The sequence below is a fragment of the Plectropomus leopardus genome, chromosome 3, assembly GCF_026936395.1.
Source record: "Plectropomus leopardus strain MGB_pleo_1.0 chromosome 3, ASM2693639v1, whole genome shotgun sequence".
Taxonomy (NCBI): Eukaryota; Metazoa; Chordata; class Actinopteri; order Perciformes; family Serranidae; genus Plectropomus; species Plectropomus leopardus.
This window is the reverse complement of record NC_142178.1, coordinates 18,560,006-18,823,771: the sequence shown is the minus strand read 5'-3', so window position 1 is coordinate 18,823,771 and position 263,766 is coordinate 18,560,006. Positions and strand designations below refer to the sequence as shown.

The window sequence follows — 263,766 nt, the reverse complement described above, 5'->3', positions numbered from 1 at the left end:
ACAACTTAAATTTTACCATTTATAATATAGTGAAAATACCACATAAAATATGCAAGTATGAAACAACAACAACAACAACACTAATAATAATAAAGTATAAACTAAAGCTAAAAAAAACCCTCCAAAACAGTCAGAGAAAGGAGGAATTCAAAACAAACAAAAAAAGGGTGTGTTTTGCATTGTGCTGTCTTTGTGTTGAATACAATTTAAAATAAATAATTTAAAAAAAACTTAATTTGACATTTTGATATCAACCATTTGAAACTTGAGCAAATAAGCTTGATTTTTTTTTTTAAAAAAATTAAAAGTTAAAAATTAAATCAAATTAAAAATATGTTCATTTCTGTAACATTTTTTAAAGATATAATTTGCACTTGACTTTTCCCTAGGGTTTTTGCTTGTTGATTTGGTTGTTTTTTTTGAGAATCTTTTAATTTTCTTTTTCTTATTTCTTACAGAACATTTCTTGTCAACTTGCTCATTGACTTTTCCCCCCATGTTTTCTAAAAAATCCAACCAGTTTGTTCAGGCTTCAAAGGTTTAAATCTTTGCAAAATGCATCTGAACGCAGCACAAGAAAACTGATGTCGATCTTGGTTTCAAAGGGTTAATGAATCACTCCCACTGATTTAGCTTTCATGTAGCGCCATCAGGAGGTCAGAATCATCTCTTATCCAGTCAAATATCATTATTTATACAATATAAATTGGCATAAAATTTGGTACAGACGTTCATATTCCAGACAAGATGAATCTTAACTCTGGTGAAAGCCACTGGTGGAAAAATCTTGAAAATCTTTTTAACACTTACCACTGATTTGAAGCGATTCCCTAGGTCCTTTTGCAAGTTTTTTTTTTTTTTACAATCTAAATTAGCAAAATAAATCGTCTGTTGCATGATCAAGAAATCAAACATGAATGCTTTATTTTGTGAAAAAATAAAAAATTTTGCAAAGAAACATCAGTTGAATATATAACTGTGGATAAAATGTCTAATTTTGATTCAGACTGAAAAACTTATCTCCTAATCGAGACCCCAAATAAACAATCTATCATAAATCGATATTATATGTATATATATATATATATATATATATATATATATATATATATATATATATACATTTTATATTATTGTATATCCTTTTTTAAAATTGTATTTTATTTTTTACTGATATTACATTTAAGTGGTGTCAAAGCTTATATGAAAAATGTGCAATAGTCTAATAATAAAATGTTTGTATTGTAAGTATTAATTAAGTATTTGGAATATGGCAATGTCTTGCTCAAGTCCAGTATGTCCTCAACTTTATGCACCACTGTCACTCCATATAAGATGACGTCAGCCTACCTGTTGAGACCACATCCGTCCTTCCCATGAAGTTGTGCAGCACAATGGCGACACCATGCATCCACTTAGTATGCGTCCTGTCTGTTATTAACTTAACAGGCTCAATAGTCTAACGTTTAACGCTTTGATTGCATAAACAATGTGACGGAGTATATTCATCTGCATAGGTTCATTACTGTTATTATGCATGTAGCTGTCCCCAAAACATATAAACAAGAAAGTCTGTTTTTTTTTTTCTAACTTTGTCGATGTCATTCTGTAGTATATTTTTAATTGCCTTCTACTTTCTTCTTCCACTCTACTACATTTCAGGGGGAAATATTGTACTTTTGACTGACTTCACTAGATTTATTTGACAGCTGTAGTCACTAGTTGCATTACAATTCACACATTGGCATGCAAAACAAATGAAGAGTTTATAAAATGTGTTTTTTTATGAACTACCCAAGAAAAATACAGATGAAAAGATTAGTTTATTAAAATTATTATTAAAATACATTTTCTTTAAAGACTACTTTTATTTATAATACTTAAAGTACATTTTCCTGCTTATCGTTACATACATAATATTTCACATGCAGGGCTTTTATCTGTAATGGAACATTTTTTACAGTGTGGTACAGCTAACTACAGCTGATCAGTTTAATTTGTGCATGCACATGCAGAGGCTGGTCTGATCTTCATGGCAACAGTTTTGAGGGGCGAGCTCCTGTACGTGTTCCAAATTATCTGGGTGCTGTCATATGGGATGACATGAGGTGCGAACATGCCGTTGGGGTTAGCATTGTGGCAGTTGTTGTACCAGAATGCACCGAGATAATGCCGAGCGCAGTTTTTATCCCACCCGTCCTGGTCTTTGTCAAACGTGGTGAACATCATTTTGTTGTGGTGTGCCAAAGCATCTCCTGAAATAAAGACAAACACAATGTTAGTTGATGTTTGAAAGTCTAACGCTTCTTCTACTGCTCTTGTGTTATAATTTTGGTAGTGGATGATCTCATTTACCCTGTGTGCACTTTACAGCAGTAAAATGTAACAAAGTTAATTTACCCAAGTATTGTATGCTACTACAATATGTCGCACTAGGACTTTATTTGAGTCTTCCACTATATGCAACATTACACTACATTGTAGCGTAACTCTCCATATTTTACATTAAAACATAAAAACATGCTTTACAAACATCTTCCCCCTGGCAGCACAGAAGATCTATTCAATCAGCCCAATTTCAAAGTGGGACACCAAAGATTAGACTCAAAAATTCAAAATCCGACCAAAAGTTTCCCCTTCTGTTCCTGAGATATGATGTTGAATAATAGTCAGAAAAGTGTTTTTGCAGAACATTATGATGCCACGGTGAAGTTGACCAACAGATCATAAATCAGTTTATTCTTGAGTCAAAGTGGACATTTGTTTCAAATTTGAGGAAACTCCCTTCAGTCTTTGACATAATGTATTCACGAGAATGAGACTGACACAAGGTCATAGTGATGTTGAGCTTTGACCATCAAAATTTAAATCAGCTCATTGTAGGGCTGGTCAAATAATATTTTTTAAAATTGTGATTAATCACAGAATTTCTGTAGTTAATCATGATTAATTGCATTTTTTAATCATGTTTTCAGTCTCATTATTTTGTGTTACAAAACAGTTCCATATTGACAAGGTGAAGCAATTCTTACAAGACTGTCTTTATAAGGAATCAAATGCCAGCAAAGAAATGCACTGGGACTGGTGTAAAGTGGGCATGTCCATACAGAACCCATTTTCATTTAACTATCTTGAGGTCAGAGGTCATGGGACCCTTGTTACATGGCCATGTCAAAAATTTTGCCTAACGTTGAAGCATTATTTCACCCGCTTACTTAGAAACTAACATATGATATGCTGAATACCACAGATTCCCAAAGTCCTCTCATTTCATGCGATACCTGTATCATCACTTTAACTTAAAAACTCAGCCTGGCACGGCCTCTTAAAGACGAAAACGTCAGCTGGCAGTTAATGTGATTTTAAAAAAATGAACGCGTTAATTACGGACCTTTATCGCATCGCTATCGCCGGCACGGAGGCCTAAAAAGGTGTGTCTAATTTTGATTTAAAATGATGAGTGTTCGCGTAGGACTTAAGTCCTTAAGAGAGTTTTTTTAAGTAACCACCTATCAGTTTCACAGTCTTCCATGGTTTTTGTGCTGTTTACTCTGTTTTTGGCCAGTCTGTGACATCAAACATAACACAGGAGAAAATAAATAGATAAAAACAGAAAGACATACGCATCTGCTGAATGGCTGTGAACACAGCTCTGTTCTACTGGCAATGGGAAAGGAGTCTATCACCTGTTTTTGTGTGTTTAAAAAACCCACACATGCTTATTTGGGTGGGGAAATGGTACAAGATTTAACTTCCCCACACTAATTTCTGCACAGACCTTTACCAGGAGACCACTCTTACTATCCTCTTGCTTAATAAATAAAGCTAAACAAGGTGTCTCCAAATGAATGAGCATGATAGGCATATTGTATGAAAAACATTTTTTTTTCTTCACTGAAAGAGCATTAATGTTTCATTTTTCATGAATCTGGCAGCAGTTATATTTGTCTCTGGAGAGACAATTTTCACTCTTACCTAAAAAAAAAAAAAATCAATGTGAGCTGTCATTATGGTTTTCTAGACTGCTAGTCCACAGGATTACATCCAGCAATTCAAAACTCTAGTTGGAAAATAAATGATTTAAAAGACCCATTTTCAGTCATGATTGTAAGAAAAAGGGATAAAGAACCAACACTCATTCATTCATCAAAACATTTCACTCATCCATATGCCTTAACATGCAAACCTTAACTTCACAAAGTAATTCTCACCTGCAGATCCACCATTGTATGCGCCCAGGTGAAGCTGATAACCAGTGCTATCAGGACCAACTGAGAAGGAGGCGTATTGGGCAAAGGCCTTATCTAGTTGCCAGTCCTCCATGTCAACCCGCAGCATATTCTTCTTCCTCACAGTCAGCAGGAAGATGTTCTCCAGGCCTGAGAAGGTGCACAAAAATCTGTTTCATTTCAGCCCCCGCATCAAGGCCCTACATCATTCTCTGCATTTCGTAAAGGGCCTTTGAAACCTGAAAAACATGCACGATTCCTCTCAAAACCATGAGCAACGGAGGAGGAAATGACCCCAAAACTAGGAAGAAAATAACCTGAAAATGGAAACAACCTAGAACAGCTGTTTACAATGTATAATAACTTTGTAACGTAGTTTTAAATATGTGATTTGTTAATTATAAATATAGCTTTTCCTTAGCTTTTTCTTTTTTCCCCTTGATATTTTCCCCTAGCTTTTTAAAAATAATTCTTTAAATTCACATTTTTCTTGCAATTTGTGGAACATTTCTAACCAAATTGCTTGTTACTTTTTTCCCGTATGTTATGCAATAAATTGCCTGAATTGGCTTTGGGTTCAAAGGTTAAAATACATGTGAAAGATGTCTGAAAGCAGCACAACAACAGAAAAACAGTAGTCTCTTTCCAAAAATCACGACCCGGGTACTCAAGATAATCCACAGACCTTGTTTTAAGCAGTTTAGAAACTATTTTCTTTCTACTGAACTGCACTAGCTCAATTTTATTGGAGGGAAGGCAAAAATCTCTATGCCACCTCCATGACGACAGCTCACACCAAAACAATCTAGATTAGTGCATTACAATACAGGTAAGACAAAAAAATATGCATTTTTGATTTTGGGGTGAACTGTTCCTTTAACCCCTTTCCCCTTCAGACTATCGCTTAACTTCTCATCTGGTTTAAAATTCAGATGGAAAGCAGCACAGGCCCCCCGTGTTTAATGTATTTTTTCCTCAAGAACTCACCAAGCCAATACTCTCCAGCTGTGTTCCCAAATCCAGTCTTATAGTGGCTCCAGGGCCTGAAGAAGTTTTCAGTCCCATCGATCCTCCTCTGAAACACCTGGAGAATGGGATGAAGAGAGAAAGGTTAAAGGTTTGCCAACATGCAATGCCATACATTCAATTAGCAAGACCCAAGAAAGCTTTATGAATCTGGACAACCTCCACTAGGTACAGCTTTGATGACTGTCTGGATAAATCTGCAGTAAATGTAATTAATGGACCAAACACGGAAATATAACAATGTAAAGCTGCATCACCTTTCAGCCACTTGGGGGCAGCAGCAAAAGCTCAAAACACAACATCCTAGATGTTATCACCTTAGAAAGTTAATAGTGAGCTGATTTTTACCTGTCCAGCAAACAAGAACGTGCCCCCTTGCCACACATTGATTTTGGGAGGAAAGAAGACGCAGGAGAAACATCCCTGTTAACATTTGGAACTGGTGCGTTTGTCCACTGCAATAAAACATGGAAGTGGACTTTTATTTTAACAAACTATTAGAACTCACAGACAAATAAATGTCCCCTAACGTGTTTCTAAAGCTCATTCTCATTCATTCTTTGAATACCGAGACTTTGTCAAGCCCCTCAGTGCATGATACCGCTGCCGAAGGTACCCACTGGCATCTCTCTGTGACATAACAGGCTTTGAACTAATTTCGATGTAAACCAATAATTGATGCCCAGAGCAACTGATGTGGTATAAAGAGCGAGAAAGTTGGTGTTTTGTGTGTGGGTCAAACACACACATACTTTCATCCAGGGGACCGCTGTCCATGTCCTGTATGAAACCAAAAGTCAGTGCTGTTAACATAATGTTGAGTAACTGCGGTCGAGTGCGGCTCTTTGCTGCACGTCATCCTCCCCTCCATCTTTCCTGTCAATCTACAGCTGTCCTGTCAATAAACACAAAAATGCAAAAAACAATATTTTAAATAAAAGCAACTTTTGTCCGTATGTCACATACAGACATCTCACATGTCTGTACATGACAGACGGACATGTCACGTACTTATTTTATCCAGGAGTTTATTTCCCTTTTATAAGTCATTACAGAAGTGAGCCCAATGTAAGTGAGTCATAAGAGACTATTCTGATTGCAGGTTTCACTTCCTCTGCAGATAACTCCTCAACGCTTAAGTTGACAGATTTTTTGGTCTTAATCAAATCTAAAAACCAAAATCTTTTCAGATGGAGGTTCCTGAAGTGAAATCTTATCAATCATTGGCTGTTTGACAACTTTCAGCTCGTGTTACATGTTCCAGCCAGGGGGAAGCTGTGTGTCACATTTAGACACCACAGGGTGCTTTTGGTGTAGGTATTATGTCGATTAGTTGAAAGCTTTAGTATTTGTCAACCAGTGCTGAGAATGCAGTGGTTTCTATGAGCAGGTTTTGCAGGTTCAAATGCGGCACACAGTCTCGTTTGTTTTTGTTGATGATACTAAAATCTGATAAAAATTGGAGGTGTACTGACCGTCCATCTGCCCCCGTCAGTGTCCATGTCACAATACACATGCAGGGGTGAGGTGGGACCTCCTGGGTAGATGGTGTACACCCCGCTGGAGCTGGTGTTGTCACGGCGATAGATGTCATCACAGTCGATGGGGAGGTAAAACTGGGAGTCAGAGAGATCTGAGGCCACAAGAGCCAGCAGGGCCACAAACACTGTCACCTGGATGCAAATGCAAAGAGATTAATAACTACACCTTTAACTGTGATTTCCTACACTCATCGCTATACCAAAACACATTAAATAGTGAATGTTAGGTGGAAGGAAAAAGGTTTTGTGACAATGGAAGATATTTTTAGTTGCTTTTAGGTTAGTTATTCATGTCACTGCCTCAGTGACAGCTCGTGTTACAATCATCCTCATCTGCAAAATACTCGTTGGCACACAAAAAGCAAAGTATTGAAATAATGTGTCAAGTCAATAAAATGTATGTTTCTTTCTTTGTGAAGCCAGACTGAGTTAAAGTGAAATTTCACCCAGAATACATTGTCAAAAAAAACATATATTGAGCCATTCAAATGTGTTTTTGCTGATATTTGGGATATCGGCTGCTGAATTTCACCTCCATCCCCGATACGAAACAGTTGGATGGAATTTAATTATTAATGCTTAATTTAATTTGTAAAAATTAAGGAGAATCCACTGACTTTGCTCTTCTGGGGTGCCAGCACAAGTACTGTCCTGAGGATATCCGAAACCTCTTTTTGACCTCTTTTGACTGTTTCTTCTCTCAGTGCACTGTGCTACAACATTTGGGTTTTTCCTGCTGAGTGAGTCTGAACATGTCCCACTGGATATTTGCATTCCAGCAAGGCTGTGTTTATCATTAGTCTCAGCATCTCCTGAGCAGAGGTTGTTGACTCAGGTTTGATTAATGAAATTAATTTTAACAGTTAAGAAATCATTGTAATCTAAAAACAACTGTCTACATTAGTTTCATGTGCTGTTTCATTTTTGTTTACTGAGTTCAGAGTCTGGAAACAGATAATGTGTGTTCACCCAGAGAGCTTGTTAATAATTAACAATAACTAACAACATTACACAGTCCTCAGTAACATTCATCAACACCAATAAATATGCATCATTATAACAGACAAATACACTATCAGTTGTGTATTTTGGCAGAAATGATGTTACGTTTTTTTTATTAATTAATTTAAACACACAATAGCTAAATTTAACAGCTAATAGTTTGTCCTTTGATTTTAATCTATGAATAAAACAAACTTTTGACTTATTTAAAAACGAATATATCAAAAACATACATTTGCTTCACCAAATGACATTAGTAGATTTGTCAATGAAGGTGAAAGGTCTTTTCTTTTATACATGGAGCTGTGAGATCTGCCCTTATTTGTGTTTCCAATTATACTTGCAGAAGTTTTGGTTTTCTAAATTTTGTCATACCGTGCTTCCTCTAGCACTACTGTAAATGTCACTAAGAGATAACTAACACCACTATTAATCATTAATATATATAATAATTAGTCTACTCTGGACTCTTAATAATGTGCAATAACTAATTTGATGTGCAATAATCCAGTGCAATAACTACATCCATTTGTAATATGCTATATTCAAATGTTGTTAATCTGTTTTTTTATTTATCACATGGTAGAAACAAGAACAAAATGTACATTATATTTATACTGTTCAGATATATTTATTTTATATTAGTACTTGTAAATGTTTAAATTTTATTGATATATTCTACACTTTCCTACTTCTCTTAAGACTTTTGAATGGGAGCATCTGTAACTAAAGGCAATTTCCCCTCGGGGATCAATAAAGTATTTCTGATTCTGATTCTAATTGTGATTTTTAATTATCTGCGCATGATATGAATCATGTCATTACATGATAAAACTATTTCATTTTTCATTCATTTCCACAATTACATTTTCAATAACACTTTATAAGTATAAAGAGCATTTTTCTGTCATTATGAAATACAATGTTACCTCTTACCTGCATCATCATCATCATTGTGAAGAGGAATACTTGTTGAGCTCTCTCGGGTGCCTCTGTTAAAATATCTCACTCTGGCAAACAAAGCATATTTAAACAGTCTGTGCAGGGAGTGTCTGTGGAAACATGTGACACTGACTTTTTTTTTTTTTTCAAACACAGTGTCAAAGTTTAGGGAAATTCCAATTTACATTTCATTCCACACAGCAGACCCATTCCTATGTGGAAAACCCCAAAATGACGTGAAAAAGGCAAGCAAATATGTAGCAACTCTGGAACGCTCTCTGTTTTACCCCTGAAATATATAGTTTCTAGAAAGCCACAGTGTAATCTGAACATTGATCCTTTCTATTCTTGAGTTGTGTTAAGACAGAGAGTGAAGACTGTTTGTTTATTTGACCCAAACAGCCACTTTACTACCTGCACACATTAGCTGTGAGATTGCCGGCAACACTCCCTGTTAACGGCTGTATGTGCTCTTTGCTGCTGTCTCTTTTCCCTCTGTAGGTCTGCTCAGGTGTGCTGCGTCACCTGACGAGGTGGCTGGGGCAGGAGGTTCTTTAAAAGCTTCTTTGACAGCAGCAGAGGAGGGAGTCTTCTGTTGTTGGGACCACAGACGTATATACAGTACGTAGACACCGCGTTGACTGTGTTGGCCTGTTGCCGTGATACGTCAGTGCGTCAGCCATATTGGATGTGGCAGGTCTGCCCTGTAAACAAATACAAGTGAACATAAAAACTGTGGGTTTTCTGAATAAAAAAGCACTTTTACATTTAACTGATTTTGATGAATCACTTTTATATTCAATGATTCATATCCATTTAAGTACTAATATTGACAATCACTGAGACAAAAGAATGAACAAAGTCCTCAAATCAAAATGAGACACTGCAGCTGGCAGTGAGTCTGAGGCATTAACACAGACTCACTCAGGTAGGCAGGATAACAGGGCTCCCACACGGATCATCCTCAGAATCAGATCAAAGCTAAAAACAAGGCCCCCCAGTGGCTCAGATGGTAGAGTGGGCACCCATGTACAGAGACTGTGTCCTCGCTGCAGCAGCCGTGAGTTCGAGTCTGGCCTTGGCCCTTTGCTGCATGTTATCCCCTCTCTCTCCTCCCTTCATGCTATATCTAAACTGTCCAATAAAGGCAAAAAAGCCCCTAAAAATATCTTTAAAAAAAGAAAAAAAGCTAAAAACAAAAGACAGGCAACTGAGTGTGCAGTGTTAAAGAGCGGACTGTCCTGTAAAGTCTAACTACATACCAGTGTCAAACAACCAGCTACAACATGGACAAAAAGACAGAAAAGACTGAACTCAGTCAGCAAGGGTCTAATATAATCTGGACCTGATTAGAGCAATAGTTTAGGGAGGAGTCAGGCCTGAGGCTGCATTCAACAACACTACATTATTACACTAAATAAACTTTTAGGAGGTTCCCAACAGATGCACAAACTGTGCCTGCAAGGCCTGTGAGCCTCCAGTGCAACGCAGCAGAAACTCTGATACTTTGTGTTATTTCAGTCTCTGCTTTTTATGCCTCCGTGCCAGCAATAGCCGAGGCCAGAGCGATTATGTTTTCAGTTTGTCCGTCGGGCTCATTCTTGTCAACACGATATCTCAAGAACACCATGAGGAAGTTTCTTCAAATTTGGCACAAAGGTTCACTTGGACTCACTGATGAACTGATTTAAAGGTCTTTGAAACTCTATAACTCTAAACTTTCACAAACATGGATGGAAACTGTAAGTGCAACTTGACTGCTGTATGGAGGCATACAACCATATGACTGTATTTCTAATTCACTATAATCTCTGTACGTTCATAAAGCAGATTCATATAACAGAATTCATACTGTACTTTACAATTAATTCTAAAGCATTTCCATCTGGACCTTTGCCCCGAGGGATTCAGTTTTTGGATAGCCAGAGTGTGCATGGTGCACCCAAAAGTCGAGCACTTGCTCAGTCGCTGTTGGGCTCAGCCAGCGTTGTACCTCCTTGTCACAAAATATATATATATATTTTTTTTTCAAAGCTTATTTTTTGGGGCTTTTATTGCCTTTAATGGACAGGACAGTGTAAGTATGAAAGACAGAGAGAGAGAGGGGGCGACATGCAGCAAAGGGTCAAGACTGGAATCAAATCCTGGCCGCTGTGGTGAGGATACAACCTCTGTACATGCGGCTCCACTTTATCCACTGAGCCACCAGACACCCCACAAAATATACTTATGACTTATGACTGTTTTGATAAAGAAGAGACTGAGAACGGATTTAGTTGTTCGATGTTTTTACCAGCACTCACTTACACTCACGAGCTTTAGTTAGCAAGAGAATGACATCACAGATACAGTGGATGAATTTAGTTTGGGTTAAAATGTCTTCAGTGGTAATGGAGGGGTGGTTATCAGATCTAGAGAGGAAGAATTCATCTCAACAACATTGCGTGTGTGTGTGTGTGTGTGTTTCTGTAAACGGAAATGTGACCCTGCTGTGAAGCCATCATAACCACATAAGTGGTTACCGTGAAAGCTGCATCGACTGAAGCATTGCACAGCATTGTCTTTTATTAGATATCCACTGACAGGAACTGGAAGGTAAATGCTGCAGGTATTTCATCCTCTCTTTTGCATTTTATCTGTTTTGATGTGGAAATTTGATTGCTATTATTTAATATCAATGAACCGAAATTATGACCATATTAATTACAACCATATATATAATATTTAATTCAAAACCATCCACTGATTCATACACACAATATATCTTGATCTTTCATTCACAGTTTTGTCTTTTTGGGTGACAGGTTGCTACAGTTGTGTTACTCAGACTGTTGTTCAGTGAAGCTGTTTTGTCCAATAGTGTGTTTGTGTGTATATGCTGTTCAGAAATGTGGATTTCACCTCTGTTAGATCAACCACAAAAAGTGATGGATCGAGCAGGAGAAGAGCCTACCGGACCTACAAACCAGACCAAATTCAATAGTTCAACTACCTGTGAATGGGATCGAACTTCAGCTAATCCCTTCTTTATGGTAGTGCTCAGTCTTGTGTTTCTGGTGAGTTTTAACACTATTACTTTGTTTCTTTAACAAAAGTCAGTCTGTTCAGAAGTTTCATGTCTTTTTTTTTTTAATAGAATTGGTTATTAATTTCCTGAGGAAATGACACAGTCATAGTCTTAGTGGTTAAACCACACTGGTTAGCATACCCTAACTGCTACATTAGCCAGACTTCTGCAGAAAATCTCAAAGACAATCCAGGATGGTACAACACAGATTCTCAGACAGCTATTTAACTGGTCATGAGTTAGCAAACAGAAAAAAATGTTTGTTTCTTTGGTTTGGCAAATACAACTTTTAAGTGTGGTGATAGCTAAATGTATATTAACCAGTAATGTGTCCTATAACCCTGAAATCTGTTAGCATTTCATCACCTCAAGTTTCCTCATCTCAAATGCAGTTGTTTTTTTTTGTTTTTTTAATTCATTTTTATTTCATTCTTTTATGGGTTTTTTGGTGAGAAGCCTGAAATAATGTTTGTGGTTAACACAAGCTTAAGAGACTTTCACTTTTTGTTCTACAACATAAACTATGTCAGTAAATGCCTCAAACTTTGAAGCTTTTATGATTCTTAAAAAAGGTAATTGTTAACAAGAGGCTAAATGAGGCTAAGTGAGTTTACAGAGCGTCATCACACAGAATCATGTCGAACACAACTTTCAGCCTTGTGGCGATGGTGACACGATCCTAGAGTGTTTTAGCCTAATATTACCTTTTTACTTCTGGTGATTACATTTAGGCTTCAAAAATCCTGAAAATAGTGCTCATTCGTGAAGGACATCTTGCTAAACAAAACATGTAAGATCATAAACATTTGTTAACACAGAGCTTATTTTCTTCAAATCCAAAATCCAATGGGAAAATCCCATAGGCTTTTTTATGAGGGAATCAGGGCATCGTTAGCCTCTGGGTTGTCCTGTAGAAAAACATCATTACAGGGGCACTCTATTCACAAAGCTTCCTTGTACAAAGAGTTGCTCCACAGAGACAAAATTCTTAGAATTTAAATTTGACTAGTTAAGACTAGGTCCTGGTAAAGATAAAAACTTATTCACAAAGGGTCTACAATCTCAAGAGAGCTACTACGGTGAAAAACTGTAGAGAGGACGACTTCTTTTTAAGCAAAGGAGAAAATGGTGCTAAGACAAAGAGGTCGAAGAAAAAATCTCCAAACACTGAATAACAGTGAGTTAATGAGATGGTAGAGATTAGATGGTGCAGAGATAATATTTGTGGTCGATCTCATTAGAGACTGGCTCTCATCTCCCACCCAACGCAATAACGATAAATGTGCCAGAAATGAAAGAGATCAGAGCAGTAGGATATTTGGCAATGGGAAAAATGCAGCAGTGCAAAAGTGTGATCACACAAACAGGGTTTTTTACAGCTTGATATTGGGATGAAGTTAATTTCATTTCAACTGGGTGTCCACTCCTGGCAGGCTCACTAAAGAGCATCTCTATGACAACCAATCACATCTTTCAAAAGAATGAGTAGCAGCAGGGTCAACCACATCTCCTCATTAAGAGAAAAGATTCTGTCTCTTCTTACTCAGAGCTGCTCTGAGACCTTTCCTGAAGCTCTCCTAAGCTAGGAGTTTGTGCTAGAAATTTTTAGGTTATATTATTAGCTCTTTGAGAGTATTCTTAGACTGATTTTAACTGGTAAAAACACAAAAGAAAGCAGTTTCACATTCTGTTACACAAATTCTGGGCTACTGAAGAAACACGGCAGTGCAATGTGGTAATATCATTGGAAAATGAACTGCTCCCTATGTCTCATGTGTCTCAAATGTTTCATTCTGAAGTAACAAAAATGCAAGAATTCTTATTTTCAGGTAAAGACAACATACTCATTATTTTACACTCCATTTCTGCCAATTTATCCCCCTAAATCTAAACACACTGAACTTTTAGATGACAATTCCTTTTTACAATTTGCTGTACTCATTGGCCAGTAAATTATTTTCTGTCATCTGGTCAAATCCAGCTCAAAATTATTTTGACTGACTGTGAAAGTTGTAAATTTTGAATTTCCATCCTTATCCTCTTATCTCTCCAGGTAGGTCTCCTCCTCAATGGCTTCATCATTAAGTTTTACTTATGCCGAGCTGAGCAGAAGGCGTCCAGCAGCATGATGGTCTACCTGAAAAACTTGGCAGCAGCTGACTTCCTGCTCTGCCTCTCTCTTCCCATCCGCATCATCCAGTATGCCAGCAACTCTGTCACCATCCGCCTGCTCAACTGCAACTTCGGCGTTGCCATCCTCTACCTTAACATGTATGCCAGCATCATGTTCATGGGCTACATCGCTGCTAACAGGTAGGCCAGACAGATTTGAATCTCATGTTTCATAAAACAGACTTCTTTTATAAAACAAATAGATAAAATATACAAATTTTATGTGTTTTCTGGCTGTGTCAAAATAGCAGAAACAGAAAACTACTAGATTCAAAGTACGGTTCCTTTAGGAGAAGAGGACGAGTGCTCTCATCAGTTGCACTTGAACCCTAAGCGTGTTGTGACCTAGTGCCCCGCATAAAACACACAGACTAACAACTTTGATTTGAGTGCCACAGAAGATAAATTTACTTTTATTTGTTGAATCTATTTGTTGACACCTGCCTCCCTTATCCAGGTATCTGAATGTGGTCCGTCATTCAGGAACTCACATCCTGCAGACTCTGCGGGCCGCTTACATTGTCTCCACAGTAACCTGGGTCTTCCTCCTGACTGTGATGAGCGCCTATGTCATCCTGTCGTTCACCCAGAAACCTTTGACCTCTGTCCCGGTGAGCTGTGATTACTTGCTCGGTGGACGCTTCACCGTGTTCTTCAAGATCATCCACGCCTGCTCCACCGCCCTGTTCCTGTTTGTCCTTGCCTCGCTGTTCTTCTTCTACTACAGCACCTCACGCAGGGTGTCGCAGGCCCAGCAGAGGCAGCCGGCGTCCTCCAGCTCCACGAAGCTTGCAAGGTCGCGCAGGAACATGTTAGTGCTGGTCAGCGTCTTCAGCTTTTGCTTCATCCCTTACCACCTGGTTCGCCTTCCTAAAGTTTTCCTGGGGAGACACTGTTCATGGGATAAGATTCTCTTCTACATGATGGAGCTGACTATCATAATGTCAGTTCTCAACGTCTGCCTGGACCCACTCATCTACTTCATCCTCTGCAAGAAGTTCAGGACCCAGTTTAGGCTGCGAGGGTTGTGTGGAAATTCATAATTACTGTTCATAACATTTTAACTGCTAATTGTAATAAGCAAAACATAATGAAAACTGATAATGTATTAACTACATCTATCACAACAGCAATTAGAACATAAAAATGATATTTAAAGCTATAAAACCTAGTATAAAAATGGCTTAATAAAAACTAGAAAAGAAAAAAAAAACAAAACAAAACAAAACAAAACAAAAAAAGCACCAATAAATAAGACTTGAAAGTACACCCTTTTTCTGCAACGTTCACTCAGCCCCTTCTTACCCTTCTCTCTCTATATATGTATCAGACCACAAATGAGACTGGAATTAGCCAGCTAGCAACCCCTGCAGTCCTTCTGCTTTGAGCCGCTTCTACAGCTGTTGCTGTTTAAATTTGGCTGGTGCAAACCCCCCAGACTCACAGGGGGCTGGTGGCCAGCAGCAGCACCAGGTCTAACCTGTGTAAAGGCAGCAACAGAAAGTTTGCTGATCTGGCAGGGAGTCAGGGCTGTTCGCTCAACATTTTCACTCTATCTCTGGAACACTTTGCCGATATTTTGTTTCATTTATTGTTAGACTCACTTTTAGACTCTCTTTTGATAAGTCCAACATCATTTTTTTGTGTTGCTTTGCAGTGTAAGCAGTTGTGCCAATGCTAGGATAGCAACTTTCTCTGCAGAATTCTCCACTATTGTATCAGGCTATCATCAGGAAGCATAATAGCTATAAATAATGTAAAAACTTATATAACTGCACCTAACATAACTGCAAATCGTGTGGTGAAATACTTAACAATAACTCAGGTAAAATGATATATTAAAAACTGATAATATGAAAACTGCAAATAACATAAAAAGTAATGTAAAAATGCAGCACATAACTTGTCGATTTTTTCCATTTTTTAAAATGTTAATAAAACTGAAAATGTAATATATGCTTATGATAAAAATGTTGAGCACATAATAAAGACAACATTCTGCATATAAAGTCATCACTTGTTACTTTTTTTCCAGTCAAGTCATGTCAGTTTCACGGGGGACTGCCGAGATGAGCAGCATCAAAATTAACAATAGGAAGACTGACAGTAATGGTGACTATGCTTTATCATTATCTTGCAGGTATTTGGTTGTAAACTGAAATATTGGACAAATTAAAACACTTTTACTTGATGATGTCAGATTAAGTTTTTGAATCATCACATTACAACAAATCCTTTGGGAAACATAAATGTTGTTTGAAACTTTATGAGAATCCTTTTTTTTTTTTTTTTTTTGGCGACATTTCAGTTAAATATTTTACCTTCCTTATCTGTAAATCAATGACTTACCCTGTGTTGAATTTGTAAAGATTTTTTTTCTACACAAGGGCATATAGATTTTGTTTCAACATTGGGGGCCACGCATTTAAAATAGGGGGTTTGGGCATCCTCCGCCAGGAAATTTAAGCATCTTGTAGTGAAACTTCATGTACCAATTTGTGCCTTTTTTCCATCAATTCATGGTGTGGTTCATGGTTTGTCAAAATAAAAGTCCTCTGCTACCTCCATGTTTCTGTTATAGTGCACAAATGCACCTGTATTAAATATTGAAGTGGATATTTTCCTTTCGCCGCCCAAAATATACACACCTGGACCATATTTTTCCATGTCTATGTGTTTAAGACACTGATGTGAGCCACCACCGAGCGATTATGATGATGTAAGCATTGGGAGCAATTAAATACTGGAACATTATCTCCAATAAAAGTTGTTATTTTTGCCCCAGGCTTAGATTGTTATTGTATGTCTGAATTATTTCTTTACCATTTGTTTGACCGGTCTGTTAGTTACTGTCCTGTCAAGCTGAAGTTTAATTCAGAAATCTCATCAAATGTCACAACCACAGAAAAACCATATCAAAATATCTATTTAAAAACTCTCACAAAACTTGTGCAGTATAATCCAAGTCTCATTTATCCAGTCGTATGCTCAGTACTTCCCAAACAGACAGCCCTTTCCAACAGGGACCTGACTCCATTGAGAGAAACAGTAATTTTACCTCGCTGAATATGGGAGCTGCTGGTCTGCTGCCGCCTACATCAGTTAATTTGTAATATAGTGGGATGTTGGTGTATTAAATGGTCAGTTTGGATTCAGCAAACTCACAAAATAACACAAACAAACTCATCCATCTATCCGATAGTTTTTGAGATATTTCAGTCTGGATCAAAAGAGGTTGAAAACCCGACCAACATGGCTACCCAATAACCACGATTGTCTTGAAAGGGGTTTAGTTTACTTTGAAGTCCTGTACTTCAAACACACACCCAGAGACCTTTTTGAATACATTGTTTGAGTAGAGAAGCCGTTATTATACAAGTACAGAGTTACCTGTACTCTCCTTTTTCCCTCTCCTCTCCTCTGATCTCCCTACCAGAGGACTTGACTTTAACAGCGCAGTTATTGATGGCTCATCTCAGACACAGAGAGAAATCAAACCCAGGGCCTTCTGAATGATGAACCAAGAAAAGGCCATCGACAGCCAATCTTTCTTCTGTTCCCACATATTTCTCTATCTTTACTCTCACTCTCTTTCTTTTTATCTCAATCTCTGTGTCAGGTTCAGAGGAAGTGAGGAGGAGAGGGAGAGAGGTGAAGCCGCTGATTTTCTGCCAGGTTTTGTTCCTGTCGACATATAATCCATGTTAATAAATGGCTTTTGAGGTCATCACGATGTAGCCGGAGGGAAAGTAGGAGAGATAAAGCAGCAGGCTTAACAGAAGTTTCTGTGTGTGTGTGTGTGTGTGTGTGTGTGTGATAGAGAGAGAGAGAGAGAGAGACAGAGAGAGAGAGCTTTGAACCAGGTGCATGCTAGTGTGCTATGTGGACAAAAGTATGTGGACACTTGAACATTTCACCAAGGTTGTAGGTTTTGTTGCAACATTTGGACGGGGACACATACTAAGCAGAGGATCTGGGGGTCCTCCCCCGAGACATTTTGAGTGTTGAGCCCCTAAGGCTGAACAGACAGGCAGTAAAGCAGGTGGAGGCCTTCAAATACCTAGGCAGTTAGATTGATAACCTTCTGTCTTTCTCCCAACACACTGACTCAGTGTACAAGAAGGCACAACAGCGCCTGTTCTTGCCAAGGATTTGATGCCAGAAAGGACATTTTAACAGCTGTGTACAAATCACTCATAAAATCTTTACTCACTTTTAACATCTCATCCTGGTTCAACTTCATCTCTGTTATGAATAAATCAAAGCTATTCCAGATCATTACACAAGCAAGTAAAGTAACTGGTAAAACTCAAACTCCACTGTCAGTACTTCATACCCAAGCAGCTGAAAGGAAAGACAATTACATTACAAAAGATCCCACTCACCCTCTGCACAAGTTTTCCAGCTACAACCATCAGATTGCAGCTATTAAGTCCCCTTGGCCAAGAAAAAGACGTCTAAAAATTCCCTAATTCCAACTGCCATAAACATCTGAAATAAAAGGTAAGGATCCACATGTCTACATAAACACTATGCCACTTTGCACAAAGGAGTTAATTGTTATTTTTATTATGTCAAAATTACTTTATTAGGTATTTATACTGGGGCTCTTTTTGTTTTGGGTTTTTTTTAGGAACACTTGTATGTTCATTGTCCAAATTTGTTTTACACTTTATGTTGGGACATGTCCAAAATGATTTTCTGTCACAACAGACAATAAAATTTTCTGAATCTTTCTGAATTATCCCGAAGTTTTCTCCATCAATTTATGGTGTGAATTGCAGGGTATTACTGATTCAGTTGTGCATAGTTACTTCTTGTTCTGTTAGTTTTAAGGTAGACTGCATCCATTTTTGCACAAAGCCATCACCTACTATACCTGAGGCATTGTTACGTCTATAAGTTGCGTTCGAGCAGCAACCTCCAGGGCTAAAAAGTGAAGACAATGCCAAAGTGCCAAAAACTGTAGTTCCTCTGCTGTCCACTTGAGGCTGGCTCCAAAACAATCATGCCCCATAGACCCTCTCTGTTAAAATGTCCAACTTTACAGCAGAAATAAACATGTTTACAGCCTGGTACAAAACAAAACATTTTTTTTTTGTATAGTTAATTTCAACATTCATGACAACAGTAAAGGGGGTGATTTTTAAGTAACTCACCTGTTCACGTTTTATGAAGGTTTAAAGTTGCAGATAATCACAGCTGGGACTGCTCTGAGTGACAGGTTGTCTGCAGTACATCACCTCAGTCTTTGAGTCTAATCCACCCCTTGCTCCTCCACAATTCCAACCTCTCATCCAAATATGTTTTTTGTTTTTGTTAAATATGGTTAAAAAATGGCGGAAATGCTAAACTTTTGGTTTAAAAGAAAATGGCGCCCACAAACCAGTGGATGACGTCATGGTAGCTACATCCATTAACTAAACATTGCATCTTAGAGGTTTGTTGAAATAAAAATCCTCTGCTACTTTTATGTTTTTACTGGGGGAGACAAATGCACATTTGTGGCATCATGGCGGTATGAAATGCACTGAGTGGCGTCAGTTTTTAACACCACCAGCAGCTACCGGGATAAAAAGAACAAGAAGTCCATAGGGCAGGTAGGAGGGGAGATGGATATGTCCAACAAACTCTGACTTTCAGCCTGCTGTATGCTTCCTGTGTGAATGCTGAAGTAGGCCATGCTTTTTCTAAGCCTTACCACATGCTTCTGTTGCAAAACGAAATAAACATAAAAACATGTAAGGTTATTTTGAAAAAGACTGTATGCATGTAAAGAGCACAAACTGTACATTTGCGGTAAAAACTGAAGTGTATTTTGAAAATAAACAGTGCATATAACAATTGTAATTTGATATACAGCCTCAGCACGTCCAAAAAGATGCAGGAGGGTACCTGTAGCACATCACAGTTAGACAGAAAAGTTAACCGACAAAGCAGCAGTATTCGATTGTTGGGATAAGAAAGTGTTGGGGAACCAAGGCGATGTCAACCTCCGTGTTTGCCTACAAACGTCAACCCTGCAGCACTCTATTTTCTGTGTTTTCATCACTCTGACCAACAACTTTCAGATAAACACAGTCATGTGATCTATTGTTAAAATAAAAAATATTGATTAAAGCTGCTTTAAGTTCCCACAGCTAAAGCCAAAACATAGAAAACAGGCCCTGAACAACCTAATGAAAATAAATCAAATTTGGCCATACTGAATTATGTTATATTATCAATTTATTTGTTTTTTAATCTTTATTTTTTCTCATAAAAATAGAAAACAAATAAAAAAGAATAATCTTGTAAACTAAGCAAGGCAGATAAGAAAATGACGACTTCAAGCAAAACACATCAGAGCAAACTCTGGAAAATTCCAACCAGACCGAGCTGAATAGTCCACCTTTGTTAAGATATGGGGGCGTCTTATAAAATTTCTAGCAGGGGAGAAAGCTATAGAAGTCTTCTTAGATGACGCATAATTATGTATATTTGTATTTACTGTTTCTCTTTTTTTTCTATCTTCTGGGCCATCAATTGTATAGGTAGCATTTTAATTCACTGATTATTTATTTTAGACCTTAATGTGATGGCCTGTCTTAGCAGTTTTATTAAGATGATAGCTTTCTATGAATTTTCTGTATTGTACCTTACTTGTTTTATGTTTTAAAAAAATCTAATGAAACTACTTGTTCAAAAAATAAAATAAAATAAAATAATAATAATTTGACAAGATTTATCATTGGACTTAAAAATCTGTGTTTTGTGCAGGTCTTGAGTCCCAATGTGCATCTAAATGTGTATTTGTATGTGCCACAGTCCCGAAATAGCAGACTCAAGGTCATAGTGTGTCACAGGGACCATATGTTCACTGTTTTTAGCTCTGCTTCCTCTGTGCCAAAGGCCGAGAGGCTGAGAGGAGTCTGCATGTTGTGCATTGGCTTCGTGTAGTTATGAATGAGGAACTACCTTTGTTAACACTCACACTGACACAGATGAGCACACACTAACAGATGTTTATCAATGAAACAGAGAAACCCTCAGCGCTGTAGCATCTCTCTGAACCACTGGATGGCACTGCTCCTCCTTTCTCCTCTCTTTCTCCATCACTCCCTCCCTACCTCCTCCTTCCTTTCTCTCTCACCCTTTCCCTGCGTCTCCTCATCTTGTGTAGGAGGAAGATTAGAATCGCCAGAGAGCACAACGAGGATTACCAGATCGATATCGGAGACAATCTCTTTCTCCCATCTCTTTTACATGGTCTATCCCTTCATTTCCCTCTCCTCTCTGCCTCTGCCACTCACTCGCTCTCTGTGGTTAATTTGTGTTTTCACCCTCTGCCCTTCAAGTCAGTCATTGCTCCTGGGTGTATAAGGGAAAATAAGAGAAAGAGAGAACGGGTGGAGAATGGGGGGTGGACAGATAAGCAGACAGACATGCTGAAATATTGGAAAGAAGAAGACAGATACAGCTGCAAGACAGAGATGAGAGATTCTGTTTCCTTTCACTCCACAGATACTATTGATTCATCCTGACCTGCTTGCACTCACAGTCATAATATGCAATGCTGTTAATTCATTACACAATGGCACGCTGAGCTGAGGCTCGGGGAGAGAGACAGGGTAACCCATTTCACAGACGGACACGGATTCATAGCTGAGTGCCGATGATGAAAACACCTAGAGGTATTTTCCTGTCCTCTCAGACAGACTGAGGCCTGAGAGGAGAGCAGAGCAGAGGAGAGGAGAGGAGAGGAGAGGAGAGGAGAGGAGAGGAGAGCAGAGGAGAGCAGAGGAGAGGAGAGCAGAGGAGAGGAGAGGAGAGGAGAGGAGAGGAGAGGAGAGGAGAGGAGAGGAGAGGAGAGGAGAGGAGAGCAGAGCAGAGGAGAGGAGAGGAAGAGAGAGGAGAGGAGAGGAGAGCAGAGGAGAGGAGAGGAGAGGAGAGCAGAGGAGAGGAGAGGAGAGGAGAGCAGAGGAGAGCAGAGGAGAGGAGAGGAGAGCAGAGGAGAGGAGAGGAGAGGAGAGGAGAGGAGAGGAAGAAAAGACAGAAATAAACACAGGTGCACAGATCCATGCAGGTTTAAAATAGCAAAGATCGAGGAGCCTTGTTTGTCCAGTTCCCGGGTATACAGAGAGGAGCTAAATGAAATCCTACAAAAAGAAGATTAGTCAATAAACTCAGGTAAACACTTATAGATATACTGGTGTGTGTGTGTGTGTGTGTGTGTGTGTGTGTGTGTGTGTGTGTGTGTGTGTTGTGTTTGTATGTGAGAGGAGGGGTAGAGAGGAGCTCATCTTTTATGTATGAATGTTTGTTTAGCTGCACTTGCAGCTGTGCCTGGGTTACTTCCCATCTCAGTCACACACAGCTGACTAATAAACCCTCTCACCACTTTTAAACACACCACTCGACTCTGACTCCAATTAAAACAGTCTGAATGTCACTATATTTACCATATTATGTCCAAACAATCCTTTCTGCAGCTTAAATTAAGTGTATTGGTGTGTAAATTTATATATTAAAAAAAAGAAATATTCTCATTTGGTCTGGTGTGGTGCTGAGTTATTCGCATGAGCGGACTTGTACTTGTGTGTGTGTGTGTGTGTGTGTGTGTGTGTGTGTGTGTGTGTGTGTGTGTGTGTGTGTGTGTGTGTGTGTGTGTGTGTACTGGCCACCTCCTGCTACAGAGTTCTGCTTAGGACAGTGTGCTTCACAATCATCTGTTCCCGACCAAACACGCATTTCCTGTGTCCAACTGAGATCCAAGCTGGCCACACACACACACACACACACACACACACACACACACACACACTTTTCTCTTGCATGATCGACCAAAGTAAAGTCTGCCAAAACTCATGGCCGTATATCAACAAATACCAAAAAAACTAATGTGAGTAACACATGTGCATGCCGACACACATGCACACGAATCAAACATGACTCTACAGATGTGCGTGTGTGTGAATCTCATTGATATGCATGAGCGAAGGCGTGTTATTGGTTCCTACGGGCTCGTTTGGGGCTAATTAGAGAGAGTAATGAGATAAGAGGAGTGGGAGTGGGAGGCGATGCTCTGATGGATGTGGGGAAGGGGACGGCATCTCAATGAAGAGAGACTCCGAGGGAGGGAGAGCGATCAAATTAGAGGATGAAAGGGAACAAGAGGGAAGGTAGCGAGGACGGAGTAATGCAGAGAATCAATAATGTGGTTTAAAAGGGAACCTCGGCGTCTACGGGTAAACGTTCCCAACAAAGTAGATCATCTCGACTCTGCTGCAGACGTGTTTCTGCTCAGTTAAACTTCAGTTGTGCGCATACTCACGATCAATTATTTATTTTCATGTCTGTCCCCAGTACTTAACACTGGGAACCATGCAGTGAGACTGTCAGCGTTAGGGTTTACTCCGTAAAATCTGTTTGGAGCAAACATAAAAGGAGCCATTTCAGGGGAGCACTGTGATGTTTTATGGCTTCTTAAAATCATTACACAGCTAAAAATGACAGGAATAGTGTGTTCGAGAAATGGTGTATTTGCTTTCTTGCAGAGGTTTTGAAGAGAAAATCTACACCTCTTATGTCTGTTTACTAAACATGAGGCTACAGCACATGGCCGGTTAGCTTAGCTTAACATTAAGAATGGAAACTGTACATGGCAGAGAATGTCTTACACATAACCCCAAAAATGTTTGTTCTTCACACTGTGTTCAGACAAAATGTAAAGCAAGTTTTGAGGTCAAAGTCAATGGGAATACAGGACTAGCACCGTGGGCAACGCCAGTTAACATGAACCCGCTCTTGCCTGCGTTAAAAACATGTTGACTTGAGAGAAAAAATTTATGTGAATCCCAGGGCTTAATTCATCTGCATAATAAACATGCAGAGAGAGAGAAGAAGAAAAAGAAGATTGACGGGATGAAAACAACACAGTGGAGCGTCTAGAAACAGAATGGGTTGGGTTTTTTCAGCTGAGTTCAGTCGGAGGCTAAGCTGAACAAAGACACATAGACACCATGTGTCCAATATTAGGTCGCTTACAGCCAACGTCTGTACAGTCATGTGTTTGGAGCAAATATATTACACAGACTGCACAAATGGTGCAAAGGACAAATTTGTGAAAATGATGGGTGCCATGCCAACATGTTACCACTCCAAAAGCGTCACATGGTGCCGCTCTGTCAGGACCCTCCGCATCCACCTATGACGTTTTAGGTATCCTTCTGCGTGATCTGCTTTCGCTCCGGGATGCCATTACAGTGGTGTCAACAAATGCACATGGTGGGATGACGCAGCCCGTTAACGTGATGTCACAGCCTGCAGAAAGCAGCATGCTCCCTATGTTTACACAACAGCACGGAACCGTCACGATTTTTAGGATTGGGCTACAAAGTCACAGATAGTTAGGTTTAGGCAAAAGAGGCACATGGTAAAGTGTTGAAAAAAATACACACACATCCAAGCAGGAGGTGAACTTCGGACTTCTACACAAAAGGCAGTCGTTTTTGGGATCCATCAACCTCCCCACTTGTCCATCCTATAAGCACACTCGCACTCCTTATCTTACGTGGTCACCAGCAGCATCTTTACCTGATGCTGTCTTTCAGCATTTCATGCGCATGCGTGCGGTTCTGTTCGGCTGTCTGGCAGTGTATCGCATGAACACGTTCTCATCCGACATATTGCAGCCGCATTTCAGTTAGTTGCTGAAAGTGACTTTTGGTTTCACACCTAAAGCACTGACTGAGCGGAGCTATTGGATGAGTACTGAGTGAGTACGGGCTGGTCCTGCCACTGTTTCGATGGCCAAACATCCGACATTGCCCACTGCTCCAAAGTCCAGTTTCTCCAAAAACACACTCCCTGCAATTATTTTAAGTTCCTCAAAAAGGTGTTTTAAGCCAAATCATGATAACCTAGCCAGGTGGGTTTTGTATCTCATCCTAATCACACCCTCACCACATCATTGTGGACAAATATACTGACTCTATGGTTTACAGAAATGTAATGAAAGCATTTTTTCCTGGCAATGGGAATGGGAATGGGAATGTCAGAGGAATGGGCTTCCGGTTTAATGGGACATTTTTCGGATGTCATAAGCAGTGTCGCCATCTCTTTTCTAATGAATTAACCAAATTAAAGTAGCTAGCACTAGCGCCGAAATTTGATATAAGTTGCCAAATGATGTCTTTGGCAAATTTGTATATTTGTGATGTCATTATGCAGTAAGTAAGTAAAACTTTGCTGACTTGGATTCAATAGAAAAATCTTCAACAAGTTATTTGAATGGCATGAAAGTCAGGGCACTTACAGTGCACCACTTTCACACCCTTCCAATCAAAGCAAATTTCCCAATATATCTAAATTATTCCTTGAAAAACAACATCACTGAGCCAAAGAAATTAAATTGCAAACATGAGCTCTGGTATTCTTTCTGTAGTTATTAATATTGGAAGATAAGAAGAAATTCACAGGTGAAAACAGATTTTGCGAGCTGTGCCATTTAACTAGAAATAGAGCCCCCTCTTTCTCTTCTGTGTTGAAAAAACTACTGAGTGTCAATATTTCATGAAATGACAAATCCCTGAAATAGTGTTAGAAGACCCAAAATTGGAATGATTTTAATTGTATCATAAGAAAATGTTTGCACTGCAGTCTTGAGCTACTTTATATTAATTTGTGGTATCTGCAGGCTGAGCGTTTTTGTATGCGAGACACAATAATAAAACCTTCATCATCATCAGTCATCTGAGCGGAGAATACTGCTGTCTACATTAAGTTTATGTTTCCCAAGTGATTCTGCGGTGCAGTCTGTGTGTAGTTTAGTTTATGTATGCAAACGTTTACGTCGTCATTTAGACTTTATTGCTTTGAAGATTCAAACTATGCTGACACAGCGGTTAACTTTCATCAAAGTTTAAACGCCCCAAATGCAGCTTCACATATTCAAGGTGACTTTTTTTTTTTTGTTTTGATTGATTGATTAGGTTGATTTCATTTTAGCGGAAAGGCACAACAAACTGATCTAAATCCTGAAAAATTCAGGAAGCTTTTACCTTCACATAAATATTAGAATGACTTTAAACCTGATGTCACAGGGGTGAATATATGCAGTAGAGGACGGAGGACTAAAAGCAGACAGAGTCAGATCAATGATCAGGTGTGTATACAGACTTACAGGCAGGCAGGCAGGAGCAGGAATCATGAGGCAGATAGGGGTCAAACTTATCCAAACGTGTTGAGCGTGGGTCTGGCAGAGGGTCAGGCAGGTGCAGGTTCCTGGTAAACGGTAAACGGATTGCATTCATAAAGCGCGTTTCAACCTTTGCCTCTCATTCACACACACATTCACACACTGATGATGGCGGAGCGAGCTGCTGGCCTGCCCATCAGCGGCAATTTGGGTTTAGGTGTGTTGCTCAAAATCCAATTCACCAGAAAAAATGTTGACTTGGTACCTCCCTACTAACCATTGATATGTTGTATTTGTATGCTATTATGTGATCTTTCTCACTGGTTTGAACAGACCACATCACATCACTCCTGTCCTGGCTCCCTGTCTGTTTCAGAATTGATTTTTAGGATTTTACTGATCTCTTTTAAAGCTCGTATGGGTCTGAAATGCTGACCCAGGTGGGGGCCTCCTGGTCGTTCCAAAGTCGAGGCTCTAATCTAAAGGAGACGTTCCTTTTGCCATCAGGGCCTCTCGACCTACATGAGGAGATAAAGCTCGCAGAATCAGTGACGAGTTTTAAATCACTTCTTAAAACTCAGACTTGCTTTTATGTTATGTCACATTTATTTATTTATTTAATTCATTTTTTTTTAAATCCCTCTTTGCTGCTCTTACTCTATTTATCTGTTCCTTATCCTTCAGATGTCCTGTTCTTAACATTGTTTCATGTTTTATTTATTTACTTCATCTAATTTGTTATTCATCTTTTTTTATCTTATTTTTGTTTTATTCCCACTGATGTGATGTTATCTTATATTCTTATATTATCATCCGTTATTGCATTAGCTTTCTAAAACTTACTTCATTTAGTACTTTACCTTTTGAGATGTGACTGTTTTATCTCCTTTATTGCTAATATTTGCTTCATCCTTGTTGACCTTTTCTATACACATTTTGTTTGGTTTTTTGTTTGAATTTTCTACACCGCTCTCTGTTTGGCATGTTTGTTGATGTTTATTTTATTATTCCCTTTTGTTTTCTTGGAGCAAACTTATAAAAACATTAAGAGTGGAAATCAATTTAACTATCTTTATTCCAATTTATTCTCAATTTTTGCACGGGTAATTTAGTGATGTCGTCACAGCTGAAGTCTTGAAACAAAACCGAGTTCTTTTGTGTCTTTTTTGCCAAGTACAAGACCAAATAAGAATATAGTCAAGTCTGAGACGACACTGTGCATCTTAGTAAACCAGGGATATGTTACATATATATGCTATTATGTAACAGATACATTTGAACTTCATGTTTTGACAATGATGTTCGCAGGTTTGGGTGCAAAAACAGCTTGAAAAAAAAATCATGTGTTGACTTAGAATACATGGTTTTGGGAGGCACAATCCCACTCGGAAAGTCAGCCATTTCTCTGTCAAACAAGTCAATAAAAAAGAACCAGCTTTGTTGTTTCTGTCAAAGAGAGGTCTGCTGTTCAGCAGGTGGTATCCAGCACTTCGATGACAAAAGAAGGCTCATATGCCACTTTAAAAATATTGATATGATACAAATAAAAACGTGCAAATGTAACATACTTATATTTTGCAGAATCAAAGCCAACATTTTCTTCCAGTGATTGGGATGTGCTGAAAACACTGACATGTGGAAAGAAGGAAATGGGGATCAAACTACAAACCTTGTGATGAATTAATCTTAATTAACATCTTCAGAGCCTCAAATGTAACAAGACAACAGGCTACAGGGATCAGAGTCTCAGGAGCAAGAAGTGGCACAAACTAGGGGAAAAGAGGCTGAGATATGTACTGCAGGGCTGATGAGTGAAAGTGGGAACAGGTGTGTGGGGGTGGGGGGTGACCAGGATGGGTAAGAAAATCTGAGGTCATAGGCATTAGCTGGAGACGGGTACAGAGAACCAGTCCGACAAATCAAGAAACCAACTATAAAGCAATGACACGTGTTGTTAGTATCCATAAGGGTTTTTTTTGTATCTTTGCAGCCCTTGTCTGCACTTTTATTGTTTTTAATATTTTTTATTTTGAAAAAATGTAAATCATTTCATAATTTGACCTTTTACATATTTTCTCTTTACTTTTTATTATAAATCTGTATAATTTAACCCCTAGAGACCTCAGCAAAATGTCTTAATTTGTCTCAAAAACACAAGAAGAAGGCAATGAGCATTTTAAGAAGAAATGAGGCAGAGATTTGCAAGAAATTAGAAAAAGGTACAAGAATGGCCTGAGAATTAGAAGATTATTGAGTGGGCAAAACCGCTGCTGGCAACATGCCCGCAAACTAAGCCTCCATTACTCCAGTTACATCTAAATAAAAGAAAAAAATCAATATTAACACTAACAGAAAAATTCAGCTTGTTTAAAACTTTCACTTATTAACGAATCGCCCCAAACGCCAAACAGCAAAATTTCAGTCTATTTAAATATTCAGCTGCTGAGTCGGAATAAGGGGAGATTTTCATCACTCTTCCTGTTCGTCACCAGATCTTAATTCATCTGAGCAGCTGTGTCAGATTTTGGAGCGACATGTAAGGCTGCGCTCTCCTCCACCCTCGCCAAAACATCTTTTTAGAAGAACGGTGTTAATCTCTCCAGGCGAGACCTCACAAAAAGGTGATTTGTGATGGATCAATGCCTCACTGAGACGCTCAATGTCAGTTTGGTTTCATCAGTCAAACCTTAGAAGCTCAGCAAATTTTTAATCAGGAGGAAAATCCTCATGCTTACTCTGCTTATTTATTTCTGCTTTATTTACTTTTTCCTTTTTTAGCTTCCAACTCAGACTTTCCTATTGTGCAAGCTTATGGGTAAATGCACCACATTTACACAAGCTTTGATTCAAAGCACTTCACATACACACTCGTGCAAACAGCCATGCAGGGCGCCGTCCGGACCGTTTGAGCAATTCAGCATTCAACATCGTGCTTGAAAACACTTCAACACGCAAATAGGAGGAGCCAAGGAACCAGCCCGCCTTGTGATTAGTGGACCGGCAATTTTTTAATTGATTTAATAACTCTCCTAAATGAAGTGTACACATTTGTTTGATGCAGTGTTTTAGTTAAGAACACCTAAACTGAGATCAAGTTATGACCAAGACTTTGAGGGGTCAAGACCAAGACATGCGAACCATCGTCACTTCTTAAATTGATCTGAAAGATCCACATTTACATTTTAAAAAATCCACAGAAAACAAATGAAGAATCTTGGGAATTTTGTGTTTGGGAAATTCCATTTGTTTTCTGTGAGCAAACAAATACAAACTAAAATTAATGCACACATCTTTATTCAGTGCTCCTTTTTCTGCACAGGTAATATAGTGATATTCCTGCAGTTGTGGTCTTGAGATAAAATCCTGAGTCCTCTCTGTCGGAGGCCGAGACAAGACCAAGTAAAAATCCGGTCAAATTTTTATAAAACTGGTATGAAGTGAGCGAGGAGTAACTGCTGTTTGTGTAATCTGAAACTTTGCAGCCGTTTCCTCGGCTGACAAGTAAAACTACATTGTCTCTGCACTGCAACAGCGGTTGTACAAGAAACATCTTGACCAGATTCAAACCATGTCTACCAATTTGATACTTAAATGTTGCAAATTGCAGCATCCAGTAGCTCCTCAAATCCTTGCTACTTTTTGCTATATTCTTCTAATTTTCCGACTCCATGGTCTGCTGAAGCTTTTCTACGATAGGGATCACTTATCAACATCAGCTGACAGGGCAAAAGACTTCGATTCAAATTCAGAAAATGCACTGCAGGACTTGTATGATGCCATCAGCAGAAACATGCCCAAGCAACCAGATGAAATTTTTCATCGTAGCTGGTGATTTTAATCAGCTCATCCTTCAACTCCAAAGATGCAGCAAGATCAAGGACAAATTGTAATGTCACTTTTTAAACTATTTTTACAAAAATGACTAATAAATCTACGTTGTACGTTGCTGATTTACATTACTACACAAAATCCCCAAGCGCATCGCAAACCCTCAGGCCTACACAAGACAATTTCAACTTTTGCAGCATCCCTCCTGCACAGAACATGGCCGACAGACCGACCAAACGTCAGCGAGAGTCGCCATTAGCGGTCTGGTTTGGATAACGACACCCTCAGCTTCCCACGGTGGTCCCTGAGGAGATGATCATCCAGGTGACAATAAGTGACAACAGCGAGTCTGACAGGTTTGTGAGTGCATGTGTGACTGAGTGAGGGTTTACCAATGCAGCGTGATTCTAACTGGCTGGTTTGCCCTCCCCGATGTGCACCGACTTCTATTAATAGAACAGCAGCCCGGGTGGAACCTGATGCCTCTCTTCTCTCTGCAGACCCCCACATCCTCTCACCCCTGTTTTTTTCTTACGATCAAGAAAGCAGAGCAGCCACCTCCATGACCTCCTCCTCCTTCTCCTCCTCCCACTCGTTCGTGTTTCCCTCCCAGGCTAGTCTTTCAGCCTGTGTCCTTGTTTAATAGGCTGATCCCTCCATCATTAATTAAACATGATTGCAGGCCATGTGTCTCTCCGTGCGCTCGGCTCTGCATCGACGTGCGTTTAGGCTACGCGTCCCTCTCCTCCTCTGCTCCCTCTCTCCCACATCAGGATTTTATTTCTCGACTCTCTTATCCCTTTTTACCTCTCCTCATTCTGTTTCCTCCTCTCCCTCCTCTGTCCCCCTCAGGTGGTCTCTTTTAACAGCAGTAAATTATTCATCAGGCTGATATCCGCCCAGGAGACCAAAGCCAATGGAAAGATAGACAGATAGAGATGAATAAATAAAAAGGTAAAAATGATATATCAGGCAGCTTTTTGTCAGAGGATGTGTGTGTCTGTACGCACACCATGGGTGTGTGTGTGTGTGACTGCGTAGCTCTGTGTGGAATTCCGGCGAGTCTTCCGGAGAAGCTCTTCCACGATGCAGAAAATCGGAGCCAATGATGGTGATAGATGGAGAGAGAAGGGAACCTTGCAGCAGGGACAGTGCCAAAGTGACTGGGGCCTCGCCAGAGACAGCAGGGAGGTGAACAAATAAAGAAGAGAGGGAGAAATAAAGGCGGAGAAGCACAAAGGGTTGGAGGGAAATCAAACCAAATTCTCAGGGAGTCTGAACAGTCTGTCGCTGCAAACTGAATCCAACAATATGCTCACTTGTGTCAGAAAGCAGAGTTAAAATGTGTGCAAACTTGTTATGTAACGCGTCTGCAAGGATAGCATCACAAACTGCAACACTAGACATGGACTTGTGGTTTGCTGCGTGCAATAGGCTGCAATGAGACAATGCTGACAGATTCATCCTTAAATATACTTCAGTTTTGTGAGGAGAAACAAAGCAGACGTGCGCTGCAGTTTAAGGCTAATTTGGCTGTTATTGGACTTTGAGATGAGATGAAATTATGGGCTGGTAATTTGCTAATAATTAAGGTTTCCTGGAAAAAGCGATGTGATTTGGTTGTAATTATACAGAAATTTGAGACAGTGTTCAATTAGTGCACTTAGTTACTAATCTGGAGAGTATTTTAGTCAGTGCACAGCAGGTCTGCTGAAAATGAAAATAGCATGCAATTAGGTGCACATGAAAAATAAAGTCTGTGAATAATGGAGAAATATTTACTTAAATTTAAATTGAGCAATTCCTTAAAGGAGATCCTTCTTGAAATCACCAACTAAAAATGTCTCTAGGCTTGTTTCTTCCAGGAAACATTCTTGAAAAATCACCAAAACCACAAAATTTAGGGTAATATTTTGATGCAGGTATTTACATGGCCTGTAGTGACTCAAATTTCCCAAATAACAGCAATAGTTTGATGACCAAGTTAGTGTTAAAAAGTGTTAGACTGGAAAAGGTAAGACAAAAGGTGAAAAACAAATCTGTTCACTATTTTTTGTCCTTGATTATTTAATGGGCTAACGCTAAAGAGAAAATTGTTTCGATGGTGCAACAAAAAGCTTCTTTATCTTATTTCCAATATACCTTCACCTAATAAAAATGATCATTATTTATTATCCACAATGAATCAAATGACCACTTTTATCTGACAACAGTGACTCTTCAATCATTATCATAATGATGACACATCATTGATCATAATGATGACACAAAAAATATTCTGCACTTTCTTGGGATAATTTTCTTGTTTTTCACTTTTCTTGTTTTGTGTGCTTATTTTCTGGTAATTTTCACATGACTTTTTAATAATTTCTTGCTATTTTGGGGCCATGTGTTGTTGAGTTGCTCATTGCCATCTCCCCATGTTTTTGAAGGAAATTAAGCCCATTTGCTCAGCTTCAAAGATTAAATTAGATTCAGATCAGATTTGTTTATTTATTTGTCATGTGCAAGTTAACACACAGTCAGCAATGCAATGAAACGTTATGGACGAGAAGAACCAGTCAACTCACTATTCAAAACAATAAAAATAGAAAAAATAGATTTAAAAAAATTAATCGAGTGAACAAAAAAACAAAACTCTAAATGAACGCTAATGTCGCTGTATGTGTAAATGTTTAAATAGCCAACTGTTTAGTAATACTTTTGTGGTATTAACTTAAAATGTGATCACGTGTCTGTCTGTTAACGACTTATTTCTGCTGCCCCCCCAAAAAATCCAGGTTCAGTGGTTAGTGATAATAATCTTATGTCTTGTGAATATTCACTCCGTCTCTCACTCACATGAATTCACATCATACGACTGACGAAATCAAGCATGCACGTCCTGTATCTGTGTGATCCAGCGAGTCAGAGTTCAGCTATGTTCAACTTTGACCTGTGAACAGAAACATCTATAAATACACAGCCTTACCATATAAACCAGACTACAAACTGCAAATATTGTTTGACTTATTTGAAAGACATAAAAAATGTCACATCTTATTTTTAGGTCTGAGTGAGTTAAACAAAAGGTTAATGAGCTTCATGCAGAAGTTCATAGCTCCGTCTATCTTTTACAGCACGACCTTGACACAAGAAAGAAAACCTCGTCAAGGCATTTATATATGTGCTGTAATTATATGAGCGTTGGCTTGTCGTGGTTATAATCAACTAATTAGTGTTGTCGGGAAGGAAATGAACAGGTGCGGCCGGTTCACACCTGTTCTCTCTGAGGAAGTCACGCACTGAAGAAGTCAGTGAAGCAGGTTGATGAAAGCTGGGAAAAAAATGTCTTAAAGTGTTAGTGAACTTCACACTTTATGGACTTGAGATTGTATTTTTTTCCCCCTCAGGAATACGGATCACTGAAGTGACTGAAAGGAGAAGTTTTGATTTTCTGGTAAATTGGTCTGTAATTTCATCAATCAATTAATTACACGTCTCAAATTAAAAAAATGTGTGTGGTAGAGAGAAAAATCCATGTTGAGTCATAGCTGGTTTTTCAAAGCGATGACCCAAACTTAAGGTAATACACAAACCATCATTACAGTCACCATGGCAACAGAATGGCCATTCGTGATATTTCCACAATTAGATCCACATATAGCCATGGTCCTTTATCATCCGCCATCGCTTTTTATCGATCCAACATTTCATCTCATCATCATTGGGACCGTCTGTTCCACACACCTCTTTTTCTTTGTATCAACATGTCTACAGTCTGTGTACAGTATTACATTTTTAATCAAATTATTATGTGTATCGCTGTGTTTCTTATATGTTCACATGTGACTGTGTGTGTTTCTGCGTGCTTGCAGGTCCCGGTATTGACTAATCTCTGGGGACGTTACCCTCTATTTTCAGCTCATAACAGCCACTTAGATAATAATGAGCAGGTTAACCTTTGCAGCTGCGCTTGAACCGAAATCAAAACGACGCTCTCCTCTGAACTCCGATCCTCCGAACACTGCTTGGATCTATTAGAACAAATGAAAAACATCATTACACACAGAGAACACATAATTAACACTGATCCTGTGAATGAGGCTTCAAAGAGAGCTCCGGCCAAAGACGTTTATCTAATGTGACTGAGTGTCTGCAATGCTACCTGTGTTAAAAACGATTTCTACTGAAGGGTTATCAATGCTTCTCTGCAGGAAACAGTTTTAACATTTGGCGTCTAAGTTGCTACTTTTCAGTGTTTGATTCACAAAGTTGTGTCTGGGGTGTTTGGGCAAGAGGCCCATACCTGCACGATACAGTTGTCTATTTTACAACTGTTAGTTCCGACCAAGTAATTTCATTAGACAAGAGGCGTTTCACGAGTGCTGATACAGAGTATAACATCACTGGGATTTATATCAACACTCTTATCACTCTGCTTTACAGGTTCCACTAAAATTTTAATTACATTAACGAGAGAAAGAAGTATTTCACTGCTGGGCAGATGACATCTTAATAAAACCAGGCTGTCTATGCAGTAGCAAGACACAAATACTTTTTGGTGTTCATGACCAGAGAAAACAGAGGAAAAGGACGCTGTTGCTCGAGAGGTCGAAAACCTACAACTACCAGAATGCACTGTGCCACACCAGACCGATAAACGCTCCCGCTGGTTGGTGACGTAATGCCAATGTCTCGTTTTATGTTTGATCAGATTTCAGTCTCTCTCTCTCTTTTGATCTGCTTCGATGCTCTTCTTGTCCGTGGTGGCGGCATGGGTGGCAGGAAATACAAAAATGTACAAAGTACAGCCCAGTATAGCCAAAGTACCCTTTAAGGTCATCACAACAACAAAGATAAATATATTTCCACAAATAACATTTGACTGAAATTATGAATGGTCATCAGAAGAGGACAAAGGAAAGGGAAAAACACCTGGATACTTCACTGCAAAGCTTAGGCTGTGCTCATATGACATCAGAGGCTGTCGCGATGACCCGTCTGATCGAGCTGTTAACATCTCTCGGGACGAGCGATGCGGCTGCTGCGCAGTGTTCTGTAAATTCTCTGATGCTATCTTTGTTCTTCATCACATTTGAAAACCAGTCAGAGATAAACCAAATGAGCAGTGTTTCTCAAAGGTGTTTCTCCGGGGTCAGCAAAGGACGATGTTTTGGCTGACGCGCCGTCATGCTGCTGTGTTTTGAGATGTTAAAACTGAGTAATGTGGACAGTGCAGACATCTCCCCTTGGTTTTCTTTGAGAGTTACCGGTGTAGTTGGTGATCACTGTGGCCTTCATCCTCTCCGGTGCCGGTGATGGACGTCAGCAATAGTCTTTATCATTTCCATCTACACTTTTTGAGTAAGACATTGAAAGATTTTTTCTTTTTGACAAAGTTTATGATGTATAAGATGCCCTTGGCCCATAGAACAACAGCAAAGGGACTTTTCTTCCCCGACTTTGTCCTTCGGATAGCTCTTCTGCTCACGCTTGGGGGCATTTTTACAGGGTAACTAAAGTTGCAAGGGAGAAGGAAGAGTTTTAAAGGCCAAAGTCAGAGAACACGACTCTCCTGTGCTTGCTAAAAGCCACAGATTACATAAAAGATGTAACATCATCGGCTGCAGCCTTGCTGATGAGCCGGCGAGATAAGAAGGTGTACTGTAAATCCCTCCAGCACAGAGGTAGATACCCGCTGCCACTACACCTCTGCTGGGATGTTATGCGTGTCTGTTAGCGTTTCCTCGCCCTCTGTTTTGCTGTCTTTCCTTTCACTTCTCTGAAACGTCATCGTCTCACCTCTCCAGACACTGACGGGCAAAAGAGAGCATCTGCGCTGATTGAGGCTGCATGTCTGTGAAGTAAAGATGGCAGAGGGCAGAGAGAGAGATCATCTTCCACTGGCACAAAGCCCCTTTGTTATTTTACTTCTGATTTGGGTTGAAGGTCAGCAGTAGCGCTGTTTCGTATCGGTTGGGTAAGCTTTCTGTTGTTTTGGTGGGCTTTCTGCATGGTTGGCCTTTGGTATTTGTTTCTCTTTGTCTGATCTGTCAGTTACTCTTCTATATAGGGTTGGGTATCTTTTTTTTTTCTCTCTACCGGTGCTAAAACAACATTTTTAAACCGGTACCAGTACCTAAACTGTGCCTGAACTGATACTGATGACAAAACAGTTAAAGACACTAAAGAACTGTTTTTTTTTTATTGCAAAAGCAAATTTAAACTTGAAATTGTTACAATATACGTAATACACAAATATGGATAAATCCAAATATTAATTGACAAATTCACCTTATAAATAAAAACAAACCCGACTAAAATAATTGATACTAAATAACAGTTCTAGGACTACTAACAACAAAATAAATTTTGTTTTGGGATCTGTAATGAGAATCAGCAGACACATATTTCTCTATAATCGGTTTCGGAGTAGCTGAGACTGTCACTAGATTGAGAAGAACTGGTCCACCTTAACAGTCCATCTTAAGAGAGCCTGGGAGGCTACCACAGGTTGCTAACTTTGGTGCTAACCTCCTTCACTTTTAACAGCAGGTGACAAAAGCTTGGCTCGGGAGTTGAGGAGTTGTTAAATTTATTCACGGACAAAAAGCCTAAACTGTTCACACATTGCATAACTACAGTTGACTTCATTCTCTGCTCCGGCCGCTGCAGCCTCACTGTCACCGGCACACGTACACAATCGCTTGCTTGATCTATCTTTCTCGCTCGCACTCGCTCTGTCTCGCTACGTACACAATCTGGCACCAAAATCAGGCACTGAAATCTTTGTTATGATTCAGTTCGGTAGGTACCAGTTGTATCAGGACCAGTGCCATGTTAGCGCAGGGTTTCAATACCCAATCCTACTTTTATAGCAATAAATATTGTTAATTTTCTGTAACATTTTGGTGGGGTTGTTACATGTTAGGATTACTGAGCCGATATCTAGATTCTGTGAAGTAGTTACGTTATTGTAAAGAAGGTAAAAATGGATTTCTCTCATTTCTACTCTATCTGCTCCCAAACAGACAAGACAGCAGTCTTGGCAAAGTTTGACAGTAATGTTTATTGAATGAACAACCATGCTGACTGAACACGTCCACGATCACATCACAAACCCAGAATATCTCCATCAGGTCCGTCGTCTGAGCTCGAGATTTGAAGAGAGTTGAAATTCATTTCACGAGCTGCGTTTTTTTTTTTTTTTTTTCAACCATCGACCACAACTTCCAAAATTACTTCTTGAGACACAAGTGGAATAAAACGCAACAGAATATGGATGAGCTCAAACTGTCTGACTTCTTTCTAACAGCGTCCCTGTAGCAGAAGCAGTTAATATTCTTCTTCTCCGTGATGAATACTCCTGTCTGTGACCTTAAGGCATGTGTTCGACAACCGTGTTTTGTGACTAGTTATTAGCTCAGGGAGCTCTCGCAGTCTAGAAGTCATTCAAATTTAAGCACAGACAGTACTTGCTTTCCTGTCGATGTGAATGGCCATTGTGTGTGCATGTGTGTGCGTGCGTGTGTGTGTGTGTGTGTGTGTGTGTGTGTTGTAAGTTGCAGTACCCATAAACAACCTAACACCTCCGTCTCTACAATATCTCTCTCTTTTTTTAGCATTTTCTACGTGTCGATTTATCCATCACTCCTGATGACGTGAAACAGTGTGACGTTGTAGAGCACCTGGTGTCCGTTGTTCCAGGTGTACAGCGCTCTCTCTCTGGGGTTGTAGTCCATCATGCTGATGTGGGAGTACTGGTTGTGGAAGGGGATGTCAGTGTACTCGTAAGTGGAGGAGTTGGTGTGGTAGGCAAAGTGTACCTTGGCCCCGGCCAGGTGGGAGTTGGTGACATACAGAGTGCCGCAGATCATGAAGGCCTCCCCTGCGCTGCGCTTAGGAAACCCCGTATCCCAGCTCCGGATGACCTCCAGTGAGCGGGAGTCCAGACGACTCACCTGCATACAGAGAGAAAGAATTAGTCACTGAGATCACAGAGCCAGAGTTCCCCTTTTGTTTTTCTTGCCCCACTTGTCCCTGTTTATCCAAACATTTCAGATCCAAGCTCAAACTTATTCAAACATACAGTATATTCAGCTAGCTGGCATAAAAAAAGAGAGAGACAAACTCAGTGAGAAAACAATGTACATGACGGGAAACAAAACGTCACACATCAACACATATTAAAACTACATTAAGTTGACGGCCACAGAAAATTAATTTGCCATCAGGCAAAGGTTATCCAAAGTTATCGCTGTAACAACTTCAGTATATACAACAAAGTCCCATGACTTTTTCGAAATGTTTTCATGTACATTTGTGTTCCACGGGGACAGACTTTTGTTTACCTCTAACGCCGCAGCACACGCAGACTGAGGTAGCACAGCACACACAACACTTGAAACAAAGACCAAGAGAGCAGGATCTCATTCAGCAGCTACCCACACGCAGCACACAGAGCACACCAACAACAGAAAGCAGTAACTGCCGGTGGGACGAGGAGTTGATTTAGGCTGAAAGACCAAAAGGTACGTTAGTGACGGCTATTTTGGTAGTGTTTACATGATTGTGGGATTTTGAAAAGATGGTTATTTGTTAGTGTAAAGACTGTGTGCGCTCTGATGTTAGTAGTAACAGAGTCTTAAGTGAGGGAGCGCTCTGGCTCCAGGGCATCACTCAGTGCGTTTAGTCGAGCTACAGTTATAGCTTGATCAGGCCATTTAACTGGATCACTGTCCCTGTCCCAGTATACATGCACCGGGGGAGAATCAATTTATTGATGGAAGTATGTCAAGCTACTCCAGAGCAGGTAGAGATATGCCTCCATTTATACAGTCTATGATATAGATCGCATTACAATTAATTTACAATAACTTTGGGGTAGAAAACTGCGGCGTCACGTACATACAATCAAACAGCACTTAGAAAATTCTGCTTTCATTGATTTGTTTCAAGACATCTGAAAAAGTCGGCTCAGTGGTGTGGTGGTTAGCACTGACACCTCACAGCAAGAGGGCCCCTGGTTCAAACCCAGGTTGGGGCAAAGTTTGGACCTTGGGGTTACTGCTTTCTGTTGTTGGTGTGTTTGCATGTTCTCCCTGTTTTCTGTCCCTCACGAGGACAAGCGGTTACAGAAAATCAATGAATGAATTAATTCTATGCTGTATTTAGAATATTTTCACTGCTTTTCCTTGCCTTTCAAGCTGTTATATCAAAAACACCAGACTCCATTGAGAAAAACAGTCATTTTACTCCACTGAACGGCAGAGTTGTTGCTATACCACTGCCTCCATCAGCTATTGTGTAAAGTAAAGAGGAGCTTATATTCGAATATAGTGTTAACCTCAACTGAAACTGATTTTTCGACGTGGTTAAAATATGTTTTGCTGAGACCTCGTCCACAGCAGTACATCCCTTAACTTCCATGCCGGTGCTGTGGGATTGTTCTTTATCTTTTAGAGGAGTTGGGTGGCTGGGATGTGACTTTTAATGTTAAAAACAATATATGTAAATAATATATGTATATGTAACGACTCTGGAGGGAAACTTATGATTGAACAGTCACTTCTTGGGGGAGGGGTTTAGTGAAATGGTCAATTATGTTACATAGTATTTGTTGTACTATAACTGGACGTTATTTGAGGAAGGCCTAAATTTTCTTGCGTCCTGCATTTTCTCCCTTGTTCACACAGGGACTCGGGGAAGTTATTAAGTTTTGTGAAATGGAAGAATTGTGTTTAGTTTATTATGTTGGTGAACCCGAAGATGTTTAATTTCCGACTGAATTGTTTGTATTTTATTGAAACCCGTTCAACCTTTAGATTTACGTCTCACACACGCACGCACACACAGAGACACACACATTCTTGTCCCCTAGGTGCAAGTGGGGGGTTGTAACAAGCTCTCCATAATATAGAAAATCTCTTGTAAACAGTGAATTAAACTCATGTTAGTAAAATCTGCAGTACACCTGCTGCTCCTTATGATAGATTACATTATTCAATGCAGTAATCTGTCTCAGATCAGTTTTAATGGATTTTTAAAAAGCGTGGGAGTTTATAACTTCTGAAAGGTGAAGCAAATCTGCTGACAGCAGTAACTTCTGAATGGAACAGATCCATCAGTGGGTTTGGATTTAGTTTCAGTCATTAAACATTAAATGTACCGTATTCAAATAACAGTTAAAACAAATTGTCTTTGCTTGTTATTTTGTTAAGTGCGGGAGCACACACACAGACTGTACCATGATGTTTCCAGCATTTGGGATGGAGGTGTATACAGCCCAGAGTCCCATCTCATCCGCCATGAGGTCGATGTCAGAGGATCCTCCCCAGCTGTAGGGAAAGGTGTTGTTGTAGCCGGCTCCACTCAGGCTGCGCTGGAGCAACACGCTGCGGGAGCGGAAATGGTACTGAACCTGGAAAGACAGATGCATGCATCTCTCACTCTGGTTCATCTGATTATCAAACTGTTTTTCTCCTGTGTTTCCGTTCCAGCAGGTCTCCTACCAGGATGTTGCTCTGGTGTTTGTTGTAGTAGAGTGACCCGTTGTACACCACGTGGCCGGTTCCTGCCCAGGGGTGCGGCAACAGATGCTGCACAAAGTTCTGCCCCTTTGTGAAATCCCCCATGGTTCTGTACTCCAAAACACGCCTGCCCTTATAGTAGCCATCCATTGACCACACCTGATGGAGAAACAAAGACAAACAGGTTTACCTCTGTACACAGGATGCTAAATTCAAACCCACCAAGCATTAGATTCTGTTAAATTTTCAGAGAGACCCATCGTGGTCACCTGCCACGCTCACCAGCAGCATGATTAGATAATAACAAGGTGTTTGGCTTTTGGCTGGTACTTAACTCTGTCTCTGTTGGACCCAGCACACCTTAACCTCATGAAATCAGTGGCGGCAAACAGACATTTAATTTAACTGACTGTGTGCTAAACTCTGAACCCCAGCAGCGACCGTTTAACCATAGCTCAGCAAATGCAACCCGGCACAGCAGCTTCATCAAGCTGTTGACTTCTCTAAATGCTGAAGAGGTGTGCATGGGGTAAAGTGCCTGTGATACTCGATATACAAATAGTTTAGGGGGTTGTGCTTTTAAAAGGAGCTTTTCTAAACCCAAAATACAAGCAAAAGTGTGTTTTTAAAGTACACTGCAAACATTGAAGTCACCTAACGTGGAGCATCTAACTAAAATGGAAGAAGTCTGTCTGTCCTTTGATTATCTCAACAATCATTCATCCGATGGACTTCACACTTGGCGGGTGCTGAGGACCTGAAGAAGTGCAGTGTCGAGTGTAAGCTCTTGAGATCTACGGGACACATGCATTAGTCGTGCCGCCAGAAGTATGCACTCTGTTGTGTACTGAGAAGGGACACCAATTAACTGTTACACCGCCGAGCAGTGTGCTGGGTACAGTTCGCTATCCGTCGCCTGCTACAATACATTCAAGAAAGATGAGGAAAAGAGGTCAGAACTGTTATTTTGTAGCAAACTCAAATATTCAAAGCATCAGGAATCTAACTTTCTGAACTATGCTTCTGTTGACACGCAGACTCTGGCATTACCATTGGATGCAACTATGCCATGGCAGTTTTTATTGAACAGTACCTGAGGAAGCGCAGTATCAAATGTCGAGGTGTTTTGACGAGCGGTTCTCAAGACAGCTGCAAGCAGCGATACCACAGGCCAAGCAGCCGGCTCGTTTCAAACAGGCATGTTTGCAAACACTGCACCAGTAACTCCAAAAACCAAGGAGGCCATCATTACCAGACTACATGTTTAATAATAATAATGAGAAGAATTAATTCATTTGATATAGCAACTTTCACAGAAATAAAACCCACAGTGCTTCACAGAATACAATAAATAAACGATAAAACAGGCAGTCAATAAAAACTAAAGGCCAGAAGACCATAAAGTTGGAGCAAAATGCAAGCTACTGAGGACCCAAAAAGAAACAAACCAAGAGAAAAGCAAAGAGCACTAGACACATTAGGGTGAGACACAGGCCATTTTGAAAAGATGGGTCTTCAGTTGTTTTTGAAGAGTTTCTACATAAGAAAAGAGAGATAAATAGTGTTGGAGCTACTATTTAAAGGCAAGATCACATTTTGTTTTAAGTCTAGAACGTGGGATAACCAGTACGTCGTGGTCAGAAGACTTCTGGTCTACTGGCAATACAGGGACGGGAGGGTTCACGGATGTATTCAGGCGCCTGACCATCTTTTTTAGATTATTTTAAGAGCTTTTATTGCCTTTATTTGACAGGACAGTTTTTAAAGCGTGAAAGGGGGAGATGGACATGCAGCAAAGGGCCGAGGACACAACCTCTGTATATTGGGCGCCGCTGTATCCACTGAGCCACCAGGCACCCCCATGAGAACAATAATCTTAAAATTAATCCTGAACCTGATGGGAGGCTAGTGTTCAGAAGCCAAAACAGGTGTAATGTGTGTTGTCCTCTTGTATCTGAGTTATTAGACGGTTTAGAGATGATTTGCCACACAAATGCACGGATGATCATCTCCAGCTCAGTTCGAGACACAGCAGACCTGAGCTTTGCGATGAGTCTTGGTTGTAGGAAACAAGCATGGGTCAGCGATTTAATATGGTGATCAAAATTCATGGCCTGATCAAAAATAACCAAGATTCCTAAAATATGACCTTGTAGCTGCGGAAAGGGACTCAATACTGGGGGCAACCTCTGGAGCTACATAATCTGAAGCATTAATCATAATCTCCGTCTTATCTTTAAATTAAATTACATTTTAAAGATTAAATACGAAAAAGACATGTTCAGAAATGACGCAGCCACTGGGTAGTACTTTCCCATCTGTGTGGTAACTGATCCGGTGTCAATCCTAAACTCTCAGGTAAAGACGTCCTTTGAGGCCCTGTCGGTACACCCTGTATGACTGTTACAGGTAGCTAATTGACTGTGTGATGTTCGTCAGACACATTGGTCAGCCTCAAAGATTTTCCGCTTGTAAAAGTGAAACATGCAGTTTGAAAATGTAACCATAAAGCATACATCCACACACCTGATGTTGCACGTTCCTTTATCATTACTGAACGATAATACGAGAGCTAACAAGCTTTAGCCTGGAATAAAACAACAGTGCTGTTTCTTCATTTTTATTTCCTCCATATGAATCATTAACCGGAGATGATGCCAACTATTTCCTGGGACATGCAGCTTTAGCTTCAGTCTCTTATCATGATATCATGCATGTAGCCATCAAGTCAATATTTGTTTTAAAACGAGTAAGCAAGAAACAGTTTTCACAAAGAGTTAAAATCCAATAAGCTAGCACTTGCTAGCCACAGCTATTAAAATCTGCTAGATAGTTTTCTCTTTCACCATCAGTGATATAGAGCCCCGGTAAAACAAACGGACAGAGAACGAGGGAAGGCGAAGGGGAGAAGAAGAAACGAGATGGGAGGAAAAGTGAGCGTCGACAGCATGGAGGATTAATTACCCAAAGAGGGACAAGAGGTGAAATAGATGAAAGAAAAGGGCAGAGAGCTTTGGCAAGACAGAGCATTGTTGGCAAAAAAGATGCTCGTTATTCCCTCTGCAAAAAAGGAGGGAGCAGATGAAAAGGATCTTTTTTTTCTCTCTCTTGGTCGAAGAAATCTCTTCTGCAGTGGCAGCATCGTTTTTAAAATTACAGTTAATTTGAGGTCGCAATATTTAAAATCCACATTGAATTAGACCTGTGGACAAAGGCAACTGATTGCCCTGATTCTGAGGGCCTTCAAAAGCAGAGTGTTTAACTGAGCCTTAGCTTGAGGTTTGCAAAGACAATGAAACAGACTGATTGCTCTCTCTACCACCAACACCCTCTTCTCTAAATACTTCTCGTTCCAACCTATTTTTCTCCCTGCTTCACCAGCTCATCTGATGAAGCTTTCTCTGTTTTAATTCCCTTTAAAACAGTGTTTCAAAGGAACTGGAGTCCCTTTGTTTTCTGGCAGCTGTAATCGTCTCGCATTTGAATGCACCATTTGCTTTATATAAACAAGCCCCAGACGCTGATTATACAGCGAACGGTGCGTGTTAGAAAGTGAGTGGGGAGTCTTTTTGCTGTTTCATGAACTCACACCTTGGTTTTTACAGATTGTCGCACCATCTTCTTTTTGTACCTTCCCAGTTGGCGTACTCTGATACTTCCCTAAAGGATAGGTTCGGATTTTTTTGAAGTCTATTCTAAAACAAAACTCATGCACTGAAGTGATCGCTTCGAAGTTTAACTACACTGTAAAAGACAGAGAACAAGCTCTTATTCTGTGCAAATATTTAGTCTTAAATGCATCTTGTTAAACAGAGCAAACGTGCATCATTACCTGCACTATGTTTTCCCTCACATTTGGTCAGTTTCACACCTGTGGTTCAGTTCAGTTAGAATATATATATATATATATATATATATATATATATATATATATATATATATATATATTGCTGTGTTTTAGTTCTGTTGTGGTTTGTGTTCAACTATCATTCTACATCTCATTGATTGAACACTGACAGCAGAACATGCAGCACTTCAGTGACTCTTGGGTCGACAGAGCAGCATCTTTTGGCATCTTTAAGGGTCATATCACTTACTTTTTAATGCAGAACTACCAAAATACACATAGTAAAACAAAAGCTCAACACAGAGTTTCCTTAACAGTTTCTCTCTGATATATCAGAGAAAATTGCACTTTGCCATGGTTTCCTGAAAACTGTTGCTTAACAGGGCTCTACACGAAATTCGGACCGTATGAGTTGTCTGGACACGGTTCTCAATATAGAGGTGGCTGCTAATGTTGCTAACTCCAAAACACCAGACCAAAGCGATATACCTAATTTCACCAGGTGATGCACTTGACTCAGCAGCCGCCCCCGAGTGGCACATCTAGACTGTTGGGTCACACGACGTACCATCTGTTACATCATGTATACAAACCAAATATAAGCTGAGCACTGAAAGATGAGTGAGTAGCCTACTTGATTTCTTACCACGTTTTTTATTTTCTAAACAGAAAACATGTTTTATAGTGTGATATCTACCAGAAATGATATATAACAGAGCCAACAGTAAGTAGCCTAGCTTGTTATTAGTGATGCTCTTTTACAAGAAACTTTCAGCTCCACGGAGATCTCCCTCCCCCCAACTGCCACCTTATTTAGGTTTTTGCAGTGAAATGAGGAGGTTTCTTCAACAGTGCAGCAACAAAATGCATTGTCATCTGATGCCGTCTTTGGCTTGTCAAATGCAAACATACAAATCCTGTTAGATTACATTTTAAAGCTGTAATTATGCTTCTGTAAAGGTCGCAGAGGAGCTGATGTACACAGCTTCCAAATCTCGAAATATCTGACATATGTAACTGTGTGTCAAACTTAAAAGGGGATAAGCATATTTAGAATGCACACAACTATAGTTTCTCATCTTGCAGTTTCATACTTGATTCGTTTAAATCTGACTGCAACAGCCTCATTATATTCAGCTGCCCTGTTGCAAGCATTTTTACACAACACAAGGATTGTGGATGTTTTTTCTTATTACAGACGAGTCACGCTAAGAGGAGGTCGCTTCACAGTTCGTATGAAGAAAAAGAATGATTACAGCAACCAATGACCCTTTAAATACTGACCTCTTTTTCCCCTCTTCCTCCCTGTTGTCTTTTCTTTTTCATGTCCTCCCATGCTCATTTTATACCATCCTGCTTGTCTTTCCCAACTGCTGCTCTTTTGATCAACCTTGTCCTCGATTCCCCCATACTTTCTTTGTTTCCTTCGCTTTCTGTCCACCCCCTCTTTCATTCCCCCACCTGCTACACTCCTCTTCACCAACAGGCCCCACTTCCTCTCTCTTCTTCTCTCTCTCTCTCTCACACACACACACACACACACACACTATCAGCAGAGACATCTTGACAGATCAGGGGATATCCACACCTTAGCAGCTGTTCTCAAATACAGCGACAGGTGTGTGCAGGCATGTGTGTGTGTGTGTGAGTGTGTGAGTGTGAGTGTGCAAAGTACAATGCATGCACACACATTCACACACTGATGAGCTAATGAAGAATTCATAAATGCCAAACTGGGACCCTGTGCAGACACTGTAGTCATGGATACCAAAGGATGTATGAGAATGACTTTACTTACAGCATATGTGTGTGTGTGTGTGTGTGTGTGTGTGTGTGTGCGTGTGGCACTAGTCCCACACTTCTTAAATGATAAGATACAGATTAAGATACTAGAAATTCACAAACATTTTTTTTAAAAATGTATATGACTGTTCTGTAAATAAAAATGTGAGACAAAAATTGATGTAATAATTTTTGCCAGTTGGTTTGGGATGTTTCTGATGCTCAATGCCCAACCTTACAATAATGACCTTGAGCCAAACACCTGACCAGACCAGGATACCAAACTTTAACAGGTGTTGCACTTGACTCAAGAGCCACCACTGAGCGAAAAAAATAATGACAGTTTCACGACAGCAAATGAGTGTCAAACTGTTGAGCTGCATTAGGTAACATCTGTTACATCATAGGAACAAATCATGTAAGTATCAGCTGTGGACCTAAAATACGTGTAAGTGGCCTTCATGCCATCTATGTTTGTATTTTTTCAAACAGAGAAAATATTTTATAGTGTGATATTTACCAGAAATGACATATAATGGAGCCAGTTATTAGCAATAGTATTATACCAGAGACTTTCAGCTCCATGGCAATCTCCCTCCAGCCACATTATTTGGGTTTTTAGAGAGACATAGGAAGGTAATATATAGATAATCCCTCAATCCAAACACACTCTCAAAGCGAATGACACATATAAATGGAAACTTGGCATCTGACAAAAGTTGTTGCCATACCTGCACAGTTGTAGTTTTACTGAGAGACAAACTGCCAAATTTCTTTTCAGCATCCCAAACACATTAAAGTAAACAAACACAAAATGCGGTGCTCTCCCCCCTCTGACCTCTACTGAAATTTGATCTCCCTCATGTTGCCTGTCAGCCTGTCACTCCCTTGTGGCTTTGTTAGTCCATTTCTAAACATTTGAACACAATATTATGTTAATCACGTAGTCATATCGCTTATCACTAATGCAATACACGTTGGATTTAGAGCCATGATGCCGTCAGCATGGGTTGCTGATGTAGGCTACTTTTTAATTTGCAGAGCGTGGCATAGGGACAAATGCCGGTTCAGCTGGTTTGCATTAAATCAAACTGGTAAAAGCTTGTGCACTGGAACAGCCCTACAAAACCCTGCCCTTGCCCCAGCTCTGACAGCTATCCAGTTCTCTGTAAAACATAAACAGTTTAAACAATGCAAGTGTGAAAATATTCGAGAAATTCTGCTCTACAAATGCTTTATGAGAAAGGAAATGCATCCAGCATCCAACACATTTGTTAGGCCTCGAGGAAACACACAGTGCATTTAAATAAGAAACACTAAATGTAAACACAACAAGTCTGTTTACAAGACAACTCCACAGGGTTTCTTTAAGCGTGATAAAAGCAAGATAAAAGTGATTTAAGTGAGATTACATCTTTTTATAGTTTCACTGGCTTATTTATAATGCAAACATTTACTGTATTTGTATAGAATGCAATACTTCAGCATTGCTGAATGTCACCCTCAGATTCAGGAACATCGAGTACACAGCAATAACAGACGGAGACAGAAAAAGCTTCCTATTCTTGGGACAAATATACAAACAGACACTGGAACCAGGAAATAGCCTCAACCTATAACTGTAACAGTCACACTAGTAACTGGGAAACACAGGGGGCAATAACTGGGATACTGCTGCTGTGTATAGCTCCTTCTCATCACCAGGGAAAGGCTCTAATAGGGAACAGGCAAGGGTCACCATGGCGATATAAATCACACCTGGCAACTGGGAGACAGTCGCCTTGACAACTAGCTTAATATGCACTCGTCGAACAGAAATTGTGTGTATGTGTGTGTGTATAGGAAATGGGTGAAGCTTGTAACAAGTGAGGACAAAGTGCACACAGGAGTCATGTTGGAAGTAAAGCAGGAAGACAGAAAAATACACTAAGAAAAATATAGAGCTCAGCTACCTTGTGACCACATTCACAACACCTGCTGCACACAGCATGAACACGAAAAGACAAACACTGTTCACCTACCCTGCTGTCGGAGCTGGGAATCATGGCGTCAGTCATCCAGGATCCAAAGCGGGACCCCGAAGCTCTCACGGTGATTGGGCTACTAACTGCAGTCAGACGACCACAACCTGTTAACAAAGGTAAGACATATTGTGTAAAATCTGAAACGAAGTTCCCAAAAAAGTAAGTTTTGCGATCGCAAAATATTAACGCAAATTCAGCCAAATCCTGTGAATTCTGCACAACCTTGCAATTTTGTCCAATCACTGCAACTTCACTGCAAATTTGACTGCTTACTACAGGTCAAATTTCACTTCACTGTATAGCTAAACGCAGCATATTGATTCGCTCAGGGCCTCCTGGGCCTGCTCTCACTGTTTCTCTGCTCATTATGAGACTACGGCTGCAGTAGCACAAGCTTCTGGCTTCGGGCAGAGTCACACACAGTGACAAGGCTAACTGTTAGCATCACACAGCTAAAGGCACAAACACACCAAACAGACATAACTAGTGGGATGAAAGCTGACTGTTGTGTTGCTCGTGTTGCCTGTGTCTCAGTCAAATACTTTCTCATGAACACAGTGCAAAGACGACAAGCAATGGCCAACCAGCAAGTACTGTATGTTCTGTATCTTTGTGAGAGGAAATAACTCTCCACACGGGGATCTGTAGTCTATAATCTGTATTAAAAACAGGAAAACAGGAAGACTGTTATACCGTTACTTACTTAGCCCATTAGGACATACCAACACATTCCAATGTTAAAAGAATAAAGCATATTTATCGTGCATAAATAATTGTGAATAATAACACAAATCATCAAGACACATTACTGCTTAAGAGCTCAATGGCTTAAGGAAAACAGTCTTATCTGATATAACAAGTTTGTTTCAATTTCACCTCCTCTGGACTTCAGCTCTTTGATTACTTTCCTCACTTTCGTTTCTCTTCTCATGTGCTGAGCTTAACTGCAAATCAGAGTGATTTTAGTCACGGATAGGCTCTGCTGTCTCCGAAGCCGATTCAACATGCTGAATCAGCTGAAAAAGAGCCAAATAGGGCTGACAAGGGCCAACAGTGCGGGACACACTGCAGAAACTTGGGCGACAGACACTGACTGACTGTCCAACACTGACCAAAGGCTGACTGATGGCTTGGTGTGTCAGGGCCTTAACGTTAGTCAACAGTTATAATGTGTTTAAAAACCGAGTTGAGCCTTTTCAGCGACTCTGAGAGAGATTCTTGGGACTGGGTAAATGTTGGATGTAAGCCACTGATGCATTAGCTCATGCTAACCAGGCAGAGAGAGCAGGAGGAGAGCTGCTGAGGGAAACAGTCCTTCAGCGCTGCGCAGAACCAACAGCCGACAGCCTACAATCAGCAGTGCTGCCCCCCCCCCACCCCCCACCATCACAAACAGATTGTGGGCAACACTGAATGCTCATAATAAAAGACTCAGAAATTGAGAAAGCATCACACCTGTATTGCAATTTTCGCTTGCCCCCGTCAATTTTATAGCAAAAACCAAACAAACAAAACCAACTAAAATCAAACATGCATTGCATTTTTCTAGAGGAGCTGCTGTGAAATCAGGCATTTCAGGCTGCAACTATACCAATAACAGCCTGTGAAAACCTGGAAGGACTAAAAAGTGAAGATTATTAGAGTGAAGCAACAATATCTGTTAATTTTTCCAGCCTGCAGGCAGTAATGTTGCCTGTTAAAGTCACCTGGCCAGCTTATTTATGAGCAGCAAAACACCTGCAGCCAGTCGCTATTAAATTTACCAACATTCCATGAAGTCTTTTAAAAATAAACTTATTCATACCCCAAGCATGAACCGTGAAACACACATCTTTCCTTACCACAAAATTCTAAAAAAGACATGACTGGAGTGAGATGGACATTAAAGAAAAAGGGTTACAAGTTTAAAAAGGAACAGTAAAAAATGGTTAAGCAGAGGCCGAAACATCCTGCCTGGCAAATATCCACACATTTCAAACTGAACCGCTCTGGTTCATAGCAAAACTTTTTCTGTTAACAATTTCAAGGCTCAAGTCCAATCTGAGTGACATCAACAGGATTATTTTTCTCAGATTTTAAAAAGCTCCCTCCAGAGCCACAAAATGGATTACACAACTATTTTCCCAGGCTGAGTATGACTCGAGACAGATCAACTCGTCTTCATGTGTATAATCTGTGGCGAGCCCCTTGAAACCGCTTGAATGCCAAACATGTCATGTACTTGACTTTCTTATGTAATCTCATGTGTTATTTTGACAGCAGCATAAGTAATACTTTTCTGTGTATTACTCAGTAATACCGTCCCTACATCACGTACCGAGTTTGTTCATGCAGCTGTGTAGCCTGGTCTCCAGCAGTAAAACCCTCTGCTGGAGCTCTTCATAGTCGTACGCTCCTATTTCTTCCTGAATGGATGTCAGGATGATTGACAGGTTGAGGAGCTCTAGTCGCAGGGTGGCCAGCGTCTGCAAGTCCAATCTGTACTGCTCCACCACTGACAGAAGGGGTCGGAGCTGAGACATCTGGCCCTTTAACTCCTGTGGGTGCATGAAAGACAGGAAGAAATAAAATAATTGAACAGAGAGGATCAGGTCCCCAGAAATGTGCTTAAATCTGATAAAGCATCTCTTTTTTTCTCCCTTTTTTGCCTAAGGTAGCTCAGAAAAAACCCAGTGCTCCTTCACAGCTATCTGAGGTAGTTTATGCTTTATGTCAGGACGCTCTCTGAGTGTGACTACTTCCCTGAGGATGAAGAGACCCCAGAATAAACTCGAGGCACTTTCCATTCAGCTAATTATGCTTCTTCCTGTCCGCTCTCCTCCATCATGAAGCCTGTGACCCGCAAAGTGATCGAGTGAGCAGAGAGGATGCTTCCAGAGGAACCACAGATGTATCGTATGGAGAAAGCAGCAGTACTTCAATGCGACTCTGTTTAGTTAACATTTTGTCTGTTGTGGAATCGGCATTACTTTAAAATTAATGCTACTGCAAAATTTAGAGTCCCACATGCAGGATTGAACAGACTGAGGAACTATTTTGTTCCTCAGTCTGTCAACTGATTACGAGTTTGGGTTCCAAGTAGCCTCAATGTGCCCAGATCGAACACCAAATGTTATAGGGAATAATTCATTTGTTGCACTGCATCCATTTTTCCTTATGTCTGATGTGATATGCAGCATTTGTAGTATGGATTTCGTTATTTGGTTAAATGTTTTATTTTGTATTTATGTGTATTTAAGTGAAACAGTGTACGTAGTGGTATGCAAGACAAATTTCAGAAATCAAGGGAAATCAAATCAAATTTAAATACTGCAGAATGGTCAAACTACCTGAGCAAACAGGAATAAAAGTGCCAACAGTGCTAATGTGATTTATTCATCATTAAATATATATGATTAGTAGTGTGTACACAGTTATCTGAATGATGAATGAATCATAAAACTTGCAATGTTGTCTCCTTTTTCCTCGTGTTATTTTCTTCTTCTTCTTAGTTTGTGTTTAAAATGCATTTTGGTTCAGTTGGGAAAAATATGCAGTCATGAAGTCCTATACAGCCACACTTTCATTATTATTGTGATCTCATAGCTACCTGAGTCTGTAAAGTATCATAGCGGCATCTGTGGTCTTTCACAGACAAATTACAGAGTTATTCTAAAAACTTACAAAAAAATAAGTCTATTGGTGTTTTTTTGTTTTTTTTTGATTATTTTTTGGGCTTTTATTGCCTTTAATAGACAGGACAGTTTAAGCGTGAAAGGGGGAGAGAGAGGGGGCAACATGCAGGAAAGGGTCCAGGCTGGAATCGAACCTCTGACCGCTGTGGCAAGGATACAACCTCTGTATATGGGGCGCCGCTCTATCCACTGACACAGTAGGTGCCCTATTGGTATTATTTCTATTTCTATTCAATCATGCACTGATAACACTACAGCTTTTTAATCTGTACTGAAGCAGCAGTCATACATTTTTATTTTATTTCAAATTTTCCTATTTTTTATTTTATTTATTCGTTTCTATAAAAGGTACAAAAAGAGGTTGCAAGCCCCAAATAAAGTTTTTTGAAGTTTTATTCAGTTTTCAATGTGAAAATGCAGCAGAGGGGAAAAATATGCAGAGACATTTCAGCTCTCTTCAGTGGGTGTCAGTGACGCAGGTCTAACGACAGGTAGCCACCTGGTGCACCTGTTGGAAATGTTGATTGACATTCACTGTTGGTTTCTACTGTTTCCATGGGTAAAATTTTTTCATTACTTTTCAAGGACTTATAGTGTATATATATTTTTTTTTTTCCCACTTCCCCAGATTCTCAGATTCAAACATGATCGCAGCTCACTAGCATACAGGAAGGGAGAGATGGAACGCGGGATGAAAATGAAGAAAGGCGTCTGATGGTGAACAAAGTGTCACACAGTAACAGCGTAACAGAGTAACATTAAGTTGACAGCAACAGAAAATAAATCAGCGATTTAATTACACTAAACAAAATTCCATTATTTCCAAAACATTCAATAATTTTGGACTAATTCCATGATGACATTTTATAACTTTTCCAGGTTTTTCATGACCTTGGGAACCCTGCATCACACAATAAGGAATGCACTGTTGGAGCAAATGTGCGTTTTCTTCCCCCTGTGTTTAAGTTTCACACGAAAAAACCTGAAAGGACCAATCTTTTAGGAATGCAACCCCTTTTTGTACTTTTTTCCCTCTACCTAATTATCTTAGCACATTCGAGAGTTGAGATGCTGTCCGTCATGAGTAATTGCTTTTTCCGTCCTCGCGTCTCCTCCTCGCATCTCTCTCGCTACGACGTGCAAAAGAGATGCGAGTGAGGGGAGTGAGGAGCCATGTTGGCCAAATGGAAAAGCGCCCCCAGAAAATGCTGGAGGGATGGCATATCCCATCTGGCCTGGGAACGCCTCGCAATCCCACAGGAGGAGATGGAAGATGTGGCTGAGGGAAAGTACGCCTGGACTACTCTGCACATTTGCTGGCACTTCGACCCAGATAAGCAGCATAAAATGGAGAGAGTTAAGTGGAGAGATGAGTCTTTTTTTTGCATTGCCATCAACAGTTAAAGACAGCTTTTTTTATTACTGAAAGTAGGTCTTTTCAAATTGTCTGGCTAAAAGTAGCCAGTGTGGATGGGGAGAAAATGACTTTTTCTGCAATCAGCTTGAATGAAGATCAATATTTAGTGTATGCACTTTATGTTTGACACATGACTCAGTGATTCAGCAGGAGGATAAAGGTTCCTCCTAATGCACCCGTTTATTTCTCTGTTTAGAGTTGACGCTTAAATGTCTTTTCGCCATCAAATGCTCCCCACAAAACTGTTTGCTGTGTATCGCGAGAAGTTGGATTTGATATGGCAAAAAAAAGAAAAGATTAAAAGAAGTGTCAAAGGGAAGACAAAAAGCTTATCATCTCGGCAGAACATCTCACACCCCCGCAAACAAACACAACAACACATCCAGGAAACAGACTTGGCAGTCAGTCAAACACTTTATGTGCCTAATCCGTCCCCTTTTATCTTCAAATCAGGACCTAAATACTTTTCCTTTTGCAAATCTTTTTTGGCACCATTATTTTTCATGTCATAAGAGAATAGTGTGGAAATTTTGTGATTGCTTGGGTTGACCTTAAATTGGGCTACTTCATCCTCACTGATTGGTATTGGCATCATAATTTGCATATAAATGTAAGTTCATTAATATGCATTAAAACCAATCTTGACAAAATGCTGAAAATGTCACGGCCTGTTAGATAGTAAACGCTTTACCTGGCTAATCCCTCCCCTGCCGTATGTCCTCCTTCGTCTTAATCGCTCTAATCTCTCCCCTCCTGTTTCACTCTTTTATCTCTGCCCCTCTTTCTGCCTAACCTTTACCTCTCCTCTCACTTCATTTTGCTCATTCTTCTCCCCCTCCCTCCCACAGGCGAAAATGGTAATACAGAAATAAGCCATCTTTTTCTCTCCATTTCTTCCTCTTTTTCCTCCAGCTCCTCTCAAGTCCTCCATCCATCTGTCCATCCTAATCTCTCTATTTGACCTCTCTTTCTCCATCTCCCTTGTTCCCTTTCCCCCAAGGGATAAAATACTGTTTAGTTATTGATAAACTTACTGTAGCTGCACATCGCATAAATATTCACCAGTTCTGCCTCTCAGTGCAAAGGCAAAAGCTTATGACTGTGAAAACCCCCAAGGAGCAACACACACACACACACACACACACACACACACACACACACACACACACACACACACACACACACACACACACACACACAAACTGCATAAAAACTTAAAAACAGACCCCAGAGCCCCGTGATGTTGTTAAGAAGATGCTCGGCAAAAGATGAAAGGCAGAATGGATTTATGGGGAGGCGGAAATGCTCTCTATTTGGGGAAGTCAGGGGTAATGTATGTGTGTGTGTATGTGTGTGTGTGTGTGTGTGTGTGTGTGTGAGCTTGTTTTTTCATTGCCCTCCTATAGAGCCTCTGTCCAGTTCATATAGCATCTCAAGATTTTTAAATATTGATGTTATTCTATAATGTTGCATCAATGAGCATCTTACATTCTTAAATTCATCTGTGTATGTTTGCTGTTTGGTATTTCTAAAGGAACCACATTTGACATTTTGGGAAGTAACAGGTCAGCAGCAGGTTAGCGTAACAGTTGCCAGGCAACTAGCAGAGTTTCAAGTAAGTTACTTCTCCTGGCCAAGAAACAGTCCGAACATAACCCTATGTAAAACATCATTTTGTTCTTTATACACCTCACTTTCATACAAATGAAACAAAGATATTTAAGGTGTTTTAATAGATGAACTTTAAAGGTGCTGGTGGGCAGATTTGATCACAATTGGATAAACGCAGGCTATTTGTTTCCCCCTGTTTCCAGTTGTTATGCTAAGCTAAGATAATGGGTGCTGGCTGTAGTCTTATAGTTACTGTACATACATGAGAGGAAAAACCAGCCTTTTAAGTGAACTCTCCAGCCCTCATAGACTCCTGGGGCTTCAAACACTGACGGTTTGACCTCGGAGGGTCAATCTAAATTGGACATTTAAACATGTTATCACAGTTTGTGTCCTGTGTTGTGAACCAAAAATCAATGTTGTTTTAATGTAATGTTACATTACTTATGTGAATTTCACACCTATGTCCAGTGTTGGCCACAGTTTTTCTTACTCCCTGGTGAAGGCCCTTGAGGCTAATTCATGGACTGACCACGAGACTATTGATTAATGAGATTGTTATTGAATGTGTATCAGTGCGGATGCTTCAGTGAACTTCTACAAACACCTACTGTGACATAATTCGAGGTGCATATGTGATGAAAATAGGGTAGCACAGATGCAGTGTACACAGCGTCTTTTGTGATGAACAGGGGTATGAACAGATAAGTGTGTACTTCTTCCTTCTCCTGAAGTTTAAGTAGCTTGAGTGTTTGTAATTGAGATAGATGTATAGGTTTTGGATAGGCCTTTTATTTGTCTTTTTGTTTTTTTTTTCATGGCACTTGCTGTATAGCTTGTTTGCTTTTAATTGTGTGTTTTGTTTTTACATGTTTAAAATAGAGGTTCATTCATTCAACCATTCATTCATGAATCTGATGCACATCACACACACACGCCTCTGTACGAGTGTGATGAACATGACGCACTGAATTTCAGACCCCAGGAAGATCGGCTGGTGCCACTGACATCAGCTCATAGGAATCCTTTTAAATAAATGAATAAATAAATAAATACATTACAGTGACTCTATCTAAAGTGAAAGAATCATGAATTAATTCTAGTGTGAAAGTAAATACATTAGCCTCCTTCCTCACTGAGGGTAATTGCTAGTGAACTTTGGTCTGACTGTATCATAAGGCTGTGCCCTGAAGAATAAGGTGCTCTTACTGGTCCAGCCAATAATTTTATTTTGTTGTGTGTAATGTTTGGCCAATAATGTTTTAGTGAGCCAGGATGCCCTGATTTAAATCACTTCAAAAGACATCTAGACTTCTAAGTTTAAATAATATAATGTATTTAACAAGTTTGGTTGAAAATGACATAAAATTTGAGGCATGTCCTAACTCAGGACTGAAATATAGTCACTGAAATGCTGTTGAAACAACTACTTCATGCGACCTAGATATCTAAAAAAAACTTTTGCTTCGGCCCAAATTTAGCTCCATTTTCACAATGAAGTCCAATAAGACACACATCTCCAAACCAATGCTTATTGGGAAAATTACATGCAGGAGTAGTGACAGTTGACAGGGTTTTACTACCTTTAGTTCAGTGTCATTAGGGGTCCTGAGCTGCCAATTGCAGACATTAAACCATCAGTGTCACAGCTAATTTAACTGTTCAGGATCATTCAACCCTCATTCCTCAGATCCACAGCCTTTCATTCTCTATAGCTCTTGAGATAATCTTCCACTTGCCTGCTGGTTTGTTGTTGGCACAGATGCCTGCCAGCGGCATCATGGCAGAAAATACACACTGATGAGATTAGTACTCCTAATTTAAGAGGTGCAATACATTTAAATTTCCCTCAATAAAAGGCAACACTTACCCAGCCAGGTAATCTTATCTTCTCTCCTGCAAATTTAAAATGCCGACACCAGACTGAATGTTTTACATGAACTCCCTCTGCTTATGTGTGTGTGTAAATATTATGTAAATTTCATCATTAATATTTAAATGTGAGACTCATTCTTGACAGACTTTTTTTTTTTTGGAAAGCTCAAAGTCTTAATGTGTGCAGTGAGGCTGCAGTTTTGCTGGCACCTTCTGTACAAAACTATGTGACACTTTTACACAGCGGACATGAAGCCAGCGAATTGACAGCTTCAAGACAAATTTTGTCCCCTTCATGAAAGATGCTCGCGTGTCTGAGTGCAGGCAGGAAACTTCAGCTTGGCATGCGTGAAATCAATGTTTTCACACCAAAGGTTATGTGTTCCCTACAGCGACCGTCTTACACTGTGTGTGTCTGGGTGTCTGACTGTCTTTGCGTGCATGTGTGTGTGTGTGTGTGTGTGTGTGTGTGTGTGTGTGTGTTTACCTGCAGGCCCTTAGCCGTCAGAGCGCGTGGGTTGGCGACGTAAGTGTGTAAACGTCCGTCCACTCCTCTCAGCAGTGGCTCAGAGTCCCGGACATACTGCAGGTCTCTGGATGTCCGTAGGTCTACCACCTCCATAGATTGACTCACATTCTGAACCTGGCACACACACGCGCGCACACACACACACACACACACGCGCACGCACACACACGGTTGATATGATGAGTAATTATTGTTTGTATCCTGCAATGCCAGAAATGCTTATGATTGGTTTTTGGCTGTGTTTAATTACTGCCACCTGCTATTTGTTTCCAAACACCTGTTGTTGTTAAATTTGGCCGTGTGTTGACGTGATGGAAGGTTTGAAGGGTTAGTTCAGCCAAACTGGAAACATAACACATTTTCTTACACATCTCTCGTGGTATTTACCTGTGCAGATAGTTCCACTCAGGAGTAGAGATGGGGATTGAAACCCCCGTACTTATTTCAAAACCCGCACGTGGATAATGTTTGAGCTTATCGATACTGCTGTCGAGTCCCTTGGGTCCTGTAACATTACATCTTGAGTCGAGCTCCGTAATTTAAATCCGATCACTGGTCTGCATACATCGACTGTCCTATGAAGTTTCTGATTACAACTGAATTGCAAGCCAAAAGGTATTAAACCAAGCGAAGAAGAAATCTGGTGGTCATGGGGGGAAGATCAACCTCCACGACCAAGCAAATCAACCATGGGTAAATTAAACCTAAATGCGACTGTCCTCGGGCTGAAAAAAACTCACAGTCTTCATCATCATCCAGTCACAGCAGCACTGGTAAGCACACCCAAAAGTGTCACCAGTTGAAAATAGTGATCCAATGTTGAAATCTGAGTTGAAATCAGCAGGATAATAAGAGCTAGTTAGAGAAACATCAAATAATCTGACTGATCTGCCCAAACAGTACCACCATATAAACACAATATGGTATACTCTTATCCAGGTATTTTTCAAGCTAATTTTCTTTTTTCCCCAAAACTTCTACAGGCCTAGAAATTGCTATTTTTAAAGTCCAGGTATTTCATGACTCAACCAACATTTCCTCCACTTGGGAGCACAAATATCTGTTCAAATTTTCACAGTAATCTGATTCTAGAAAGACACATTGCTTTTGAAGTTTTGATGAAATCTTGTACAGCTATGAGCACCACAAGCAAAAAATTCCCTCCATCACAGTTGTAAAGAGGTGGTGGCAGAAATCTCAGGAACGGATGACTCAAAAATGGACAAATAAAACCAAGAGAGGTGTCAGAAAATGTGTTTTTGGGTGCAGACTGTGTTTGAGGTGAAGCGACCCTGTAATATTGCTGCCACCTTGGCCCAAAAACACGATGCACAGTCACACGGATCACATTTCTCTTTGAAGAAGCTTCTCATTAGATCCATTTAAAACATGAGATTCCCACCTTGAGTCTGTTCTAAAGACACAAACACTCCCCCGCTTCTTCTCATTAACCATCCTGAAATGCTACCAGATACTTCACATCTCTTTTGATATTGAATGAAAAAACATGCGTGAAAAACAAGAAAATCCATTATAAAAAAATGACCCAGATATCCAGAAGTGATATGCAAACAAACAAACCAAACAAACAAACACTCAGGCAAAAACCCACCCACACATCTCCCCATGTAACACATTCTAGAGAGGCCGGAGACGAGCGGAAAAATATGAGCACAACACGAGTAAACACACATGCATACTCTCACACACACATTCACACTCACAGCAGGATCTAGGTGCCACTTCCAGAGACACGCTGAGCTAATTAAGATTCATAAATAGGGAAGCCTCCCAACAGGAACAGAACGAGGAACGAGGAGAAGAAGTTATTTCAGATAGTGTTCATCTTTTTTCAGATTCTTTTTGTGTGGGAAGAGTACAGGATGCAACACCAGCAGCGAATGAAAATAATCCCCGTGATGTTATCGTTAGTGTGCCGTGGTATACTTGTACTTTGTCGAGAATGCAGGATGCATATATCCTGATGTGTGAGCCTTGCAGTTGAGCATGCTTTGGGAAATGTTTGCAGGCCTGATGGTGTTCAATAATTCATCAACTTCTGTCACAAATCACTTTTATTTCTCTCAGGATGCACATATACATTGAGAGAAACGTGCTTACGCAGCCAGATGTACTCATAAACACACACACATATATATGAACACAGACACGTTCAAGCATACAAATACCCTTATAGAGCTGCACTCTGCAATATAGAACAAAGTGTTTCTTTCCCACCCATCTGTCAGCGTTTCCTTTGAGTTTAAACTCTTTTGGCATGTTGAATGACTGGGAGTCTTTAGAGGATACAGCTACTGATGTATCAGGGATACATCTGTCAGTGAAACCTGAGTGTGTGTGTGTCTGTTCATGTGTGTCTCTGCAAGTGTCAAAACAAAGAGACAGTCCAGTGAATATTTCATTCCAGTACGCTGCCTTTCCCCTGTGCTGCATTGCAATGCTGACCACTGAAACATGCAGGGACGCACTCAGAGTGAAGAGACAAACACAAACAAATACACACGCGCACACACCTGTTCAGTCAGCAGGCGTAGTTGTCGACTCCGAGGGTCTCGTTTGCAGAGGTTTCGTGCCGGCGCGACCACTGTGCACACGCACCTGCCGTCAGGATCTGAGGCGGTGCTGTACACCTGCCAGCCCTCCTCTGAGCCTGGGTACAAACCCTGCACACAAACAAGCTCTGCGTTAATGAAGTAACTGCAGGAAAACCGTGTCAGCTGTGCATTTAACGGAGAAGGTCAGCAAAGTGAAACTTAGTTTAAGTTATGGGATTTCATTTGAGGATTTCTCTTTTTTTTGTCAGTTGCTCACATATCAGTTTTACATTCTGTGTTATTTACTGGTAAACTTTAAGTTCTATGACAATTCAAATGTAAATTCATCTACAGTTCCTCCTTTTATGGCATCTTCTTGGGACATTTTATAGTTTTATAGTGCTAAGAGAACAAGTCAGTAAATAGACCTGTAAAAATCAGATCTGACAACAATCTTGATGAATGATTAGCATTAATTGGCATCAGTGAAAATAGCAAACAGTCACTGGTGGTTTTACCTTCATCTTCCTCTCCACCAGCAGCTGAACTGGTGTTGCGTGTGTTGCTTTGTGGGAAACACTTGGCTCTGAATACGTCTCCTAAGTGTGCTGAGAAGTGCACAAGTGTGGGCGAAATCTATGCTGTGCTGGCATGTTTGTCAGATAAAGGTTTTACTTTCTTACTACCTGGTGCTATTTAAACATGCACTTAAGTGCTCAAGACATTAAGTATAGCTACTGGCTGGGTGGTAAAGTGAGTAAGTTAGATTAAATAGTGCATACTTTCAATAACTGAGTCTATATTAAAGGGAAATATTGACAATGAAGGTATTACAGTCAAGTATGGTCTACTGCAGAGACAATCTTCACAGCGCAACTCAAGTCTAAAGTCTACTACACACAGTGCCATGAAAAACTAAAAATGAAAAATGAAAAAAGAAAATCACTGAAGGAAAGGCAGTGATTTGCTGCACTATTGACAATGTTGAATATAAGCAGGCTGGAGGAGCCTTTCAAGATCAGGGAGATGAGCTCAAAGAGGGAAACAAAAAGAGTTAGGGGGCCATCACAAAGCACGAGTCAGAAATCTCCCAACTCAAGAAAAGTCTCCATTTCCAGGAGGAGAAGATGGATGCTGCCCAGTGACTGACGAGCACAACTATGACGAGATGGAACCAAGATATAAGTCAGACAAATGAAAAGTCTCAGAGCAAGAAAACCAGGTGGTAATGGTGATGTCTGAGTGTCAAAAGCTGCAGCTTGAATACAGGAAGAATCAGGAACTGGAGGAGCACATCCACAAGAGGGACACTTGAATTCATGTGAACTCCTGTTTCTAATGACTGAAAAACATCAGCGCTCCAAAACGGAGGTAAAACAGACTGAGGGATAAAAGGGAACTTGAGGAGCTCGTTCTTAAAATAAAGAAGATGAGAGGAGGTTTCTAGTTTCACAAGACCAAGACTGACAGAGATGGAAAAAATGAAAAGCAAAATGTAGAGGAAGGCTGAGAAAGAAAAAGAAGAGAAGGAGAAGAAGGAGAAGAAGGAGGAGGGTATTTTGAAGAGGCCGCAGACTGTCAAGCTCAGGTTTGACCACAGTAGCTCCCTCTTTATCTCTCCACCCTTCTCTCCCTCGTCCATCTCCCAAACCCACTTCTTCTATCCATCCTTCTATCATCCTTCCTCCCTCCACCTCACTCCCTACCCTTTAATCCCGTTAAATAGGGCACCACAGTGGCTCAGTGATTAGCAGTGCAGCCTCACAGAGACACCTCCTCCTGTGTAGAGTTTGTTTCTCCTCCCTATGTCCGCGTGGGTTTTGTCCTGGGCCTCAGGCTTCCTCCCTCAGTCCAAAAATATTCATGTTACGCTAATGTGAAACTCTAAATTCCCCCCATATAAATTAAAAATACTTCACATGAACAATCAGTTAAAAGTCTGGTAAGCCCAGAAAAGTGCATCACTTTATTATTATGATATCTTTTCATATCACAATATCCATATAATATTGGTATATTGGACAGCCTTATATTGAATTATTTACATCGTATTTCTAAGCATACATCTGTTAGGGGGGCCAACATTTATACGGTTTGCAGTTTACATATTTTACCATGTATCAGATTTATGTACAGGATTGGTCCCTATGGAGAAATAGTCAATGACATTAATTATTTACATCAATAACATTCTGAATTAAAAACGTTTTCTTTTTATGCTCTATATTAAAATAAGAGCACTGAGAGCGTTCTGTTTCTATATGAATTAACAAATGCCAAAGTCTCACTTTTAATGTGCTTGGCGCTCTGCTGCTCTGTCTCCAGAGTGCCCCGGGTACGCTCTGCCGCTCCCGTAGTGCAGCGCTCTGAATACTCAAACTGTATATTCCAGTAGCACTCCAAATGTACGAACTCTTCAGCTTGTGTCAGGGTGTGCTCTAGCTCTCAGACTATTAACGAACACACCTGACTGTTGACCAATCAAGCACACGCACTAACGTCCTGCTGCTGTGGTAGTCTTGGGAGGAGAGGACAGAGAGGCAGGGCGGGGAGAGGAAAAAACAAACAGGCTTTGAGGCCAGAAAGAGGGACCATGGCCGTCACGGCTGCCATGAGATTCTTGCTCATCAAATACGCTTCCATACTGTGCAAGCACCACAAGCTCCATGAGCACTAGAAATGATGTTATGGAATATTTGGCCCTGAATTGTATCCCTCAGGATCTGCTTCCCTTTAGGCTGTTTACAACGAACATACACTATGTTTTCAAGAAGCACTGCATGAATAAAGGAGCACAGTGTATACAGGAGGCATGTGCAGGGAAATTGCACATATAAATGTATTTGACTGTTCTGTGTTGCATTTTAGCTGGATGTTGTGCTCGCTCTTTGAAATGCGTGATAGTTGTATTTGTCTGCTTGCATTTATTGTTGTAACAATGTTTTATGCTGCTTTCTTTGCCAGGTCGCTCATGGAAACATGATTTTAAATCTCAATAAGTCTATAAGATATATTTATGTACACTATAAAAATGTCTGCATTTTGATATGAAAGGGAAAGCAATGTCACTCTGTAAACCAATACTTCACTGCGTGACTCTTTAAAGAAAAATGAAGTCACTGCTAAAGCTACATTGCACAGACCTTGATGTTTTATTTTTTGTGTTTTCTGTATTATGGCTATTTTGTGTGAATCTGTTTTTTTTGTGTAAAAGCATTTTTCAGAAGGCCCCAATGACTCATACTGCTGAAGCTGTTTCTTTTGTGAATTTTCTAACACACATTTGCTCAGCATGTTGTTCGGGTCAGGCTGTTGTTAAAAGGGTGGACAAATATTTTCCTCTAAAAATGTTTCTGTCTAATTCTATCGTCTTGGCAAATCTCCTTGGGACTGCAGGAGATCCTGACTGGACACATATTGTGATCTAAGAGTCCATTAATGTTAAAAAGGAGAGTGCACGCTCTTCACACTTTATTGTACTTGACTGCACCACAGACATCTGTGTCTAAATTAGATCTTTTTCATTTGCAGCTAAAATCAGCTGTGACATCTCCCACATGCCTGTGTCCAGGAAAGCTAGCAGCAGAACTGGAGAGTTTCCATCCTCTGCATCCACAGCCCGAGCTGCTGTTCTCTCTGGCAAAAAGTCACCGGCTCCCCAGAGCTCCCAGAAATCTGAACAAAAATGATTTCTACCCGACTCAAAGCCCTTACTAAAGCACGACTTTGCTCCTACTCTTGCTGTTGCCATTTCGTTTACATATTAGTCACGCATTTCATCGACATACTGAATGTTTTCTTGTGCCAAATTAATTTTTTCAGCCATAACATTCAACTTAAGTCTAAAATTTTGATTTTTTTGTTTGTGCCATATTGTTGTTCAGACAAAAACTATCCAAGAATATCTAAATGATTAGTTTAGTAGGTACTAATTAAAGTAGCAACTTAATAAATTGTTGTTTTCTAGCATATTTATCAACAAAAACAAAAAAATGGGACTGAATTAATAGCATTAAAATCTTTCACCAAACATCTATCTGGATTTATATGGCAAGATTTACGCTGTTGTCCCCTCTTTGAATTTTACAGTGGGTCATTTCAAGAGATGCAATTTCAAAAACTCAACTTTAAAGTGGCTATTCTTTAGGGTTCACATGTTAAGATGTAAGACTAAAGCATGACTGATTCCTATCAAGTTCATTTGATGATAAGTGGTGGCCGACGTGCTAAAGTTTTTTTTTTTTGTTTTTTTTTGGTCTGAATGTAACCAATCTAATTTGGTTAACTGTTGTTTATAAATGTATTAATCAGACTTTGACTAACTGAATTTGAAAAAAATATGATTTTAAGGCGCTATAATAAACATTCTTCTATGAACACTGGATCAGAAAGGGGTCGTTTGTAGTGACAAATCCACATAGAAGCGTCATCTGACCTTCACTGCGCTCATAGCATTGTTTTTGGCCGCAAAATAGGCCTATAAAAGTCTCACCATGCTTGGCTTTTAAGTTATCACCAAAGTGAGACGTTTCCGGACTGTAATTACCAATTACCTTATGGGATCATCCCATTATTGAGTGTTCTTTCCATAACAAAAGAGAAAAGAAATGTTCAGAAGTTCACGTAAAGGAGCTGACTCATAGAGCTGACTCGTTAACGGCTGACACATCACCAGTGTTGAGACTAAACTGAATGAACACTACCTGCCTCGAAGGTAGACAGATGAACTTTGCGACCCAAGCTGGTAAATATAGCAGCATATTTAGCAGTTAAAGAGCCAGATATTTCTACATATTTGGTGAAGACCAAAAACAGAGAAAAAAGTAGGGTGAATACTGGATTTGTCAGGTGGCACAACTCTACATGAATGTTGTTGCTTCTCTGTATCTTCTGGATGTGTGAATAAGTTTGTTAACAAGTTTGTCTTAACAACACAATATCGTAACATATTAACATATTATCACCTTTTAGTGTTCTGTTTACAGCGTGTTTCCTTTCCTTTAAGTGGCTAAATGAGACATTGCCGGTTTAAAATCTAGTTTTAGAAAGTGCACCACTTTCCAGGTAAATTCAAAATTACATTATTTAAAGGCAATGAATTCAATGGTGTTAAAATTGCCACATTAGCTATTCAGTAGTGGTTAAATTTCACAATTAAGTATTCAGTTGCACAAATAAAGCAAATACTTTTTAATGGGAACAATGTGCATTTTTTGATTTTTTAAAGTCTTGTGGCACACAGCGAGGCACATACATTCATCAATAGTTCCAAAATAACCCCTTAGTTGTTATATAACAACTGTTTCTTATTTTAATTTTGGGGGGTTATTTGGGACCTCATTAGGTAGTGCTGAGATGACAGCAATTGTTCCCTGAGGTCTAAGCGTTGGACCAAATTCACAACACATTAAATTAGGAAACACATTTTGTGAGGTTTAACTAGGTCTTCAGTTTGACCTACTTACAGTAATGGTAATGTTCAAGAACAATGTAAAGGCTCAACCTGACACACACCAGCCTGTCACAGCAATCTGGCAGAGAAGCTGCCCTACAAACCCTGAAAAAGAATAACGACAGAGGAGGAAGCCGGGAAGATGGAGACGTGAGGGGCACTATGGGAGGGGGAGGCGGAGGCCTGGAGGGAAACATCTGATAAATCAATCAGCTGGGTTTGGTGTGGTAACCTTGAAGTCCCATTTACAATGGAGCTGACGGGGGTAGGGGGGGTTTCAAACAGAAGGACGTGGCTGGGATGAGAATATAAGCAGCATTTGTGCCTACTGTTCAATGTAATTAAACAGAGGAGGACATACGGCACCTAAGGGCTCATTTCACACAGGGGAAAAATGATAAAAATCTACTCAGGCAGCTCAGCTGATTGTGATCAGTGCAAATAGAGACAGAGAGAGAGACAGAGAGAGAGAGAGTAGATAGCTAACAGAGCTAAACTCCTGCAAGAGTTTAACAGACAGAAGCAAAGGCTGAGGAGATAGGACAAAAAAGTGTAACTGCTTTTTTTTAACACACAAAATCTAAATCTCCAAATGTTGCTATCAACCAGGGGTACTCGCACTTGAAGGGGTACCTCTGTCAGGAAATAAAGTAAAAGATTAAATATTAGTTCATCTTATTTGAAAAGCAATTTGATTTGAAAACATATTTACATATTGAGTCAGCTGTAACACCTGAATACTATGTATTGCAAGTGAGAGTACATGAAAAAACCAGTTAGACAGCAGACAAGCAGGTGAGTCTTAATATTTCACTAAAAGTAACTGAAAACTGATGATCACAATAGAGACTCAACATCAAACTGGACTGTTTTCAGTACACACCTGGGGCTTTTTACATGCAATTTGCACATCATTTTATTTATTCAAACTGTTGTTTTTGTCATGAGCACTTTCACACAGAACGCCATTATTATGCAGCGAAAAAGCAGCATAACATAAAAACATAATGTTTTCAGAATGGGTCCATTTTTCTGAGCTTTCGCAAAAAGCATCAACCACTCACGGTGTGCAGAACCGATTTCACAACAAAGGTTGATGGTTGCAATTATCATTAAGGTTAGTGCCCGCATGAATAGTTCTGATGCAAATTTGTTTATGCACCATGGCCCCGGTGTGTAAAAGCCTTTATGGTTAAAATAGCGAAACGTAATGGATAAATGGTAAAAATGGAGAGCTAGCTAAAAGGAATGTACAAACAATTACTTTTTTGGGGGGCTAAAAGTAATGGATTAACAATTGAAATATCATAGGATTTCATAGCCAACAGTCACAAATAAACGAGATGTTTAGAAGCAGCAGATAAACTTGACCAAACCAATTCAAACACTGACATTTCAATGGCATGAAAAAAACATGTACCGATATCCTCTTGTATAAAATTTGTCGTGTCCAATTACATTCAGTTCTGAACACGATGGGTGGCGAGCTCCTCCTATACGACTCTGAAGGTACATCAGTTGTACATCAGGTTGTGAGGAAGCCACTGATCAAGCTCACCGTGTATATGTGTATTGTATGATGTAAATGTATGTTCACACATTGTCAAACAGATTTACAGAAACACTCATCTCCTACCATGGCATAAAGTAGCAACACTGCACCTCTAGCATCCCCATCTGTTCTCAGCCAGTTCTCAAGTGTGTTTGTGTTTTTGTGAGTGTGTCCTGTGCTGGTGTGTAGGCGTCTACTTGCATGAGACTGCATGCACTTTGCTGAACTTGCAAAGTACCGCCACAAAGCAGCTGTGAGACGCCTCTCCAGCCAGAAAGCTAAATCATGCAAAGCCCAAGCACGCACATAAACACAAACACACAAATGCACACAAACACACAAATGCACACACACACACACACACACACACACACACACACACACACACACACACACACACACACACACACACACACACACACACACACACACACACACAGAGTTTCAACACATAGTTAAGAGACCTTTGCAGTGGTCCAGCATCTACATGTTGGGGGTTGCCAGGGTGTTGCTAGGGCAACAAATCGCTGGCTGTCCCACGGGTGAGTCAGCCTTCCCCAGGAGAAATATCACCCCAGTAAGTCAGAGAGAGAGCAATCCTATTACCCCTCTGCTTGTGTGTGTGTGTGTGTGTGTGTGTGTGTGTGCGCGTGTGTGTGTTTGTCTTTGTCTGTGTGTGTGGCAGCGGGTGCATACTGTACATGTGGTCTTTATGACTCATATAAACAGAAAAGATCATTTATTTGTTCATTTATTCATCAGTACTATTTATTCTTCATACTGGCAACATGCTGTGCTCTTTTTTTCAAATGTTCTAAATATGGTTCTCTAAGCATCTTTTCTTTTTCTTTTTTTTTTTGTTTTCCTTCTTTGCTCTATTTTCTGCATCAATGAACAGATCAAATAACTGCTGCATATGTGGGCTAAATTTTCCTGAATGTTTAGATCTCTAAATTTGATTCCTTTTCTCTGTAATTGTTGTTGATTGTCTGGGTGTTTTGCAGCAATTCAAATGCAACAATTTCTCTAATCAAATGAAATGTCACATTAGAGAGCTTATGCAATTATATTCACAGAGAGTGGGTGTTGATGTGCACACAACAGCTGATTGAAGCATGTGACTGTACACTGAAAGAACACAAGATAACTTCAGCTGCTCGTCTACAAAACAAAAACCTGCATTATTAAACTGACTGATTTTAGAGAATGCAAATGATTAACTTTTGGCGGCCAAAAAGCACCTTCTTTTGCAAAAATAACTACTGATACAGTGTGTTTGTGTAAAATGTGTATATACAGAATACATACACTGACGATCCGCTCATGTGTGCCCTCAGGGGAAATGACGGTTCCATTGAGTCCGACCAGCGACGGCAGAGTCTGGGACATCCAATTAGTTACCATAGCCATGGTGCTGAGCACCGCGCCAATCTTCAACATAGGAACACTCATCCTGACACACACACATTCACACACACAAGCAGAAACTCTGGCTGGCTCTCACTCACAGTCCAAACTGTTGACAGCAGTCATGCTAAAAAAACAGAGGGTACACAACATGATGCTAAAGGTAAAACGTTGTGTGCACGCTTGTGAGTTTATAGCTCTAGAATCCAAAAACCACAGCCGGGATCGTCCCACTGCTGAAGTCTGCGCTCCTACGCTGCCACAGGTTAGAGAATAAATCCTGGAGCACAAGCCACTCCAGATGCCTCCATGTGAAGATGCATCAAGTCCAAGCATCCAAAGCTCGGCTCAGGCTGCAGGAGATGCTCCTGGAAACAGCTGGTTAGGTCCCACTGATCTGTGTGTGTGTGTTTCCTGGACTCCTTCCTTCGCCTGGCAGTAAGACGCTGTGGCTGAGCCAGCGCTGCTCTCTCATTTATCCACTAACTCTGCCTCTCCCTTCCTCCACCCTCTCTCTCTCTCTCTCTGACATACTCCTCCATCCCTCCCTCTAACTCATGCTTTCATCTATTCTTTCAACTTCTTCATCAAATGAGCACATTCTCCTCCTGAACAATATTTCTCAAATGAACATGCACATAATATGAAATATGAATTAAGATAACAAAAACCTTTTAAACATTTATCCTTTCCTTTTGTTGTCCCCTGTCCAACCCATATTCCCTTTTCTCCTTGTTTTCCAGACCCCTAATTTTCTCTTTTCATCTTTACTGCAGTGAGCACACTCCCTTTTTCTCTCTGTCCATTTCCCCCTATTTTCCTTTATATTGATTAAACGCAAACGGCGACATGAAAGCACAATGCTCTAGACTGACCTGTCCCTGGTCTGTGTGTGTGTTTGTGTGAGTGTGTGTGTTCATTTTTGCTTGTGTGGATTGCAACCAATCTGATGCAACACTGCCACCATGTGGCCAGCGGTCGGGCCTCCCAACCTCAAACTTGGTATGACAGCTGTTTCGCTCTTGATTTGATCAAAACCTGAGAGGAAATATAAGATGTTCAGAGGGTGTTTTATTTGATCTGTGTCTGCAGTGTTTCCATGGAGGCAACCAATTCCCTCTCCCCCAAAACGCCAGCCTATGTGCCACTAGAGTATTTTGTAGATTTCATGTCAAACTGCCCAGTGACTGCAGATCAAAAGGATCTAGTATCTTCAACAGAGAGGAAGTTTGGCCCAATTCCAGACTAAATACTAAAATTAGGCAGTGAACTATATACTGGTTGTCTTAGCATGCTATTTGTGCAATTAGTGTACAAAAATTAATGTGCTAAGCTTAAAACTACCAGGAAATTACACAATGTGTGCACCTATGTAATGAAAATGCAGATTTAAACTTCACAGAGAAACAGCAGCATGTTGAGTTTTTTGTCCCAAGGAGATTTTTTTTAGTCTGCGCACTACCAGTTTTGAGAATACTTAATTTTGTTAAATTTTAAGTTTCACCTTTCATGTCAATAAAGTATTGACAAAATGAAGATAAATATAAAGAGTTTAGAGCTGAAACGATAAGTCAGTTTATCAATTTTTTGACTGACAGAAAATATTAGGCAAATATTTTAGTAGTTTATCAATCTTTAAAGTAATTTTTCAACCACAAATGTCAACAATCCTCTGGTTCCAGCCTATCATTTCTGAAAATTAGCTGGTTTTCTTCCTCTTAAGTGATTATAAACCAAATATCTGAGTTTTGGAGTGTTGGTTGGACAAAACAAAACATCTCATGACATAACGTTGGGTTTTAATGATTTATGACAGGAATGTTTCACTGTTTTCTGACAACAGAGAAACAAAATGATAAATTGATGAAGTAACAGGTAGATTCATTTATAATGAAAATAAATGTTGAGCCCTCAAAAATTCAAGTAAAAAAAAAAAAAAAAATCAACCAACAACCAGCGTGTGGGAAACTAAGAGCTGTCTGGCATCTTGAGCGAAATGTTCAGTGTTTTGTTGACTTTGGTTTCACGTCCTCATTGCTTGGCTTCCCATAGCTCTCACTGCACCTCTGCAGTTATAAAAATGATTACAATAGCTGCAAAACCAAACGGTGTCCTCTGTTTGCCACAAACTGAGCTTGCATATTTAAATAAGTTGATAAAATATGGAGATGACAGTATAGCACTCTTAGTACACCAAATGAGGCTGGTAAATGTGGTCTGATTTTATCTCTAATGGTGACACACACCTTGAGTTTTGCACTGATGATGGCTTTACAGTGATGGTTTTATACCTTCTTTTTATGACTATGGCTTTATACCTAGATATTTTATTATTGTCTAATACTGCTTTGCTTGATTTAATGACGTCTGGATATACTTCTGCTTGTTTTTTTTGTTTTTTTAACTGTTTTGTAAGGTGTCCTTGAATGCTTTGTGAGGCCCCTATAGAGAAATGTAGTTTATATGCTATCTGGGCAACACATAAACAAACAATGAATATATTCCTTTAATCTGCTAGAAAGTCCTTCACTGTAAGAAATACACAGTACACAGAGACATTATCTTTGAGGTCAAATGGACCCCAGAGACATCTCTTACATACAAGCTGTTATAGAAGTGCAATGACAGAAAACTAAATAGTTATTTTCAGAGGTAGTGCTGCATAAAAATCTTTTTTATGTTACCATGTTTTACTGCTACAGACACCAAACACAAGTGATGAATCATTTTCTTTGGCAGACTTCTGAAACTCATCATCATTTCAAAATCATATTTTTAAATATTTTCATAAAATGGGGAAATTTCAAGAAGTATCAAGTGGATGGAGCAATGTTGAGTATGTTTTTGTGCCGTTAAATTGGGCCTGAGGTGTATATGTTTCCCCTACAGACCATAAATGTTAATAGCTGATGTGTGAGAGAACATCTCATGGTATTATAACAAGACAAGCATCCCCTTTACTGCAACTCAACAAGAAAAGAACATGGCTGCTCTGTGGTTCACGCCTGGAGCGATTATGTTTCAACAATTTAACTAACCAACACTAAATGTTTTATTGTGCCTTTGTTCTCACCGGCAGTTACATGCTCGGGCTTTTTTGCCTCAGTAAAGAAACCCCAGGATACACATGGATAATACATAAAAAGCCCTTCAGCGAATATGCTGAACTAACATGAATATTTCAATCAGCAGCACTTAGGGCTAAAACAGTTGTCAGGAGATGGAGGGCCACAATAGAGCCAACATGACAGCTAAGCAGTGTGAAACACCTTCAGGGTATTTGTGGTCACTGACTCAGGTAGCTCTATCTTTGCATTTCTAGGAAATAATGTGTTTTTTATAGTGTTACAGAGCAAAGCAAAGTTGCAAAATACATCACAGAACAGAAGATAAGACAGAAACCCAAACTTATCGTCCACAACAATGAGCCGCAAGAAGGCACATTTAAGCGCAAAGTGAAAGATAAAGATAATTTCTTTGAGTGTAAAACACAAAATAAATGTATAATAATGTGATTTTAGGAGTAACTGGAATGAAGACTCTGAAGATACTGGCAAGAACTCCTCTGGCAGCAAATATTATATTTATCTAGTCCTTTTTATGCTGTTGATGCATGAAGCATTTCATTTCTTTGGACATGGTGCAGAAAAATGGCTCAGAAAGATCCAGGGTGAAAGCAAATGGGATTTTCTTTTTTTTTTTTTTACAAGGCATGGTTTTCAGAGATACAAATACATTTCACATGCCAACAAGTGCATGCTTTCAAAATGGGAATTGAAAAAGGTTAAAAAAGTTCTTTGCCAGTGTGTATTACTACCCTGAGCTACACTTTTTCGATGCTTGAAGTACAGCACAAATATTCCGTTGAAGTTAAAATGATCATCTCACAAAAAGAGAGGACATTACTTCTCCAGAGAAGATTTAGAAATAAGTCTTCATCAGCTTTAACCCTGGTGATCTGATCCAAAAGTTGGAAGTTTCAACACAGACAGTAGGAGCTGGAGGTGGGGGCATCTTCTTACCTTACATGTGCAGATAGTAAACAGCAGCTGCAGCACCCAAAAGGCTTCAGGTAGACCCATCTCCATCCTTTTCTCTCCTTTTAGTCTCCTGAGTCTTGGCCCAGGTTTGGCTCACTGCAGGCATGAAAAACAAAAAAGGCAGAGCACTTAGGAGAGACTCTGGCGCCTGCCTCAGGTACTACTGGGGACTGTACACCTCCCTTAGTTAGCCTCAGGGTTTTGGACTACACTGGTGGCTGGACTGGAGTGGCTGAATCCCCTCTGGCTGTGGAAGAAGAGCACAGTACTGGTGTTGGCTGCATGCTGAGGAGAGCCACTCAGGCGCCAACTGGAGAGGATGAGGTGAAAGAGGGGGTGTAGGGAGGGAGGAGTTGGAGAAAAGGATGATTATCTGTTACGTCAACACAGGCGGTGAATATAGTTTTTAATGAGTGTGTGGTTGCACTTATGAGTGACAGATTGCCTGTGAGCACTGTTGGTTTTGGCCTCTTGTGCTAGAGAAGTGGTGCAGAAATAATGCCAGCTTTATTTTGAGCCCAGCATTGTGCCATAAGTAAGAATAACAAGAAGAATATATACAATATATACAACATGTTACACTTATTGTATATACTCTTATTGTAATTATTACTTAGTATATATCTATTGTCCATTGTACATTGCAGACAAATTTACATTTTTATATTTTAAACTTACAAACTATTTTTACACTGTACTGTAGCATGAGGCAGTTTTAGATTTTACACAATTTAAGCACTCATTGTGTGCTTAACACATTGTCCATATGGTAATCTAAATGTTCACATATGAGTGCTAATTGTCTATTACTGTATTTCTTTACATTGCACACTTACATACTATATATTTTATATACATATATATATATATATATATATATATATATATATATATATATATATATATATATATATGTTATACATATTTTTAAAAAATATTTTATTTTTTACACATTGTGCTTACTGTTTACTGCTACCTTATTTCTATTTTTACATTTATATTTGTATATACTTCTGCTGGTACTTATTTCTACTTGCTATAATTTTCTATGCTGGCATCAGAGTGACTGTAACAAACTACAATATCCCCTCAGGGTCAACAAAGTTTTTCTGATTCTGATAAAGAAATGAGTGAATATAATTGATGATTGTACTTCATTGATGATACACAAGTCGTTTTTGTCATTTTTTAAGCAAAAAAAAAAAAAAAATCTTACAGACCCTAGTTCCAGTGCCTAAGTTGTGGGGATTTACTGCTTTTATTTATTTATTTATTTATTTATTTATGTATTTATTAATTTTTGTGACAATAAATCAATTATGCTTGGGATTGTTGGTGAACCAAACAAGCAGTTTTAATACACCTACTTGAGGTAATAGGAAAGTGCATTTTCCATCATTTTCTGACACTTTTCACATCAAATAATTAAAAAATCTTTTTGGCAGGTTAACTGAGAATACAAATTAGTTGCAGTCCTTCTCTTTCAAAGTATGGCTGATGCAATAAAGAAGTATGAGTGTCAATCCCTTAACAATTTATATATTTAAAATGTCTTTAAGGAATAACAAAAATGTTTTTTTTTTAAAAAAACTTTTCCTGCCTATTTAAAACAAGATACTTAATATTTCAAATGCTTAATATTTTCTTGAACACAAGTAGCCATACAAAAACTTTACCTAAACAAAAAAAGTCAGTAAAATTATTGTATAAATATGACAAAAGAATAACGTCAAAGAAGAATATGAATCTACAGAGACCTAATACAAAGTACAAAGTACATTACCTTGTAAAGTACAAGATAATGCATTCACATTAGAAGAAATGCCCTGCTTTTTCTGAATTAGCAAGATTACTATCTCAGAATTGTGAAAATGTTTTCATGTTAAAAAAAATGCTCTTCTTTTCATTTATTAACGAGAGTATTATCTGAATAATTCACAAAAAGTTTTTTTTCTCAAGTGAATGCATTAGCTTCTGTTTAAAATCAGCTTTCACTATTTGGCCGTTTTCAAGCATACTTCACATCACACAGAACGCCATTATTGTTACATTAATTATAAATACATTATCCATATCATAAAATAATCAACAGGAGAGTATTAAAATTATCGTCAGTATTAGAGTATTAAACCACTGCTGTAAACTAGCCGCCATCGTTAGCATCTTTATGTCTTAGCTAGTTTAACCTTAATGCTAAAGTTAAGCAACAAACATTTAGCATTAACATGTTAGCACGAAAGTTTGACCTACTGTTGTTGGCGCCTGGTTGAAGTCAGAGAATCGCCAAAACATTATATCCAAGCCCCGAAGCACCAGAAATGTCTGCAACATGTTATCCATCCAATAGTTGTCGAGTTATTTCGCTCCCGACCAAATTATGAGCCGAGTGACGTCTGTGCTATCAGCAGCTACGCCGCTTATTGAGCTAACCGTTACCATGGTGCTTTAACCCTTCAGTGTCCTCATTAAGATGAAAAGCAATGGGGTTTTGTCTTTGCATTTTTTATTTCCTTGGGGTGATACTATATTTACTTTCTATTATTTACTTGGGGTGGCTAAAATAATAATAATAATGATAAAAAAAATTCTCCTTTTATTAATTTATTAAATTCAAAATAGGCCTCTTGGCTACCAAACGATTGAGATGGCACTTAATGGTAATGATGATATAACAGAGAAAGATAATAAAAATTACAATCCTTGTGATGTTATAATGCTTGTAATATGTTAGTTTACCAACTTATATCAATTTGTGACTATAGAGTTATTAATATTACTGGAAGTAGCCTAGTATTATTTCCATGTAGTCTATGTATTCCAAATATTTACCATTACACTATTTAAAGAAAAAAAAAAACGGATACATTTTTTCATCAAATATATGATGGGATAACATTAAATATATAATATGTGCAGCTTTTTTTAAAAAAAAAATCTCATAGAAATTGTACATTTATTATCTTAGCATCACTACCTTTCAGCTGTTGAGCTGGTTGAGCATGGCTTTAAAAAGTTAAAAGTTAAAAAGAAATGATTTCATCATATATTTCATCATATATAATGGATAACATTAAATACATCATTTAACAATCATGAATGATCACAAAGTTTTATTCTAATTTTGTAGTAAATGGTCAATTTAATTATATTTGCTTGGTTTTTGAAGCCAGCATTATGCTATACAATATATACAATATATACAACATGTTACACATATTTTATATTTTATTATTATTATTCGTACTTAGTATATCTGTGTTGTTCATTGTAGCATTGCACACAAATCTATATTTCTATATTTTAAACTTACAAACTATTTTCACTACCTTTACCATAAAAGGACATCCATTTCGTAAAGAAAACAAGCCTACCTTTGAACATCCTGCCACAGAGACTTCCTGTCTGAAGTGACTTTCTTGTTATTAACTTCTGTAGGAGGTGAAATGAAAAGGCATACCACTTAAAGCATAGACGGTATAAACACACAGTAACATCTTGGTTTTTTTTTTTGGTTTTTTTTTAGCAAAACACTTAAACCAAATGTTACAGATGGCTCATTCAGGTTGAGTTAAATTCAACACATTTTTTAATTAAGATCAAGAGACTCAAAATGTGCACTACCAAACAGCTGAGCAGGATGTTGAAGGTTAAGAAGAAATGAGGAGATAAAACCTTGTTCTTTTTTCTTCACCTTTTGTCTTGGCTTTCACATCATTTTTGTTGACACTGACATCTACTTTCAGTACACAAACTGAAAGGGAATCAAATATTAAACAGCGTTGGACGTCTCTGGGTTGAAGCTCAAAGAGTACAACCTTAAACATGCACAGTCCCATGCTTACTCCCACTGTGGGTGTAGTTAACTATGATGTTACCGACTTTCATGTCACGCCATTTATATTTAATTGCTAAAAATTTGTCGCTAAACAGTCCCGGCCTGCTTCCTCTCATTAAAATTTCAGTATCATGGTTTCCTGTGTTAGCTGCACTGCAGATGTCAGGGGCACAGACAGGAGAAGAGGGAGAGAGAAGGGTCACCGAAAGGGTGAATGAGGGAAGACGAGGGCAGGAGGAGCGAATATGAATGATGCATCCTCAAGCTGTAGGGCACTATGAATACTAGCGCACACACACACACACACACACACACACACACACACAGAGCCCTCCTTAAATCACCTTCGACACAATTTCACTTCAGAGTGGAAATTAATGAAAAACCTGGCCTCATGCCATCACACAGTCAGCTCCCTGCCAGAAATTTAGGAATTAACTTTGAGTCAAATGTGACGTTTGAACAAGGGGTCCGTGCGCTGCTGACCTGCAGAGAGTTATTCACGTCTGTATTTCAATTTAAACTCCACATGTTCTGCACTTACTTAAAGCACTTTGGAGCTGGTTCAAATTGCAGTCGCTGGGCTTTCGTCTGGAGCTCAGTTAGAGCAAACATTTTATCATCCCTCCACTGGCTTCCGGCTGCTCAACAAATATATATTTTTAAAGAGTTTACTGATCAATTATGAGACATTAAATTGATTGGCCCCAACCTGTTTTTCTCATCTTTAGTATAAGGCTCCTTAAACAACCATTTGTTGTGTTGTTGTATTACTCTATGTGCATCTTTTTATTGATATGCTTTAACGTAGTCATCAAATACCATATAACCATCTCAAGATGTTATATGAAAAGTAGAAAGAATACGTCAGTTTACAGCCACAGCAGCTCTGTGAGGCTGGATCGTCAGATTTAGTGGCAATCTTCTAAATAGTTGACGAGACATTTGAATTAAAACCTTGAATATTATTGTTATTATTCATATCATATATTTTCCTCTTAGTATTATTTGCTCAGTCCACCTTGTCTTTCTTTCTCAAGCTGCAGACATGCGTGCAACTAAATAAATATACACGAATGACCTTAACAACAACCCGTAGGATAGCAAAATAAGTCATTTGCATATTGATAACAGTAAGAATACCACCAGGCCTGATCATTTCTTTGTCTGTGTGCTGTTTTTTGTTTGTATGTTTGTCCTGTCTTGTCTAAAGTTGTCTCCATCTACCTCCATGTATGTGTTGTCTATCAACACCCTGTTTTTGTTTCTGTTTTTTGGACTGGTCTTTTGCACTCAGTGCTTTTTAAAACTATTTATTTGTTAAACTACAAATTCATACCACAATTGGCTCAAAGCACTCACATCAGCTCACTAACTACGCTGATATTAGCCTCAGTCAGGAAGACTCGCTTTATGCTCCCATTTCATCCAGAAATTTCTGCCTCAGCAAGCTTCTTCTGGATCAGCTGACTGTGGGCCCTACTCTAAATTAATCCAACCAGATTTTGCCACAAAATCTCTAAGCCAATCATGTTGTTGCCGTCAAGTTTAAAACTGATCACCTTTCTGTTGCTGCTGTCATATTCAGCTACTCATCCCATCATCCTCACCCTTCAGCCATCCCTCCTCCAACCTGCACCCCCAGTGTCTAGACTAAATTTGGTGAAATATTCCTTAACTATCCAAGGCATCTCTACCACCTACACATACACGTCACAGATCTAATCGCCAAGGAACTTTCCACTATTCATCTTTATTTTTGCACTTTGTAATAAATTATTGTTCACTCTAAAACATATGTCTCTCCTGACTGAACTGTTCTTTGTGCAACCTCAAATGTCAACGGAAGCTGGAAGTGGTTGTGTCGCAATGAATGAAATTATCTTTGGCATCATTTTATTCAACTGGCGTTCAGTTATTCACAGTTCTTTTCTGGAATTTGATTGGATGCTGTCGGATTGGTTAAAACAAAGTGGTTCTGGGGAATTAAGTGTCAGGAATAAATAAGGCTTAATTAACTGATTTTTTGCACCCTTTTAAAATGCTATATTTTTAATCTTAGGGCTGGGGGGAACGCATCAAGTATTTCTAAGTCAAAAGCTTCAAGTCCAAAAAAAAGTCACGAGTCATTAGTGGTAATGTCCAAGTCTCTTTTTTTTTTTTAACCTTTTCAAGTTAAGTCTAAAGCTATCAGATTTGTCTGATTTAAGTCAAACTTATGTGACTCGAGGCCACACCTCTGCAAACAAAAAACACCTTTAAAATTGCCATGCATCATACTGTATGTAGTGATTAAGCAGTGTGTCACCATGGTAAGAGAAGTACAGTGTGTATATTAGGAGAAACAGATTACAGTGCAGACCTAAAAAGAGCACACTGATTGGAGAGCAGCAGATGGTCTCCCTCTCTCTGCTCCTCAAACATTTTCTCTGCTGGCACTGCTTAACAAATGCATTCAATAAAACTAAACCTCATCATATTAACTTAAATGTACATTATGTACTTTTATTAAAATATGTTACTCAGTCACTTCCCCACACAACTATGCACAGAAAGACCTCAAGGCAATCATGTACCACAGTTTGGTTTGTTATGTTGAAAAAATATAAAACACAGCTTCACAATATATAAAAAAAAAATGCACTGCCCCAGTCCCCTTTTACAAAGACATGTGCTCCGCAGGGAGCCACATATTAGCACCGTGATGAATTACACTCCAATATACATCACATAACAGATAATCATAACAACAAAAAGACGACAACATACAAAAACAACACAGAAAATTGAGGTTTGATGACATCGCAGAACCACATGGTGAGTGAGTGTTGCTGAAATTTTTGAGAATGATTCAGTGATCATACTGTTCGGAGACTTGTTTGTGATTATGTAAATGTGGAAATTGAGTGCATAGATCAATAAACGTGTGAACAGACGTGGATGGAACAGTGAGAGCACCACTCAGTCCTTCAGAGAGGAATGACAGAAAAGTAAAATGTAACGGAGGATGTTTGACAGTCAATACATTTATGCACTGCTCTTGACAACACAATATGTGAGAATGTATGAGATGAATAAGATGAATTTAGGAGAGTGAATGAATGTGTGAATAAAAAAATGAATGTGTAGGTGAAGGAACACTGTTGTAGGTATATTAACTTATAAATACGCGGCACCAGGTAAGTCTTGAAAGTAGTTTTCTCCCTGCATGTAAAAAGTGTCCATGGCTCTTTTTCCTATTAAATTACTCCCGTTGAAATCGCCCGCCTTGGTTAACCATTGAAGCAGACCGGGCCCACTTGGAAACCAAATTTCTGGTTTCCCTTCCCAAAATCAGGCACAGCCACGTCGATGATGGGGAGCGTGTTGGAGAGCGGAGCATCAATTTCCAAAACTGTCCTCTCTTGCCCCGAGCGCGTCTGCAGCACAGAAACGCAATCGAATGATAAGAAAAACAAATGTATGTGTTCACATTCGTAAGGAAAAGCATATTTGTGTTACTCACCTGACACCCGTCGTACAGCGCACTGATGTAATGTGTGTTCTCGTGTGTGAGCTCCTCCCCGTTGGCGCCTCTGAAGCGGAGTGCGTGCTCGTGGCTGTAGGTGGCGGCGTGCAGCCAGGCAGCAGAGTTGAGGCAGTGGTAGGTAAAGGTCTGCTTGGCTGTCGCACTCAACAACTGCAGGAAGGTCAACTGTACCACGTGGACTGGAACATCGTCCGACCCGATGTAGGAAATCTGAGGGGGGAACGCCAGAATCACACACATGCAAAGTAAGTGGAAAGGTACTTGTGCACACCGTAAATTGGGCATATTCAGGCCTGTCATTAAAACAGGTGCAGGACTGACTGATAGAAAACACCAGATTATTGCTACAAAATCGTCTTGCACTTCATCTCTACCAGGCCCTCACGAAGATTAAAATGGCACAGTTAAAGGTATGTATGTGTACATCATCCCAACATCATGGTTAACCAATAAAACAGCAGTTTAGTTAAAAGCAATGGACCAAACCAACGTTAAAGAGTCAGTGGCGACACAGGCCGACTCTAACATTGCCTCACATTGTTTGTCTCAGTTAAAAAGTAGCATAAGAACGAACCAACATGTACATTCTGCACCTGTGTGAGAGGAAATAACTCTCCATACCAGCAGGTGGCGATAGTCTGTATTCCCGTATTCAAAATGGGGAAATGGAAGAATTACATGAGGGATTGAGGATGCTTGTTAGACAGTTAGCACATTAACAAGTACAAACTGTATTCACTGTACACCAGCAAACAATAACACAAACAATTACAATGTTTCTGCGAAGGAACTCAGAGGCAATTTTTTTTTTTTCCTGAAAAAACCTTTTTTCTCGATCTCACGCACTCTTGACCCAAGCCATTTGTTTGTTTTCCTCATTTTCATTTATTTTCTTGTGCACTGAGCTGAACGAACAAAAACAGTGATTTCTCTCACCAACGAGGTTTCGCTGTCTCCGCTTCCTGCGGCTACAGATGCTTGCTGAATGCTGACAGTCGGCCTGGTGTTTTCAGGGCCCCGACACCTGTATTGTACTGGCTTAGGGGTCAAGAGGTTTATAATGCTGTCTGTGACTCTGCCACGCCGGTGGCACTTCATAATCCTGAGCGGAACATGAAGGTTTGTACCATACTTTATGGCAATTCATCCAGTAGTTGTTGAGTTATATCACTAAAAACAAATCTGTCAATCCACTGGTTACATTAAAGATTAAAGCCAGGGATCATCATTTATGAGGAATTCATCCGCTGATGACCATAAAAATCAGCATAATTGCATGACAAACCCATCCAGTATCTGTTGAGTTATTACAGTTTGGATCAGAGCGGTTGACACTGAACCATGTAAACGTATTCCAGTAGAAACCCAAAGTACAAGTATGACGAAAATACGAAAATGAGCAAAAAAAGAGGTCCCCTTTACATGTATTCTTAAAGGAAGCTGCAATGTAAAATCCAAGATTCAATATACTTCACCCACTAGAGGATAACGTTAAAGAGAGGGAAAAAACCCACAATTGGAGGAACTGTGACTTAACAGTTACAGGATGAACTTAATTGTGTGCACGTGCTCTCCTTTTTCTAAAAATAAGTTACTATATCATGTCTGTTACAACACATCTACACTGATCGGTCACACTGTAAAATATTACATGCCAATTAGTAGTTTTTGTGTAAAATATTCCCAAAATAATGACTATTGCTGCTGTGGGGCACAAACCTCCTATCTCCAAAATTGCTATTTTTTTAGTAATTGGAAAAAACGCTGTGTATTTAAAAGGATCCAATGGAGATGGAGGAGGTTTAGTCCACAAGCTTTTTTAAATACATTTCATTGATTGAGAAATGGTAAAACTGATAGATATATAGAAGGGGCAGTAAAATGAATTTATGAAAAATAAAAGAAAATAGTACAATGTAGAGATGTAAGGTTTGCACCCGACAACTACTATATGTTAATCATTGCCGCCAATTTTTTAAAGTTTTGATGTTAACCTCTGTTCCTCCGTTTTGTTTTGCTTTATGAGGACACGTTTTTCAAGCCTGCAACCGCTTACATAATGTTAAGAAGATTTTTTAAAAGCTTATAAATCCCAGAACAGACCAGCACCTGTTTTCCTCCAGGCCACAGCGATCCCTTTTCTACATATTTCCGATATACCCCTCGCCGGGAGCCATCCTCACCCAAAACTCCTTGCAAAAATTCCCGCAGAGTATTTCGATTTCTCTTTAGCAGTGGTGTAAGCCCTACGACAGCGCAACTCAATATCTTCACATGCAGACTTTTATTAGTCTCCACTTTTTAAAAAACATGCTGCCTGTTCTGGTTTGAACTGCCAGCCTTTTGTTTAGTTTTACTTGCTATGATGAATAGCAGTTTTCACTGTGATAATTTGTGCCCCTCACCTAGCTGACAAAAAAAAAGACAAAAATTTAACATTTCTTTCTCTTTTGCAGTGTAGTGACAAGAACAAGAACACTCACCAGCTCCCTGACTTTAAACTTATCTAATTTTGTTTGTCAAAATATATTAATTAACCACCACCTAAGGTTGTGATGGATGAGAACTTGACTCCTACCCGAACATAGCATCATTACAATAAGCAAGACTGCCACTTCCGCAACAGGAAAAACAGTATTATAAAATTATCCAGAGCTTGTTAGTCACGTCTGGTTGACTCATCCCTGATATGATCTGGCTGTTGCCAAGCGTCTAACGTCAGTTGATCTGATGTTTTTGCTTCAAACACTTTGTACAACAGTGTCTGCCAAATGTTTCAAGCGCCGCTTTGAAAACACACTTAATAAAAATGCTGAGTGCCTTTCTATAGCTGACAAGTGCTGCTAATTAGCATTGAACCAAATATGCCCCACATTTGCAGCAGTGATTTGTGTCCTTTTCCATGATGTCTTGTATTTAAAAAAAAAAAAAAACCAAACAAACACTGGATAGCATGTAAAAGCTTCACAATGTACCTGTTTTCCTTTCCTGAATTTACTGTACCAGGTGCCCGACTTTTCCCCTTTCCAGGCTGCCAACTTCACCTGATGGCAAACAAACAAAAGAAATCAGCTTTCAGTTCACTAAATCAACACACAGAGGACTACATAATCAGTGTGTGTGTTTCTGCATGTGAACTAACCGACTGGAACTTCTTGTCAGGATACAGACACGTCTCTCCATGTGCAGTGAAGTTACAAAACACCTTGAAGGAGTCTCTATGGCAACCCTGGTTTGGATCTATCCAGTACTCACCTGGAGGGAAAGAGAAAAAGGGAGAGAAGGGCAGAGAGGTCAAAAAACTCAAGGCTAATATGACTGTCAACAACAAAAACACCAAACACAGAAAAATCACACAGATGATATCAGATGAAACCCACACAGGCAGCTGAGAAGAACTACAGATAAAATGAATCAACACCTGCAGGCAGATAGCCGTGATAAACAAATGGCCGCAGACAAAAACGTAAAGTACCGTTGGGGAGCTCTGGGTGGAGGAACCACAGCTCCTTGCAGGTGCGGGCTGGGCTGTGGTATGTTCCCTGTGGGTTACGCAGACCGTCCACATCTATTTTCATAGAGGACAGAGACGCAAACACTTCCTCCATGCCTTGGCCCTCCTTCTCCTTCATCCAACCGTCCTGCGCCTGGTCCCCCTGCATCCAGTCCTCCTCTCCACCACGGTTTGCCTCCTCCTCCTCTTCAAGTGCTGCACCATCCACCAAGTTGTGAGTTCTCCTTCTCCGTCCTCGCTCTGGCAGAGGGGACATCCCAGCTGCTGGCAATCCCTGAGGAGAGAAGAGAGGTGAAGGGAAAGAAACAGGTGGAGAGGAGAGCAGATCAGAACAAGCAGATACAGGTGGTGGAAGAGTTGAAGAAGAAGCACAGGACAGATGAAGGATTTTTTGTAGGTTAATGAGAGTTTTATGGGTGTTTGATGTTCAAAGTTTGTGTAAGCAGAACTCACTGGTGGTCCTGGAGGTCCTGCAGGCCCAATGTCTCCTCTTGGACCAATTGGACCCTAAATCCATACAGAGCAAAGGGATTAATTCAGGGTGGTATAGACGTATGAGGCTCAAATGTGATAGTACTGACTAATTCAATCCAATAATACAACGAGCATCACAGTTACCTGGTTTCCTTTAGAGCCCTTTGTGCCAATAGCACCCTGTGAGAGAGGCAAAGAGTCAAAGACACACAGAATGAAGAAGAGCAATGTCACAGCAATCCTGATGCTAATAAGGGTGATATATATTTTTGCATAAAGTGCCAAGATTATCTTGTATACTCACAGACAGGCCGGTGGGACCAGGGGGGCCGGGGGGACCTGGCGGACCAACTGGACCCTGATTTTAAACACAAAAGAAAAAAAAAGTCACATAAAGAGAACAAGTAGATACTACGAATTAACTGTTTGTGATGACAGTAAGAAAAATACAGAATATCGCCTGATTAATCCTTTAAAGATGAAAAAACCTGCTCGGGATCCCTATGAAACATCTAATAGGAATGCATCTGCCTAAATAAAAAATCAACTTTTAAAGTATTTGAAACCTTAGATGAGACGAATTTATAGTATGATCATATCAAAAGTTCTCCAAGACCACATTCAGTAGCCTTATGATGAAATACTCTGGTCCCCTTTTTACATCCAACAGATGTTCTTGTTTTTGCTAACTTTATTGATCTGGTTTTGCTTAGAAACATGCACCACATAAGCACAAACATACTGCATGTTAATGCATTTTGGAACAATATGAATCACATTATAATTCATTAAACTAACTAATAATGTTTGCTTTAATTATAATGTATCAGCAGCCAAAAAATAATAACCTGAAAAGCTTTGACAATGTTTCAACTGTCTATTGTTGTGTTCCAGACAACAACTATACTTTCAGACCTTCTACTAGAAAAAATACAATGAAATGCAAATGAGAGTTTTGAGTTTGTACTTTGAAGTCAAATTCATCTACCCCAACTTTATGAAGAAGCAGCTGTCTGAAGTCAAACAACAATAGCAGCACCCATGGAAGCACACATCATAAATGCTAAAGCATCAGCTAAAAGGCAATGTAAAGTATTTTTGCCTATCTTTAATTAAAATAATACAAGTTGTTTTATACTAAAATCTGTTCTGCATGTAAACTGATGTTAAAATATTTAATGTCATTAGGTAGCTGGTTACAGTAGACAGTCACTGACAGGTTGTCTTCTCTGCACAAAAGCTATTCGGGAACACAATAAAAATGCCTCAGTTTGGTTTATATAAGAAAGGAGTCTGCACTGCTGTGCACACTTGCCAAAGCAATATAAGTTTGTCATTGGTCGGCCAAGTTTTGGAGGTCTGAAGTTGAAAGTTTCAACTTGGAAATTCCGACCTCTGACTTTGACTTGAACTCAGTCTATTTACTGTATTCAGAGCTGCAAGAATCTCTGTGTAGACACTGAAACACCCACAGAAGATAACATGTCTGGAAAAGCTACATGATATCAAATATCCCATTAATTTTCATGACTTTGTAATAAAATTGGAGCAGCGCAGATTGATTGTTGTTGTTTCATTTCTTTAACTTTACGACCAAATGTTTATGTTTGAGTGCCATCATTTTTACATCACAATTATAGCCCATAAACCAGTTTAGTGTTGATGTGTTTTATTACATTAATTTAATTAAAATTCTATTCCATGTGAATCCTCCTCCACTATAAAACCTCTACACACCTAACATAATGGCAGGGCCTGCAAACCTGCAGGCAGCTTGCCTACTTTGTCTGGTTGGTAATCCAGGCTTGTGCATATGTGTTCAAGTATTTTTTCAGCACCTCATCTCCTTTCGGACCCGTCAGTCCCTGGTTGCCTGGCAATCCTCTGTCACCCTTCTCTCCGATGTCTCCTGGTGGCCCGATCAGACCTATTAAACCTCCATGACCCTGCACAGATGTCACAAATGAGCTCAAGGTCAAAGTCAGGTCATGGTCAGAGTGAGTGTTTATGTGTGTTGAGTATGCACACACCTTGTCTCCCTTCTTGCCGTGGTCTCCCTTTAGTCCTGGTAATCCCGGTGGACCCTGAGGAGGTGAAGTCATGACGAGGTCAACATGTGTTAAAAGGTGCATAAAAACTCATTCAGTTATCACTCAAATAACTCACAAATAAGCATCTGAAGCCAAAGGTTCATCCTGCTACAGCTCCTCTATGTTACCAGCTAAGGATGTGAAATCAGTATGTTTTGTCATATTCTCCTTAAACTGTCAATACAATCTTTTTCTTTTATCCCTGATGTCATTTGAAATAGTATTTTAATGTTCTAGTATGTTTTTTACTTGATGAGTCATCTTACCATGGGACCTGGGGGTCCTGTCTGGCCAGGTGGTCCATTTAAACCCTGCTCACCCTGAGAGAAAAACACAAACTTATTTAACCTCCATCTTTTTTATGCTCCACTTCCACTGCTTTGTTCTTCGCTCTCTGACTCACTGCTGGGCCGGGGATTCCTCTTAAACCTTGAGGGCCAGGCTTCCCAGGCTGTCCCTGGGCACCTACGGGCCCTGTCTTCCCTATGGGACCCTCAAAACCAGGTGCACCCTGAAACAGACAAAGGAAAGGGTGACCTTTAAAAGCTGCAAGCATTCAGATGTTTTTATTCAAAGACTTGTTTTAAACTCTCACCTTCGTTCCTTTCAAGCCTGCCTTCCCTTCCTTTCCTGGTTTTCCCAAATGGCCCTGAAGAACAACATTTTAAGACATTTTAACCTGAATCTGTCACACAGATGCATTGACGCACAAACACACGCTGTTAGAATACATTAAGACCTCGACCTCATCCTGACAGAGGAAGACGGTTTCATCTATTACTGAATCAAACAGGAAACAGAAAATGAGGACACAGAGTGAAAACAGAAAACACAAACCCTTCGCCCTGGAGGTCCAGGTGGTCCTGGTTCCCCTGCCGCTCCTGGAGGTCCCTGAGAAGTATAAAACAACTATTACATGACCAGTCATTGCATTGTATGATGACAGCATACATCACGTTTATGCACAGATATTATGGTTTAAAATACTGAAAGGGAGGAGCTCACAGCTTTTCCTGGATCTCCAGTGTCTCCTTTAGTCCCGGGCAGACCGTCCACACCCTGATGAAGAGAGAAAAACAGTGATCAGATGAAAACTTCACTTCTGTGGCTCTAGAAAATAAAGATGAGGATGTTTTTATAGCAACATGAAGACTTGAAATGTTGAATTTATGTTATTATTGTATTATTATTTATGTTAGTGATGTACTGCTGATGCTGATACAATTATAAGACATATAACATAACATGAGACATATTAAAGAGGAGTGATAAAACAAACATTCAGATAACTGGTTGATTCTTTCCACAAATTAAAAAAGAAAACATTGCAAAAGATCCAATTTACAAAAGGAAATTCTAAAATCTATACCTCTAAAAGTAACCCTTTAAAAACTCAACAAATAACCTTCCAAAACCATTCAGTATTCTAAGTCCCTGTAGATGCAAAGTGAAATGCAAAACAGTTATATATATTTTTAGCTCTCCTGCCAGAGGTAAGGCACCAGGTCTTCAGTGAGCCCATTAGAAAGTTTTTCTTCATTCCAAATCATGCTTAATGTTTGGTTCTGTTTGTTTGATTTTATTGTTTTTGGTTAAAAGTTTTACTTTCTTGTTTCCTTTTACCATTTTTTTCTTGGACATATAACTTGTGTTGTTGTATTTGTTACACATAAAACACAAACAAAAAATTTTCCCATTAAATACATGACAGGTCAAAAATAAAAAGCATTGAAAAGCATCCTTAAAACAAGGAAAATCGTGTGTTTTTCGCCAGAAACATCTTTTTGGTCAGACTTTGCAATTTGGCATTATGTTACATAACTGAAAAAGAATTTGAATTAAAGATGAGAAAGAGGAAAGTAATGAAGAAGATGAATAGAAAGAGCTGGTACTCACATTGGGTCCTGCCTCTCCCTGTTGTCCGAGGTCCCCAGTAAGACCTGGAGGACCCTGCAGAGAGAGAGAGAGAGAGAGAGAGAGAGAGAGAGAGAGAGAGAGAGAGAGAGGGAGAGAGAGCGAGCTAGTACATATTATATAGCATTAATGTGTTTTGAATCAGGTACTGCCATACAAAAGCAGAGAGCAGTAACTACAGTGGCAGTGAAGATGAGACAGACTTTTTGACAGATAGACAGCTGACACGTCTTCATAAAGTCTTTTTAGGCCTTTTTTTTTTTAAAGCAGAGCATTTGCATTCCCAAAAGATGCAGATAATGCACTCTGCCTTTGGATCTTGATTTTAAAACTGAAGAGGAAAATCTAGTACCTGTCAATAAACTTTTTTTCAGCTTGCTTATGTTATTTTTACTAATTAGTTTTAGAAAAAATACACAATCAATCTGCAATCCAAAAATCCTTCTGCTATTATTATTACTTATGATGAAATCAATAAAAGTAATATTAAATTTTAAACCACTGAATCGTATGAACTTTACTAGTCGAAAAGCTATGATGGTAGTTGCTGAAATGTTCTAAACTAAGTTAACTTTAGCGTGAGTTTTTTTTTTCCTCCATTATTGTTGGATTTAGGTACAGCATCAATCAGTTAGGTTGAATATAAAACTAACCAAGATGTCAGTTCATTGAAATGTTTTTTTTTTTTTTTTTTACAAATAACAGCTAAGGGAAAAAAAATCAAGTGAATTTAGTTTTGGCTCTAGCTGAGGCTAGCAGAGTCTATTAAACAGCTAACTTTCACCCGATGTAGCGCTCTTTTTTAAGCTCTTTATCAATCTATGGTAAAAAGTGCAATAACAGCATATTATAGAAGCAGTAACTGCAAGCTCTTTTCACTGAACTCATACAATATTATGGTATAATATTGCTTATATAAAAAACAGATGAGCCTTCACTCAGTTTTAATCAAATATGTCGGGACCGTGTTAAGCCTTTCTATGGTGGTATGTAAAGTAAAAACTGTGTTGAAGTCTAGTGTCCAGTATACTGTAGGTCAAAGTGTATTACAGAGCTTTGTGTTGTACAGAGTATAACAGTGCAGTATTTTTAGGAGTGGCCTTCTTACAGAGTTGCCCTTGGCTCCATCCTCCCCTGTGGCACCCCTGGCTCCTGGAGGACCGGCTGCTCCTGAAGGGCCTGTATCTCCCTTCTCCCCCTGGTCTCCTTTTACTCCCTAAAGTACCAAAGAGGCAGAGGGAGTGATTAAGATTAAGGCTGAAGCTGATCAAGTAAAACTTAAAAAACTGAAGATAGTGGGAGTAAGTTTGAAGAAGTCTTTGGCCAAGCAAAGAAACTCACTAGCACTCCTGGAACACCAACTGGTCCAGGGTCACCTGCCTCGCCGTCCTCCCCCTGGCAGAGAAAGACAATATGTGTATGAATTCATAGAAGAGACTGTTTGTTTGTGAAGGAACATTGAGACTTTGACAAAAAAAGAGCCTGTGTATTTAAGTGTACGGGGTGGACTTGTGGAACGAAACAAAGCACGAACATATATCAATTTTTAAAAAAAGATATTTTTGGCAGGTATATGGACGGGGAAAGTTGTGTTAGGGGTGTTTCTATTCATTTTGTAAGACTGAGGGATATTTGGATTGTAAATAAACCTGGGATAATTATTGGATTATTTAATTTGGTGGTAAGTAATTTAGGGACGGTTGTCTGTACATAAATTGTAAATAAATTTGGGAATTTGTTGAAACAATATATGAGTTAAAAGAAAAAAGTGAGAAAGCAGTAGGAATGTATGAGTTTACTTTTACCTACTCCTTATAGGACTCTGTACTTTGTTTTGTTTGTTTGTTTGTTTATAATACGTTTTAATTTTTGGTATGAAATAAAGTCATTTATTCATTCATTCATTCATTCATATGCATGCAGAGGGTGTAACTATCCATTTTTTTACCTTCTCTCCAACAACACCTGGCTGTCCGATCATCCCGAGTCGACCAGTTGGACCCTGCATAACACAGAGGAGGTCACAGTATTTTCAGAATTCAAAACAACTGCTCGACTAAATAAGGATGCATAAACATTACCGTGAGACTTACCAGTCCCCCAACAGGTCCTTGAGGACCAGTTGGACCTTGTTGACCAGGTGGACCCTAAAACCAGGTGTGTAACATGGGAGAATTAATCAAGATCATTATTAGTAATTCGTGTAAATTAAGAAACACTGTGATGTAAATGAGAGACAGATCTTTCAACAGGATATGAGCTCACCATTAGCCCCACGTGTCCACTCTCACCCTTCTCTCCTGGTAGGCCGGGCATCCCCTGAGAAAACACACAAACAAACACACACACACACACACACACACACACACACACACACACACACACACACACACACGCCAAAATCACTTCGTCTATTCAGAAGACATAACTTGATCTGCATCCTGACTACTGTGCAGTTCTCACCTGTAATCCTATTGGTCCTCTGGCGCCCTTGAAGCCACGGAGTCCTTCATCTCCTTTTGGTCCATACATTCCCTGCTGGCCCCGGGGGCCCCGCAGCCCATCTGCACCCTGGTATACAGAGCAGAGTGAGGAGTGAGTTTTTTTAATGAGTTTTTAATGACTGAACGCCCCATAAAATGTTTTCTTTACCTTCCTAATGTGATGTAATTCTTGTTGAAAAGGGTCGTTGTTCAGTAATGAATAAATATGATTTGACAGGACTCAGAGAAAGGCATTGCTAAAAAAAAAATATAGAGTGGGACTCTTGGTTACACTGAGTTGTGCAGATTAGAGTCACTGTTTAAAGGCAACAGGTTTTAGATTTTGGGAATTACACTAATTTGCTTTCTTGTTGAAAGTTAGACGAGAATACCGATACAACTCTCATGTCTGTAAGTTAAAAAAGGAACAGACAGCCAGCAGCAGGTTAGCTTAACTTTGCACTGACTTGGGTATGACTTTAAGAGAGCAACAGATGCGTTTGCATGTGTGGTTTGTTTTTATGTTTTCTTCCAGTGAGCAGCACTTTAGCTCTGAGTCTCACTCTCAATGAAATGGAGAATAGACTGAGCTGCAACAAGGCACATATGCTTATCTTTGTAAAGAAAACATGCATCTTACTAAGAAGTACAATCTTTGAAGCTGGTGATTTTTTTTTTCTTATTACCATTAATATTAGGAAGAGGCGGCGCACTGTATGTAAAACACAGCGGCCAAAATAAAACAAAAAAAAAAAAGAAAAAGAAAAAACACTGACATAGTGTTATTTTTCCCAAATGGTGCATCCCTACAACTGACCACCTGTGATCAGATCTCACCTCCTCTCTCTGATTGTTTTACCACTTCGTTTTAACGAGGTAAAAGATTTTTGTTGTCTGATGTCTGGATCTTAAATTATAAGTTGGCTATCAGCTGGAGATGGACTGCTTCGACTTCTGTTAGCTTGCTTGGTTTGCTTGGTGTTTTTAGCCTTTGAATGTGATCCAACTGATCAGATCTCAAGATGCATTGAGGATGCATTCGGTCTATTTACACCTGTACTTGGACCTGTCAACTTGTGATCTCATCACTAAAGACAGATGGTAATACCAGGTGTAATCAGTGCCTAGGAGAACCTCTGAAGCTGACTAATCATCACGTATTACTGCTATTATTTATTAAAATATGTATGGAAAGCTAAATGTAAACATGTGGTTCTACAGAGGGATTATGTGGAGGTTTGTTACCTTTGTCGCTATTTGTTATTGGTTCTTGGCCACATGTAATGACTTCCTAGAGTTTCTGAAGGTTGCCTGGCTACCTTTTGAAAACCTAAAAATTGTAGTTTCTACACTCTGATCTTTGTTCAGATTACTCGACAAAAATATATGGCATTAATAAGTGGGCATTCCAGGCGCTATTATGTTAAGCTAAGTAACTGTCTCCTGGCTGTAGCTTCACATTTAAACAAACAGACATAAGAGACATACTGATCCTCTCTTCTAACGCTCAAAAAGAGAGCAAATAAGCAAAGTTGCAAAAAAAAATCCTTTTATGACTTATTTGATTTCAATAATGAAAAAAATTCAACCTGCGTTTTTAAAGCCAGACAGTGAGTGTGAAAAGAAGCATCTTAGTAGATTTCCTTAGCATAAGACATGTTAACTTGTTGGACTATTGGGATTCACAAACCTTCCATCATATTTGTGTTGCAGTGCTCCGTGGGGTTTAAAGATAAACAGAAAGAGAAGAACAGACTCACCGGAAGTCCTGGCTGACCAACTACACCTTGAGTGCCAGTGGGGCCTGGAGGGCCCTGTGAAGAGTAGAGAAGAGCAGAGGTTATGTCTGGTTATGTCTGGCTATGGAGCACAACCCATGTCGATGTAAAGCTCCAGACTCACAGCTTCCCCTTTGTCTCCTTTGCTGCCTTTCTGCCCCGGCTCTCCCTGATCTCCCTGTGAACAGAGAAAGAGAGGACACACAAGTTATCACCACAGTACAAACACGCACTCTCTGTTTGCTTCACGGACTCAGTTTACGCAGTTCACCTTATCTCCGTCATCTCCTGGAAGTCCTGCAGGGCCCGTAGCCCCAAGCATCCCTACCGGTCCCTGTTCACCATCCTGACCTGCTGGTCCGATCGGACCCTTCTCTCCCTGGAACAGAAACACATTGAACGTGTTACTCTGCATACACGCTAAATACACAGATAATAAATAACAACCAATCCAAACAGATATTTTTAATATGGTTTTCCTTCCATTAATACATTATAAACCTCTACTTTATGTGCTTAAAGTATAAAAGAGTGTCAGTGAATTGTGGTGTCACTGAAAATGAATGAAGTCTGACGGGAACACATAAAAGAACCACTGAATACAGTAACACAGAAAAAAAAGATGAAATTACAGGCTCGCCCTTCTCTCCCATTGGTCCAGGTCCTCCGATTGCTCCGGCCCGACCAGGCTGTCCGATGGCACCTGCTGGTCCCGGAGGGCCCCTCTCACCTGTCGGCCCCTACAGACAAGACATGTTGGTCTCTGAACCTCTTGGCAATTAAAAGCCCTGGTGCAACAAAGGCTAAAAATGATGGATTAATTAAAATGGCTGGGATGATAATAGTGTTGCATACTGATTTTAATTATAACACACCAGAAAATAGTTGAAAAATGTTAATAATTTACGAGTATTTGTTCCGTATAAATCAACTGATGATGCTCTCAGTGGTCTTGTGTAAAATATTGCACTGAAATCGTACGCAGCTGGAGAAATATGCTTTCATTTCACAAACAAAAAGCAGATTTAGAGGGCATCCTGAGCATGAACTGTAGCAACACAGAAAGAGATGTACTGTAACTCACTATGGCTCCTGGTGATCCATTAGGTCCGGACCCTCCTTTCAGTCCAGGAGGTCCCTGAAAAGATCACAAATAATGTGTACTTTGTATCTTATCATTTATAATATAAATCAAAAAAATTGTATGGAGTTTGGTGATTGTGTATTGAAGTGTGTTACCATAATCCCAGGGGCTCCTCTGCTCCCCCTGAACCCTTTCAATCCTGGAGGACCATTCTTCCCAAATGTTCCCGGTAAACCTGGATCACCCTGAGAGGCAAAAGGAAAAAAAACAAAAACATTGTACAATCATAACACAAACAATGACTCTATAAACAATGATGACCAGTGTTTTTGTGAGAGTGACTGCGGACTGCGAACCCACCTTTCCACCTTCCTTCCCAGCTGCCCCAGGTAAACCATGCTCTCCAGGGACACCTGGTGCCCCTGGGTGACCTCTGTCCCCTGTTGGACCGGGTTCGCCCGATTTTCCCTGAAATGCAAGTGATTGGGTCAGTTAAACCAGGACAGACGAGAAGCACAAGGCAGGAGATTTATCACAAAAAAGAACTGAGTCACACAGCTGAGCTCACCTGTGGCCCCACAACACCTGAGGGTCCTGGTGGTCCTGTCTTCCCTTGGAAACCCTGCAGTCACAGACAAAGATGAGTACAGTGTATGTGTGTGTGTGTGTGTGTGTGTGTGTGTGTGTGTGTGTGTGTGTGTGTGTGTGTGTGTGTGTGTGTGTGGTGAAGATTTATTCTCAAACACCAAGTGCAGTAACTGGCATCCTCTTATGAACCCTTGTGAAATTTTAACTCACCGGCTCTCCTCTTTGACCTGGGTGACCTGGAAGTCCATCCTTCCCTGCAGGACCCTACACACACGTATGTGTACACACAGAACCACACAGACACAAACATACGAACACCAAGATCAAGGTAAGAAATTAATGTGAGCTCAGAATAAAAACTGACCTTCACCTTCCTAGAACATTATTCATACAGCTGTTAAATATTCAAATATAACTGCAGCGTATTATTTCTTGCAGTGCTTTCACAGTGAGGATTGTTTTTGTTGGAAGGTGACAAAAAATGACACCTGAAGCACGCAGCTTCAAACACAACAAACTGCCACCTACCATCCGAGCCATGACAGGGAATAACTAGAATTACTGCTTAGCAGTTGTTCAGTTGTTATACTCTGCCAACCAGCTGAGTGGAGTTTACATCCATGTCTGTCCAGACTGATAAGTAGCTGTGACAGTTAACAATGCTGAAAATCTGGATGTTTCTGCAAAGAAATTACAAATTTAAAAACATGGAAGCTTCCCATATATCCTCAACCTGGCAGCACAGAAGATCTATACAATCAGCAAAGTTTTAACGTGGACACCCAAAGTTAGTGTCACCAATTCAGTATCTGACCATAACTTTTCCTCTCTGTTCCTGACTTATGGCGTTGAATAACAGCCGGAAAGTCAGGAACAGAGAGGAAAAGTTATGGTATGTACTTGTAGAACATTATGATGTCACAGTGAAAGTTCCCTTTGACCTTTTGGACATAACATGTCATCACATCGTAATTTTATTCTGTTAAGCCCTTGTGTGAAATGTTTTCATAATAAGCACCAATTCTATAATAAAAAAATAATAAATTCTTCTTAATAAATTCTTGAATTATATTCAAGAAAATGTTTTGTGAGGTCACAGTGAGCCTGACCTTTGACCTTTGACCACCAACATCGAATAAGTTCATCCTTGAGATGTTAATGCCAAATTTGAAGAAATTCCTTAAAAGTGTTCTTGAGATATTATGTTCATGAGAATGAGCAGGACGGACGGCAACTTGAAAACATGATGCCTCTGGCTGATCCTATGGCCGGCATGGAGGCATAAAACTGGACTGGGAAAATCAAATAATGCTTAGAGGTCAAAATAAGTCATTTGATAATTACAAAATGTATTTTTGGAAGACTGTTTTTACTGTGAAGGCTTGTGAATGAATACTCTTGTATTGGGTTTTATCTGTATAAAATGTTGAGATTTTAGATTGAACTGGACTGGAAATGAGCAATGAAATTTATTTGGAAAAATAAAAAACAAAAACAAAAATGGAAATTGCATTAAAAACTGGAAAGAGTCACCATTCTCTATACAGTGCAGTGAGTTTTTAATAGTGAAAAAGAAGTATCAATGAAATAATCCTTAGCCATACTGCTTGAGTATTTATTTGCCAGTATGTTGTGCAATTGAACTATTTCATATTTAAATGATTTGTCTAAAAAAGATTGAGCGGAGTGGGGTGGTTGGGTAAATCTTTCTCCTGACACGCACATAACTGATAAAATGTGTGTGTGTTTTGTCACAACTCACACTTGAGCCTTTAGGTCCTGGCTCTCCATTTCTTCCTTGTGGCCCTTGAGGTCCCTAGAAAAAACATAACCAGTCATTGTAACAATCCATCAACTAATCAACCCATTAATAATAAACACTCACAGTGCTTTTCTTACCCGTTCTCCAGGAGATCCTGGGGGTCCATCATGTCCTGAGGCGCCCTATGAGACAGTAAGAGGGAAGAACATGGAGGCAGTGGTTGGTAGAAACTGGTGAAGCACAGCTAATAGTATGAAGTCTGTTCAACCATGATTTCACAATGTTCACAATGATTGACGAGATGTTACTACTGGCTGAGAGGAGAGTCAGCTGACCTTTTCTCCTGGTTTCCCCGTTGGTCCTTTTGCCCCTCTGCCACCTCGTGCACCCTGCCGTACAGGAAAACATGTGTGAGACTAAACACCATGCACTTTGAGTGACCTGAGACAAAAGGTGTGGTTCAAACAGATCTGCAGTTCAGAAGGTAGTGACTCACAATACAGTGAACGTTCAGAGACTGATTGAGCTCATGGTTCAGTAAACACAGCGATGACTCAGATTTGATTTTGAGGTGACTATAGCTGCATTCTCATTCAAAACATTTTTTAAAGTAAACTTTTGTGCTCGTATTTGTTGAGGATTCTTACTGACATGATGCATAATTCAAATTTTACAAAAAAGAAATATGAGTTATGGACATTTCCACCAACTAGTTTGGAGCGTTTAAACTACAATAAAGCAAAATATAAATATAGCAAATTTAAAAACCTCTAGTTTTGTCAAATACTTTGGCGATAATTTCATTTTTGAATATCTAGGAGACTGTGGCATTTTGTTGCTGTGGGCATACATTAGTCTCCTCCTCGGTCCGCACCATAGACTGTAAAAATAATGGCCTCAGCTATGTGATGTGAGTCAGGCAATTGAAAAGTGGCCTGCCCTTAATGATGTGCGAATTTAGGCCTTAATAAAATGTAAACGGCTGGGTTACTGTATATAAAAATTGACACCCTGCACAGTCATGATGAACACAGAAATTAGCTATAGATACCAAAACCATATTTTGTACCAGGCTGTAAACATGTTTATTTCTGCTGTAAAGTTGGACATTTTAACATGGTGGTCTGGTGCTTCTGAAGCCTCAAGCACACCTGTGTTGGCTTCATGTTTCAGCTGTTGAGGTTTCAGCTTGGTCCACAAAATACTGTCGTTGCTACTACCAGACTTGTTTTCGAGTATTGTGGGAATATCCAGTAAGACATCGACATCAGAAACATGTGACTTAAATGTTTGCTGCAAGCAGTTGGCCTGAAAGCTAAACTTATCTATGCTCTCTTCAAAGCCAGAGTCCAATACAAATGTCTTTAGTGAAAATGTATGTGTCCTGCCCTGAGAGAGGGCGCATAACTTCACTTGTATTGCTAGCCACCTGACTCACCTGGTTTTAAAGTGACATTCTGCTAATTCTCAGAAGAATTAAAATTATTTTTGGCATGCGGCTTGCTTTTTGAAAATATCTCACTTTTTGTGCAATTCATTACCTACTGAGCTCGTAAATGTTTTGAGACACAGCACTCACATTTGGACCTCTCTGGCCTGCACTTCCTGGTTGTCCTGCAGGACCCTGCACAACACCACAGAGGAAAGGTCATTAATGGTCATTAATGGGAAAATTCTGTTTTTGTGACACAAGATTAACGTGACTTTGAACCCTCAACTCACTTTCTTTCCTTTCTCTCCTGCAGCTCCCACTGCACCAGGAAATCCATCAGAGCCCTGGGGAGGAGGAGGAAGGTTCACACAATCATTTTGTTCAAATTTGATCTACTACATCTTTCACTTGTTTACATTAATTTAACCAATCGTTGATTTATTTATTTGTTTTACCTTCGGACCCTGTCGCCCTGGATATCCTGGCAGCCCAGGAACTCCAAGTTTCCCCTAAAAAAAACAGGGACAGTGTGATTCTGAACTCATCTTATACAAGGTTAAGAACTTTTAATACAAGTTAAAGAATATTTAAAGATATTTTTATCACTTTTGAGCTCTGTACCTTCTCTCCAGAAGCCCCAGCATGGCCAGCGTCTCCCTGAGGACCCATCTGTCCTTTGGGACCCTCAGGCCCGTCTTCTCCTCTGCCACCTGGAGCTCCGTTGTCCCCGACATCCCCTTTTGCTCCCATCTCGCCTTTGGCTCCTGGGAAACCATCTTCTCCCTGCAGACAGAATGAATTGGAGGAGACAGAAAGACGGACAAAAAATCACAGAAAGTAGTGAAAAAATAGCATGCCTCCTGGAGTTGATCTGTTGAGGTATTTTGATATCTTCAGACAACAAAACATTGTAAATGGACACAGACCGAACCACTTTTCTGTCCCTCACCTTTTCACCTTTGCTTCCCTTTAGTCCTCTGATTCCGTCTGCTCCCTGTCAAACAGGAGAGACAAACCAAACGGGAAAGGCAACAAGAAAACAGAAAACATATGATATTATATCTCTGGCTGTTCATAACATCCTCATAAGGTGTACAGCATATCAAATTGCTGGCGTATTTTCTTGTTAAACCTGACTGTTGGCAGTAAAAACCATAATCTGCCTATTTTTTTGGCTTGAAGATGGCTAAAATGGCTATAAGAAATAAGTTCTCTAGAAATACAAAATACAGCCTCATTTTAAGATGGACTTATATTTTATTCTTTTCATTTACTGAATGGAGTTTCAAAACATTTTCTCAATAGAGGGTTGTGAATTTCGTCAGATGATATTAAAACCAGAGGATCAGTAAAACTACAGCCAAAATACATTAAGGGATTTCTTACCTTAACTCCTCTTTGTCCGGGGTATCCAACAGGTCCCTGCACTCCTGGAGGACCCTTCACGTGAACAAATACACATTACAGTTGGACATATGGGGAAAGATATTTAATTATTTTCTTGCTGAGAGCTAGATTTAAGCATTAATACTCTATATTTGTCTGTTGAGTACGAAGCGACAGTTAGCAGCCTGTTAGCTCAGCTTAACACAAATACTGGAAACCGTTAAAACAGCTAGCCTGGCTCTGTCCAAAGGTTACAAAAACTGCTGATCAGCTCCTCTAAAACTCACAAATGATCACATTATATCTTGTTTGTTTAACCCTTTTAAATAAAGTGTAACTTCAATGATTTTCCAACCTGGACACAGTTTATCGCTAAGTGACTAACTGAGAAAAAAACTTTTAAAATTTGTCCAGCATTGAGCGAGACCACTGAGGCTGGCAGCAGCAAAACAAGCTGCAGTTTAACCAGTCGGGGAATGTGCTCACTCAACACTGAACCCAATGTTTTGTTACAACTACATGGGAAAATAACATTGAAAAAAGCTGAAGTTACCCTTCAACTGTGACAGCAGCAACATGAAAGGCGTTGCACACAAACACAGAAACATGTACAGTATAAAACAGACTTACAGGCAGTCCTTTTTCACCTGGAGTCCCTTCTCTTCCAGGGTGACCCTGATGACAAAAGACCTCATTAATATCTGTAGTGAGACATGTAACTGAGATGTTAAGGTTAGTTTTAAGGGTATAGGGAATGCACTATGTCAATAAAAGTCCTCAGATCCATATGAGTACAAACACGCTTATACTTACAGCAGGTCCGTCGTTTCCAGGTAGCCCTTGCACCCCTTTCTTCCCTTGAGGCCCCTTTAAAACAATGATCAGTCAATCAATTACAGCCTCCTTCACCCCAAAGTCAAAAATTCTAATTTACAAGTTTATTTGAAAAGGACCACGTTTAACAAAAAAAAAAAACTTTCATCCCTTGTCCTCTTGCAGGTGAATCATAAGCGACAGCATAGACATTACATACAACAAGCGTTACAAAACACTGTTCACTGTGCACATAATCAACAGAATGCATATGTTATTTACAGACCAGTTGTGGTCTGATTAGTTATATATTAGTTATATATTAGTTCAAAGAATTAAAATTGATGACTGCATTCTTGATTCTCCTTCAACCACCTTTTTAACATAAATAAAAAATAATAAAATTTGGAGAAAGTTTTGATTTGGAATGAAAATAGTCCATTTTTTTATGGCTTTAATGGAGAAGATCAACTGCTTATTTTGTGGATCTTGTGGGGATGACACATTCACCCCTAGTTGAGGTCCTCATTTTGCTATTGTTCTCAGAGCAGAGCTTATCCTATTAAAATGTCTTACCTTCTCTCCTGGCAGCCCGACTAACCCCTGAGGACCAGGAAAACCCTGTAGGGGAGACGGAGCATCTGTATTTTTGTGCAATTATTTATGCAACTGCATTCTTTTTGTGAATAATTGTCTCTGCCCGTACCACAATCCCAGGGTTGCCTTGCTGTCCAGGTGCTCCAATTTCTCCTGGGGCTCCCTGTTATAAACAGGAAATGATGTCATGGTAACTAATCTGTTATCAAGCTTTGCTGTCTTTACTTATTATCTATATTATACTCACTATGTTTCCCTTTGAGCCTTGAACCCCGTCAATTCCTCGAATACCCTGTGAGGAGAAAGAAGAAGAGTTAATAAAAGGAACTGATTTTTTAATCCTGCATCTTCGAGTTAAAACTACAGATTTTTAATTACATAATAACAGGAAACTGGAGGAGAATTTGTGTTGGGTTTTTTTTCCAAGGAGATTGTGAGCTGCCGACTCTATAAGTATGACTTTTCCATCTATGGTGTTTACTCTCTGGCTGTACCCTCTATTCTTAAAAAAAAAAATGTTCCTGTCTGATATAGATAGATATAAGGAGTGTGCATTGCATGGCATCGTTAACAGAACTTCTCCTGAGGCTTGTTACATGAGCCTCCTGAGACAACAACGAAATAAAACTGAAAATTATCAGCCACCCTGTTAGTTTTGGCTGTTCCCCCTTCCTAGCTCGAGGCATTTTACTCTTAATGAACCAACACCAAGTGCAAATATGTATTTTATTAAAAAAAAACAAGTGTTTCAGATTCTTACAAGTGCTAACTTGTGTTTTTACAAATGATAATTAGAAAAAAGTGCTGGGGGTGTTTGGAGATGTTGTATTTGGCAGGGAGACACTCATCGTATCAGATAAGCATTACATAAGACCGTGTTAACAAATGGAGAACCACAGTAACATCATGATTAGAAATTATAATGTGACATCATCTGATAGTGACACCACAGCTGGATTTATGTTGTTGGTAAGAAGATATGTGTTTAAACTGCATGGATTAACAAAGATGAGAAACAGCAGGATAATTACTGGCATCGTATATCTTCTAATGTTGTCAAAGGCAGAGAATAATGTGAGAGACTGTGAATGTTTTGTGTGTGTGTGTATGTGTGTGTGTGTGTGTGTGTGTGTGTAGAGGTGGCATGAGAAAGTGTAGAGTTCACACTCACAGGCTGGCCCGGGGGACCAGGACGACCTCTGGGGCCATTCAGACCTCTGGAGCCCTGAAACAATGAAATACACACAACAGTTACATATAATGAAATATAACTGCATGTGATTTGAGTGTGTGTGCTCTTATATGTCTATCTTTGTGAGGACCACTTTGGATATTACATTTCTGCTCGACGTAAATGTCGTCGTCAGTCCATGTCCGCGAGGGTCAGCACAGACCCTCTGCCCACATCTGTGTGCAGCCCATATTTTGTTAGTGAGCAGACTGCAGGCATAGCAGCATACCAACTGCACATGCTACAATCTCTTGATCCACACACCACTGCAGTCCAAAACACTGCTGTCCGGCCAGCCGCAGCTGTCTCACCACAGTCAAGTTGGTTTTAAGTTGGATATTTGACATTCACTACAAACCTAGCGGCAGCTTCTTACTTTCACTTTTACCTGATGTGGGCAGAAGAGGACAGTAAGCTCACGGACCTCTGCATAGCTGCAGCTGTCCACAGATGTTCATGGCAAGGACTATGTCCACACCTTAATTGTGAGGACATTTTGGTGTCTTCATAGTGTTTTTTTAAGGGCAAACACTTGGATTTAGGGCTAGGGAATCTTTTATATGATGTATATATATGTGAGTACAGAGGTTAAGTGCATGGGTGTCTATTTGTGCGTGGTAGCACAACAGGCTGGATTAATTTCTGTATAGATAATACTTGTGTTTTGTGTACATGTGTATCTTGGTCCATACATTTCTTTAAGGGATTATCATAGAACAAAAAATGTCTCAGAGAGCTATAACATCTTGGTTATGACAGTTCACCATTTCGGTAAATAAACATATCTGTTTTCTTGCTAAGAATCAGATGAAAATATCATGCCATTCCCATTTAATGAAAATAATGGAACTAGGTAACACTTGGCTTGTGGTGCTCAAAGCACCGAAAAAAAAAAAAAACATTTGAAAAACTCAGCAACAATGTCTTTCCAGAAATCATGAACCGGTTACTCAAGATAACCCACAGACCTCATTGTTAGTAGTTTCATGCATGGAAAAATTTTGCTTCTACTGAACTATATCTGTCAACTGATCATCTTGAGAAACCGAGTCATGATTTCTGGAAGGAGACATTGGTATTGAGTTTTTGGCCAAGTGCCATCTAGTTCAATTACACTGGAGTGAGAGCAGACATCTTTACGGCTCATATCTCCAACACTCTTCAACTTACACCAAAACCACCTAGATTGATAAATGGCACTACAGGTCAGAGATAAAACATGTATTTTTGATTTTGAGGTGAACGTTTCTTTGCGTTTAGACTAACACCACATTTAATTAAATTGTAGTGGATTCAAGAATGATTAAATAAGTAAATAAGTGCGTTTTTTTTAACACTTACAGCATCACCTGGTTGTCCTCTTGGCCCAGATGGCCCCTCAGAGCCCTGTGAAAAAACACATACATTAATACATCCTGTATATACAAAAACATGAACTTACATAAACATGAATACACACAACATGGTGACCTCTCACCTTTTCTCCTGACTCTCCAGGAGGACCTACAGGGCCCGGCTTACCCCTGTCCCCCTGAGAAAAACACACACATGGGAGTTGGTATTATGAATTGTCTGCGTAACACCACTCACTCACTCAGCCAAATAACTTACTTTATGTCCTTTGTTTCCAGGGAGACCTGGCAAACCATCAAACCCTCGATCCCCCTGAAAAACAGACAGATTAGTTCATCAATAAAGACGACAGAGCAGTCAGTAAGTGTACAGTGTGACATCGGTGCTTCTTCACCTTTGCTCCAGGCTCTCCTATTACACCGCGACCCCCGTCTGCACCTGCTCGACCCTAAAAAACATGCAACAATGCAACAAGTTAGACATGGTAAAGTCCTCTGCAAGTACTGCAAGTATTTGAGCTATTGAGACTACCTGATGTTCATTCTGTGAAATGAGAGCACATCAACAGACTGCAGAAGATGATATTACTGCTAAAAGACTCACCCTTTTCCCGGGTCGCCCGCTCTGACCTGCCATGCCTGGCTGTCCCGGAGGACCCTGGAGAGAAAAGAGAGCAGTCGAGCTGGTTCACAAGGAGTTCAAGTGTTACATGAAAGGAGTTAAGTGCTGGGTGTGTTGCTGTGACAACCAGCTAACTCACCATAGGCCCCATATCTCCAGAAGTCCCCTTTAGCCCAGAGGAACCTGGTGCACCCTGGGAAAAAAAAGTTTACAGCATTTAGTTGTTAAAAAAACGTCAGACTATCTGTGTGTGTGTGTGTGTGTGTGTGTGTGTGTGTGTGTACGTCTGTGTGTGTGTAGTATATGAATCCACCTGTCCTTTCCACAACAGGTACTTAGGACCTGTGTCCCCATAGCTTTTTTTTTTTTTTTTAGGGCCATCAGCTTTTTTCAATCGTTTGCAGTCACAAGTGGCCATTCAGAGTAAAAAACGCTGCGTTTTTTTAAGAGAGCTCTGTCTTTTTTTGCAGATGCTCCAAGCACTTCTAGTTGAAAATCTCTTTTCAGAAAGAGAACTTTTCAGAAAGGCACTGGTGTCGACCCTGCTGGTCTTTTAGCTACTGTCTTTCTACGCTGTATGACGTGTCGGCCAAAAACTATAATAACAAAGACAGACAAGCTCATTTGTTGGAGCAGATTCACCTCCCCTGAATGATGCCGGTGAGTGTTGTGCTTTTATCACCGTGCACGTTATAGGTTTTTTGTCAAGTGTGTAGTTAACTCTCTGTTAACATTGCTTTAGCTACCTATTGTTGTAAACTATTGTTAATGTCAAGATATTGTTGTCACAGAGACATAAGCTAAGTAAAGCGCTCAGAGAAGCACACTACCACTGCTTTTCTGCTGAAGAGAAACGATGCCCTTACTGTGCAGATATAGTCATGGCTTCTGATTTGGGGTAGAGTTTCTGAACCTAAATTTTGGCAATGCTCAGGAGTTGACAGCAATACACTAGATTCAAAAAACACAATTAGTAAAGAATTGTTTCACTAATCACTGCAGAGAAGCGTGTAAAAAAGGGTAATACTCCAATTCACAATATCTGATGTGTATGTTTGCTGCCTTGTTTTGCATTTGTCGGTCTAAACTTTGGTCTTTTTCGTCATGTTGGGGAGAACCTGAGGTGGATAAAGTTGTCAGATCAGATATAATTAAGAAAAAGTGGTAATACCACAGTGTAAAAATACTGTCTTGTATGCAAAATGTTACTTAAAGTTACAGTGTGAGTATTTAGGTGCATCTGTTTGCAGGAATGGAACATAATCTTCATAATTATGTTTTAGTTAGTTAATTTTTCAGATAAGAAAATAAGATAATCATATGGTGAATAAGAAATAATCATATGGTGTGAATCCTCTTCCATGGAGTCTGCCATGTTGTTTCTGCAGTAGTCCAGAATGGAAAAACCAAACACTGGCTATAAATATGGCCACTTACATTTTTGCATCGGCCACTGTACCTCTCCTACACGTTTGGCACAAAAGTGCAACTTCACTGCTAGATGTCACTTAAACCCTACACACTAAATCTTACAGTACAGTTGTCAATTTCAGAATAATAAAGCAGTGTAAAACAGTATATTACTGGATTATAATTTTAGATACATTAATGTGTGGTTATTTCTGTATTGTTGAAACTGGTAAAGATTAAGGACTTAATTGAATCCAATAATTGAATTATTCTATATATTCTGGGGAAGATTAACCTAAAAGTAAACACCATTATTTGTTAGCTGATTTATATTTTATATCAAAATCTGCAAAGTGGCTGGAGCTTTAAAATACCTCAAACTGAGTAAAAAGTGCAATATTTCCCTTTGTGTAATACAAGTATAAAATGTACATTAGTACAGCACTTAAAAAAATGTACTTAGTTACATTCCACCACTGCAGAGCTCACTACCAGTTAAACTGTGTTTCTAAGTAATGTTAAGGTTGCATAGATATTTAAATTTTGTAAAATTATCTGCTTTTTCTCTTAAGTAACAGAGTAGAGTGGCCAAAAACTACCTTTGCAGTAAATCTTCAAGAAAAAGAAACTCAATCAGAGAACATCTCTCTCTCACCAGTGGTCCAGGTCTTCCCCTGAGGCCAAGTGGCCCTGGAGGTCCCTTCATAGCCAGCTGGAAAAGGAGGATGTAGGAAGAAGAGGTCAGACAGTGACAAAGACAGCGCAGGAATTCTACATCAGCTTTGTGAGTGTGTTAAAGGTGTAACTGCAACAATTCAGAAGTTTGTGGACCTTGGTCTGCTGCAGGATGGCCTGAGCCTGCGCCTCCTGTGCAGAGACCACAGTGCCTGTCTTTGGATCACCGCCTGACTGGAACTATATAGACACACACACACACACACACACGAACAAAAAAAAATATGCTTTGAAGTCAAACTCATTACTCCACCCAGTGGCCAATATGCTGCATTGCTATTCCAGTTTTTCACAAAAAAGGTGCAGACGGTTGAAATCAAAGGAAAAATCAGAATAATTTAGTCGTGACACATAAAATGCAGACATGTAGATGCACGAGGGGACTGCATGATGTGATGATTTGACTCACATGTTATGTCCCCCACAGTCACCAGATGCCAACCCAAATAAACACCCAGTTAAGTTTTAAAGACATCAGTTAAATGAAGGAACATGCTTCTCACCACAGCTGACTGATTTGACACAACAATGGGACCGACAAAATGAAAATCTAAATCCAGTGTTTGGCTGAAGTTTTGATTGACACCGATATGAAACATGTGTTGCATATTGGATCTGGAAAGGTAAGCGAGGGCCAGGTGATGTAACTATCCTGAGCCAGAGCATGTTTTAGTTACAACATTCATGCATTCCCATGTGCCTCTGGGCTCCGTTAAGAGTTAACAGGACCGAATAACTGCGTAACAACATCACTGCAGCTTGTAAGACCTCCGGCACCACAGAAGGATCTTCAGGTTACCGGAATGAGCATGATGTTTCCTGGGGGACCTGGTATCCCATCAGCTCCATTAAGGCCTGGGCGCCCGGGAGGGCCCTAAGAAAGAACAGAGGAGGACAGTTATGGAGAGACACCAACATGTGGTGGACTCAGTCACTGACACAGCAAAAAAGGGACAGTCCTCACCAGCTCCCCGGGGTCTCCTCGAGGTCCAACTGGTCCTGTGACTCCAGAGGGCCCTTGTTCTCCCTTCAAACATAAACCAAAAACAAAAAAAAATGTCCACTGAGTTTGATGGAATTATATGTATTATTATGTAAGAGCAGGCTTCCATTCCCATATAAAAAGTCTCTGCAGCTGCACGTGTGTTCACCTTCCCCACATGCAAAACAGGTTTCTCACCTGAATAGTGTAGAAAAATGTGTTTCCTGTGACACATCATGCAGCAAAGTTCACTTACCGCAGGTCCTGGAGGCCCGTGTGGTCCTGTAATCTGTGTCCCCTGCAGAAATTTGACAGAAATTAACTTATTTTCTGCGGCATTTGGTTGAGGTGTAGGATCAATACAGGACGTTTGAAGCTATTACTTATATTTGAAAGTGTAACGGACCAAATAGAAAACGTTAAGAAATGTAATTAAGATATGTACTAAGTGGTGCATTTTACTTTTATATAATATTTTAGCATGTTTTTTTTTTATTGTGCGCAGTTTTCTAGAAAATGAATTATGAAATTGTTTAGAGATCAAATAAGCAGCCAGGGATATCAGTGTGCTTGTTAAGCTAATTAAACCCCTTAAAAACCAAATAACTTCTTTATATTGATGCAAAAATAATATAAAATTGCAACACTGCCATAAAATTATCCTGATCATTGATCAGCAATTAAACTGAGGTATCAAAGGGATAATAACCACAGTGTATGGAAAGATCTGTGGCATTAGAAAAACATATATTGTTTGATTGTACGTACGGTATATCGTCATATCATTTTCCGCCAAGAAGTGTAAACTAATTTTCTACAAAACCTTTTTTTATCATCACTGTTGTCTCATGTCCAAACACATGGAGTCTTACATTATTTTCCTTGTCCAAATCAGGAAATATCTGCTCAACCCTACACAGGACAACAAATTGTAGGTGGATACTTAATCAGATAAAAAAAAAAAAAAGCAAACAAGTGTAAGAATTCAACAAAGCATTTAATGCCTTTCTTTTACAGCTTGCCAGTTTCTGAAACTCGATGCTATGGAGAGGATTCTTACATTTATTCCATTTAAAATTATATACTGTTTCTGACATCAAGCATAGTCTTACAAATCTACCCAGAAATCTGAAATTTTGAGTACAAACAGCCAACCCTCGAAAAAAACTTTCATTTACATATTGTGGCTGTTCAGTCCACAATCTCTTACAGACAGTTGAACGATGATCCACTGTTGAACATCTCTGCCTAAAGAGGAATTAAACTAACCAATGCTACCTAAACTCTTATTATTTTCCCTTAACATATTGAATAAATCATATTATAATATTGCTTATAATCTTCTAGTTACCCAAAAGGAAGTGAAAATGAGTTGAAAAAAAGTTAATTAATTAATAATTTCACACCATCTAAGCTAGCTTTTAAATTCCCTGTGTTCAAAGAAACGATAAAGGCTGCCAAGAAGGTTTTCTTACACACAAAAAAGTACATTTTCAGATAAGCTTTATATTTGTTTATTTGTGATGCAATTCAAAGATATTATTTGGTGATGGATGTCCAGATTTGGTTCAGTTATAAGGCACTTAAGGCAGATCTGTTCTGCAGGTGTGGAGGCAGCTCTGTGTAGGAGTTTGCCTTCAGTCACACGCCACGCTTGCCTTGCTTTCGATAACATCTCTCTGGCCTGCAATCTCTCACACAATGCCAAATATTTCGGCTCCGCTGGCTGCCTGCTCCAAACCATGAATACTGTTTGTATGATCGATTTATTTTAAGAAATTCTGAATTTTATATTTTAGAAAACAGAGTAGGGGCAATGAAAACTAATATTGACATGTCATGCTCTCTTCTCATTGTTTTGAGGACAATATTAAGGCCCGCTGTGTGGTTGTGTATGTCTTTAGCCCTGTGTGTGTTTTTCTCACCGGTCCCAAATAGCTCGGCTCTCCTTTCTGTCCTTTCTCTGGTATATCCTAATGAGAGAAGATCGGATCGACATGAGCAACATAAATGTAGATGAATGAGAGACACAGAGAGGTAATTTTCTGGTCTCTACACATGATTCTGTTTTGTTTAACTGCACAAATTCTTTCGGTGTGATAGTTTGTATGGTACCTGTGTGTTAAGGGAGAACTCCCGTTCTCTCTCAGCTGGTCCGTAGCGATCATCGTATTCGTCCTCGTACTCATACTCGTTCACATGGTAGTAATCTGTTGTGTTGTCATAATCTTCGTACTCTACGATCTGTCCAACAATCACACAAAAAGACAAATAATGAGTGACAGGAAAAACAGACATAGGCACAAAGTCAAGCTCACGCACAGTCTCACCTCATACTCAGTGACATTAGGACCTGAGGTCACCGTGGAAAAAGAGATGTCTTCGTAGAGGTCACTGTAGTCAAACTCCTCAAACTCCTCCGGCACATGTTTCTTAGGTGCTCTCTCCACCTGACGACGATGAAAGAATCAAAACAGAGATGATGCATCATTGTAAGCACATATAACATTTTGTTTATGTGTATGCAGAACATTTAAATGGATTTGATACATCGAATTAAATGAACAGATATGTAACACAGACACAGAGGATGTCTATTGAGATATGATATTTCTTCAGTCCTCGAGTCTGGCTGAGTTCTCTGTTGCTCAAAAAGCAACAGAGAACTCAGGCCAAGAAATACATGGCGCAGTCCACATATGGCATGGCCACAGTTTAGTCTTCTTCATTTTGGCTCCATCAGTGTATCATTAGGGTGTCAAAATACCATGTTTTCTGTTGGCTTCTTCCTGCTGATTGCATTTGTGGTGGTGTTACAATAAAACAACTGAGCACAATAAACCTGAAATCCTGCAGAGTTTTTAGCTGTGAGCCAGATGATGAATCAAACAGCAGCAGCGGAAGAGGATTTGAAATGTTTCCCAGGACTGTGGAGCGTTGGCACATAGAACCTGGCAAAGTACACCGGACCACAACACCATGTAGCATCATGTAATGTGAATGAGCGATGGGTAAAGAGAAAGAGAGAAAAAAAATAAGAAAGGGAGAGTGAGACACCTGTAGCCTTTTATGATTTGCTACTTTATTTGGGGGTGGATGTATCCAACCGACAGCAAGGAAATAAATAGCTGGAGGCGACTCAGTAAGACGCCGATCAGAAAGAGCATACTTTGCAGGTTGCATAATGCCAGGCGCATCGCACCACCTTTTTTGTTGAAGCCTGCCCCGATCAGACAGAGCGCTTTTGGCAGCTCGTTCCGTCTTTTTTTATAGTTACTTAACAACCACAGTGTCAACTCTTCTTATCTTAACCGCTGTTTTGCTGTGAAGTTAACTCACAGATCTGTAGATTAAAATCGCTATAAAAAATGGACAGGCAGAGCAGAGACCGGACACAGGGAAAAAGAGATCTGTGTGGGTACAAGAGACCTTCAGAAAGAGGAGAAATCACAGGGAGTATCACCAGCTGATGTTGGATTAAAGCCGTATTTTAGGATGAGTCAGCGATAGTGTGACAATTTGCTGTCAATTTTCAGGCCTAATTATTGTTGGCAAAACTTAGGAAAGTAGTTGAAGCTACAATTTGTCATTTTAAATCCTCTTCAGCTAACTCAGGGTGATAATAAAAGCGAGTTAACGTTAGTTTTACATAAACCATGTATGCTACCACTTGTTGTCATCCCCACCACAGAAGAGCTGCCTCTCAGTTCATCCAAAAAGGACAGTGGAAAAAAAGCCAATGACATCAGTGGTCATTTCTGCTCCGAGTTGAAGTTATGTCATTTTATTGCTTTCAGGGCACTCCCACAGACATGCGAGACGCATAGTGCAAAATAAGGTGCTCAGCAATGCAAAAGCAGAGAGCAAACGGCCTCACTCTGTTGAAAAAACAGCTATAAAAAGCTGCCCCACACTGCTAAAATGCACTTTATCCTAATGGGGTTGGATGCTTCTGAAACTAGTGGTAAGATATTTATGTGTGTTTGATGAGGAAACAATCTGCACATGCAAATATTTACAGTATAATGGCAATCTAACTCTCCATGAAGTGAGTGTTTCTTTACAATCCACAGAGACTTTTAAATTTACGTTACCCAGGTGATTTTTGGGTGGGAATATATGAGTGAAAAAATGAGTATATCATATGTCTTTTTTGTCATATTAGCCTTCTAAAATGTACATAAATACCTGTAATAGTTTCTCCTCTTACAAATGAAACCTTGGGGGCTCCTTTCCTTCCAAAACGACAGTCTGGATTTACAACATTTAACACCTGAGATGCCTCACAGCGTTCATTATGTGTGGAATGGGCCATGTAGGCTGATCGTGATCCCACTGCTCTTTGTGTGTACAAGCTGACTCTCTCTGCCCTCTGTGATTGGCTGTAAGAAGTGGGCTTACCTCCTCAGCCTCCACTAATATGGTGTTGTAAGGCAAAGGTGCGTCACAGTCTGGGATGTAGTCCTGACAGTACGTCTCTGCTGCCCTGGGGTCATTGACAATCAGCAGCTGCTGGATCTCTCCCTGTGTCACAATAACACACAAATAAAAACACACAAGGAATGCATATGATGTCACTGCTCCTCACTGTACAATATGCCATTAATTACATGCATAACATGTCCCATGCATCTGTCTCCCATGTCTCTATCTCTGACTGTATGTGTTCATTTAGTCAGATCAAAGTGACTTAACGGGCTGATTTTATCGTTGCTCTGCAGTTAATCGTCTCCAGAGCTTCAGTCTCAAGTGTTGCCAGCACATCCACAGACGCACACGCACTCCCTCTCGCTCCATTTCACACATCCATACACATGCAAGAGCATCCAAGCCAAAGAAGGGCTGGGCATCTTTCAGTTAAACAGATGGACCACCTGACACTGAACCGAAAGCAAAGGTCAAAGTTCACACTTGGGATCTGTCAAACTGCCCTGACACTGCTGAGGACACGACAGAAACACAACTCATAAAAAGTTTTACACAGCTGCAGATTTTTCCAGTGCTTATTGTGAAGCAGCTTCAATAGAACTGTTTTAATTTCCGCAATAACTAGTAATGAGCTATAGAGGATCTACAAGCCCCATTATCTGCCAGGTTTGATCTTTGCAAACATTTAAATCATCTGCAGCTTTGTAAAGTTCCAGCACTCGAGGTTTGGAGCGGAGGTAAAAGTGCAGTACATGATCGCGGCCACAGGAGGGCAGTGCAAGGAGACAGCCTTTATGTTTATTCATTTGATGGATAAAAGCAACAAGCAGCAACAAGCAGAGACACTTCCTCACCACACACAAGGGACTCATTGTGTGTTCTCATTCTTTGTATTTTTGGCCAAGTTTTTTTTAATTAGTTTTGACAAAAGCCAAATGATTTTAACACTTAACATGGTGTGACAGTTTCACCAGTCAGTTACCCCGATCCATATCTTATTACATAACACACATTAACACGCAGTAGATGCACACACCTCAAATACGTCTTCGTCCAGCAGTCGTGTTCCAAACACAGTGACCCCATCGATGCTGACATGTGGGTGGTGACCTCTGAGCAGGTCCAGGGTGTCCAGCTTGACACAGTCCAGGTAGAGAGTCACTGACTGGCCCTCCACACTGTAAGCTACTCTGTGCCACCTGGCAGGAAGAAGAGAAGAAGAAATTCGTTTGTTTCCCGACGTTTCTTTTGTGAGTTTTTTTGTGTGTGAAGATTTTGTCAAAATTTGAATGCCAACACAAAAGTATGCAAGTGTGTGTGTGTGTGTGTGTGTGTGTGTGTGTGTGTGTGTGTGTGTGTGTGTGTGTCGTTACCCACTTGCCATCAGCCAGGTTGATCTTTCTAAAGGTGGGGTAAAGTTCTGGAGGTGGCTGACCCTCGTGGTTCTCGTACAGGAAGACAGGAGAACGGCCGATCTCCAAACCCAGCTGCTGTGTGCCCTGAGAGACAGAAGGACAGAGGGGTGACTGGATAAAATGATAATGGGAAAGGAAAGATGTTGTTTTCATGCCAGACAACTACAAAGAAAAACAAATGGTGACAATTTTCAGCACGTGTACACAGGTTCTTTAAATTTGGAATACACTGTATGTTATTTGGTTTAATGGGGATGTGGCCATTGACTAATCAGACTTCAGACAACTTTATTTATCCCAAAAGGCTTCAGCCTAACAATTTACCCAGGCCAAACACAAACTCACAACCAATATTAACTTTTTGACTCACCTGCCTTTTGTGTCATATATACCTTTTATTGAGTTAGTAACTTATTAATAAGGCTTTAATCATAAAAGGAAGGAAAAGAGGTTGTAATGTGCTGCTGTTAACAATGTGGACAATAAAGAGTTTGATTCAAACCACAGAGCTTCCATGTCAATTTTTTATGACCTTCTTGTAGCTGATGATCCAGATGAGCGCTTGAGAAAGTCAGTTTCGGCACCACTGAGACGCGAGATTTACTTGCCATATGGAAAATGTACTCGTATTTGGCGTTTGGCAGGTGCTAATTTTCGACCCTGGATAGTCCATTTACATAATATTTACACATAAACTTAATATCAGTGTGAAGTCTTCATCACGATTTGGCAAACATTTTTTGGTAAATTGAACAAAATTCAGCAAACCTGGCTAAACATATTCCCATTTTGAGGACAACCTGTGATGCTGACCCGTCAGGAGTCCTGCAGAGTGCGTGGTTGAAAGAGTCAGTGTTGCATTTCAGTATGCTGGATAAGTTTGCTAAATTTCATGATTAAAAGGAAAATAATTACTTTTGTTATTTAAAAAAAAGTTTGGCAGACACAGTCAAAAAAGACAATATGCCAAGTGACAGAAAGTATAGCTGTTAAACAATCAGCATGAAGGAAAAGTTTGGTTTCGGCATGTGTGATGCGTACCTGCGAGTCGTAAAGTGAGAGGAGAAAGACCTGTGAGCCTCTCACAGCTCTGACTGTTGTCATCACTGAGAAGTTCATAGGGAATGGCGAATCTGGCGAGAAGTCACACACACATTAGGGCACAGGCTCTCAATGGTCAGATATATTCATAGCCACACTTGGTTATTAACTGCATCATGTAAGCTCACACAGAGGTTTATTCAAATGTACCAGGGAAGAGTTGACTGGTGGGAGCGCTCAGTTGAATTTTTTTATCGATCTTATAGGAGAGGTCCGTCTCCTCTCGTCCCTGCCTGCTGGTACACAGTCCTGACTCCAATGAAACGCCTTCCATGTCCTCCGACAGCTCCAGGACCTTCAGGACATCAATAGGATTGGCTGCAAAGAGACAACAAACAGTCTGACTGAGAGAGTTGATCTCTTGGTCTTCTATTGCACATTATTCAAGGTTTAAGAACGTGAAAAACTAAAGGCAAGGTTATTGCCCTTTTAGGCCTAAAAAGTGACCTGCAGAGGTCTCTCCAGAATCACCCGCTGGCAAGCAGTGATTTGTTCTGCTTCGTGACATTCGACATGGCTAAACTTACGCTGCAGCAGCAAAAAATGTGCCTTTGGCCAGCGCTGTCTTGGCTAGCCTTCTGCCCCTACCCCAGCTTTACTGAGCACCTGTGGGAGCCCAATGTCAGTCACCCTTTGTCATGAACAGAAAACAAAGAAACACACTCACCATCACACTTCAAACAACTAACAAGAAAGTTAAACTTAAAAGCCACTTAAAGTATGTTTTAACTCAAGATATTAATTAGAGAGGGAGAGTCATAAGTTTGGCCACTGACAAAACTTTTTCAATATATGACTGTTTTTTTTTTAAACTCAGTAATACCAAATAGGGAAGATGCATGTTTGGAACCAATATTAAGGGAAAAAATAAAGTCTTGGGAATCAGAGGGCCTGTATGAAAATGAAAAAGCCTGTTTGAAGGTAGAAGAGGACCTGACACGGTGGGGTCAGGACAATAACCTTCACCTGAATGTCAGCAAGACTAAGGATTGTGGACGTTGGGAAGAATTAGGGAAGGAACTAAGCCCCATTGATGTCAATGGGTCCTCTGTGGAGAGAGTGGATAGTTTTAAGTACCTTTGTATCCACCTCAGTGAGGGCCTGACCTGGGCACTGCATATTGCCTCCGTGGTGGTGAGAAAACGAGGCAGAGACAGTTTTACCTCAAATGCTCAAATACTGAGGAATTTATAGGTCTTCACCATCGAGAGCCTCCTGACAGAGAGCATCACTACCTCGTATGGAAACAGCACAAGCACAACAAGACTGCAAGGCCCTGAAAAGAGTGGTTTGCCTAAAGGATGTTTACACCAGGTGCTCAAAAAATAAGTCCAGGAGAGCCCAACTACACAAACAGCCTTTTCTCCCTGCTGAAGTGGAGAAGAAGGTGAGAGATACACCAGGCTAGCACTAAGAGGCTTAGGAAGAGCCACCACCCTGTAAGACTGCACAATCATACATTTGCTATCGCGGCCCTTTTATTAGACAAAACCAACCCTTGCTTCTCCACAGCTCCTCACTCTCATTCAAATATGGTTACTTGTGATGTCTTGGTGGCTACGTCCATTATTTTTTATCCAGTGTGCTATGGATACCTTCAGTTGAACATACTTTACTCACTGACTAATAACTGTGATAAAATTGTTGACTATGTTTGATAAGATTCACTTGTTTTTCAAGCTGCACCAATCAATATTGTTTATATTAACAATGTATCACATAGTTGAGAGAGCTTTTTTTCTGTTTGAGATTTCTGTCTTAAAACATTCTCGTATTAACGTCTTTTCCAGCTAAGCAGGCAGTTGTTTTCAGCAAACAAGCTCTAGTGGACCCACTTTGCATTTCCTACCCAATAACTGACTCGCTGAGGATGAACATAAAAAAAATACACAAACAAACTAACTACGCTCTTTTGTTTGATGTTACCTCTGAGACATGTGGGTGATGGCGGCCCTATAATTAACCTACCTTGTCAACAACCTAATTAAATACTTTATCAGTCAGACCATTTGCTTTTTGTTTGTCTTTCTCTCTCTCTCTTTCTCTTTCTAGGTGGCATACTTTTTGCAGAAGCTTGGTGTAATCACATGATAACGCCCATCTTGGCACCGACACATGCAACATCCCACACTAAAGACTAATACCAGGGGGCAATAAAGAATACATGTGTTTTGATGATGATTCAGCTCAAGAGCACACACACACACTGAAACACAGAAGGCAAAAGAGACATTTCTAAAGGCAATATGTGGTCAGAGTTGCAGCTTATGCCGAAATGCATATCATATGCACGCCCACATTCTTTTGAACACTGCGGACACAATGGTCGCAGAGATCTGTGAGATGCACTAAGCAAAAAAAGATGGGATGTAAAAGATGAGACTGGGGGAGAGACAGCAGAGAAATGAGCAACATATTGAAAGTGAAAAGGGAGAGAAGGGGGGAAAGAGGGAGACTAGAAGAAATAATAGATGGTAGGGGAAAGGAGGGCATGCCTCTACTGGTGTGGCTCCTTTTCACACGTATTTCTGGGGCTTACGTAAACCCTCCATCTGCTTTGCACCTTTCAACACACGCAGCCACATACACACACACGTGCATGCACATGCTAGGTTGGCATAATATTTGAGTCTGAGCGCCAGATGTATTTGTTGCCCTTTAGTTTTTTTTCTCTTGTCCATCTGTTTTTCCGTCTGTCTGTCTGCCAGCCGGCCTGCCGGCATTCTGTCATATTGTTATCTGTCTTCAGTGGACAGGCCATCATATTATTTACTGGTACAGCTAATACTGCACCCTTAAAACTCCAAATTATTTTTGGAGCTTTATGAGCTGAGAAACGTCTGTAAAATGTTGACATTTGCTTTCAGGGATTTGTGCTCTGATTGCTCACTGCAGCTTCAACTCAAAACATAAGCCTCTTTCACACATGCACTGTAAACCTGAAATTATCTCGACATAACCCAGAGGAGCTTTATGTGAGGACGCAAATGTCTGGATTAGTTGGACCAGTTGGATTAAATGGACTTTACCCCAGCAGCTTCCCATGTGTGAAAAGAGCAGGTTATTGTCTGGATTCACCGCGATCAAGTGGCCGTGTTGATGAGCAGAAAAAACACAAACATCCAAGGGTGAAGTAGAATGGTCGTATACACAAAGAGGGCAACAAAAATGTCTAACAGGAGAGATGACAAGATTTGGGAACATCTGTTAGTAATGGTCAAAATCATCACACAAATTCAAGAAATGGCAAGAGACTCTTGTTTATGAATAAACAATGAACCGATTACGTGACCAAAGTGTAATCTGCGTCACGTCCTGCCTCCTGGACGCTCTACACAGGTATCAACTGTCGCAAAAGCCAAACAGAGTATTTCCATTAGGTGAGAACGCTTCTGACAAAGACAATCTCCTGTTCTGTGCTTCATGTGTGGAAAAGGAAACCCTGACAAAGCCCCGACCTGTTATCCGTACTGGAGTTTTAGTTTAATGATTGCCATTAAAATTAGAAAGTACAAAGAGAGCTTCAGCTTCGGAGGAACTGTTACTAAATCTGGGAGCTATTTTTATTTATTTATCAATTATTTTAAAATTTTACTTGGCTTTCTAAAAAAAATTGCTGGGAACTTGCTGTATTTAATGTTGAAAGTCTCAGTTTTGACTGAACATTTGTCAAATACATTTTAACAAAGCTTTTAACAAATTCTAAATACTGACAGAAAAGTTTTCATTGTTATTGTAAATGCATATTGCTTCCAAATATCGGTTTTCTGTCTCATTAACTAATTATAATTGGTATCGGTTCAAAAAAAAAAAAAAATCAGTCTACCTACTACTGATGCAGCTGTTTGTGTGTTGATTAAATTCTGCAGTACAGTTGTACAGGTGAAACTACATTTTGTGTTGGTGGTGTGTTGGCTTTCATTATGTATTTTAATATTTTCTACATCTCAGTTCCAACCAGCAACCAACCAGCACCACTAGAGTTCAACAGAACTCACATATTTTTTTTGATTGGTACAAAAACTGAAGTGGCAAAAAAAGCTGTGATTTTGAACATGAAGGGGACTATTTCTTGGACAGGCGCAGTGACCAGGGCCTTAGCTCTGAAGCCATTTTTTGTTGTGGCCAAACAGTGGATTTTGTCAAGTGATGCTCTGTGGTCCAAAAAGAACATTTTTACATTGACTTGAATAGCAAAAAAGACATCTGCAAATCTGTGGATACATTCTTTTTTGAGTGACACAACCCCCACAAAATGACTTATTGTACGACTGAAACAATTTCACGATTGAATTGTGTTATTCAAGTTACCTGAGCGCAAAATCAAAGTAGACAGTAGTAGTTTTTGGTACAGCTGCTCTATGGCCACACAGTGCAGAAGCAGTGCCAATCAACCGGGTAATTTTGTAGACAGCAGTTGAGCTTTTTTAGCTTCATGCACCACTGAGCAAATTTTATAGGAATGAACAGGACCCTGCCTCCAACACTGTATCCAGTTCTCTCTATATATCCATGGCAGTGACCCCTGCTTCCAGTGTTTCTATCTACACTAAGCTAATTGACTGCAGCTTCATATTTAACATCCACACACGACATAAATGTGATATCCATCCATGGGGTTAATTTTAATTTTAATAAAAACAAAGAAAGTGGGATTGCAAACCATCCAACAAAAGTTTTAAATTTTCACAACATAACAGACACATTGTCTGTCTGTTGGTTTGCATCTCCTATTGTTCGTCTGTGAGTGGTGTTTTGTTTTGCTCTTCTTTGCTCCTCTATAGGTCTGATCAACTGTCAGTCATATCCTGCCAAGACCTCATGTAATTCCTCTTATGTGACTTTCAGTAAGACAAAATGTACTGTCAAACTATGGCTCCAAAATCCTCCCACCCATTTTTTTATTTTCGGTATCAAAAGTATTTTCCCATTAAAAAAAAATACTTTAACTTAGCACTTTTAAAACAGGTGCATGATGCTTAATGTGTACATATTGTTTCTCTTCATTGACTCTGCATGGATTGTTGTTGCAGTATACATTACAGTATAACAGTGCATAGTGGTTTTATTTTTCTGGTTGTTTTCTGTTGTCAGCATGACTAACTGCTGACGTGCTTTTCTTAAAGCCATAAACAGGCTACAGGGTAGCTCCTGGTGTTCAGACATGTTTGAGCCATAGTGAGATTTAAGGTAACACTGCTCCTGACATTCATAAGCAGTGTGTACAAGAAGAGGGGTTTCAGTCGTACATACCAAGAAATGATCTGACATCTGAATGCAGCAGAGGACAAGACGAGACATGGAAACTCTCTGCTCTTACTCTATATGCACTCAAACTCATCAGGGCATATTTCCCTTTGCTGTTAATTTCTTGTGTGCACAAGAGCAACGCAACATCCACATAAAGTGGACACACATATTGTGCATATACTGGGCTGTACATACACAGGGGGAGTTCTGGTCTCCATCAGCTGCTGCTGTTATCCCAAGGCTCTTCACTTTAGTGTGAGGGGACACCATGATCAACATGCACACACACGCAAAGCTTGTCAAATTTAAGCCTCAACATAAAGCAGAGCAACCACAGTTTGAACACAAAGATCAACAACAGGGAGAAAGTATTCAACTACAGCAGACAGATAAAAAGATGTGGCTGTGTTCTGAGATCTCAGCGTAAATCAGAAATGATGGTCAAATCTATAAAAATCAGTTCTGATAATACAGGATTATCTATTGAAGTGCTGACTTTAAAGTAAGGGCTTTGATGTTGTTTACATTCATACTAGGTGAACGCAAAAAAAGTTCCCCAATACAAGGCTGCAGTACAGGAACGAAACTATACGCTTTCCTACAAAAAGTAATGCACCCAAATTTATACATACACATGTTATCATTAGTAATAATTAGTAATTTGTGCATAACCCACATATTTTAGAAGGCAGCAATCATGCAACCAATGCAATGATGGGAGGAAGGAAGGAAGTGGTCCCAAGCGGTCTGTGAGGATGTATGTTGGGGCTTTAGATCGGTCACAAAACACAGGACTTTCACTGGGAGACGGGTGTTCAGAACTGTGTGAACTTGAAGTCATTTTAAGGTACGGCCAATGTTTCTTTTCCTAAACCAAACCTTTAATTTCCTAAACCTAACCTCCGTAACTTTACATTAATTATGTTACTTTGTGTAATGGACACAACATCATTCATGGGGCACTAAATTGTAGGATAACATACTAACTGTTGACTATGCATTTTCACAGAAAATTACACAAACCGTTCTATGAGGATGCATTTTTCACTGTGAAAAAGCACCAATAAAAGCTTCTAGACACCGCCGGACATGTTTCAGCAGGAACATGATATGACATTTGCGACATCTGCAACAAAGTTTGCACATTTCCCCGACATTAGCATGTAGCTTAATTTAGCAGTGTAGGATATATAATGTAAACACTTGCAGTAGTGTATGAGGAGCAGATGACCTGAAAACGAAATCCAGGATGGCAGGAAGCTGTGTATTTTTTTTTTATATATGTTTACCTCATTATTAAAACTTTGGCCCTGTTTATCATATTATATTGATCCAGCTTTTTCTCTATCAAGACTGATTTAGGTACCTCATTGCAAATTGGATACCAGTGCTCTTTCTCTGTCTATCAAAATATAACACACTGAGAGAAACTTACTGGGAGCACTTTTATGTGAGTTACGTTACTGGTAGGGGGAAACATCCCTGTAATAACATTGACAAAAAATGTATTTAATGGGTGGATGGATGAATGAATGGATAGAAGGATAGATGGGTGGGTGGATGGATGGATGTAAGTATTGAGATAAGCAGATGTGCCAAAAAATGCTAGATGAAAAAAAAAATTAGGCAGCAAAGTGTGAAGTTGACGCTCCCGTTATTTATTAGAAATCCATCTATAATACATTTTAAGTTAGGCTGATATAGACCCAGCCTGCCGTGGGACTTCCTAAAATACACTGAGCCCCTCTCCTCTTCTCTCTTCATGTGCAAACATTCAGGTCCTATTTTTGCATTCCACACACATAAACTACAATGTTTGAATGTAATATACATGCTATTAAAAATTTAATTTATTACATTTTCTGTCTAATACTATGTACATATTACAATGTTGTTGCATGCATCTCTCCCTCTCTTTCTCTCTTTCTTCCCTATGTATCATTTTGTCATCAAATGTAATTTTATTCTATTGCACTATCCTGGAAAGGATGGACAGTTTATCTTCTACCATTTTTTTACCCCATTAAAGGGGTTTTTGGGGGGAGTTTTTCCCTAGTTGCTGTGAGGGCCAAGGACAGAGGGAGGCTGGACACACGAGCAAGTGGGTCAGTGAAGCAGACACAGACACCAACAACACACAAACAGACAACTTAACAGGCACCATATTGGAGAGACTATGGATTTTCTGGAAACCAGATGTGTGTCTGTGTTTGTGTGTTTATGTGTTTGTGTGTGTATGAATGAAGACTGTTTTTTTTTTCTTTTTTCTTTTTTGGTGTACATGTGTGGTTAAACGTGTGCGTGTTTATGATTAGTCTGTCATTAACTCAGTAATGGTGAAGAATGCAATAACATGCCTTTTGCAGAAACAAGCCTCCTACACTGCACTGACACACGCACGCACGCACGCACGCACGCACGCACGCACGCACGCACGCACGCACGCACGCACGCACGCACACACCAAACCAGGGTTCAGATCCCCCACAGATGATTTGCCCCAGGAGTCTGTCATTACAGTCCTTTACCTCTTTGACTCTTTCTCCAGCTAACTATCGCTTTCTACTTCTTTTCTCGAATGTCTCTCTCAAACATCTGACACCACTCCGCAGAGACTAAACCAGGAGAATGATAAAAAGAGGGAGATGAAAACCAGAGAGGAGAGGAGAAGGAGTGCAGAGGGAAGAATAGGATGGAAGGACCATATGTTTTCTTTCCTCCCAGTTCAGCTGGCTCTGATCAAAGAAACACACTGGATTGTCTCTCCTGCTGTCTGATGCACGCACGCACGCACGCACGCACACACACACACACACACACACACACACACACACACACACACACGTCTGTGCATAAAATACATACACACGTGCATTTACTTAGCTGAATTTTCAATGTAAGTGATAGAGGAGAAGAAGCTCGCAGACAGACAGACATGCTCCTTATCTCCTTCTAGGAATCTGTGGTGTTGAAATTACACATCAACTCAAGTCCCAACATAGCGGTCGTAATCTCGACTCCTCTTGATCCAAACGAACAACGAAGAGCTTCATTCCAACAAAGTCACTCTTAGTCTCAAACACAGATCAAAGACTGCATCAATATTTGTCAGTCGCGGGGCTCCAACTCTTCTCGGACAGCTACATATTGCTTTTTGTGGCTGTGTGCTCTATTATTGTTGGATATTGCATCATACACTGACTTTGATTTTGGAGAACAAAGAGTGAGCTAGTTTTTAAACATAAGACAAATTTATAGCACACAGTCTTACAATGCCAAAAGAAAAAGTGCAATATTTCATTTGCAGAAAAACTCCCAATAACTTAAAAGTTCAGTGTATCAGTGGTATTTTAATTATGTGCTTTTTTTGTACTTTTTCTGTGTACCGTATGGAATATTATAAAGGCTAGTCCACATGCGCACAGGTATTTTTGTAGACTGGGTTTTTCCCTCCTCCATTCTCAAAAAAATCCTGTCAAAGCAAGTGCTGTTTTAAAAAACCCTCCATCCAATTGACAATTAAAAAACACAATGAAAGCGCTGCCAAGAGCATGCCAAACCAACAGGCAGCGATACAACCCGAACCCTAAAATCACACAAAGAAAAAGAAGAACAAAAAGAAGAGGAAACAAGACTTTGACCAATCAGAAGCTTGGAGAGAAATATTACTGAACGGCTACCTGAAGTAATAACCGCTGTGGCTCATCCTGACACGTCTGTTACTCTCTATAGTGAAAGAGTGGCTGTTCATTTATGTGTAAATGTTTACAAAGGCATGCTAACAAGTTTAGAATCAGCACTATTTTGACCACATCCACCGCTGCACAAAATCGTGCCTCATTTGTGACCCCTCACACAAAGGAGAAAATAGCACGCACTCTTGACGTCACAGAACCATGTTTTGTTTTCCCTGTCGACACATCAACAGAGTTTCTGAATATCTTCACCTTTTTTTAGGGAGCTAAAAAGGCAAAAATGCATAGAAAGGATACATTTTTAAATATACCAGTTTCGGTGCAGACTGTGCCTAAGTTGGAAGTCAAGCCTGCGTCAAATTGGCTTTACTTAATGAAAGAAAATGATTTATGGAGCAACACATCACTTCCTGTGTCAAAGCCAAGTTTATAATATGCAGTAATGGCTGAAACATCTGGGCAAGAAAAAGCAAATCATATGCTGCAAAGACACATGATAAAATATATATTTAAAAACGCTTTGCAAAAAAACCCCAAAGCAGTGCAGTGAAGAACATTTAATGATTACATGAAACAATCAGCATTACTAGTGATGAAATAACTGTTACTGGACACCATACCAGAGAAACAAGCAGCTACAAACCCATCCTGGTTAAATGGCTTCATTCTTACATCACTACATGATATTTTTGAAGCCAACTGCAGGTCAGTGGCTGCCCCTGCAAAACAAAGTGAAAAAACTTCCCAGTGTCTGTCAATTAGATCTGTCTCATTAATTATTAGTTCACAATCACCACAACTATGATTTAACAGCTTTTGTACATATTCAAGTCTCATATTTATGCAGACAGTGTTAAATGTGGCTCTAATTATTCTATTCCCACTGCAGAATCTTTTTTTGTTTTGCTTTAAGCAAATGAGGATGGCTCTCTAATTGGACTGGGGAAGGCTAAACAGAGACATTACATCAGAGTCAACTGTATTTTCTGTAAAATAGGAAAAATCTGACTTCAATTACAGCGGGGCACAATGTAGGAAAAAGTTTGATAAATGGCACAAAGAAGTATCAAAACAAGGCTGTGGGTCTACCGCCAAACATTTCATGGCAACACATCCAATAGATGAGGAGTTGAGACATGTTACTTAAAACCACAAATAAAACCCTGATGGTGGCACTGACGGACAAGTTGGGGAATCACTTAGTTCACAGTGAAAATTCACCAACATATGTTTTTGGGGGGTTTTTTTGCATTTAATGGGGAAGATCGCAATCAGCACTTGTATTCACTTGCATTTATCAGCTCCAGATCTGATCGGCAGTAATGGAAATATGACACCCAGGTGGACTCTGATATTATTGCCCCTTTTATAGCGCAATGCAACGACACACCATCATAAAATACCGTTCGTCTCATGGATGTATTAAGAAAACCTGGATGCAGCATGGGGGCAGGGGGCAGGGCGCACTCCTATGAGAGTTGTTAGGTGGCGCATGAAGCCAAATTACCACAAAGATACAGTTTTTTTTTTCAAAAATTGAAAAAAAAACTGTATCTTTGTGGTAATTTGGTGGAAATATGTACATTATTCATCCTCTGGGGATCATGAATGTCTGTAGAAAATGCCATGGCAATCCATCCAAACGTTTTTCAGTCTGGACCAAAGTGTAGGAATTAAAGACATCCAGATCCCCATTTCCCCTACAGATAAGCTCACAGATAGCTCTAACATTATTTACATGTCAAAGATGGAGAATAACAAAATGTTCTCCACAGCTGAATGCCACATTTTCCATCCAAACACATTTGGCACCATAAAATTACACACTCTAAAAAAAAAAAAAAAGCAACCAAACTGCACCACTGCCCACAAACTGTTGCAGCCCAAATCTCTAGCCATGTTTGTGTTATCAGTTTGATTCCTGTTTTGTCTACTCTGAGGAACGCATTCACTCCATACCACCCTAACTGACCTGAAAACCTAGTTTAAACAATTCTGCTCACACTGTCAGTTACAAGGACTACTCTCATCTATCACTGCACAAAATATTTCCAAATCCATCATCCGAGCAGGCACGTTGTGGTAAGCTGAGGGAAGCAGTATCCCCGTCGGCTACAGAACAACCTGACAAGACCATCAAACACAGACAGTCATCTGACTGTTGTTTTTTGTCTTTTACCATCATTTTGTTCTTCCTTGAATACACATGGAAAATAAACAGACACCATCTCTTTTGTTTCCCATGATGTTCCTGGACACGTGAATTGACACATTGATGAGTGATGAGTTCAATTATTGAGCAATATCAATACTCTGACTTATTGTTTAGGTTTTTCATGTCTCTGTTTCATCTTATTCTCTTTTGACAGAGTTGCCATGTCAGATTCTGCTCTTGTTGTTTTCTTTTAGTTATACATATCAGCTGGCTTGGGAGGAAATATAACAGAAACTCTAGACAGCTGTAACGTGGCTGTAACAAAGATAAATATCGTTAGTTGTAAAACAGTAAAAGGGCTAAATCCTCTAAAAACATATGCACCATACACACGCTGCGGCTATATAATTGTCCATGTTTGCAGATGAATCTGGTTATCCATGGTTTCTGGTTCTGGATTGACTTAACTGTAGTTTTGGGGTTTTTTGCTTCTGTTGTTTTACGAACCAAATCTACCGCAGACTATGTTAATTAATTGATGTCATCGGTGACATCAGCGATTGTGTGTCCCGAAACGGGCTTCAAACTCTGATAGATTCCATCTCTCGCATCACTGGGGGCATGCATCATGGTTTATTTACATAGCTTGAACCTGATGAGGGCAAAAACACTGGTATTTTAATAAAGTTGTTCTACATACTGCAAGTGTTTCTGGAGTTTCTATGCCTTTGATTCATCTCCCTTTTGTGTTTTAAACTTTGTTTAAAATGACTAATAAAAAATCTACCATCTACCTTCTTCATGCATCCTGGAAGTGGGTGAAGTTGCTCCAGAAAACCCTTTTCCTGATTCTCCAATATTCTCCAACTCTCAGCTGCACTCACCATGGAAGTACAACACCACACCAATGGATAATTGATAAGGCCACAAGCCGCAACGTGTTGGTCTTTTAATAAAGTCGTTCTAAATACTACAGGTGTGGTTGGAGTTTCTGCGCTACATGTTGATCTCAGCCACATGGCTGCATTGTTGCATCTCCCAAACACAAACAGCACTGTTCTGCAACCAACTCTGCATGGCATTTAGCAGTGATCCAGATTGTTTATTCTCCTTGTGGAGCAGGATGAGCAGAAACGGGACAGCACGTCATATTCCCACCATTGTATCAGTCCTTATTGATCATAAAGCAAACACCTCCTTCCCCTCTCTCACCAGAGTCCTCTGCTGGCTCCTGATATCCTGTTGGAAGCTGAGGCCAGAGGTCATCCAGTTTATCATCTAACACTTCGCTGGAGCGATGGCTAGCAGGATGCTAGTTCACAGAAAGATCCAGTTGTGATTATGACAAAGGATGGCACTAAAGGGAACATGGCCATTCCATAGTGTGTTATGCTGTGCTGACACTACTAGCAACACAGCAACAAGCAACAATGCATTTTCAATGGAGGCCAGTGACATGAACCCAAGTAGTAGCTCTTTGTTAATTAAGACAGACTTTATTATTTATGACTCCTCGAGGGGAAATTCAATCTTTTCCCTCTGTCATTTACATGTTACAGACATAGGTCCAAAATACACACATGCACAGACAGCGCCTATACACATGCATTAAGTGGCGAGATGTCAGAGTGGGGGGTTGCCAATGATCAGGCACCCTGTGCAGTTGGGGGTTTGGTGCCTTGGCTTAAGAGATGAGGACTTGAACTGACGATCCTCCGGTTCCCGAGCCAAGTACCTAAGCTGCCACAACTGGCGTAGCTAACTGATGCTGAAGCTTTTTGTGCATTGCTGAGCACACAGGGATGCAATGCAAAGGTGGTGCAATGTGAGCACAGCTATAAAAGGACAGATATTTTTTGACTTAATACAATCTTTAAATGACATTTTAAAGGTGCTTTGCAGCAAGTAACAGGCACACACAAGCTTTTGACGATGTCACAAAGCAAAGAGCGCTTGAACAACACTTCATCGCAACTCAACAAAAATGTAGCTGGTCAAACTGGGTGTTATTACATGGACTGGTTATAATCATATTCAGAATATGATGTTTACATGAGCATGAGAAATCAGTCAAATAATATTCCCCATATGCACCCAGATTTCTTTCAGAGTATTCCATCAAGCATATTCTGGTTTCTCATAAACGGAAGATGATGTTTACATGCTCAAACACATAGACTGTATACTCCAAAAACCCTACAATAAACACGTTCTTCATGTCCATGTAACCGCACTCACTGATGCTCCTATAGTATGAACACAGCATTAGAATACTGACAGTTGCTAATTAGCACTAAACAACTTTAGTACAGCTGAGGCTGATGTGAGTGTTATTAGATTTGCAGAACTTTGAAGAAACATAAATGTCAAAACAAAAGTTTCATGCCAATCCATTCAATAGTGGCAGACCAACTGCTAGACACCGGCATCCCTAAAGGCAAGCCGCTAGCGTGCCTGACAATATCTCAAAAAGATGATTTCCACTCTGAATCACATGTGGTAGAAAACCACTACTGTTGTGCCTCTGGCTTCATACAGTGATGTCACAGCAGATGTTTCCCATCATCTGTCAAATCAACACCTGCTGTAACATCACTGAGAGGGGTGTGGCCACAAGAGCACCATTTTGTAAATGTTCAACCTATGCAGATCCATGCAACAACCCATCTTTACCCTTTGGTCTTTTAATATTGTACCAGGGTTAAAATTAAAAGTTAAGTTGTCATTCTTGATGACATACAATGAAATATAAGCAGCGCACGCTGTAAAGGTGAAACGGGTATCTCCTTGTTAAAAACACATGGCTACCTGGCTGAGAGCCTTACCGGACGGAGTGCTTAAATCAAGTCTGATTTTCTCATCACACCTAGTGCCAATGTTACTTTTTTAGTCTGCTATTGAAACACTATTTTCTGTATGAACACTTTGAACAAGATATAAATTGTGCCCAATACAAACATATTTCCAAAGGAGACTGGGGTTCTGAGTTTATCTCAGTTACTGGAGTTTTGTAAGCAGTTCGCTCAGAGTGTACAGAGAGGTTTCAAATGAAACAAAATCTGATTTAGCTGCATTACATTGGCAGCCAGATGATTTGACTGAATACTTTCAAAGTAATAAATAGCTAGAGTCAGGCTTATAGTACTTGAACGTCCAAGTCAGAGAGTGATCCAGGTAAGAGCATGAAACACCTTAGGCCACACTGTGACATGCTTGACCGTAACTTGACCACATTGCTCGGAAAACTAACATCATAATTCACACTCAAGCTGCTGACAGCCAGGTGTGTGATCGCAATTGACAGTAAGCAAAAAATCAAGAGAGAAATAATGGAAGACAGCTTAATTGTGGTTGTTAGAACCGAGTTTGTCCAATAGCTAAGAGAGAAACATGAGAGCAAAAACAAAGTATGCATTATACTGCATGTATATGTGTTGAAGCAAGTTTGTTTTGCTATGTATCTGTGTTTCTCTTCACCTGGAGGTCTACTAGTAAAATTCCTGTTTACAAGGACGCGTTCTCTGACTGCCTGTGAGATGCTACAGGGTTCACACCTTGACCTAGTTTGACCCAAGATGACCCTAAAGGTCAAGAGGTCACATTATTTCACTTCAGTAATGACCTTCACAGACAAAGTGAGGTTTCACCCAGAATGTGTTTAAGTTGCAACATGATATGGCGTGATAACTATACTACAAAAATGCCCAACAGCTTCTGTCTTGACTTTGTATATTTTTCTTAATATATTATTAACACACGATCAAACAAACTATAATAAAGTAGCTTGCATTCAGGTTGTCTTTTAATCTTTAGTACAAAGCCAGATCGCTGGGAATTCTTTCAAAGCTGCCTTTACATAACATAAATGCTTTTCAGCTTTTTCTCAGCACGTGGAGGCAACATGGTGGAGTCTTTGCCAAGTCACCTGCTCACTGACTGTTTCACAGCAAATCGCTGTCGTAATCCTGAATAAAGCGGGTCGATGCTGACTTGCATAAAAAAACAGCCATTAAATGAGGAAAACAGCAGAGGTAATGGGTGTATGATGTTTAAAAGACTTTTGTGTGGTTTTCTCTGTGCAGGCTGAAAACTGTCGATGTTGTAAGAGCACATGAGGAAATGATATGTGGCTGACTAAACATCGTCAACTTGAACAACATTTAGCAGCTGATCTGGAACTTTTGCTGATATCACATTAACTTGATCAGCAGATCTCATCTTGAGTTGAGCTCACATTGTCAACTGTCTGTGAGATCAAGAATGAACTTTTAAAGAAGCAGTATTCAGTTTTTTTTTTAAGTTTTAAATTTTGGGGGAGAAAAAAAAGTATATTTTCTTGCCAAGAGCTCAACTTCCCAAGCTGCCTTGCAACCTCCAAGACTCCAGGAAATGACTTCCCCCGGCCAAAATAAAGGCAGTGTCCGAAATTCTATATTAACATACTGAATGCTGAAACAACATGTGAGATTTTTAGTATGCATGAAACCAATAGTGAATTGCATACTATTTTGGGTGAAATATTACATTATGCAAACAATGCAGTAGAGGAAAAGGTTCATAACAGAAGACTAAGACAGATCTGTAACATCAATAACGCTTCACTTTAGGTGTTAGTATGTAAGAAATGTGCAACGGAAAGGAGACGTAGTAATTACACCTCAGTGCATCAGAAAAAATACATACCAATGTTTATTTATACACATGTATTTTTACCAAGAATACACATTTATCCAAGCAAGTGTTGTCTCCAATTTGGCATTTGAATGGATAAAACAAATAATCACATTAACTAGAAAGCTTTAGAGTGCTGATAAGAGGATTTTGTTAACCTTTAGACAGAGCCAGGCTCGCTGTTTGCCCATGTTTTAAGTCACTGTGCCAAGCAAAGCTAACCAGCTTCTGGTTCAAGCTTTACTGTACAGTCATGAGAGGGGTATCAATTTTCTCATTTAACTCTTGACAAGAAAGCAGTAAGCGCATTTCCACAAACAGACTTTTCTCTTAATCTACCATCGAGGAGAAGTCCTCTAAGTGCTCCAGTAAAAAGTGAAATTTTAACCACCTACACTTCCATTACAACTTGCAAACTCCATCTGCTGATGTAGTATACATGAAAACTCCAGGAAAAGCGATTCAATGGACCTTTAGCTTAAAATATTATGTCAACTACTGTGTCCAAGGTGAAAAGTAAACTTAAAAGCTCAAAACTACATGAAACGTTCTGGTCTTGAAACTTGACTCAAACTGCATTGTTACCTTGTAAGGGACTACTTTGAGATTTTCTGTAGGTTTTATGTTCTCATCGTCTTACATTAGAGGATAAAACAGCATTCATAAAGACAGTCATAAAATGTTCTTCTTAAACACACGGATGCACACTTATCCTAATAACCATCAATGACACCAGGCTCTTAAAGCTCCAGAAGAACAAAGTCTTCCTCGAGTGCCTCCAGTGCAGCTCTGGGGGATGTAACCAAGAGTCCTCGGCACAGTTCAGCACAGTTCAGCGCAGCTCACTTTGATTTGCCTCAGTCTGTTCCCCATTACCCAGCTGTACAGGTTAAATATCCTGTATGCTGCTGTATGAGAACATGGACTGATGCAAGTATGGAAGAACAAGTCTAGACATATAGACCAATGCCTTTTCGACTGTCTAGCAAATGTGCACTGGGCTCGAGGAGCCCAGAAATATGGTGGTTCAGTTCAATAAGCTTTATGTCTGCATGACCTGGCACGACAAAATCATCTGTCAAAAAGCCAATTTTTCTGAAGTTAAGTGGAAAATGACTGGGAGAAAAAAATTTGAGAGGGAGGGTGGGCTGGGGTGTTGGGGACTGACCTACCACTGACAAATCATGTTCACATCAACAGTCCTGAATTTTTAAAATACGCAAACAGTGAGTGAGTTTGCTGGAAAATATTTAAATGATGTTAGGAAAGAGTTAAGGATGACATTTAAACTCTTATGAGCTCACAGGGGTCTGGAGGGCAGGTGGTGACAAATGATGACAACTAATGCCACACAGAGAAAAAGAAGAGAGAAAAAAAGACAAGGAGGGAGAAAGCACTGGCAAATTAAACTTGAACTTTTTACAGGCTAAAACGCAGTTTGGCATTAGAACTGAGCGAGCTAATTATTTGCACACAGATATTTCAGCCTACCTGCCCTTGAGGTGTGGAACACCGACACGAGCAGCAACAGCAGCCATGTCTCGCGCACTGGACTCCATCGATCCATCATATTGCATTTGAAGCTATCGATACGGCGGCCAGTAATCCCCTCGTGGCTCCCGTGCGCTCCGCGAGACACCTGAAGTCAGAGAAACTTTTGGCTCTGCGCGCGAGAGCTTTAACAGCCTTGGAACTGCTGCCTCGCGCCCGTGCGTCTCAGCGCGCGCTTCACCAGCTGGCAATTAAGAGCGCGCGTGCATAGAGGCTGATTTAATTGATGAAAAATGACCTTTAGCAGCGCGTAAACTCCTGTCTTTGATGTTTTTCTTCTTGGTGGACGGATGAAAAAGGGAGACCAGCGGGGGGGAAAAAAAGCTCTTAATCTCGGGAGGTCTTTCCTTCTTCACCCGCAGAGAACTTTCCTCACTTTCTCTCCCCTCCTCCCCCCTTTCCCTTCCTCTCTCCCTCTCTCCTCCGGGGTGACCCCTCCTTCCCTGGAGACTCCTGGTTGGGACTCGTGGGGCAGAAACATAATTACTGCGCGTGTCATTATCGGCATCGTTATTGTCTGAGTGATTTAAGGGACTATGTGCTGTCTCTATTTCTGTAGCTCTCCCGCGCACGAGCACGTATTAGCACGCACGCACCGACATATAGCTAAACATTATAACGTTGTCACGCACATATGCTCAAGCACATGTGCAATAAGTTTCAATGTTTGAAAATAAAGTTGCCAGCAAAGTCTCTCTCTCTATAGGACCAAATACAAAACAAGCAGCATGAACAATGAAAGCTCGTGCCACATTTAATTTTATGCACTCTCTCTGCAGACACACACACACACACACACACACACACACACACACACACACACACACACACACACACACAAAGCATGCTAGGACAGGACAAAGGTGCTGCCCAACTAATAAAAATATGCTGCTGCAGATTCCAAATTCCAGTGCCTGTCTGTCTTTGCCCACCCCAAACTCTCTTCAAACACACATAGGCCATATTCTTCCTATATATAGGCACAATAAAAAGCAGAATGTGCTTCCTGCCCTCCACTTTGAGGGTTTATCATTCTTTATCTCTAATGTGGACAAGTCAAAAGAAACTAGCAGCTCTTTGGGAGGTATCAGAAATATTTTAGGTGTTTATGGGCAAAAGTTTATAGGGGGAAAAGACTGACAGGATCTGAGCTCAGTACATGCACACACATGCATAAATGCACATGAATACCTATATGAGCCTCAGGTCTCCTCTGTCCTGCTTCAGCTCAGCCGGTATTGTCTAAGAAAACATGTTTTTATTTAGATCATTTGCAAGTTGAAATATGACTTAGACTTAAAAGGGATAGCATAAGCAGGTGACTAAAACCAAATATATCAAATACAAATGTATTTATATAGCACGGTAGCACATTTTATACATTCAAATGTGAAAAAAAAATCTATATAATATTGAAGCAGATGAAGATGTTAAAACATTTGTTTTAATCTAAATAAATCAAGTTAAACAAATGTATGTCTTAATGACAAAAACAAACTAAAGTTGAAAGAAAATTTGCCAAAAAATAGCGTAATCAATAAATTGTTATTGTGTACTGATAACTGACATATTAAGAAATGTGCACATGAAGAAGAGCGCTGGATTGAAGGTGCATGTTTTGAGTACACTCATGTTAGTGATAGGGAATGATTATTGTTCTTCTTGGCACCATCTTGCAGCAGCATTTTGTATAAAAAATAGCAAAAAGCATAAGTGCTTTCTAGCAGACACACAAATGTCTCTGTAGATATACTGGGGAAGAACATATGGACAAGATAATGACATTTGGTATATTAAATTGAATATTGTATGCATATTCTTCAGTTGGTAGATAATTTTATGTTTAAAAATAAAGATATTGTAAATTTAACACACAATGATCATTAGAAGTTGATGTTGTGGTGACAGTGGTGTTTTGGTAACAGCTGTAAATTGCTTGAACACAGGCACACATACATACTGACTTTTTTGTGTGTGTGGGGGGGGGGGCAAGTAGACTCCAGGCATATTTCATAATGCCCTTCCACCTGCTTCAAGAAGGCTGTGTTAAAATGATGAGTGGCAGCTATGATCTTAAGTTCAAGTGTTTGTGCAAAAGACATAGATAGTTTGTGTGTGTGTTCAAGTATTCTACTGGACTTAATTATACCTTTCCTAACACTCACTCTGCATCTTCTTCAGGCATCCTCTTGTATAATGGAGACAGATTTGCACTGGCTGTGAATAACAGTAGTCATTTCAGTCATGGTGCTACAGTGGACTTATTTGAACAATAAATCATATTGACCACTGGGGGGCACCACTCCTCTTTACCTTGCAGAGGCTGACTACATATCAGTATGTGATTTCAACTTTTTCAATTTGTTCTTCACACTTCTGATCAACCCGCCAATAAAAGTCAGAGGGTCTATCAAGTTTAAAATAATTCATGTCTATTATCATGGACTACAATAAAGAAGTTACGGGGCAACCATCCGTGCACCGGTTAGATAATCCCTGTGTAGTTGCGCTCTGTCCATGTGACTGTGTGTGTGTCACTCTTATCCTCTTAACAGTGGCTCTCACCTCAGCTCGTCCAGCAGAGCGGCTGGCGTTCAGTGTGACAGCAGAGCAGACAGACAGTGGAGCCATGGCGAGTCCCGGGCAGAAAGTGGTGCTGATCACCGGCTGCTCCTCCGGTATCGGCCTGAGGATGGCCGTGATGCTGGCCAAGGACGAACAGAAGCGCTACCACGGTAAGTGCACTGTCTGTGTCCGCGTGCGTGAGTGTGCGAGAGAGAGAGAGAAAGAGAGAGAACATTTAATTGAAATTTCAGTTTGTTTGGCATGACATGTAAGAAGGCTATACTTGTGTTACCAAGAATAGCTAAATACAAGAAAAATAGTTTCATAATAAAGAAATGATGGAATGACACAACAGCTGCTACTAATAGTAACAGCTTTATTTGCAGGGTAAATGTTACACAATGTGTTAAACCCTTCATAAACATAATACCATCATCACCACTTCTCCTGCACTGTTTACACATAAGATGCTTACATCATGAGTGAAGTGCACATAAGAGTGTTACATGGTAGTCCACATGATTATGCAGATTAAAGCCTCTGTTTCTGTGCATCTCAGTCATAGCGGGGGGTCTGAAGCTGACTGAGATGTTGTTTTCAGTGTTTTAAATTAAAAAATACAATAAACTCTGAACCACATGAGAGTAAAGGAGGATTCAATTTAGGCGCAACCAAGAATCAATAACAGGACTGTCTGATTCTAGTAAATGAACCAGAATAAACTCATAAATAGACACAATGCAGCAAATTCAAAACTGTGGTTACAAACTTCACTACTGAGCCCTGAAAGGGAATCTCCACTGCCTACAGTATTTCCTGTCCTTACAGAGAGGTCAGAGGTCACACTCTACTTTCTGTGGAGCAGATGCAGTGATAATGATTTACGGATGTCATAGTAGAGACAACATACCTGTTAAATATTTGGGCTGCCACAAATCTGTGTATCATGTGTAATATTTTATTTTTGCTTTATAGTTTTTACGCTTTCAAGAATTTGAAGAAAAAACATAGAATTTAGACGTCCAATTGACATACAATCACTTTCAAGATATCATTTTTACAGGAAAAGTTTCCTTCCTACATGCATCATAATCGAGAAAAGTGTGCCTTATAACTCTGTATCACTTCTTTCATCAACAAAGTGAGTCTGGGAGGTTTTCTATTTCGAGAGAATTTGCAGAGATAAGGGATGTTTGTAACTACTAATTTTACTGACGTTTAAAAAGAAGTTTATGCTAAGACTAGTTCAATTATCTACAAGAAAGAAAACGCTCAGAAACAGTTTAAATTGAGCAAAGTTTAATAAGGTTAAACATTTTATAAAAAAAAATACTGCATATATTCTAAGAACCATTTGAAATTGTTCATCACATTTTTCAATTTCCAAATTGTAAATTAAATGCTGCCAAAACATGCAACACATTACACTGCGCATGATGAACATTGCACATTATACTACAAAACATTACTAAACAAATAATTAAATAAAAGTAAAAAATTATTGAAAAAGAAAAAATATATATATTTTGGAAAATAAATCTTTAGAAAATGTGCCTGTAGACACAACACCAGTTCCCCAAATTTTGGGGAACTGGTGTGTAAAACGTAATTACAAACAGAATGCAATAATTTGCAAATTCATCTTATTTTTAATTAATTACAGTGCCCAAACAAGACATTTAGTGTTCAAACTAATGAACTTTAGAATTTGGGTTTTTTTTTGTAAATATGCACTTATTCTGAATTTGAGTCCTGCAACATGTTTAAAAAAATAATTTTTCTCTCATGCCTACCGTGAACAAAGAATACAAATACATCAAACACTGTTGATTAATTCTAGTAAACAGGGACCAGGTCTAACAGCGAAACTACATCAAAACACCTGTCGCGAATTGTATTACTCTGTAAAATGACGTTTTGATATAGTTTTGCTGTAAAACCTCGTCTCCGTTTACAGTGTTTGCCGTCTTTGGATTCTCTGTTCACTGTGCAAGAAAAACAACATTTTCTTTACAAATTCAAGGTAACAAGGCATGAATAATTGAAATATAAATGGTCATTTTGTGAAGTATTCCTTTAAGAACAGCTCACTCAGCCTCCCTGCTGCCACACATATTTATGTCTCTGATCCCAACTTAACCTTTGAGTCACTCTCAGGATAGCACAGGTAACGCCAGACAATAATTAAAGCCCTACTACAGCCTTGCTTAGGAAGGCTAATTTTGGCTCGCTGAGCTCCATTGTGGATGAAAGGCTGGTAAGGGCTATTTCTGGAGGAGGCAGGTGACGTGAGCATCACAGCAAGATGCTAATGCTGATATGTAAACTGGCTGTTGTAACAGGTCTGTGTATGAGCACAGTGTGTCTATATTAGGGCTACTTAAGGTTATCTCCTCTACAATGATATTATATTTAGCACTAGCTTTTCCATTGTTGTGTTATATCAGTTATTTGGAAAGCGAATTCAGGGGGAAAAAAACAGCCCATGGGTTCAGTCAGGAAAGGGATGTATGTGAAGACAGTTTCCTTTGTGTGTGTGTGTGTGTGTGTGTGTGTGCTCTACTCTCCATTCTCACCTATCATCTATCATGTCTCTAACAATATTTTTGTTGCGTCACCTTCTCAGTTCTTCATGACCTTTGCTCCTTTCTTTCCGTTCACTCCTATGACAGGAAACATACACAAACACAGCATCACTCAGCACAGACATTGTTTCCTAAAACTGAAAACACACACATACGCACACTGACAGAACATGCATTGCTGCTACACAAGAGCTTGAAGACACATGAAGACACTGAGGTCGAATCAGCATACCATGACGTTGGTGTTTATGTGTGTATCTTGCGTGAGCCTACATGCAGCCTGAGCCAATGAACTCCGCTTGACTTTTCAGATATTGTCTTTTTGTAACCTCATTTACCTGGGCAGGTTGCCTAATCACATGCCTATTTACAGCCACAGCCTGAAGGCACAGAGCTGTGGGAGTGTTACATCCATTCACAAACTCACACTTGGAAGCTGCCCATGAAAATTAAATGAGCATAATTTATTCACAGGGATATTGGCAAACAGTGATGATGAAAAGACGAATGCCTCCACAGGGGTCAAAGAGGTATGACAAGGATCTAAGTGGGAGTGAAACATTTAAATAATTTGTGGTTTAAAGTCAGTGTGGAGCTGCTGCTCTTTTCATTAAAGCTGCCAGTGGAAAAAAGTTGTGAATTTGTGGTTTATCTCTATATTTTTAGCCCTTCACAACTGCTGATTCTTCTAAATGAGTATTGATCGACTACTGCGCTGGAAAGGAAACTGCTTACATCTCTGCATCCTAAAACAAAGATAACACAACAGTTTGACTGTGTGCCCTGGGCTAACGATCATGGAATATGTTGATTAATTGTCAAACTAATTTTATCTTAGATTATATGAAGAGGTGTACAAATATTACTAATCAGTGGGATGCTTATTAGCTCACCTGGTAGAGTGGGTGCCCAGTGTACAGGGGCTATGTGCTCGCCGCAGTGGCTGTGGATTCGACTCCAAACTGCGTGCCTTTGCTGCATGTCATCCCTTCTCTTTCTCCCTTTCATGCTTGAGTGGTCCTATCATTATGAAGGCAAAAGCTACAAAAAAATCAAATATTATTAATCAGTTTAGTAGGATCTTTGAGTTAAAGATATGAGTATAAGAGACTGTGGGGCTCTAGTTCTCTTTTAACTTGTATTCAAATCCATTTACATGTCTGATTAGTATAGCAAGACATTTTTTCAAAAGCTAATACAATACATAACATTTGAACGTCCTTCTTTTCCACCTGTTTACAGTCATTGCAACGATGCGTGATCTGAAACGTAAAGATAAGCTGGTGGAAGCAGCTGGAGATGCGTATGGGAAAACTCTTTCCCTGGCTGTACTGGACGTCTGCAACGATGAGTCTGTCAAACAGTGTATTAATGGCATCAAAGATCGGCACGTGGATGTTCTCAGTAAGTAAAATGCATCCTCATCATGTTGCACCATGCACTGCTACACTGTCCCAAAATGATGCTGATTGTTCATTTTCTTCATCGTCCTCTTTTTTTGTTTCCTTCCTCTTCTCCTGACCAGTCAATAACGCAGGCATCGGCCTCGTGGGTCCGATAGAGAGCATCCCCATCGACGAGATGAAGAAAGTGTTTGAGACTAATTTCTTTGGGGTGATCCGCATGATCAAAGAGGTGATGCCTGATATGAAGAAAAGGAAGGGAGGACACATCATCGTGGTCAGCAGTGTGATGGGACTGCAAGGTTAGTAGACAGGATGAGTGTTGGGAGAGGAGGCGGGCTGGGGCATTTTTCACAGTACAGGGAGACATGACAGGTTTGCGGGCCTCAGTTTGATGTTTGTATGTGCTGATGATGGATGAATGGGAGAGTTGGTGGATGACTGAGGAAGTACTAATTTATGTCTTTACAAAATGGGATGTGTCTTCAAAACAGTGACTAGGAGGCGCAGGTTTACTAGACTGTTCACGCTGTCTGAAAGTGAAATTTGTGCTTTTGCTGTGTGCCTACAGGTGTAGTGTTTAATGACGTGTATGCAGCTTCCAAGTTTGCTATGGAGGGCTTCTGTGAGAGTTTGGCAGTACAGCTTTTGAAGTTTAATGTCACGTAAGTACCACTGATACTACTTTGATCACATAGTGATGTAGGAATGAGTCTTTAAACATGTGTCAGCAATTTTATTATGCATCGGTGCATTTTAGCACTTATGGTTCCTCTATCTTGTAAATAAATATGTAAGTAAATACAAAACGTGAATTTGAAAGCCTTTATGTGTCTTTAAAGAAGTTGTTGCAAACAAGTGACTAAATGATAGAACAGAACATCATAATGCCACACAGCTTTACAGCCTTGTCGTGGTGGTGACATTAAGTCATGTGACTGTGGTGTAGTTTGTGTATAGCCAAACATTACCTTTTTTATTTAAACCAATGGCATTTATGTTTTACATTTTAACAGCATAAAAGTGGTGTTCGTTTGAAGATTTTCTAGCAGAACAAAACATTAAATATTGTTTGCCACATATCGTATTTTTTGCAATAATCCAAAATCCAAGAGGAAAATCTCATTGGGATTTGTTGAGGGAATGAAGGGTGATGTTAATTTCTGTGTTGGCCTAAGAAAAAAAAACATCATCTATGCACCACTCTATTAACTAACAAAACAAAGACATAGATGCATAGCATTAGAGTGCTAAGATTTACTAGTTAGCACTAAACAGAAAAGTATTGATGATGCTGAGGGTAACTGTATTAGTTTTTCATGCATGTGGTCGGAAATTTAATTTTGACTTGACAACAGCACAGGATGAAACATTAATGGTAGATTTTTCTCTAGCTGCAACCTACAAAATGTTTGGTATTTTGATTTGGGAAATTATTAAAAATTTTAAATCTTTTACCATACTCTACAGCCTTCATATATTCTTTAAAGCACTGCTAAATTTTCGTAGGCTGCCACAACGAAAGTTACACAAACCCATCGATAGACTGGATTCTAGTCTGGTCAGTGTGGTCAGCATAAAACAAAAATAACAATCAAAGTGGTACAATGTCAAGTTCATTGCAATGGTCTTACAAGAAAAAAAAAGTTTTTCTTTTTTTTTTTAATTTTGGCAGCCTACACTCAAATGTTAATGGGGTTAATTCATTGTTGTTGATTACTATTCTGTTGCACTATTAATGAGTAAATTATTTCAGCCATAGTGTTAACCATTTGACAAAGAGCTCTTCCTTTATCTAACAATGTTCTGTTGATGAGGTCGAGTCTTCTGATGTTCCCTCTCTGTCTTGCGTCTCTCCTCAGATTGTCACTGATTGAGCCGGGCCCCGTGCACACAGAATTTGAGGCAAAGATGATTCAGGATGTGAGGCAGAAGGAGTATCCTGGAGCTGATCCTGACACGGTGCATTACTTCAAAAACGTCTATCTTCCTTCTTCTGTTGACATCTTTGAGACACTGGGACAAACGCCTGACGACATCGCCAGAGTAAGTTCACAGGCAGCCTGTGACTCAGTCTCACTGTGCCTCATCTGTCTGTCTGTCTGCCTCACTGACCTGTCGCTCAAATCTTGTGTCCATCTTCTCACTCTCTGCAGTGCACCAAGAAAGTGATTGAAGCGAGCAGCCCGCGTTTCCGTAATCTGACCAACCCCTTATACACGCCAATCGTAGCGTTGAAATATGCTGATGAAACTGGAGGCCTGTCTGTCCATGCCTTCTACCACATGCTCTTTAACCTGGGCTCTCTAATGCACATCAGCATGACTGCCATGAAGTACCTCACCTGTGGCTGTCTGAGGAGCAGGACTGTCTCCCCAAACTAGAAATATGCATCTTGTACACAACTGTGAACAACAGACTGCAGTAAGGACCATGCACTACCTCGGCTAAGGTTGTCAGAGGAAGAAACAAGTACATGCATATGTAAACAGTTTCAGAGAGTTTATATTTTTGTGACCTGCCATGTTTACCTCTATTTATAGTATATGCAGTCTGTTTTGCAATGAATAGCGCCCCCTGTATTCTTTTTCTGTATAAGATTGTAGTTTGTGGATGTCTAGATGCCACATCTGAGTCCAGTTGAGTTGAGATATTACAACAGTTTAAAAAAATGTTTTGGCCTGCCCAGAGTGCCAAATAAATAGGGTTTGCACTTACAAGACAGCATACTGTAGCCTGATTTCAATATTTTAGCCACAGTCCCAAACAAATTCACATTTCAGACTGTTGTAAACTCTAATTGGTTCAGTAAGATAGGCCTATTTCACCTTGTTTACTTGCAGCTTATGTATTTGCATCTATGAACATATTTTTCAAATTCTGTCAATATACTGGAGCAATTATTTTGACATTAAAATCTGACATTTATACCTTTCAGGAGTTATTTTAGTGCTTTTAATAGTTTTGAGCTAACATTGTTGCATACATATTCCTTGTGCTTATGGTAAAGTAGCGATATGCATGCAAGTTACATCAGAAAATACTTTTTCTGTGTCATCTCTCTCAGGTGACAAACACATTAAAGCCAAAATGTCTCTAGCTACTTTACACTGATAGAAAACTTATTATATTTCTGTTTGCAAATAAAAAAGTCACTGCCCTATCAATATCACCAAATTTAAAAAATCTACAATTTAATTATATGCCATTACCTGACATATTAGGGCAAGAGTAATCAAAACAGCATTGTTTTAATTGCATGTGGTTAGCTCAGACAAACATTTGCATTTACACAAATAAATAAATATCGCAATTATATTTAACTAATAGCATTTGCCACATGGACTACTCACCTCCAAATATGATATTGAACATCTGGTTATACTGATACACAGTGACGAATGCTTTCAAGATTACGTCCCAATTATTTATCTGTGTGATGTTTAAACAAAATAGAAAGCAAACTTTGACAACTTTACTTCTTTCCTAATTAGGTTAAATGTTATACTGGCTCTAAACGCATTGCTAATCAAATGTGAAAAATTATTGGTTGCTTTCTCAGATTTTCCTATTGCCAAAATAAAATAAAATAGACATCATAAATGAAAATATCTGTGCAAAAATCCCAGCTAGTTTTGTTTAGTGGTGTTATGTGAATAAAAACAGTTACTTGATGTTTTTTTTTCTTCACAATATAACTTTTCTAAAAGAACCACTGTGGCGTTTTTACATTTGCCAGGTTTTAAACACAGGTTTTAAAGACATTACTGTCCACAGTGTTCCAGATTAAAGCACTTTACTTTAAAAAAAAAAAAAAAGTATTTCACCTTTAACGCGATTTATTTTGCTGTTTTGGAGATGTAGTGTAAGGTAAACGTCAGTTAACTAGCTTCCTAAAGATATTAAGCTAACGTTAGCTTGTTTGTGTCGGACTTTAAATCAACACGTTCAACGGTTAATATCACTTTAAAAATGTGATTTATCAGATATTCCTCATCATATATGGCATATACACTTCCACATTTTTGGTATTCTAAACCAAGTACAACGAAGTGACAAAGAAGGCTATAGTATTTTGTAGTAAATACGAAAATAAACTTTCAGGTTAATTAGTGAGTTTACGTTTACCTGCTTCCTTCCTCCGACTGGACTGATCGAGTCATCGGGGCTCTACTGATCCGGCCTGTGAGATCTAGTCGCGGGAAATTGGGACTAAATCGATACCCGCATTATCGATCACCAAAATAAACTTTCCATGGACATACCGGCGGTGCCACTGTAAGTCTGCCCAAATATTAACATATACATCTATGAACAAGTTGTCATTTCAGCGAAATAAGTGTGTTTGCCTGATGTTATCTATGTTGAATCGTAACGTTTATAAATATTAAACGAGGGTAACGTTTACTTAGTTTGAACTGTGCCACCAGCTGTCTAGCTATGTTAAGCTAACGTTTTCTCACAAATACATACAACAACGAAACCAAAGTTATATTAGCCGTGTCATAGTTACATTTAACGTGTAGTCGCGCATGTGTGTGTGTTGTATCTGTGTGTTGTGTGTTAAGGCCGAGTGAGCAGGATGGAGAGCTATGTGGAGATATCCTGCACTGTGAGGAGCAGCTGAGGACTACACTGCACTGTGATGACAAGGAGAAGGTACTGTACATAAACATACACAAAGTGACACAATTAACATTTCACTGTCTCCTGACTGATGCCGGAGTTTTTTAATTTCGCTCACTCAGCTTCGTAGGAAGTTGGCACTGTTGCAAAGGGAGTACCTCAGGACAGCCGAGAGACTTCAGGTAACAATCACTGTTTCACTTTACCTCTTAAGGTCCAGTGTTGAAACTCTCAGTCTCTCACGCACATGTTGATCTGTTCGCAGCGTGCTGAGCGTTTGGATGCAGTCAGAAGACATGTGAGGAGCCGAATCAGTCAGCAGGACCAGAGAGACACAGAGGTGACATCTAACCCCCATCTGAGCCTATCTTCATTGATACCAAACACCACCAATGGGACAGACACAGGTGTAGCTGAGTGCCTGGGACACACTGGAGGTGAGTCTGTCCAAATCAAAGAACAGGGCGTGAATATCTTACACAGTGTATAACTACAGTGATCATTAGATAGAAATGTATGTTGTAAAATATCTTGAAGTGATACAGGGAGTAGATTTATTTGCCAAAAGTGTAGCTGTAAATGTATCTACACATGTAATAAACTATATATAGCATCATGCACCTCTACTTGCAATGTTGATTTAACTATTATTTAAGTATACTCAAGAAGAGCCTGTCCTCAATGGAGACACTGTCTGCTCAACGATTGCTGCACAATGTGTGAAAAAAATCATATTGCAATTATTTTTATTTTAGTAAGACAGATCATCATTTTCACTGATAAACATATTTTAAAAACTATGATGACGTAAACTTTTTCTGCAGGCTGTACCAAACAAACATGTTCCCTTACATCTGGAATGTGATTTTTAGGCCGGGGTATCTGTGTAGCACCACAATGCTTCATTTAAAATGATATGTTGTCATTTTATATATGTGACACATTTTACCTTTACAAAAAAAGCTGCAGCTACTGTAATTTGGATATTGCTATTTCCATGATATTTTGATTAACTGCGCAGCCATATATGCCCAATCTTACATTTGCCAACACAGTCTCCTTTAATGCACAAATTGAGGGAACTGACAGGATAACATTTCACTGACACTGTATTGCATAAAATTTAATGTGACAAATACATTTACTGTAAAGTCATCGATTGTTGATGCAAAGACGTGCATCATACTTGTGCATTATTATGAGGGCAACCAAAACTTATGCCAACTGCAGTGATTATACCGTTATTGCTTTGTTAGTGTGTTTACGAACTGCTGGGACATCAGCAAATAGAGGAGAGAGACAAGGTAGGAGGATAGAGTAGTTTCTAAGTATTCACTTAACATAATCCGTTTTCATTGTGCCTAATTTAATCACCAAATGAACAATATATTTGTTATTTGATGTACATGTGCACATATTATGTATGTCCATCTGCATGTGTACATGTTCCTTTTCTTCCTCTGCCTAATGCAGTTCAGACACATAAATTGCTTACATGTCTTTCCACATCAAAAAAATATCTTGTAAAATGGATGAGATTAAGAGTACAATGTTTTGCCTGTAATAACAGTGCAAAATAAAATTCACACATTTTCTGATTTATGTTTTTTTACCAGGTCCGGCAAATCCTGATAACTCCAGGAGGAACCAGGTGATCAAGTTCCTGCTCCCCACTGATACTGCTTGCACACAAACAGCAGATCCCAGCCATGATGCAGCTAGAGGTCACAGAAACAGCCCTGCACTGCGCCTCAGGTCTCGCCGTAGCCGCCTGCGCTTGGAGAGGAGGAGTGCTGAGGCTGGCAGGAGCACAGACGATAACAGCGAGGAAGGATCTGGGCAGAGTGAAAGGGTGGAGAATATTAGAAGAGGAGGAAGTGAAGAGAGGGCCAAAACAGAGGAAACAGAGGTTGTGAATGAAAGTGAAGAACTATTTTCTTGTACGGACTCTGAGTCTCCCTCTTTGTTGCTTTCACACTGGAACACTTGTGGACAAACTGACAGAGGAGACATTGCGGAGAAAGAGATACAAGGACAACCAGAACAAAGGGAAAAAGAGACTGAGTTGGGAGCTGAAGGGAGAAAAGAATCAGATTCAACATCTTTGCTGCTAAGATGTAGGACCGCTGCAGTTAACACTGAAGGAAGAGAACGAGATGGCACGCAGAATGGAAGAGGAAGGGAGATAGAGGGAGGAGGGGAAGCTGAGAATCGTAGACAACAAAGGCTGTTTGAAGACAGCAGTAACAAAGATACTGAACAAAACACAACAGAGAAAATAGAAACTGAAAATTGTCATGATAACACAGCTGAAATTAAAGAGGAAAAAGGTGAGATGGTTGGAGGAGAGCATGATGTAAAGGCTGTGAGTCTCCTGGACTCCTGTACCCTGGTGGAGGGACTACTTTTCCCAGCAGAGTACTACGTCCGAACCACAAGACGTATGTCGTCTTCACAGAGCCAGCCTGACATGCAGGCCGTCATACTCTCCCAGCTGAACATAGGACGACATCGCAGGGGCCGGGGACGTGGCCGGGGACGTGGCCGGGGACGTGGCCGGGGCCGTGGCCAAGGATCGAATAGACACACAAACAACCATGAATGTTCAGATCAACACACTCAGACACAATCACCAGGTCCTCACATGGAATCACATTCTGCTAATACATCGGCTGAGCTTAACAGTCAGAGCTCCAGTGGGATTTCAGATCAAAACTCAGCTTGTCAGATCGACGTGGATGCTTGTTATTCTCCCACAGTCACCACTGCTCACCCAGCAAGAGGTAGGAGGAGAAGAAGAGGCAGGGGCAGGGGGAGACCTCAGCCCCTACAACGCTCTGTTAGTTTAGACACCCATCAACTCGGCCTTGGACAAACCTCAGATGATCCCCAGCCCACCAGTCCCTTCATCTCTTCCTCCCCGTCTCTCCATTTATCTGATGCACCGCAGCCCTGTCTCACTCAAGGAGAAGCTGTTCCAGTGCAGGATGACCCCCCACCTGCATCCACCCACAGCGCAGAGACACAGCGTTCTTCTGGAGTTAACAGAGCTCAGTCCAGCTCTGCCTCCGGACATCTGGAGAAGGTCTATCCCATCTTTCAAAAGAGCAGGAGTAACGGATCCACACAGATGAGTAAAGGTAAGACTTGTATTGTGACTCTTTAAATTTGTGCATGACAGTCATAGAGATATTCCTGTTAAAAATCATAATGAATATACTGTATATATATAAAAAAATAAAAAGGGGCTGAAACCATTTCCTCCCATTAAATTTTCATTTACTTCGTGTCCTGCAGATGCTGCAAACTGGCGGTCTCTCCTCTTGCCCTCTTCTTCACCTACCCAGTCCTCTCTGCTCCCTCTCCCCACTCTGTCCCCCAACCCGCTGATGAACTTTGACATTCCACAAGATTTTCATCTCCCTGATGACCAGTTTGCCTCCCTAAAGCTGCACAAGCTCCGCCAAGCTGCTGTGGATTCAGGAGTCGAACATTTTCCATCGCCGTCCCGCAACACACGCAGGAACAGCTGGCGCAGCCCAGTGATGCGTGTTCCGCCTCCGCTCTGCCTCACGCCCACAATCACAAACTCCCCCAATCCCACTGAAGCAACACAAGCTGCAACAGAGTCCATAGACCTTCAAAACATGTCAGAAGAACACGGGCCGACTAAATGGTCATTCTGTCGAGATATTACAGAAATTCCTTTAGAGCAGCAGACTGACAACCTTCACCCAGAGTGTCAGACTCACACCATCTCAACAGCATCTGTGTCAGTGGCTCAAGATCCTTCGAGAGACACTGTGACTGTAAATATTGACAAGTCACAGCCTCACATCAACTTTGCAGACAGCCCTGCAGGCAAGGAGAATGATGATGTGATCGAGCGCTCAGATGGACTTCAAATAAAAGACTCTTCTGTCATTTTATTTGAGGAACAAACAGATTATCCTGTTGTACTTCGTCCCTTGGAGGATCGGTGGTGTAAACACCTCCAAACGGAAGATAAAGCTTTTATCAAGACTCTGTCCTGTGAAGGCCCTCTACAGGAAACCCCTGAGGAGCCTTCTACCAGCTGCACCGCTGCACAGTTATGTAATGACAGTGAAGCTCCAGGAGACCATCTGAACGCTGCTCAAGATTCAAATGAATCCTCCAAACCCACTGCAAGTCCCCCCAGAGACAGATTGGTGGACAATAAAAATCCTGACCCGTGTGTACCGCGCCACTCGCAGCTCCTGATGAGCCCTGTGGCATCAGCACCCTTCACAACTCCACACCTGCCCGCCTCTGCTCTCCTCACCAGCCCCACGCTACCTTCACTAGGACTCACCCCTCACCTTATCGCTGCTGCCCTCCCTCTGACCTCCTCTCCCAACGCCCCATGTCTCACCCTGCCTCCTCCACACAGCCCGTCCACCCAGGCACTCTCCCCTCCAGCTCTCTCGCCCTGTCCATCCATCACTTCCCTCCCTCCGAGCCAGCCATCCGCCTCCCCCGCCGGTCAAATCCAGGCTTCATCTGATCCTCCTAACTGCCTGGCTGTCTCCAGCACGCAGTCACAGGGCTCAGGAGGGCGGGTGGAATCAGAAGAGGAACACATGATGAGATGCAGACACACATTAAAGGTACTTTCACAATTGAGAATTGATGTTTGGCTACAACATGCAGTTTGGAATCAAAGTCGGTAACTATTCGCAGATGAATTGTGTGTGTATCTGGGGCATATATAACATATTTGAGTGTATAATTGCGTGTGTTCAGGCCCCAGCAGGAGGCTGTCTGGTGGATGCGTGCTGTCTGCCCGGATCCTCAGGTGGTTTGTGTGTCGCAGCAGCTGGAAAGTGGGCAGTGTGTCTCTGGAGTCAGACTTCAGCTTTTGATTGGAGCTTAACACACACCTGGGCCTTCAATGAGGTGAGTGTGTGGATGTGCAAATGCATGCCTGCATATCACAGTCACTGATTAATCATCACTCAAGGACAAAAGCCATAAATTCACTGGTTCCAGCTGTTCAATCATGAGCATTTTCTGCATTTGTGTTTTATATCAATTCAATTTATAACAAATTTGTAAATCAAATTTTGGGTTTTAGACTGTTGGTTGGACAAAATGAACAGTTCAGTTTTCTGATGTCACTTTGGGCTCTGGGGTCTTCTTCAGGACATTTTTCACAATATTTTGAGATTTTATGTATTAGGCAATAAATCTAAAAAAAATGCTAAAAAAAGTGCCAATCTAAACATTTGTCATTCTGTCAATCATTCATCATCAGAAAGTAATGTGTGAGTAAGCACGAAAAACAAATGCAGATATAAAGATAAGCTCTTAACAGAGGGAAATGGGCAAAATATCACAAAACTGTAGTCAGTTAATGGTATTGATCCTTGCAGACTTTGACAGCTTGCCACCTATTTACCCTGTGGTCCCTAATGTCTATCTGGTGTTTGACGAATGTGTCTAAACCTGTCAGCAATTCAACATTTTCCAGTCTTTAGAGGTGCATGTCCAATGTACAAAAGGGTGGGTATAGGACCTTCAGATCTATCAGCCGAATGCCAGCTACACATTTATCAAGACAAAGATAAGAAGGATAACATACTGCTAACTGAATGTTAACAAAACGTCAGCTAATCATGCACAATTACTCTACTGGTATCCTCCAAAATGAAACACATACCATAAGCATACTTTTGTGTCTACCTGTTTAATTAATATACTACATTTTATGTTTTAAATATTCACTGAGTAGTGTTTTGTGATAGATCAGCAGTTCTTTTTGACAATGTTCACTCTTTTTTTCAAGGATCAAATGTTTTTCATATCAAATTCAGTCTGACATGCAACAGTCTATTGTTTGTTTGTTTGTTTGTGTTTATTTACAGCCTGTGATCAGTGTGTTTTCCGTGCCGGATGCTGCTGGGCTGATGTGCGTGACTCTGGGTCAGCTGGAAATCAGAGAAGTGAGGTGAATACAACACACTCAGTCACTATCTGATATACATTTGAACATTTTCGGTTTATGTTCATGGACAAACCAGCTGTTGAAGTTTAAAGAGCTTTTTTCATCTTACCTGTGTTCATGTTATCCACGTGCACAGGATGCTGTCGTGCTCCAGCCTCTTACAAGTGCTGCTCTGTGAGGATGTGGTCCAGGCTGTCATTGGTGTGCCCAAGTCCAGAGTGGTGACCTCCTCCCACTCAGCATCTGGTTCCAGCCTGCAGGTGTTCACGCTGTCAGACAGTGGCAGGTAACACAGAGTTGGTGTATTTATTCTCTCTGAGATATCTGACTGTGCCATGATGAAATAACCGTGTCTCGTCTCTTTCTCAGCACATTGAGCTCTCAGTCTCTTGTGTGTCCTGGTGTTTGTGTCGGGGCCCTCGCTCCTGTGGATGGACTTTCAGATGCTCTGATCGGCTCAGAAGAGGGTGGACGCCTCTTTATCTGGTAAGCAACAGAATAGTCATTGCCACGCTGATGGTTACCTCACACCAAAAGATCCTCAACATATTTGATGAAATCTAGCTTTTTGTTTCTACAGAGGTTTAATGCACTTGTTTGATGTGATGTTAAAATATGTCATGTAGTGTTCTTGGTTCAGACGTTGAGTCCCCTTTTTTTTGGAGTTGGTTCAAATTAATGGGACTGTTTAAATCATAATTGCCTATACTTACACATAACGAAAAATACATAAACTAGAAAAGTGTGTACTCTAAATAAAAAACAAATACAAAAACATAAACAAAAAGATTCTTTCTGTTGAGACCAACTGAATCAGAACATATGATATTTAATCTGACATTAGAATGGGAATTTGTTATTTGAACATGAAAATATATTAAATTATTAACTGCTGAACTCATTTTGCTATAAATTGTGAAATTGAAGTTGATTTTTGAGAGATTTTAGTAAGGAATGTAAAACAAATGCTGCATATGGTTTCAATTCTACTCTTTTCACCTTTTTTCAAAAATCAGGCATGCTGTTATTTGAGATAAATTCATCCAGGATCAACAACTTAATTCTCAGACTGCCTTCAAAACACTAAATTAGCTGGATGAGAATAAGCAGGATTATTTTGGCCCGATAACGTCATGTGTCCTAATTGACAGAGATAATGATTCTAGAAATTCTCAGAAAAAACAGCCAGACTTGTCTGTGACATGCACTTCAGCTGTTGACTGTTCAATGTATTTTCTGTGACAGGAACTTAAAAACCGGACAGCTGCTGCAGAAAATCATCCTCGGAGATGTTTTATCAAACACGGCGTGTCTCCGAGGATACTCCCACTGTGTAAGTCTATTTGCTTTGTATGTAAGGGGAACTGCCAGGTGTCGTAAAATTGCCTGTGCCAGCGTTACTGTCCAGCTCTTCAGATGATTTGACTCGTGTGTGTTTTTGTGTGTATGTCGGTACACAGGGAGTGTTATTTGTCCTGCTGCAGCACCAGTTCCTCAGCTCCCTGGAGGAGGAAGAAAAAGAGGCCACGGCAAAAGAACAAATGTTTTTGAAGAAGGGAAAGGAAGAGGAAAGGAAGAAGACCCCCTTGTTCTCCTTGGTCGCCGTTAACCCTCTGAGTGGGAAATCTGTCCTGGCTTCTCGGCTGTATTCGCCCAAATCCTGGTCTGGCAGGTGAGATGAGGACTATATTTGTATTTCTGCATATATACGTACGCTCATATAACATCTGCGTCTGTGCTCTGCAGGCTGTGTGAAGCTGACGTTAACGGCTCCATGGTGCTGGGCCTGAGTCAGAGTGGCTGTCTGTGTGTGTGGGAGCTCGGGTGCAGGGGGGCCTCGAGGATGGTGTGGGCTCCTGAGAGTGAAGGCTGGCAGCTGGCTCGATGGGGCGGAGGAGGTACGCTGGTGACTGGACATCACAATGGAGACGTATCTCTACACTGCTACAGTACTAGTCAGACTTCAATCTGTCGCTAATATTGAAGGGATGGTTCGGATCTTTTGAAGTGGGTTTGTACGAGGTGCTTATCCATAGTCAGTGTATCTATTTCTATTTTTGGTGTTTTAACGGTTAGTTCAGATTCACGAAAGTCACATAATTACATCAACAAACCAACAAATCAAAAGCAGTGTCAGACCAAGAGCTCCTGTGTTCTGTGAGGTAAAGTTTCTGTTTTTGTTGTGAGTGTGGTGTCTTAGTGAGTCCTAGGGCATAGACAGATATAACCACCTCAGGTCCCCTTCAGAAATTGGTGTTTAACAGTAAGATAAAGCAATGAAAATAATCAAAATATAGCATACACTCAAACTGATATGGATTTTTTAGGTGGCTAAAGTACATTTTGCTGCATCTGTCTGCAGCAGTAAATTGCTTAACTTCTGTGGTGGTACTGCTGCCTGCTTCTCCAAGCTGGGAACGTGCTGACCACCATCTACTTTGTGCAATAATTCGCTGACTATGAATAACTACCTTTTACAGCTTCTCATCAAAAAACCCAAACTATCCCTTTAAAGACTCTTTGATTACTTTTATCAAATAAAATGTCTGTCTCTCACTGTATGAATGTTTACATGAAGATTTTAAAATCCTTCAGTATCATTTTTGTTAATTCTACTTGATCCTGAGCGCATTTCAAAGAGATGCTGTGGCTCCCCTTAAAGACATTTCAGGTTTACAAAATTACACTTTCCTGCATAGGAGTGTCTCTGCAATCTTAATGCCAGCATACTGCTTAGATGAAGACATTTAGAAACTGCAAACAAAACGTTTTCAACGAGTTATTGACCCGCTGGTATTCATAAAATGACCTCAGTGATACTGTGCTTCTAAATTGGCCTTTTCTCCTCCTGCCTTTCTACGCTGTTTTAGAGTAACACACACTGAACTTACTTGTGTGAGAACATTAACTTGATGTTAGATTTTCATTTTTTAGACCACTATGACCCAAATCTGACTGTGTTTATACCACTGCTGCTGTTTTGACTGTTCCTTACTGTTCTGACTGAAATACATTGTAATACTTTCTATATTTAAAGAAAAATAAGTGTTGCCAACGGTTTTATCATAATTTACATTAAACATTTGTGAATTTTGTTGTATTTGTGTCTCCTTTTATATTACTGAGTTGAACCAAACCCATCTTAGATGCACTGTATTTCAATTTAAGAAGGTGGACAGTTAAGACATGCTTTCTCTTATTTGTCTAAATTGTAAATTTTGTGTAAATTGTAAATTGTTACCACAGAATTACATAAGAGTAAATGTACTCATACAGGCTTGCTGTGTTGGAGAGCATAAACATGTGACTGCAAAGGCCCAGAGTGAAAGCAGTTAAGCATGATCGTCACCTCATGGCAAAGATTACGAACAGTTTGTACTCTGCCATCATTGCCCTTAGTAAGGAAGTGGATCCGGTCTCACTAGCAGCAGTCTATGTGGAAAACACTGCACTATAACAGATTTGACCAAAAAAAATCTATGCAATGGCTGCATCTTTGAAAATGTATCAGTATTATTTTTTGCATTCTATTTAGGTCTTATTTATGACAAAACATACTTAGTTTAAGCAATATCACACCAGAGGGAGTGCTTTTGTACTGTATATCATCATGGCTGTGACTGGTTGTATTGGCCTCATGCCGAAGATAATCACAACATCTGGAAGTGATAGCTGTTGCCTAGCAACACAAAACTTTTTCATGCAAAGTAGCCAGCTACTTTGCATTAGTTAAGGCTACATGATATGCACAGGTCAGCTGCGAAGTATCATGTACAATTATCTGTGTGCTTCCAGTGAAATAAGAGTCTGTTAACTGTAGCAGACTGTTAAATGTTGTGTGTCTCCGAGTAGAAAGAGTCCTTACCAACTTCTTGAAGCACGGTAGGATGATTAGCCAGCTAGTTAGCTATACTGAGGCGGCTAAGCTAAAAACAACAGCAGCTAACAGCTCCGCAGAAAAGCTCTCACAGCGGCTTGTTGAAGAACTCCGCCTCCTCCAAGTAAACCGAGCGTCCTGGGTTCACCTAACTGAATAACTAATGAAACAATAAACTGAACGGAAGAAGGTGTGGATGCTCCAACAGCAAATGCTGCCCTTTTATTTCCCTTTACCAAAACTCCCACACATGAATGAGCTCCCAAAAGAGTGGAAGTTGCCCCCATTACTTTTCCCCTGCCCTACGGTAACACAAGAGGGACACAAAGTAGACCTCCAGAACAATACACAGTAACATTAGATAACTAGGGAAGGCCTAATTAACGGTTTAACGCAGCTGTAAAGCGGAGTGATACATGCAGAGTTAAAAGTCCCAGTGATGTTGTACTCGACCAATCAAATTGCTTGGTCGGAACTAACTTATATAAAGATGACTAATGGTGATAAAGTTATCAATTAATCCTCATACATGTATGGAGTATTTTGATGACAGTGCATTTTGGATTATTGATGTAATGGCAATTTACGTCCACTAAGAGGTGCCAAAAGATTTGGATTTACTCTCAGGGTTGTCAAATTCATCTTAGTTGGGCGCATACAGTCCAATTTGATCTCAACTGGGCTGCAACAGTGAAACTACTGCATAATAACCTGTAATTGATAACACCTGCTAATCTTTTGCATAACAGATGATGAGCAGCCTGAGATGTCAATAGAAAAATAAGTGTCATTTCAACTCAGTTTTGCCACATTTAGTCGGTTTGCTACTCACTGTCATTACATGTGCATTTTTTCATACATTCCTACTCCCGTGTAGTAATGTTGCCATCAATGCACCAAACTGACGTGGAAGCTATTGATTTATCCCCTAGCTCACCGACCATTAATAAATCAAAAGTTTTGGCACTTTGCACTTTTTTGGGTGTAGAAAAATATTTTTTTGCCAAACTTTTTGTACAAAGGCCTTATTTTGTGAAGGAAAATACTTCAAAGGTTCTTCGTTCTCCTAATTGTGTTATGGGTCAGTTCATTCATCTAATGGTATAATAGTTTTATTTGCTCCAGATTGCAACACTATACTTATGACTATATTACTGTAGTCAAGAAGAGCGAAAGTTATTTGTAATTTAAGACAACCAACCCATTCAACAGCCTGTGAGATCAATACCAGTTTGCCTCAAATAATTCTTGAGGCAAAGACGTGTGTGTTTGAATTCAAGCAGGTCAACATGACGCATAGAAATAAATTGACAATCACACCATTAGATCCATAGCTTTTCTGGAGCTTTTCTGGTTTTGATCAGCTGTTACAGAAATGTAGATGGTCCAAAACACATTTTTAACACTTTCAAGTTGACACATGAAACCACAATAATTTAAATTCAAAGAATCTTTATTTAAACTTGGGTAAAATTAAACCATCTTTACATCATGTATGCATATTCAGCAGTATGTACAAGTTTGCACATCATGGTGAAAAAGACATCTAATATAGACATTTAAAAAAAAGTAAAAGGTAACTACAGGAAGAATGTGCATGATGAAGATGTATAGACATGGTCCATTTCTGCACAGACGACACAGATAAGACAGACAGATGAAGAGAAGCTTTTTTTTTTTCATCCACACAGCCAGTCTGATTCTCAATCCCCAACACACGTTTGTCCACTCGGCTTTAGGCCTAAAAGCACCAGATACATGCAAATCAACCAGCAGACAGAATCTGGGAGGAATGTTTTAACGTCAAGATGAATTTGAACAATTAGCATTTATCTTTTCCTCCCGGTCGCGTTTGAACGTACAGGGTCAACTTGTCGACTGTGCGTCTGCAGCCATCTTAGATTATGTCAGGAGAAACACGTCAAGACTCATCAAGAAAGTTAAGGTGACAGAACAGCAGGAAAAAGGGATAAAAAACAGTGGCTGAGAGACTGAAATCAAACAATAATGTACAACATATAGAGGATTAATTGTCATGGTACAGCCTCAAAGATGCCATAAAAATCATCAGCTGCACCCATTCAATAAAAACACAGAAGAACTTATGGGTCTGCTATGTACTTAAAAGCTGGCAGACAGGAAGTAGTGGCCGGTGATTAAAGACAGAGACAGTGATTGAAGACTGTGGTGTGTGTGGTGGTCTAATGTGCGGCAGAGGAGGGTTTGCTGTCCAGCAGTTTCTCCACCATGAGCTTGGCGTAGCGGATGCGGCTGGCCAGCTCCTTGCTGCAGCCGAACTCCTCCAGCAGGGACAGCTTGTACGTGCGGAACTCTCGCTTCTCGTCGATGTAGGTCACTGCACTCATCAGCGGGCACAGGATCAGCTTGGTGTGGTCCTGGCAGAGAGGAGTTAAAGGAAACATAAGTTCAGGATTTGCATGAGGGAAAAAAAAAAAAAAATAGTTTTCAACAGCTAATGTACAACAGTTAAAGCAACACCAGTGGGAGGCGACGCTGTGCGTGTGTCTGACCTGGAAGAAGTTGATCTGCACGGTGCCGTTGGTGAGGTGCAGGACGATGGCACTTTTTGTTCTGAACCAGAGGGAGAGGTAAGGCAGCCGCGCTAGCTCATCTCCATCCCGCCGTGCTATGTTGGCACCGGCCTTGAGCAGATGCTCGCTCATGTAATTGCGGAAATATTTCAGCAAGGTTATCTAGAGGAGGAAAGAAATCAAGCACATAAGAATCTGCACCGTGATCTGGATCAAATAAACTGAGAAAAGTTATTCCTACAAATAACAAAATGAAATCTAAGGTTCGAAAGGTGAATGTAGAGCGGATGACTGACCTTCTTGTTGAGCGTGGGCGGGTAAGAGCGCACGCTGAGGTAGGATTCAGTTGCCGCCTTGTCAATGTACTGCAGGCTGTCTCCGTCAGCGTACATGATCAGCCGCGTGTAATCGTTGAACAGCACACCCACGCTGTTGTCACACAGCTGATAGCCTGAAACACACAATTTAATCTCTTGATCAGGGTACTTTAAATTGAAGACTATGTACCAAGCAGGACACACACTCAGAAGTGTTGTCAGTGGTCGTCTGGTGGAAAGAATATGTAATGGCACCAATCGTTCTTAACTACCTCAAAAGTACCTCTGGCCTTTCACTGCAGTCATTTTGTTGTTCCTTAAAGAACCTTTTCATGGCGCAGGTGTTATCAGTACCATTAACAATGGCTCCGGTATTATACACGCTGGATCAGTGGCTGAGCACAAGACCAGATAAATGAAACTTGGATTATACTGAACGAGCTTTGTGAGTTTGTAAACGGATGTTTTTATATAGTTTTCTGGTTGTTAAATGTAGGCCCTGTTTACTTCAATTCGTGAGATATATTTGACTTTTTTTGATTCATTGTTAACCGTGAGGGCACATGAGAAAAAGATTTTCCTTATGAATAAAAAAAGGGTAACACAAGGTGAGTAATTGATATACAAGTGGTCATTTTGGAGAATTATTCTTTTTAAGTCTCCATAAGGTAGCTCAACTGCAGTTTTAGTGACAAACAACTTAAATCAGTCATTTATCACCCTCTCCACACCAAGGCCAGCCTCTGTCCGTTACCTAAATACACCTTAACTACACATAAAATTAGGAATTTCCTTTTCCAAATTAGTGTTCCAGAGGAACCAAGATAACTAAAAAAATATTATTCTTGTTAAATCTTTCGTGTTGAAAGAAAAGAAAAGGGTTCAGAAAAGTGTAGCTGGCAGATGGATGCTGAATCAGTCTAATGCTCACCTAATCCATATTTGTCTGAGTAGTCTACCCATTTGCTGATCCAGAAGATTGGTATGCATGCAGGATCCTCTGCCTCTTCTGCAAACACAAAAACAGAACCAAACCTTGGTATGCAACGTTGACATGAGCACATACGTTGTTCCAACCTTTGAGATGAGCGTCACTGAAACGAAAAAGATTTGTCGACTAAACCAAGTCGTGTTCACTCACCTTGGCAGATAACAGCCTTCTCAGAGGGCTTGGCGGCAATGATGCTGTTGAGCTGCTGCAGCATGTCTTTCAGGTGGTTCTCTGACGGCTCAGGCTCCCTTCAATAAAGTCACAACAGTTATATGCATGAAAAAAAAAAAATTGAAATAATGTGACACGAGAAGCAATTCTGCATCGTCACATGTTGGCAAACATCTCTCACCGTTGCACAGGTTCGTCCTTTACATCCACCTTCTCTGTCCCTGCTGGAAAGAGAAAAAAAAAGTCATTTACACTATATTCTGTGCAACCACTATGAAAAGAAATGTTTTAATAATTTGTAGATAGAAGGCTTCTTTGGCAAGTGCAAGTCATTAACTGCAGGGACCATTACCTTTGTTGTTAATAGCGGTCAGTGGGCGCCTCTGGTTGAGCTCCACAGCTGTGGAGGGGGCAATAGAGAACCGTGGAGGCACAGTGAGGCAGGTCGTGGGCAGACGTAAGGGGATGTAGCCAGATGTAAAGAATTCGTCTGACTGGAGATCAGCGATGGTCGGCCTTTGGGCGGGATCAGCATGCAGCATCCGCTTGATGAGAGAGGACGCCAAGGGGTTGATGTGCTGCAGAGAGTTGTAGATTTAGGATGTTAGTTAAAAGTGTAAAAATAAATAAATCTGATGGACCATTGTGTGCTGCATTAGTCCAACTCACCCAGGGGATGGTGTAGTTGTTCTTCTTGATGCGGTTGTAGGTCTCCTTCAGACAGGAGGTCTCAAATGGAGGCTTACCCACCAGCAAGGTGTACCTGAGAGAATACAGCTAGTGAGGAGGTTGATCAGACTGTCCTGAATCATGTGGAATAGTGCATTTTTTTGCACTTTTAGCAGTAAAACTGTTACATTCACTTACAATATGCATCCAAGTGACCAGACGTCCACTTCATAACTATGGCCTTTCTTACAGAGCACTTCAGGTGCAATGTAGTTGGGCGTTCCACACAAGGTCTTCTTCCTCTCACCATCAAACTCGATCTTAGTGGCCAAACCAAAGTCCCCTGGAGAGGAAAAACACACAAGCTTTTGTAAAACAGTAGAAAAATGTATTTTTTTTTGTGTGTAAATATCCAGGACAAAGAGTAACAATGTGTTTGGTCCTCATGAGAAACTTCCCAAGGGAAACATCTCATGCAGGAAGTATGACACAATTCCAATATGAGGGCTGGGCCAAATCCTATATAACAGCACCAACAGGTTTGTTTGTGCAAGTCTTCATAATATCATATGTATGGAGGCATGACAAGAGGGCTGGATTTTAAAAATTTGCAATCTAACGGAGCACATTACCTATCTTGACCTCCATGTCATCATTGAGGAAGATGTTGCCCAGTTTCAGGTCTCTGTGGATGACTCTGTTGTTGTGCAGGTACTGGACACCCTTCAGCAGCTGAGTCATGTAATAGCGAGCCTCAGGCTCAGTCACAGCCTTACGGCGCTTGTGCAGCTCCAACAAGGACTGAAATGGTGAAGAAAATGACAGATTCAAGCCAAAAATATAATGAAACGACCAAGACCATCACTTTATTGACTTGAAATGACTATTGACTTGATTGACTGTGATAATACAGCAGCTTTGAGAGAAGTACAATGTGGAATAGTGAGATTTTTTTAAGTGTATGTACTAGAAAATGAGTCCCATACAAATATTTGGGAGGTGACCCTGATGATACAAAAACGTTAAAAACGTGGCAACAATGTCTTATTTTAGATATAACGCCTTATTTTGACTGATTGATAGATTGCATGGTGACATTAAGTATTATTTTAAGCGACGATGTTCGTAGTTTTATTGGATTTTAAGACACGTCCACTGACTCAGGCCTGGAGGACAACGGAAGAGGCCGCCGTGATAACCGTTGACCTGGTGCAGTGTGTTCACCACAGACAGCATACATTTTCTCATCACACTCACCCTTCTCCTGCAGATTTCCAGGACAACAAAGACAAAGTCGTCGTCCTCGAAAAACCCGTGGAAACCCACGACGTTGGCGTGGTTGAGACTCTTGTGAATGGCGATTTCGGAGGTCATTTTCTCCCTCTGGTGCTGCTTGAGGATCAGGGACTTAGGCACGATTTTTCCGGCGAAAACCTGCTTCGTCTCCATATCTGTGATTTCGTAGCATTTGGCGAAACCACCTTTTCCGAGGAATCTCCCCCTCGCGTATCTCCTCATGGTGCGAGGATCAACCAGGACATCTGGGATTTCTTTCAGAGGAGCTGATTTCGGGTCCACATGTGCCGACGGGTTCGCCGGCTTCGCTATACCTGCGCTCATTTTGAGTTAAAGTGCTCGTCGGCGTCTTTAAAAGAAACGTTTAAAACTATTTAGCGGTAAAGATATCAATGTTATCTGCGAGGGTCAAACTATTGTTACCTCAACCGATGTCAGTTTAGCCTTGGAAGCTAGCTTGCTCCCATAAACTTGTGAATTCAAATAAAAACTAACGTTAACCAATTTTAAACGCGAGCGTTACTTAAACCATTGATTCAACGATTGAAATTCAGAGCATGCGAATCTTAAATTTTTAAAAAACCTGTCGTGGACGTGAAACTAATCGCCAGGCTGGTCCCTCGGTGGTTGCAGCGTTTCTCCGTCCTGCCTTATGACAACAGTCTCTGGTACAAATTTAAAATGCTGCCTCGCTCGTTACGGCGCTCTCTGATTGGTCCGCTCGATTTGAATTCCAGGGCGGCGCAGCAAAGCATCGTGGGAAGATCAATGCAAAACAGCCAATCACTGAACGAGAAAGTCATATCCTGCGATGTGATTGGCTGATGCCTTGCTGAAGGGAAATGTAGTCCGACCGGGATTTAAAAACAATTGCGAGCAGAGGTTGATGTTATGGGTTCAGGAGGAAAAGCCTCTTTATTTCTTACTCAAGTTACAGTCTCTACAGCACTGAGTGAAATCTTAATGTTGCTGTAACTTAAACACACACTTGTAACATTTTACTTCAGTAAAATTACAAAATGTACTCAATGATAAAAAGTGAAAGCATGCAATCTTTCTAAACAGTATCCTGGATCAAGGAGTATCTCAGCTAATTATGTGCTGGTTACCAATGGTGGACTGCAACAATGTAGCTTATATTTACTGCATAATGAATACAATTTTGAGATGTACTTGAATATTTCCTTTTTCTGCTAATACTTCCTACTACTTATTATATTTCAGTAGGGGGTGGTCTATTATGTTTTTGTATGTGGGCCTTTTTGACAAGTTTTATAGGCTTTCAAGTTACTTTTCAAATTAGACTTTTATATGTAAAACCTACAAAGAATGCTTTGACAAGGTTCAACATCAATCAAACAATGTACACCTAAAAAAACTTTTAAGATACACATATTTATGAAAAATAGGACTTAAAACTATAGTTGAAAAGAATAATGTTAACAGGTCAGGGTGCCTATATAAATTTGCTCAGGGTGCTTATTTTCAAATGAAACAGATGTATTATAGTGTATCCTCTTTCATCAGCAGCACCCCCAATATCTTCTTCCTTATGAATGTTTTTGTCCCCACAAGAGTGTTCTATCTGTGTTCTGCTGCAGAATATATATAGAACATGAGGATACGTAAGAGGAGAATAAGTGGATGAGGAGTGGGCAGATGAATGAAAAGACCATGAGATCCACTGGTTTGTTTATCCTCTTTGTTCCACTTGACAGTGTGTCGTGTGTGTGTGTGTGTGTGTGTGTGTTTTTTCAGCCTCCAAAACAGCGTGATGATGTGGCTCCATGCAAAGAAAGGAGCTATTTTTATTTATGAAGCACTGACTGATCTAAATATTCCCTCTATATGCATCCACTGAGGCAAACAATAGCAGCTGGCGTTCATCATCACAAGAATAATAAGGAAAGAATGACAAAGAAAACAACTGTGTGTGTATCTTCATGTGTTGTAAATGACAGTTTAAAAAAAATTGAGTCCTAATATTTTAAAATATATTTTGTGTCTGCTTTTGGAAATTAGTGTGGAGACAAGAAGAAATATCTTTGAAATAGGGATCCAGACTTCTTGAGGGCATCACAAGTTTCCTAATGATAAAAGGAATTTGATGTAGATTTTGAAGCATTGTGTTTGTCATGTTATACAGTAATCTAACTCTTATATCTTACAGGAAGCTCTAAATCCTACAGCTCATGGAGCACTCGGGCTGAACTGTAGCGAGATTTGCTTCAACCTCAACAGTTTCTCATGAATACATCTCTGAAATCAGGAGAACTAGTTTGTGTGTTCTTTGTGTGAAGTGGTGAGGGTAATGACTAAATATTATGGTCCTTAAAAGTATAAAATTAAAGCTGAATGTAAGTATATGACCTTTAAGATAGTAGAGGTGAACAGGGAATAACTTTCAAAGGGGACAAAAATCATGAGACTCCTAACTGCAGTGGTGGAAGGCACGTGAGCATAATTAATCAACTGCACTGAAGTATAATTGGATGCACTTAAAATTTACTTGAGTATTTTTATTTTATGTTACATTATGCCTCTACTCACTCAGTTAAGGGTTTGGTGCCTTGCTCAAGGGCACAGCAGTGCCCAGCAGAATGAACTGGCACCTCTCCATCTACCAGTCCACACTTGGTCCTTACAAGGACTTGACCCAACACCCCTACAGTTCTCAACCAGATCCCTAAGTGCTGAGCCACAGCTGCTAAATACAGGCTGGGCAAGTATTGCACTTTTCCCACTACTTCAAAGATTGCTGTTTTAGGTCAGCATTTAAAATCTGTCACATTTTTAGATTATATTAAGCTTTACTTAAACCATCAGTAAAATTATGCATATTGTAGCCATGATTAGATACCAAAATATAGCCTATATATCACACTGACAGTGGTTATTCTATATTATAATCATTCAATATACACTTTTAAGAAAATGTATTAACTTACAATTTTAAATTCAGAACTTTTACTTGTGGTGCAATGTTTGTTGTACATTTAATCTATTTAAATACCTAAATACTCACACTCTTTCACTGGACAAGGTCAACTCAGATAGCTATGAAGACTGAGGTGGTGGCTTGAAAACGTATGAAACAACAGACAAAAATCACAACAACTATTTTATTCACATAAGAAAAACAAAGTAAAAATGTGAATGTACAGTATAAAGTGCATTCCATGTTAGGGGTGCCATTAAACTATTGTGATTATTGCTGCATTTCAGAGACAGTACAGATTCATACAGTCCATGGGGAACCTTCCTTCCAACTTCACCTCTGGACAAACCAGGTCCTGTGATGACCAGCAACACCTGAGCACGCGCAGTCCAGCTGCAGAATCCCTCATCAGCCAGTTTAACTGTTCCTATGACAGGATACAGCTGTTGTTCTTCTTCAGCGGTGGCCTTTTCTTGACTGCAGGTCTGGGCACCGTGTCTCTTCTCCACACCGCAGGGCTCAGTCGGTGCGGCAGGTTCACCTGTTGCAGCATCGCGCCAAACACCCCGACCGTGTTCCCACTGGTGCGCGCGGACGCCTCCACAAAGTTGGCGTCCCACTCCCCTTCCACTGTGGCCATGACATCCGCCGCCTGCAGCACGCGACCCTCAGTGTCAGTCAGGTCTGCCTTGTTGCCAACCACGGTGATGGGCGCGCTCTTGCCGCCCCGCAGCTCCAGGATCTCTTGGCGGAGCCGCTTCACCTCCTCGAAGGACCCGGGGTCGTCCACCGCGTACACGAGGGCGAATGCGTCGCTGTGTCGGATGCTGAGCTCTCGCATGGCCGGGAAGGAGTAGCTCCCGCTCGTGTCCAGGATCTCCAGGTGCATCTTCCCATTCCCGGCGGTTTCGTACTCCAGCACGTGAAGCTCCTCGACTGTGCGCGTGTACTTGTGCTCGAAGCGGTCGTGGAGGAAACGGCGGATGAGAGCACTCTTACCGACACCGGCTGCCCCGAGGAAAACCAGCCGGACTCTGTTGGGGTGCCCCGTGGGTGACATGGTGCTCCGAGGTGTGAGGTGTCCCACTCAGGTGCAGCCAACAGGCGCAGCCAATGGCTGTCTGGTCTCCTGCAAGCATGTCTTGGTATATATAGTCTGACCGCCTCTGGTCTCCACCAATAATCTTTCTCCCTCTCTCTCGTGAGCAGGATTCAGAATATAGGTCAAGTAGAGACTTCACGAGACCCTGCAGCGCTCTGACATTTGGCAGCATGGAAACATAGATTAATTTAATGTGGTTTTACTGGTATGTCAACAATCACCAGTCATATTAGAGGTACACGCTGGCCACACATGCACGTGCTCATGTGTACAGCACATATGAGTTATGGAGCTGCAGCATCCACTACAGCTCCTGCAGAAACTTGGAAATCACATGAACAAGTCAACCTGGTCACGCCATATTGTTTAGTCTATAAATCTGCTGATAAGATTAGGCATTTATATTTAAGGCCGCACACGGATATTTGCCCAACAAATATGCTAATGTCCTCATCAACTGTGGTGAAGGCTATTTGGATCATTTGAGTCAAGTAAACGTAGGCTTCAGAAGTACTTGTAATATCAGTGAAACTTAAGTAGCCTAAAACTGGGCTATCAGCTCTCACTTGGCAGCTGTAGTGGTTATATAATAGCATATATCATAGCATTTCTTTTTTTTTTTTTTTTTTTACTAATGCATTACTGTGTAAACAGAGTTTTGAAGTTGTAGGCTATCTGATTAAGGTGCTAATTCTATAACTACTGTATTTACTTTGGGGTCATTCAATCTATGTGTAGGGATATAATCCTTATCTGCAATGTAATTTTGCTTATGTGTATTTTTTTCTTTTTACTTTATTTATTTAAAATCTATTTTACAAGAGAGAACTAACCAAGACTGCAGTGTTGGCATGGGACTATGGGCCCCTGGGCACTGATATGCAAAATGTCCCACCAGCTCTCCTACATATGAGCAATTTGCATGAAGTTATTATGCATGTTTTTGTGGGATTGTTTGTCTTTTATCCCCTTTCCACTGAAATTCAGCCTGTGTATGCAGGATTATTTAAACATGGAAAAAAACTGTTAAAATTGGCTTTAGATTCAATTCTCATTGCCAGTAAACCAGAGCTGTGTACACAGCTCTGCAGCAGATGAATATGCCCTTCAGTATATGTGTGTGTTATTTGTTATTTTTTCATTTTTTTCTGTGTCACGTTCAACGTCACAGACAGGCAGAAAAACAGTTTACTTGACAGTAGAAAGCAACATGGAGCCCACTTAAAACTTGATGCAGACTAATTTGGAGCGATGTTTGAGGGCTGCTTGGATGGAGACAGACAGGTTTTTTTGTTTGTTTGTTTGTTAGTTTTTGGTGTTGGCGCACCATTGCATCTTGCAGGCTAATGGGCCAAAATTATCATGTTTATGTGGGTCTTGTATGTCCATCACTGAAAATTGGAGCTGCAGCCGATAAATACCCGTGACTGCTGCAGAGTTATTTGACCTGGTTGTGAATGCAGACTGTAACCTTTTTCATTATATTAAAAAGACAGATATTAGTGGGTCTTTGTGTGTTTTTTTTGGTACAGTGGGAAAGGGGCATTTGTGGTCATTTTGTTTCTCCTTGTGTATGTGTGTTCTTTTCTCATCTCTTTGAGGTATTTTGCGTCTTCTTGTCATTTTGTATCTTTTTGTGGTCATTTGAGTCTTTTCCGAGTTAGTACGTGTTAATTTGACATTTTGCCAGTGAAGGCTGGATATGGCGGTGGGTGGGCTGACACTTTGGGCTGGTCCCTTGTAGGTCTATTTGGTATACCATACATGAACACTGGTACAACAATTTAAATGCAATACAAAACCTAAACAACAACCACATGCTATAGCATATTCTGTAAAGATTCAAAATGGAATACTTTAGAAGCTAAAATATTGGCCAATGGTGCTATTTTTTTAAATTTATAATGGACTTGAACAAAATAACCTCCCCTCTGACAGCACTGAATGTAATGGATGAGAAAGCACACTATTTGCCTTAAAACTGAAGTTGTGTAAATATAGTTACAGTCCGCCATTAGTGTAATCTTCTGTAAGTAATTTTCAGCCTTGCATTGTAAGACGTCAACATGTGTCACCAGTCAAGCTTCCCATCATAAGTTGACTTCAGTGCGCATTTCCCTTATTGTTTTTCCTCTTGGTCTATTATACCCACATGGTTTTGTTATTGTGTTCCTGATAACTCACAGTCTGAAGTCTGGAAGTCATAAAGAGATGGTCATTCATGCACACACAACCAAGATACAGACACGTGCTGTCATATTGACACCAGGTATGAGTCATGGAAGGTTTTCTCTCTGGTGATACAAACACATGTTGTACATACACATGTGCTCCACGCTTCCTGTTATTAAAAACACTGGAATTAAATTTAAGTTTAGTGCAGTTTTGGTCTGAATTTTTGATCACTCAGTAATAGATGAACTGTGAGGAGATTTGATGATTACCGCCTGAGAGGCCCACACCTACACGGATTTCTTGAGAAGCACTTAGTGGCGTGGTAAAGTCAAACAGATTGACAGCACAACAGATGGGTAACAAGAGCGGTCTTATGAAATACCAGTGAAATTTGTATGTGGCCATCAATTGGGTTTAGATAACCTCCTCATTGTTTTCTCCTGAGGCGAATCATTATTATCACAAGATACTGAACAAAAATCTCCCTCTCTGTCTCTTGCTGACTCACACTGTCTGGCTGGACGTGGCTATCGGTCAGCAAACAGATACTGTGATAATTTGTCAATGGGTGCGTGCATTTGGGTGTGTGCATTAGTTTGTTTTATCTCTTATCTCTACCCTTGAAGAAGGTCAGTACTTCCTGTTTAATATAAGGGAGCAAATAAGACAGGAACTAAATTAAATAAAAAAAAGAACAAACTGCTCGCAAACTAACCTTAGCAACTGTTTGCAACAGCATGTTCACTGAATGCACCTGTCAGACATCCTTTAATATGCACCTGTTCACTGACTGTGCCATTTGTAGTAGGGCTGCTTAATTAATTAAAATATTATCAAAATCACAATATGGCCATATGCAAAATCTAAATCCCAGGAGCTGCAGTTGTAAAATAAAGGTAAAATGTGTCACAACGTACCATTATAAATAAAGCATTGCGGTGCTACAGAAATGCTGCATCCTATAAATCATATTCCAGACGTAAGGGAACATGCTTGTTTTGTACAGACCCTAACAAAAACAAAATCATATTTTTTTATTTTTTAAACATAAAATGCAAAATTTACCACTCCCACTAAAATTGCACATTATATCACAATCGCATTATCTGTCAAAACAATCATAGGTTGTTTTTTTTTTGTTTTTGTTTTGCATACAGCCCTAATTTTTATCCTGTCCTGTGGCAAACTTTTGCAGCATTTTTGCAAAGCAACCATTTGACATGCATGTGCTTCTCTGCAGGCAAATTCGTAGCAATGCCGCCATGGGCAGTAACAACATGGTCAAAACTATGGACATTAACATGCTGCTATAACAGCCTCAACTCTTCTGGTTTCAGGTTTTTCAGATTTTGGAATCTGGCTGCAGTGATTTGCTCCCACAAGAGCGTACTGGGGTCCGCCAATTATGTCAGATGATGCAGCCTGGCCCATAGTCTGCGTTCAAGTTCATCTTAAACATGTTGGATGAATTTGAGGTCAGGACTCTGTGCACGCAAGATAAGTTCTTCCACATCAAATTGCTAAAATAATTTCTTTTTATTCCTGGTGCTTCCAGCACTTGAGCAAAGTTTTAGCTGTGTGGAGCGGAAATCATCCTGCATTATCCATATTTACCTGGTTGACACAGGAGAGGGAATTCACAAAAACATCACTGCAAGTTTCATGAAGTTGGATATATAAGTGAATGCTGTGTTAATAACATTATATAAAAACTAGCTTAAAAACCACACAAAACAGAGGTGTCCACATAATTTTGGCAACATAGTGCACATCATGAAATCAAAGTCTTAATCGCATTATCCACACTAGATGGCAGCAGCAGACTCATTAGGACATCATATGGCAGTCAGGTGAAGGCAGGTGTTAAGTTCAATAATGACCAGTGTTAAAACTATAAACTCACAAACTCATACAAAAAAGTAAAAATAAACTTGAAAGAAGAAGGATTTTCTCAACAAATAAAGAAAGATGCAACCCTTCCATTTACTTACAGAAATACAAAAGCAGCAAACATGAAGAGTCATGCGTGTTTTTCATTGCAAAGGAACAATATTCCTCTGCCACATGATCAGTTTCATCCAGAAAAGATTTAATAATCTCTTCTTTTTTTCTGTTAAAGCAATTTATTACCCTCGCTCACTCAGGACAGAACATGCATAAATGCAGGGAAGACAAAAATCTGCCCTACTTCTCATGGTAAGCAATAACCTTTTTGCTGCACATCTTCTCTTTTCATCTTCCACCTCGTTCATTTCCTGCTTTGTCCTCCCCTCTGCTCATTATTCATTCCCTCTTCCACTCATGTGTCATTTTAACATTTTCTGGCAGGCAGCTTTGTCAAGGCCCTGCCATGTGTTTCCTCTTACACATGTTTTGCACACAGCACACAAACACAGATTGAAAGGATGAGGGAACACGAGTATTACCGTGTTAGTGTGAGAACAGTGGAAGTCCAATTCATTTTGGGACTATCATGCGTCTGTGCTCATCTTGAGGCTTTTTATTTCCTTTCACTTACTTACAAGTGCCTCAAAATTGTCTGTAGTTATTGACTTTTAGTATGACAAGGTTTATTAAGATTATTGATTTATGTGTGTATTCAAATATTCATCCTCCTACAGCCCCATCCCTGCCATTATCTGTTACCATGGCAACACGCAGAGATCCTGCAGCAGAGGATGAAGGATGCCCGTTGGTCTGTTCCTGTCTCTCGACCACATCAGAACATGCTTGTAAAGTTTGGCTGACACTAGGATGACTGTGTGTTTTCTGTTAAAGAGGAGGAGAGCTGAGCTTCCTCTGCAGGAGGACGGAGAAAGTGGAGTAGGTTACCTCCCTCTACCCTCGCCTTCCTTTCTCTTGTACAGTTTTGGCTCAGCGAAATCTCAAGGGGACGTGATGCAGGCGCTTTCATCCCTCTCCCACACACAACAGCATTTACAACAATCATGACAATGGGTTTTCTTATCAGAGCAAGATTGTTGCTTCATTAGTTAAACTGCGACAAGTCTCTAATAGTGACCTATTTTCTATTCAGGTTCAAAGAGAAGGAACATGACACCCACTGCAACGGCGTGGCTTTTAGGGAATGATGGAGCTCTGTGGCACAGAATATTTCAAGCTTCACATACACAGACACAACTACACAACACTTAATAGGCTCAATTCCTTGTCAGTTTTTTAGACTTTTCATCAGATTTCACATGAAAAAATATATATCTTTGGACTAAGCCTTTAAACTATAATATTGTTTAGTTAAATGCTTTATTTAGATCTGGTACTTTTTTCTTGACTCCAGTTATTTCAGGTCAGATGTGTTATCCTGGGCAAAGATTTTTGTCCCTTAGAGCTCCACTGCAGCCTGATCAGACGTTTTGCAGCCTCTGTTTTCTGTTCTTTCAAGTATCTGTCCAAACAAATTACAAACAAGGATTTATCTCCACGCTACCAGCTCAGTGAGGCTGCACTTTGAGTTAAATGCTAACATCAGCAGGCTCAGCATGACATGATGATGTTTAGCAAGTAGTGCTTAGCTTGTTATCATGCTCACGTTTTACATTACAGACACATGCACACACACACATACACGTGCGCACACACACACACACACACACACACACACACACACACCTTCAAAAAGTTTATTTAACCAAAAAAAAATCATTCTTAGTGTGTAAACCATTTGGCCAGCTGTCAGATTCTAGCTGATAATGTGAGTAGAGCTGCTAACTTTTCTCTGACACTCCATATACATCAGACATTTTTTTTTTGGATATTGTGGATCCAATGGAAACTGTTGAAAGCTGGGGCTGTGGAATATCCATGTATCAGATAACAAATAAAACCAAACAAATCAAAGGTCCACTGTTAAGAGGGGAAACTTTATTGGGGTTTTTACTCTGTTCAGTTAAAATGTAAGAACATGAAAAAAGAGACTGAAATACTCTATGGAAGGCACAGCCACAATAAAAGCCAGATGAATGACTGCCTCTTTCATTGTGTTAACACACAAACACTAGCAGCACCCAATCTAAGACAGACATTTCATCGCAACAGACGTGTGCTTTGCAGTTATTGTGCAGATTTTGTTAGAATTCGCATATCTATGACTGCATATTTGTATGCATTTATGTGCGTTTGAGTGTGTAGTAACTAGGCTTTACCCACCGCCTCCCGTTCACTCCTTTTAACTGAAAGGATTATCATTTGGCTGCTTCAGTCAACAAGTACACTTCAGAGCTCTTTTCATTTGTTTCCGTCCTGAAATATAATTGAAAATCTTAGACTAAACAGAGGACTGGATTATAGTCATTAAGCAAAACCTTTAACTACTTTGTGTAGATGCGTTTGTCTATATACAGATTTTTTTCTGATTGCACTTCTGAGAGTGGGAAAGGAAATGTGGAGAGTTGCAGGTAAAGAGCATGTTAGATCTGCAGTCGCATCCCATTTTTTTCTTTACAGCCTCAACACACTGCGTGGTTACAATGTTTTTAAAGCATTCTGTGACAAAGAAAGCCTTATTTACAGCAGAAACATGTAACTCAGTCCCTTTATCTGATGCATGTTGTGCTTTAGGGCATGAAAGAGAGCATTATATGAAAGCAGCACGATAGAGACAGCAGGACATCAAACAGGAGAGGGTTAGATATTGTAAGTTATGAGTTATCGCATTCTATATGTTTGTTTACACCAGCAGTTACCACAGATAGGCACGACTAATAACAGTAATTGTCCTGACGTTGGTCAGGTATATCTTGTGTAAATTTGACTGGAAGTGAAACAAATAACCACACTTTGATTCATTCATTAAACAACATGTTGTCGGTACATCCAAATCTCCAGTAAAAAGCTCAGTAAGAAGAAAGAAAGGTTGAGGAAGAAAAAGAATAAAAAATGAAACACCTGCAGTGCTTTGGTGCCATGACTTCCAGTTTATCAGCGTCAATTTCCACCACACATCCATCCAGACAAATTCACAATTACACGCACACCCACACAGAGGCACACATATGCAAAAAAAACAGCTACCTACAGTATCTATCAATAGTTTGAAGCGTTGTGTCAGATAGTGGAGAAGTCCGGCTGTGCTTTCTCAGTATTCCCAGAGGGTGGCGCTGTCCAGGGAGTCGGCGCTGGCCTTTAACCCCCCAGCATGGTCTCCTTTAAGGTACTTCCCCCCCAGAGCACGGATGGCCATCTTGTTGACGTCACAGAACTCAAACAGGAACTGGACAGGTGTGGAGCTGGTGCACCCCACCGCTGTGTCGTCTCCAACGCACCAGTACTTCCCCTGGGAGTCTGGACGAACACAAACACACTTAATGACTCACACACAGCATATATATATATATATCATAGGGTGATATGTATTCAAGGTGACGAGTTATATAATCAAGTTTATGCTCACTGCAGTCAGTTTTTTCAGGTAATGTTAAAGAAAGAAAAACTTTTCTCATATTTTTTATTTAAATGTTACAAGCCTCATTTAAATAATTATCTGCAGCACAATATCAGTTTATCGTCTCGAAGAGGAAAGACAACAGATCCTATTGATTCATTGTACAGCCCTAAGTAAGTGTGCTGACATGATAAAAGGTTTCAGATAATGGAAATACAGTCATAATATTATTCCCATTAGATGTTTTAACTATTGACTTTCTCTACAGCGCAGTGGAGTTCAAGGGCTGTGGTGAGCGGACATAATTTCTTGCATTAAAAAAGGCTTCATACAATTCTTAAGTCTCCAAGGTCTAAGTGTCCCACCAGAGTCTATTGCTTGTTGACAAGATAATGAAGTGATGAAGAAAAGATCACTGCATGTTCACTGTGATTGAAAAGCAGGCGAAAATATCTTTATTTTGTACTGAAATAAAATTAAACTTTTGACTGCCTTCATTAAAGTCACTCTGTTTAGGATCTGATCATTTCAGACTTTAGTGCCCTGAGTGGTAGGATAAAATATGATGCAGTGACATACAGCAATGGATGCTGATGAACACACAACGAAAGCAGACAGTTTTTGGTGGGATCATCTCCAAAAAAAACACATCCTATATTCACATAAAATTCCACATAGACGCACTAATTGATATGTTCATATAAACAATGGAACAAATGACTGTATGTGGTATGAAAAGAGTAAGTGATATTGACAGACCCTCACAGAATTATCATTGAGCATTTGTTGGTGTTCTTATTTTTTAATTTTTCAGCCCACAACTTTACTGTATTGGCTCAGTCTCACCGCCAACTGCCACCCAGTACCAACAGACAGCTGTAAATAGCGACTAGCTGTAATGAAGCATTTAGTAGAGCAAGATATTTCTCTCAGAAGTTGGTGGTGATCAAAATAGAGCTAAAAGGAGAAGGAATACTGAAATTTAATTTGCCAGGTTGTCTGATAAAATGAAATCAAATAAATGCTAATGCTGCTTCAGATATGACTGATGTTTAAAAGGCAACAGTTTGCTGACAGGTTCACCATATTAATATTATATTATTATAAGGGAATGATATGTTAATGTGTTAACAACTTGTTTCCCCCAAACAACCAGTAAAGGTCAGTGAATGCAAGTTTAAAGTCACCCCCAAGTGCTAGTGTTGAAAAAGATGCTATGGCAAATTACTACTTCCAAAAAACCCCTCCAAAAAATCTATCAGGATGCTAAAATATTCTATATTCGAACATCTCTACACATTGGACTTCTATCTAACAAAACACCACAACAGTTCTACAGGCTGCCCACCTTTAAGGGAGTACGCTCCGTTATGGAACTCCAGCTGGAAAACGTCATACGATGCTCGGTTGGAGTCCAGAGTCGGCATCCCAGCTTTACGTGCCCCGATGAAACCGTGCTCCCCACGAAGGACGATGATTGGGCGGTTGATCAGCTTCATCAGGAACAGTTCAGCCTCCCCTGAAGAGACAGGATTAGGTCTGAGTCAAACTGACCAAGAAGCTAAGATGGTCATAACCCATTAACACACAAGGGTACGAAGATTATCTAAACTTCAGGGTGCTTTTGGGAAACAGGGTGCCTGCTGTGTTATTTCTACTCTTCAGGGATACAGAGAGAGCTAAGATATCATAGTGGAGAAGAAGTACTGACGCTTAATTTAAAAATGGACCTTTTTTTTGTAAACGACTTCTGAATGCACTCAAAAAAAATTACAGACATGAAAACTACTTGGTTACATTATCCAGAACATCTGTAATTTGTTACTTTATACTCCGTTTTTTTTTTTTTTAGTTCAGAAAGATCAGAAACGTCAGTGACCTGCGTTGTCCACCGTAGCAGCTAGCTGCCCATTCTTCTTAGCGACCACATATTTGTTGTTGGCTGCACGCACACACACACGACCGTCACGCCACTCCAGTTCAAAGTAACTGTTGGCCGATCTGTGACACACACACACACACACACAAGTTAACAAACTTAATGAACAGGCAGTGAAGGATGAGTATGTGTCAACAAAAATGAGTGATATTCAACATTACGCAATGTACAGCACTGTATGTGTGTGTGTGTATGTGTGTGTGTGTGTGTGGTTACTTGGTGGAGGCTGTGCACTGCAGTCCACCAGATGCAGTCAGAGTCCAGTATTTTCCAGAAGCAGTTTTGAAGGCACACTTCCTGTCCTCACGGCTCATCTCCAACTGGAAGACTTCCTGGTCCCCCTCCTCGTCTTGATTGGCTGACAGGTCCATGCCTGTAAAAGTGGGGCAGTCTGTTGTCAGATTTCATTCATCTCTGGAGGTTTTCCGCTGTGTCTGAAACTCTTCTGCCCTCTAATTCATGAAGTTCCCCAGCCAGAGTCTTAAAGGGACAGAACATCCTGAGCTCTTTGCACCCGACTATCTGAGGTGTGGTTACACTGGTTTGTTGTAACATGGCACCCATGCAGAGGATGTGCCACTTCTGAAGGGATTATTTAGGGGGAGGGGAAGGGGGTAAAAATTATGGTTTAACAGAGAAAAGAAAAAAATTATAATTGTATTCATTATTCAAAAAAGCCATTGTCTGATGACACTGTGGTTCTCCCATGGTGAATATCTACAAACCTGATTCAAAACACACATACTATAAGTAAAGGCAGTAATTATAATATACCTTAAGGGGGTTGAGATCACAGTGACCTTGACCTTTGACTCAGCTCATTTTTGAATCCAAGTGGTTGTTTGTGCAAAATTTGAAGAAATTCCCATGAGGTGACAAAAATGTGTTGGACGATTGTACAGAAGGACAACTCTAAAACACAATGCCTCCAGCCTCGGCTATTACCAGGGCTGAGGTCTAAAAACAGGCATGTCTTGCATGGCCAACTAACAAGCCAAATCCTTAGGCCCATGCATTAAACACTACTTGTGCTCTTGCATCACAGAGTCTGGGTCTCAGTTATGTAACAAGAACACTTCTAAACCAGAATTCATTTATTTTTAGCCATTTGGGGGCAGCGGAACAAGCTGTAAACAACACTGACATATTATCCCCTTATAAAATTAATATGGTTGACATGTTAGCAAATAGTTGCCTGTATACACATTTCAAACATACACAGCAACATTTGCATTTTTTTGGAGTTGTGTGTCTGGTCAACGGATGATTTTGCATTCAATATTTACTATCCTAAAGCTTATGCTGGTCTCCACCAACTCCTGGAGCATATATCTGGCTCTTTAGCTGCTAAACGCTCAACTATTACGCTCTTTCCAGTAAATTAGCTCTGGTTCTTAAACCAGTTCTGTTAAGGATTCTTGGAGCCATCTAGTGAACCAGCCTGTGTTTCAACCAGATTTGCCCTGAACTGCTGTATTCAAGGATGCATCATAAACGGAGGGTGCTGGGCAATGCAAAATCACGGATAACATTGATTACCTGCAAGCTTTTGATCTGTAATTACAGACATTTAGTTTTACCAAATACACGCATGGACCAACTACTGATGATAAGAAGACATAGAGGATAACACGCAAGACCCTCTTCTCTCTTTCCAGCCTGTAGAATTGGAAACACCCACTGATGTCGTCACAGTTCACACTTCAGGTCAAGTAAAACCTACTATTTTTGGTTCGAGAACCAAGATGTATTTTTAAAGGTGTATGTTAAAGATGATGATACATACCCATATTTTCTCATTGCATTGATAATATTGGATTGGTGATCACTGAATTGATGCGTTGATCAAAGTCAATGTATTGTTACACCCTAATAGACGTACATAGTATCTGCACACATACAGGTCATCATTTGACCCCTTGTTAAATAAATAAAAACATGAATCAACTTTAATTTGCTTTAACACAGCTTTGAAGGAATAATGCTCAAATCAGAGACCAGAGAGGAGCAAGCTGCTTATCAGGCTGGTCGCCAGAAAAAAATACTGACATAGTTCATTTATGCAAGCCACCAATATGTTACATTTTCATGTTTCATACATGTCATATCCACATTTTTGAATTGACATAGTAAATGAGCTACCTCTATAATCTGGAGATGGATGGACCTAGCTTTTCATACACCAAACATGTTTTTTCGTAGCGACCCAAACATTGCTGTGCTCCTGGGATAGTGTCACAAAAAGCAGTTGTTTCCGTACTAAGAATATGCTGCCTTTCCAGTGGGGATTCTCCCCCCAAAATCAGGTAATTGAAATGAAAACATGATATTTTCCAAACCATTAAACAATATGTCTTCACGCCTAAAATTCACAAAACGTTAATCACAGATTGGTTGGAACATAAAGTTTAATCGTGTCCACTACATAATAATTTGCAAATGTGATGTATCCATGCTTTTCAAAAACATAAAATGCCAGCATTTACTGTGGCGATTGGGTTGCGCCTATCAAGACTTAAACTTGATTTGTCTCACATGACTTAATAACAGCTGTGAATTTCTTCCCCATAGAATAGTCAAAAAAAAAGAAAAGCTCTTGCTCTTCATTAAAAGACTTGACACAAAAACCTAATTTTTACTGTTGAGCTGCCGGCTAACAAAATGTCTGTGCACACTGAGCCGATACTGCCACATTAGATCCTGGATTGGAGATACAGAAGGACAGGTGGTCCTTTAAAATACTGTTTTGAATGTCTACAATTACAATGAAAGACCAGGTCACAAGTCACTGCCCGACACTGACCTCATTCAATCATAATTATCTGTCTTCTGCAATCCATCTCTCCTGGAATGCAAACATGCTCACACAGACACCTTTTCTACATGCATTTCAGCATATTGACTGCATGGTTAAAATGCTGTCAGGGATCAGTCCCACGTGGATGGCAGCACAGAATGAGACCAAGCGGCGACCAGACAAAGAGGTTGCATGTGGCATACAGATCCACATTCAGCAGGACTGTCTGAGTCACACCTCCCTCTGTTTTCTCTCTGCCTTTCCTCCATTTTATGCCTTTTGTCTCCCCGCTCGTTTTCTGTCCTTAATCTCAGTCTATTCTGAGGTAAAGAATGATGGATAACTGTAGTCTGAAGCTGACCCTGAACCAGCAGCCACAATGCAGGGGTAGAATTACTGCAGAAAAATGTTAAGCTGGGCAGAGGCTGGCCAAGAAGGAGAGCGAGAGAGAGGGAGGAGGACAGGGGAGAAAGTGAGAGCATGATAATGAAAACCACATGGTGGAAGGAAAATGAAGTAACATAAGTATCCAATTCTCCCTTGCCCCCTCTCTTTCTCTCTCTCTCTCTCTCACTCACACACACACACACACACACACACACACACAAACACACACCACAAAAATCATGCAACAGCTGCATGTGATGTGTGCCCAGTTATGCAGTGACTTCATCAGTGCAGTGAAATATGATTTTTCTCTCTGGGCTCTGACTGTGTGGCTGCAGAGCCTCACCTTGCCTCGTGGACACGTTTCTCTCGTTGCCTGCAGTCAGCACGACCTGCGCGTGGCTGCGCTCGAGGCCGAACAGTTCATCCTTCCCCACCTTCACGCTCCTCCCAGACTTCATTGTGCCAGTAGGCCCCGCGGGTGCCAGGTAGCGGCCGTTGCAGTCGCGGAATGCCACTTTACCGGAGCGGAACTCCAGCATGTAGCCGGTGTCCTTGTCCGTTTTTGTGGACAGATTGCCATCATTGCGGAGGAAGCGGTTGTCAGATGTCTCCAGGTGGTAGCGCTGGTCCCGGTAAACCAGTGTCACCAGCGAGTCCACACCCCAGGGGACATCCCGGTCTATGGACACCTCTTCGAGCGCACTCAGGTGGGCGAAGCGTTTGCGCGCAAAACTGTACAGGTTGACCTGCGGGTGCACGGCCAGGTGCACGCTCCATCTCTCTGGCTCTTGCGCAAAGCACGTGATACGGTCCTCGCTGCCGCCGAGGTAACGGCCGTAGGGCTCGGACTGCAGAGACCACCGCCCGTCCTCGTGCGCGGTGATGACGAAGCGGCAGTCCCGGCCGCCGCGAGTCTCGCTGTCCGCGGTAACGTTGCCGTCTTTGTCCGTGGCGAGGTAGCGGCCCAGGTGGGAGCGGAGGAACACGGCGCTGCCGTCCTCCCCGGTCTGCTCCAGGGTCCAGGTCTGCTTCTTCTTCAGGCTGCTGGCAGACGCGTTGATTTTGAATCCGAAAGTCTCCGCCGTCAGATACTTGCCCTCGCTGTTGATGAGTCCCAGAGGGATCTGCAGCAGGTCCCCGTCGGCGCCGTTTGCGGACATGATTGCAGTATGTCAAGAAGACAGAAGAAAGATGATCTTTTTTGGAGAGGACGCACGGACAGAGAGAGGGAGAGAAGGAGTGAATGTGGGGGTGTCTGAGGGAGGGACAGAGAGAGAGAGAGAGAGAGAGAGAGAGAGAGAGCTGCTCTCTGCTGACTGATGATGAAGATGATGGGTGTCCCCTGACTGCAAATCCAGACTGCAGGAGTTGCAGGACTGTTTTTTTTTCTCTCGCAGCAGTACACGCCCCAGATACAGGCAGAGGAGCAGGAGGGAAATTACTGCAATTTTGGAAAACCACCCCACCCCTGTCACCTACGCACAGGGGCGTCATAGTGGGAGGACAAGTGGCTCTGACTGTCCCTGGGCCCCAACGGGAGGGCCCTCTAAAAGTCTGCAATCATTTTTTTTTGCAGTTTTGTATTTCTAAGTAATTAATGCCACAACTAAATTAAAATTTGGAAATGTCATTTTCCTTTGAAACCTGAGTTGGCTTGATCTCACTGGAAAAGAGCAAGCAGCAAAAAAAAAGCCCCCCCCCCAAAAAAAAGTACACGAAAATGACCTAAAAATTAGTAAATCAATAAAACAAAAAAGGAAATGACCTGGAAAAGTATAATTCTTTAACATAATTTTCAACCATGATAATTAGCTATAAATATTGTTTTTTTTCTATCTTTTTCCTATTTTTCCCTAAACATTTTACTCTAGCTTTTTAAAAATTCATTTATAAATCTACTAATACCTTGCATTTTGTGAAACGCATCTTACTGAGCAGCATTCACTCAGGCCAATATAGTAAACAAGCTAACTGTGCTAACGATTGATTGGAAATGTGCAATGGTTTTTGCCGACACTTGATATCAAACAAAAGCTAGAGACTGTATCACATGAAGTTGCTGTGAGTTGTAAATTCACCAGAAGAGAGAAGATGATGACATTTCTGAGCCTTATGAGAGAAGTCTCTCCTTTGTGTGGCTGCATTGTGTCCACAGTAGCCTGCACCAAAGAGTAAATGACAAGAGGTACACTGACAAGAAAAAACAAAATAAAAAACGAGAGCTCGACTTGAAGCAATTTCAGTCAACCAAGGGGTCTCCGACTGATGACTGGAACCTTCGACTTTCAAGGGACAACTCCACACCTCAGCACATTTGGCACCCTCGGCAAGCTTCCCCTGGCTCCTGCTTTCCCTATACACTCCACTTTACCGTGCCTCATACGTTCAATTTTTTAAAATGTAAAACAAAAGAGAAAACAAGAAGAGGGGCAGAGGACACACATTAACTGCCTGTACATAAGGCCTTGCATACACACACATATTTCAGCATCATCCAAAGTACTGATACATCCATGTTTCCCCCTTCTTTCCCTCCCTCTATTGAGATCTGCTCAGTTCCACATGGATAGAGCCATTCACCCACTGACAGAACAGTGTTTGTCTTCAGGGCTGCGTGTGTGCTGGGCTATGAAGACACCGAGGTAAAGTTTATTAGAACAAGATAATCTGTATCTGCTCAAAAGTCTTGCTACTTCTAAGATGGGAGTAGTATTAACACCCTTTACTGAATCAGAAGTAGTGCCAAAGTACTCTGCTCCAAGTAAAAGTACTGCATCCAAAGGCCTATTTAAGTAAAAGTACAGAGGTATGATTTGCAAAATGTATGTAGTGAGTATCTGCAGAAAATTAGAGTCTGTATATTAACTGACATACGATATTTTATACCACTATCAGGTTGTTATGCATCAATATGTAAACAGCATTTTATTGCTGTAGCTGGCTGAGTTGGATCTAGTTTTTTACTTTGTCGTGTCTCCACACTTGGTTTTAACACTGTGCCAACACTGGACAAAGACGGGCCCCTCCAAAGGCTCACAAGGTAAATCAGACAGGTAATCGATGAAAGAAAAGAGAAATAATTTGTATACACATATTGTTACTACTCGTTTTTTAAATGTTTTAAATATTTTTACTTTTTTGAGCCTCAAACAGTTATTTAATTCAAACCATGTGAGAAATTTACAGTGAAAATGTCAAACTCAGCAAAAACTAACAAGTCATACACATGAAATGTAGCATGAGGTCCCTGAAGATACCGTTTCGGGGTTTTTTTGTACATGGTCACACGCCCTAAAGGAGGAAGGAATAAGTAAATTAAAAAGCCAGGGAAAAATGTTTAGGGAAAAAAGCTGGGGAAAAACTGTATATATAATTATCATAATCACAAATTTAAAATTCTGATACAATATTATTATAATTTTTAAGCAATTTTCCATTTTACTTTTAATAATTTCAGGTAATTTATTTTTCTTTTTTAAAATTAATTTTATCTTTTGCTGCTCATTTTTCCCAAGTTTTTATTTATTTATTTTTAAGAAATCAAGCCAGTTTGTTTAGGTTCAGGGTTAAGGTTCAGTTTTTAATCCAAAAAGTAACTAGTTCCTAAAGCTGTCAGATAAATGTTAAAAGTACAATATTTTCCTCCAAAATAGTGAAGTGGAAGTATAATCATAAACTGAAAATTCTAGTTAAGGTACAGGTAGGTCATAATTGTACTTAAGTGCAGTATATGCGTAAAAGCACTTTGACTGCTGCTTTTACTTTTGTGTACTTTTGGTCTGTGGCTGTTTTTCCTGGTTTGGATAGACTCACCAGTTATAATTAAGGAGAATTTTGCTAGTGCTTCGGCACACTATATTTTAGACAATTACCAGCCTTCAACTTTGTTAGCTTGAGAAGCCCTTTCTCTTTTCAACATGACAGTACCTCTTTACACAAAGCCAGGTCTGTGAAGGAATACTTTGGTGCAGAGACTTCAACCCAGTCCAACACACTTTGGTTAAATAGGAGAGACAGACACACCAAACTCCTCCAGCTCTCCCTGCTGTCGGCTGTGGGCCTCTTGTCTCTCTCTCCCCTCTCTGCCGTTACTTGCCCCTGGTGACGTCCTGTCACGGTAACATATGTGCTACAAGGTGAGGGGGCAAGTCTGTTATAACGTTCTCTCTCTTTTGTTTACACACAAAGAAACTATATCTCAACATTGCATTATAAATTATGATCATGGAAGCACTGTTGAATTACTCCCAGCAGCAGTGCAGGTAATGACAAATAATGTGCTTTTGAATACACATGTGGAAATCAGACGCCCACAGCTAAATTCAGAATGTAGGTTTCCATCATCAGCTTCAGCTGTTTCCTGACCTGATTTGACCCGTTTCTATCCGTTGGTCTGCTCAGCCCTCCTCTGTCCTCCTCCTCCTCCTCCCCTGGGCTCCATCATGGCTCTTGCCTGCTCATCCACCTTTATTTATACTGGAGAGAGTGTTACAGGGTGTGTGCTTATCTTTTCCTCACACCTTATACAATAATATTAGCAGGATAATACAAAGCCCCATGAGAAGCAAATTTATCCAGTTAAGCCCTTTGAGCCATTTTGTTTGTTTCTTCTCCTGCGGCAGTCTTTAACTGTGAATCTGATTATGTTAATGAGTGACCTTGTCCTTGCTGAAACATCCGATTAGACTGTTTTATACAGCTGTCTCATACAAAGTTAAACTGTTGTGTCCTGTAAGACCTGTATATACTGTGACCTATATACTTTCTGTATTTAAAGCCCCCAAACTTCTTTGTGCAACTAAAATAACTTAACTGCTCAATGTAATTTGAGGAAGTGGGACACACTTTTCCTCCCTGTTTTCTGTTTTTGGAAAATCCACACAAAAGGTGAAAGACAGGAAAGTTTGTGAAGAGTTCAAAGCAAAAACATTTGCAGAGGTTTCCATATGTTTTGTGTGTGTGTGTGTGCAGGTTGTAATCAACTGAAAATGTATCAAGTAAATAATTGTTAAAGTCACATATCAAGTTATAACAACAAACATTGGAGTCAAACCTGCAGCTGCTGCAGGGACTTAGCCTTGGTACATGGGGCGCCTGCTCTACCAGGTAAGCTATTGGGTGCCTCTCTGATCCATAACTTGACCAAATCCCCCATGAAATTAATAATAAAGTGTTAATAATAAAATAATAAAGTGAAAAAAGTATTTTCTGGTCAATTATACACACTAATTGGTTTGAAAGAGAATAATACGGACAAAAGGCTGGAGCTCTGAGAAAGACTGCGGACAGGAAGCAGGACTTGGAGAACATGGGGGTTTGACAGGACTTGAAGACTAGGCTTGGACAGAACTGTGAGAGACATGTGGAGCATAGCTGAGGACTGCTCGATGCTGGAGACAGCTCAGCTCAGACCATATCACCCCCATCTGGGCATTCAGAGAACAACAGCCAGGACCTGCACAGGTCTATAAGATAAGAGAGATAAGATAAGATAAGCCTTTATTAGTGCCACGGTGGGGAAATTCACAATGTTACAGCAGCTAGGTACAAAAAAAGTATAAGCAGCGAAAGAACAATGCAACAGTAAAAGAATAATTACAAATATAAAAGTACTAATCTATTAAAAATGTTAGACAATACAAAAACAAGGTGCAATAACAGTAACATAAAATAAAATGAAATTACAAGGTGCCAACTCAAACGGGAAAATTGCACTCTTGGTATAAGTTCAGTTTGTGTGTGTGGAGGACACAATACAAACAATACAATACTATAAAAAAATAAACATGTGCAGCCTTAGAAATGTTCATGGTCATTCCTCAGGTTTTTCCCGTGTCCAGCAAAAGAGACTTTGGGTGTTTTTACTCAACAGTTTGAGAGGAGAGTTCCTGTCACACACTGCCACTGAGCAAGGCACCACTGTCATTCATTCACTCCTCAAAAGTCATTGTCAAAAACTGTCAGAGAAGCTCTCTGTTGTAATTTGAAAATCACAAAGTTTACCTGCGTAACAACTTCACAGCAGACATTTTGACTTGCCACAGTAGGAAAAGCACAGGTGTTACTTGCTGTGCCTGCACAGCACCAGCACCCTGACACAGAAGCAGCTAATTAGTTTTATTGTTTACTCTTGTGACATGAAAAAAGTTGCTTCATATTTTATATTGTTTTTTAAACTTTGCTTAAAAATGACTAATAAATCTACCTTTTATTTGATACATTTAAATGACATTGTATTTTTGAATGGACGATACAGCAGCTGGAACAGAGGGAAATATAGCTGTCCGTCTTTTATGTCAAGTGTTTTTGTTATTGTTGTTGTTGTTGTTGTTGTTACATAGTAGACCAAAAAGCAATTACCTCAGTTCTACTATTTATGTGCTTTCAGAATATGGCAAAACCAGTATGACTAATATCTTTTAATTATACTCATCTTTTACATGCAAGCAGTTGGATTGTATGTTATGATGAAAATGACATTTTTAAACAGAATTTGTGCATTTTGCATATGAGTTAATACTTTATTAGCGCACTTGACCTGTCTTTTGTATTTCAAAAGTTGGATCTATAATTAATGTTAAACATCCTCTTCTAAAAGGTGTTTTACAGTTATTCTCTCCTGGACTGCTTTCCCCCCTGTCTTTACGCTATTAAAATTTAAATTCTAGAGTTAAAAAAAACTTCTGAGGCGCACAAGGCAGATAAATTTGTGTTTTTGAGACATTCCACTTGGTGGCACTGTTCTGTTGATGGCAATCCTGCCTCTAGTGCACAGTTTATCAATTTGCATTATCCAAATCCAAATAGTACATAGGCTCCATTTGTCTAAATCATGGCTGTCTAATGTCTAGATGTCAGTTCTCACCAGCTCACACATTGGAGTTCTGTCCTAAACTCTCAGGTTTCTGTAGCTCTAAATTCAATGTTTTTACAAAAATATTCATAAAGCCTGAACCCAACCCCCTAACTGCCCCTTTTGGTATTCAGCCTAAGATAACCCTCTAATAAAGAGCCTATTAAAATGAAGAAATTCAAAATATTGCATACACTACTCTTCAACAACTTAAGAAGATTAATCTTGTTAAACTGGAAGGACGCCATCCCAACTTCATTTAAACAATGGATCTGGGATACTTGGGATACTACTGGGATTCTTGAACTTAGTGAAGAGAAGATTTGCTATTCATAGATCTAATAACAGATTCTTTAGAGAATGACGGCCTTTAATAACATGCTTGTTGTAAATGTATTTATCTTCAGTCTAATAAATGCAAACTGTGACTTTATAACTGCATTTCATGTCAGTGTTGTCTATCTTATAGTGTCTTGGTTGTTATTTTTTTGTAGCCAAATGTTTTCTGAAATTTTAATTTTATATTTTGTATTATTTATCCTTTGATTTCTCTGTTTGCAACAGGAATATCATGGTTATAATATTACAGATATGTATATTGAAAAGTCAATAAATCAGTTGGTTGAAAAACAAGCTGTGAAGTGAAATCTTGTTTGCTCTGTGTTTCCATCAACTTTGTGGATGTTGTCAAAAGAGATGATACGTTTTCTTCACCCCGGATACTGCATGCATTTCTAGTTACACAACCGGTAATTGACAAGATCCAGAGGCTAAATCATGAAGTGTTTCGATGTTTCATCATACAGAGTCGGGGAAAGTCTTGTTGACTTTCCTGGGCACATAAAAAAAACAAAAAATTTTTTATTGAATCAGTTAAACCTTTGTGTAAGAAAACAGACAGCTGTACTGTAGATGGGATCTGCAGTGGGTTTGTTTGCCCTGAACAAAAGTATGCTGGTCTGCCTGGCTGTGTGGCTCTGGGGGTTCAGCACCTGTATAAACACTGTGTAATGAGAATATGATACAATAACAAGAGGCGACTGTGTTCTCTGCAGAGACTGAGACAAGAGGAGAGTGTGAGGACCGATGCAGAGCGAAAGAAAGAGAGTTTTTATTAGGAGAGTATAGTTTATGTTCATTTCTGTCCAAATATAATGTACATAACAATGCAGACTTTATCAGTGCTGATATCTTTTCTGATCAAGACCGTTTATGTGTATCATCCGTTTCTCTTTATTTCTACACAAAAGAAAGCTCGTTCTTTATTCCAACAGATTGGTCTAAAGGTCAAGAGGGTCAGCGTCCATGTAATCATAGCTTTTGTCAGTAATCCCTTTAACTTTGCCTATCAGTTGCATTTTGTTGCTGTTTCTTATCTGTCAAAGGACCAAGAAAAATATGGAGTGATGAAAAAAAGGAAAAGGAAAATGCAGCAGGTTAAGAGATTGAGGAAGCAGAACCGACTGAGGAACTAAAAATTCATGAGGCAAATAATTTGTTTGCATCCCCAAGTTATAAATAAATAAATAAAACACATTAAAATAAATACAACTATTCTAACTATTGCAATATGTTGAATAATATGCTGCATTTTATGCATGTTTAAGGATAAATTTAGATGCACAACAATATAGAACAAGAAAAAAAGTTGCAGGAAAATGCTAATTTTATAACTTCCTCCAGGATTCTTCTTTTTTTAGTTAGTAAAAAAAAGCCTATAAAACTACATAAATACTTAAGTAGTTTTTTTTTTATTTAATTTTTTTTAAAAATATGCAAACATGTTCTGTATGTGTAAAATGGTATGTCACATATTGTTCAGCATGGGAGTCCCATGTTGGCTCCCTGTGATCAGAGGCTAATAAACTGAACAGGGAACACTGGATCAGTCTCAGATCTCATTTATCCTTCCTTTCCCTTCCCAGTCTCCTCGTTTCAGGCTATTGGAGAAAAACAAATTAAGTACCACCTTTTTACAACTCTCCACCAATGAGAATGGCGAGGAAATGAGTCAGAAGCAAGGACGGAAAGAAAATGTATTGACACACAGACAGGGCTGCGGCTTCAAGTGTTAGCTCTGTCAAGCTAAACGTAGCTAACAATATGCTACCTATTTATATTTTCAAAATATAAACAGTTTATTGAAACACGTGTTGCTATATTCCATAAGATTTTTTTAATGTATTTGCTTTATTTAAAAAAATTAATATGAAATGCGAAAAAATGAACACGATTTGTGCCTAACATGATTTAAAGCAAATTGTCTGTCTTTTATCCCGTTTTGCTTTTATTTTGAAGGCATGCTCAGACATTTTCCGGTTGGACTTTTCTAGTTGGTTTGACGCAGCAGCTCATTAACAGCTGCCTGGTTGCTAGACGACTCAATCCGCAACACTGATATGAAAACAGTAACCTCTACATGGAAAGAAAACAACATTTTAACGGATTTCAGGAAGATTATAGTCCACAGTGTGTATCACCGGCCCTTTACGAGAAGAGTCAGCAGTTTTGTGGACGTACAACGAGTTGTAGTTTAGCTAACGTCTCTCTTGTTGCCCCATGTTTTTACTACTAACGTTAGCAAGAGCAGCAACCTAAAGTGCGCCTTTTGACCTGGGAAAAAAGATGAGAGGATTAACGTACACACGAAGAAAGTCAAGTTTTCCAACTTAACGCAACTGTTTGCTTGCCAGTTATGTTTAGCACAACTGCTAAGATGTCTGTGGAGGCGAGTGATGTTCAGACAGATGAAGACTGTGAGGAGCTGGTGAGTCTTTAGCTTTGTTCAGGTCAGTCGTACAGCTGTCTTTGTCCCCGAGTCTGCAAATATGTCATTTTAGGAGCTTATTTCAAGCCTGCAGTTGTGTCATATATCTCTCATGTGTACCTACTGAGATTGTAACCCAACATAGTTTTAGGGGTCACAACAGTGACCCCTAAAACTGTAGGGATGTAACTTTTATACGTTTGGATATGTATTGAGAGCATTTTAAAAAAATCCTACTTATGTTTTAAAACTGATTGTCTCATTTGAAGGACTTTTAGACATCTGTAGGAGAGAATGTGTTCAGTATTTCACGACAAAAGCAAAAAGCGATTCTATAGAAGGGATTTAATTTATTAGAGTAGTGGGTGGCTGCATTGTGACTTCTTCTTCTCTTAAAAAAAAGAAAATAAATAAATTTCATATCATTACCGTCCGTGTAACTACAGATATTTTTTCCTTGAGCACTCCTGAGTGACTGGGAGAAATGCATGACCCTTACTCCACAATAAGTAACTAGAATTACAGTGAGTTTGAGTGTATATAATATCCATGCATTGTGTCAAATAAGAAAAATGCTTCAACTTAGGGTTGTTGTTTTCCACATGTTCAGTTTGTCAATTAAAAAATAAATGTTGGTTTGTGATATTGGCAGAACTCAGCACGTTGGTCGATTCCGATATTTAATTTTAAAGCCAATATCTGTTGATACCAATGATGTGCTGATATTATAATGCATCCCTATAAATATAAATAACCATATTTTACGGTTTATGAATGTGATTTTAAACACAAACCCCCAAAATTCTTCTTCTTCTTATTGATATTATGTATTGTGTATTTTTTTATTATGTATTTTCATTTTTTAATTACGTATATTTTTAAAATTTTGATTACATTTTTTTTCTCTCTCTGTTTTTCAAATTGTGTCTCTCGCTGTCGCCAAGGTTGAGGATGGCTTCTCTTTCTCTGCAGATTTTTTGGAAAGGGTAAAGTAATGAACTCTTAATGATGAATTTCATCCATGTTTGGGGATGCACGTTTCCTTTACTTTAACACCTTTGCTGTATTTGTTCACTATCAGAAAACAAGGAGGAAAAGATCTTCTGGCAAGCCTCCTCCTTCTCCAAGTAAGGAAGGAAATATTTGAAATATATGCAGGAAATATTTGTCCAGATACTTTAACAATGCCGATTTCCAAATCCCATGATTGTTTACATGTAATATTTATCTGTGTAGGGTCTCCTTACCTCTCCAGTATGAATGTGAACCCCAGAAGAGCAGCAGTGGCGGCCTGGAGAGTGCCGAGGCTCTCCCTCGGGGACACCAGAGGTGACACTCCTGGGGAGAGTGGCTCAGCCCACCTCACATCCCTCAGCAACGGCCATGGTAGGTACCAAACACACACAGCTGAGGACAGTCTTTCTCCTCAGGAGGGATGTGGGAGGAGTGAGGCTCTGATGGAAAAAGAGTTTAATAGACTGAGAGAAACTCCGTTTTTTCAGCTGGTTGCTGTTGTAGATGTCCTGTTCAGTGCGCATGTCTTTGGTAAACTGATAATGAGCAACTCTGCAAGTGTTACAACAATATTCCATTTGGCTTAATCTTTCTGGGATTTTGTAAAGGGAAAATTAGTTCGATACCTTAAAGATGCATTATTTTATTTTTCTGGCCACCTGGGGCTAAGATGACTCAAAAATGACAATGGAAAAATACCTGTTTACAAAACATACAAAACACATATTTTTGCTTTACAGATTTATTTGATATGACATGTTAGCAAATACACCCAGTTTCCAGTTTATTACAAACAGCTAAAACTAACAGAGTCTAATACCACAGTTCTGCAGTGAACCCTCCATGAAGATCACAACATTCAGTTTTTGTTGAAACTGTTCCAGAGAGGTGTTAATTCAATGTTATGATAATTTTGGAGGCTGTGTTTTGTGTTGCTGTTGAACTGGATTGCATTATACAGAAAGTTTTTTTTTTAATTATATAGCCTGCCCTCATTGATAAGTTGGGATGGACAGAATAATAGAACCACCACAGTGCCTGCTACTGGAAATAAGCCAGACTCTGCAGGCTGCTCAATCAAAAGAAAAAGCCAAAAAAGGCTAAAAAGCTTGTTGAAGTTGCAGATTGCCTATGATTTTATTACTCCATTACCTCCATACTTATCTGCATTAGACATATTTGTTAAATTATCCCTCCTCATATAGACAAAGTGAAATTCAGAAATATTTTGATCTCCAGGGGGCTAATTTTGATACATTATAGTAGAGAATTATAACAAAGTAGAACTTGTAAGTGTGAAAATAAGACGCAGGTGAAAATAAAAAGTATGTGCATTTTGCAACAATGCTAAACTAATGGTAGTATGTAAAGTATTTTAAATGAAAATAAAAGTACTTGTGTTATGCTAAGTATGTAAAGCAGCATAAAATGTTTTGGATGAGTTTGAGGCCATTCTCAAACTAGAACATGTCCTCAAAAAGTGGTTAGTGCAAGACTGAGATTGAGTATGGATTTGTGTTGGGAAATATCTTAACCTCTCTTTGTCTACCCTTTTTTTTCTCAGATGTGTCCCAGACGCTGAGATCAGAGTGCGATGTCACACCAGAGCTTCTTAAACAAACCTTGAGCATGAGGAAACACAAACATCTCCTCTCTGGATCCAATGGTGAGAGAATGTGTATGTGTGTCCGAGTGAGAGATGAAGTGAGGAAAAGTAGAGACAGGTGAAGTTGAAGATCAGATTTTTTGTCAAACAGAGGAGGAGACAACGTCAGAAAACAGACTGGACGGTGACATTACGATATCACCACCACCAGGTGATTCATTACTGTAGGGTGAGAATGTGTTTGACTCTGTATGATTATGTACCATCTCCCCATTTGTCCCCATGTTTTGCAGGCTTCACTGTTGGCACAGGCGACTACAGGGAGAAGGAGGACATGTATGATGAGATTATTCGCCTCAAGAAGGTAAACAGCTACTAGATTAATGCTATGCATTTAGGAAAGAAAACACACTGATAAAACATGGTTTGCATCTAGGTGTCAGTAGTAGCGAGGTTGGAGATTTTTCCTCTGCAGGAGAGTTCAGCATCAAACATCAGTGTAACATTATGTATACATCTCTGGTCTGCTGAAATGGCCTTGAGCAAGGCATTGACTGTCTACCAGCTCCAGGGTGCTGCTGTGTCGCTGACTCAGATTTTTATTCCTCTCCAGAAGACAGTTTTCCCAGGGAGATTAAAAGTTTCTTTAAGTTTTGCACCTCAGGATTTCTGTTTGCATACTTCTTTCCTTGTCGTAGTTGATGTGTGATTAATCACTAGTGCTGTTCTCCACAGAGTCTCCAGGCACAGAAGTCTGACAACCAAAAAATGAAAGCCAAACTGCGCCGCCTGGAGGAAGATAACGCTAAAAGAGAGAAACAGATAGAAGAACTGTTGGATCCCACTAAAGTATGATCACTAAATTACTTCCCTATTTTTGACATAGAAACTTTAAATTTAAAATAAATGTGTTGTTTTTTTCTACAGGGATCTGAATATACTCGTAGCTTGGTGGATAAGAAAAAAGAAGGAAGTGTGGTGAGTGTGTCCCCTCTGTTGATGAACAGATGAAATTATTTTTAGGGTTGATTTTACTCAGATTTTATAAACTTGATTCTATACATCAAGGTTCTGAATGGGCTGAAACAGAGAATCCTGAAGCTGGAGCAGCAGTGTAGAGAGAAAGAAAATGCCCTGAGGTAAAACACTCTCCCACCTGTGCACAAGTTTATGTGTGGAGCCACATTAATGTTTAGGTTTATCTGCTTTTTTGGCCAGTAAACTACAAAGTGAGCTGAGGACCACCAACATGGAGGAGCTGAGCATCACAGTAGAAACCTACTTTGATGAGGTAACATTTACGCCTTTAGATTCAAAATGTCTGCTTGTTACTTTTACTTTTCTACCTAATTTTCTACCAACATTTTTTTTGGCATGTTACCTGAACACCTAAAACAACCACTTAAGGGGCGACAGAAGCAAGCTTACACTAAAAATAGTGTTTGGATGAAGGAAGTGCTCCTTCACTGCTCTTCTATTTAGTGTGATACGTGTCACCTACGTCAGTCTCACCTAACTTGTGAATTGTGTGTTTGTGTGTCTCGTCTTTCAGATTCAGAGGCTGAGGATGCTTCTAGAAGCTGCAGAGAAAAGGTATACGCCCACTGATCAATTTGACAGTCCTCATTTATTTGTGCTAGAGCTTGGGTCTTCAACATGTGGGCCGGAACCCGTTAGGGGTCAACTGCAGTAACTGCAGGAAGGCCAACAAATTATTGCTTGATAGTTTTTTTTCTTTCCAAAAATTAAAATATGTCTTAAAATACACATGAATATGAATCTGGCATATTTTGCCTTTTGCAACAGCTTATCTTAGTGAAAGTGTGAAAGTTTCCTCTCTCCCCGAGCTGAAAAGCAAATGTAGGTCAAGACTGGAGCCTGAGGCAGACATGGCCTCCTGCCTGAAATCCTCCATCTACCTGGTTTAATATACAATGCAGTTTTGTACAGTAGGGGGTCTCTGCTCCGTCTCTTTTTCATTTTTACCTCCAATCACTATCTTGCAGTCACAGTTTAGCTCATAACTTATCATGGATTTTTGCACGCACGTTCATGAACGTGACTGTTGCAGGCAAGTATCATAACCCAAATATTACAGGACTGGCACCAAAACTTACTTTAAAATTACATTTCAGTGCTCTCGAAATGTAAGTATTTTCATCCAAAATGTTTTACTGTTTTGATGGCATTATATATGCTAAACGCTTTTTTTGTAGATTTCTTTTGAGAACCGATGCCGTAACCCTCTAGTTGATTTTGGCTGTGACCTCATGCCCTCTGCTGTTCTTTATCACTTGGTTACTTGAACATGATTGTAGGTTGTTGGCTGAGTGCTGCCTGTTGCATTAACTTTTCATTAGGCTGCCAAATAAGCAAAAGACGTCTTATAAAGCTATTGTTCTTTGTTGTCAATGTCATGTTGACATTGCAGTGTACATATTTTAGAATACACGTCTTGCACGTGTGGTCGCTACTCAGGGTCAAAAGATCAAATGCCTTCACAAACATTTAGCCCTTGTCTGTGAGTAAGGAGAGAAAAATGGATGAAAACGACAGCTGCACAGAGCATCAAACTATCAGGTTGCAGGATTTGTGATGTGTGTTGAAGAATACTGCCATACCTGCATTTATTATTTCTATCTTTCTCACAAAATCATGAAACCCCTTCTCCTTTTGTTCTGCCTACAGTAGCCGAGCAGAGAGTAAATGTTCCCAGAGGCAGCAGAAAGTTTTAAGCTCCACGGTTCATCGTCTGTCTGAGAACCTGAAGCAGCTCCAGCAGGAGAACACGGCGCTCAGAGAGGAGCTCAACACTGACAGTCCTGCAGGAGGACTCAAAGGTTTTTTCTCACACACACAGAAACACTGACACTCGGTGCTTCCAAAACCGACCAGATTAAAAGACATTTCCATTATTTATTCCTTTTATCAATTTCCAGTTTTACCTTTGCTGTAGCTCCTCTGACGTCTTTTACAGCATTCACTTCAGCTTTGTTGGTTTACTTTCTTCTCTGTTGTGCTGTGCATGAGAATCTGATGTGTTGTGATCACAGTGTTGTGTTATGTGTCTACAGCTCTGTGACATTTGAAAAGATTATGAAAGCTGAAATCGAATAATGACATTTTGAAAAGCGTGTTACAAACCGAGGAAGGTATAAAAGATCAGGGAAAATGCACAAAATGACCAAAATGTCATCTTACTCAGAGGAATATTGTATTTTACACTCTTAGCACCAACTATATTGGTTATTTGACTGTTTACCAACTTAATATTGTTGAGCTAAAACATTTATATATGAGAAAGGAATTAATTTTTTTAAATTTTATTAAATAGAAAAGGGTGTGCAGTATGCATAAAATCTTGTATTACAGTTTATGTTATTTAATTATTTTAGTACTGATATTTATCATAGTACAGGATACCTCCTGGAAACTCAAATGAGAAACATTTTTTAGATAAAATAAATAAAAGATTCATTACATTGATGACACTATCCTGTAAATCCAGGTTCAACTATTGATATTTTTTTTTTGTTTCGTAACCAGATATATGCTGAAACCTTTACATTTTTGATGGCAATAAATAACTGTTTAATAAGTCCAAACACAGCACAATAACAACAATAACTAAATTAAAAAATAATATGATAAAAAAAGGTGTAAAATAAATGATTACATAAGTTATTGAAACATTATGGCCATTAATCAACAGTCCTGCAAACCAAAGTAAGACAAGGCAAGTTTATTTATATGACACCATTCTCACACAGGGCAATTCAAAGTGTTCTACAGGCATAGAAATACATTAAATATAATACATTCATAAAAAAATTAAATTTGATTTAAAAGATGATGAATAAAGTCATTGAGAAAAAAAAGGAGGAAAAAACATTAAAAAAAACAAAACAAATGAGAGTAAGTAAAAAGTTGTAGGTTAAACAAAAAGTTATGTTATTGGAAAGCCAAAATAGCTCAATTTAAAAAGATTTAGTGCTCTTGAAGCCATAAATGAGTCCTTCAAGCTCTATGTATCTAATTGGGTTGTGAAGACAGAATTCAAAAGAAAAATCATCTATTTAAAATTACGTGAATTCCAAACCCTTCATTACAGGATGAAACACCACTGTGGTCAACACTTTCTGTGCTGTAATACTGATGAACTGTGTGTGTGTGTGTGTGTGTGTGTAGGCTACAGAGAGTGGAGTAAACAGAGACTGCTGAGAAGGCTGTTGGAGGTGGAGAAGGTGAGAGAACACTGTAGTTGTCCATGTAAACCATGATGTAAACACATGCAGTCACCTGTGACAGACAGCGGCTTCATCACTCTTCTCACCTCCTATCAGAGGCTGGAGGACAGCAGGCGACACGCCCAGCCAGCGAAATGCGGCAGCCGAGTGGACCAGGAGGTCCAAGCCACACCCACTGAGAGTCTGGGGTTTACCATGGCAACAGAGGCAGGGGTCTCCGTGGGAACTATGACTGAGGAAGGGGAGGAGGATTGTGATCTTAGAGAACGCCTCAGCCAATCAGAGCGGGAGAGGGTGGAGCTTCAAGAGATGCTGTCAAGTAAAGAGTGAGTGAGCAGCAAGAGAGGCAATTTTATACAAGATATACAGTGTATCCATATTTTCAAGCCATAAAAATGCTGATAATCTGATTCTTGATATACACAAGAGGGAGAAAACAATTTTAAATTGGTCCACCAGACTATAAGTGGAGCTTATTACTACATCAGTGATAGTTGCTCTGGGCATGGAGCCACTTAATTATGCTCTTGAGTCTCAATCTGCGTTGTGTTTGTGTTTTCAGTGATGAACTGAGACAGCTGAGGACAGAAAGAGAGGAACTGGAGACAGAGACAGAACGATGGAAAGATGAGCAGACAAATGAACGGGACAAAGACAGACAGCATCATGAGTATGTTCTATTTGTGATGTTACATCAATATGATTGGATGATGTATATGACGATGACATGGTAAAATGTTTGAAATTTTGCTTTTTTAAAATCAAAAGGCATCCATGCACATATTCTTGGTGGAATTTGAACGAGCTTTCAATGGCTGCTGCTAGATTTACATTTGAAACAGTGGCTTTATGGGGAAATCTTCTTATGCCCGTTCCACTGATCATGGCTGATGTGTCTGTCAGACAGATGCTTTGTTGTCACTTCAAAAATGTCCCAAGGGGACACAGTCGGCATCATCATAAAGTTCCACTGGAGAATTGACTGTATGCAAATAATGTTTAAAAATATAACAGCCAGACAAGAGACAGAGACGACTGAAAGAAATGTGTCAGTGAGGGTGATGGTCAAATCAGTATAAGGAAACTGAATCATAAAGAGGTTTACAGATATCGTTTGCTCCAACAGACTAACCTCTCGTCTTCCAGTTCTGTCAGCTAGAAAGAGTCTCTTTCACAACTTGCTTACAGGCTGTTAGTAAAGAAACTGATATTAATGCTGACATGTAACTGTCTGCCAGCCAATGCTAAATCTAACCAAACAACTGAATCAACGTTTGTTTGCTATTGCTTCTGAGCAGAAATGATCTGAGTCACATACATACAATATAACAAAATCAGAAAATGAGGGTGAGATATCCAAGAAAATGGTTAAGTCTTGTTGTCAAAAATGCATTTTTGATGTTTTCAAATGTCAGTACTTTAAAGATATGCTTGGTTGGAGACCTAATTTACCGATTGGGCCACAGACTTTAGAACAAGACAGCCTGATTTTACCAACATAAGATATGGTACGTAAAAGGCATCTGCTGTGGTCCTCTGCGCGGCGCTGTGACTAAACAGAGCCGTTAGTCGGGGATTACTTAGTGCGTGAAACTCGTCATTCCATCTGTTAATTGTCTTATAGGAGAAGAATGTATTTTATGTATTTTATCATTTTATTATTGAGTGTTTTTGTTAGTGAAGTTCCTCAAGTGAAGGTGAGCTGAAGTTTGTGAAGAGGCTGCTCTCATTCTGAGGCTTTACTTTGTGTTTTATCTACTCTTGTTATATTACTGTTTTTTCTATGATCCTAATAACTAAACATGATTATTCTGGTAGTTTAATTAGCAGAAACGTCTGACGGTATTTAACAGTATATCTTTAAATGTTACACTTACATCTGAAAATGACAACAGAAATGAACAAGTTTTCAGAATTCACAGATTTTCAAAATTCAAATCAATTGCCAGTTGCCTACCGGGACTGGAAGTGATTGTTGATATGAGCATGACATCATGGTGATTTGGCCAATACTCAATACTCTGATATTATCAAAACAGAAATGGTTACCTCACTCTCATCACATAGGATGTGCTTGCTATTGTGATGCTGTTGTCTGAAATCAAATCTAATCCCATGGTAGGTTTCCTGTCTGAAATCTCTCAGAAAATAAGTTGTATATTTTGCTCAAAACCAAATCATAGGTTTACAAAGCCTCAGCTAACTACCTACTAAAGGATGGCACTATGGCTGTGAGTTGTGTTTCGTCAAATTTATTTTTTATGAGTGTGTGTTTGTGTTTTTCAGACAGGAGTTGGAGCAGTTGTTGGCAAGGATCCAGACTCTGGAAGAAAGAAGAAAACCTGCACAGGATGAGCTCTCCTCTCTCTCTGCCACAACGCCAGAGGACCGTGGGGACACTCAGGCTGGAGCAGGTCTGGAAGAGGAAGTAGAGAGAGTCACTGGAGGTAAAGAAGAGAAGGAGGGGGGAGGAGAGGAAGAATTGTGCACAGATGCCGGGAAGAGAGACAGAGAGAAAGCAGCTCTGGTCATCCAGACACACTGGAGAGAACACAGAAACAGGGTATGTAACACACCACAATTATTTAACAGAAGTTCTTGATGTGTCAGAGAAATATTACATAAAACATGTCCTGATTTCTTCCTTCATCTCCCTCTCTCTCCGTTCTATGTTAAGGACATTGTGAAGTTGCAGTCAGCATTAAGAGGCCACCTCCTCAGAGAATCACAGCTCAAGGACCTCCTGAGAGACGCGCAGAAAAAGGTTTCACCCACACACAAACACTTCCATATAGACTCACAGTCGCTCTGTTTCTGTACAGCAGCGATAATGCTGCTACACTTCAGAATCATTGAGCATCTAAGTCTCTCTTAGTAACAATAATGTAGGTACTTTTGTAATATTATTAGCCACTGAAATATAGAAAAATAATACTATTTTTAGTATTGGCGCCTATTCTTAAGTAAGATTACAGTGAAGGAAGCTTTCAGGTCGGTGATGACTTCAAAAGAAGGCCAGTTATCAACAAAACAAAATCCACACTAACTTCAATAAATATTGAGCCACCTGTATATGGCTTATCACAGAGAGAGTGACAAAGTACATGTGCAGAATATTGAAGGTTAAGGACAGTAAGGAAATTAAAACAGAAAATTAAGAAGCGAAAAAGAATAGAAGGTCAACAGCTGCTGGGTTGACGCATCTTTTGGTTATCACAATGTGCGTCACAGGAAAGAGCATCTTGGCATCAAATAGCATTTACTTTCTCAAGCCCTGGGAGTAAGGGATGTTTAAATAGAGACTAAATCATAAAGTTTATTGAATGCCTTTGCCTCAGGCTGGGGTAATGCTACTAGACATACTTATGGACAGACGTGCTAAAATAAATCAGAGTTGCAGCTTAGACAAATCACCACTAGATGGCTCTACAAAGCATTTTCGCAGAGCCTCTCCCTCTGTCTCACCACAAATATGTTTTTCTGTCTCCCACACTGAACATCCCATCAACTGTTTCTTCCTTTTCCCTCTCTAATTTTTCTTTGCTCTGTCTCTTCCTTGTCTCCTCTTTTCAGGCTGTAGAAGCAACAAACCGCAGTGATGTTTTGTCCTCCGAAAAAGGAGTGCTGGATGTGGTTGCCTTGACGATGGTGCAGTCTGCATTCAGAGGACACCTGGCTCGCTGTAGTCATGTACTAGAGAGGTGACTCACAGTTTACACAAAAATGTTAATATAACTGATCCAGTCAAACACACAGTGCATCTTTCAGCTTTGTGTCTCTGTGTGTGTGTGTGTGTGTGTGTGTGTGTGTGTGTGTGTGTGTGTGTGTGTGTGTGTGTGTGTGTGTGTGTGTGTGTGTGTGTTTGTGCATTAGCTCGGCGTTCTCTGTGCCTTCTTTAACGGGAAACACTTTACCCAAGCTGGTACCAAGGAGAGCTCGCCCAACACACACACCCAGCAGAACAGGTGAGGTTCAGGAATGATTTTTTGTCACCATTTATCTTTTTGTGCAGTATATATGAACAAACAGAAAAAGCAGAAAATAAGTAACCAATTTGGACTGATCAAAATCGTACAAAGCATTGCCCCGGAAGAAACTTAAAAACAGAAGGAAAAGGTCAAAATACATTTAGGCAAAACCCATTGATGCTCCCTTATATTACCCTATCCTACACTTGCATAGCTACTCATCTATCTTCACTGAATCTCCTTTAACTAAGTTAAGTTAACTAAAGTTATTTTGTGCTACTTGCCCTGTATCTACAGTACATGACACAGAGTTTCCCACAGAACATGTCATTCTCTGCCCCCTCTGTAAAATCATGAACTCGTCATGATTTCTTTTTTTCCCACAGCAGCAGCTTGAGTTTGAATCTTGGGGTAGATTATTGATTTTATGATCCAGTAAGAGCTGATCAGATCAATGGATGAGTGGAGCAGCTGCTGCAGGGGGAGTGAAAGCAAACTTTTTGACCCAGTGCAATAAACAGTGAAGTTAATCTTTCACTGCGCCTGGCGTTCTGCTGCTCAGAGTACACTCTGTGCCGTGAGAGTTCCAGCGAATAACTGAACTGTAAATATAGCGCTCCAAATGAACAATCCAGCTCCAAAATTGTAAAATCAGTAAGTGGCAGAAGATATTTTAATCGTGGCAGGTCGTCACAAATAACTGAATATGTGGGGAAACCCAGTGAAACATACTTTTTCTAACATCCTCTTAAATATTATTACAGATGTGTTTATAGCTGTTGTTGTTGCTTAGTGAATTCATTTAATGCCTCTGTTCTATAATGCATACATGTGTTAGTTTCCTCTTGATGATTGACACTTTGGTGTCACTTGTGTTTTGGCTAACACTGTGGAGCTCCTTTATGCTGTTGATATACAGTAGAATGTTATGTAACTTTTTCAGGAAATCAGCCATCGATACAACCTCTCAAGAGTATCAGTCAGGGTTCAGAATTGATGTTCGTGAGTATGCAATAGCTTGGCATCGCCCTGCTCTCAACCCCAGAATCACTCATGTCCACCCTGACACCTTTTATGAGTCATGATAGATCTTGCTGGCACACTGATCCAATTCCTGGGTGCCTGTGTCCTCAGCACCAGACAGCTTTTACAGCCTTGCTGTCAAAGACTGACGAGGACACTCAACAGCCCTGTGGACCAGTGATGTCGTTACCTCACTCGACCCCCTACAGATCTAGCCCTGTCTTAAGCTTCTGCTTTACTTGAACGACCCTGTGAGACTCCACCAGCTTCCACATCGCTTTCTCCTTCATCTGGCTGACTTTCTAATAGGTTGACAGCAGATCGGTGCATAGAGCAGAGCAGCAATGTCAGCGTTTTCTTCCCCCTGCATACTCACAAGGCTGCCCCTGGATTTGATGTGCAGGAGGCTTCACTGACAGATTTTGGACTGCACCAGTTTGGGCCCTCTGATCTTATTGTTTAAGGCTTTTTGGAAGGTCATACGGTTGTTGTTTTTTTGCAGTTTTGCTTTAAAACATGCATTTATCTACATGGCACAGTGTATGTGGGGCATAAATAAATAAAACTATAGATAGACATCTATAGATACATCTATAGATACTATATTTATAAGGTTGTGTGTGAGTTGTATTGTAAAGGCTTGTTACTGTGTTTTGTTTTGTTACACAGGTGCTGCGTCCCCCCATAAAGATGATGAAAAGCAGGGTGAGGAAGAAGAACTCAAGCTTGTCTCTAGCACTCACCCATCCAGGATAACACCCACAACAGGTTAGAGATATAGGACATGTCTGTTTTATCCTTCTGCGCCAGTCACAGGCATTATGTTTTTTGGTTGTCTGAACTGATTATTAAATAAGTAAACATTTTGACAGCATTTTAGGTACAGAAGGCTCATCATGCCACACAGTATTGAGACCCGTTTGCAGAAAAAGCAAACTCAAATTCATCAGATGAGATGGATGACACACAACAATGTGTTCTTTAGTTTAACTCACATTTTGAAGAAAAGGAGGTCAAAACTTAACATGTAGTGTCGTGGGAGGTTTCCTGGGGGAAAATATTCTGAACTGAGAGCCACATTTTTATAAAATCCTAAATGTTCGTCTAATGTTCGACTTACGTTTTTTATTGATTGCAACCTCTATCATGTTGAGGCGTTCAATTTGATAAAGCACAATTATGCCTGTGTACCTCCTGCAGAGCACACTGAGCTTCATCGCTCAGCTGAGTCTGGCGGAGCCGCTGCAGCTGACTCTGACGATTCTGATGACATCATCATGTCTCCGTCACGTCCTCTGAGAAGCAGAGAAGTCTTAATCTTATAGACCTTATGGGTTGTTTGCGTGTTTCTGTGTGTGTGACAGAGAGTGTGTGTAGGACGATTTTCTGCCTGTTTCTACTCAGAGCCTGTATGTCAGAGACTTGCACAGTCATACAGCGCCAAATCTTTATGGTTTGGGTTCTTACTGAACCTGCAAATGAGAGCTGAAATATCCCAATAATAGCCAGGATAACATAAAACATACATTGCTGTCTGCAAAGTGCTTTTTTTACTCTACAGTAATATGCAGAGTATTGCGGGAAGCTGGGTGAACATTTATGACATGAAGTTAAGAGGCACATAAACATCTCACTTTAGGATTCTGTCAAAATACAACATGTCAGTGCATCCCAGTGCTGATGTGAGGCTGCAGGATTTTCTCTTTTACTGTAGGAGAAAGCACTCACATGAACATGAAATCGACATCCCCTTTAATTTCAAGCTATTATTCTCGTGGTTTATCATTTGTGCCAAAGTGCCTACTGCATGATTATTCAAATCAAAATTACGGAAATGAATATATTCATTTCTCCTGACCCGACTGGCTCAAGTCCTCTGGATTTCACAAGCTTGAAATTATTAATGAATCACATTTTGACACGCCTGATTTGTAACACACACTACACGAATCTGTCATGTGCGCTTGATAAATTATAGCTGATCCTGAGGTATGACTGAGGGATGATTCTTAACTGATGCACTATTGATTCAAACTGTGAATAAATTATAGATCAGTCTGCTGCAATACTAAACACACAGTCTGTATAGTGGAGGATACACAGGGAGTGTGTCTAATGCCAGTGACACTCTGAAATAGACAAATGATAACCTATAGGTGGTCAACAAAAAGAATGGATGACGGCAGTTTTCCCCACATGATGAGTGTAACTTAATTTCTGAGACATTCAATAAAATGCTGTTTTATAATTAAACCTCTTATGTCTGCTGTTGCATGTACATTAACTCAAGTATTCTTCTTAAGCACTGTACTTGAGTATTCCCAAGATTGCTGTATATTTTATAATTCACCACAAAATATTTTTCTGTATCCAATTATTTGCAACTATTTACTAAAGTAGGATTTGGAATGAAGGATTTTTACTTGAGAGCTAAGGAAGAAGTGGAAGTAGTGGAAGAAGTACTCAGGAAAAAAGTAGCAATACTACTATAGAGCAAATATTCTCTGTTACAGGTAAAAGTTAAAATCTCACGTAAGTAAAAGTACATAAATGTCAGCATCACGGGGTGTCTGCCTGCACTAAAAAATCTTAAAATGTCTGACGTTCAATTTTATAAATATTAGACCTTAAATTGCATTAAATAGTCTTAAATTTGAAATTGACCTCTTACCTAATTTAATGTATGGATTGTTTTATTTATTCTTGTCAGAATGAGTCAAACTTCTCTGGGTGAAAAATCACAATTCTTTAAACTTACCACTGCACCTTATACTGAATGTTTGCTTTGTACTTTCACTTTGTTAAATGTAGATTAAACAAATACCAAAAGTAAAAGGTATATATATAATGTGTAAGAACATCAAAAAAACCCCAAAACACTTATCTTTAAACATGAAACTTATTTATTCAGTATGTTCTACTGATTTAAATCATGGGGTCTGTTTGTTTTGCAGAGGAGGAGACCTCTGCAGATCAGCTCCCACTAAAAACCTGAATATCTGAATCTTGAGTAATAGAAAAAAACTGAGCACACATTCGTAGTTGCTGGGCTGGCCACCTGCCACTGCCTTGTAACATTAAAAATTGCTTTATTCAGTATTTTTACCATTCTATTACAAGAAAAATATATATAAATTTTTTGAACATTTCTTTCCTAGTTGCTGAAGGTTCTAAAGAGTTAAACATCGATTAAAAAAGAAAGAAAAAAGACAAAGGTTCTACTGTAACCTGTATTACCATCAATGCATCGTTAGGGGGCGCCCCTTTTGCACGTTTGCTCTCTCTCTCACAAACACTCATTCAAACACACACACACACACACACACACACACACACACTTGCAGAGCTGGAGCTGCCGCAAAGCCCCGTCCTCCAGGGCTTTTTAAACACCGTGTTTGCTTCACGCTCCAACAATATCATCCAATTGAAGAGCCGCAGCGCTAAATGCGCTGAACCGACGGTCATCGTGGGAACAGCGCCGACGAGCACAAACCGTTATGGTGTTAAGAAAGACAACGACGGCGTAAAAAAAGAAAAGAAAGAAAGATACTGGGTTGCGGGTCAACGACTTTAACCCTTAATCTGCCGTAACGTAGCTGCACTCGTGGAAAGGCAGTCAAAGCAGCAGGGTGGCTGGGTGAAATGTGAGCGGACCGGGTCGGTGACCGTTTTTCCGTCGTTTTCAATGAGGTTGGGACCGTTGCAGTTAGCTCGGTACGGCCGCGTTGATGCAGCAGCGCACGGCTGTGGTGTTCAAATCCACCACCGGATCTGGGAAGACAATAGGTGAAATATACGCCGGCCCTGGACTCCCAAGACTACATAAACGAGAGTCTGCACCCGCTGCTTTGGATCCAGTAGGTAGGTTGTAACACGGTTCACCCCCCGACACTGAAGCTGCGATATCCGCAGACATGAAGCGGATTCTTGCCTCGTTGCCTTGACGACTCCGGGAGACTGCGGTAGTTTTAACGGACAAAGCGGGATATAGCTAGCTAATCCGATTTTTTTTTTAAGCTAACAATTTATTGTCTCAGCGTTTGAGAATAAATAATGCTTGCGGCTTGAATACCCTCGACTGAGTTGACCTACATGCGTTGGTACAGTTAAGTCAATACAAAAGAAAGAGTCGTGTCTGTGTGTGGGGTTTGATAAAACGGCCATTTCACCGACCACAACACATTTATCTCACGAAGCCTGTGTTTTGCCGTATGGGCGTAAATTGGGTGATGCGAGGCAGCTGTCAGCCATGCTATTGTCTTGCTGTAATTCATGTACAGTATGTCTAAATACACTATAGGTTTAATGTGTTCACAATGGGCGTTTTTAAATGGTATTTTAGTACAAATATCATATGTGTTGATTAGATTGGGAATGGCATATGAGCTGTTTAATGACACAAATATTGTTATGATACAAGCACATTGCATGCAACAAAGATGTTGCCCATACAACACAGAAGGAACTGTAAGGGAAAATACATTTAAATGGTAAAATAATCATATTAACCATGCCATAGTAAAGGACTTACAGTTTCACCTAATTTTAAAGAAAACTGGCATAAACTAATCTGTCATATTGCAGTAATTTAACCCTTTTTAATCACACAAACACACAGCAGCCTGTACAGGTGTGTCATTGACATGTAAAGACCGACATGCAAAAGACAGAACTGCCATTCTATAGTGAAAAAATCTGTGTTTCAATTATTATTTTTTTTCATCCATGCAAATTAATAGAAAAACAAATTACTATGTAAAATGAACAAGACATTTTTAGTATAAGACTGTGCATGTGTATTCTCAGCAAATGTCAAAAGAGCACATGCAATATATTGGCATGTCGATATTGATTGGCATGTTTATCCCACCCTTGTAAGTGACTAATCACAGATCACTCATCACATTGGCTTCATAATAATGTCAGTCATGAGTAATTACTGTAGTTGATAGAAGCAGGTCTGAAGTTTTGGTGGTAAACAGTATAAGTGGTAAGAATTGTGGATACTGAGCCTTCATCTTGGTTAATAGGCGGTGTGAATTGTGCATGAAGTCATTTCTGTGCCCTGTTAACCTATTGCGGTCCTGGATTTCCCAACAGTGTCCCTGTGAGGAATCGGGTAAGAGAGTGAAGTGACAGCCGGCAGGCAGCTGGCTCAGGATGGCGGCCGTAGTGAACTACTCTCCGCCTTGGTGGGTGAATCTGCTCCACCGGTTGCCTCATTTCAACATTGAATTCCAACTTGTGAGCAGTGACTTCAGACCGGAGGACTCTGAGTACCAGAAGGTAAGACAAGTACTGGGGAATAATTGCCTCCCACTCAGAATTCATCATCCCCGTCATCATGCAGCATCACCTTATCATCCCACCTCCTGCCACCTGCCCACACTGTAATTTCACAGCAGAGTGGCCAAGTGGTGACTGAGGCTGTCCTGCAACCACAGAGTTGTGGGTTCCCTCCCCGCATCGATCAATGCTTTGTGTGTGTGTGTGTGTGTGTGTGTGTGTGTGTGTGTGTGTGTGTGTGTATGAGAGGGAAATGTCCTTGAATCACGACACTGATCCCTTAGCTGCTCCATCATTGTTATGGATAAATGTAATGCAGAATTTATTAGTCTATTAATCAATACTCAGGTGGTTCCCAACCTGGGGGCTGGGACATGTAATAGTTGCAATATAAATCTGAGAAACGCCAGGATTAATAGAAAGATAGGAAAGAAAAAGACAACAGCTCTGGTAAACAAAATTAAATTTGATGTTTCTCAACTTTTGCCTTTTCCTTTGAAAATATTGGAGAACCTGACTTCTTCATGACTCTAAAAAAGATCTAAATAACAGTTTGGATGAACTGTTTGAAGCTCCTACATGTCATCCTACAAAATCTGATTGGGGGTAGCGAGTATCCATAGCTCTCCAAAAGTGTTCGGAAGCAATAGTTCTGTCAGTGGACAGAAAATGATCTTGATTATGACAGTTTTGATAATCAATCAACAGTTGAAGTATTGTATAAAGCCAGAATGTCAAACACTTTCTGATTCTAGTTTCTTAAATTTGAGGTTATTTTCCACTTGTATGCAACTGCAAGTTTAATATCTATGGGCTCTGGACTGTTGGTTGGACAAAACAGGCACTTTGAGGACACCGGCCTGGATTTTGGGAATACCCAATGGGCATTTTTTACTATATCCTTACATTATTTTGGATTAATCAGAATGTAAAAACAATCATTAGACTGAGTTAAAAGCGTATTTGCAGTCGTTCTGCGACAGGGCTGCTTGACACTGAGGGAATCAAATATCACACTTGTTTTGACCAAATACCTCGATATCAATATTGCATTATAGTGGAGTTGACTATTTTTGATAAATAATTGTTAGTAATGTGGATATAATGACTAAGTGGGTAAAGGTTAATATTTGAACAGTCTGGTTAGTTTATAAAATTACATCACGTTACTGTAATGCAGACTTTAAAACCAGGACGAAACAAAACTCATGATATGACAATATCCGAAAATCAACGACAATATCTCTCATATCAATAACTAACCCAGCGCTTTTCTTTAATGAAACACTGACAAGAGTCTGCAGTGCTGCCTCAGAGAGCAGCTCCATCTCAAAGAGGGGCTTTGGCCCAGTTTTGCTGCATTTCATTTGAATTTTCAAACAAGGTGACTTCCAGGTCTCTGCACCAGAAAACACAGCCCTGTGAACCCACAGAAAGCCGAGACACATCGTTTAGAATCCCGCATTTCATGGGCTGCAGTCAGCCCTCAGTGCAGCTCGCTGTCATGTACGGGGAGAGGAGGGAGGGCGTGCAAGTTCAAGAGCTGAGCGTGGGAAGGCACCCACGGCCATGAACAAGGGAGGGAGATGGGAACTGGAGAGGGAAGCAGGGAGAGAGGAGGAGTGAGAAAGATAAAAAGAGACTGATTGGAGGCGAGAGGAGAGAGAGAAGGCTCGATGAGCCATGGGAGGTGCTTCTAAATTGCCAAATAGCCACTTCCTGCAAGCTATTCAGTGTTTCACTATGGGCCTTTGTGAGTGTGTGTGTCAATGTGTGTGACCACTGGAATTTTAAGGACCCCCTTTTTAGACTAATTACATCCTGACATATTTTAGCAGACGGGGCTGTTTCTATGTCATTGAGCATCCTGCGCTGTGATCATATGTTTGTCTGTACATAATTTGTACGTTTGGCAGTTGTGCATATTGTACAGTATGTGCTGTATGTATATATGCCACATACAGTATGTTCAGTTTCTGTGTCACTGCGTATTTAGCACTTTAGCAGTGTTGTTTGTCGAGGTGAGGTCACAGATCTCCCTCAGGGGTTGTGTGTGTGTGTGTGTGTGTGTGTGTGTGTGGGGGGGGGGTGAATATAGGGGTCCTATTCAGGGTGAAATCATTAATTCTGGCTAGACGAGGGGAGGGAAAGGGAGGGATAAAGGGTGAGAAGAACAAGAAGAGGGAGGTTGAATTGGATTGGGGGAGGGAGGGAGTTAGTGAAGAGTGGGAAGGGGAGGGCTGTAGTCTGTTGTGAAAGAATGCTCTCTTTCTTTCTTTCACTCTTTCACTGAAGCCCGTCTTTAGATTGGCTCAGTATATCTGTCTCAAAGGCTTTCATGCATCCACTCATCCAGCTGAGAAACACACACACACACACACTCACACACACACATACAAACAAGGTCCAACACAGTGTCCTTCAGTGCACCAAGTCCGTCACCACAACACACACACTCTCACACACTCCCACACAATGGAGAGAGATTCTTCTGTGTAGTGTTTTTCTTTCTGATGTGATTTGGCACAGGTTCATTTGTATTCAGCTCTTGAGCTCTGAATCTGCTCAAAACTTTTTTCTCACACAATGTCACTCACTCACTCACTCACTCTTGTTCTTTCCTATGCAGAAGCTTTTTTCTCTTAAACAAACAAAAAAACTGTTTAGCATTCATTCACAAGAGCAGTTGGTCTCTCATGACTTTGATTTTTATTTTGGATGCTGACTTTGTGGCTTTTTGCAAGAAAACCGTTTTATTTTTTTTTCCTGAGGAGCTGAAATAGGAGCTCTTATCCTGAGGTTCTGCAAGGCATTGGAGCAGCTTGTGTGTCTATCTGTGTGTGTGTGTGTGTGTGTGTGTGTGTGTGTGTGTGTGTGTTCATCTGTTTGTATTATGGTAAAATCGCAGAGTCAGCTACCAGCCACAGTTAAAACAGCTGCAGAACATTACAGAGGAATCATGTGACCTGTAATAACACATACTGTAGTCCCAGCTGTGGAAAGTAAGACTGTAATTGGTATTTTGAATAGTGTGCTACGGTTTGCACAGTGGAAGACATTATCTCATAGCATTTTAAAAAGGATCAAAGTGGATCAACGTCAGGAGGTACCAGTCTTGAATATCTCTTGTGTTTTAAATCAGAAAAATGCCACACACGTTTACACGTTTATGCCACGCAGGTCACCAAATGCCTTTGTCTGAGAACGGATTTCGCTGTTGAGTTGTTTGCCCTTTGACCCAGTGGTGCAGGTGAATATTAGCAGAATGAACCTAAGGTCAGTCAGAGCCTTCAAGAGAAGTTGAGAGGATAGTCACCAAGGCCAGACAACAGAGTAACACACAGGCAGGGTGAGTGCAAGGACAACTTACTGAGGTGGAAGTGATTGATCCTGTCAGCTCAAGCACACACGCGCGTTCACAGGCGTGCACGCACACACACGTAAACGGACAGATTGAAAGTAGATCACTGTGCCTGAGCGTTTAACATTTAGCCCCTCCTCCAGCCTGCAAGCTGATCTCCAGTAGCATAGATGTGCACACACACAACTTGCATCTAAGTACACACACATGCACAGTCAAGCTCACCATGCTTATTAGTAGCTAATTGATCCACGTTTAATCTGCTCTGATGGTTTGTCAGCCTGACAGTTAATCTAGTGGCCATTATACACAGTGGGAGCATACTGAAGTGGCTGCAGAGACCTGGTCCTCAATCAGATTATATGCTTAATATTAAGCCTGTACACTAGATATCAACAGTCCTGAGACAGTTGTTGTCACTGTATATGCATCTAGTACACATGATATTTACAATTTGTAGTGTCAATTAATCATTAAAATAATTTGCCTGAGATAAAATGCCAGACATTCAGTGGTTCCAGCTTCTCAAATTTCAGTATGCTTTTCTATAAAAAAATTCCTACTTTTGAGTTTTGCACTTGTTTTTAGGTAAAAATAAAAAACCCAAACAAGCTATTTCAATAAATCATATTGGGTTTTGTGTCATTGTGACAGCCATTTGCTTACTTTATTTGAAAAGAATAAAAAGAATTGATTTTGATTAATGGATTAAAAGTATTTTATAGGGATGCAACTAATGATTACTTTCACTAATGATTAATCTGTACATTATTTTCTTGATAGTAAATGCATTTGTATATAAAATGTCAGAAAATAGAAGAAAAAAAAGATTTCCCAAAGTCTAAGGTCACATTTGAAAAACATCTGACCGAGAGAAGCGGCAACCTCTAGGGCTAAAAAAATGATGCCAACGTGGAGTACCAAAAACTGCAGTTCCTTGAATGGCCCATTGAGGCTGGCTCCAGAAGCTAGTCAATCTACATAGACAGCTATATTAAAATGCCTAAATGAGGTCAGAGCATGGTATGAAAAGCAGTTCTTGTCCCTATAGCTAATTCTTACAACCATGACAACTGTACAGGGGTGAATTTTCATTCGACTCACCCTTTCACTTTTATTTAAGACTTAAAGTTGTGCATATTTAAGGGTATGGCCTCCTGAGTGCGATCCACCCCTCGCTCCTTAACAGGTCCAACCTCTCGTCCGAACATGGTTGCTTCTGCACCAGTCCACAAACCAATGAGTGACATCCCTGTAGCCGTGTAGCTGGGTTCAACCCAAAGACATTAAGTTGAATCCCATGTGGGGCAAAAAATACTTGATAAATGAGTACTTCATACATTATTGATTGATCATCAAAAAATTAGCTAATTCCTTTTCTATTGATTATATTGATTGACAAATTGTTTCATCTCTACAGGTCTTGATGAAAATAACACACGTTCTCTATTATATCACTTTCCTCTGTATCCCTGTATCTGTGTAATCCCAGTGTCATTCTGGTAACATGATTCATGGTGGATGGATGTCACGAAAACATTTATCGTTATACACCATGAGGTTTCATCCTCATTCTTTAAGGCTTAATGCATTTTTCTCTATATGGTTTTAAGCCCTAACGTTGATTTTAAAGACACAGGAGATCAAACAATGCATTAGTGCAGCACAAAATGCCTTTGCCATTGCCAAACATCTCTAGCAGTAAGCCCATAGATAATGACATAGGATAATACCAGAGACGAGGAATCTACGGCGCTTATCTCCCCCTCCTCTCCCATCAGGACCCTCTCCTCCCATCCTACGCTCATCTTCTTTAACCTGTTCGTAGTAAAAGCAATCTATGAGAAAGCAATCAACTGATTTCCTCTCGCTCATTGCAGCTTTACCAACTGCTTTCCCATGAGAAAGTAATAATGTGGTGAATGCAAAAAACAACAACCCAGAATTGACACATAAATGCAGGCTGTTCCTGACTATTGTACGAGGATAAAAGCCACAATCATTTTATAATATTTAAACTAACATTGTCTCCATCACCTGAGTAATTGGAATTTTTTAAAGTTCATTTTAATGCTTGCAATTAATATCTTGCAGCTGTAGGCTTGAGACCTCAGACAATAGAAGTACTCTGATGCCTCAGCAGGGACTGAGGGTTGTGGTTTTGACTGCTGTTGGAAGATTAGCCCTCTCCTCTCCCTTCAGATGTCACATTACACCACTGCAGGTCACATCCTATTATATTTCATATTGTATCCATTCTACTGTAGTGTTCCAGTGACCCACTAGCCTGACTGGATTGGCTGCAGCCCTCCAGATTTGATACAGTGCCCTTTTGCTGGCCGGGTTATACATCTGTCACAGTCCACGCTTTACTTAGAAATGCTGACCTTATTAGGCTGCATTGTTTCTCAATGTGAAGAGAGATTTGTGCCTTCGAAGACAAGTCAGTGACAGCATATCAGCTGGCTCCAGTGTGACTCGGTCAGAACGCTTATGTCTGATGTTTCAGAGTTTCCTTGGAAAAACAGCCACATCAGGCTCCACAGATAAGAAAATCTAGCACTAACCTGATAATGACCTGAAAATGGTTTATGACCAAATACTTGCACAGCTCAGTACATTCCCATCAGCTTCAGCTCCTCTTTGTGTTTAGTGTTAATTAGGGCTGCAACTAATGCTTATTTTAATTGTCGATAAATGTGTTGATTATTTTTTCCGATTTGTTTTTCGGTCCATAAATTGTCAGAAAATAGTGGAAATGTTGATTGGGCTTGTGACCCTTTAACGTGAAATTAAGTCTTCTTGTAACACCTCAGTAACAGCTGTATGTATTTACTGATTGTGACCAGTTCATCAGACCAGTTCAGTTTTTTTCGCTTTTTTCTTCACTGATCTTTTTTCGAGTCCCAAAGAGGTAAAGATATCCTGCAATTCACAAGAAAAAAAAGCAAAGATTAGAGGAAACTCTGAAAATCTAAAAAAATTATTGTACCTTGCAAAAATATGTGGTTTTCTTATCCCGTTAATCATCTTGTGACCCTTCAGATTTATCTTGTGGCCCCTTCTGGAGGTCCTGACTGTGAGATATGGAGCCACTCGCCCACAATATTATTTTTTACCAAGATTGCATCCCCGATAAGTTCCAAGAAACAGAAAACATTACATTAAATTCATTTTTGAATATGACCCATATACACTCATCTAAAATACACACATGTTTACAGTAGAGGTGCATAAATTGCTGCAGGGTGAGGAAATTGCTGGCTGGCAGTGAGGAAAAATATAGGTCAGCACAAAAACCAGCGGTGATGAAGCCTGGGAAGCCAGGAAGTCTGTGAGGATCTCAGAGGTGGAGCCAGCTATTGTCATCGTCTGTGGAGGAGTCCCCAGAATCATTCTGTTGCTGTCTCTGGCAGAACCGTGGCACAATTTCTTTGTCTGCTGTAAGTAGTCTAGCAGGTGGAAATTTTGGTTTTCCAGAAACGTGCCTTAGTCTCTCCACGGCCCTGCACTACAATGACTTTTCCAGACATTCCCAGAGGGGACAGAAGTACTGACATTGCTCTATGTGTGTGCGTGTGTGTGTGTGTGCGTGAGTGCGTGCGTGCGTGCTTGTGTGTGTGTGTGTGAGAGATAAAAAAAGATTTCGTCAGTTCCAAGCAAATTGCTATAACAGCCCTCATATCTGTCTTTGCCCATTTCTCCCTTTCTAGTGTTCAGTTCAGTTATCTTCTCTCACATCTCCTTTTTCTGTCTTTCCAGCTTCTTTCTTTTGTTCCAAATTTACCCCCCCCTCACTTCTCCTTCTGTCTGCCCCCTCCACCCCGGTCGTTTTTTTACACTTCAAAGCTTTCAGAGGGTGTGTGATCTGTGTGGTGGGTCTCTAGCGCACACAGCTCCCCAACTGCATTGCTTCCGCTCACTCGATGGAGATGTGCGTGTTTGATGCTGTGCAAATGTGTTTTTCATGGTATCCGTCAAACACCCGTTTAACGGCCACTATTTTTTGGCCTAAAATAGCCGGAGAGAGGAGCACAATTTGTTTATCTGTGTGCGCCTGTCTGCACAGGAAAACTAAACCATGTGGTCTGTGTTCGTATCTGGTTTCTGCTTATATCAGCTGATTTGCTTCCTGTATATTTAAGATACTTCCTAAATTGTCTTTTTCCCTGTGATAAGGATTAAATAAATCAAACTGAGTTTGACAGAAAAAGTACAACATCAACTGTATAATGAAATCAGAAATTTCTTGTGGCCACTAAATGTTTGTTTTTTTTACTCAATCCCTCTTTCCTCCCTCTCTCCAGTCCATTTTGCTGCTCGGGGCCGTGGCCTTGCTGTGTTTGGGCCTGGACCTCCTCTTCCTTCTCTTCTACTCATTCTGGCTCTGCTGCCGGCGACGCAAGAGTGATGACTCTTCACACTCTCATACGCACTCCCAGCAGCCCAGTGCAGACTGCTGCTGCACCGCCTGGTGCGTCATCATTGCCACGCTCGTCTGCAGGTGAGAGGTTATCCCCACAAGATTAACACGTCTATGCATTTACAATGAAAACATGGATTTGACGGTGTTCCCCTGCAACTGCTGCAACAAAAAGATCTGTTTCTTATTAAGAAGGTCGATACATTTAATCATTGTCCCCGATTAAAGGAATTGTCCGGTAGCCTAACTTTTCTCTGGGGATTAATAGGTGAGGATTGGCACTGATTTGCTGGTTCTGTATAATAAAGCTTATTGCTGCACTGTCAAGACTGACAACTTGATCCTACTCAAAATATCAAGGAATCTGACTGCCTTGTTTAGCTTTATTTATGTGTTTACAGCTGTATAGATAATATCACTAAAATGGCATGAATTAGATATGTTTGAGTCAAATAGTTACCCAGTTAACATTGTGTGCTCTTATGGTAGTGTCAGTTTCCTCACCATAATAGTTATGCTTCCTTTTACCTATTTTTATGCACTTTCTAAATGTGCACAAAAAAAAAATGCAAGGAAAAGCCAGAAAAAGTTTATGTCTCAAAAAAAGCTTTTTACAATTGCTGATGGGTAGAGCCTAGATGTCACTGTGCTTGCTTCTGATTCTTTTGCCGTGGGAAGATGGAAAATGAAAATACCTGTAGTGGGGATGTACATAACTGCAATGTCCGAGGTTTGAGTCCAGATGGGGGCCATAGTTTCTCCATCACCCTAGCAGCTAATAGAGAGACTGCATTGAAAAGATGGATTATGGCGCACAAATTCATTCCTGAAAAGAAGTGTCATTCTAATTCTAACAACGATGAAATGTCGTAATATTTCAGAGTTAGTGGATTTCAGTTATATTAATACGTCCTCTTTTTCATGGAGACATGTATAATTCATATTTTATTTTGCAGAAATGTTGCAGAATTTGCCTAAAACGTATCCTGCATTTTAATGGAAACATCACTAGTCTGCTTATAGTGGGCATGTGAAATTGCTATTTTTTTTAGTTTAGTAAAAATGTGATTGTTTTGGAGAGAATAATGGATATTAAACAGTAGGAAGGGTGGTCTGAGAAAACCCTTTAAACCGTTTCATAATGTCAAAAATATATTCCTATCAAGCAGAAAACAAGGATGGTTTTGTCCCTTTATCCAAAGCCAACATTTTGGAGATAGAAGGTGTCCAGTGGACAGCAGCCATAGCTATCACACATAGTGACTGTAAATCTACCTACATTGCACCAGTGAAGTCCACTGAGTCTTGTTTAAGCAAGAGAGCCCATGTGGTGTAACTGGGAGCCAGCCAGGTGGTTACACTCCACTGTTAGTGTTTATCTGACTCTGAGGGCTGTGTACACTCTGAGATCTTTCAGGCTAGAGTGTATTTTGACCACAGACACTGGGCTTTGTGGACTCTGCTCCTCTTCGCACACACAAACTATCCCTCTTTCATTTACTCCCTCTTTACTTCTCTACTTCCCCTCTCCAGACATTTTCTCCCTCTCTTCCCCTTTTCTTCATCTCTGTTAGTCCCCCTCCGTTATTTATTATTTCTCTCAGATCGGCCTTCTCCCTGGCCTAGAAACGTTGCCATGGAGACAGAAGCAGATTTGATGCAGAGACGAGAAATGAATTATACAGTCGGGGGAGCTATGTCTGTGTGTGTGTTCGCGTGACTCAGTGCTGAAGAGTGTTTTTTTGCAGATTTTAATATTTCATGATTAGCTATAATATTTCTTATTGAATATTTGATATGGATCTGTGTGTGTGTGCTTGCGGGGGTGCTCATGCGATTCTTTGTCCACAATTCAATATGACATCATACTTTATTTTTGGCACAGCACCAACAACATGTAGGCTTCCTCCATTTGTTTGCAGGTGCAGTGTGTTCAAATAGAAGCAGCTTCATCATTGTATTGAGTTGTTTTTTGTTCTATGTATAAATGGTGCTGAAAGGATTAGTCAAATAATGGATTAGTCGATCAACAGAAAGTTATTGAAGTTTTGATAATAAGTCATTTTTCAAATCAATTACTAAGAGCAAACAAACCAAGAGAAAACTAACATTTGTTGGTTCCAGGTTTTTCAGCAATGAACTGAGTATATTGGGGTTGTTTTCAACTTTTAAAGGAAGATTTTATGACCTGTCTCCCTGCAACGGCATGCGGGCCTGCTGAAAAAAACATTTATTTTGTAACTGACCACAAGTACTTTTGCAATTTGTTGCTGCTTTTGGCTTTATTCATTCCCCTTGTGGTCTTACAGATCTCCCAAAGTGGGAACAGACAACTTTTCCCAGTGTTTTCAAGTGGTATTTTTGTTTGCACTGCTGTCACAAAGACAATCGTATTGTTTCCCATTTTCCTCCAGACCTAGCAACTACCACAGTCTTAATTTGGTTATTCCCTTGTCTGCAGTTTCTGCTGCTGGTGATAATAACTGCAAAGAACTTAACTACCAGGAAAAACAAAAGAGCTGTCCTCTTTCTGTTTTGGTTTTGCAATGGTTGACACATGACCTTTTTTCTGGAAAGTGAGCTTTCATTTTTGCAGGAGATCATATGTGGCACAGACAGAATAACACAGTGAAAGTGAGACTTGTAAGGAAACAGTTCAAACGCAGATTGTGTTTTTATTCTGTAGCCATTACATTGTGCAATCAATATTTACTTGATAGTGATGAGTTAAAGCAAAAAACTTTTACTTTCTATTTCCAGTTTAATAAAAAAACATTAAGAGATTAATAACAATGATAATAAAAATAAATAAATAAATAATAATATTATTAATCATCAATAATTACCTCAACTCAGAATATCTACCAATGCCAAGGACTTGTCTGATACCAGTGCTTATTTTCCCCACATTTAAAAACTATATATTACACTGCTTGGAACTCATTGTAATCATTTTTATGTAAGTTGACACAAGGCCAAGGAGGCTGTTGCACCAAGACCTGACTCTGCAGCTGGCTGGGACTGACTGAATTTAACTGACAGCTCTAACACTAAAGTTTATTATTACATTGACAAAGAGACGAAGCTGTCATTCTCAAGATTACAGTCCTGGTTGATATAGCAACACCTGTGAATACTGTTGGTGCAGGTAGGGAATTTCAGTCCAACATGGGAATGGCGAACATTGCCAATAATGATCAAAGCTGCCAAATAGAGATCATATTACACAATGTAAATGCATGCATTAGTTGCTGAATAAATGCCAGCCATACTTAGTATCAATAACGATGTTTAATTACATGAAAATATTAAGGATTTGATGTGTGTGGGTTATGAAAAGGCTGATACCAGACGTCAGTGTGAGCTCCAATATGGATCGGATTTGCGCATCCCCAAAGATAATCATTAGTAGGATCTAATTGATGATAAAATGTCCTCACTAGTGGGTAGTCAATAGTGGGTTGAGGTATCTGTATAGTTTGAGTGTTTGGGATGCATTTTTAGGACTAAGTAAAAGGACATGAGACTTGCCATTTCGCTGTACCACTAATTGGATGCATTTATGTTGGACTCAGATAATTCAGTTTGGTTTGGACTTGAACTCATCATGGACCCAATTTTGACTGAATACAACATTTACCGTCTTTTCTACTGCAGTCAAGTGCATTTTAGCGTGCTTATTTAGGTACAGCAAAGCCTTTTGTAGCGTTATGATGTCCGTCCGTTTCAGCTGAAAATGGACTGGAGCAGAGACTCAGGCAGCGCTGTATCTGTCCGAGTCAGCATCATTCAGAGCAGGTATCTCAGAGGAAAAATTATGTCCTAGTGATGTATGTGCATTTTTCTATGTGGGGGATTTTTTTCCATCAGAGCTAAGCTGGTCACTGTTTGCTGTCAGTTATTTGACTTATGAACCTTTGGCTAAATGCCTCCCTCCTTTTTATGCCTCATATCCTAAGCTGTTGGTTAATAAAGCCATGAAATCCCCTGATAGGAGCAGCAGGTATTAAACCAGGGAGATAAAACTCCTGGAGAGAAGGAGGACAGGGAGGAGGGAAGTAAGGAGAGAAAGTGGCAGGAGAGAAGAAGAGGATGAGCAGACAGGAGTAGAGATGATTTACTGTTAAAACTGAGATGACATGGAGGATGGAGTAAGATGTTGGGAGGCAGGGATGGGTGAGGAAATGCTCAGATAAAAGACAGGATATTGACATTAATATGCTTCCACGCCTTTTTTCTGTTTCTCTTGTCAAGGCAGTGTTGTCTGTATTTGTTTTATATGACATGAACACATAAAATCCATCGTAAAGCTCTGAAACACACACACATACACACACACCTAAATAAAGGCGTGTGTGTGTGTGTGTGTAAACCAGCTATAACACAGGGCTACTCAAGATCTAATGGGCTAGAATGAATTGCCTTAACAATGGCCATAAATTTCCATCTACAAATCTGTCCGTTGTTAGTGTACAGACAGGAACATCATCAATATAAAGAATGCACTCATACACACACATGCGCACACGCACACATACAGTACACAAAGAGAGAGGAGGGGGCTACAAGAGCTTTACAGGGGGAGTGCGAAAATAAGAGCGTCGTGGGGAGGGGCTGTGTGGGGAGAGATGTGAAGAAATAGAAAGTGTAAAGGGGAATTTATTTGAAGTGATGGTGTTGGTGATGGTGTTGGGTGGGTGAGGGGTTAGTTGTGGTGTAAACGTGGTTAAGGAGTACAAGGGTTTGGAAGAAAGGGTGCTGGGGCCCGCAACCGCAGATATTGTTGCATGTGTCATGTGTGAATGTGGATGCAGAGCTGCAGAAGGATCATATTATGTGCGGTCTGGTGACCCAATTATTGTGTAGACTCTGAGTGTGTGTGTATGTGTGTGTGTGTGTGTGTGTGTGTGTGTGTGTGTGTGTGTGTGTGTGTGTGTGTGTGTGTGTGTGTGTGTGTGTGAATCATTCCTGGTAGTCCTGTGCCTGCAGGAAGCTGGAGGGTGACACCAAAGCAAAGAGCTCAGCGCCGCCTGTTGCTGGTTAACGGAAGAACTGCACTTAATAACTTCAATGTCTTTGCTGCTGTTTTGACGTGTGTGTGTGTGTGTGTGCGCGCGCACGCGTGCATGTGCATGTGTCACTGTGAGAAAAGGAGAAACAAACTATTATTGAACTCATTCATCCATATTGACTAATTTGGTGCCATCCTATGGTTGAATCAGATATTGTGTTAATACTTGGCACTTCCTGTTTTCTGCCTCCCAGTGCTGGCATCGCTGTAGGATTCTACGGAAATGGGGAGTCGAGTGATGGAGCCAGTCGTTTGGCATACTCCCTCCGTCATGCCAATCGTACTGTATCTGGGGTGGAGAAACTGGTGAGTTACCTCCTGTATTGTTATACTTTTTCCCCTCACAATCCAATTAAAAAAAGAAAAGGAAGTTATATTTGTCAGCTTCATGGTTAATTTCTCTGTCCTGTGAATGCCCAGGTGTCAGACAGTGCCCTAGCCTTAAACCAGACAGTGGAGGAGAGCTTGGTCCAGTTGGAGACAGCCTTCCAGGAGCAGACAGACTACGTGTCCATCGTTCAAAAGCTGCAGGGACAGCTGGATGAGCTGGTGAGGCTGATGGTGGATGTTCCCTTCTGGTCCAACACTGACATTTCCCTGGAGGACTTGGCCCGCAAGACAGAGGCGTTTGATTTTTACAGGTCAGTGCTAACGAGTAATTGTATGTGTTTTTTAATGTAAAAAAGCATTTGCTTGATTTAGCCCAAAAAATGTCTATTCATAGGGAATTCAACTAAGTTATTGTACAATGTTTTAACATTGCGATATATACAGTTTTATACCATGGTTCTGGCAGAAAATCCTTTCAGAGGATGCAAGTTTAAACCACTAAAAAAGACCACTCTAGCCTGACCATAAAGCCCAGTTAATGAAGTACTGGCTCCTTTTTTTTTTATAACTTCTTTCTTTCTTCTAAGTGAATGAAGAATCCATGTTTGAGTCCTGCCTTTGCATTCCACTGAGCAGAGCTTGTCCAGGCGCGCTATTTGTCCATGCCTGAGACTACTTATGCAAAAGTGTTTTAAATTGTAACGTTTTAGTGAAAATGCATGTGTTTGGAAAGTACCAAGAATACAACTGATTATACTGCATGGGCTGTGTGAGAGTTAATAAATGGATGTTGTGATATAGTTGTGCTTTTGTTAGTCACGGCCCCCTCAACTCCAATTCATTAAGAATTTTTTTTTTTTTTTTTGATTCTTTATTCAACATAACAAAGGGTGGATAATCGATTTATAGATGATCATTTTGTGGATCTTTCTGTAGTTGATGTGTTTTGCTTCTGTGTAGTGTGTTGAAAATGTTGTCACGGAATATTTCCTCTTTGTAAAAAACGCTGTGGTAATGTGGGTTTTTACAGGTGGTTGGGGTATCTTGGCCTGCTGCTGTTTGATGTACTCATTTGTCTTCTGGTGCTCTTCGGCCTGATACGCAACTCTAGAGGCACTCTGATTGGGTAAATTACTTTGCATCATAACCCAAACGTTGCTCCCATTGGACGATCCAGATCTCCTCTGAATCTGCACGTTAAAACTGTGTGATGCATGTCATGTTTGTAAGCCGAATCTTGACTTCAAAATATGTATTTTTGTGTCCTTCAGAGTGTGTCTGCTGGGGGTTTTGACTCTGATAATCAGCTGGGGGTCTCTCGGCCTGGAACTGGCTGTCGCTGCTGTAAGTGTAACCATGGCAACATCGCAGAGCTCCCTGGCTCTGCAATGATGTAATCTTTTTCCCACTGCTCAAGCGAGAGTGCTTAGCATGGATGTTAACTGTAGCCTGATGTGTCATGTGTGCTCACCCTCTTACAGTCAGCCAGCGACTTCTGCGTTTCCCCGGATACCTACATCACCAGGGTAACCAAGGAAAACGCTGTCATCAACCAAGGTATGCAGACAAGGAAATATGGATCCTGTAAACTGATGGCAGCAAGGTTTTTGTGCTAGAAGACAGCGATTCCAAACCTGTTAGGCTTGTGAATTGTACAAAAAAAACAAACAATGCAGTGTCTACCTGCAAACTCGTCATATGTTAAATCTGTCCATCAGTTGTGTGTAATTCAACCAAAGATACATTTTCTTCAGAGGCCTGAAGATGACAAACAATCCAGTATTTCATTAGATTCTGTATACAATTCCCATTTCACAACTGCTCATATTTATGACAACTGGGGATGACTTAGACTCCCCACTGCTGCAGAAAGACAGCACATTTTATAACATATGCATTTTATTTATAGAGTGCTCCTCAGGATACTCAAGGACACTTTACAAAAGTAAACTTTATAAAGCTGGTACATGAAGAAGGAAAGAATATGATTGGTCAACGGACTGCTCATAGGCAGACACTGTAGGTTGATAAATAAGCAGAAATATCTTGAATAGACTTTAGCATTCACACCGACGGTTGAATCTCACCCTGACAAGTTGCTTCTATTTTAAGAAACAAGTGTGTGTGTTTATGTGTGTATCCAAGGGGGTTGTGTTTGACTGACACTCCGGTATCTAAAAGCTCTTCCTCGCTCTCTGCTGACTGCAATGCATCAGCAATTCTGCATCGCTCTTCCTCCCGCCTGTCCCAAATGTAAAAAAAAAAACGAAAAAACAAACATATTCAGAGCACATTTTAGCTTTTTCACTTAGGATCATTATGCGATTTGTTCTCTCTCTTCATCCTTTTATATCCCTCTTTACCTCTCAATTGCTCCCTTTCTTCCTCTCCCTCCCTCACTTCCCTCTTTGCAGTCATCTAATGAGTTCTGTTGTCTGTCAGTTGTTTCCGCTCTGTAGAGCACAGATGTTGCCTCTGTTACACACACACACACACACACACACACACACACACACACACACACACACACACACACACACACACACACTTTCACTCACAGCGAATTATGCCTGAGTAATGTTGCTAACAAGCCTCCATAGAGAGGTTCTGGGTTTAGAAAGTCTTGATACATACAGTGATAGTGTTTCTCTTTTGTCCACTGAACTGTATATTTTACAGGGTTCCTGCAGATCCTTAAAAATGCTTTAAAGGCATTGAACTGATTGATCTAAAAATAATAAAAATATCTTAAACAATCTTTCAAAAGTCTTAAAAATGCAACATGGGACACAGGAAGTAGTATTTATTAAATCATTTTTTCCTGCCGTTGCTTTATAAAATGTCAAAACAAGTGGTAACATCTATTTTCTTAAATAATTTACTGAATGCCTCTCGCATTAACATCACACAGATCAGGATAGCGGACACAAAAACACTCATGTTTTGTTGGCTGGGATGCACAGAGCAGAGGATCCACTTTCTGCAAGCTAGCTATTACTGTACTCTGAAAAATATGGGAAAGTGCAAATTCAACCAAAATTGGCTATTTAACAAAGATTTTATGGCATAGCTGAAACTGATACAAGGCAGTGCATATGAAGCTCTGTGTCTGTGTATTTTATGTAAAAAGTATAATGCCAAATGCACTGAGAAACACAAAATCTCCAACAAAGTTTGCCAACAAATGCTAGGTGGAAAAAAACCCATTTTGAGTGGCATTAATACATTTTAAAAATATAACCTGCCTTAAAATGTAGGAACCCTGATTTTCAAATGTTCTATCATGAGTCTATTGATATGTATGTCTCCGTTCATTCCCAGATATCCTGCAGTATTACCTGAGGTGCAGCCCTGGCCAAATTAACCCCTTCCAGCAGGTAACTTCACCCTCCTGCTAGAGTTATTCTTTTTGTTATTACAGAATACAGTTTTATTTGATCCCTGTATTTCAGGTGATTTACCTGCTTAAAGCAATCAAATACTCACAAGATGTATTTTTTGTGTGTGTTTTTTGTTTGTGTTCTTTTAGAGGCTGTCAGGGAGTCACAAAGCATTGGTGGAGATGCAGGATGATGTGGCAGAGCTACTGAGATCAGCTACACGTGATTATGCCACCACCAAGGTGTGTGTGTGTGTGTGTGTGCTTGTGTGTGCGCGATGATCTGGAGGTCTTTATTTTCACAGATGAGTGGATTTGCGTTAGTGGGAGCATGATGAAAGCGGCAGTTACAAAAGCACCACGTGTTTACGCAGTGCAGGAGGATTCACGTGAAGGTGGATATCTATATTGGAGCATGCATGTGTAACCTTTGCTTCTTGTATGCAGGGGAGTCTCGAGCAAATCCAGTCTGTGCTGAATTCCACTGAAGTTGGTCTTCACCAGCTGACTGCTCTGGTCGACTGTCGCAGCCTACACATGGTGAGTCACTGTGTGTGTTGTGGTTGAAGAGAAAACTCCTCAGATCCAAAACGTACTTAACTGACTCCTGTTCCTCTCCGTGCAGGACTACGTTCAGGCATTGACTGGGCTGTGTTATGACGGGGTGGAGGGTCTCATCTACCTGGTTCTCTTCTCGTTTGTCACGGCTCTGATGTTCTCCTCCATTGTGTGCAGTGTGCCACACACCTGGCCTGGCAAGAGGTAACACACACACATACAGTCTGTCTCACAAACACGCACACGCACACATTCCCTAAATCTGTCTCTATAGTTAATCTGTACACTAACAGCTAACATATTACTAGCTCTTAATTGTTTAACTAAACTCATCTTATGACCTGAAAACAGTGGAAAGACCCATAAAGAATCCACGGTGCCCATGCATGTCATTCTTTAAGTGTTTTTGCCTCCTGAGCGGTTGTATCCTTTCGTATGTCTTCCTGCCTGTCTTTGCATCCATCCAGTTTTCTCTGCAAGTTTTGTTTATTTTATTCTTTGCAGTTAGCACTGCCAGTCTGGCTAATTGTTTGTCTCCATGTTTGTACTTATCTCTCATTTTCCTTTCTCCGCTGTGGACTCGGAGCACCAGTGTTGTGTTAGATTTTGTATCACCACGTTTTTTTTTGTTTTTGTTTTGTTCTGTTTTTTTTTTTGTCCGTGCCCCACTTCCTCCTTCTGTTCCGTCCCTTTCTCCTCTCTCCCTGTCCTGATTTGGAAATGCTTTGGGCTTCAGCGAATGATGGTGGATATCGAGGAAATTTAATAACCCTATGGTCCGATAGAATGGCCTGTTCAAACAGCCATTCAAACAATTATTTGGTAAAAGTGCAGAGCTCTTGACTCTACATGCCGGGTGGTGGGTTTCACTCTGGTGAACGATTTGAATTACGAAACACCGCTGTGCCACTATTGTGGTGTTTTACGCTTTTTTGTTGGGTGTGAATTACCATCAGTGCTAATGCATGGCCCAGCAGGTATAAAACACTTATCCACAATGTCCCCGAATTTAGCAAAAACAACTGGGGTTGGTTGCATATTAGGCTGACTGTGCTGCAACTGCTGAGTCTCTTCGATGTGCTGCACAACTTAGCTCTTTTTTGGTTGCCCAAGTGAAACACCACCATCTGGTGGCCAGTCAATGCAGTAACCACTTTTGTGCATTATGCCTCTGTTAACATACTGTGGGGCCCGCTAAATGAGTTGCTCATACAGTCCCTCCCTCTTCTTTGAAACATTACCAGCCTGATTGTGTTGTGTTGACAGCTGGTATAGACTTCCTAAAAACAACAAAGAAGGAAAAAAAAAAAAAACATCTCGATAATAGGGTCTACATATGCACATGTACATTTCTACTGTGGTTGACCCATACATTGTAGAAGCCAGTACATTTCTGTAGCCAGAGATCCAACTTCCAAATCAGCACATATCTTATTTGATGCCTCATTGTGTTACGTTGCTGGCCGTTTTACATTTTTGACCATTTTATGTCTAAAAATGGTTTGCCCAAAACCAGCCATGTTATCTCCTTTTTTCCTGATGTTTTTGCTTTAAGTTTCATGGAGCACTCAGTGATGCATGAAGTACTTAACAGAAAATGGATTTTTGAAGTTTGATTCACTTTTAGACAGTATGAAATGGACAGTGATTATCAGGAGCAAATCCTCTATGTGAATAGAGGATGACTGCATGAAGCAAAAGACTGCATGTTTCTACGTTTTAAGAGGATATAGAAGAGTCTACTATCTTCATACAGTTTAATATTGTGTAAACACACACAGCAAGAAAGATCAGCTTCATGGGTCCACTCTGCGCTGTTTAGTAACACTAGAAACCCCACTGTACCTGTAGTGGAGCTGTTTTGTAGATGAATGCTGCCCATGTTCCTTTTCTTCTTGCTTTGGTGCTGAAGGCATGGCCTTTCCCAGTCTTTTGTATCAGGGGGACTCCACACAGTACAAGTACTCCTTCCCCTCCTAACCTCCTCTTCAACCACTTGTTTACACTCTGTTGTCTCTCTCGGATCTCCCTCCCCTCTACCTTTTCCCCTCCTATCCATCATGCCCTCTCGTGCCCTGCCCTTACCCTGACCAATTGAAGGACGGATGAGGAAGACGGAGAGGACGAGTCGGGTGCCTCACGGGGTGGCGTGCACGATAACCTGTACCGCGTTCACATGCCCAGTCTCTACAGCTGTGGCTCCAGCTACGGTAGCGAAGCTAGCCTGCCCGCTACAGCCCACACTGTCAGCAATGCCCCCGTCACTGAATACATGTGAGTTAGCACCCACAGCTAGCTAGAGGCTAGCAGGATCAATACACTGCCTGCCATAGGTAGCTGATGCTTGCCCCCCCGCGACCCAGACTAGCAGCATAGCAACGCTCACTGCCTGCGATAGGATAGAGTAGCTAGTTTTTTGCTCTGTATGGCTCGCATGTCCCTCGTGACACGTTGTCAGCAATATTTCACACAGTGAGTTAAAACCCTTCACTAGCGTTCCCTTTGATGCTGACAGAAAAAAATGCAGCCTGCCTGTTATAGTCCACAATGTTGGCAATAAAAAAAAAAACTCTGTTAAAAGAGAATTCACTCGCCATAGTATAAGTTCATACTCTCACCCTGCTTGTTACGTGTTACAGTTTGCCACAGGAGTGCTTGCTCTGAATACAACAAAGAAGAGAAATAAGCATACATGTCTTTAGTCTGCCACTGCTTGTTAGTATTTTAGCTGCAAGCTCATCAGGCATTTTGTGGTGTTTGCTGCTAAGAAAGAAACAGCAAGAAATAAGAAAATAGCACTTGTATTCTGAAAGTTATGTGGCATTGTGAGTTTTTTAGACTGTTAAAGGACCATGTTTTCCATGTTTTGGGCAGTTAACAAATCCTGTATGCTTCACAACACTGACGAATACATTTAATAGCATACAGTGGGGCTATATAGCGATTTATTCCCTTACACTTAGCCAGATAGTCAGTTTTGGTCCACACCACAATGGTATGAGACTTGATGCTTGCCTGAGATTACAGCTCACAGTGATTGGCATATTTGGTAATATTTGCTTTTTAATCAACGTTAAGCTGTAATTGCATGATTATACAGTTGTGAGCCTATATTTTTCGTTATGTGCTTGTGGAATCTGACAATCAAGAAAAAGAGTCAGCTGCTAGCAGCAAGACTAGCTGCCAAATGACCATTTTCACATAATCCAAGGCAATACTTTTAGTAATTTACAGTGGATCTATATTTTAGAAAATGATTTGGCAATAAAACCAAACGTACATCTACAGTTGATGGACCAAAACATAGAAAACCACTAACGTGTCCTTAAAGATAAATACCATACAGTTTATTTTAAAATGAAGAAGAGCTCTACACACTGAACTATGATTTATGTATGTTGTTTATATCAAGCTAACTGTGTAAAAATACATTTGAACTAGTTTAAAGTTTTTGGACTGTGTCAGATAATTTTGATTTATTTTCCTTGTGGAAACTATAATCTCCTCCCATCGGTATCTCTTTGCATTAACACCGTAAGTTGAACTATGTTCATTTAATATATATATATTTTTGTCATATTTACCTAAGTTTTGTAGGTGTCTGACTGTTTTCATCAGTAACCAGTTGCGCTGTTTAAATAACGGACATCAAGCAAATAGCCCTTATTTGGCTTCCTATTGAAATGTGCTCTCAATGGACACCTGAGGCTTAATGAACAAATATCTTTAAACACCTGCATTTTTAAAAATATTTCAATAGTTATCAACTGCCAACATATACCTCTGACATTTTATGCCTAAGACCAGTTTCCTGTGGGTACACACACACACACACACACACACACACACACACACACACACACACACAACTGATAAAAGTATTATTTTACAGAGCTAGTGTCCCATTTTGAGGCTAAATGTTTGTTTTTTGTGCATTGCTAAGAGAGAATTTTAACTATGTTGGACTGTGGCAGAGGTGTTTAACCCCTGGCTATATGGGACCACCAAGCTTAAGGCCCTGACTTGTAATTATGACTGAGGCCATTTGTCAGACAGTCATTAAGTCGTAATCATGAGCAGACAACAGATGGACAACAGCTCAACAACTGAGCACCAGTGGCAGGGTGACCACATGCAGTAACCTCTTATTCTATAATGCAGGAGCCAGAACGCAAACTTTCAGAACCCTCGGTGTGAGAACACCCCCCTGATTGGCAGGGAGTCCCCTCCACCCTCTGTAAGTGCACACTTTCTAGAACACACTCTCCCTCCACTATCTTCCAATACCCACTGTGCAGCTGGGAAATAATCCAAACTGCAGAACCCACAGAGATTATAATTTTAGAACATAAAGAAGGAAGCACTGTGCTGATAAATGTACTTGTATCTAATGTTTTTGTAGCATGCTAGTGTGGATATTGGAAGGTAGTCCCCTATCCCTACACCACTGCAAGTGTCCTCTGTGCTCAAACTAGACCGTGATCATGGATCGCCTTTATGAAGGTCATTTTGGCAGCCTGGGAAACTGGACTTTTGGAAAGAACCCTGTTGTTAGTAGGATTTTGCACTTGCATCAAAAGAGAGGGTTGTCTCTTTTGATAAGTGTAATTGTCGGGTCATGTTAGACACAAAGTTGTCCTCTATTTCTGATGTAAAAAAGTCTGGTTGGTTTCACTGTGGCTGTCAGTGCCACGCGAGGAGAACTTGTAACAACAGATGAACAGCACAGAGACATCACTGAGGGATTTTTGTAATATTTAGAACTATAATGCATCAGCTTTTTCTTCAGTACCAAAAGACATATTTTTGCCAGTCTTTGCAGGTGTCTGAATCGCACCTCTTGTGTTAACTATTTGCCACAAACAGGTTGAGTTTTCTGGCTTTGACCATGTGCTGCTGGGCCTGTAGTTGTGGACGTTGTACCAGTCAGTATCAACTGTTTACATCTGGGGCTACAATACTGTGGGCCGACTAAAAGTAATCCACAAATCTAGCAATATTACTTCTTTTAGGATACATTCCTTGCTCCATGTCGACTGGCCGTACCCTGCAGTGAAGATGAAAAGTTTTGAGCCCAAACCTCTAAAACTTCCTGCCTCCCCCTCCCCCTCCCTGCTCCCACAGTGTGTCTATATGTGCATTTTTCTTGTCGAGGTGTATGTGTCCTCTGTTTCTGTGCCCCCTCACCCTTCACCATTAAACAGTAACAGGAGCACACGCTTTCCCACCTCCACTGTTGAACCATAGCAGCCGTCCAAAATGGCCACGATTCATCATTCTTAGGCAGGGCTGTCGACCCGGGCTGCCGTCCAGAGTGCTCCCCCGCCATCAGTGTCTGCAGTCATGTGGAAACCCAGAGACCTCCAACAGTAACTAGCCAGTTGCTCCACAAGAGACCACTAACTCATACCAGGCTAACCTGCTACATCAGAACTAGAGCACTAACTACAAACCACTGACAAAACGGACCACATCTGCTAATTTACAATAACATCATCCAGACCTAATCAGCTGTTAATATAACCAGTGACTGTTGTAATCAAACCCCCGGCTGTCCAAATGACTGGTCAAAATATTTCTGCTGTTTGTGTTTGTTTGCCTCACATGCCATCATTCTATCTATCTATCTATCTATCTATCTATCTATCTATCTATCTGTGTGTTTATCTATCTGTTTGTGTATCTATCACAAAATTTAAATGCAACAGTTTTGTTTTTGCTCGCGTTTTTTACAGGCTGAAGTTACGTTTATGCACTCATTAAACATATTTCTCTCAAATTTTGGTCACAAATTCGTTACAATCCGTGTTAGTGAGCACTTCTCTTTTACGTAAGATAATCCATCCACCTGACACGTGTGTCATATCGAGATGCCGATTAAACAGACTCATCAATGTTTAATCACTGAAGGCCACAATGCCACAGATGTCCCTAGTTTTTAGGGACATGCCATTGGCCTGCTGGCTGCAGGAATGTCCATCAGAGCTGCTGCCCATGAACTGAATGCTCATTTCATGATCATAACATGTCTCAAATGTTGTTTCTGTTAATTTGGTAGTACATCCAACCAGCCACACAACCACAAACCATGTCGCCAGTTCATGACCTCCACTTCCTGTGTCTTTACGTGGAAGATCATTTGAAACCAGCCGCCCAAACAGCTGACTTGATCATAGGTCTTGTGAAGTTCACCTACATGCTGATCCCCCTCACCGGGGTCTTGATCTGACGGTAGTAAGTCTTCATAACCGATTTGTGTGGTTGTGACAGGGTTGGAAGTTAACTTTTTTGTCCACCTGCCACTGTGGCTGGTGGAACTGAAAATCTACCAGTAACTCAACAGATTACTATTGATTAATTTGCTGATGAGCGAAGCAAAAACTAGCAGCCACTTTTATATATTAACCATTATTAGACTGGTGCTAATTTAAGTGAGTTGTGATGCTGGTTGGATGTACTGCCAAGTTCAGGGAAATTACATCATAGGGGGCTTATAGTCATAAAATGAACATTCAATTAATGTCCAACAGCTCTGTTGGACATTCCTGCAGTCAGCTGGCCAATGGTACACTCCAGACCGAGACACACATATGTAGTAATGATGCTGTTTAACCAGCATCTCGATATGCTATGCCGCCAGGTGAATGGATTATCTTGGAAAAGGAGAAGTGCTCAGTAACACAGATTTTTAACAAATCTGTGACAAAATTTGAGAGAAATATATATACTGATTGCTTAAAAAAGTCTTAGAACTTTAACACATGCCTGTGAGAAATAGGAGCAAAAGCAAAAGTGTTGCTTTTAATTTTTTTCTTATGTATGTTATATAACTGTAAGACTGTTTTTTTTTTTTAATTCTTAAGTGTAAATAAGTCTTGAGCATAATCCGTACATGTTTTCCTCTTCTTCTCTTGTTGTCTTTTTGTTATCTTCCCTCCTCCTTCTGATTATTTCCCACTTGAATTTCTCCCTCTTCCAACACATTCCCCTCTGTCATCCACCTCTCTTCACTCTCCCTCCTTTTCCCTTCCTGTCCTCCACGTCTTCAGTACACCTCCAGTATGAGAGCAAAGTACCTGGCCACCAACCGACCGGACCAGAACCGACGCTCCGTTCCTAACGACCAACTGGACCCGGCTAGCCGGCCTCACGCCGCTGCCCGACCACAGTCCTCAGTCCACTAGAGACCACAACCACACCAGTCCACCCCAGTACTGCCTAAATCCAGTTTTCACAGCCAATAACAACATCTCAGTCTTCATCAGAGCTCAACCAGAGCTGTTTGAAGCACCAACAGGACCCCAGTTTGTCAAGGTCTGCTGAATTTCACCAACAATGACCGGTTCACCAGAAACAACACAGCAAGTTGTCAACCAAGCACCTCAGCAAAGGACTGCACCTCCAAGGTCAACTTCTATTTCTCAGCCACAAAAGTTCAAAAGCCGAAGCCCACCCGAGAGGATCACGATTTCTACTCCTTCTCCTAGTGGACACACACACACACACACACCATGAAGCTGCTCGTTCCACCACTGCTGCAACAGTGCAGCCCTCATACCCACAATGCACAGCGACTAAAGCGCCTTGGCTCTGTCTCCAGATTCATCCTCTACTTTTCAATTCTCTCTCCCTCCACTGGGATCCGTACACCGCCCTCCAGTGGAGACCACTCTCACCACTCAATCTCCTGACACACACAGGCAAGTGCACACACACACACACACACACACACACACACACACACGCGCATACATACACACACACACACACACACTGTACAGATGTGTAAATAGTAAACATGTGCTCTGATTTCATGAGAAGTAGACTGTTGAATCATTACTGGTAATGTGGTGTAATGCGTGTTTATCATGAAAAATTTTGCTGTATCTCACATACAAACACACACACAGACACACACATACACACAAATAGGCGGACACATCTGTATAAATAATAAGCCAGTGAATCAGAAAGCCATGTTTAGATATGAACAGTACCACCACATCCTCCTTAGCTTAACATTGTCGTCTAACTATGACTTGAATTGTGAGCTCGATAAAGTGTTTCCACATCTCTCGTATTTGTTTACGTGCACATACAGTACACGTGTCGATTAATGCAGTTTGAACACGAGCCAGGAATCCTGTTTGGAATAACTGTTATGAGTTTTCGGAATCGGAGACACAAGGGACATAAAGAAGGCTCAACCTGTGCCAAAAAACTCTGAATTACGAGGGATGCCTGATTCTGTCCTCTTCTTCTACTGCCTCCACACGTCTCAAAAAAAGGGAAAAAAGAACTCACGTGGAATGTTTTCCCTCTGACTGTAAATAATAAAGGAAAGACTTGAAAAAGGAAAATGACAGACATAAATCGATTAAGACTCACTGATTATTGCGACTAAACACTTGCTAGGTGCTATGTAAGCCAGTCAAGGTCCCAGAAGACGATCAGGAATGAGGAGGGACGGAAACTTTTTTTTTTTTTTCATTACTTTAATGTTTTGTTTTCATTCAGGGATGTGATCAGTAACACAAAAAGCAGTGAAAATATAACAGCTCCTGAATGGGACTTGTGTTCCGAAATCTGAAAAGATAAATTCCCTGAAAAGTTACATAAAAGTGTTACAAAATGAAGGAAAGTGGGTGTTTTTTAAATTTTTTTATCAAAAGATCAAATTCAGGATGTGATACTGTGACAAAGTAGTGTTCTGTTTTTTCTTCTATATTTTTTCCTGTGCTTTTATTTTGTTAACTGGTGACCTTGGATTGACCTTAAGCCACCAGAAATGAGTGTTGTTTTGTTTTTTTTTCGTTATTTTTATTTTTTTACCCACAAGCACAAATTCTCTTCAAGGTGACTTTGTGAGACGGAGAAGTGAAACACACTGCCTGGGACACTGCCAGTGGTTTTTTTCCTCCTGCTCTTAAACTCTCTGTACAGTGTATAAAAACTGTATTCGTGAACCCGTGTGTGTGACATCACTGCAGCGTGATTGGCTATCGCTCTATCTCAGTGTTACTGTGTGTAAGTACAGTGATGTACTGTGTGTCTGACTGGCAACAAGCAAGGGCCAGTCTATCTAGCCTGAGTCATTTCTACATGGACGCATGCCCTCATACAGGCATTAAAATACACACACACACACACACACACACACACACACACATGCTGTACAGACATTTAATACACACACTACAGTTTTTTTTAAAAAAAATCCATCTTTCCCTTCTTTTGTCCTGTTTACATTCACATCTAGAGCTGTAGTAACTGCACGCCCTCCCACCGCTGTGACATCACACTGACAAACATTTGCATTATGGGTGATGTAGTAGGTAGAAAGCTGGAATCTAGTGTTTATTAGCAGAGTGAGCCGAGCCCCTAACATTAAAACACCACCATTCCTGTACAGCATTTTAATAATTTTATTATTAATCAATGACCACTTCTCGTATTAGCGAGACAATCTTACATGTGTGATTTTACTAGAGAGAAAATGTCCATGTTATGGTAACAATGCTACCTATGGTCGAGTACTTTACAGTGTTTTTTGCACCATAAATGCAAACAGTGTTAAGATCTGTGGGACTAGTCACTGATTAATGGCCTTTCATAATGTTTTTAAAACTCTTACAACACTCTTCATATCACAACATGTTTTTTTTTGTTTTTTTTTCTCTGTCTTGTAAAAATCAAACTTTAAAGATAAAATAATAGCTAGCTGTTTTGTAGGAGAATAAAGGCAAGAGCAGCGTTTTTCCTCTCTTATTAATGGTGAATGACTCTGTCTTGCAATGTTTTAATAAAACTATTCCAGTGTAGTCTGCACACCTGACTTAAAGTTGTATTTGAATTCCTGTGCGATGCTTTCTGAGGTTTAACAGATCTGGTTCAGTCTGTCTTGGTGGAAAAAAAGAGGATTCATGCTCACGTTGAAGAGTCAGCAGTGCTTGTGTGTACGTGTGGTATTTACAGGACTTCAAGTACACCTCTGTCCAGATGTGACAGACAGACAATGTTTTTTATGGCTGTTTTTATTTTCTGATGGTTAACTAAGATATTAATGATGTACATGTCAAAACTGTGGTAATGATATCATTCAGCCTGGAATAAATGTTTTAAAAAAGAAATTAAAGCAACTTTAACGTACTGATTGAGACTGTGTGTTGTCTTTAAAGCGAGTCAAAGGTCAGTGACATAATTACCAATGTCTTACTGGGGTTTAGTGCGCCTAAATAGAGAACTACGCAGTGACAAATATAGTGTGTCTGCACTGTAGGTCACTTGATAGAAGAATATAGGTGAATCTGTCAGGTCTGCAACACTTTAGCCTCTGGAAAGTAAAAACACAGAGTTAATGTTTTGAGGTCTCTCACAAGACTAAAATGTTTTTGTAGGTCTTTATATGTACAGAAACGAAACTAATTTCCCACCTTATTGATTCAGCTTTCCATAATTTCATTACTGATTATTCTTTTCAAACTGTTGTCTCCTGCTTCATGCCAGTCAAGTCTGCATTTATAGTTTATTTCAAGTAGAGAATGAAAGTGATTGATGGTGATGAAATGAGGGAAATACCTCCATTAATCTTAACTCATCGTACGGTATCAGCATTTCTTACTGATAAGAGAATTTAATGTGATGTTTTAATCTTCTCCATTTATTTTACTGCAGCTGTTAGATGTAAGCAGCATGTTGGTAAATCAGATTGATGCGTCATCTGTGCATTGTTTGTTCATAACCTCCAAATGATCATTGTTTATTAAAAGCTGTTTGAACAATTTTGGTAAGAAATTGTCTTGACCAGATACAGTTTCATACACAGTATATAGCAGAGGTGTAGACTTGAGACACACGCCACATTTACACTTTAGATTCAAATTGACAAAATCAAAAAAGACCTTCAGTTAGACTTAGACTTTAGCACCAATGACTCCTGACTTGAAAACTCTTGAACCTTCCAAGACCAAAGATTAAAAAGTAGGCTATGTACTTTAAAAAGTTCACCATGAATCAGTTCATTTCCCCTACTATTTCTTTGACATGCAACTTTGACACAAGACATGCAACAACATACAGCATAACCTCACATGAAAGAGGCTTAAAAATTTGGAAAGAGAAAGTTATGAGTATTTTTTTTTTTATGTGAAACAAGATAAATACAAGAAGACAGGACAGAAACATACAAAATGAATCCTGTCGTGGTTAAAAGTGCTATATGCTACTAAAGTGCAATGTTAGCACTAATTTTTTTAATTTTAATTTTTTATTTTTAGTATGTTGCATCATTTTAAAACAAACTTGTTTTGACAAATAAATACAAATTTTATAAAGCATTTAGGATTTTTGTGAATTGAATAAATTATTACTCTGCTGTTAAAATGGCATTACATTTGTTGAAGAGTGCATTAATGCTTGTTTATACTTTAAAACTAAACTCAAAGTTAATGACTTGCCTGTCTTATTTTGCAAAGACTTGGGATTGACATGTGTCTAGGAAAACGTCTTCATTTGTACAACCTCTGCAATAAAATATACTCAATTTTTAGGTATGAAAGCAAAGTTCACAGCGAAAGAACTCAAACTCCCAAATCATGGAGAGATATCAAATATAATCAAAAGAACATCAAACATTATTGTATAGTATCATTTTCATTTTTGTTGTTGGTGAGACCCCAGGAGTTTGAATTATTTTATCAACCAACACATGACTTCACTATCTGAGACACTGTCCCGTGTTGTCTCCACCTAGTGGTCTCTCCCTGCAATTACATCCAGACTTTTATAATCTGTATGTTTCAGACTAAATGTGTGTGTCACAGGCTGCTCTGTCCTGATGCATTCAGACTTTTTGGGAAAACTGGACTGAGTGTCTGTATGAGACTCATTGAAGTTACCTATCTGGATTAGTCTCTTTTTGTTATTAAGAGGATTGTATTTTCTGAATTATTTGGTTTGTGTTTACTATGTTCCCTTTCCGTCCTGAGTTCTTGCCCTGCTTTTCCCTCAGTTACCCATGACGCACCTGTCCTGCATCAGCCTCGTTCTGCTCCTCAGTTTCTCTCAGCTCCCTGCCTGTTATCTACCTCATCACCTGATTCCCCTCACCTGAGCTTCTCCACATTTTTTCTCCACCTGCGCTTCATCCCCTCACAAGACTTGCTTGTATTTAAGTCCTGGTTTTCAGGACAGACTTTGCTGGATCCGTGGTTTGGTTATGTGAGGTTCAGTTGCTGTGTCTTCGATCTTTTTGAGTTCTTGTTGCCTTCTGTCTTCTGCATTTGGGTCCACCTGCTCTGCGTCTCATGAAGGTGTGTGCAGCAGTGCTGGAGCTGATCAGGACCCCGTGATTATGAATATGTTAAGTCAGGTGCTGCAGGCTGATGCCAACATCATGTTTGATTTCTACTGACAGACATAAATTAAACAGAATAGTTGTCTGGGAGTAGTCTCACTGTTATCATTTAGGATCTATCCAAAGATTGAATCTGTCACCATAACATTTGACCTACAGTAACATGTACAAAATGCTCATGTATTTAGGATACTTCATACTGAAACATGGGCTTTACAGATCTCATTTACAATCAAAATGTGTATGTTGATCCTGGCCTCCAATCTAAAAGTTGCTCCAAAGGGTCCATCAACATCAAATTCTTTGTTTCTGGATAATGTATATACTGCACACATTATGGACAGCCCTGCAGTGCTCCTAAGTTTATGGTGTTGCCAATTGTAGGAAGAAAGTCAAACACAGATCACCTACTATAGCTGATGTGCTGTGTAACCGTTTGTTTCATCTGCTGTCAAAATATCAACTGCACCTTGTGCAGCACATGCTTTACGCTGCAGTAGAGTCAAACAAAATAAGGCTGACAAAGACATTAATGTATCACAGCAGCTGTTTGGCAAAAACTTTTCTTTTGCACTTTCACACGCAGAGCAAATGTGCTTTGCCTGCAGCAATTTAATCCAAAATTGACATAATGTTAAAAGTTAAAAATTAATAAAAATAAGAAGAATACGGATGGAAATGAAGCTCATGTTTTGTAGATGCGAAGGATGTTGAATTTCACAGACTTGATGATTTATTGCCTGTGACGGCCCCTCTGCTCGCGTCCTCTGCTTTCTCATTTCATGGCAGCAGACTTGATTGACTGCAGTCAGCAGCATTGGACACAATTTTGTAGCAAGGACAGATGTCCTCGCTGCAAAATTGCCCCTTTGTTTTTGCAGCACAACATCCCTACAGCACATTTTCACCAATCTACTCCCCACACTACTGACTCTACAGATTTCTCCAACCTATTTGTGAAGTGAAGATAAAGACAGCATCCTTACTTCAGTTGTTGAGGATGCAGCACCCAGTCTAAAAAAGGTAATGTGAATTAATGCATCGTACCTCATTTTATTCCTACCTATTTGTACAATTTATTTGACATTTATTGGATCACTTTTAATCAGCAAATTACATTATTATATATTTTGTTTCCCTCTCTTTGTCCAGTCTAAAAGCCAGGTTGTGACAGCCGACATATCTTTAAAATACAGTATATTCATCTTCATTAAAGACACAATGAAAAAGTCACTGGGTTTATTTCAATCTTTGTTCCTGGTGTTTTACACAGTCCACGCACCTATCTGAAGATGTCTGCTCTAAAAAAGGTTTGAAATACCAACTGTTGAACAATTAACAAAACTAGTTTTTAGTCTATGCAGTAACACATGCAGCCAGCAGGTGTCAGTCAGACACATGCAAAACCTCAGAATAACATCACAAATTTACTACTGTGTGTGTGACTGTTTGTCAAAGTACTCCCCATGGTCCACACAGTGTGACAAGCCGTAACACACACACGCGCGCGCACACACACACACACACACACACACACACACACACACACACACACACACACACACAGGCATGCAGCTAATGTTTTGCTTCTGCCTTTATCTCTCCAGGGCCCTGTGTATGGCTCGATCAGATAAGAGGACGGCTGCTGTTGAGGCGTTTCCAGATGTGAGAGAGGGACGGGGTCTCCGGACAGGAACCACACAGCTCATAAACAAGGTCAGAGGTGAAAGGTGGAAGCTGGTTCCCTTACAACCCCATTAAAAAAATTTCCCTCGATGTATAACAGCACAAAATCTTACAAACACACTGACGTCATGGACCAAAACTGTTTTTATTACATGTCTACATACAATCCAGATACTGGAGAGAGCACGTACGCTTCAGAAGCAACGGTTCATCATATACATTCATTTAACAAGGGACAAAATTTAATTTAATAACTTTTATTCAGTTGTAACAACTGCTTTCAATGCACAGAAAGATAGAAGACGACCCAACATGAGTCATTTGGGGAAAATCCTTGTTACACTGCGACTGTGTAACGCTTCATTAACGATCATAATCAGTCCATTTAAATGGATAACAGCAGGTGATGTCCACCTTTTTAGAAGAATACTTTGTAACGGCCTAACTGGATGAGTTCAGAATGTGAAATTGGTTCACACAGAGAAGTTTGTTTATTTTGGGAAATACCTTTATACCTTTTTATGCTTTCTAACCAAGGGTCAGATAAGAAGTCTGATATCAATCTCGAACAGGAGACTGGGATCAATATTTTTATCCAACTAAAAATAAATCAGCATATTTCCACAAAATGTCAAACTTTTTCTAAAATGTATTTTTAAGATATGATGACTAGCAAACAGCAGAAATGAAACCGCAAAGTGCTCAATCGTGATATACTTCAGAGAAAAGATAATATTGAACACTGACATGATAATACTTCAAATAACACCATAAAAATATTCCTGATGTTTTTTGCCTCATTAAGATGAAAAATATGATTGTTCCTTCATGTACTGAATTTAAACTGATAAACACTGAAGCATGTAAGGGGCTCAGGGTGGAAGACCAAGTAACATTCACTTACATTCACATGATCTTTCACAGCTGATAGTGGAGAGAAGATGCTGAAAATGTAGGAGAATGTGAGGGAAAGAAGAGCTTCTTTGGAAAGCAGCAGACTCTGTGAATGATAATCTCAAACTGTCTATGTGTTTGTTGGTCCAGCACTTTGGTGTAGGGTGAAATATCACTAAAACTATTTGGCAGATTGTCAATAAATTGACTTTTATGGTTCTCATAGGATGAATTCTTAAGTGAATTTGGGGATGCTCTGACTTTTGCACACTTCTTTTTGTGTGGTATATGGCTGTAGTGCAGTAAAAAGGAAGTAGTTTCTACATGAAACTACTCCTGACAAGGTTTGTGGATTATCTTGCGTACCCGGATCATGATTTCTGGAAAGAGACATTTCTGATGAGTTTTTCAAATGTTTTTGGCGCTTTGAGCACTCAAGTCGAGTGCCATCTAGTTCTATTATCTTGGAGAAAAGGCAGACGTCTCTCGGGCCGATATATCCAACATTAAGCAACTCACATGAAAACAATCTAGATAGATAAACAGCACTGCAGGTAAGAGGAAAATCTGTAGTTTTGATTTTGGGGTGAATTGTCCCTTTATCCTCAATATAGCTGAGCCAGGGTGCAGCTGAGGTTAAATAACAGCGTGAGAATGTGCAGCTGAGCTAATGGATGTTGAGCTTAGACAAGAGGAAAGAGATGGTGGGTCTGACAAGCTCAGCTCTTCAACATACAGAAGATAAAGCCTTTTGTTTTGTTTTTCCTCTCGTGCCACCGTCAGGACCTAAAAATAAGTAACAAGTAAAATAAATTGTCTGTCTCTCTCTTTTTGACCTTTTGACACCAAACTATTCACAAGGTCAGAGTTAAGGTACTAATAAAACAGTAGTCCCTCATATAAACTCAGTATACTCAGACTGCTGCTGGACGTGGGGAAAACATTGATGTTTCACAGATTCTTCAGCACTTGAAGGCCAGATGAGGGCAGCAGTGACACTCCCTCTTTTTGTTCCTGGATGTCTGCAACGATTTCCTCCTCCATCAGAGAAAATCCAGTTAGGTCAGACATTAACTTGTTCACCTCCACTGGGCAGCCTGGGCCTCTGGATGGGTGTTAAAGTCGCCGGGGGCTGGGGCACCAAGCAGTGTCTGGGTACAGCAGACAATGGACAGACCTGAACCTGAGACAGAGAGAGGGAAATGAGCGCCACAATACCTGGAAGCTGCCTACTGGGGATTTCAAAATAAGGCTGTGAATACAATTAGCTGTGTGCATACATTCATACACACACAATGAACAAAGCCAGGAAGCTTATCGTAGTAGTAAAACATACACAACGTGAAGCTCTTACATAAAATCGGATTGTAGTACACATGTTGAAGCTTTTCCTGAAACATACTGAGCAGCTGCTGTTGATAATACTTAAAAAAAATACAATACCAGTATCCATTATTGATCGTTTGAAAACATTTTTAATGTTTTGCAATTAACCCGTCCACCAATAGGTCAACAAGCTTATCTCATTAGCTCCAGCCCTCCCTCCCACCCTCTGGGCACACTGCCATCACTGTCTATTGACAAGCTGCAGACATAACCATAATTAGGCAAATTCAATACACAATGATACAATTACTGACTACAGGCCAGAGCAAGGAAGAAAGATGGAGAAAGAGGAAACTGGACAAATAAAAAAAAAAATAACCCCCGTAATGTCAGGAAGCCTGAAAATAAGATCAGTTTGTTATAAGCTTTGTGTTTTTTTTTTTGTCTGCAACATCGGCATGAATGTCCTTCCTCTCAGTGATGTGTTCTGTAAATATTCTTAGAGAAGGCCGCCTTTTGCGTTCAACTGAACATCATGGATTGGATCATTTGGAGAAAGGGCCTGCTTTCACCACAGGCAAAGTTTCATCATTTATAGGAGGGAATCGAGATCCGGCTCCAAATTGTCTAATCCACTGGAATCTTAGCCTCCGACCTTATCAATTTCTTTCATAGATGTTGGCATGTTTTTCTGACAGATGTACGTTGCAGAACAATGACGTCAAACTCATGTGCTGCTGGGAATTTGTTAAAGGAAGGAGTCATGGTGGAGAGGAGGAAATGATCCAAATCGTATTTTCATTTCACTACAAGAGATGGCAACACGTTACTTGTAGTATCAGTAAGATAATAATGTAATGATAATGATAATGGGCTCAAATTTCAGGAATTACATGTATCTGACCCTCTTCACAGGTGTTTCACTGCATCCAAACCAAGCAGCATGTCTGTTACAGAGGCAGGCTTAGCAAAAACTTTTTTGACAAAGAAAAACGAAATGAAAACAAATGCTTAGCAAATATTTTCTTCTTTTGTTCTATTTACATTCATGCTTTTTCTGTGTTTCTTTTACACTGTAGTCTGACCCAGAGATTTTAATACAGTTGTGTTGACACTGAAAACCTTGTGTAGACCTGCTTTTGTTTCAATGCAGAATATTGATCGGGAATCAGTAAGGGAATGGAAAAACAATTGGACCTATAAGCAGATAATGGCATTGATATCAATAAAATCTTTTCAATTCCCATAATCAATCTATTACTTTGGAAACATTTACTGAAGGTCTATTTAAATAATCAAACAAAAAGACTGGACATTAAAAAAAGGTAAATAATCATAAATGGAGCCGAAACAATTCATCAAGAGAAGCTATTAATTAAGAAAAAATGCCAAACTTTTTTTTTAAATTCCAGTTTCTCCATTTTGAGGGTTATTCCTTTTTTTGTCTTATGTGATAACAAACTGATTGTCTCTGCATTTTGTATTGTCGGGAAAACAAAAGAAGCAATTTGATGCTATCGACTGGCTTTTAGTGCATTTGTCACTGTGTTTCTGACAATTTAGAGACCAAACAATTAAGTTTGACAACTGATGTTTCACTGTTTTGTTCTGTGTTCCTTCGTCCACATCAAACGAACAAAATAACTCAGCTGTCATAAACTGATACACACAGATATTTTACCTCGTAGGATCGTCAGTTATTGAGAATGGTCCTTTTACACTGACAGTGTTTCTGCTGTTTTCCACTGTGCTGTAGCTGAGAGTCACCTAAAGGCAGGGCGACAATAACACAAGCTGTTTAGACAGTTGGCAGATCAGCGGGTCTATGTGTGTGTGTGTGTGTGTGTGTGTGTGTGCGTACCTGGTTGTGTGTGTCTGACACCAGTCCCAGGTTCTCCAGGTGGGAGTGGAACAATGCTGAGCGGGTAAGGCTCACGCCGAGCAGGGCTTCCACGATATAACCAATGGTGCAGTCATCTGGGAGGCGAATGTGCTCAGCTGTCGCCATGAAGGTCCCACCACTAGACAAAGAAAGAAGTAGAGAGCGTGAGAAAGAGGAGACGTGAAGATACAGCTGAGACAGTGCCAACATTATCTCATAATAATATAAATTAAAGAGCAGACTGACCTCGCCCAGGGTTTCATCTTGAGAGCGAGGCCATGGCTCAGACAGAATCCTGCTCCTCCTGTTGCGAACCAGAATCGCACCTGCTTCTGCACACAAACACACAAACACTACATGAATAAAGGCATGAGCGAATTATGAGGCAATGGGCCCCTGGAAAATAGATATGCAAAGAGCCCCACAACCTCTCCTGCATAGGAGCAGGACTTAAACACATTTATGGCAGTTGCCTCTATTATTTTTTGCTGGTGATTTGTGTCTTTTTGTGGTCGTTAATGCATCTTTTAGAGACTTTGTGTCTCCTTGTAGTCATTCTTTGTCTTTTTGGGTTCTTTTTTTCCTCTTAGTCGTCATTTTGTGTCTCTTTGCAGTTCCATTACATACACATACATGCACATTTTTAGTCCCCTGTGCATCTGCCTGTTTAGTGATACACATAGCTATGTATGTTTTGCTTAAGTTTGGGGTCAGTGAATGTAATGTAGATTTCACTCTCTGGGAGGCTGAGTTCAGGAGAAAATTTAGAGTAAACTGATATTTCTTTAATCACTTTTGCAACTTAGAGAATGTTTATGTAATAAGTGAGAGACTGTACAGGGACTGAGATATAGAAGTCTACTTCGGTTATAGAGCAGGAATATGAGTGTGCAGCTGGAGAACTCTAGTCAGAATCAAATTTGGTGTCTGAGCAGATTCACAGTAAATCACAGTTAAAATTTACCATTTCTGTGGTGCCGATCCTCTCCATTGCCTCTATTGGTCGCTCGAGGCTGGGCCGCCCGATGTAAACGTCCTGTGTGTGACTGTACTGAGACAAGAGCTTCAGGAGAGGGCCAATGTTCAGGTAGTTATCATCATCTACGTGACAGAACCACCTACAACAAGACGAGAGTTAGCGAAATGCTTTTTGAGTACGTTAATGACAACTAATATTGTGTGTGTGTTTGGAACGTGTCTTACTTCTTCCCAGAGTTAATAAAGGTGTCGTACTCCAGAGCCATTTTACAGGAGAGGGCCTGACGATTGTGAGCCGCTGAGCAGTTGGTGTTGATCAGGTGAGCTCCTGATAATCAATAATAAACAAAAGTCAATAACCAACCGTGGAACTGTAATGGTTAGAATTATAATAGAAAAGAAATGTATTAGTGTTTATACTGCCCTGACATGATCAATATTATTGATATATTATTTATGAAAGATTGCATCGTTGGCTGTAATCTTATCAGAGTCATCCCTGTGTCACGGAGTCTCCTGGACAGCTGCACACGTGCATTCATTGACAACAAACTTGGAAACTAGCAACAGGGCAGTTAAATATGAGTTTTGCTGAAAATACTTGTGGTTTTAGCCCAAGTGTTTAAATGTGACTTACGGCATCTGGAGAAACTACAAAACTCTGTGAGACAGGGATAACTTAAATAAGATCAGTCATGTATAATATTGGCAGCGATGTACGTTGCACTGTGCTGTTGGATCATTATTGTTCTGATAGCTGTCACTTGCATCAGGGCAATAACCTTAGAAACAGATGCAACTCTGCATTAATTGGGACATGGAGCCCCAATTATAAGTCAGTATACCATCACAATGATGCTGAAGCTGTGATTTGAAGGTAAAAATGTTATTATGTTTCTTTAACCCAACTGCTGATTAATTTCTCTGTGTTGAGTTGCACAATACGTCTGATAGTGAGAAGAATACCTCATTGAAAGTAAAACAATTCCATGAGTAAGATGAGGAAAGTCCTGTTGATTAAACTGGAGTGACTTCCTGTGCTTCATGGAAACACAGTATTGCCCAGTCAGCAGCTAGGTTCCTGCTTTCCTGCTCACACACTGCAGATAACACTGCTGCTACTCAGCGAAATGCCTCTGTGTGTGTGTGTGTGTGTGTGTGTGCATGCTGCTCACCCATCCTTTTCCTCAGCTTCTCGTCCTCTCCATCAGTGAACACGAATGTCTGTGGAAAAAGCACACAGTTCATGTTATCACAGCAGCCTTCAGTGACCAGCGGGGGAACAAAAACACCACCACACAGACGATCTCACTGCTCCACCTTTATTGTTCATGGATTGTTTATGATCTCAGGTGAGACTCCACCTGTTTCCTCGGTCACACACACACACACAAACACCGACACGCACCAACGCACACGGCAGCAGCAAGCGTGCTAATATTGGATGGAGGCCAAGACAAAGGTAAGCCTCTTGTCTATCAGCAGCAGAGCAGCTGGTCTAAACTTCACTCTGTGTCTGTGTGTGTGTGTGTGTGTGTGTATACACATGGGTGTTTATGTGATGAGTGATAGGGTTGAGGGTCACTGCGCGCTCAGGAAACTGTGTAGACCCCTCAGCTTTCCACAGGAAGTAAACATGCACCCTGAGTGCACAAATACAGAGTAGACTGTAAATATTGTCTTGGCTCTGTACTTCAGGACAATAGATTTAAAATGAAACAATGACAGTGAGGTTAAAGTGCTGAATCTCAGCTGTAATTTGAGGCTGTTCACATCCACACAGAGTTAACACTTCCCACATGTTACTAAAATACAGGAGGACAATGGTCGTGCACATGTTAGACAATGTTTTAAGAGTTATTATGGCCAAACTGAGTAGGACTGCAACTAATGTTTTCTTTTCATTGTTTATTAATCTGCCAAGTATCAATAATTCACTGATTAGGTATTTAGCTTCTTCATTGACAGAAAAGGATATATGTTGATCAGTGTTTGCCAAAATCATCAAAGTTGAAATTAACTATAGAGCCATGTCAGACTGTAAGCACGTTTTTTTTTTTCTGCTGTAAAGTTGTGCAATTTGGAGATCTATGGGGATTGAGTTGCTGCGTGAGCCAGCCTCAACTGGCCACTCAACGAACTACAGTTTTGATAACAGACGATCAGCTGTTTCTGCCAAAATGACCGTCTCTGTGAGCTGCTCTCCTCCTGCAGCAGCAGGGGCTAACATCAAACTCTGAGCTGTTTAACGGTCCCAAAAACTCAAACCAAACCAAAATGGCTTGACTCTGCTGTAAACTAGTTAATTACCGTTGGAGCATCTGGTGGCTCAGTGGATAGAGCGGCGCCCCATTTACAGAGGTTGCATCCTAGCCGCAGCAACCGCGGGTTTGATTCCGGCCTCAGACCTTTGCTGAATGTTGCCCCCCCTCTCTCTCCCCCTTTCATGCTCACGCTGACCTGTCAATAAAGGCAATAAAAGCCTGAAAAAACTAGTTAATTACCGTTGGGTAACATTAGCCGTGTGATGCTAACAGTTAGCCCTACACTACACATCAGTAGTCTTGTGATAAACAGAGAGAGAGAGAGTGGAGAAGGGGCTGAGTGAATCAATATGAGAAATTAAATGATCATTTACCTATTTACAATGGTAAAATTTGAGGTTCAGTTGGACAAAATTTCAAGGTGGCACAGAATACAAAGGGATTGGTTAAATTTGATTGTTGCAGTCGCAACATCGCAACACCATGGAGGGTCTGAAAGTGTAATTTTCTTGTCCAAGTCGGACACATTACCTCAGTCCAATTACGAAGCATTTCTACTTGCTGAGTCATGTTGATGATTTAAGAGGTGGCTGGTTGCTTGTGAGGCAATGAAATATAGTCATTTAAATGCTAACACAGTATGTGTCCTTGTAGTCCATAAAACTTTCACTTTAGAGGCAGCGATGCCAAGATGAGTTTCGACCTGCAGATCAATATTTAATGGGTTGCTGCAGTGCCGGCCTGGCAGAACATCAGAGGGGAAGTTGCCAAGAGTCCGCTTGTTTCTGAATAATATTCTTTAAGCAGAAATTGCCTGCAAAGGGCTTGACACCAAATAAAAAAATGACTTACAGGTCCAGTGTGTAGGATTTAGGGGCATCTTTTGGCATGAATGGTCAGTAATATTCATTGCTATCTCTTCATTAGTTTATAATCACCTGAAAGTTACAATGGTTGTGTTTTTGTTACCTTAGAATGAGGCATATCTACATGGGGAGTGAGTCCTCTTCCACAGAGTCCGCTAGAATAGGCAACCAATAGCTAACTCTTTTAGCCACTACAAAAGTCCCATTGTTGCGCTGCCTTTGTGATTTTAGACAACATGCCGGCACTACTGAAGCAAAAAAGTCGTGACAGGCATGACATGACAGGCATGCTGTGTTTAACACAGCAAAGTTGGTCTTTTGTGTGAAACATAACATATGTGTCAGCAGCACTTAATAAACTTTAACAATGGCATAACATGTCAATTACAATCATTTACCATCTATGTTATAGGGCGCCTGGGCTCGTCTTCTGCTCAGAGGGTAAGGAGCTCCTTGACCCCATTGTTTTTCCAATTTGCGGAAATTTTCAGCTGCTGTTCTCCTCCTTTTAGAACTGCTAGCTGCTCTTTAAATTTCTTGCAATAGGTTGCATGCAAAAGTCACACCCGTTACTGCCCCTCGTCCCATCCTGCTGGTTGTGCCTTATTTTAGAGACTGTGGTTCAGTGCTGATACTAGCTCCATTGCTGGCTCAAAGGTGAGACAACTTTGTCCCCCCATTCTGCAATCATATCTTTGATACAAAACAGCAAGGCGGCATAATGACGTGATATTCTCACCTTGAACAGGCACTGTAAAAGGGGCTACTGGGTCTAGATAGGGGCAATTGACGTGATGGGCACTGTAGCTCTTCTATATGCTTGACACATGGGAGAAGTTTCAGTTCTGCAACCTCACCGCCAGATGCCACTAAATACTACACACTATACACGTTTACATAAACTGTCTGTTATCCGATTGTAAACATCTGTAAATTCCAGCTTAAAATACACACTCACACCTCATAGTCATTATTTCATTTTCAAACAAAATGCTGCAGTATGAAGAAAAAAAAGTGTCCTCTTGCTGTTTGACTTCACTGAACACACTGCCCCAGTGAGCAGACCAGCCTCAGAGGGTTTCCACTCTGCAACCTTCCCGCCATGCAGCACAAATTCAATAATAAATCTTTGGTGCAAGTGTTGTGTGATCACATCACTGCCTGTGGTAGAGAGAGAAAAACATATCTGTGTGTCCGGCCAGCTGTTAGCTTTTGTCAGCCTTTTTTTCTCACTCTGAGCCTCTTAAGCCTCTGGAGAGCGCTCAGCTTCTGAGTCTGCTCAAGTGTGTGTCACACCAGTGTGTGCTTGGGCCAAGCTGGGAGGGCAGGGGAGGGTGGGGGGTCAGAGTGAAGAAAAAATGTGGATTTGGAGGAGGGGGTTGGTGGGTTATTGATTGTCGGCAGTTGAGCTTTACAACACAGGAAGGAGTGGCAACAACAACTACCAGGGTAGGAGAAAGTGGTGTGTGTGCATGTGTTTACTCTTGTGACACATTTTTAACTTCCCATGAGAAATCTGGTGAGTTCCCAGGGCGTCTGTGTAAGTGGAGGTAACACTGTGAGAATGTGTCTGTGTGTTGCTGTATTTCCATTACTCAGCAGTCTCACAGTATAGAGGTGTGTCTGGGAAACAGGTAGAGTTACACACATGCACACACACCTGACCGTGAGAGCAGATGCAAGAATGCGTCACACACACACACACGCACACACACCAGCTGATTTCCCCTACATAAGCTCTGTTTACATGTAAACAGTCCCAATGCAGCACGTGATGAGACTTGAACGAGTCCTTCCTCAAACACTGGGGTTTAAATGGAAATCAGAGCGACCGCGTTGCGCTCCGCAGTCGTGTCTGCATTTGATTATGACCTTTGAAGCCGCTGGGTGCAGTTTACCACAGTCCCATGTGTTTTACAGCAGCAGATTCATCTTTGACTCACTCACCGCTTCAGACCAAAACGCTGTCTGCTCATACTGTTTGATCTCAAATATTTATCTGTAAGGCTCAACATGTGTCTTTCAAATCCAGCAGGCATGTTAAAACTCCTCCAGATCACAGGACAGCTGGTTTAATGAGAAGGAAGAGATGGTTTCTAATCAGGCTTCCCCCTTAAAGTCAATGGTTCGAATCATCAGTTGGAGACACTTCAGCTGACTAAGATTCTTCAAGTCAAGTAGGTTTTTTTTGTCAGTAAATGTACTTTTAGTAACTTTTCTGTCCCTAGATGTCACTGATGAGTGATCTCTCTTCACTTTCACCAGCTCTCTGGTCCAGGCAGCTGCAGACCCAGGCTGAGTGTGAGGGAGACAGAAGCAGCTACCTGGAGGATAAGAAGCTTTGCCCGACCAGGCTCTGAGATGACATTATCTTCTGCTTTCTGCTTAGAAGTGGTGAATTTTCAGCCCAACACAACTTAACATGATTCAGTCTCTGGCTTTTGTTTGACATCTAGCGCCTATAAAAAATGTTGTTGCACATCTCCGATCCATTGTTAGAGTGGTTAGCACCCATTAACTCAAAAGGCTAATTTTGTCTTGTTACTTTATTATGTGAATGTAGCTGTCACCCTGAACGTCCCACTGACACCCATTCTAGTTGTCAGACTATATAAAAGAAAAAAATCTGAGTTTGCTACATGCCTAGTTTCAACTACGATCAGTGGCGGAAGAAGATTTCAGATTAAGAGCTGCAATGATTGGCTGATTAATCGTAAGTTATCTGGCAACTATTTTAATGACTGCTTAAGTAATATTTCAAGCAAAAATAATAACAACTATCTAACTTTTCTATGAGCGTGACAAGAATATCTTTGAGTTTTATACTGTTGGATGGTAATTGATAGATTAATCAAAAATAAAAAAAAGGCATCAGTTACCTATTGAGATTATTTACTTACATGAAAGACACAATGATATGAAAGAAAAAAACTACACTGCACATAAAAGTCCAGTGTTCAAAAAAGTACTTGAGTAAAAAACAAAATAGGAGCAACAAGTCAAAGAAAAGAAAGGCTACTGTTAAACGACTGGGTTAGGATTTAAATAAGGTGTGAAAGGTATTTTAATGTGGAACGTGTCCGAGGGGAAGCATTATCTCAACTTTCTTTATCTGCGATTGGATAGTTCAAAGGCACTAAATCATATTCTGTGATCTTACAGCAGATGTTTTGAGTAGAAACAGAAATAGCCGGTAACTACAGCTGCTGTCTCTTAACTCTCATGGTGTATTAATGATAACATTTCTCTCTTTAATGTGGTGAAATAGAAGTAGAAAGATGAACTAAAAGTACTAGCACCTTCAAAGAGAACATATATTTTTTTAAACTTTCCACCTCTGAAGTTGTAGACTTCTTTAAAATTTAACCTCCTCTTTTATTTCAAAGCTATGAAATCTCAGTTTTAATCGTGTTTGAAGCATGGTTTTTAAAATTCAGACTACAGTGAGTCTCTGTGCATTGATGACAGTCTGAATTACAACTGAACAATAGTTTTGTTGTATTTGCAGCCTTTCAGCAAATCTGCATCTCATATTCTCTTTGAGACAATTTAATGAATCGTAGGGTCCATTCATCCATCTGCAGTATAGTCTTTCCTCCTGTGTTTCTCTCCTGCCTGGTATCATGTCAACATGTCTGCAGCAGTGTGGTCAGCCTGTTAGCTCTCAGATGTGCCTCTCATACATTACAAAGGCATCTATCTCTGTTTTACAATTTACTGGCAGGCTGGATCAAAGAGGCCGTCATGTTAGGGGGTTTATAACTCCTCTTGCAATTTGCAGCAGGAGATGAGGGAACCCTCACCCTATACAAATACAATTTCCTTTCATTTAGGAACAATTTACATGGGCTCATAATTTGCAGAAGGCTATTTAAGGTCTGATCTTAAATCAGCACTGAAAGACAAACGTTTCTTAATATGACCCTTCATTAGCTGACAAATCTCTGGTTTACAAGTAAATCCAAGGTACTATGAGGGAAAGCTGTTTGACTAGGATTAACACAAAATAATATAATTTGAAGGCTAGTGTATGCACTTTTTGGGTTTGTACCCACTTTAGTGAATCGGGTTGTAGTGCTTCTCTCCGGGTTTCTGACAGCTGTAATAGTCATGTTCTTTTTTGTGACATTATCATTAAGTTAAAGTCGTATTTCTGTTATTTGACAATATCTGTGTCGCTTGTATGAAATTCAGCTGAATTGTTTCCAAGTGACGGGTATCAGATATCCTCTAAAAACGCGCCCGGGGACTCACCTGTTGCATATTTCTGGAGATCCAGGTGTCCAGCAGCAGCTCCAGTCTCTGCCGGTGATAACTCCCGGTGGTTTTCACCGCTATGAACAGGTCAGCCGGGGAGAGATGCTCCACAGGCCCGGGGGGAGCGCGTCTTCGAGAAGGGTCGCTTATCGCTCGCCTCTCCCGGGTGAGTTTCCGGAAATACGCCGAGAAAACTTTTCCGCCCGCCGCTGCAGCAGCAGCAGCAGCAGCAGCAGCCGGGGGGTCCGCCGGCTCTCTTCTGCTCGGCTGTCCGACAGTGACAACCAGCATCCCGGTCACGAGCAGGCAGGTGACCGCGGCGGCCGCTGCAGAGCTGAAGCTGCTTTTTTCTGGTTTCCACATTGTGACTGTGATGGTTTTACAGCTTCTTTCATGGATAGAAAGTCTTTTCTTCAGTTTACAACATCTCCATTGAAGCAACTAACGGCCGCTCTCCTGCTCTCTTTCAGAGGCTGACCTCCCGCTGTGTAACTCTCTGCATTATTTTACAGTGAAGTTATAAACCCCTCCAGTGGGCGAGACGCTGCCTCGTTCAGCCAATGGCCGGTTTGAGCGCTCTCTGTGGGCGGGGTTAGGCGGCAAAGAGGCGGCGAGGTCCACATGTCCGCAGAGCCTGACTCTGGCAGTCAAGTAAGCTGAAAGGTTTCTGTATGCCACATTAGAGCAGCAAAACCACTGTTTGCAGTATAAAGATATAAAAGAGTAATGGCGCCCCAAACAGAGAGTAAAGTTTATGAGTCTGTGTGTGTGCTGTAATAGCCTACAAGCTTTTCTGTTGTTTGTTGTGGTAAGCTGGTCTGGCTGCACGTGCATATTAGTGCATGTGTGTATCCCGCTGTTGAGCTCATGGAAACATGTATAGCCACAGACTGTTTGATTTGTAGGTGATACAGACCTACAAACCATGCTTACCACCAGGAACAATAATGATGATAATAACTTTATGTGAATGTTTAAAAACAGAGTTTACAAAGTACTTTGACAAAAAAAAAGGAAAAACAGAAATAGGGCACATAGAAGGCAATACTACGGAAGCCATGAAAGGACATCTTTCTATACATTTTATTTTCTCAGTTTTCTCGAGATCACGGTTTATTTATGCCATTGCCTCTCGATTTTGATGCTCGTTTTCTCGTGATAACAACTTATGTTGGGAAAACAAGGCTGGTTTTCTTGTCATAACAGATTAGCCTAATTTATCTCATTATCTTGGAAAAACGAAGCCCATTTTTTCGAGATAAAGAAAACTAAACATCTGGTTGGTCACTGTGATAAACAAGATGAGGACATGCCATGCCACTATACCCCACGCTAATGAGCTAAGTTAAGTCTATTTTTGCTTGTTTTGTGCTTTTGCAACTCTGTGGATACTACTTACAATTACCAGCCTGTTCTGTGAGATTTTGCAGGAGGCATCAGTTTTCAGTTTAACCCTAACCCTACTGTAGTTAGCCATTTTTCAACATTTTCTTCAGCGTTGACTTTTTGGACTGTTCTTTTGAAATTCTACATCAAAAACTGCTATACTTTCTCTTTTAGTCTCTGGAAAGATTGCAAATATATTATTTTAAGGTTGTTTTTTTTATTTTTATTTTTTTTTACAATAATACAACCACTTAACAATATCTTTTCCCTTTGGGTGTGGCCCTATATGAACATGCAATTGGATGCATTTGCTCTGTGATGGTACATTTACACAGATGGTTGATAAATCAAAGGGGAGAAATAGCCTACAAGAGAATGTACCTCGGCAGTCAGCCTTTTCCTTTAATTCAGCACCTGTTTGTATTTGAGTGTGTGGTGGTGTTTCAAGGCCTAATAGTGAATTAGAACATTGGTTCTAAAAGGAAATGGGGCTAATATTAGCCTGTATCTCACTGCTACTGATGTACTCATAGCCTCAATGATATCACTAGGATTAAAATATGACTGTTTTTGCAGGTTTTGTATTGTATGTAAAGTACCGTGTTAATAGCTTGAAACATTACAGCAGGAGATGAAAGCAGCAGTTTTCCACATTGGACAGCAACATGCATGCTGTTCATCTGTGAGAGAGCCTGGCAGGTCATCCTCGAAGTGGACAGATGTTGAAGACGACCGTGACATTGGGGTGTGTGTAGTGCGGCCAACCACACACACACACACTCACACACTCACACACACACGCAAACACACAGAGGACAGGCGTGCCAAGCAGTCAGGTTGCCAGATCCACCAACCATCTGAGGAATGTTTCCTCTCTAATAATGTGCAGTTTGTCTGTGCTGAATAATCTGTGCCGATCCCTCAAGCAAAGTCAGTATTATATTACATTTTAAGACACTCTCTGACCAGTGAAGAGTGGACATCGCTGGGAGGGTGAAGGGTTGCATTATGTGTTATTACATTCAAGGAAGTATGGGTTGCTTGACTTTTCAACAAACCTAGTCTGTGAAAACTGTAGAAAACTGGTGCACTAGTACTGAAAAGGACAAAATCTTTACTTTGGCAAAGCAGTCCAAATGCCTACTTACTAGTTTTCTAGTTTGTTTTGATTTCATCCATTGAATTTGAAGACTTGATCATGTTGTCTTATAATTTTGACATGAAAGTAATTTCTAGACCTTAAAAATAACAGTTTGAGTTGCACATTTGTAAGGGAGATGAGCCTGTTTACACACAAGTTTCTGAAAAAGCTTGTGCTGCTTGAAAACCCCTAAAAGTGGATTTAGTAAAATCCCAACAACTACTGAGCTTGTATGTCAACAGGTCCAACTCCATGTTCTGAGGAAGATCACGTAAAATGTTTAAACGCTCTGGAAAATGCCAGTAAGTGAACCTTGAAATGTTTAATTAGTGTATGCTTATGTATGTATTGCTAATGTACTGCAGCATATCCTAAAATAAACTTTATATATTGTAACATAAAAACATTATTTCACATCCTGTTGCTTAAAAAGAGATAAAATAAACATGAAGTTACAAAGAACTCTTTGAGCTGATAATAAAGTTTACAAGAAAACACAGTTAGCTTCTAATCGCGCTTCCCATTTTGTATCACAAGACTTTAAGGCTTCTTTTTACTGAAACTCAGCAGTAACAATGTGACCAAACATTCAGTGACCGTTGCCATTTATTCAGGGGAACTTTGCGGTCACATTATCTCACATAATCTTATCACCAGTTAGGGTGAAGCATTCGTCATCATCCTGTTGATCAGTTAAAATACTTAATGATACATTAAAGGAGACAGCTTTAGGTGTATGCATACATGAACAACTGGCTCCACGCTGATGAACTGCAATATCAAAATGTTCTTACAGGAAGTCTTTAGTAAAAAAAATGGAGTAATATAATATTCTGTAATTGGCTAGTAGAACTTTTAAAGCCATAGTGCACAATGAATACTTATACTTACTTTCTCCACCACTGCAGAAACAACCCCGGTCTCACTCCCAACTCATCACGCACCAAGGCTTGGTCAGCGGCTCTTGGTGTCAGATACCAACACACCAAGGTATCCTTCAGCGGCAGTATGAGCAACTGCTGCAGTATAAAGACTGAGAAAGTCCGCGTAGGGTGGGCAGGATTTTAGGGGAGGTGGATGGGTCAAACACACACACTTTCACACAGGAGACTGTTGTTTATGTCTTGTGTGAAATCAGAAGTCGGTTGAGTTATGTTAATGACAATGTGGTGTGCTAGAATGTTAGCAAACTACACTCCAGAAGGACTGTAATAATTCAGTGAGCGTTGAGAATGACAAACATCTTGTGGTGAGGTGCTCCTCTCTCCAGTTTGTCAGTGTAATCATGTAGTGCTGTTGAACGCAGCCACAGGCCTCACTCCTCCCCAACCACTCCCCCAATCAGAGTCTGATTATATAAAGCCTTTTTTGTTCAAGCTTAGTTTTTAACTTTTCCCTTGGCTGTGGCTGGTGGACAATCAAACTGTTTCTCTGAACACTTAGTTGCCTGCTTTTTGTTGAAGGCAGCCTTGATTGCACTCTGGCTGCACTTGATGCTTGAAGAATACACAGATGTCCTGCTTATCTTTGTGACGCTGTGTAAATGCCCCATACCTGAGGTGGGGAGTAGGGTCTGACAACGCACAGTTTAACAAACAGCATGGTTAACCCTGTTAATTTTGTTTTTATTTAGGTTAACCTGTTGCTATTTTTCTTATCCCATTTACAATTTTACTTTAACTCTTGTTTTGCCCTTTGTTTAGCTTTTTATGTTGATTAGCCTCAGTTTTGTTCAGATTGTACTTATTTCATTATGATTTAACCAACTGGGTTTTCATTTGTTTAATTTTTTAAATATTTTTCTTCCGTGAAGTGGAGTGCCATTTTGTTCAGAGGCTAGGCCCACATGGCGAGGTCCCTTCACTTCATGTGTGCAAGTAGGAGCACTGGGAAACAAGTGTGTATTGCACCGTTATGCTGTGTCACACATGAGGTGAGAAGGTGGACGCACGCCTAGCCTACAGTGTAGTCTGCCTTGCTGCAAGTGGCCTCAGCTCACTTTCCTTGTTAAGTTAAGCCAAGGTTGGACTGTATTTTAGTCAGTTTGTGGTTTTATGCTCTGTATATAAATTAATCTTTAATTCCCCTCATTATAATTCGTTTTATTTTTTCGTTTTATATTACATTTTAATTTCCTCCCCAGCAGCTGCAGTCCCTGCACAATTTCTGAAAATTATTTTCAATAACATTTGGTTTATTTTGCCATGACGTCTATCCTGGTTTCAGTTATGAGTCTGTGTGCCCTTAATACCAATTTTCAACATAATTTTGTGTTAGTAAGAAAGAATTTCCTGGAGTGTAATTTTCCAAGGTGGTGTTGTTAGTTCTCCTTCCACTTTCCACCCCCCCCCCCGCCACAATCTTCCTATAATGTAAACCATTTTGGGTGTAGTATACAGCACCATCAACAGACCATGACAGTTACAATAATGCAGCATCAGGACCAGCACCATAAAGGTCAATATAGCTCACAAGTGCAATGTGTCCTGTTTCTGTCACCCACTCAACATCATAATCATCAATACTACAACTATGTATAGCTACTGTCACTCAGTCATCAACGTCAACATCAGTACTACAAGTACAATATGTACTTACTGTTACTGTCACCTAATCATCATCATCAATACCAAAAGCACAGTGCAAACCATGACTATCACCCTATCATCACCTGTACTACAAGAGCATCTCAGTTTAACCCTTTGAAACCTGAGCAAATAAGTTTGATGTCTTTTTAAACATGAGAAGGCAACAAGCAACTTTACAAGACATGGTCCAAAGTAAGTAAAAAAAGTTAGTAAAAAAATTACAATAGCCTTAAATTTGCAACCCCCCCCCCCCCAACAAAATACAAACAAAAAACAAAACAAAAAACAATCCTTTGCAATTTGTAGGACATTTCTTGCCAAGTTGGTTATTTCCTTTCCCCCCCATGTTTTAGAATGAAATTAAACCCATCTTCTCACATTTCAAAGGGTTAAACAGTTTGTGAAAGGCTTCTAAATGTTTTAAATGGGGCACAAGAAAACTGATGTCGATCCAGGTTTCAGTGGGTTAACACAAGGGGCCAGTGTTAGTATTTGAGGAGTTGTAAGAACGTGTGGGCAGAAACAATGTAACTACCTCAACATCATTTGCAGCACCTATATCTTCAGTGCTTTCTTCTTCTTCTGGAAGACATAACTAGAACAAACAGTGGTGAGATCAAGTACATACGTTTTGGCCCAAAAAGGATCTCATTTCTGTATTTCTCGCCAAAGAGGCAGATTTCCTGCTCTGCATGACATATAGAGGAAACAACTGCTGATAACTTAAAGAAACACACATAGTGAGAGAATCAGCAGTGGGAGAGCGAAGCCAGACCTCATTATTTCCCCCTCTGTTTTCTGTTTCTTTGTCATGAAAAACGTCTTTATTCCCTCCCTTCAAAGATAAGGACAGCTTACTGCCTTCACTTTCATCCTGCTGCAGATCATGTAAAGCACAACAGCTGAACTGCACATGCACTTACACACTAGTCCCTGTCTTTATGATGGCTTTCATTTCCTCTCAAACCATATGAGTGCAGCCGCAGTGTGAGCTGAAGCTGTGTTTGTGTGTGCGAGTGTGTATCTGGAGAATGTGGTGGTTGTTGAATAGATGTGGATTGAAAAATCTCTATTTATAGTCCTGTCAGAAGCTCTCTCTCTGTGTGTGTGTGTGTGTGTGTGTGTGCTTGCTGCTCCTTTTCTCTTTTGTCTGTGTGTTTACAGCATAATGGTTCTCTTTGGCTCTGTGTGTGTGTGTGTGTGTGTGTGTGTGTGTGTGTGTGTGTGTGTGTGTGTGATATGTGCAACAGTAACATACAAGGACAGTTGAACAAGCTCAGTTTTTCCCCTTGCTTAATCCCTCTCTCTTTGATTTCAGCTTCTCAAATCTCCCTCCTCTCTTCCCTTCTTTCTTTGTTTTCCCTCTCTCCTTTCTTTCTTCCCTCTTGTTTCATCTTGTTGTCAATATGTTGCAGCATTCAAAGTGCAAGGTCACCGTTTTCCAAGCTTCAAGTTGGGACTTTTCCCCCGTTTCCTTTCTCTAAACTGCACAAACACACAAGAAAAAAACAAAGTACCCTACACATTCTTGAGATTTGAAAGCCTCTTTCATCTCAATGTTTGAATTAATCGAAGATCAGCCGCTGCTTAAATGTGGTTATACCCGTGAAAAGAGAAACTTAAGAGCTGTGTGATTGCGAGTGGGAAGGAGAACAAACAGGGATGTTTTCATCCTTTCTTCTTGCCAGAGTGAGGGATCGCTCTCAGACCACATCTAGGGGAAAGGAGGATGCAGTGGTGTGGGGGGAGGAAGCAAGTGATCGGGGCTTTGGGGAGAGGAGGAGGAGGAGGGGTAAGATATGTCATAGGTTGATGTCTGGGACAGAGCTTTGTGGCTATCGTGGCGTCAGTCACGATTTCAGGGGATTCTGGTCCACAATGTGATATTGATTAAAGCTTTTCTCTACTCCCCCCAAAAACTTGAGGATGAGGAAACAACTCATCTGCTTGTGGATCAGAGCCTGTTTTTGTGTTCAACCCTTTGAAACCTGGATCAATGTTACTTTTCTTGTGCTTCGTTATAATGCCTCCTACAAGTATTTAAACCTTTAAACCCTGAGCAAATTAGTCTGGTGAGACATCGGAGAAAAAGACCATGAGCAACTTATGAAGAAATGGCCTGCAAATTGCAAGAAATTAGTAGATTTAGAAATGTTTTTTTTAATTGTGTCATTTCTAGAGAACTATATTTCTAATGCTAATAATTATCTACCGAATAGTATATATTTCTTTAAATTTTTTTCTGTCCCGTCAGTTCATTTTTATTTTGTTTGTTTTTACTAAGTTTCATAAAATTTTCTTTTCTGTACTTTATACTGATTTCTTTCAGTCTTTGGGTCATTTCTTCTTATGTCGTCTTCACAATTTTAAAAAACATCAAGCCTGGTTTCAAAGGGTTAAAGAAACACTCATAGCAGCTACAATAAGTTCTGCTAAAGATCCACAACAATATCAAGAGTACTGTGTGTCCTCTTGTGTCCTTTAGTGTCCCAGCTTTAACTGAAACAACCCAGCAAATATTAGAGGAATTGCATTAAAAACTGTAGACATTTATGATCCCCAAATGATAACTCCAACTTAGCCTTGGTAACTAGCACATTTTGCTTGTTTTTGTGATTTTTTTTGTGTCTTTGCATTTCCTTTACATCCTTCTATGGTCTTTTTTTGTCTCTTTGTGGTCATTTGAAGCATTCTCCTGGTCAATACATATTGATTTTAGGGGACATTTTAAAAGTAATGCCCTGACACATTGTGAATTTGTTTTTGATTTCACCTTACTAAGGTACAATATCAGCTAAAGTGGCTCCTACATTATAACTTCAGATAATGTTTTAGCATTTTGGGAAATACAAGTAATTACTTTCCATCCGAGAGTCAGATGAGTTGATTGATAAAATATCTTTTGCCTGTGAGTTGAGTGCAGAGTTGGAGAGTGGACATGTTTAGCCTGGCCAAGCATAAAGCAAAACTAAAGAATCACATGGCAAATTCCTTTGATGCACTTGAGGTCATGATAATACAGTAGGGGGTTTTAAAGGAATAGTTTTGCATTTTGGGAGATGCACTTAAATTGGTTTCTTGCCAAGAGTTAGAGGATTAATATCACCCTCACACCTGTCCACTGAATATGAAGTAACAGCCAGCTGCTAGAACTCTCATCATAAAGACTGGAAGTTAACACGTCAATAAGGGCCCAAAAGCTAACTGGGACCCCATAAAAGGTTTATTGGGCCATGTTAGCTCACAAACAGTAATCATATGCCTCCACATAGGCGATAGCTGAGGTTGGGTTGTCTGTCCTTCCATAATGTACATCCATCTGTCCATTTGTCCATCTGTCCGACACATTCTTATGAATGCAATATCTCAAGAATGCCTCGTGGGAATTTCAAATTTGACACAAACATTCATTTAGACTCAATACTGAGTTGATTAGAATTTTGTAGTCATAGGTCAAAGGTCAGTGTCTTGGTGACATTGCATACATCTTTTCATCATTTTTGTATCTCAAGAACACCTTGAGGGAATTCCCTCAAATGCGGCACAAACATTTGATTGGCCTGAAGGATAAGCTGATAACAGTTTGATGCTCTAAGCTCAGTGTGACCTTGCATCTGTCTCATTTTCATGAATGCAATATAGATGGCCTTGAGAGGGTTCCCATATTTGAAAAAAAAAAAAAGTTCACTTGTACTTAAGAATGAACCAATTAGAATATGTTGGTTGAAGGTCAAAGGTCAAGGTCACATTGACCTCATAAAAAATAATAAGAAATATTTAGTTTTGTCAATAAATTGCTGCTACTTCCAACTGAGTTTTGATGAGGCAATGTTGTGACAGGGAAGACACGTATGTATGTACAGTTGAGAGTTTGGAGCATATTAATCATATTGATCAACAACAGAGAGGGGGATTGTCTGCAAGAGTGGTTTGCAAAGGTTTCTTATTTTTTGCTATGACTCTTGGTTGTCATTGGAACTAATTATCTGCTGGGAATCTGGGCAGTCATCTTCTAAGAAAAGGCAAGCCACTTTTAATCATAAAGAGTCAGCCTACTTAAAATATAGATTTTTGTTACAAAGCAACTTCTTTGGTTACTGCACAATCAAGGAAAGAGCCTGTGTAGATCTTGATTTGGCCAGACAGACACTATTCTCATTAGGCTTAGTATCATTTTATTGATGGTGGAAAACTTGCACAGCCTTTATGTAGTGTGTGTGCGCGTGTGCGAGAGAGAGAGAGAGAGAGAGAGAATAAGATTAACGTTTAACAAAAAGTGTTTTTCATCCTCAAGGACGGGCAAATGAGAACAATCTGGATGGATCACCTTTTTCATTCCCTAATTTCCCTATTTTTATCCACCCAGCTCTCTTTTCTCGATTCACTCCATCTATTCACTTTGGTTCAGCACATTCATTATCTCACCCGTGTCTGTGCTTCTCAGTCTCTCTGGTCCTGTGCCATAGTAGGTATTTTCCACAGTGAACCACCCAAACAGAGGAGGGATGCAGACGACTGTGTGGCCATTCCAAATGTTCCCTGTTTGCTACTTGTGTTTCACATCACTTGCCTGTTTTCATATGGTAATGCAATTAAAACCACATTAACAGTGAAGTATGTGTGTGTTTTTAATCTAGCTGAGACCTTCTGTTTCTTCTCCTGAACAAACAGACCCACAGACAAGAGAAATTTCCTTTTTGCAATATGGGATGTCTGATAATTTCCAGTATGTGTGTGGGTGTCTGTGCATGCTGTGTGTGATTAAGTGTGTGTGTGTGTGTGTGTGTGTGTGTGTGTGTGTGTGTGTGTGTGTGTGCGTGTGTGTGTGTGAGCAGCTAAAACAAGAGGTCTTGTCATCTTAACCAGGATTGTACAGTCATGTGCTTCTCATTAAAATAGTTTCCTCAGTTTTGGATAAAAGGACTGATACTCCACAGTCAATATGTTAATGAAAAGTTGTGTGTGTGTGTGTGTGTGTGTGTGTGTGTGTGTGTCTGGGGTCTTTGTATTATCTTACTGTTACTGTTGGTTGAAGTCCTAATGAAGAAGGTGACTGATGTTTCAGCCCAGCTAGAATAATGAACTGTGTCAATAACACTTAAACTTGACATGCTGTTATGCAGTGGGTAATATTGTGGTAAAACTGCTGCTGATGATAATGATGATGAGCTCAAAATGCTCAGAGCCACGTTAGTTTCCAGAGTCAAAGAAAAAGGCCAGTCATAATCATATGATTAATCGAAAACAGGAATAAATCTTCATGGATGACCTACCAGCTACTTAAGCAAAGCTGATTAACTTGGACCATGTGAGTCCATTAAATGATATCGCAACTTCGCATACCACCCAGTGTGTGAGAGTGAGTGTGTGTGTGTGTGTGGGTGGTGGTGGGGGGGGGGTAGGTCAAAGGTGCCTCCCAGGAGCAATCGGAGACAGTGTATGATCTGCTGGGAATTGAAGCGTAGAATCCCTGATCACAAGATTTCACAGCGGTCAACTTAATCACTCTAATGTGTACATTACGTGAGTTACATTGTTTGTTACGCTGTGCGTGTGTGTGTGTGTCTGTCTGAGAGGCAAACATGTAAGAAATGATGGAAGAGAATGACAGATGTGACTTCAGGCTCTGCTGGTGTGTTAAAGAGTCTGCTGAACTTTAATAATGTATGTATTAGATGTGGCGATAGACCGTGATGGAAAGACAGAAAGGAAATTGCTGCATTAAGGTCTTGATACCCCATCTCTCTTTTGGTCCAAGTTTTGAGATATTTATCTTTGAGATTTCTGTTGCCACCTCAATAAAGTAGAGGTGATAAGGGAGTTTGGTTCTGTCACTGACAGAATTCAAAAGCAACATCTTTTTCTGGTGAGTAAAAACAAGCTGTGACACTGACAGATTATCACGTTAGAAAGTTGATATGAAAAACATGTTAGCAAACAGTTTATGTCTTCAGCAGACACAAAACAACATTAGCATTCATTTGGAGTCGTGTTTCAGGTCACTTTAGTCCAATATACACTCGTCTGTTTTGGTCTCCACCAACTCTGGAGGTACCTGACTTTCTTTAGCTGCTAAATACTGGACTATATTCACCGGCATCAGCTGGTCACTATCTGTCTGCTGTGCTGAGCAGGTAGTGTACGGTGGGGTTACAGAGTATATTTTTCTTGCTGAAAAACAGCTGCCTGCTGTGGCTTCACGAGAGCAGTGAGACTGAACCAAAACAGTAAAGACCTGGGCTGGACAGCCAAACAGTGTGCCAAAGTTCACAGTAAAACAGCTTGTTAAAGCCAAGGGGAAATGCAGATTTGGGTTATAATTGTAGATTTATCACAATGAGTGAGCCCTTTCACATTGTAACTTTGTATTCATATTGTTTTTTTTTCTTGATTAGCAATGCCTTAATCTGTTTAATTTGGACTCCCTTACATCGTCCAACCACCCCCACACCCCACCTTTTGCATTTCCGAATGGTGTTATTTTTGGGGCTAATGTCGCAGATAACAGGATTGGTTTCTGTTTTTCTCAGAGCCTAGCAACTACCACAGTTTCCTGTGTTAGATTTCATTGTTCCACTGTCTTCCATTTCCACTACTGAGGAAAGTAACTGCAAAGAAGCGACTGATGGCTGCCAGGGGGAACACAAAAGCAATATCAACTTCTTGTTTTGATTGCACAGTAACTGACACACTTCCTTGGTGCTGGAAATAAAGTGTTAATTTGCCAGGAAGATAATACCTGGTAGCAAAATAATTTGTGTCGTGAAATCAAAGGAACCAATCTAAATGCTGATGGTATCATTATTCTCCTGCCAATACGTTGTGCAATCAAAATTTACTTCATAATTATAATTTTTTAAAAAAAAAGTCTATTTCCGCTTTAACAGCTGAGGTTAAAATCCAAGCTGCCTGCGTGACATCACAGATGTGATCCTGATTGTCAACTGTAATTTTTAATATGTTTATATAATTTCTCCTGCTAACATTTTTTTTTCTTGATCTGAATTTAGTGTCAAAAGACAGAGGGTGCCGTATGCTGCAGTAATATTGGGCTACACAAATAAAACTGACTGAACTGATTTATGTAGCACATCTGCAGGTCTGTGTGTCTCTGAGGCTGTTAAGATTCTGAACAACACTTTTGATCTAATAAAACAAGCGGTGAGAGACTTGGGAGTCACAAAAATGGCACTGCTGGGTGAGAAATGCAATAGAAGAGTTTTAAAGGGCGACAAGACCGTTATGAAGATAGGTTTGATTCATTCAGTGGTACAGTAATAGTAAGACTGATGATCCTGTACATGGCACCCGAGAGAGTCAAATAAGATTTTGTTTTCTCTCATCAACTTTTTCACTTCCTGCTCTCACCTCTCCCACGATTGCACCACGGGCTGCACTGAACCCCCACTGCACATCAACTCTGCATTATCACTCACATCAAAGGCAGTGACATCGTGATAAAGCCCAGTGTGTGTGTTTGTGTGTGTGTGTTTAACAGTGAGAGCGAGAGACCCAAGTAGGGCTGAGGAAGACTAATAATGAAAGGGGAAGAAGGGGGGAAATTAACTGCTATTTAATTTGGGACGGAGCCAAAAGACATCTAATCTGTCTGGATTAATATTGCGACACACACACGTGTACAGAGACACACACATGGACACACAGAGAAAGGGTAGAGGGTGAAGGGAAAATAACAAATGAATGAAAAGAAAACAAATTAATATGAAGGCGAGAGGTTCATGTGTCTGGTGGTGGCAGATCCAAACACTTTCCCAGGATGGATGGATGGATGGATGGATGGATGGATGGGCAGACAGACATTAGATGAGGGACTTTTCAGCTATTCAAACTTTACATTTCCTTGTAAACGAGAGTTCATTTTTGAAAAGACACAGTGTATGAAATGAGTGTAAACTGGCACAACATCCTTCAGCTTCCCAAACGGAGGCTGGAGGTGTACCTAGTCATGATATGACTTGTAGGGCTACTGACAAAGTGATGGTATTTGATGAATTGTGACTAAGAATGTGTCAGAAGATCATGTTTTGGCTTGAAAGACCCAGTCACCAAAACCACACGTCCTGAAAAACACCCAATCTTGTTGGTCTCAAACAGTTGCCGTCTTGCCTAAGTGCCTCGCCTCCACCATCCCCTCCTCCTCCTGATGAGAAACTGAACTCAAAAACATGTAGTCTGACATATCTTTAGAAATGTTTATGTGATGCATATGAAATCTACAAATGTTACACATCCATGGTTTGCTTAACCGTACAATACCAACATTTTATTCTGACAACTGGGTGGTAATATTAGAAACCCAAGACCCCATGTTTTTATGGCTGCTCCTTTTCATCAGATATAAATATTCCATACATTTTGTGCAATACTTTATTCACATTTAGCAAAAAAATCCCAAACCTCAGATTTTGGCATCACTGGAAAATTCAGCATCTCCAGATGAGAATTAGAAATAAAGTTCTTTGTATTGTTTGGCTTCACAACATAAGTTTGCAAGACCCACCAGCTGGTCAGTGAGGTTTAAGAGGTTAAACTTGTTTTCGTTACCCTCAACTAAAACCTTCGACCTTGTTGCCTTCACCTCAGCCAGCCGCTGCCCTCATTGCTCTCCCTCCAGTGCTTGAAAGCCTAATGGCCGATTGGTTCCCCCCATCCCCCAGCCATTCACCCTTAACCCCTGGCTTTCCTGGTCCCTGAAATCCAAACCATCAGGCCTGACCTCATTCAACACACACTGACTTTCACATACACACGCAACAACTTTAACCCCATCCTCAGGCTCTGTGAAATCCTGCCAACCAGCTCAAAGCCATGACAAATGCAGAGGAGCCTCTGCTCTGTGTGTGGAGCCTCGGCACGTCAGGGTGTCACAGTCATCGTCTCAAACTGGAAACTGAATCTGCTGAACTGATATGAAATTGAAACAGGTAAAAATCCTCATTCAACCTCTGCAGTGATGAGTGTAAAGCTGCACAGTCTCTCCTTACAAACAAAATCTTTTTATAGTATAATTTGAAGACAGGAGAAAGATGATTATGGGGGAAATGAAGCAGCAGATCAGATTTTATTTGCCTCCAAAGAGTGATAAATCTACAGCTGTTATTTAATCTTAAACACACATATCTGACACTGGCCCCAAGTGTGTGAGAAATGAATTTTACTTGCTAAAAGAGACTTTTCTTTTTACAATGCATGACACTTATGGCAACTGGTGACCTCCCTGTGAGCGTGTGCGTTGTAAATGTGGCTGCATGGGAACATGGATTCATTTTCATCTATGATATGTCATACCATAAAAATTCCCTTCCACAAATCACCCAACTCAGTATGTTAAAACAGAGACAACAAATAAAATAAAACAAAAATATGCATCTGCAAACAAACTATAACTCAGCAAGAGTCCTGACGTCTGTGCTCTGTCAAAATATTCAACTAATCACTTAATTATTAAATGTGTTTGATGCTGACATCTGTCCTTTGCACAGAGATGAAGCCACTGTCAACAATAAATCATATGTGACTTGCAATAATTGAGCTGTGGAGTCAGTGTTAATATTAATGCTTAGTCTAGGGAAAATTTAGTTTTGACACTTAAGGAATGAATGTAAAACGAGTTTAAACAATCAACATCATTTCAAGCTGGACCAAAAATTACGAGAAAAAGCTGTTTGGTGGCACAGTTTGTGGCCATTGTGGCCTTTTCTGCTCAATATTTTTACATATTCTGCATAAAACTGCTATATTGCACATATTTATATGATAGTAGTTAAGTAATTCAGTTATATTTTTACTGCAATTGTTCTATTCAATATTTATGTTCTTGAGTGCAGAAGAGTTTTGCCTTATTTTTATTCGGCTTATGTATGTATCTGTAAGTGAAAATCTACTTGGCAATAAATCCTTTTCTTAAACTGATTCTGGTTCACATTATTCCACCGACCTACAGGTGGAGATATTGTGCCAATAAATGCCCCACTGTGCCAACAGAGATGGGGAAGAAGAAGGAGAAGAAGAAGAAAAAGAAGAAGAAGAAGAAGAAGAATAAGAAGAAGAAGAAGAAGAAGCCTGCTAGTAAAATATGGATGCAATGCAGGTTTCAAACTTTTTAGGAAATAAACTTACTTAATGTTTAATGAGGAATGAAATACATTCAGCATGCTGGACCTTGAGGATTTCCACATTGTGCTTTGGTAAGTATCACTGTGTGTGCAGTTTTGTGTTTTTCTGTGGCTGAATATATTATTATTTTGGTGAGTTATATCTGCTAGGCTTGGTAGTCCTGCATTTTGCAGTGCTGTTGGCAACACATGGTACCACCTCAAACATTTGCTACCCTTTCAGTCAGTAAATGAAACAGCACTGGTGTCTGCAAAACACATGCGGGGAAAAAGTACTTTTTTAAAAGCACAGAATTCAAGCAACTAATTTAATTGTAAGAGATTATATTATAAGGCACTTAATGCATAATGCATCAAATTGAGTTGGTCCCAGCACTGTAAAAACAGCTCTGAAAGAAAAAAAACCCCACTAGAACTAAACCCATGTTGTTAATGAGCACGACCTCAGACAATTGCATTGTTCTTGTAATTTTCTTGTGAAGACTTGAGACGAAACTTGCATTCATGTTAAAGCTGTGGTTCCCAACTGGTGGGTCCATTCTGAATGACCGCATGCGACTTGTGAACATGTCAAATTTGTAAAAAAACACACTTTGGTTTGAGATCCAGCTCATAAGTTATAACTATTTTGTGGTGCCGTTTCTGTTCTTGCAATATTCAATTATTTGTGTTCTAAAACAATGTGTTGTTTGCATTTTGCAAATAAAACTGAATATGAGGTAATTTATTTCATGTATGGACCTTGAACTAATGACTAAAGAGGAATCTGGACCCCCGTGGCTTGACCAGTTGGGAAATGCTACTTGTCCCAAAAGACTTAAAAAGAATAAGTGTTGTTATATTCTATACTTTTGAGCGCCTTCCCAGGGGAAATTTTACTGCTTACAATAGTCTTTACTTTGTCTCATCAAAAATAAACAAGCTTCTTATTTGGAGATCACTAAATTCAGATTTATTTCTTTAACTCACCCCCTCAACTCTGAGACCAGATAAAATACAGAGTTGAGACTTGAATTTTATTTCTGAAATTGTGAAGGCTAATTTATAAGCCAATCGAGATTTCTTAAATAAAAATCAGTTCAGTGAGAGAGGAAGAAGAGCATTTATGATCTTATATTAAGATTGGGTCGAGACAAGAGGAAGGCTCTCTCTCACGAGCTGAATTTAAGGAGTATGAGAACATTTTCAAAACCTCATATTGATGTTAAATTGAGCTCAGACATGTCGAAGAGAAAAAGACTTGACACAGAAGAGATCTTATTTTGAATTTTCCTTTCCTCTGGGTAAGTAGTAGTATAAAACCTGATACAACTTATTCCTCTGCGCCATAAAGCTCCATTGTTGTCCAGAAACTTATTAAATACACATAATTTATCCATGTGGCTGCTGAGTGTCATGTCCCCTCTCTAAGAAAGAACACATACTATAATTTATTTTGAGTCAATCCCACTGTCCTACACTGTCCTCCTGCTGCAGGTATCTATCCTCGACTAAAGCGGTCCCCAACAAAGGTATTATATACTCTAGTTTTAGTGCAAAGCTATTTTAGGAAAATATTTACTTCTTCTAAAAATGATAAAATATATTTTTTTTGACCCATTATTTGAGGTCTTTAGAAAGAGTAAATGTGCTTTGGGCTGATTGCTGCAGACAGGATGTGGAAGTATTGAGAAACTTTCATCTTTTTACATGATTTGTTGACTGTAACAAATATATAGCATAATGCCATCTTAACCCTCTGAAAGCTGTGATCGGTGTCTGTAGTGCAACTGGCATCAGAGAGAAAGCTGTTTTAGGGCCCTGACACACCAACGGCTGACCGTTGGTCAATGCTGGGCCGTTGGTGAATCTTAGTTTTTGCAGTGTCCTGCACCATTGGCACTAGATGATCCTTGTCGGCTGTTTTTTGACTGATTTCGCATATTAAATCAGCTTTGGAGACGTCAGAACCCGTGAATTCCCTCTGATTGTCAGTTTAGCTCAGTGCAAGAGAGGAGAAACAGAGGTGAGGAAAGCAAACAAACGGCTTCAGTCAAGTGGGACCAAGAGTGTTTTTTTTTAGCCATTCAGCACTGCAGCAAAAATGGTTTGTAACAGTTTGTATTCTTGCTCCCTGGCGCACAGTAAATATCCTGGATTTAGTCAGTATCAAGTTGTGCTGTTAGTTTAAAATCATCTTGAGCCTGTTTTCTGGTTTCCCATTTCTTATGATAAATACAGACGACCGCCGTGTGCTGTCATGGAGAATTATTTCCTCTCATGCAGTCGCAGCATGTATTTGCGAGTTGGCCATTAGCTGTAGGTTTAGGGATTGTTGAAGCTTACGTTTTTGACAGATACATGGGCGATGTGAGGTGATGCAACAGACAGCCTTTGTTGCCACTAGTTCTCTGATGTCTGTTTGGTTTGTCTGGGTCTTTAAACTGCACAGCCTGTTGGTCTTTGATGCAAAATGATCATGATGTCTGATTGCTCAGTGGTTTATAAATTAATCAGTTTGAAGTTTTAATTCATAGTCCCCTTTCACACAGCCCTGATGAGGCTGCCCTTTGGAAAAAATGGGGTAAAGCCTGATGCAGGGAAGGGAATCAAAGTCACGTCCTCACAAGCTAAGCGAAACAAGAATGTGTGTTTGTGTCTGGTGTGCATGAGGTGCATGAGCGATAACAACACTTCAAATATGGCGACGCATTAATCTGGCAGGATAAAAGGAGCTGACACCTTTCAGTTTATGTGAATGTGATAGTGACAGCTGCAGTCTTATCTTATCAGCGAGGTACAAACAGGCCTGCAGCAGAGGTGTGTCGCATCAGTCTGACACCCCCAAATCTGCTCTCAGACACTGCCAATTACATCCTCGTTAAGGGTTGATCTGTCTCTCTCACACACACACACACACACACACACACACACACACACACACACACACAGAGACTTCCACATTTTCAAACACACACACATACAAACATACGCAACAAGTTACACACTTTTCTATGCATTTGTCTGTATTCTATATCCAACTGATCAACAGTTATTTTCTCTTCTTTCTTTTACGCTACATGCAAAATCATTTTTTTTTTAATATCAAATGTGGCATGTGTGTATTTACAGAGCCTGCTGGCTGTGCTCATCTTCCATCATGTTATTCAGCACCTAAAGTATTTCTCCAGTTCTCTTGATCCCATCTCGACCAAACTGTTCAAATCTGTCATTGCTTTATGATAAACAAACAAAAAACATCTCAGTATTATTTAAGTTTTAATAACAATGTTTGGATATGTAACAGAACATAATTGGAATTTAAATCTCAACTGGGGTTTTGCCTCAGTATGTGACATACATCTCTTTTCTGTTCATGGTCCACTCGACGTGTTGTCATGGGTAATTGTACATAAAGCAAATCTCCAACAGTTTGCAAGGCTGGGGTAAAGATGCTTGCCAAAAAGAGGGAAAAGCACAACTACTTTTAAACATTATGAAATATTTTTACATCAACAGATATTTGGATATGAAAAAATATTGCAACAGTGACCTTTTCAAGAGGGCAGTTGAAGGAATGAAAGGGACAGGCTGTGTTCAGGTCCGGCACTTTAAAAAAAATCAATGTTGGTGCAAAGATGCAAAATGGCACAATGGGCCCAGCCATTTCCCTTTTCCATATTTTATTGTGATAAATGAAGGTTGGAGATGTTAGTCAAAGTATGCACGGCTGCATGTAAATGAGAATATCAGTGGAATATTGATTTGCATTAGCCATACAAACAGCTTAGTTGGAATATTGTCTTTTTTTGGAACAAGTACAAACACCAGATCATTTTGGGCATGTAAACATAGTCAGTTGGGGGATAAAAGATACTGTAGATTATTTATGCTGAAATGCTGAATGAAACCCTAAGTGTCCATATATGGAAGGAATGAATGTGAGAATGTTACAATATGTGTGTGTGCAACGTATCCTTATGTAATGGTTTGTATGATATATCCGTAATGTTATGTAGTTAATATAAAGTTATGGAGGTTAGGTTTAGTAGAATTACTGTGGTTGGGTTTAGGAAAAGAAAAATGGCGACAACATTCCTTAAAATGACTCAAAGTTCACACAATTCTGAACACCGGCCTCCTGGAGAACGTCCTGGGGAAAGTCCTGTGTTTTTTGGCCCATCCGCTGCTCCAGCCTGCCTCCAAAGTGAACCACTTGGAAGAGATCCCTTCTTTACTCATGTT

The 263,766-nt window shown here is 40.1% G+C and overlaps 11 protein-coding genes, 4 long non-coding RNA genes and 1 pseudogene across 16 annotated transcripts; 8 read left to right on the top strand and 8 right to left on the bottom strand.

Annotated features, from left to right (window-relative positions):
* Positions 1-1,804: 1,804 nt before the first annotated feature.
* On the bottom strand, positions 1,805-8,826 carry LOC121942514 (microfibril-associated glycoprotein 4-like). Its single transcript, XM_042485736.2, has 5 exons — positions 8,735-8,826; positions 6,731-6,928; positions 5,217-5,313; positions 4,212-4,379; positions 1,805-2,255 (listed from the first exon to the last, which is right to left on the bottom strand). The coding sequence occupies exons 1-5, from the start codon at positions 8,750-8,752 to the stop codon at positions 1,993-1,995; spliced, it is 744 nt and encodes a 247-aa protein (XP_042341670.1). The 5' UTR covers positions 8,753-8,826; the 3' UTR covers positions 1,805-1,992.
* Positions 8,827-9,749: 923 nt separating this feature from the next.
* On the top strand, positions 9,750-15,043 carry LOC121941638 (P2Y purinoceptor 14-like; annotated as a pseudogene).
* A 21,974-nt stretch (positions 15,044-37,017) lies between these two features.
* Positions 37,018-74,666, bottom strand: LOC121942148 (noelin-2-like). Of its 2 annotated transcripts, XM_088075812.1 has the most exons (9): positions 74,512-74,666; positions 72,244-72,571; positions 59,790-59,939; positions 57,214-57,369; positions 50,467-50,686; positions 48,147-48,253; positions 40,479-40,655; positions 40,214-40,387; positions 37,018-37,928 (listed from the first exon to the last, which is right to left on the bottom strand). In XM_088075812.1, exons 2-9 carry the CDS (start codon positions 72,307-72,309, stop codon positions 37,608-37,610), a joined length of 1,371 nt encoding a protein of 456 aa, XP_087931938.1. In that variant the 5' UTR covers positions 72,310-72,571; positions 74,512-74,666; the 3' UTR covers positions 37,018-37,607. The 2 variants fall into 2 exon arrangements, with proteins under 2 accessions (XP_087931938.1, XP_042341209.1); XM_042485275.2 differs by lacking the exons at positions 72,244-72,571; positions 74,512-74,666 and adding an exon at positions 68,123-68,770.
* A 3,909-nt stretch (positions 74,667-78,575) lies between these two features.
* col5a3b (collagen, type V, alpha 3b) lies at positions 78,576-130,517 on the bottom strand. Its single transcript, XM_088075811.1, has 66 exons — positions 130,079-130,517; positions 112,967-113,134; positions 112,757-112,848; positions 111,678-111,799; positions 111,337-111,499; positions 110,274-110,396; positions 108,203-108,322; positions 107,988-108,116; positions 107,798-107,845; positions 106,129-106,170; positions 105,855-105,917; positions 105,690-105,764; positions 104,987-105,070; positions 104,811-104,867; positions 102,885-102,938; positions 102,728-102,781; positions 102,519-102,572; positions 102,383-102,436; positions 102,249-102,302; positions 102,113-102,157; positions 100,712-100,765; positions 99,788-99,832; positions 99,650-99,703; positions 99,520-99,564; positions 98,944-98,997; positions 98,761-98,805; positions 98,131-98,184; positions 97,694-97,738; positions 97,366-97,527; positions 97,200-97,253; positions 97,035-97,088; positions 96,892-96,936; positions 95,648-95,701; positions 95,450-95,494; positions 95,313-95,366; positions 93,761-93,814; positions 93,531-93,584; positions 93,323-93,430; positions 93,118-93,207; positions 92,963-93,016; positions 92,511-92,618; positions 92,150-92,257; positions 92,003-92,056; positions 91,861-91,914; positions 90,081-90,188; positions 89,883-89,936; positions 89,711-89,764; positions 89,566-89,619; positions 88,959-89,012; positions 88,726-88,833; positions 87,600-87,653; positions 86,709-86,762; positions 86,541-86,594; positions 86,299-86,352; positions 86,107-86,214; positions 85,970-86,023; positions 85,644-85,697; positions 85,452-85,559; positions 83,918-83,971; positions 83,758-83,793; positions 83,593-83,646; positions 83,101-83,413; positions 82,768-82,880; positions 82,601-82,669; positions 79,602-79,835; positions 78,576-79,515 (listed from the first exon to the last, which is right to left on the bottom strand). Exons 1-66 carry the CDS (start codon positions 130,155-130,157, stop codon positions 79,369-79,371), a joined length of 5,220 nt encoding a protein of 1,739 aa, XP_087931937.1. The 5' UTR covers positions 130,158-130,517; the 3' UTR covers positions 78,576-79,368.
* On the top strand, positions 95,674-97,512 carry LOC148189972 (uncharacterized). Its single transcript, XR_015776246.1, has 4 exons — positions 95,674-95,796; positions 97,058-97,106; positions 97,233-97,299; positions 97,377-97,512. It is a non-coding gene; the product is annotated as an uncharacterized LOC148189972 (long non-coding RNA).
* A 2,226-nt stretch (positions 130,518-132,743) lies between the features above and the next one.
* LOC121942307 (retinol dehydrogenase 8-like) lies at positions 132,744-139,626 on the top strand. Its single transcript, XM_042485479.2, has 6 exons — positions 132,744-132,873; positions 136,531-136,692; positions 136,814-136,993; positions 137,263-137,356; positions 138,554-138,737; positions 138,848-139,626. The coding sequence occupies exons 1-6, from the start codon at positions 132,768-132,770 to the stop codon at positions 139,073-139,075; spliced, it is 954 nt and encodes a 317-aa protein (XP_042341413.1). The 5' UTR covers positions 132,744-132,767; the 3' UTR covers positions 139,076-139,626.
* Positions 139,627-139,717: 91 nt separating this feature from the next.
* On the top strand, positions 139,718-150,382 carry palb2 (partner and localizer of BRCA2). Its single transcript, XM_042485346.2, has 13 exons — positions 139,718-140,969; positions 141,260-141,350; positions 141,440-141,499; positions 141,583-141,754; positions 142,934-144,457; positions 144,615-145,945; positions 146,082-146,234; positions 147,203-147,285; positions 147,419-147,568; positions 147,652-147,768; positions 148,528-148,615; positions 148,743-148,954; positions 149,029-150,382. Exons 1-13 carry the CDS (start codon positions 140,947-140,949, stop codon positions 149,258-149,260), a joined length of 4,236 nt encoding a protein of 1,411 aa, XP_042341280.2. The 5' UTR covers positions 139,718-140,946; the 3' UTR covers positions 149,261-150,382.
* LOC148189971 (uncharacterized) lies at positions 146,354-151,552 on the bottom strand. The gene is made up of 3 exons (XR_015776245.1): positions 151,148-151,552; positions 147,392-147,765; positions 146,354-147,265 (listed from the first exon to the last, which is right to left on the bottom strand). It is a non-coding gene; the product is annotated as an uncharacterized LOC148189971 (long non-coding RNA).
* A 1,042-nt stretch (positions 151,553-152,594) lies between these two features.
* Positions 152,595-157,859, bottom strand: plk1 (polo-like kinase 1 (Drosophila)). The gene is made up of 11 exons (XM_042485911.2): positions 157,117-157,859; positions 156,492-156,660; positions 156,058-156,202; positions 155,860-155,953; positions 155,543-155,768; positions 155,372-155,414; positions 155,170-155,267; positions 154,960-155,037; positions 154,008-154,162; positions 153,691-153,873; positions 152,595-153,555 (listed from the first exon to the last, which is right to left on the bottom strand). The coding sequence occupies exons 1-11, from the start codon at positions 157,477-157,479 to the stop codon at positions 153,361-153,363; spliced, it is 1,749 nt and encodes a 582-aa protein (XP_042341845.1). The 5' UTR covers positions 157,480-157,859; the 3' UTR covers positions 152,595-153,360.
* A 2,441-nt stretch (positions 157,860-160,300) lies between these two features.
* On the bottom strand, positions 160,301-161,353 carry LOC121942602 (GTP-binding protein Rhes). Its single transcript, XM_042485856.2, has one exon. The coding sequence runs from the start codon at positions 161,151-161,153 to the stop codon at positions 160,521-160,523; it is 633 nt and encodes a 210-aa protein (XP_042341790.1). The 5' UTR covers positions 161,154-161,353; the 3' UTR covers positions 160,301-160,520.
* Positions 161,354-167,232: 5,879 nt separating this feature from the next.
* LOC121942218 (fascin-like) lies at positions 167,233-175,301 on the bottom strand. Its single transcript, XM_042485359.2, has 5 exons — positions 174,241-175,301; positions 170,927-171,083; positions 170,651-170,772; positions 170,120-170,290; positions 167,233-168,671 (listed from the first exon to the last, which is right to left on the bottom strand). The coding sequence occupies exons 1-5, from the start codon at positions 175,055-175,057 to the stop codon at positions 168,466-168,468; spliced, it is 1,473 nt and encodes a 490-aa protein (XP_042341293.1). The 5' UTR covers positions 175,058-175,301; the 3' UTR covers positions 167,233-168,465.
* Positions 175,302-183,077: 7,776 nt separating this feature from the next.
* iqce (IQ motif containing E) lies at positions 183,078-197,628 on the top strand. Its single transcript, XM_042485960.2, has 21 exons — positions 183,078-183,517; positions 184,462-184,503; positions 184,599-184,644; positions 184,754-184,903; positions 186,096-186,197; positions 186,431-186,501; positions 186,873-186,986; positions 187,065-187,115; positions 187,206-187,276; positions 187,356-187,428; positions 187,690-187,730; positions 188,826-188,977; positions 190,326-190,381; positions 190,481-190,710; positions 190,947-191,054; positions 192,671-192,947; positions 193,062-193,148; positions 193,958-194,085; positions 194,258-194,349; positions 196,045-196,143; positions 196,576-197,628. The coding sequence occupies exons 1-21, from the start codon at positions 183,446-183,448 to the stop codon at positions 196,698-196,700; spliced, it is 2,187 nt and encodes a 728-aa protein (XP_042341894.2). The 5' UTR covers positions 183,078-183,445; the 3' UTR covers positions 196,701-197,628.
* Positions 197,629-198,694: 1,066 nt separating this feature from the next.
* LOC121942042 (protein tweety homolog 3) lies at positions 198,695-227,932 on the top strand. Its single transcript, XM_042485120.2, has 15 exons — positions 198,695-199,236; positions 200,476-200,661; positions 208,330-208,526; positions 213,711-213,822; positions 213,937-214,157; positions 214,877-214,972; positions 215,118-215,190; positions 215,328-215,403; positions 217,168-217,223; positions 217,376-217,468; positions 217,673-217,765; positions 217,851-217,987; positions 219,884-220,057; positions 221,945-222,020; positions 224,833-227,932. The coding sequence occupies exons 2-15, from the start codon at positions 200,536-200,538 to the stop codon at positions 224,965-224,967; spliced, it is 1,665 nt and encodes a 554-aa protein (XP_042341054.1). The 5' UTR covers positions 198,695-199,236; positions 200,476-200,535; the 3' UTR covers positions 224,968-227,932.
* A 1,979-nt stretch (positions 227,933-229,911) lies between these two features.
* LOC148189970 (uncharacterized) lies at positions 229,912-231,873 on the top strand. Its single transcript, XR_015776243.1, has 3 exons — positions 229,912-230,094; positions 231,078-231,161; positions 231,746-231,873. It is a non-coding gene; the product is annotated as an uncharacterized LOC148189970 (long non-coding RNA).
* Positions 231,874-231,950: 77 nt separating this feature from the next.
* On the bottom strand, positions 231,951-244,788 carry LOC121942114 (beta-1,3-N-acetylglucosaminyltransferase lunatic fringe-like). Its single transcript, XM_042485220.2, has 8 exons — positions 244,289-244,788; positions 238,080-238,128; positions 237,130-237,232; positions 236,891-237,044; positions 236,173-236,258; positions 235,906-236,065; positions 235,726-235,811; positions 231,951-233,901 (listed from the first exon to the last, which is right to left on the bottom strand). The coding sequence occupies exons 1-8, from the start codon at positions 244,652-244,654 to the stop codon at positions 233,835-233,837; spliced, it is 1,071 nt and encodes a 356-aa protein (XP_042341154.1). The 5' UTR covers positions 244,655-244,788; the 3' UTR covers positions 231,951-233,834.
* LOC148189969 (uncharacterized) lies at positions 238,123-243,923 on the top strand. Its single transcript, XR_015776244.1, has 3 exons — positions 238,123-238,256; positions 242,070-242,211; positions 242,300-243,923. It is a non-coding gene; the product is annotated as an uncharacterized LOC148189969 (long non-coding RNA).
* Positions 244,789-263,766: the final 18,978 nt, after the last annotated feature.

Excerpts from the sequence above, each read along its gene's own strand:
- LOC121942514 (XM_042485736.2), bottom strand. Across the intron at positions 5,314-6,730 it reads CTGACGGGGGCAGATGGACG|GTGTTTCAGAGGAGGATCGA; the intron begins GTCAGTACACCT and ends CCCATTCTCCAG. Across the intron at positions 4,380-5,216 it reads AGCTGGAGAGTATTGGCTTG|GCCTGGAGAACATCTTCCTG; the intron begins GTGAGTTCTTGA and ends GCACCTTCTCAG.
- LOC121942148 (XM_042485275.2), bottom strand. The coding sequence starts at position 68,266 with ATGAGTGTTCCTATGTTGAAGATTGGCGCGGTGCTCAGCACCATGGCT. Across the intron at positions 40,656-48,146 it reads TTCCCAGCTCCGACAGCAGG|GTGTGGTCAATGGATGGCTA; the intron begins GTAGGTGAACAG and ends TTTCTCCATCAG. Across the intron at positions 37,929-40,213 it reads CAAATGCTGGAAACATCATG|GTGAGTCGTCTGGACTCCCG; the intron begins GTACAGTCTGTG and ends CTCTGTATGCAG.
- col5a3b (XM_088075811.1), bottom strand. The coding sequence starts at position 130,157 with ATGATGGATCGATGGAGTCCAGTGCGCGAGACATGGCTGCTGTTGCTG. Across the intron at positions 95,702-96,891 it reads CAGGCCAGAGAGGTCCAAAT|GGTGCACGAGGTGGCAGAGG; the intron begins GTGAGTGCTGTG and ends CCTGTACGGCAG. Across the intron at positions 83,647-83,757 it reads AGGGCTCTAAAGGAAACCAG|GGTCCAATTGGTCCAAGAGG; the intron begins GTAACTGTGATG and ends GTATGGATTTAG.
- LOC121942307 (XM_042485479.2), top strand. The coding sequence starts at position 132,768 with ATGGCGAGTCCCGGGCAGAAAGTGGTGCTGATCACCGGCTGCTCCTCC. Across the intron at positions 132,874-136,530 it reads CGAACAGAAGCGCTACCACG|TCATTGCAACGATGCGTGAT; the intron begins GTAAGTGCACTG and ends ACCTGTTTACAG. Across the intron at positions 136,994-137,262 it reads CAGTGTGATGGGACTGCAAG|GTGTAGTGTTTAATGACGTG; the intron begins GTTAGTAGACAG and ends GTGTGCCTACAG.
- palb2 (XM_042485346.2), top strand. The coding sequence starts at position 140,947 with ATGGACATACCGGCGGTGCCACT. Across the intron at positions 141,500-141,582 it reads GGACAGCCGAGAGACTTCAG|CGTGCTGAGCGTTTGGATGC; the intron begins GTAACAATCACT and ends ATCTGTTCGCAG. Across the intron at positions 148,616-148,742 it reads TCCGAGGATACTCCCACTGT|GGAGTGTTATTTGTCCTGCT; the intron begins GTAAGTCTATTT and ends GTCGGTACACAG.
- plk1 (XM_042485911.2), bottom strand. The coding sequence starts at position 157,479 with ATGAGCGCAGGTATAGCGAAGCCGGCGAACCCGTCGGCACATGTGGAC. Across the intron at positions 155,415-155,542 it reads GACCGCTATTAACAACAAAG|CAGGGACAGAGAAGGTGGAT; the intron begins GTAATGGTCCCT and ends TTCTCTTTCCAG. Across the intron at positions 155,268-155,371 it reads AAGGACGAACCTGTGCAACG|GGAGCCTGAGCCGTCAGAGA; the intron begins GTGAGAGATGTT and ends ACTTTATTGAAG.
- LOC121942602 (XM_042485856.2), bottom strand. The coding sequence starts at position 161,153 with ATGTCACCCACGGGGCACCCCAACAGAGTCCGGCTGGTTTTCCTCGGG.
- LOC121942218 (XM_042485359.2), bottom strand. The coding sequence starts at position 175,057 with ATGTCCGCAAACGGCGCCGACGGGGACCTGCTGCAGATCCCTCTGGGA. Across the intron at positions 170,773-170,926 it reads CAGTGCACAGCCTCCACCAA|ATCGGCCAACAGTTACTTTG; the intron begins GTAACCACACAC and ends TGTGTGTCACAG. Across the intron at positions 168,672-170,119 it reads CGGAGCGTACTCCCTTAAAG|ACTCCCAGGGGAAGTACTGG; the intron begins GTGGGCAGCCTG and ends GTGTTCGTCCAG.
- iqce (XM_042485960.2), top strand. The coding sequence starts at position 183,446 with ATGTTTAGCACAACTGCTAAGATGTCTGTGGAGGCGAGTGATGTTCAG. Across the intron at positions 187,731-188,825 it reads CTAGAAGCTGCAGAGAAAAG|TAGCCGAGCAGAGAGTAAAT; the intron begins GTATACGCCCAC and ends TTCTGCCTACAG. Across the intron at positions 196,144-196,575 it reads CAGGATAACACCCACAACAG|AGCACACTGAGCTTCATCGC; the intron begins GTTAGAGATATA and ends TACCTCCTGCAG.
- LOC121942042 (XM_042485120.2), top strand. The coding sequence starts at position 200,536 with ATGGCGGCCGTAGTGAACTACTCTCCGCCTTGGTGGGTGAATCTGCTC. Across the intron at positions 208,527-213,710 it reads ATTGCCACGCTCGTCTGCAG|TGCTGGCATCGCTGTAGGAT; the intron begins GTGAGAGGTTAT and ends TCTGCCTCCCAG. Across the intron at positions 222,021-224,832 it reads GGGAGTCCCCTCCACCCTCT|TACACCTCCAGTATGAGAGC; the intron begins GTAAGTGCACAC and ends CCACGTCTTCAG.
- LOC121942114 (XM_042485220.2), bottom strand. The coding sequence starts at position 244,654 with ATGTGGAAACCAGAAAAAAGCAGCTTCAGCTCTGCAGCGGCCGCCGCG. Across the intron at positions 237,233-238,079 it reads GAAGCTGAGGAAAAGGATGG|GAGCTCACCTGATCAACACC; the intron begins GTGAGCAGCATG and ends ATTGATTATCAG. Across the intron at positions 236,066-236,172 it reads AAGATGAAACCCTGGGCGAG|TGGTGGGACCTTCATGGCGA; the intron begins GTCAGTCTGCTC and ends TTCTTTGTCTAG.